Here is a 204429-nt window from a genome sequence, read left to right on the forward strand (position 1 = left end):
TTGTAATATTTGAAATTCAATTAAATATTACAAAGAAAAATACGCGAATGGCGCAAAGCACGATATGAAGATTAAGTGAAATAATTTAAAAATATGGTATAAATCTATTTCATTGAATGCAATCTACTACACCATGTGAATCCTCTACAAAATAACTAACTTAACAACAAACACAGTAGCATGGAGGTAACACAACAGATATTCAAATAACTTGCAAGTTTATCACTAACAACATTCAATTAGTGATGCACATTAATCAAACAACAACACAACTTATAAATATTGAAAAAGAGATAAAATGTATACGCCAATACCAATAATAATACCAATATTGATATCAATATTGATACTAATAATGATATTAATAATGATACTAATACTAATACTAATAGTAATACTAATACTAATACTAATACTAATACTAATACTAATACTATACTAATACTAATACTAATACTAATACTAATACTAATACTAATACTAATACTAATACTAATACTAATACTAATACTAATACTAATACTAATACTAATACTAATACTAATACTAATACTAATACTAATACTAATACTAATACTAATACTAATACTAATACTAATACTAATACTAATACTAATACTAATAATAATACTAATCTTATGTATAAAAGAAAGAAACGCTGGGCAACCCTAAAAAACCCTAATGGTATTTTCTGTAATTAAATATTTTTAATATTTTTTTCTCTACTAATTTCTAACTAATTTTTAACAATTATCAAAATTGAAACTAAATCCCGAAAAATCCTATCTAACGGTACTTTTGTAACTATTTATTTTTAATATTTACTAATTTTTCTAACTATAATTTTCAACAATTATTAATCTCCTATTTTTCACCAATATATCTCAAATCTTAAGAAATAAACATAGAAATTCGATCTACATATTTGGATTATAAATCTTAATATGTCAGATTTAAAAAAAAAAAAAAAACTAATGAAACTAATGTTAAATAAAATATGAATAATACTATATTATTAAATTTTACTATATTAGTATACTATATTTTCTTATTATGCATTAAATTGATTATTTTTTTAACTTTTGAAATAATATCCCGTGCATCACACGGGGAAAAAATGCTAGTATTGATAGTAATAATAATAGTAATACTGATATTAATATTGGTACTAATACTAATATTGATACTCGTACTACGGGTACTTATACTGATACTAATTCTAATACTAATACTAATACTGATACTAAAACTAATATTAATATTAATACTGATACTGATACTGATACTGATACTGATACTGATACTAAACTAATACTACTACTAATACTACTACTAATACTTACTGATATTGATACAAATACTGATACTGATACTGATACTAATAGTGATACTGATACTGACACTGACACTGACACTGATACTGATACTGATACTGATATTGATATTGATGTTAATAATGATACTGATGTTGAGAGTCATATTGATACTCATAGTAATATTAATATTAATATTAATATTGATACTCATACTAATATTGATATTAATATTGTTACTCATACTACAATGTTGATAAAAATACTAATATTAATACTAATATTATACTAATAATACTGATATTAATATTACTATTGATACATATATTGTTACTATACTGATATTGATATTAATATTGATACTCATACTGTTACTGATACTGAAACTGATACTGATACTGATACTCATACTGATATTGATATTGATACCGATACTGATACTTATACTGATACATGTACTGATATCGATACTAATATTGATAAGGATACTTATATTGATATTAATACTAATATTAATACTAATACTAATACTATTACAAATAGTAACATTAATACTACTATTGATACTAATACTATTACTAATATTATGCTAAAACTAATTTTAATGCTAATGATCTAATGTTAATGATACATAATACATATACAGATACTGATACTGATACTGATACCGATACTGATATTGATATTAATACTGATAATGATACCGATACCGATACTGATACTGATACTGATACTGATATTGATACTGATACTGATAATGATATTGATACTTATATTGATACTGCACTGATACCGATATTGATACCGAAACTAATAATGATACTGATACTGGTACTGATACATATTGTGGTACTGATACTGATACTGATACTGGTACTGATACATATTGTGGTACTGATACTGATACTGATACTTATACTGATACCGATAATAATATTTATACGGATACTTATACTTGTGTTAATACTAATATTTGTACTAATACTAATACTAATACTAATACTAATACTAATACTAATACTAATACTAATACTAATATTAATATTAATACCAACACTAATACTACAACTAATACTAATATTAATACTAATACTATTATTAATACTATTACTAATATTAATATGTTAATATTGTTAATGTTAATGCTAATACTAATTTTGATGCTAATGCTAATATAGATATGCTAATTATTATGCTAATGCTAATTAGTTGTAATTCTAATATTATCCAAATCCTTATTATATTACTAATTTTATTTGTAACACTAATCATAGTTCTAATCGTAATCCTTATCATAATCCTATTCTTAACACTAATCATAAGCCTAATAATTTTAATACTAATAATGCTAATGCTAATGCTAATATTAATTCTAATTCTAATTTTAATCTTAATTATAATTCTAATCCCAATTCTAATGCTAATCATAATCTTAATACTAATGCATGTCACTAATTATCGTACTAAGCATAATCATAATTTTAATTATAATTCTAATACTAATATTAATTATAATCCTAATATTATATTAATCATAATTACAATCTGAATCATATTTCTGGTATTAATACTAATACTAATACTAATTCAAAGAATCTTAATTATAATTATAATTCTAATACTAATATTAATCACAAATTCTGATTTTGCAACAATTTATTTATTTTTTTTTTTTTTTTTTGCAATGATCTAGTATTTAGTATAATTCAATCTCGAACATTTAATATTTAATTATATTATCAAACTGACATTAAAATTATTTAAAATATTATAAGGGTATAAGCAAACGTTAAGACGTAAAAGAACAATAATCATTGTTAATAAGATAAATTATGAAAATCCTCATGAACTTAGGCTAAATTACAGAAAACACCCCCACTTATCGGTGATTACCAAAATCTCCCTGATGTTTGTTTCTGTCTTACACGACCCCTTATGGTGTGATTTTTTTACGTAATCTTTTTTATTCTATGTAATGTCTCAAAAAATATGGAGTCTACCCTTACAGACGTGACATTTCTTTTATCGTACTTTATAAACTCAAAAATTAATCTCAGGGGTGGTCATGGTAATAATAAAAATTTGTGAAAGTGTTATTTAAGAAGAATAAAGATTTCGTGTAAAGTTCACATGAGGGTAATTTTTGTTTTTAAAAAGTACCATAAAGAAATGTCGTGTGTGCATGGTATAATAAGCATTATTGGACCACGTAATAAAAAAATTCCTTGACAAATCATACCATAAGGGGGTCGATGTAAGACGGAAACAAACATTAGGGGAATTATTAATATAAACTATTTATGGCAAGAGCACTTCGAGTGGGATTATTAAAGGAGCTATCAAAATATTTAACCACCATTTTTATACTCCAAAATAGTAATTTTTAATTCTAATAGAGTTATGAAATGAGGTATTTTGATACTTCATCTTTCAGAATGTAAAAATACATTATGCAATCATGCAAAATAAAATATCAAACATGAGTTATGAATTTAGTCACATCAGTGTCCATTTAGAAAATAACATGTGGCAATAAAATATATTTAATTAACAACTATTTAATAACTATGGTTGGAGCAAATACATTTAGATAAATATCAAAATAAAATATTAAATAGCACATAAATATTTGCAAACTCATTTTGATACTTTTGGGTTGGAGTTGCTGTAAATATTTACTTAATTATATTTATTAGAGTTATAATGAAATACTTATTAGTGGAATACATTATATAGTATATACGACCATTATACATTTTAAACAAAACAATTGATATTCTTAATGTTAGCCATTAAATAAAGTGGATAAACGAATTTAATACCAAAGATTTAGAATTTATTATATTTTGAAATATATAAAATCAATTCGTTTATTTATCAATTGATTAAACTTAACTTAAGTTATTCAATTTATTAGTATAATCATGATAAGATTTGTATTTTAATTAGTATATAATTTAAAAAGTTAAATCAATCGTAAAATTTATTGTTACTGGACTCAGTGAAGAAAAAATAATTATTTAAATAATAACATTAAATTCATGTAGTATAATTTTCAATATGGTAAATAATTGGGAGTACATTACTCTACACATGGCATAACAAATAGTGTTTTCGCAAGATAGTAAATTCAAACATGTATCTTTCTTTTTTACAAATAATATTAATATATAATATAAATTAGTAAAAAATTACATATTCTCTAGTCATGTTCATTTAAAATGTATAATATCAAATAATTTATTCTGCAATATTTTTTGTTAATAAATTCAAGTTTATGAATTAAAATTTAAAAAAATCGTAACACCACCAATTATGCAATTATAATAAGGGAAGATTTTAAATCGAATTTAAATAAATTCAAATTAAATTAATTATAAAATTAAATTAAAAAATAAATTTATTTAGGGTTTCTAAGAAAGTTGATATATTTAGAGCATTTTATAAATGGTAGGATATAAATATATTAATAAAATAATTAAATATATTTAATTACCTTTAATTTTGGAAAATGATGACATGTTTTTTGATGATTTATTTCCACCAATCAATTCGCCACTTGGGATGAAATTAAGGACATGTCATCAATTGAAATTGACAAATGTCAATCAATTAGCTATGCAATTCAACTTTTATATATTATATAGATTATTACCATGTATATTGATAAATTAATTTATTAATATATTAATTTGAATTATTAATTAATATATTAATTAAAATTAGAAACATATATATATATATATATATATATATATATATATATATACATATATATATATATATATGTATATATATATATATATATGTATATATATATATATATATATATATATATATATATATATATATGTGTGTGTGTATTAGTTTTTATATATATTAAATTTATATATTCAAATGAAAAAAATTATGAAATATATATTAATTTATTAATATATTCATTTTATAAAGATACCCCAATTTCTTTTTATTAAATGGATATTCGAATATTCCAAAATATTGAAAATTCAAAAAAATAAAAATAAATTGTATTCCTTTATTTTAATATTTTAATATTAAAAAATATTTTTTTTTCTGGAAATTATTTGAATATTCGTAAAAAAATTGAGTATCATGAATTTTTTCAATAAATGTATCTTGAAATACTGAAAATATAAATAAGATTTTTTTTATTTCGAATTTATAAAATATTAGCTTTGGAAATAATATATATACATGTGGTAATTGTTTAAATGAGTGTATAAATGTTAAATAGGAAATAACTTAAATACATACCAAAATAAAATTGACAACTCACCAATTGAAGAATCCACCTCATCAATTGAACTCCAACTAAGCAATTTTAATAAATGACATCATCATTTGCCACATGTCAATCATTGAGGGCATAGATCCTCTTTTTATATTATATATAGATTGTAATAATCTTAAACCTCCTTCTCTTTTATTCGATAAGATATAATAATTTGCAAATTAATTCAATTATCTTATTAAAATATCTATAAGTTAATATTTAAAATATATATATATATATATATATATATATATATATATATATATATATATATATATATATATATATTGTCTTGCATTGGTACTAAAATGTATTAATATAAAAATCTATTTTTTTTGGTAAAACAAAATTAAATTTTATTTTATTTAACCATCAAATTTATATAATTCTATAATAATTAGTTGTTTATGTTATTTATCTTAGCAAAGAAAGATATACTTCAAATTTTATAAATATTGCACTCACTTTTTAATTGATCAAATTTATTCAATAATCTTTTTCGATTATTCTATCCAATAAAAGTGGCGATATATTAAGGCCATTATTATATTCCAATATTTAAGATATGAAATAAAAGATGTTTGAGGGTTAAATTTTACTAATTTTACTTCGAAAAATACTTTAAGAGTGTGAGTATTATATACGGTATACTTCAAGGATGCAAAGTGTATTTGATTATTTTTTATTAATTAAAAATAGTGATTAAAGAAAAAAGAAAAAGACAATTACCGAAGGGCAATAATGTCATTGCACACAAACCACACCAATTCTACCTGAGTTTGTTTACGCTGAAAAACAGAGTGGTAATAACTTGAAAAACCCCACAAATCTGATTTCTCAACTGGAGTCCGATCCCCCACCCCCTGAAAAATCATACTGCAATCGTATTACACATGTGAAGCAGCCATCAAAACTGATTGAATTTTTCTCGACACCGCACAGCAAAAAATCTGAAAAAAAAAATGGATGATGGAAAATTCAGCTTTAGTGCGGAGGATCTATCGACGATCGGAGGCATAGCCACCGTTTCCCTCCTCCATTCATTCATTCCGACACACTGGCTTCCGTTCTCCATTGTCGGCCGCGCTCAGAAATGGACGCTCTCTCGTACTCTCCTCGTTAGTAAGTGATGATAACTCATTGTGATTTTTTGTTAGTTGTGTTTTGATTTTTGAGACAAAAAATTTGATCTTGTTAGTGAGAAGGTGAAATTGGTGTTATGGGCTTTGCTAATTTTGTGAGATCCAGGAGTGCATTGCTTGGGTTTTGGGAGGAGAAAAAAAGTAATTAAATATAGATATAGTTTATTGTGGTGGAGAAGAGACTTACTTTGCACATATTGTTATGAATATGCCGGAAGAATTACATAAGAAAACGACGCGGCTATCGAAACATTAGTAATTTGAACGCAATTTTCATTTCGAATCGTGTTGTTGCAGTTTGTGTATAGGCTTTTAAATGGCTTTATTGGGTGAAATTGTGGCAAACAGCCTTTTGAGGAGGGATGTGAAGAATTTGTGGAATTATTGTTGTGGCAAAATAACTACATAGGAAATGATTTAGGATTCAGTGAGAACTTTTCGACTTTGATCTGACGAAACACACCGAAAGAAAATACAACCTCGTTCTGGAGATTCAGAGAGCAGTATGTTATAGATGCTCTGTCGAGTTTGTTACGTGATTTTTTAATCTACTAATTGGATGGTTTTTTAACAGTAGGTACAGAAATTACAGATTAAGCGAATATAGATTCAGCTGTTAAGTTGGATCCAAATGAAATCTGGTCTAAAGTGCCAAACAAGTCTCAAGGAAAATCGTAAATATCGTTTTGATAGTGGCACTCGGGATGAATATTTTAATTGCAATTCTTCCTTGCTGAAGCCAATAGATAATAAGTATAGGTTCTTTTGAAATTGGTCTTACTTATTTCTTTGTGTTTTTGTACCTGATTCAAAAATTTGCTTAACACTGTTTCGTTTAGCATTTTTTATGCGTTTAAGTCACCTAACTTAGCCGTTCTGCTGGATTTGCTTTCGCATCTAAATCGAACCCTTTTAAAATTTCTCGAACCAAACATCCTCAAGCATCGTTAGCACTTAGCACAATCGACACTGAACGACGAAATTCCTTCAAATGGGATTTCTCGAGAAATGAATATCTAGATAATGTGACTATACTGGAGTTTCCACCCTTTTTTCTCAATAATATTCATATTCCAGTGATACCAATACACGCAACAATTTATATACATATAATGTCGCTGAACAACGACGATTGATTTTCTGCACGCAGCTGCATTCGGAGCAGTATTGCACGTCCTATCTACTTCGCTGCTCGGCATAACAGCAATCACCATAACAAACACCATAGCAGGAGAAGAAACCGTGCATAAACTTGCTTCGTTGTTGCTTATTTTCCTCGGTGGTAGTTACGTAGTACTGTTTCTGTTCGGAAAAGGTGGCCACAGCCATTCTCACAACCAACCGATGGAAAAAATGGCAGTCGCTGGTCTTGTACTCGTCCCCGCATTGTCTCCTTGTGCAACCACTCTCCCCGTTTTTCTTGCCGTCGGAAACTCAAAATCCATGATGGTGCTCGCTATAATAGTTCTGCTATTCAGGTAATAAGTTATGTCGTTTAACTGCTAGCTTTATAGCTTTATTGTATCTTTACTATTGGAATAAGAAATGCTTAGGCCTCATTTGCTTCATAAGATAAGATTAACCAAGATAAGATTAATTAATATTATCAAAACCCAATCATATTGTTGAACCATGGGAGATCCGATAAAGAATCTCCCTATTAGCCAAGATTAGAGCCATTTTTCCAATTGCGGGGCGGCTGGAAAAGTTGTTGGACTAACCAAACATCCAATAAGGTCATGTTATTTAATTAATCAAGGCTAATCTTACCACCTAAACGAGGCCTTATTGAACGAATTTAGTTGTGGTTATGGTACTACATGGAGATAGCATGCATTTTATTTCATGCTTAGGGCCATCCTTATATGAATTGCTTCCTTGGCCTCCGAAAATAAGATTATATACACCGATTTTTCGATTTCAAAATATCTGACCATTCTAGATGGTCAAAGGAACTATAAATTAGTGGAAATTGTATTAGCTTCTAAATAACTTTTGCCAAGTTTTCTAAAGATAGCATTTTTAGATATTTCTAGCCTCTAGGTTGGGACAAGAAACTCCGTTTCCGGTCTTTTTACGGATCATATAATTAATGAATCTCTGCTAATTACTTATTGATGTAGTAAATTTTTTTACTTGTAATCGTCCACACAGTTCGAGCAAAATATTTCGGTATTAACATGGTATGGTATTATTTATTTACATTGCAGCACAATAACTGTTATGACATCACTCGTGGCACTCTCGTTTTATGGTGCGAGTCAGCTCAAGTTCCACTGGGTGGAGCGTTACGACAAGCTTCTAGTAGGTTCCGTTCTATGTTTAGTTGGAGTTCTGACCCTTATTTTTCACGACCATCATGATGCGGGCCCACACGGAGACCATCTGCATAGGAAAATTATCGGCCTATAAGAGAAGCATAGTGCTTTAAATGTTACTTAGGTTCTTGATATATTGAGATCTTACAAAGTGACGATGCACATTACTAAGAACTGTAGAACTTGCGTTTCTTGTTTAATCAAATACTTCTTTATATTGCCCCTTTTTTGTCGAAGTTGTTGGTTGATCTTCCGATATTTGCTGTTGCGTAATGTTGTATTTTTGTTTGATGTATAACTCATTATGGTGGCTTATATGTAAATAAAATGGATCTTTCTATGCTGTATTTGGTTTATTTAATTCCCCATTTTGCGAGGTTTGCATGCGTTTGGTGATTTCTATCGGTTTTGATTTCGGGTTTCGGTTTCCCGAAAGTCGATGACTATTCATAGCTATTACTTGATGCAAAGAAGAGAGTTCGACCCAATGCTTTAGTTCTGTCCTAGTTAATCCCGTTTCGACATTAGAAGTATATTGGATTTTTCCTCGGACAAGTTTTTAACTAACGATTTTGAATCGAATAGTTTGGCTTTATTTTTATTCCTATTGTAAAAAAAAAGTGGTTTTAAATTACAAATTGTGAACACATTCGAAGTTTGAATCAAATGAAAGAGAAATAGAGTATAATACTTGCTATATAATTTTATTTTTTTGGAGTAAACAATACTATATAATTAAAATATGTGGATATATCAAAATCAGATACACTAATGAATAATTCTTCCAACTGGCTAAAACTGAATTAAATTAAATACTTCCTATAATAGTCGTTGCTCTACCACAATCTCACGTTATAACGACACTTATTGGAAACGATTTTTGCCCTCTCACTCAATGCATCAACAACGACGTCGCATTTGACCTTAGCTGTAATTTCCCACGTCTTAGCGGACCCCACCTTAATCTTAACGGGCGCTTTAACGTTGACCACTAACGGCACTCTCCCTTGATTCTGCGCGTTCATTAACTCCCTCCTGACGGCGGCCCCCAACACGACGGTGGACCCCGTTAACGACGTCGAGAACGCCGTCACGTTCTTCTTCGGCTGGTAGAAAACAGGGAAAACGCCGTTGCTTAGCTTCACGTCGCTGTAGAAAACGGTAACGGCGCTGCCCTTCAAGTAGTAGATGCCAACCTTGCCGTTAGGGTTCTCCGCTCTGACGCTGACGTTGAAATCCGGCGAGATCGGCGCCGCTGACGTCAGATTCATCCCTTTGATCGAGATGCCGGTGACGTCATACTTGAGCGATTTGAAACGGAAGACGAAGTGCATCACTCCGGCGGAGACGGCGGCGGCGACGACGAGGAGCAGGACGAGGCAGAGAGTGAAGCAGCAGCACCTGCGGCAGCTACTCCGTCGGGGTTTCCGGCGAGTCAGCGCCTCGAATTTTCTGGCGTTCTCCGGAGGCGGAACGCGGAAGATTTGTTCTCTGGGTAGCTGGACGACGTAAATCTCCGGCGGAGGAGTAAGGTTTTCCGGCTTCCGATTCTGGCCGGACTGCTTGGGTGATGTCGGGTTGGAGGAAGACGGCGGCGGCGGGGGATCGGCGGTGGTGGGATGAACACGTGGATCATCCATTCTACACAAATTTAAACAAAATTCAAATGAAATTAAATGAGAATTGAATGTGGAATTGTGTGTATTTTTGTATGGGGTTTGTATGCATATGTTCGTGTGTTTTTTTGTAGAGGACTTGGTTGAGAGAATTTGCTGTCTGTATATATATATATATATATATATATATATATATATAAATATATATATATATATATATATATATATATAGATAGATACAGTCTACAGAATTATATAGATACAAAGTGGTGTGTGTGAAACACGTAGTGTAATGTGTAGTGAGTTTATGTACCGCCGCGTAATTACAGTTGTTACACTTAAATACTTTCTTTTCCATAATTGAATTATAAGAAGATTTCATCAATCACTTAAATTGAGTTATTAGTAATTTTAGATTTTAATAATTCTAATTAAGTTACATATTAATTGGTCCAGTCAAGAGAATATGCCAAATATATTATTATCGTTCATAATCTCTATGACTTGAGGGTGGAATTTGCAACGGAATTTCTGATTTCCGCCGATTTCGGTCTGAATTTTTCTGATTTTGGAATAATATTTTTCATTCTAAATTCCTAAAATACGATTCCAGTTTTTTTTTTTGAATTTATTTGAATAGAAATTGACCTATTTATGAGATTCCGATTCATATCCGATTTCAATTTCCGAAAAAATACACTTATAGTATCATTTTATCATACATTTTTTTTAATTGACTAAAAAAATGAAATTTTCCGCTTTCCGCCAGTTCCAGTCAAAAAATATCTGATTTTGAAATGAGTTTTTTCATTTTGATTTCCGAAATTCCGATTTGCTATTGTTTCCGATTTTTCGGAACATAATTGAAATTGATTTTTTCAGTTCCTAAAAAATCAGAATGCTTACCGGGGTGTCGAGGCAATATATTAATAAAAATGAAAATTGAGAACCCTATATTAAAGTTTGTAGTATAAATTTGATTTTGTTTTGTAATATGCTCTAATATATTTTTTTTAATTATTGTAATTTTATGTACAAAAACTAATAATATCAACTATTACATTTTTTCTAATGAATTTAGGACCTCTCCAATTTTGTTTCTTGATTTTAAATTAACACATTAAATTTATTAAATGAAGAATAATATAATGTTGATTATCCACAAGGACAACGACAAACATATTTATCAATTAATTAAATTAAATATAATAAACCTTTGGTCATCATGCAATTGCTTACAAGTTAAAGACAAAACTTTTGACCTAGTACTATTACTAGTTCAAATTAATAAGAATAGATCAATATAACTATATATCATGCTATAAAAAAAAGACCATTATAGAGAATACTTCAAATGGGATAGTTATGAACAAATCAATCAGTTAGAAAAGTTAATAGCGTGTCTAATTTTATTTTAATTAAAATAATATATGAATTAAAATATTACAAAAAATGTTTCGGAAATCGAATTTTAATTTTGAAATATGTTATAGAATTAATTAAGAAAAATGTAGAACAAGTAAACATACGAGTGACATATGCTAATTGCTAAGTATGTATTAAGGCAATTTATTTTGTTGTGTTCAATTGTTTGTATGTTACGTTTGCTCCGGCCAGCCACTTCTGGGTTTCATGCTGTTTATCCATCCAGTTAGATTAAAAGAAAAATGTAATAATTCTTAACAAAAGAAAATACTTTTATATATATATTTATATATATATATATATATATATATATATATATATATATATATATATATATATATTATATATTTGCAAGTTAAATTATGATTGTGTTTTAAAGTTTGTGCTCTAGAATAACAAAAAGGAGAGGATTTTTTTTTTTTTTTTTTTTTTGCAATTTGATTTAATTGGACGGTGCTGAATGCAACAACCATCGTTTTATATGTGCATATATATTTAAAATGGTACATTACGGTACCCCTGATGTAAGGTCAAATTACGATAAACTCCCTCATTTTTTGAGTAATTACAACCACCTGTCAACTATGAATTTTCTTATACTTCTATCATTGCGGTGTCAAATTTAGTGGATTTTCTCCAGTTTGTACCTGTTTTACTCATATGAGCTCCATATTTAGAAACAAGATGATGATCATAAGATGTGTGTTTTGGCTTGTAAATATTAGATTGTTGTGCATCAGAAACTACGTTTTTGCACAAAACGAGAACGAACTAGAGAACATTTCACGGAATGCAGAAGATTATGTTGGATTTGACATCATAAGGTGAATTAGTAAGACAATTCATAGTTCAGGGGTTGGTTGTAATTACCAATAACATGAGGAATTTTTTTCGTAATTTGACCTTACCTTAGGGGTGGCCGTGATTTACCCTATTAAAAATAAAACAATATTTCACCCCTTTGAAATAGAGCAAATTAGGGCCACCTTGAGGTAAGGCCAAATTACAAAAAAACCCCTCTTGTTTGGATAATTACAACCACCATCCTTTTAAATGTTTTTACATAAAATTTATGTAATTCGGTATTACTAAATTAACTTTCCTAAATTTACTTCAGGAGGAACTTTTATCGTAAGATAATACATAATTGGGAAGGTTATAATTACCCAAACAGTAGGAAAGTTTTCGTAATTTGACCATAACCCACCGTAATTTACCCTTGAAATAACACTCCAGCCGGCGCTACGAACGCACTTCGACATGGCCAACCCCTTGCGCAAGGTTTGTTTTTCATTCTACTGATTTTCTGTACAGTATTTAATTTAATTTAATTTATTCATTTTTTTTTATACAGATTTATGTAAAGCTGCAATAATTACTGATTGTTTTCGTCCTAATTTATGCTTCGATTATCATTTTCTGTTTCATGAAACCGAATTTTCGTACCAAATAATTAAAAAGGCGGCGTTGATCGGTTGCAATCGGCTGCTGCTGGTGAATCCTCCGGCGGCGGCGGCGGTGCTGAAACAGAAGCAGCAGCAGCAGCATAAAGCAATTACGAGCACCAATCACCAAATTAGGGTTCCTTTCAGCACTCGAGCTGTGTTTAACGAGTGGTGTAAAGGGCATGGGAAAAAATACAGCACCGAAAAAATCGAAAATTTGGCATTCAAAAATTTCGAAGACAACTACAAAATTGTTTCCGAAAACCGCAACGGCTCCTTACTCGGCCTCCCTCATATCATGGATCGATCTCCCGATTACGTCACCGCCCGGCCAAATACGTTTACCGCGCCTAAATTGAACAATGCAGGTGTGCAAAAAATTACTCGTTTATATCTATAATATATTATATAAATATTTATTCAAAAAACAAAATTACAAAAAATAATCAATGTAGATGAAGCGGGACCGGTGATCGAATGCCGTTCGGTAAAAGAGTGGAATAAGCATTTCAAAAAGGGTACCAAGTCCAAGAAGCTGGTAACGATTTACTCGATTTAATAAGATAGATTTTATTTGATGTTTGGTTACTGCGGTAACTTTTTTTCGTGTTTATATTGTTTAATTGGGCGTATATTTTGATTAGGTAGTTGTAGATTTCTCGAACGAGTCAATATCAAGCCGTGCTATTGATCCCGAGATTGCCGAGAAGAAGGGGGGTCGTGTTATATTCCTCAAGGTGGATCTTTTGAAGCTTCGGGTATTATGAATGATTCTTTAATTTGCTTACATTTGTCATTTTTTTTAATTAAAAAAATATATATATGTCGAATAATCGGAGCTAGATTTGTTAAAAGTTCGTAAACATTGTTTGTAGAGTGTTGCTAAGGAATTCAATGTGGAGTGCGATAAGCCTACCTTTTTGTTCCTGAAAGATGGTGTGGAGATGGGCAGGCTTTCCTCTGTGTGCTGACGACGTAGATCTACAATTGGCCGGTATTGTAATGCGAGATTAATCGTAAAACGATGAATGTGCATAACTTGTTTTATTTAACTGAAAAGCTATTTGCAGCGAGACTTTTACTGAAATTGGCTATGCAGCGGTAGTCTCATTTCTCATTTTTCTAACTTTCTAAAACAACTGAAACTCTCTCAAGTCAAAAAATTCGAAATCTACGAATCTGAAAGTCGTTTGACAAATTTGCTGCCGAGAAACAACAACTACTTCAATGGCCTACCTGGATTACTATTATGAGGTAAAACGAGCACGAAAGTAGAAAAGAAAAGAAAAGGAGCTTCGTTATTTACAGAACGAAACCCCTAAAACAATTCGAAAAGAGGGGGGTTTCGTCCTTCAAAAAATTTCCAGGTTTTGTGCTCTAGAGCACTAAACCTTCGATAGCTAACGGAAATGAGCTGAGTCGACTTGACAACAACACAGACTCGAGCTCGAATTTTTGAGCTCGAGCTTTATTACTTTCATTAGCTAACGAGCCGGCTTGTGAGTTTTTTTTTAGTTAAATATATATAATAATAATAATGTAATAAATTCATATAAAAAATTGAAGAAATAAGTTACAGTTCGTTTTTACATCTTGTAACTTTTGTTTATTATAATATAAATAATTTGTAATACTAATAATATTAACAAAAGTTTTGTAAATATCAGATAGTTCTTACTTCTTGGATGCAAAACACAAGTACCTATCTGCTGCTAATTAACCTCGAAGTTCTTCTGGTTCAAGACTAATTAATCTAAATTAGTGATGGAAATCGTAAAATGGGATTTAAGTACATATTAATTAAATGCATGTGTTTTTTAATTAGAATATTTCAGAATTATGTCTAGGTGCATGCATATATATATATATATATATATATATATATATATATATATATATATATATATATAGATGCTTCAAGAATGGCTTACAAGAAGCCATACATGCATGTTCCTTAGCCAGAAAATGCTGCTTCAAGAATGTAGGTGAGTTCCCCCTGGAACTTTTACCTATAATTACAAGGTTGCCCTTCTATTACACTTTTAATGTTATAAAATTGTAACTAACAAAAATAACCCCTTTTTGTTAAAAGAAAATAAAAAAATAATAATATATATTTAAAAAAAAAAAGAAAAAAAGAAAAAACCACCATAGAAATCAACCAAAATAACCATATACACAATACACATATAAATCTGTCCATTGTGCCAGAAGCATAGTAATACTATAAGTAAATCCCATTTGTTTATTACAAGCCTGTCCAATTCAAACCCCCTACAGCTCTCTAACACCAGTAACTATATAAATAACTGTTTAAAAACTAAAGACAAAGCAAAATAGTTGATATGAATATATATATATAGAAACCTCCCAATATGCTTAGAACCAAATCGAAACATCTTGCTTCGGCAGATTGTCCATGGACGGCATATCGAACGGCGAGCTAAACATCAACGGGAAATTCTCGGCGGGGCCCGCATTGAATGGTGCGTCCGCAGCAGCCTTACGGTGGTCAAATGGTCCACCAAAAATCGAACCACTATTGTGCATGTTACTATTATTATTGTTATTGTTCTCTTCGAATACGATTCCTTGTACGTTACTGTCGTAGAAGGACATAAGGTCGTTAATCATCCTTTGCCCATCTTCCGGAACGCCGAGCCCCGTCAGGTCGAACGAATTCTGAGCTGGACTGACAGCTGGCTGAGTGAAAACGACAGGTTTCGCTTCATTGACGGCGAAATTCGAAACCCTGAAATTTGGAGATAGTTGCTTGCTGAAGGGGCAAGAGAGCTGATGGTTGTCCCTCGAGATTCTGTCACGAAAGCCATGGCGGAGTTCACTATGCGGGCAGTGGAGAAACTCGCACGTGTATATCTGATGGTCCATAATCACACCCAATTCGTTTCCGGATTTTCTTTTCCTCGAGAAATCGAAGGTGTTGTTATTATCGATCATCAAAGCTTCATTCTTGATTTCATGAGTTTGTTGCTGCATTTGTTGTTGTTGAACTATATTCAACAAATCGAGCCTATTGGGCTTCTGCTCCTGCACTTCGAAACTATTGTTATTATCACTCGACCCCTCATCAACCCCATCGACATCGTACTCTCCGAAATCGTGGGTGCCAAAACCCCCACCGGACAAAGTCAAAGGCGGTGGGCACCGATCGGGGTAAAGCTCACGAGCCACAATCTCCTCCTGGTTGATAATCGCCAGCCAGGTGGCGCTCTCCTTAGCAGTCATCTTATCCTGCAAGCACTTCGACTGCCGCACAAGCTTCCTAATCTTAGCTATATCCGGCGAGATATGCTTAATCACAGCCGTCAAAACCCCAACTTTCCAAGCCTTTTTAAGATCGTGCGGCTTCTTGTAAGGAGGCGGGCCCGCTTGATCTTTCTGCAACCCTAGCTGGCCCCACCACTCCTCCGTACCGTTCGGCCACCAGGGGGGCGAAACCCCCTTCTCCAAAGGGAACCTCCGCTGAGGTGGGTCACAATGCTGCATCAAAGCCGACAAAAGAGATCCGAGCGTAGTGTCTTGGAGCTCCTGCAGAGTGTGGGGGATGGGGCCGATGGGGGCGGAACCCCCCTCAAATTTTCCAGGAGGGCAGTTTTCGGTCTGGTATTTAGCAATGGCGGCGGGCCCGTTTCGGTCAAAGCGGACTTTATCCTTCCACCACTCGCGGAGGTTGTCCGACGCTCCGCCGACAGGCTTGCCCTTCTCCGGTATGATGCCGTACACGAAGCCTTGTGCTTTGCACACTTCCATCATTTTCAGCATGTACTTCAAGATCCCGTCTTGCGCACGCGACATCTTCTTACGCCTAGCCTGCTCTTGCGACTGCCTCTGCTTTGAAGAGTCGTCGGTGTTGGCGTTGCTGTTATTTACTTCTTTGCCCTTGTTCAGTTCTTTGAGTCTCTTGAGCCTCATCTTGTCCCTCCACACCCGCCTCTCGAGTTCGTAGACGTCGATCTCGTCGTCTGTGTAATCGTCCTCCTCCGTCGGATCGGGCTCGTTGTTCGACTGCGGAGGAGGAGCTGAGAGATCTGCTGTTTCCTTGATTGGAACAGAGGAGAAGAAATCGAAATCGCCACAAAACGCCATGTCATCAAACATCATCATCCTCAAATTCAGGGCTGAACTGGAAGAAACTGCAGGATTAGGAACTGAATTTCGACAAAAACCTCGACCGTGTCTATCTTTTCCACCAAGTGGAAAAGGTTTTTACCACCTGTGAATATAGAAATCAAGAAAATTAAAGAAAATATCAACCAAGATTTTCGAACAAAATATAAAGATTCAGACTTTAACCATTTGCTATTACAGAAATAAATAAAAAATCCCCACATATAAAGCCAAGAATGAACAAAAGATAAAGCTTTAAGTTTTTTAAAGTTCTTAGCTTTTATCAGAAAAGCCAGATCTGAACAGATCACAGAGAAAGTCAAACAGTCCAAGAAAATCTGAAACAAGATTTCACAGAAAACATGGGACAAAAATAAAAGCAACAATTAATGCATCTAAACAACATATTTTACCCAGTACTCATGTTTCATCCCAAGATCATTTCAGGGTTTTTAATTAATAAAAAAATGATTAAGTAACTTTAATTTTCACAAACAGAAATACTCTTAAATCAATTGTTTTCAGTAATTGAATTTGGATCCACCTGCTGTTTACGGAAATTGAAGTAAAAAAAAAACCCAGAATCTTATAACAAAAAGACAAGATTTTCAACAATAAAAATTGAATCTTTTTGCAGGTAAACAATTTTTTTCAGCACCATAATTAGAAAAAAACTAAAATTAAAATTAAAAATAAAAATCATACCCTAATTCTTGAAAACCCTCTTCCCCTCATTCAATTATAATTATAAATAATAAAAAAAATAAAAAAAAAGATCAACCAAAATCATAAAGACATGAACTTTAACCAACCAACAAACAAGAAAAACACAAACAAGAAGAAGAATAAGATTTTTTAATTATTCTCCTTTGTTTAATTGGTTTATACCTGACGAGTATTTCTGTGAAAGTCTTCTTTCCAACACCTCTTCCCCTCGTGCAGAAATATTGACTCTATTTAGAAATAGTTTGAGAGAGAGATATCAGAGGAGAGAGAGAGAGAGAGAGAGAGAGAGAGAGAGAGAGAGAGAGAACCAGGGCCAGGGGGGAAGAAAATGATGGGAAAGTCATGTAGTGAGAAGTATTATTCAATTTGGTATTTATATACTGCTGTAAATTAATTTTACTATCAAATGAATTATTATTGTGACAGTGTGAATAGGGGGGAGGTGAAAAGTGTCGTATTTGGTGAATTTATTACGGCGCGTGTGAAAATATTTAAAGTTGGGGGGTAGAAAATTGGTCAGATTCATAAGTCAAAAAGTGTTGTTATTATTATTTTTGGGAGTTTGCATTATTCACCACTCATTATTATTTATTATGAATTTCAACTTCTGATAAAATATTTTTTTTTTTAAAAAGAAAAGAAATAGTAGTATTAGTTTAGTACGATGAAGTACAGATGCAATTAAGACACTGCGTGTGTAGTTCGCTTTGTGTTGGACCGTTACGAAAATTTATAATACCTAGGTTTATGCTACACGTTTAACGATAATTGTAGCCATTTATGTATTTTTCTAGATTTTATTTAGATTCAAGAAAAGGAAAAACAAATCCCATTTACAAAATTAAAATCTTTTCAATATTTGTAGAAATGATTTGATTAGTACATAGATATGACATGTTTTAACTGCTATAGTCCCCTATATTCCCTCGTAGAAGTACCCTATTTTTTCTCACAAAATTTTCTCGTTACTTTCATGTTTTAATTATTCATGTGGAGGAGGCTCGTGTATTGATGGTCGACAATCAAATGTCGTGAGTGCTTGTGTGTGCTGAATTCACTGTACATAAAGATCAGACTTTGCGTCTTTCGTGACACCAATTAGAACAACTGGTAATGATTCAGATCGTACAAGCAGTATTAAAAAGGTCACGGGTGAGTAGTGTCGTGGACGTTCGTGTGTGCTGAATAGAATTAGAGACTAATGTCCTATAGAATTTTAAGATCATGTGGAGGTTTTAGGATGTTTTGGGTTTCGTTTCTTTTTATAGTGGGGGCACAATGGTAAAATCACGTGGAGTTTTCGAATTAATTAGGAAGTGTGTAAAGTCATGGCACCCGAAAATTTGGTCAACTTGTGCATTTTTTCACCAACATTATGGGATGCGAGTAAGGCCAGGTGATGATATATTTCCCCTAATAATGTTAACTTTAGAGCATCAATTATATGGTTCAAAAAAAAAATATCTATTTACCTAACAAATGTTTATTTTTTAATTACTAATTAATTAGTCACAACTCAAATTGTTTTAAATTGAATTTATTCAAATAAGCTCAATGAATTCAAAATTCTCAATTTGAAATCCTTTCATCCAATTTTATTTTATTTTTTAGTTAGAAATAAAAATGTGTTTGTATATATGTTCACTCGTGTTTGAGTGATAAGAATGCTCCACTAATCTCACTTATCGAATATTTCTATTTAATTATTTACTAATTTAAATAAGTTTGTCTGACAATTTCAATAAAGTTTAGCCTAAGTGACATAGAAGCAGTTTCCACATTGAAGTGATTTTGATGGTACATATTTATTTGAGTGCATGTGTATTGATTTAATAAAAATTAATTTATCGAGATTCTATTCAATTTATTTTCATTTACCGTATAATTTGGAACTAATTATTTTGTACCACAGCCAATAATGCACACACTAAGCAAAATTCCTATGAATACAATAGTAGGTGTTGAAATATTGGCAAAATTAAAATAATTCAAAACAAGTGGGATTGGACAAGGTGGATCCAATTATGATGTTCCACATATAATTGTTGGTACCACCTTTAATTTGATGTGATGGAAACTGTTGTATTTGGATAAGAACAAAGTTCAGTTTTCAAAAGTATTCTAATTTTAATTTGGTTCTTGTTATGCAACAATGTTTGTAATATACTTAATAGAGGAAATTAGCAAATATGGTGGTAATAACAATAAGTAAATTGATAATAATTGGTTAAATTGTCTTAAAAATGGTTAGAAGATAACTATGGGGTAATTTGCCAAATACTCTTGTACACTAATACTCTTTTGGATTAGGATTTGGATTTTTACAATTTGTTAGAAGTTATATTTTCTTCAAACTCGGTTTCATCCCGTTTAATTTAACTGCACTACGTTAGATATCTTCCCCCGCTCCATGTCATTGTCATCGTCGAAACTCTGTCACAAAGCCACACACAGACGCACACACCTAACACGCACACACCTAACACGCACACACACATACGCAACCACACACTTACAATTTTGGTTACACTCCTTCTCCTTCGTTGTAACCTAATAATTATGGAAACAAAAACTGAAAAATATGAAGAATCGTTTGGTGATGATGATGGTAATGTTGGTGGTGATGTAAGCACCAAAGATTCAAGTTTTTTTATTCAGTTTATTTTAAATAAGTTGTTGGTCACCAATGTAATTAAGCAAAGCATATAAGCTTTCTAAGTTGTCTAATTAACCCAAAATTTATAGAAATTACATGAAATGCATATTTCTTCTGCTAAACTTTTACTCTGTAATAATTTAACTAAATTCTGTAAATAAGTTTTTTTAAATTATCCTTGTAAGTTGTGTATGTGTTGTAGCAGGTGGGATGCATGTTTGATTTTATTTTTTGTTCAGTTAATTTTATCTAAACTGTTGCTTATTAGTATAATTAAGCTGCGCAAATTACCATCACCGTTACTGTTAGTTTTCATAATCAATTCCGTTAGAGAGACTTCAAATCTAGCGTCGGGAAAGAACATAAGAACTTTTAGCAAAATAACAAAATCTGCATATACTGAAAGTTGTAGAAAATATTTTTGAGGGACTTGCAATTAATTTCCCTAATACATAAATAAGATTACAACAAAACACCAAATGCCTTCGATGTTTACTATTATATCCATAATGTATTTCCTTTTGTCCGAAAGTGCAAGTTGAATTAATCAATGGAGGGGTTAAGGAAAGTTGACAATGACACATATTTGAAACTTTAATTTAGCACGTGATGAAATCAAATCAAATGAGACTTTTGAATACGCCTATCACAAGCAACTAGTTACGTTTTTGTGATAATTAATTTATAAACAACTAGTTTTAAATTAATCATAGGTGAACATGGTGGGTGCACTACTATTTGTACAAGAAAATTGCACAATTAACTTTCTTGATTTAGGCACTCTAGGAAGCACCTAGTCAAACCGGATTTAATTGAATATAAACTAGTAGTTATTAGGCAGTGTAATGTATTTATTCCAAATTACAGTTTTGACTATAATAAATCACGTATAAATATATAACTAAAGCTGCATAATTATTTAATTAATAAAGATACAAGTAGGGCCGTGCATGAGTTGCTTTTAAGTTTTACCGAACAATCCACCCATTTTTTAACCGACCCATATATAAATGGGTTGGTCAGGTAATATTGATGAACCGATTTTTTAAGAATTTTCTTTATTGAAAATATTTGATTGCAGAATATAAAAGAAGTCAAAACTCAATACACAAAATTTATAAATATCTATGTACTACCGATAATATTAACCAACCGGCCCATTATTTATCCGATAAAGTCAGTTACCAACTATTATTAGTCCCATAATGTGTGAGCCGGTTAAGTTTTCAATTATCAATATAATTTGATAGTCGGGTCGAATAGGTAATTTATCGAAAATTGTCCGATCCAACCCATGCCCAGCCGAGTACGAGTGGGGTGTTGCAATTTGCAACAGCTAATAGATTGGGCTGGACTAGTTACATCATAGTAAAAGTTTTTAAATTGGACTAAATTTGCAATAATGGGCCCATTTGAGCAATCCCATGATTAATCTTATCTTTACGATTATTATCTTGCATTAACCGTAATTTAATTTAAAAAAAAATAAAAATTGTACCATTAAAATACCAAAAAATAGGGTATACCGATACTAACCTCAATTTAAGAAAGTTGACTTCGGTACAATTAACAAAGACAAGGGGTATTTTTGTCAAACCGCGCTAAGAAATTTGTTCTGCTCTTCTCTCTCATCTCTCTCTCTCTCTCTCTCTCTGTTCTGTCAAATGTGCTTCATTTTCTGAAGCGGTTTAAAAACAGACCGAGCATGGAGATAGAGCAAGCTACAAAAACCTAAATCCAAACAAAGAACCTCAATTGTCTTTCATACTGACACATAAACCAATGAAACAAAAAATTAATTTAAGCAAGGAAATGTGGTAGCCGTTTTTCGAACTAACAAAAAATGAGGCAGATTTCTCCCACTCTCATCTCTTTCCATTCTTCCCTCTCTTTCTCCTTCCCCAGTTTACCCGCCAACCCACGTCTTCAAATTCCAGTTCGCTTCAGATTCCATATCAGGTTTGTATGTTGTCCTCCGCCACCTTCCATTTTTGCGGCCCATGTGTTTGTGTAAATGTCTGTGAGAGCATGTTGCTTTTCCAGTGCATGTGATGTGGTTCCACTAAGTTTGATTGAGTTTGGCATTACTTGGCAAAGCAGGTCGATGGCTTCCCACGTAGTTGGTTACCCTCGCATTGGGCCGAAAAGAGAGCTCAAGTTTGCATTGGAATCCTTCTGGGATGGAAAGAGCAATGCTGAAGAGCTGCACAAGGTTGCATCTGATTTACGGGTGTCGATTTGGAAGCAGATGGCAGATGCTGGAATCAAATATATTCCGAGCAATACATTCTCGTATTATGACCAAGTGTTGGATACCACCGCTATGCTGGGTGCCGTTCCGTCGAGATATGGTTGGAGCGGAGGTGATATAGGATTTGACGTTTACTTTTCGATGGCTAGGGGTAATGCTTCTGTTCCTGCAATGGAAATGACAAAGTGGTTTGATACCAACTAGTAAGTAGTATATTATTGTTTTTATATAATTATATCGTATGTATTGTTGGTTGAGTCTGGCATGAGTTCTGTTTATTGTTTAAACTACCCGTATTTAACAGTTTATAATTTATGTGAATGCAGTCACTACATTGTCCCGGAATTGGGGTTGGAGACTGAATTTTCTTACGCATCTCGCAAGGCTGTGCAAGAATATAAAGAGGCTAGAGCTGTAAGTACACAGGGTTTAGAAAAGACCACACAAATCACTTTACTTGTGAGATGCTGCATTTAATTTAAGCGAGTTAGATTCATTTATGTTGTCAAATGTTTCCTCGTTGCAGCTCGGCATCGACACAGTTCCAGTCCTCGTAGGCCCTGTTTCTTACTTGTTGTTATCAAAACCAGCAAAGGGAGTTGGGAAATCATTCTCTCTTCTTTCCCTACTAGATAAGATTCTACCCATCTACATGTAAGATCATCGCATATTCTACTGACAAGTGACATCTCGATTTGATTTTATATTTTATACTGAGGCTAATCCCTTTTTTCTTGCTTTACTATGAAGGGAAGTTGTGGCAGAACTAAAGGCAGCTGGTGCCAGCTGGATTCAGTTTGATGAGCCTACACTTGTCATGGATCTCGACTCGCACAAATTACACGCATTTACTCATGCTTACAAAGAGCTCGAATCATCGGTTTCTGGTTTGAATGTTCTTATTGAAACATATTTTGCAGACCTTCCTGCCGAGGCATATAATACGGTGACTGCTTTGAAGGGTGTCACAGCTATTGGCTTCGATTTAGTACGTGGATCAAACACACTTGACCTAATTAAAAATGGATATCCTCTGGGAAAATATCTTTTTGCTGGAGTTGTTGACGGAAGAAACATTTGGGCTAATGATCTTGATGCTTCTTTAAGTACCTTGCAGGCTCTCGAGGGTGTGGTAGGCAAAGGTGATTTCCAGAAAATTCGTGTACATTATATTTAATACGCTACATGTAGTCACTGACGTAGAACTCAAAATTAACAACTAATAACATCAGCAAATTAGGCATTTGAGGGTGTTGAAGATCATCTAACAACCATAATTAGATTCTAGACTTCTAGTGGTGATTGGTTATACACTCTGTTCAGTTTGTTTTTTTACATATATCTTTTGTGCTATATTGCTAGATTTCAGAGGGACTGCAATTAAAATCACCTTTGATGTTACGCCGTTTCACTTGCATTTTTTTTTCAGACAAGCTTGTGGTCTCTACTTCGTGTTCTCTACTTCACACCGTAGTTGATTTGGTAAATGAAACGAAGTTGGATGAAGAACTGAAGTCATGGCTTGCGTTTGCTGCACAGAAGTTACTTGAAGTCAATGGATTGGCGAAGGCACTATCTGGTCAAAAGGATGAGGTATTTCATTGCCATTTTCTTTTTCTTTTTTTCCCTATACATCGGCTCGTTATTTTTAACCATTATGGCTATCTTAAAGTATGAAGGACGAACACGTGTAGAACCACAGCATTGGTTGACCAGGATGCTTATCTTAATTTAGACATGGATATAAACTCGGACCTCTTATCTGCAGCAACAGTTTGACCAGGTTGCTTATCTTAATGCTAGTATTTTTCTCACTCAGGCATTCTACTCTGCTAATGCAGCAGCTCATGCTTCAAGAAGATCATCTCCTAGAGTTACCGATGAGGATGTTCAGATTGCTGTATGAGTCTTTGCTACTTCACATTTTTTTGTCGTGCTTTTCTGATATGCTCTGTTTATGTATTAATAATGACTTTAATTTTTCTGTTACTATAATCAGACTGCTGCTTTAAAGGGTTCTGACCATCGGAGAGCTACAAATGTAAGTGCCAGGTTGGAATCCCAGCATGAAAAGCTAAACCTACCTATTATCCCAACTACTACTATTGGATCTTTCCCTCAAACTTTGGAGCTTAGGAAAATCCGCCGTGAATACAAGGCTAGTAAGTAAGTTTTTCTCCCATATTCATTTATTTACTATCCCAACTTTTGTATGCTTTCAACTTATTTAGTTATTCTTGTAGGATATCCGAGGAAGACTATGTCAAAGCCATTAAGGAGGAAATAGCAGCAGTAGTGAAACTTCAAGAAGAGCTTGGCATTGATGTCCTCGTTCATGGGGAACCAGAGGTGACCTATTAATATATTACTATCGTACAGAAAGATTAAAAGTAAATAAAATGATTTTTTTTAATTCTTTTTTATTGGACAAGTGCAGAGAAACGATATGGTGGAATACTTTGGGGAGCAGCTATCTGGTTTTGCCTTCACTGTGAATGGATGGGTTCAATCTTATGGATCGAGGTGCGTTAAGCCACCTATTATCTACGGTGATGTCAGTCGCCCTAAATCAATGACTGTCTTTTGGTCTAAGTTGGCTCAGAGCATGACTCAGCGCCCGATGAAGGGAATGCTTACAGGCCCTGTTACCATACTGAATTGGTCTTTTGTTAGAAACGACCAGCCCAGGTAGCCAAATCAAATCCTCTCTTTAATACATCTTATTTATTATTATTTTGAAAATTCAGTTTTGAATTTAATGTTATCCGGTTCTCCATCTATTAGAAACGAGACTTGCTATCAGATTGCTCTAGCAATCAAGAATGAGGTTGAAGATTTGGAGAAAGCTGGAATAGGAGTTATTCAAATTGACGAAGCTGCCTTAAGAGAGGGTTTGCCACTTAGAAAATCCGAGCAGCAATTTTACTTGGACTGGGCTGTACACTCCTTCAGGATAACTAATTCTGCAGTTCAAGACAGCACCCAGGTATTTTTCTTCATTCTATTGTCGTCTTCTTTTACGAGGAAAACTGTTACTAGGTTGCATTTAGATAGAACCATTTGAATTTGAAGAGAGAATTTGGAGAAAGCATTTCAAACGGGTCGGTATATAAACCCGGATCAGAAATCCACTACAATGAATCACAAAACAGTTCAAAATGAGAACGAAGAACTTGAAATCCATTGCAGGATGAATTAATCCAAACAAGCTCCATGAATTTATTATTATATAGATTTGGGATCCTTAGCTTCAATTAGAAATGAGCCTCTTTATATACATTATATATTATTTGGAAACAACTGTTGAACACGATTTTCTACTGATTCCGTGAGCAGATCCACACCCATATGTGCTACTCAAACTTCAACGACATCATCGACTCGATCATAGAAATGGATGCTGATGTCATCACCATCGAGAACTCCAGGTCAAACGAGAAGCTTCTTTCGGTTTTCCGCGAGGGAGGAGTGAAGTACGCTGCTGGCATGGGCCCCGGGGTGTACGATATACATTCACCAAGAATACCATCAACCGAAGAAATTGTTGACCGGGTCAACAAGATGCTGACAGTTCTTGATAGCAAGTTCCTGTGGGTCAACCCTGACTGTGGACTCAAAACTCGCAAGTATTCTGAAGTGAAGCCTGCGCTGAGCAATATGGTTGCTGCTGCTAAGCTGGCCCGAAATAATTTGGCTGCAAATAAGTGAGTTCTTACAAGTATAGAGAAGAAGGATTCTTATGTTTATTATAAGTTAGAGAGCTTTTGTGGGCTTGTTTGTGCAGATTTTTATGAAGTATAAATTTCGTGGAATTTGAACTCGAAATAAATCAAAATTAAGGTGAAAACGAAAATCGATTTCCTCGATCCTCAAAAATACTGAAATTTTTACAATATAAAGATCGATAACCGAAAAGTTCGAAGTCTTATTATTTTGATTCCAAAAAAAACCTTTATTCCATATACCAACACACATATGGAACTCTGGACAGACATCCCATGAAGTACAAAAGCATGCAAAAATGTGTCTGAGAACTTTCCATTTCTTCAAGGTACAAACTTTTAATCCTCTGCAGAAAAAGGTACAACACAAGGTAATCATGTTTCAAGAAGACCAAACAACCTCCATAACCTTAAATAACTCAGGCGAGTTTATTTCTTCCTCTGCACTTACATTAACAAAAAAACAGAGAACACAAAGAAAGAAAGAAAAAAACGAACGATGTACAAGTCGAAGCTGCAAGAACTGTGCCACAAACAGAAATGGGGACTGCCGAAATACACGTGCGTGAAAGACGGTGAAGATCACTGCCCGATGTTTAAGGCCTCTGTTGTGGTCAGTGGTACCACCTTCAATAGCCCCCCTGCCTTAACATCTTCGAAACAAGCCTACAATGAAGCTGCTCAACTTGCTTTTCTCCATTTCACTTCTGGTACAATTTTTTTTTTTAATTTTTTTAAATTTTTTTTTATTATTTTTGAGAAATTTCAGTGGATTTATTTTATGTGTTTGTTTGTTGTGATGTTTTCCAGAGCCCTCAAGTGAGGAGACTGAATATGTTGAGAAGACAAATGGTGAGATTAAAACTGAGAGTTCCGTAAAATCGGAGGGCATGACTGTGAAACGCTGTGAGAATCTTGGTGAGTCTCTTTTTATTCACACTCTATATACATAATAATACATACACACCTCTTTTCTAGTATTTATAAACTCGAATATTGGTTGTAATACTTTTCACGGTGTTCATCGATGTGGGGCTGGAGGGTAAAAAATATTTATTAGCATGTAATATAAGTATTTTGCAATCCGTATTTTCCAGACCCCTCGGATCAAAAGAGTGAATATACAGAGAAGAAAAACAGTGAGAAAGAAGTTCAGAGCTCCGTAAAATCAGAGGACATGACTGAGAAATACCGTGACAACATTGGTTAGCATCTCTTTTATGCACAAACTTATGTCTCTGTTTCGTTTCAGTCGAAAACATGTCGTAATCATTGCTTCTCACACACATTTAAAAACAGCATGTTGTACCTTAAAAACTTGTTCCATCATTTCAAACACTGACATCCATTTGATATGATTTTATCCTAATTTCTTGCTGTAAGATTTTCACGACGAGTTCAAGAAGAAACTCCAGATTTATGCTAAAAACAAGAATCTCGACCTAATAGTATATCGTATAGAAAAAGAGGGTGGTTGCTACAAGGCTAGAGTTTCTATCGGTGAAGATTGGTTTGAGAGTGAACAACTCAGTGAGACCGCCGAGGAAGCAGAGAATGCTGCTGCACAGTCTGCTTTGTTATCCCTATCAACAGATGCATTTAACGAGGTAATTAAAAGAAAAGCTTTAATGTTTATTTTTCACACATGAACGCGTAATTTCATGTATACTCATTTTAATGTTCCTTTTTTATGAATATCGTTTTGCAAGAACGATCCACACTCCTACAAGATTCTGTTACAGGAGCTAGCAGACAAAGAAGGGTTTTTCCCGCCAAAATACACAACGACCGTGCCTCGTGACTCCCGTATTCAGACATTTTCATCTACTGTTGAAGTTGAAGGAGAGGTTTTTCAAGGGGATACAGCTAAGTCTAAGAAACTAGCAGAGCTGAACGCTGCCAAGGCTGCATATACCGTATTCACTGAGCGTAAGTTGTGGCTTTCTTCAACTTGTGTTAAAACACTTCCACATTCCTATCAAAAGTCGAATCTTTATTGAATCTGAACTGATAAAGACTTTATGAAATGGATCGTCTAATGTAATAATAATATTACACTGTGCTTCTACTGTTAAAATTCAAAATCTGAGGATACACATGATCATATAGTTGTCATTAAGATTAATTTTGTTTTTTTCTCAGGTAAGTTATTCAATCCTGGTTACTTTTCACCAATGAGCTCCGGTGATGACATCATCGAACTTGCTCCTCGTTTGGAATCAGTCATTATTTCTGACAAGAAAGAAAATCCCATATCCGGATCTCCATCAAACTTCAGTTCAGGCAAGAAACACGAGACTGAAGAACAAGACAACACTGGTAACAAACATCTTACTGTTAAAGATTCCATGTGGGCTTTATCCTATAGTTTTTACGTACATCAATTTGCTTAAAAACCTGGGACAGGCTCACTAATCATCGAGTGACTACTTTTCTTTTTAGGTGAAAGTGAAGAAATTGTTTATCGTACTCCAGACTCTACGACCACGAAAAAGACCAACGAAATTGAAAGCTATCTTCTTTGCAATCGGGTCAAAGTCTTCACATCAATTCCAAACATGGCATTGCCTAGGGGAACAGTTGTGCTTCCAATCAGTGAAAATAGGTGGACAGTGGTGAACCTGGAATTCCCTAGTGAGAAAGGAATCTAATCTCACATAACTAACACTTTATTCAGACGGCATTATTATAATTTAGAATCAGCATGTGATGTAGTAGCATGAAAAACAACGAAAAATTCATCTTATGCTTGTTAGACTTTTTCATCCCATGTTTTCATCGGTTCTACCGCTTTCCATTAATAGACCTTGGAACTATAAAGTCAAATTATGGGGTTTTTCCCCCCGATTTTTCGACAAATTATTTGGCAAAGTTCAGAAGATGTTTTACATGAATGATAGTAAGCATCTTTTAAGCTATGAAATCTTTCACTTACTACTCGGTCAATGGTCGTACGAGAGGTAAAACCTGTATCTATATAAAGCTAGCATCTGTATTACTCTAATACGTTAGTTCATAGGAACAAAGATCAGTTAAAAAAATGGACAGAAATTCAACACATTTTTCACAAGTTCTCCAAAACATGAAACCACGACTGCAAAATCGAATCATTTTTTTCCTCCTGAAGAAATCGAGAACGCAACTACAACACAGCTAAGCGAAAAAAAATATATCACCTCAGTAATAACCAACACGGCCGATATCAGCTCTGGAAAGCTGCTGCTCAGCTTCAGCTCCGTTGCCCAGAAACAAAAGCCGCCCGTTGCGGCGAATGGCCACCTCACGTATCCGGCGAACGAGGCCAGTTATGGGATCATTGAAGATCTTCGTCTCCAGATTACCTTCCAGATACAAAATAGAACCAGGCACAACGCTCTTCATAGCAAGCTCCCCCAATCTCTCCGGGTAAACCGAAACCCTATGCCACTGCACGGCACATCGATTCGCGTAATCCCTAGGGTCTTCGTTGTCCAAAGGCCTCCTGTTATTGCGGATGCCGCCGGTTCCGATGGAGATCAGAGTTACGGTCCGGCCGCTCTTGAGTTTCTTCTGAATAGGAGCCTGCCCGACTTGCCCCACCAATATTGCTTTGTAAATGCCGAGGTCTAAGCCGTTCTCGAGGGGGCGATCGCCGTTCGGCTGATTCTTATTCGGAGAAGATGAATCGGCTGCGAGAGGGGCGGAAGGTACTGAGTCGGTGTCGGGCTCTGAGTCGGTTAATGAAGAAGAGAGGTTCCTGGTGCAGAAAACTGAGGGTTTTGCTGTGTATTTCGAAAAAATTACGCCGGAGAGTTTTTTGGAGAGAGAAGACGCCATTGATTTTTACTACGGAAACCTCAAAACCCTAGGAGACGTTGGCTTGGGTCACTGCTGCACTTTACTGAGACTTGGGAGGGTAAATTCGGTGTAATTTTTTTAAATGAAAAATATTTTTCAAAAAATTAATATCAATAAATTACAAAAAGAAAATGAATCTTATTGTATAACTTTAAAGTTTAAACATAACTCAAAATATAATTTTTAGAAAGTGAACCTAAATGTTATGCACTATCTTAGGTAAGCCTACATTTAATTGTGAAAATTTAAAAAAAAAATTGAAACAGATAAACTCCCTCCAATAAAAATATTCCCCTTTTTGTGCAATCCATTGCCACTGTGGATTTAATTGATGAGAATACGTTTATTGTTTTTTTTAACGGTAAATTATGAACAACTTTGAAGTAAGGTTAAATTATAAAAAAATCTCTTCAGTTTGGGTAATTGGAATCAACCCTCAACTGTGAACGTTCTTACACGTCCACCCTCGCGATATCTAATTTAGTAGAATATTCAAGATCATGAGAATTTGTATTTTGTTTTATCTCATTCGAACTCCGCATTTTGAAACAAAATAATCATAAGATGTGGCTCTTAACTTGTAAATGTCAAATGATCGTGCATCAGAAAACTGCATTTTTGCAAAAAAACAAGTACAAACTAAAGAAGATTCAACAAAATCTAAAAGATTATGTTTAATTTGACATAATCAAAGTGAACATATAAGAAGATTCAAAGTTGAACAGTTGATTAGTTGAAAAAAAAAGGAAACTCTGCAAAATATCTTTTTCTACCTTACCGGCATTTTTCGTAAATTTAAGCCCTAATGAATACTTTGAATAATAGACCAAGAGATAACAAATAAAGCAATCTTAACTCAAACATACCATGTGTCAGTTGCTACTTAAATAATTACAATTGCAGTTCATTTCCAACACTAAAACCAGACACCACAGTAGATAAACTAATTCATCAAACACCAGACATGAATATCTACAAATATTAGGGGCAAAACAAATCTCTAAACATACCCGAATACCTACTATTAGTAATAATAATCTAAAATAGGAGAGATATTTGTTAATTTACGGAGTTCTTTTCATCGTGGTCATTGTACGTCAGTTATCGACAAGGATATTCCAATAATATCACTGCAATTTCAGAAAAATATAAATAGTCAGTTGTAATAATAAATCAGTTTATCGTTCCTCGAAAGCGAGCAAACAATAATAAAAAAAATGCTAACCTCATTGTGAGACTGGTCGCGCTCAACGAAATCCAAAGCTTCTTCAATGGACACAACATTAACACGGCTCACTCTGTTTTTGTGCTCCACGCCATATATCTTGTCAGCTACTTTCACAAGCTCAGGTCGAAACGTAGTGGTTATAAACTGAGTGCTGGCCATGTCTGCTAGCCGACGAACCATGTCTACGAGAAACAAGTTAAAGATCCACAAACAGCTAAAGAAGAAGATAAAATAAGTTGCAGTAATAGTCATATAATTGAAAAGTCGCGATTTAAAATTTTACTTAATTTCCTCGAAGGCATAGAGCAAAAAAATATAGAAAGGAGGCCAGGATTTTGTATCATCGGAAGTTTGAAATAAAAAGCCAACTGCGAATGCAATGGAAAAGGGAACTTAAGAGAAGAGCATATAACAAAGGATACGTCCGACGGCAGTTCTGTACTGAGGATCAAGTGCTGCATCTATCTCGTCAAAAAGATAAAACGGGGCAGGATCACATCTTTGTATGGCGAAGATTAATGCCAAAGCCACCACAGTTTTCTGACCGCCAGACAATTGTTTCATTGACTGTGTCTCTCCTTGCCCAGTGAAAGAAACCTGATAAGAAGAAAAGGTGAAAGAAAAAAATATATTCAGAAGCAATACAGGAATTACATTAACAAAGGACCTACTCTAAAAGCAAAAACGATTTCGAAGTTGTTAAGTACTCCATCTGAAAGAGTGACTGATCTTAAAATTGCTTCAGTATTTGTCCATGTTTGCCAAGTATAATGCAGAGCTTAACACAGAAGACTGCATAAAAAAGTTAAGAGCTTGCCTTCACTTTGACGCCAATGTATTTCTCAACTCTCCCCTCTGTTTCCGCTGGACGAGGCTCATCATCATCTTGATCATTATCAAAGTCGTCGTTATCCTGTAAACAAATCGAGGGTAACCCATATATAATAATGTAAAACATCACTAATTACAGGGGAATAACAGCTGCACTAAATAATAGCAGTACACAAAATTAACGACAATGAGAATATAACAAACCTTCTTCTTCATCATGACCAAAAATCCATGACCTCCTTGCACAAGTTCAGAAAATACTTCTCGAAAATGTTTGGCCACACCTTTAAACGTACGCTCGATTGATTCATCCTTCCTCATATCCAAAACTGATATAAGTTCTTTGATTTTCTAATAAAGATGAACAGAAAGTCAAATTAGACATATCAGTATCCTCCATCCACAAATGCTAACTACAACTTCAAAAGAAATATAAAAACTAAGATGAATAACTTTACATCATCACCAGCATCCAACTCCGCCTGTCTTCTCTGGAGCTCTTCTCTTTGCTCGGTGAAATTAACATATTGATCAAGAGCTTTTTTGTTCACATGGCTGAACTGTTGCAGTTGCTCATTACATTTGTGAAGCAGTTTGTACAGTTCTTTTATGCTTCTTCGCTTGTACCTAAAATTTGGGTAACAGATAAATAAATCATAGAACCAATCCACCCTAATATACTGAATATATATAATGAAATAGGATTAGAGAGAGACATAAAAATGCAGAAACAATGTTACTTTGGAGTACCGGGAAAAAAAGAGGGACACTGAGACTCAACTTATCCTAGGGTAGGAGCACTACTAGAGGACGGAGTGGTATGTTGACAGCTTCAAAATGACCCAGCGAGGACCATAAAGTAACCCCAGTGTTTTACAACTTCCATTCTGTCAAACCAATTTATTTTCTTCTAAAATATGTGGCAGTTACAAGAGAAGAAATAACATATTTAGCTTGACATAGACCCACCACTGCATGCCAGATAAGATATACATGTTTACTAGATTCGCGAAGTTTTCCTAATTATTTTCAAAAGTCCAGGTTAACCTTTCTAAACCTCGTGACATCATCAAAGTGATGCTGATTTATTGGGAAGAGAGGAATGGCAAAATAGATCCTCCGTGATCTTAAAAAGCAGACATGCAGAAAGACAGTACTAGAAAATAAAATGCAACAAAAATATGTTCAGATAGTACTCAAGTTGGGGGTGAGATAGTAAAAATTCAGTTATGAAGATTACGTCTCAAAAGCATCGGAAGATAGTGGACCCAATTCCCGAATTTTCTTCGAGTACTCTTCCTGTTTGGACAGATATATATTCTTCTTACTCAGTAGTTGCTCTAGTTCTTTCTCTTCATCTTGTAGAGTAGATTGGTACTCATCTTGTAACCTCTACATCAACAAGGAATAATTTTAGCATCTACATAAGACACACACACATCACGACAAAATTATTTTACAATGGTAAAGTACCAAACATTTAACCCGTTGAAGACTACCTTTAGATTTTCCTTTTCAGTTATAAAGTCTTCCAGTTTCTTGTTCCTCTGATCTATATCCTCAATTACTCCTGTGGAAGATATTAACATCTTAATATAAAGCATAGTCGATTCAACTTAAGCTGAAGTTTGACAATAAAGAGCATGAGGTCAAGTGAACTCACGCTTGAGCTGTTGAGTTAGTTGACCAACTAATAAATTCCCATCTGCTAATTCCTGTCTGTTCAGCTCTGCTTCTCCTTGTAACATGTCAGTCTCTGCAGATTGCTTTACTGCCTCCAACTCTTCTTTCCGCCTCACAAGGTTTGTAGATAGATTCATCTCAAGCTCTGCTTTTCTTGTTTCGGCCTGTCATTGACAACGTCAAATGATTACATTACACGAAAGCAAGTAAAAATCAAATGTCTGCAAAAGAGCTTAAATTAATTTCCTACCTCCATACGGTTACTCCTGCAGGTAATTAGCTGCTCCTTCAGATTAGTTATTTTAGGATTCAACCGAGAGAGCGACTCTTTCTCCTCTGGTGTCAAGTGATCAACAAGTTCAGTTCCCATTTCCTTTTCTTTATTAGCAATATTAGCTCTATTATGTTCTATCTGAGTCAATATGCTGTCGAGCGACTTCTCCTGCAAAAATGCAACGAATGTCAAAAAAAACTAAGCCATTAGATCCCCTCTCATTAAAAAACAAAACCACTACTGAGATCCATTAGATCCTCTTCCAAGGTTAACTCACTTTCTTCTCTAGTGACTTTGAAATCGATAGTTTTTGCTTCTCAGAGTTCACAACATCCTGCCTCAGCTGTTCAAGTTCAGATTTTTCATGAGCTAACTTGGCTTCATTTTTCTGCTTCTCTGCCATTAGCTCACTGATTTCCTGGTCAGTCTGTGGGACATGTTCAGCGAAAACAAAATACAAAAGTTGAACAAGAATATTGAGTAGACCGTACTGCTCATGGCATGTCAACAGTGGAGGAACAACACTTCAGAACATGCCTAGATACAACAAGGCATAATAACTACAAATAAACCAGTGGACGATTAACACTATGTATAACAGAATTTTATGATTTTTATATTGAAACACCATGTCGACAACATAAAGCAGGTTCCCGTGCTCACATACTCATGCATGTATTGTAATAGATGCCTGAACGGTAACCATCTATAATGTATGATGATAACATCTTCCACCTATGATGGCAACAGCCAAAATGCTGATCAAATATACATGGACATTGAATTTAAGTAAATAATAAGTCAAAAATATTTGTCGACCAGGACTTAAAAGGAGTTTAGGTGTATTCTATAACCACTGTAGATGCATAATAAGGAAAATATCACAACAAGCATAACACTGCAGTGCTACATAAACAAAAAGATAGGTTTAAAAAGGATATTTTGAAGCTCGTCTCTGACTTTATTCAGTTCATCTTCCTTCATCTTAATAGACTTCATATTCTGTCTAATGATGCTCATGAATTTCAGTTTAGAACGCCTATAATCATAATATCCACCGGTCATGCCACCTTTTTTGTTTACTTGATCACCTGCAGCGGAAGGGGTAAACTCGTAATCATGAACCGGACCCAAAAAAAGAGTAGCTGAAATACAAAACAAGATGAAGTTCAATTGCAACCTTCCAAGGTTATGCAGTCCAGACCATCAGTACGGGCAACCCTTGTAGCAACATCTAAATCTCGGCAAATAACCGTCTTTGAGAAAATCTACCAATTTGAAAAAAGAAACACATGTAAACAAACATTTAATATCAACAGTAGTAGACCCATATGATGATATGACCTATGATAACTAAACAATGTGGAAGCTACTTGAATTCCCATTTATCAAACAATATCATTTAGGAATTTCAGTGTTCTAACTTATATAAGAAGTCATTTATCAATTTACAAACATTCTATGCACTACGCTCAACAGCTTCAAGGACATTATTCTTTGAAACTGTAACGAAAAAAGTAGCAAACGAAAGTCATGAGGCAAATCATCACCAAATCATTACACGTGATGTTGATCTTGACTACAAGAATAGTTCTATCTAAAGTTAGAACTGCCAGTGCGATTTACCAAAGATCGTATATGATTCAGCCAAACAACATTACTGCGTCAAATTTAACTTCAAAATAAATTCCTACTGAGAGTAGGTTGTGGGAAAAAAATACATGTTACAAGGCTGACCTGACCAAATGCTGAAGTATATTTCTCTAGGAATTTTAATTTCTTCAGAAGTGGTATCACATCGGAGTTCTGTGGATACGTAACTTGTGGGGCTTTCACCCTGTTCAATGGTACAAATGTCACCCGTCCACCTTTTTGTGCGTTGAGGTGCCCAATTATCTTGGTTGATATATCATCATTTTCAACTACCACATGAAATAAGCTGTACATACAAGAATATATTAGTATAGCCATAATAAAAATAAAAGGAAGGTGTCAAATATTTAAAGCCACGCATAACAAGGTGTTGTCAGCACTCTTCTTCAATGACGAGCAAAAGGGAGAACAAACACATAAACCGATATTGTGATTTTGTTAGACACCACTAAACATTTAAACTCAAGAATTGTATTATAACCTGTTTCCAGCAGTAGTTTCAACAGCTGTGAAAAACTTTTCCTCGCAGTCTAACAACTCAATAACAGGACCATGTACTCCTCCAATACCATGCTGATCACATATCCTCCTCACAGAATTCAATCCTCTTCGTATATCCTGAGCATGTTGAGAAGGTGGTACAATTAAAAGCAGGTTTCAATGTAGAGAGGAAGGAAAAGCAGGAATGTTGAAATAAAAACATAATGTTTTATCCGCTTGTGTAAGAGACCTACAGCAAGGTCACTTAAAGAAGAAATAGAATAAACGGGTTAACAAAATACTCCATACTGAATTTCATGAGGAAGCCAGTACTTTAAATATGTGAACAATAAGAAGCAAAAATGTGCTCTAATTTGACCATGTGTTGAACTAAAAACAGCGAGAATGTATAGTCTATGATTTGTCAAAGTTTTTATCATGCCCTAAAGGAAAGAACCATTTCTGAATGACCATGAATAAAAGCAAAATCGCTTGGCACTTCTTTCAATCTACTGCCTTTTCAATACAAAGTTGACCACCATGGAAGATAAGAAATAAAAGAGAAAAAGGACCACGGTTATAGTCACGACTCTCTATTTTGAACCCGGTCCGGTTAACTAATTTTATTTTTTTTGAAATATATTCCTCATTGTCAGCACACTGTTTATCAGGCACAAGCTCTCACCTCCAGCTAAACCTTGACTAATCAATTTTGACCATATTAATTGATTGGACCATTTTTAACTTAAAAATTTAAGTAAATAATGGCAAAAACTTATTTTTCTAGTTGAAAATATTTCTTCTTTTAATTTTAATAATAGATGGTTTCACCTTCAGCCTCGAGGGACTTGATTCTTAAGTACCCGTAGAATCTTGTGTTAAGGGTCCAGATCTTTAATATGATTATATGGTTTGATCATGCTAAACCTCATTGTCAAATTGTTTTAATAATACTTCATCAGCAATAGAAAAACTACCTCCCAGCATACCCCCCTACCAATATTAATTATCCAGCACACCTCTTACCCATCCCTCACTTCCCTCTCGAGCAATGCACTTATAATTCCATCATTAGATCCACAACTACAATCTACAAACCCAGATGTCAACCATCTTATGCACATTTCCTACCATATTGTTTGAAGAAATGAATTGAAATCAACATAGTTCAACAATGCTATAACAACATGTAATCCATCCAACCATAGGACATCAAGAACTCACTCCAGGAGTCGCGTGATCGAGGCTTTTCTCGGCTTTCGCAACCTCCGATTTGAGCCTATCAATCTCAGCCGAAAGTTCACTCTCTCTCCCCCACAAAGACCTAAGTATTCGTAAACTGGTTAGACTCCACATGAAGAAAAATTTACAAATAAAAGGAAAAAAATGTTAAATCATACTTTCGCTTGTCATGCAGTTCATCTCTATTCAATTTAAACTGGTTGTATCCTTGTATGTATCCAGAAATTAGGGATTCCAATTCAGCGGCTTCAGATTTCCGTCCCTTTATATAGGCATCGTGCTCTAGGATATCTTTCTCGAGCTGCTTAAGTTCATCCCTAAGTTTTTGCTCCTGAAAAGAAAAAACATTAAAAATGATTTTTGTTTCTAATTCTTGCAGAATACTAGGTCAAAGAAAAAAGTAAAAGAAATCCAAGGAATAACATGCCAGACATATTTTAGCTACCAAGACACAAAATATAAATCATCACACATCATATGTCTAACATCCTCTCAACTACATTATAATGGCATGTTCACTAACCACTGTTATAGAGATGAAGAGAACAATTACCTGTACTAGGTTTGAAGATAAAACTTGCTGATAGTCCTTAATTTCTTTTTTAAGCCACTGGTCACGAGCTGCTTTATTAGCAAACTGTGTTGCACGACCCTGTTTCTGGTACAGAATGCTAAGCTGTTTTTCGCACTCCATAATCCTACACAATATACATCCAGATTTTATATTATACTCACCCAGTACATAGTGTCATTAAATAACATGAATGCAGAGCGGACAAAACAAAAATATATGTTTTTTTAAAAACGAGTTTTTAAAATTCAGTAACTAGCCGTGTTGACCCGGGAGACTAGGCAGGTTAACTCGTTCATTTAAAAAAGACATATATTGAATTTTGGTCACCAACGGCTACTTTGACTACAGCGCAACACGAGGCTGGCTATAGACTAACTTGTTAGGTACAAATGTTATGAAAAATTGCAGTTTCATTGAAAATTATTGACGGCTTTTCATGAGGTAAACCATAAACCTCAAAAGTAGTAGGAAGAAGATACCTTAAGCCTCCAATTCCATTTGATATAAGGATTTGATTTGGGGAAAGGATTTCAAAAACTCCAAATTAAGTGGTTTGAAATCCACAGCAATGGCTCAATTTATAACTAAAAAGGAGGGGTGGGGATTGAAATCCATCATCAAATCCCTCTATCCAAACAAGTAAGAGGGATTTGTTATTATGGATTTGAAATCCCTCTTCCAAAAAATGGAGCTTAATTTTATTAAAAACTGGAAATAATACTTTTCTCATGCCAGAAACATCAAATAGATAACTTAACATAGGTGGAAAATTTCATGCGCTGCACTGCATAAATAGAAACATACTCTCGGGTCAAATTATCCTCCACCCTGACATGCTCATCATACAACTGCGTGATTCTAGTGAGTTCAGCATTGGATCCCTGAATTTCTTTATCCAAAAGCTCAAGTTGTACAGCAGCATCCTCCTGGAATATGAAACGGTACATCAGCAAAAGCTTCCACTTACAGATTACTTCATTTCATTCATATGTACATCTTCCAAGAATTCAAAAATTCAAGAATTTAGCATGAAAAGTGCCAGCAGCACCTTAGCTTTTTTATTCCCTTTAATCTTCTCGTGTAAGTCTTTGTTGTCAAGCTCAAGTTTTGCACGCTTCTTAATAGCTTCTGTCTTCTGTTTCTCTATTGCTTCTTTCTCTCTGCTCAAAATCTGAGCTTCTTTGGTCACATCTTTAAGTGATTTGTCCAACTCCTTGCACTTTGCACGGGCGTCTGAAACACTATTGTACATTGTGGCAGATTTTTCAGAAACCTTGTATCTTTCCTCTTCTATCTGCAAGAAATGGCAATGTTTACATATAGTCAGATGCTTACAATAAAATGTTTACAAGCCACTCCAGATGATATACCGAAACAATGTTGGAGATCTTCACATGCATGTGCAGTAAGATTAAATGATTCATAGAGAGAAAATCAAGTAATATATTTATTGTTCAAAGCCATAGGCAGAACAACGACTAACTGAAGTCCTTGAACTGTGTCCAGAAACTTTATTCGTAACAACCTTCATTGATGTTTCATTTTTAGCACCAGCCTCCCTAAGGTTTCATCTTTGGCAAGTAGCCTCATTTCTAATACTTTTTGCTCAAAGATTCCACAGAGAGTTTATTTCACGACTGAAATACTTCTATCCCATGCTTTGGAGAACAAAAAGGAAACTGTTCAAAAGACGACTCTGTAGTTACTATCCTAAAGCATACTTCCTTTTGAAGAGATCGGTTTGTTTTGATACATAAATTACAATAGTCATTTCGAAATTATAAATTGTTCATTATTTTAAAAAGAAGAAACGGATATTACTTTAATTACAGAGACCTCAGTTTAATAATATCAGAACTAGTATTTTTTTCTTAACAGAACATAAAACTGGGGCCAGTTTCAAATTCATTATTTTTCTTAGATATGCATTACATGTATTACTCCCTCTGCCATATTATATGTCTTTATAGAGAGCTATTCTTGTCTTAAATTATTTGTCATTTTAGATTTTCAATGCATCATTAATTGCACTGTTTTCAATTTTACCCTTTATCACTCCTAATTAGTTAGTTGTAAAACAATTAATGTCAAGGATATATTAGTATTTTTCTATGCTTTTTACTATAATCTATACACATTTATTGATTTTTTTAATATGTGTGCAACAACCCAAAACGTTATTTAAATTGGGACGGAGGGAGTAGTATATATCCATATACTGTTGAACCTCATAAATTAAGTTGTCGGTCTAAAGTTTTCTTCCAATAATGCATTTAAAAAATTGATCTCACTGTTAGAAAAAAATGTATTGATCCCATCCTTATTCTAGAAATCTGACTTCAACGTCACTTTTGGTCTTCTCTTGTTTTCATTATGCATTTTAAATTTTGAGCTTTAAAATTATTATGTGCTCATATTAAAATTAGGTGTATTCGCATTAATGATTTAGTGACTCACTACTGCAGCATACGGGATCCTTAGTTGTCATTATATATTGATACAACCTGTAAGGCCATTTGCTTCTACTAAAAATTGACAATAGGGTAACATCTTTTTGGATTACGGAATACGCATAAGACCGAAATTGACAATATGATAAGCAATTGTAGCATGCCACTCTCAAATTAAGAACAACTACTGCTGTGACACTGTCCCATTGTCATTTCTCAATCAAAGTAATTATTTACTTCAGAAAATAATTAGTTTCTTCTGGCATTTGCATTATAATGTTGGCAAAAAGGAAGAGAAAGGGAAGAATCTAAATGAGGCTTTGAATTTTTTAAGTTAATTGTAGTCAAGTAAAGAGAACCAAGAAGTATAAAGTTGCTGCGCCGTTCTGTATGAAGTACAAAGGCCACTTCCTTCAGACTTAAAAATGAAAGAACACGGCAAGGTTATGAAGTAAAATACCTTCACCAATTGCTGCTTGGCATCATGAAGTTCTTTGTCATAAATAGCATATTCTAGAGACTTCCTCTGCCGGTCAAGCTGCTGATACTTTTTCAATTCCTCTTTCTCTTCATCAAGCTCTCGAAGTCTGTCATCCAAGTATTGGACAACTTGAATAATTTGCTTTCTCTTATTACCTGCAAAAGATTAGCTGTCAGAAACAAAAACAAAACAACATGTCAGAAGCAACTCATGTAACACTTGCCAGTCTCCTGCATGATTTTCAAACTTTCACGACGTCTCTCCTCATAAACTCGAGTACCACCAATTTCCTTCAGCAGATCCAGTCGCTGTGAATCCTTCATCAATGTCAACGATGAAATCTGGGAAGAGACATATATCAGAAGGATGGGTAAAAAAATCAACCAAAGGAAACAAAAACAAGGACAACTTTGGCATACTTTTCCCTGCTGCACAACATAATAAGGATTAGAACGAGAGAATCCCGCACTTTCCAGCAGATTCATGACTTCCGTCTTCCTGAAAACTCAAAACTGTCATAGATTATTCAACGATCACCAAGGAGGTGATAGGAAAGAGACAAAAACTAAGTGTACAAAAATAATGAAGAAACAAGTAATATAATAAAAATATGATTCTGTGCAATCCAAGTATGCACTTACGTGATATGCTTTCCATCCAAGAAATATTCATCTTTCTTCACACCAATTGTTCTCCTCAGCCGCACTTCCTCTTTATCAACCTGTAGAAGGATAAAAAAGTAAATTAATCATGCAAGACAAAAAAGAACAATATTGAGAAGATGCCACTGCAATTTGGGGAGAGTTTATGACACTTACAGGAAAGTACACACGGAATACTATAGATAATCTTATAGAGAAAACACGTAGTTAAGTAAAAGTACATAAATTTGTGGCTACTTCTCTATTGATCCAATAACCATGATTTATTTCACATGGAAATCAAATGGAAATGAGTTATAATCCCATCATCTATTACTTATTGTAACGACCCAAACAAGTCAACGACGAGACGAACCCAGATTTTAATGAATTGAAATCACCTTTAGCCCAATTATATGGTTGTTTATTCATCATATAGTTCATCGGATACGTTAAGTAATCAGGTTTTATAAGTAGTTAAAAATAGTATGAAGTTAACCTATTGACACCAATTTTAACATTAGGATGGACTATTGAATTTCTAATACGATATCTATAATGGTATGAAGAAAAATAACTGAGACAAGAAAAGAAGTTCAAAATTGACATTGTGGTGGTCCATGCATTAGCTAATAGGCAAACATGTATTGATGTTGTTTTCCTGCTTCTGCATCTAACTAATATGTTTATTCTACAACTATTCACATCATTTTCCAATTACCATTTAATAGTCTTCTTAAACCTGTTCCATGTCATTTACTGTACATAAACAATATGCATCAACTTATACTTCCATGTTGCGAAAATAGATATATGAGGACTGCTTATGGAGTACTTCTGTACACTCATTTACTGCCAGGTAAGTTGTAGAAATAATTCCAACTACGAAACAAAAGAACTATATGATACCAACTTCTTTACCAAATATAGAAAGAGCTTATCAGCATTTCATAGCATATATCAAAAATAATATACCGGGATGCGATTGTCAGTGTTGTCAAACACAATTTCCACAAATGCGGATAACACTTGATGGCCTGCGCCTTCCTGACAAGAAAAGGAGCAAAGATTATTCAGTTTATGTACAAATTTTAGCAGAATTGATACGTGAAATATGAGAGAACCAGAATGTTTGATTGCAGAACATACATGAAGCAACGCTTGCCTTTCTTCGTTGCGCAAGTTATGGGACAGATCATTTATCACAAAGCGTATTGCTGTATATATAGAAGTTGATTCATCATCAAAACAATACTGATAAAACAGAACAACAATAAGGTGTCAAACCCTTAAAATCAACGTACCATGGAAAAAATTGGATTTTCCAGATCCATTAGCCCCAACTGCATAATACAAATCAATATGAATTACTTCTAGGAAATTCAACATCATTATATGGCAATACATAAGTAAGAAAACGAATACAGAAATAAGAAAGAGGCATAAGGGGAAAATATGATATACCAACACAGTTAACTTTGGGGCTGAATGTTTCAGTTGCAATTTGCTCCCTGTAACTCTTAAACCCTTCGATTACAACCTATAACAAAGATCCCATGCAATAAACAAGCAAGCACAATATAAAATGAATCAGGCAAAAAAAACAGAGAGAGGGAGAGTAATACATCACCTGCTTTATGTACATGATGTAATTCCTCGATGATTTGCAACTCCTCTGCAATTTGGCATGAGAACAGTAGCAAATTGGTTACAATCAGGACCCATAATTGGAATAACTACTTACAAAACTCAAATAGTTTCATTTTAGGACAAAAACTCAAATATTAAACAACACTTAATTCAGAGAAAATTCCAGAACCTGGTCTTTTTGTTCTGGATTAACCAGTATAACTGAAAGTATCAGTCAAAAATTCGAGGTAGAAGTACCCATAAATGCCTAAATCGAAATAAATTAAAACAAAATAGGCAAAAGGACCATATCAGAGGTTGAAAAATTACTACAATTAAGATAAGACACAAATGATAAACTGAGAAAGGGAGAAAAAAAAACATCGAGCAGAAACTGAAGTCTAGGGTTCTATACAGAATTGGGGCTAGTTTTTTAGTAAATTCTACAAAGCTAAAACATGTACAGAAGAACTCACCCGTCAGCGGTTGAAGGAGATTATCGTAAGCTCCACTCTACTCTGTAGTTTACCCACTCTGTGTTGTGCGCCAGTGCGTGTGTGTGTGTGTGTGTGTGAGAGAGAGAGAGAGATAGAGAGAGAGGGAGAGAGGGGGGGGGGGAGCGGGAGAAGAAGAAGAAAATGGAGGGAATTGACTTGACATTTTAAGACGCGATTATTTTTCAGCCGTGTAGTGTTATTTCCATTTTTTCAATTTCTCCAATTTCCTTTTTTTTTATGTTTTCTTTTTTCCTCCGAATTACAATTTTATCCCTATAACTAGCAAGGGTGTAACTGTTATAATTTTTGTTATTGGAGAGCTAATTGTAATACTTTCGGATTGGTAAAGGCTGCCAAAATTTCTTAAGGAGAAAGATTTTATTGAGAGTAAGACTGGAAATTACTAATATAGCCCCAGTATCTATTTTGATATTATTTTTTCAAATTATTTGTAATTAGTATTGCAAGACAGAAAAAAAAGGAAATTTTGAAACGAGAGAAGAGAGGGAAGGAGAAGAACGACGAGCAAAACTCCAACGCCGCTGAAGACGACCGCCACAACCGTCGCTGCCCACAACCATTGCCGCCACCGACGAAGAAGTAAGGATTTATTTCTTTAGTTAAGTTTTTTTGAAAATAAAAATGTGAAAACCATGAGCACTATTTGAGATTTTCTTGTTAGAATAATGAATATAAGCTGCATTGAGCACATAATTGGGAAAAGATGTTGATAAATGGATGATTTTGTTAAAGAAGCTTCGGTCCACACACGACATGCACATGTCGTTTTTACGGACCGATAACAACAATGTCTATGTTTTCTGGATTTTTTCGACGCTAAGTTGAATATCGTTCTTTTTTTTTTTTTTTTTTTTTGCCATTTCACGGTATTCTGGTATCTAGTATTTTTGAAAAAAATCGACACTTTTTGTTGTCATTTTGTGGCAACTTTTTTCGACACTCTAGTGTCATGTTGCTTGCAGATAAAACAATCTCAACCCTGCTTAAATAAATTTATTAAAAAAAAATCACTTTTCAGACACATACCATGTCAGTTGCTACTTTATATCCAACATTGAAACCAGATAGTAGAAAAACTAATTGATCAAACACCAGACCTGAATATCCACAAAAATACCTCTCAAATAAATTAATTAATTAATAAAGAATATCCACAAAAACTAGAAAAAGAAAAAAAGAAAAAAAAAATCTACCTAAATACCTATTACTAGTTATGATCTAAAGTTAGGAGAGAAATTGGTTAACTTACGGAGTTTTTCTCATCGTGGTCATTGCACGTCAGTTATCGACAAGGATTTTTCAATAATATCACTGCAATTTCACAAGAATATAAATAGTCAATATATAATCAGTTTATCGTCCCCCGAAGGCGAGCTAAAAGAAATAATAAGTAAAAATGTTAACCTCGTTGTGGGACTGGTCGCGCTCAACGAAATCCAAAGCTTCTTCAATGGACACAACGTTAACACGGCTCACTCTGTTTTTGTGCTCCACACCATATATCTTGTCAGCTACTTTCACAAGCTCAGGCCGAAACGTAGTAGTTATAAACTGAGTGCTTGCCGTGTCTGCTAAGCGACGAACCATGTCTACAAGAAACAAGTTAAAGATCCACAAAAAGCTAAAGCGGATTTAATTGAAAAGATTAGGGGGGAAAAAATTGATTAAGCAGAACAAAATCAGATGCCAGGATTTTGTATAATCGAAAGTTACAAACAAAAAGGCAATGCAATGGAAAAGGGAACTTGAGTGAAGAGCATATAGCAAAGGATACTTCCAACGGCAGTTCTGTACTGAGGATCAAGTGCTGCGTCTATCTCATCAAAAAGATAAAACGGGGCAGGATCACATCTTTGTATGGCGAAGATTAATGCCAAAGCCACCACAGTTTTCTGACCGCCGGATAATTGTTTCATCGACTGCGTCTCTCCGTGCCCAGTGAAAGAAACCTGATAACAAGAAACGGTTAAAAAAATTAGATTTAGATACAGGAATTGCTTTCAAAATTGCTTCAGTATTTTTCGACCTTAGCTAAATATAATGCAGAGCTCAACACACACAAGACTGCAGAAAAAAGTTAATTGCTTGCCTTCACTTTGACGCCAATGTATTTGTCAACCCTCCCCTCTGCTTCCGATGGTCGAGGCTCATCGTCATCTTGATCATTATCAAAGTCGTCATTATCCTGTAAACAAATCGAGGGTAACCCATATATAATAATGTAAAGTATCACTAATTACAGGGGAATAACAGCAGTACACAAAATTAACGACAATGAGAGAATATAATAAACCTTCTTCTTCATCATAACCAAAAATCCGTGACCTCCTTGCACAAGTTCAGAAAATACTTCTCGAAAATGCTTAGCCACACCTTTAAATGTACGCTCAATTGATTCATCCTTTCTCATATCCAAAACTGATATAAGTTCTTTGATTTTCTAATAAAGATGAACAGAAAGTCAAATTAGCCGCAAATGCTAACTACAACTACAAAAGAAATATAACGACCAAAATGAATAACTATACATCGTCACCAGCATCCAACTGCGCCTGTCTTCTCTGGAGCTCTTCTCTTCGGTCTGTGAAATTAACATATTGATCGAGAGCCTTTTTGTTCACATGGCTGAACTGTTGCAGTTGCTCATTACATTTGTGAAGCAGTTTGTACAGTTCTTTTATGCTTCTTCGCTTGTACCTAAAATTTGCGTAAAAGATAAATAAATCACAGAAGCGATCCACCCTAATGTACTGACTTATATAATGAAAATGTACAACGTAATCACTTAAGTCGTTGGTGAAATAGTAAAATTTCAGTTACGAAGATTACGTTTCAAAAGCATCGGAAGATAGTGGACCCAATTCCCGAATTTTCTTCGAGTACTCTACTTGCTTGGACAGATATATATTCTTATTACTCAGTAGTTGCTCCAGATCTTTCTCTTCATCTTGCAGCGTAGATTGGTACTCATCTTGCAACCTCTACATCAACAATGACTAATTTTAGCATCTACATAAGACACACACACACACACATGTGCGAACGACAAGATTATTCTACAATAGCAGACTACTTTTAGTTTCTCTTTTTCAATTTTAATTTCTTCCAGTTCCGTATTCTTCTGGTCTATACTCTTAGTTACTCCTGTGGACGATACAAAACATCTTAAGTCAAAGCAAAGTCAATCGAACTTCAGCTTAAATTTGACAATAAAGAGCATGAGGTCTCACGCTTGAGCTGTTGAGTCAATTGATCGATCGATAATTTTTCATGTGCTAATTCCTGTCTGTTCAGCGCTGCTTCTCTTTGTAACACGTCAGTTTCTGCAGATTGCTTTACTGCCTCCAACTCTTCTTTCCGCCTCACAAGGTTTGTGGAAAGATTCATCTCAAGCTCTGCTTTTATTGTTTCGGCCTGTGAATTGACAATGTCAAGTGATTACATTACACGAAAGCAAGAAAAAGTCAAATATCTGCAAAAGAGCTTAAATTAATTTCTTACCTCCATACGGTTACTCCTGCAGGTAATTAGCTGCTTCTTCAGATCAGTTATTTTAGGATTCAACCGAGAGAGCGACTCTTTCTCCTCTGGTGTCAAGTGATCAACAAGTTCAGTTCCCATTTCCTTTTCTTTATTAGCAATATTAGCTCTATTATGTTCTATCTGAGTCAATATGCTGTCGAGCGACTTCACCTGCAAAAATGCAACGAATGTTAAAAATGATCAAGGGATCGGATAAACAAAAGGTTAACTAACTTTCTTATCAAGTGACTTAGAAATGGATGGTTTTTGCTTCTCAGAATTTATAACGTCCTGCCTCAGTTGTTCGAGTTCAGATTTTTCATGAGCCAACTTGGCGCCAAATTTCTCCTGCTCTGCCACTAGTTCGTTGATTCTCTGGTCAGTCTGTGGGGGCATGTTCAGTGAAAACAAAATACCACAAGTCGAACAAGAATATTGCGTATACCGTACAGAAGACGGCGGAACGACACTTCAGAAGATGTACAAACATACTCACAAATTCAGAGGCATTTGCCAAGATGCCTAGATACAGATAGAGGTTTTGGTGCATAGTAAAGAAAAGACCGCAACAAGCATGACAAAAAAGATAAGTTTAAGAAGGATATTTTGAAGTTCGTCTCTGACTTTATTCAGTTCATCTTCCTTACTTATAATAGAATCCTTATTCTGTCTAATGGTGCTGACGAATTTCAGTTTAGAACGCCTATAATCATAATATCCACCGGTCATGCCACCTTTTTTGTTTACTTGATCACCTGCAGCGGAAGGGATAAACTCGTAATCATGACCCGGACCCAAAAAAAAGAGCAGCTGAAATACAAAACAAGATGAAGTTCAATTGCAACCTTCCAAGGTGATGCAGTCCAGACCATCGGTACGGGCAATTCTTGTAGCAACATCTAAATTTGGGCAAATAACCGTCTTTGAGAAAATCTAACAATTTGAAAAAAAGTAAGACGTGTACAATCATTTAATATCAACACTAGGAAACCATATTTCAAGAAAGTAACAACAGGTGCAGCATTCAGTGAAATAAACTGCAAACTATAATAAACAAGCATAATATTTCATATAAATTATTAATTACAAATTTTAATGGGTGAATTGCATATAAACCCATGACAAGGGGATTTAAATGCACATATGTTCAGACAAAAAAAAGTTTCGCAAATAAACCAATCCACATGTTTTTTGTCCAAAATACCCCTAATGATATAACTTACATCAATTTCATCCATTATACTCTAACTTTACCAATATTGCACATTGACCATGGATTTGAACAAATATATCACATTAACCCCATTTTCACAATTTTTTGAAAACATTTTTTTTTCTGATTTTTCGGGGCCGATCGCCGGCGTTGACTTTTTTTTGAATTTTTTTCCCCTAAATTACTGTGTTAGCAACACTATTATTGTCTGAGACAGTAATATTGAAGACCAAAACAGTAGTATTCATATTAACACAGTAATATTACTGTCGGATTACTATCGGAGACAATAATATTGCAGGCTGAGACTATGAAATTAATTAATACATTAATATTACTGTCTGAGACAGCAATATTACTGTCTCAGACAGTAATATTGCAGGCAATGACAGTAATATTAATGAAAATAGCTTTTCGAAAGAAAAAAAAAAAGGTTTTAAATAAAAAGTCAACGATGGAGACCGGTGCCACTTGCCGAAAACAGTATATGATGATCAGCCAAACAACAATACTGTGTCGAATTGCAACTTCAAAATATATTCCTACTGTGAGAGTAGGTTGTGGAAAGTACTAAAAAGAGGCTGACCTGGCCAAATGCTGAAGCATATTTCTCTAGGAACTCTAATTTCTCCAGAAGTGGTTCTACATTTGGTGGATACGTAACTAGTGGGACTTTCACCCTGTTCAATGGTACAAATGTCACCCGTCCACCTTTCTGTGCATTGAGGTGCCCGATTATCTTGGTTGATATATCATCGTTTTCAACTACCACATGAAATAAGCTGTACATAGAAGAATATATTAGTATAGCCATACCAAAAATAAAAGGAAGGTGTCAAATATTTAAAGCCACGCATAAACAATGTGTTGTCATCGGACGAACGAAGACATACAACCAATATTTGAACTCAAGAATTGTATTAACCTGTTTCCAGCAGTAGCTTCAACAGCTGTGAAAAACTTTTCCTCGCAGTCTAACAACTCAATAACAGCACCATGTACTCCTCCAATACCATGCTGATCACATATCCTCCTCACGGAACTCAATCCTCTTCTTATATCCTGAGCATGTTGATGGTACAATTATAAGCAGGATTCAATGTTGAGAGGAAGAAAAACAGGGATGTTGAAATAAAAAAACATAATGCTTTATCGGCTTGTATAAGAGACCTGCAGCAAGGTCACTTAGAGCAGAAAATTGATTTCCAAATATTTGTCTTTTCGACCCGGTTCCATTAACTCTGATTCCCCAGCTCTCACCTCCAGCTAAACCTTGATTAATCAATTTTGACAACATTCATTAACTGGGCTACTTTTAACTTGCAAATTTTAGTGAATAATGACGAAAATTTATTTCTTAGTTGAAAATATTCGGCCTTGAGGGACTTGATTCTTAAGTACTTTGTTCTAAGGGTCAAAAAAATCTTTAATACGATTATATGGTTTAATGATGCTAAATTTGATTGTCAAATTGTTTTAATAATATTTCATCAGCATCAGAAAAACTCTCTTTCCCACTCCTCACTCCGTTCTCGAGCAATGCACTTAAAATAAAATAATATACATAATACACATTTCCAACCATATTGTTTGAAGAAATGAATTGAATTCAAATAAACATAGTTCAATGACGCTATAACAATATGTTATCAATCCAATCATAGCACATAAATAACTCACTCCAGGAATTGCGTGATCACGGCTTTTCTCGGCTTTAGCAACCTCCGATTTAAGCCTATAAATCTCAGCAGAAAGTTCGCTCTCTTTCCGCCACAAAAGCCTAAGTATTCATGAACTGGTTAGACTCTACATGAAGAAAATTGTACAAATAAAACAACTAAATTGTTAATCATACTTCCGCTTGTCATGCAGTTCGTCTCTCTCCAATTTATACTGGTTGTATCCTCGTATGTATCCAGAAATTCGGGATTCTAATTCTGCAACTTCAGCTTTTCGAACCTTTATAGAGGCATCGTGCTCTCGGATATCTTTCCTGAGCTGATCAAGTTCTTCCCTAAGTTTTTTCTCCTGAAGAGAAAAACATTAAAATGATTTCTTTCTGATATTCAAAAGGATAAAATAGTTTGTGCTACAAAGTTGAAATTACTGAAACTACATAAATCGATGGTTTCATAAAATTGAAACTTTCAGATTAAAAGAGTGCTTGGATGAAGATAGCAATAAGTTGTTTATCACGACCATTGTCTATAACTGTAGATGAATGTCGGTATAGGAGCTAAGTTACCTACGTAACACCTTTTTTTCCCAAGAGGGTGCCAAATATAAACAAGCTAAAATATAACCACCACTCATAGCCCAAAATAATTACCTGTACTAGGTTTGAAGATAAAACTTGCTGATAGTCCTTAATTTCTTTCTCAAGCCACTGGTCGCGAGCTGCTTTAGTAGCAAACTGTGTCGCACGACCCTGTTTCTGGTACAGAATGCTAAGCTGTTTTTCGCACTCCATAATCCTACACAATAGTCAATACATCCAGATTTTATATTATACTCACCCAGTACATATTATCATTAATTAACATGAATGCGGAGCGGACAAAGCAAAATTAGTAAAGCGGTTGAAACACGATAAGAAGCAAACAGATGAAGAAGGCCAAGAAGATTATTCTTCCACTTCCATAATACATCCAATCAACCCTCCCTTGACGAACGGATGAAGGTATAGAAGTCAGGAGCTGATGCATGACGATTAGAAGGAAAATAGAGTAATGAATCACTTAATTATAGGCTTTAATGTAAGGATTATAGTAACTGTAAATAGAGTAATTAGGCATAGAACAAGGGATTTGTTATTATGAATTCGAAATCCATCGTCCAAATAATAGAGCCTAATATTATTTGAAACAGGAAACGATAAATTTCTCAAATAGATGAAAAAACATAGGTGGGGAATATTATGCGCTGCATTGCATAAATGGAAACATACTCTCGGGTCAAATTATCCTCCGCCCTAACATGCTCATCATACAAGAGCGTGATTCTAGTGAGTTCAGCATTGGATCCCTGAATTTCTTTATCCAAAAGCTCAAGTTGTATAGCAGCATCCTCCTGGAATACGAAACAGTACATCAGCAAAAGCTTCCGCTTACATATTACTTTAATATCTTATTGTTGTTCAAAGCCATAAGCTGAATAACGAATTCAAGAATTGGCATGCAAGGGTTAACAGCACCTTAGCTTTTATATTCCCTTCAACCTTATCTCGTAAGTCTTCGTCGTCAAGCTTAAGTTTCGCATGCTTCTTAATAGCTTCTGTCCTCTGTTTCTCTATTTCTTCTTTCTCTCTGCTCAAAATCTGAGCTTTTTTAGTCAGATCCTTAAGTAATTTGTCCGACTCCTTGCAATTTGCTTGGGCGTCTGAAATACTATCGTACATCATGGCAGATTTCTCCGAAACCTTGTATATTTCCTCTTCTATCTGCAAAAAATGACAACGTCTACATAAAGTCAGATGCTTACAAGAGTGTACTGAGTTTATTTCAAGACTGAAATACTTATTTCCTCGTGTTGGAGAACAAAAAGGAAAATGTTCAGAACGCTCCTTTCGACTTAAAAATAAAAGAAGACAGGCAAGATTATGAAGTAAAAAATACCTTCACCAATTGCTGCCTTGCATCATGAAGTTCTTTGTCATAAATGGCGTATTCAAGAGACTTCCTCTGCCGGTCAAGCTGCTGATACTTTTTCAATTCCTCTTTCTCTTCATCAAGCTCTCGAAGTCTGTCATCCAAGTATTGGACAACTTGAATAATTTGCTTTCTCTTATTACCTGCAACAGATTAGCTATCAGAAACAAAAACAAAACGACAACTCAGATACAACTCGCGTAACACTTGCCAGTCTCCTGCATGATTTTCAAACTTTCATGACGTCTCTCCTCATAAACTCGAGTACCACCAATTTCCTTCAGCAGATCCAGACGCTGTGAATCCTTCATCAATGTTAACAATGAAATCTGGGAAGAGACATATATCAGAAGGATGGGTCTAAAAATCAACCAAAGGAAACAAAAACAAGCATAATTTTGGCATACTTTTCCCTGCTGCACGACATAATAAGGATTAGAACGAGAGAATCCCGCACTTTCCAGCAGATTCATGACCTCCGTCTTCCTGAAAACTCAAAATTATCATAGATTGTCCAAATATCAACAAGCAGGTTACACGAAAGAGACAAAGACTAAGAGTACACTTACGTGATATGTTTTCCATCCAAGAAATATTCATCTTTCTTCACACCAATTGTTCTCCTCAACCTCACTTCCTCTTTATCAACCTGTGGAAGAAAAAAATGAATATGAGGCATGCAAGATAAATAAGAACGATATTGCCGAAGATGCCACTGTAATTTGGGGAAAGATTATGAATCTTACAAGAAAGTACACATGGAATCTTATAGAGAAAACATTTAGATTTGTAAATATACAGAAATTTATGGCTACTTCTATGAGTATCCGATAAACATGATTCATTTTCCATGGAAAATCAAATGGAAATTAACTATGATCCCATCATCTATTACTAATCGTAACCATCCAAATTCCAAACAACTCAAAGACAAACCGAACCTTTGCAAAAGTGAAATCACATTTAGCTCGATTATATGGTGGTTTATTCATCATATAGTTCACCAGAGACGCCAAGATATCAAGTAATACAAGTGGTTAAAAATAGTATAAGGGCTAACCCATTAACATCAATTTTAACATTAGGATGAAGTATCGAATTTCTAATGCCAATTTTAATATATGAAGAAATAAATAATTGAGACACGAAAAAGAAGTTCACAATTAATATCGAGGTGGTCAATGCATCAGCTAATTTGTAGAAATAAATCAAAAATAACCATATGGCAGCAACTTCAGTAACAAATAAAAATAGCTAATCGGCATTTTTCATGGCATGTCCGTGAACATGGAAATATATCATCATCAAAAAAAATACCGGGATGCGATTGTCGGAGTTGTCGAACACAATTTCCACGAATGCGGATAACACTTGGTGGCCGGCACCTTCCTGACAAGAAGAGAAGCAAATATTCAGTTTATGTCCAAAATTTAGCAGAATTGATACGCGAAAATCCGAGAGAACCAGAAGTTTCACTACAGAACATACATGAAGCAACTCTTGCCTTTCTTCATTGTGCAAGTTATGGGATAGATCGTTTATCACAAAGCGTATTGCTGTATATATATAATATATATAAGTTGCTTTATCGTCAAAACAATACCGATGAAACAGGAAGAAAAAAACAATAAGGTGTCAAACACTTGAAATCAATATACCATGGAAAAAGTTGGATTTCCCGGATCCATTAGCACCAACTGCACAATACATATTCAAAAATGAATTACTTCTGGAAAATTCAACACCGTTATACGGCGATACATGATCAAGGAGACGAATAGAGAAATAAGAAAAAAGGCATAGAGGAAAAATATGTTATACCAACACAGTTAACTTTGGGACTGAATGTTTCAGTTGCAATTTGGTCCCTGTAACTCTTAAATCCTTCAATTACAACCTATAGCAGAGATCCCCATGCAATTAGCAAGTGAGCACAATATAAAATGAATTAGGCGAAAAAGGAAAAACGTAATACATCACCTGCTTTATGTACATGATGTAATTTCTCGATAGTTTACAACTCAGCTGCGGAAGGGGATTGTCGTAAGCTTCACTCTACTCCGTGTTGGTGAGCGAGTTTCTGCGATTGCATGTGTGTGTATGTGTGTGTGTGTGTGTGTGTGTGTGTGTGTGTGTGTGTGTGTGTGTGTGTGTGTGTGTGTGTGAGAGAGAGAGAGAGAGAGAGAGAGAGAGAGAGAGAGAGAGGGGGGGGGGGGCGAAGGAAGAAGAAGAAGAAGAAAAAGAAAATGGTGGGAATTGAGTAGAGATTTGAAGACGGCGGTTCTTTTTCAATTTCTCAACTTTCTTGGCAGTGTTTTTCTTTTTACCTATTGTTAGGTTAAAAAAATCTTCCTTGTTTGTATTTACATTTACCTTGATAAAATTATGCATTGTGATTTAGATGGAAAAATCAATTTTTTTAAACTTCTAATTTTTTAGAAAAAAAAATGAACTTGAATAAATATTTTATTACGAAAATATATTTATTTATCTGGAAATAAAATAGGGCCATCACAAATATAGTTAAAACTTTTATAAATTAATACATGTCAGGACTTGCAAAATTTTATTAATTTAGCGATATATTAAATTATTATTTAAGCGATGTTGCTAATTTATCAATAATTAATTTATCGAGGCTTTATTGTATTTGAGTATTAAAATAATTTAGATAATTTTTAAACAAAAAATTGAACACGTAGACATACTTTAGGGGGTTATTTATAATTTAGATTTCCTAGTTTCTTATCTCTTCTTTTCATTCTGATACTTCACTGCAGGGTAAAAATATTGGCCATGTACCTTTTAAAGTAATCATTTAAATATAATTCTGTATTAAATTAATTATTTCAAAATTTAGCCAGGTGCCAGTAATTTACCATTTTGTCCAATTCAATGATTCAACCTTAACTCCATGTTCAAAACATCGAATTAGATTGCAACTGCACGAGAAAACAAAATAAAAATTACAAATTGCCGATTATAGCCTTACAGGTTCAGTTAGCAAGAACAAAATAAAAAACACAAAGAAAAGAGAAAAAGGAAAATTCATATCTCAACAAGACAATGGTAAAATTTTAATTGTGGGGTGAGGGGTAGTTTTGGCATATGCATACATAAACAGATAGCATTGATATAAAAGGAAAAATAAACAAAAAGAAAAAAAATGAGGCTATAATAATAATTTAACAACTAGCTGATATTACATTTCCACCAGCTTATAAAACACAGTAGGTAATTGTTCCCCATACTTTTTGCCTGTACTTACTTTTCAGATCTCCATAGATAACTTAGTTTCTTCAGACAAGGCAAAGAGGAACCTCCAACAACACCATTCACCATTTAGACCCCCCGAAGATTGCTGCAGGGGGGTAATCGCCCCCGTATATAGCCAAAACCGTTTGATCAAATAATATAAAATGAATTTACCTACCACCAGTTATTATTTCTTCCCGTCCCATCATTGCTATTGTTACCAAATCTCGAAGTTGAGTATCTGTGCTGATAATACCTGCTCGATCCATTCGCGGGCGAATTGCTGAAATTGAGCTTGTGGGTCCGTCTTGAAGAATGTGAGGTCGATGCGTAATCATCGTGCGTACTAGGTATTCTAGCTCTCCTGTCGTTCGAGCCAGCTGGTGATCTCCAATTATTATTTTCTTTGTTTTTACTGTAATAGTAATCTTCTTCAGGGTCTTCAGCTATCCAACCGCCTCTGTGTTTTGTTTTTGCAGCTGAAGAAAATTCGGTGTACTGAGATTTCTTCTTTTTCCACGGCTTGTCGAGGTCGTGTGGGGCTGACCTGGCTTCTATGCGGTCATCTCTATTCTTCTTCGAGGATCTCTGGTTAGGTGTTGATGGTTCGTGGATTTTTTTACCAGCCTGGTAAAAAAAAATAAACAAAAAGGGCCATTGTCATCGTTCTATTTGGGAATTTATTTTTTCAAGATTGACAATGAATTTCTAATCACTAGCTCTCATTTTCAGTTTATTGTTTAAGCAATTTTGTGGGTTCCAAATCGCTCTCGTTTGGACTCGATTGAAATTGTTTTAAATCCATTATTTTCAACTTCAATCCAAATGAAGCCTTGAGGAAGTTGGAGGCATACCTTCACTGAGTTCATGCACTCACGAGCAAAATGACCTTCTAAACCACACTTGTAGCATGAATAACTAGTAACTGTACCGTTTGTCTCTGCACGGTGTCCCATGCAAGCCTGCACGAATAAGATAATTATCAGATAACAAAATGGAAGGCAACAAAATCGAAGATGTCGAGTTCGATGGCAAACATGAATCATGAATCATGAATCATTCACAAGTACATTGATGCGCCCCACTACAAAAACATGAATCATTCACAACTACATTACATTCCTCACATCCTATTGCCAACTGGCAATGCACAAAAAGTAAAGACTGAAAGGTACCATATTCGGTATGCGGCCAATTAAAAGAGATTGAACAAGGAAATAAATCTACCACGTTCTCATCGTAATCTATATATTGAAAACTCAAATACAACAAAAAATTTCAAGACCTTAACCGATAAGTAATAAGATATGAATTGACCAAGTTAGGATGTAAACTGAACTTACCAGACCAGTATGGCCAGAAAGACCGCATTTATAACAGGTAACCTCTCTTGGACCAGAGTCACTATAATTTATACAACAGAGATGGCCAAAACTTCCACAAATGTAGCATTGTATTTCCTACCAAAAAAAAAAGATATAAACGAATGCCTCATTAAATCTGAAAAGAAAAACAAAATTCCAATAATTTATCAAAATAAGGACCTTGAGATCGTCAGGACAATAGTCACTTCTACATGAGAACATATCATGCCCCAAATCTCCACACTTTAGACACATCTTTGAACTCTTGTATTTCTCAGTACAATCCTTTGCACGGTGACCATGTTGCTTGCAGATAAAGCAATCTCGACCCTGCTCAAATAAATAGAATAGTAACAAAAAAATCAAACATATTGCATCAGAGAACAAACCTCTAAGCATCACATTTTCACACACACACACACATATATACATGTGTATGTATATAACATGAGAACTCAAGATAAACAACATAATCATTTGATTCATAATAAAGAAAGTCCAGTCATACACAAAGGTGTTTCAAAAGTATTCCAGATGGGATATGATCAAAAGTGTGAATGTATTATGGATATAATGTGATCAATGCTGACATGCCTCCCTCTTCCCTCCCTCTTTTTAGTAATGTGTTTTCAAATCATTGTTTCGACCAACCTATAATACATAGTGCATGGTAATGTATTTACAGTCTAGGCAAATGACAGAAACTGTCTTTGTTATCTACCTTCAATAATAGATTTTACTACAAACTCAATATTTCTGTTAAAAGAAAAGGCAAGGTCAAATGGAGGATTCAGCAAGAGAGACACGCAAGGACAGCAGAATCTACACTTACGAAACCAAATTCACACACATAGCTAGATTGCAATATTGACTTAAACATTTTACAAAGGAAAACCCCAGATTGCTTATCATCAGTACAGTTATGTTGTTCTATAGAATCTGTTTAATAAGAGAACCATATATCAAGAAGAAGGCAAGAGGATTTGTGGGGATCAAGAAGTATTGGGATCTAAAACCCAAAAACTGCTTATCACATAGGAGATACAGATGAACATAAAACAGTTGCAAGATCTTTTAAAACAATCGTAGTAAGAGTAGTGGTAATCGTAACATAAATAGAATAAGTCTGTCGAGCACACACCTTGGTACATTGCTTTGCATTATGTTCAAAACTCCCGCAAACAAAGCAAGGTTTCTTCCGCCTAGCTGAAGTACAGTTGGCAATCGTATGACCTTCTTCCCCACAATTATAACATGCTCCCCAACTGTTATCTGGAGCATCAAAGTACCTAGGCCCCCGCTGACATCATGATAATCATCATAAACACTTACGGTTATCTAAAAAATGATGCTTGAACACAAACTACTGAAACTCACAAGAAGCTTCCTCAGGACAACATTGTCCTTCGCCTCGACAGGATTCGTTTCAACAGCTTCAGTAGAAACCTCAGCAGCTTTATCAGTTTCCAGGTTCTCATAGTTTTTCACATTGTCCACCTAAGGCCGATAGGAAAATTTAATAGCTCAGACAACAACACTAACATCCCAATTTGATCAATTTAAAAGAAAGAAATAACGTAAAATAACCGAATCATTATAATTACATTCAGTGGAAAAATTTCCAACTCTTTTCTTATCAGAATGAAACTGACATAAATGTTCAACGAAAAGTATTCTCTACAAATTTGAAATTCGTGGTATAAATCGTGCTTTTTAAGAAGGCAGCATCTTCGTTTACTATATATTATCTAACCAGCTTCTTATGACTAATATGATCTCTATAGACTAATAAAAACAGCTTCAAGCTGAACTACTACCAGAAACAAATCCCCGCAGAAATCTCTAAACCCTGTATCTATCTCACTTGAAACCTGAGACATGGTCAAGTTACTTTATTAGCAAAAAAAAATACGATTCCCATTCACAAACCAACCACATTTAAGTAAATAATAACTTTCTAATAGAACAATTTAGAAAATAAAAATAAAAATCAATGCTTACGAAATCTTCAGGAACTTCAATTTCCTTGCTCTTCTTCCTCTTCTTCTTCTCCTTCTTCTTCTTCTCCTCTCTCAAATCCGTAACAACAATTTCAGAAGCGCCGCCGCTGCTACGGGGATCGCTACTGCCACGCCGTTGCTTGAATTTTTCAATGATTTTCAAGCTGAGATCTTCATTGGCCTCTGCATCGTCGTCACTGTTCGCCGCTTCAACTGCAGCTTTCCTCTTCCTTTTATCTTCTTCCGACGAAGTGTATCTCTCCGCCTTCGCCGTCTTCTCTCTCCTCCCCATGCCGAACTTAATCACTGTCGACGATTTCGCAGGTCAATTACAGTGAAGAAGAAAAAAAAAAGTAGATGCAGCGGGATTAGCAGTGGTGGAGCGATCCAAACCCTAACCCTAATTTTGAGGTGCAGAGTCGGAAAACGATAACGAGATTAGAAACTGAGGAAGACACTACGCTGGGCCCAGTTGGGCTTTTTTCAAGGTCTATTCTTTTCTAATGCAAGTCCAACAATAATAATAAGTGAATATTATTTATAGAAAATATTTTTTATAGAAATTAAAATAAGAAGTGAATATTATTTATAGAAAATATTTTGAAAAATTAATTCCAACAATGATAATTATATTTTACAATAAATATTAGTAAATTTTATTTCATCAAACTTGAAGTTTGGGTTTCAATCCAACCTCTATATCCCAACAATCATATTATAAATATTTATCATGAAAGTAAAAAAAGAATATCATTTAAAAAAAATCTTTGAATTTCAATTTGAATGATATTATTTAGGCTAATCAAAATATTATAATATAGTAGTGTTTACTTTTTATTTATTAGTAGTTAATTCTCGATGTTAATATAATTATTTTGGAAAAAAATAATATAATAAATTATATTTTAATAGAGAATAATCATATACTCATAAATGCAAATTATGTTTCTTAACTTTTAGATTTAATTTAGGAAAAATAATCTAAACTCAAAATTTGTCCATAGATTTGTCTTGAAATTGAATAAGTAGATGTCTTCTATTTACAATGAATAGTTTTCTGCGGTTTTTTGTATTAAAAATAAAAACATAAAAAATGGTGGAACAATTCGATAGAAAACTAAGAAAAAACGAGCATTGTCTGTGGTAGACACTAGTCTGAGTTATGTTCAAATTTTAATAAACTACTCGTGTTCTGACAAATAGTAATGCGGTATCCTGGCAAAAATAAATAATGTAAATTATATCCTAATATGTGATTAAGCGTCCTACATTAAATAATTTATTAAATAAACTATCCTACTATATGATTTTAATTTATCAAATTTTAGACTAATTGTTTTGTGTTAGATTTTAATTTATTAAATAAAATATCCTACATCAAACGTCCTGCATTTATCGAGTCCCTTGCAAGAAACGTGTAAATTATATACTACTTTGAAGAACTGGACCTCCTATTTTATTAATTTGGCCCAAACTTAAACCTATCAATTATAATCATGAAGAACTAACAAGTGGGCCACATAAAAAATAGGCCCACATAATGGCAAAATTCAACTTATATTATTATCACTTTGATAAAAATAAATAATAAATAATAAATATATAACATAAAGTATTTTAAGTGTCAGATAAATAAGAACCACAAGCACATAATCTTCTTTTAGTTTCTCACAAACATGGCATTCAATCTGTCATCCATGCCAAAATCCGGTTCATTTGCAAGGCCAATTCCACATTTGCAACTTTGCAGCCTAAGTAGCAAACATACAATAGTTACAAAGTGTAGCTCGAGCGAGCCATCGTCTCCGGACACGAAATCGGGAGCTGAAAAATGGTCGCGACTCGAAATCGGCTCGCCCATTATTGTGACGGAGGCCCCACAGTTGCTCAAGACTGCAGCTTCGGTCCCTTGTTTGCGCGCCAATTCCGGTTTGGTCAAACCAGGCGATGTTGGAAGGTATAACGTTTTTTTTTTTTTTCGTATTTGATACTAACTATATTGGTTTTTTTTTTCTACAAGTATGGATATGCATTCACATTGAATATATGGACTGGCAACTTGTAATTTTAAAATATATAATGGACTTATTTGTAACAAAAAAAAAATCGAACTTCGATAATACTCCCTCCGTTCCTAAATAAGTGTCTCTTTTCACTTTTCACAAAGATTAAGAAACTCAATAAATATATCTTGATTTTAGAAAAATCATATAAAAATGACTAAAACAACCTTTATTATTTAATGAATTATAAGAGAAAAATAATGATTAGAGTTTCATTAATAAGGTTAAAACAGGAAAAATGCATTTAATGCAGTATTGGAAATCTAAAGTGACAGATAATATGGAACAAAAATATTTTTAAAAAGAGACAGTTATTGTGGAACAAAGAGAGTAGTTTACATAATTTATCTAATGAATAATTGGTGTCCGATTTTACTTGCAGGATTGTGTCGAGGAAACCAAAGGATGTATGGGCAGTTCGTGTTAGTGCTGGTACTTATCTTATAGATGCCAAATATTTCAAGCCATTAGAACTTGATGATTAGCTCATTCATTTGAACAAATTGTACAAATGTAATTCTCACGACTCGTTTATTTTTATTTTTTTACTTACATAATCGTTTCGAAGTTCGAATTGCTATATACGCAATAAATTCTCTTTATATTTCCAACTCATTATCGATCCATGTAAATTCACAGGGGGCTCAATTGGCCTCTTCTAATATACTTCATAGCAGACCAACCCGCTAGATTGACTAACTATTAATTTGTGCTGGCTTTCACATGCATCAACGATACTTTTTGAAATTACTTTGACGATCAAGTTCGTTATAAAAGCTAAGTAGGGGTTTAAACTAATAAAGTCGAACAAATAACACATTTAATTAACAATGCGCCAAGATGAAACAAGCAAATGAAATTCGAGTTGCATATTTTATCATTCTTATCAATCGAGCTCAAATTTGAGCGAGTTTCATTTATAAATCGAACAAAATACAATGCAATTTTTTGTTCGTTATACGGACAACTGACAAGTCGAACTTAATCTAAATTTTAAGTAACGATATCGAATTGAATATCAAGCAGTTTGATTTGATTTTTCATGTAAAATATTGGTAAAATGGAAGAGGACTTGGCAGATTTTCCATATTATAATAAAATAACTTCCATTATAGGAACTCTGAAGTAATTATATATTGATATTGAGTTTAAAATAAAATAAAAAATTGAATATAACAGATACTGTATTTCTTCTTAAAATATGAGATATACTTTTTAGTTTTTAGGTTATTCAAATTATTAAAATATTAATTAATTTACCAATTCACCAACGAAATCCCCAAAACACCCCTTTCTTCTTTCCCTACCACCTTTTTCCCCCCTTTGCCCGAACACGTCTGCACAAATCCAATTAAATTCACTCCAATTGAGGTGAAATTCGAGCACACAGATTTCACTCAAACCTCTCCTCACATGACTGTAATGGCTTCTCCTCCCCCCAATGAGGTTCGTCAGCCCCCTTTCTTCCCCGATGCACACTGAAACCTCCAACTCTTTTACTGTGTGTGTGTGTGTGTGTGTTTTCGCGCGGACAACGCGCTCACGTCTCTGTTTGTCTGTTTCCTTTTTAACAATCCCTGGCTGATTAATTTTTATTTATTTATTTATTTATTTATTTATTTATGTTTCCTGGTTCGTTTTCTATTGCTGTAGTAGCGATCAAGTGAATGGCGTTTGTTTGTGCGTGGTTTTTATTTATTTTGTTTTGTTTTTTTTCGGCAGCAAGAGGATGAGGATATGTTGGTTCCGCGATCGGGATTGGTTGAAGGGCCTCAGCCCAGGGAAGGTAACTTAATTGGTGATTGCTGTTTCTGTGTTTTTTTTTTTTCTCTGTCAATTTTACTACATTGAAATGAAAAATATATATATATACATGTATGTATGTATCCATCTGTTTACAATTGATTTTGGCAACTCTTATCATAAACTAGGGCACGGAAAGTTGAGTATCTGATGGTGTGTAGTGATAAATATATGTACTTGTATGTATTGTCTGGTTGTACTTTATGGGAACCAGAAGTTTCTATCGTTTGCTTTAATTGGAAAAGAAAGTAATTTTCTAATGGAGATATCCATAAATAGTGGGAAAGAGTTGGTCGTAAACAATTAATTATGCAGCACATAAATAGACATATTTGTTTCTTTGCCGTGCATAATTTTTTAATGTATCCGGAATTGGTATGTGAGGTTAAATGAATATAGTGACGTTGTTATGTCTTTGTCGTCTTCCTTTATTGCAGTATTAATTAAGAAATGAGAGAGAACTAAATGCTGTTCAAATTCTATTACCTTTATAGGAATCTAACTTCATGGACGCATCATTGATAAAAATTTTAATTTTTTTTATTTTAACTTGACTGTTTTTCATTTTCGATCTATTTCTCGTAGCATCAGAGGCAGCAGAGAATACTGCAGACAATCAGCCAGCAGAGGATCCTCGCACGGCCAAGTTTTCTTGGAAGATTGAAGACTTCTCTAGGTCGAGTATGAAGAAGCTATACTCTGGAGTATTTGACCTCGGTGAATACAAATGGTAATTTTTTTTAATGGATACAAATTGGGAGCATCATTTGATGATTAAAACTTTTTGACGAGCCTAACGGTGGTGATTGGTTTCCCTTTATGCTTCAGGCGGATTCTTATTTTTCCGAAGGGGAACAATGCAGAATTTCTATCCATGTACCTGGATGTTGCTGATTCTGCTTCCTTACCTTATGGATGGACTAGATATGCCCACTTCAGTTTGACCGTTGTCAATCAAGTTCATAGCAAGTATTCAGTCAGGAAAGGTACTTCAAATCCTTTTACAGTTTTTGTGGCTAAATAACCCCACTAATAAACCTTTCTTTTACACTGTATGCTATTACCTTGGTTTGCTAGAACTGTGGTTTTACCATGAATTATATGGGTTGGAGTGAGAGAAATTTATCCAATCGACAACAGTCCTGATTTTTTTTTTTACTGGGGGATGTATGCACATTGCATGTCATTTAAATTTTAGTATGTGCACTTCTTATTTTTTAAAGGGGTCTGATTGAATTGGGAAAACTACTTTCTAGTTACCCCTCCATACTGTACAGCACACAGTGACATTGTGACTTCAAGCGCAGTAACAAACTTATATAGTTTCTTGTCATTAGTTCGTTCCTTTTGAATTGAGAGAAACATGTTATTTGTGTCAATTTGATCATCTGGCTAGTCAAGATTAGCTAGAGGATTTTATTGATAGTTCTAAGAAGAAGTTTAGTTAACATCAAGCTAGAGGATTTTGTAGATAGGGCCACAGCCTCATTATATATAATTTTCATAGTTTCAAGCATGGATCGGCAGTATAAGTGCGAACATATACTTTGAGAAAAGATGCGTAAACCTGAATACTACGGGTGTCATGATCTTCATCTTTAATGTTGTCGTTTTCCCTGTTGAGGATAATTTCTGTTTATTGGTTTTGATACAATGCTATAACACATTGATTGGACATGACTGTATGAATCTATTTAACAAAATGATGATACACCAAAACATCTGTGGCAACTGCTGGCATTTGGTGTTTTTTGTCTGTTATGTGTGTATTTGCATAGAGTAAACATCAAATGATGGGTTTGAATTTATTTCAAACAAAGACAGATTAAGCTGAGTGAATGTGGGTAAAATTGACTTAATTGCAGTTGGTGAACTCTTTTACTTACCATGCAGAAACACAACACCAATTCAATGCTCGAGAAAATGATTGGGGGTTTACATCCTTTATGCCACTTGGTGAACTCTATGATCCAAGTAGAGGTTATCTTGTCAATGACACCTGTGTAATTGAAGCCGAGGTTGCAGTCTATAAAGCCGATCCATGGTCATACGATTCAAAGAAAGAAACTGGTTTTGTAGGACTCAAAAACCAAGGGGCTACCTGTTACATGAACTCTCTCCTCCAAACGCTATACCATATTCCTTATTTCAGGAAGGTTAGGTTCTTTGTCAGTGGTTTGTGTGCTGTATATGAGTTGTTTATATCAAGCTCTTTTATTCACCCCCCAAATGGAGTCATATCTTTGATTGTATATTCAGGCTGTATACCACATGCCAACTAACGTTAATGACATGCCATCTGCAAGCATCTCTCTAGCCCTTCAGAGTCTATTTTACAAGCTACAATACAGTGGCAACAGTGTTGCGACAAAGGAGTTGACAAAATCGTTTGGATGGGACACATACGATGCTTTTTTGCAACATGATGTACAAGAGCTCAATAGAGTTCTCTGTGAAAAGCTTGAAGAAAAGATGAAGGTCCTTAGATATATATTACACTTCTCCTAATTACTTCAAACTTGGATATTGTTCTTAACTAACTATTGTCATGCTTCGGTAGAGAACTGTTGTGGAAGGCGCTATACAGCAGTTATTTGAAGGTCATCATATGAACTACATTGAGTGCATTAATGTGGACTACAAATCTAGTAGAAAGGAGTCGTTCTATGGTATTTGACCTTGAACAAGATTTCAACTTACATTGCCCTGACTGTTGTGTTTTCGCTTGATCTCTTTGAACACTTTTATCTTTTTGTGTGACAGATCTTCAGCTTGATGTCAAGGGCTGTCATGATGTCTATGCTTCATTTGATCAGTATGTTGCTGTGGAACATCTCGATGGCGATAACAAATATCAAGCTGAACAGCATGGTTTGCAGGTTTATTTCAAGCGGATTTCATAAATGTTGTGTTGCCTGTTAACTAAAATCTGATTGATTTCATTTAACCTTATTCAATGTAGGACTGTCCTATTATCCTGTTTATATATGCCATAAAATCTGTGTTGTGCTGAATAACCTTCTTTCAACTGCTGCTATGTTATTGTAGGATGCTAAGAAAGGGGTCTTATTTATTGACTTTCCCCCAGTTCTCCAGCTTCACCTAAAGCGGTTTGAATATGACTATGTGCGTGACATTATGATAAAGGTGAGCAGTTAAGAATAAGATGTTCTTCCAATTTAACGGGCCTGCCTGATTCACTGTTTCCATTATGCCTACGAATAGAAAGAGATGAGGTTGATATGGACATTCGTCCAGTTCAATGTTTTTTTTAGCATTATCATGTGGATCAGGTGTGAAGCATGGTTTCCTAATTAATGGGCAAAAGTTGGTTGATGGAAAGTAACACTCTGCCAATAGTCAAACTCATTGTCTCGGGCTTAGCACACTCTTGGTTATGGATACGATACAGATAACATTTGCAGTATAGAGGATGAAATGATCTAGATTAGATACCCATATTTGAATGCACTACTTGTATTACAATCAGTTCATGAATCCAGGTAGTCGGCCTCTTCAAACAAAACTACCTATATTGAAGCGTAATATTGGTGCCTAATACAGTCTAGTGGTTAGACATGGCAAGAGCATAGATTAACATTTATAGTTTTGTATCACCTTTATTTTTATTTTGTTCATTATGCCGTTTATTATATCATCTTCCTGAATTCGCGATGTTTTCAATAAAACTGTGTCATACCACTTATTATGTTATCCCTCATAAATCCCGTAAGGTTTGAAATGGCAACTTACAGATGGATTGTTGGTTCACGGGCAACCTAGGTCTCATCATTTTGGAAAACACAGAAGCCATTTAGTTGATTCTTAACCCTATAACTTTTTTCACACTAGGGGGTGTATAGGTGATTTCGGGAGTGAGCGTGTTGGGGCCTGGGTAAGTATTACCATGGATATTGTGACATACCTGTGCTATTTGGCATTAGGGTGTAAAAGAATGAGCAAGTTTGTTGGCTAAATCCATTACTTAAAGCCGTTATCCCTGCTTTTCAGCTTATCCGTTCTTTCTCTGGGGGCTTCTTAAGCTGTTATTACTGTTGAAACTCATCATAGAAGCTCACTTCCATGAGTGAACATTTGACACATCAAAAGATGTGCGTGCCCACCTCCCTTGCCTCCGGACTCCTCATACTGCATTTGTTACTGTACGGGGTTAGAGGTGGTCCTGAAATAAAAGCTCTTGGTGTTAATCGATATATTATGTGCTAGTGCTTGAGTACGCGCTGTTATAAAAAGGAAGAGAGCTAGAAATTATCCCCTCAAGAATGATGTGATCTCGAGAGTAATTAATCTTCTTGATTCTGATGATGCAGATAAATGACCGCTATGAGTTCCCTCTTCAACTTGATCTGGATAGGGAGAATGGCAAATATTTGTCACCAGATGCTGATAGAACAGTACGCAACCTTTACACACTTCACAGGTCAGATGATGAGATGTTATTTCCTATTTACTCCTTGTACCGATTTTCAGTGAAGAATCTACTATGTTATTCACCATTTTGTTTGGATTAAGTGGTCGCATTTTGCTTCGATGTCTGAGTTCATGTCTCCTTCCACCCTAGATCATCCTTATATATTTATATCTAAACCTGCTTGCGTAAGAGGTTTAATACCAATACGTTCTATTTTGATGTAAATGTTTTCCATTGTGAATTTTACTTTTTCCTGACTTGCTATATTTTTATTAACTCTTTGAGTTGAAGAATTATCTTGCTGCTTCGCTCATGCTTGATACAAACATTATATGATATTCTGAAATGAACTTATTCAAAATAATCATATACAATCCTACAACCATTCCAAATCATACAATCAATTTGAGACACACATAAGTAATTTGGGCTTTAATGTGTTTGAGGTGGTATTTAGTCTTTCTTTACCTATCTAGAATATTTCTTATCATCCAGCTGCAAAATTTTGAATGTTTCCAACTCTTCCGTATGTTCTGACAACTTTGACTGTTTGCAGTGTTTTGGTCCACAGTGGTGGGGTGCACGGTGGACACTATTACGCCTTTATTAGGCCAACTCTTTCCAGCGAGTGGTATGCAGTTTAAGCACAGATTGCTCAGCATGTATAAATCACAAAATAAATACATACTTCTAAATCATTTTCTAATCAGCCTTCGGCAAGTCCTCGGCAAGTCCATTAATAAATATGATGCATCTTGAATTCACAAGTTCTCTTCCCTCTTTTATGCATTGTTCTTCGTTCTGGAGTTGTTTTGTGATGTCAGATTTGTTCTCTTGCTGATAGGGTGGGATCTTATGTCCAAATTTCTTGTCAATTCTATGAGCCTAGTCAAATTATAGGTAGTTGCCATTGTTCTCTTGTGTAGTTAATTTTTGTGCCAAAATTACATAGGCATCGTCTCAGGCATTTTCTCTGTCATTTCTCTTGATGAAATTCTAATGGTTCCTGGTTGAATCGGGAAGTTTTTATGAAATCCGAATTGCTTGAACAAGGATCATCACATATATATATATAATTCATTTTGTACTGCACAATGCAAATAATCCTGAATGGCTTTCAGGTATAAATTTGATGATGAACGAGTGACAAAAGAAGACATGAAAATGGCTTTAGAAGAGCTGTATGGTGGTGAAGAAGAAGTAAGTTCTCCATAATGTCGTAGTTTCTTCCTTCTTTTTTAAATCGATTGCTTTATTATGCTTGTCTATCTTCTAATTCGTTGACAACTTAACCTTTTTATTTTTCTTCTCAGCACTTGATGCAGGCAAACCCGGGAATTAATAATACTCACTTCAAGTTTACGAAGCACTCTAATGCTTATATGCTGGTATATATACGTGAAAGTGACAAGGATAAGATAATGTGTCAAGTTGAGGAGAAGGACATTGCTGAACATCTTAGGGTTAGAAGCTACCAACATACGATTTTGCTTAATTTTGACAACTGACCCATTCCTTTTATTTTCTTGATATATTTGGTTACTAAAATTTACAATGTTTCTCAGGAGAGGCTGAAGAGAGAACAAGAAGAAAAAGAACAAAAAAAGAAAGAAAAAGCTGAAGCACATCTTTACTCAATTGTGAAGGTAATTTTTTCATAATTCTTGGGCAGAGCAACTATTTGTTTCTTCATCTTCTCCATTTTAACTTACTTGCATAGTTGCATTCTATAAGATAATAGTGCGACGTTTTCAGGTTGCATGCGATGAAGATTTTAATTGGCAGATTGGGAAGCATGTATTCTTTGATTTAGTGGATCATGACAAAGTTAGGAGTTTTCGTGTCCAGAAGCTGATGCCGTTTAACATTTTTAAGGTACATAAATCTTGCTTCGTACTAGTTCTTTCTATTAGTGATGCAATGTGTTGTATCTCTTCATATAAGAGAAAAACCTAGTTGGTAGAGAAATCATCCTTTATGATAAGAGTAAGCTCTAAGCTTGCAGTATTTGAGGTGACTAGTGTCAATATTTCACTGAATTGTAATGGATTCGTTCAATTGGAAAGTTATTAATACCAAGAAGCTAGTCCTATGCTCGTTCCTGGTATGGATATAAGCAGGTATGTATAAGGAGGGTTTATATTTTCCTAAAGTAGCTAGTCTTTATTCGTTTTAGCATATTCCAAAACTCCCACTCTAAACTTTCCTAATGAGTGCTTTGGATGTTTTTCTACTTAAGATTAAACTTGGTTTGGTGAACTGTGGTTGTCTTTAGGTTTATCATGACTACCGGTGGCTGTGCGAGGCTGTACGCTGAATTGCTCCACTGGGTAAAATCATTGATGCCAGTCTGAGCCTCGATATAGAAAGATATTGTTAAGAGTACTCTCAATCAAATAGAGTTGCTCCTCCTGCGTCACGTCATTGAGGATATACTAGATAAATATGTAAATTTTTTGGAGATTAACTTGGCCCATCACCTGAAACTATGCCTTAGATAGAAACTTAACAATGATGGATGTTGCCTCTTTAAGATGTACATTGTAATTGAGAACCATCAGAACTCAACTAAAGTTAGAACAACTTGGAACTGGGAAAATATTCTGTTTTAGTAGAATTGCAATTCACTGTTCACGTGCTACAAAACTGATGGGTAGATCCGCAAGAATATTCAAGAAAGTGGAATTAATTTGTGCTGCGCCATTGGTGAAATCCTTCTAGTCCAGACTGGACTTTTTTCTTCCAATATATAAGATAAGAGGACAAAGGAACGCTGGAATGTCCCAATATTGCTGATATTTTTTGCTCTTTCAAGAGTACGTAATATATAGCACGTATAGGAAAATGTACATATAGGAAATTTTATAAGCCATTTTTGTAGAAAAACACATAATGTAAGTGTCAGTAAATTTGATGATTTCTTATGTACTATTGAGTATACTTCTTTATTGTCAGATCTGATTCTTCTGTTTTACCGTCGTCTTTCTTTTTACATATTATGCGTCAATAACATTTTGCTCTTCTGGAAGTCAAATACTACGTTCTCTGTGAATTATGTTCTCAAGTAACTTGACCCATATTACATGCTAGTATCCCTTGATTATCAAATCATTGAAGTTTTGATTACGATCATTGTCATTGTTAGTATTAAAATATCAGCTAATCTATGCTAATTCCAGGAAGAGGTTGCAAAAGAATTTGGTATACCAGTACAGTTTCAGCGATTTTGGCTGTGGGCAAAGCGCCAAAATCACACCTATCGTCCAAGCCGTCCATTAACACACTTTGAGGAGGCACAAACTGTATGCATCTTTGCTGCTTACTAATTTATCACTTGCTAAATTGTCACATTTTATTCCTCACCGTTTTGACTAATATATGTTGTTGGGTTCTTATTTTGTATTTTAATCCATATTCGTCATTGAATTCAAAGTTGCTCCGCAAGTTTAGTTTGTTTTCTTATTGGTGATATTATTTGTGATCAGTTTTACTAGCTAATATAACTGTGAAAAAGTATTTTGCACTAGGATTTATTAATTCAAGCCTTCATTCTAGCATATATAGGTTTAAACTATGGTACCAGCATTATGGAGTTACTCTTTTTATCCTCCCCCAGGGCCAGGAATTTAATTTTTTTTTCTTTCTATTATTAGATTGTGTTGCATGTAGATTGTAGACAATTAAACAGTAAATTAACTGTGTTGGTTTTTTAGACCTTATGACTTTTTTAAGTTTACCAAAAACCCAGTGCCTTATATATGAAGATCGTTGCATATTATATTTTAGCTATAGGTATATACTTGGTAATATTCTGTGGAGGTTGCACTGATGCTTTATATTTGAGCTTATGTTACTCTGAATTTTTTGTTTACCATGCATGGCAGAACATACATGTTGACATTAACAAACATGTTGTATATAACTTCTATACATGATACAAGTCCTTAGCGACTAAAGCAAAACCACTGTTTACTTACAAACTAACTATAAGTATGTTATGCCATGCCCAACTTCGAAGTTGCTTATATATGCTTTCTTGGGTAGTATCGATTATTGATCCTAATATACTGCAGTCACATATCAAAACTTGATTAAAAATATCCTAATATTAACTTGTGTCCCTGTACACAGATGCAAACAGAAGACACTAATTAACTAAATCTTCTGTATCCTCAAGTTATTAAGTTGCATGTAAAAAGGATTTAAAATATGATTAATTTATCATACAAGATAACCATTATCATGATTTCGTGTGAGCCAAATGATATACGTTATCTGCATCTTCATTTCAAATGGTTATGTGGTTGTAGGTTGGACATGTGAGGGATTTATGTAATAAGGTCCAGAATGCAGAGCTGAAGTTATTCTTAGAAGTAGAGCTTGGACCGGTAATCGAACTGTTCCTATACAAGCTGAAAAAGTATCGTTAATTAACCTTCCTGTTTAATAACTATTGTTAATGAGTTTCTATGTTTTCATTTAGGACTTGAGGCCTATCACTCTTCCTGATAGGGTGAAAGATGACATTTTGTTATTCTTCAAACTTTATGACCCTGAGAAGGAAGAGCTTAGGTATTCTTCTCGTTCCTGATCCTTGTTTTTACTTCTTATATGGATTACAGCATCTCTGAAAATAGAAGAAAGGTGAAGCTAAAATCACCGTCTGTTGCCATTAAATTTAATCTTCATAATATGCCAGATATGTTGGAAGACTTTTTGTGAAGGACATCGGCAAGCCAATAGATATATTGACTAAATTAAATGAGATGGCAGGATATGCTCCTGATGAAGACATTGAAATTTATGAGGTTTGTTGCAATTTTCATGCCTAAATTTGGTCTTCTCTCTGCTGGCTGTATTTAAATTATTTTAACTCCCTGTGTCTTTCTTATACATTGATGTTATCTGCTATTTAATAGAAGAGGTTACTACCAGGCTGAACATATTGTCCATACTGCAGTATTTATCACTTTTATTCATTTACTCTAGTCAGAGATACTCATTCTGTTCATATTGTCCTCTGTTTCTGTTTCTCATTCTCAGGAAATAAAGTTCGATCCCAGTGTGATGTGTGAACACATAAACAAGATGTCTACATTCAAATCCAGCCAGGTATTTATTCAATCATAATCACATGTATGAGCAGAAAATATATGTATGACTTCCCTTTGCGTTTTGCAGCTTGAGGATGGGGACATAGTTTGCTTTCAGAAGTCTCTCCCAGCCGAAGTTAGCCAGCGACTTCGTTGTCCAAATGTTCCATCATTCTTCGAATACCGGCACAATCTCCAAGTATGTTTATTAAACATTCGGTGAATGCTATTTGGCATATAGGTTTCTTTATATGTTTGATGAATTTGGTGTATAGGTTTTAGATTCGATCTATCAAAGGATCCAGGACATGATATACAAGCTGCACATAGTTGCAGTTTTCTAGCAATGGTTTTGATCATCTCAGTTTCATGTCCTTAAGTTTGATATATCTTATATTATTTGACATGGGCCCTCCTGACCTTCACACAATGACCTAGGCCTAATATTTTCAAGTCATACAAATTTATCTTCACCAGTGCCTTAGAACTTGATACTGAAGTACTATTGGATTTTATGCTATAAAAACCACTAAGTTGCATCTACATAGATGTGCATTGTACCTTGGATTCAATGGGCCTTGCATTTAAGCTCCTTGACTTCAGAACTCGTAAGACCCAATCCTTTTATGACAGTGATGGGAGAAGCTTAGACCATGTCCGGCCCTCTTTTGGGGTCATATTTCGATTTATTTTCGGAAAAGATGTTTTGGGAGAAGAATGTGGGAATTAAAGTAATGTTTCTTGTAGAACAATATAAAGCTACCTATACTTTGATGCCGTCTTAAGTAAATCATACTCCGAAACTCTTTTGCACCACTTTTCGTTCAGTTGTCGTCTAGAGATCACTTTCTGGAGTTTCTGAAGACATTTTTTTCTTTCTGCATTGAATGTGATGCAGGTTATTCATTTTCGGCCCCTGGACAAGCCTAAGGAGGATGCATTTTGCTTACAACTGTAAGTGCAGTCGAACAAACAAATTATGAATGCGACAAACTATCATCTTTTATCTTAGTTGGTCTTGTTAATTTGCATGCTAATCGCATAATTTTGGATATGAAGGTCGAAGCTTGATACATATGATGAAGTTGTAGAAAGAGCAGCTCAACAACTCGGAGTAGATGATCCTTCTAAAATTAGGCTTACATCAAACAATTCTTACTCTCAGCAACCGAAACCTCATCCCATAAAGTATCGAGGAGTAGATAATTTGTTAGACATGTTGCTGCACTACAATCAGGTAAACCATTACTCAACACTGAGAGTTAGAGTTCACAACACACAAGGACTGAAACATTGACTGACATATTATTTTGGTCAGACTTCTGATATTTTGTACTATGAAGTCTTGGATATGCCTCTGCCAGAATTGCAAGGTCTGAGAACACTTAAAGTAGCTTTCCATAATGCAACAAACAATGAAGTGAGTAAGCAGGCATTATAATGGATTTTGTGTGAGTAGTATGCACTTGGCATACACATCATTCTTCTATTATATGTTTGACATACTATTACTCTCCCATCTCTCCTATTGCCTAGATGGATATTCACAATATTAGACTGCCCAAAGAAAGCACCGTCAGTGATGTACTTGATGATGTCAGGATGAAGGTAAACTGGTCGACTGGTAATTTTGGTTTAATATGTTCGATCAACAATTAAGTGGGATTCATTCCTTAGAACTGGAACTTTTCGTTTCTTTGTTACTTTTTTAGGAATAATTTGTTTCCCGATGCCCTCTACTCACTAACACAACTTCCTTTGATTTATGTGGCTCAATGTTGCACAGGCGAAGCTGTCTCATCCAGAGGCAGAACTTAGATTGCTGGAAGTATTCACCCACAGGATCTACAAGGTCTTTAAATTCTGGTTCCTTCATTATCTGATTCTATTATTATTATTATTATTAGGGTTAATTTCACCTGGACCCCTTGTTAGATGGTGAAATTACATACCAAAAACAATAGCACTGTTTTCTTCTTAAATTTCCATCATACAGTTGACATGGTTATCATCCGACCTTACCCCTGATAGATTGTATCTTGTCATCCCAAATGGATGAGCAATTCTATCATAGAGTAAAAAGAAGTTAGAGCTCATTAAACTATTTTAATTTCTGCTTTATTAAATGCTGTTGACATTGTAAATCTTCACATAAGTGATTGGGACATTATTTAGTTGCTGAAACATGATTTTTTATTTTTTTGCAGATATTTTCATCTAGTGAAAAGATAGAGAGCATAAATGACAATTACTGGACTCTACGGGCAGAGGAGGTTCTCTTTCTTTCTCGTTCTGTGTGTGTGTGTGTGTGCATGCATGCATGCTCACACATGAAATTTTACTATTCTTTGGCCATGCATGTGCTGAAGATTATGGAATGTTAATTGCTATCCTTACTACTGTAATCTTTAATAATAACCCATGGCATTTTGTCTTTTATAGTGGCATTCTTCGTCTTAATTTGCATGTTCAGCAGCATAAGCAACTATAATTTTTAGGTCATGCATATGTAGCTAAAGAAATTGCACTTGTTATTGTGATCCTTACTACTGCCATCCTGTAATAGGCGGTGACCCTTTCGCTTTATGGTGCATGGCTTCTGTCTGCATCATTAATCTTCATCATCAAGAAGTTTCCATCCTGGTATTTTTTTTGCAGATACCCGAGGAAGAGAAAAATCTTGGTCCACACGATTGTTTGATTCACGTATATCACTTTATGAATGAAGAAAATCAGAACCAAATGGTATCATTTTGATTGTTTACATGTATATTTTTCTGAAGTTCTATAGTGGGGAAAAATTAGTCCATCAAACGCACTTCTACTTGCTCTTTCCGTGCCATGATATTCCACTTTGTTTCTGGCAGAAAATACAAAACTTTGGCGATCCCTTTTTATTGGCCATTCACGAGGATGAGACTTTAGCTCATATCAAGAACCGTTTACAGAAAAGGTTACTTGTGCCAGATGAAGAGTTCTCTAAGGTTGTATGCCTCAGACCTGATTTTGTTAGTTACTTTATGTCGTTGCTAATATTATACTGCCTTTGGTGGTTCTACTTTCTTCTTATGCACCCATCTCTTATGTCCAGTGGAAATTTGCTTCCGTTTCACAAGGTCGGGCCGAGTACCTTGAGGATTCGGACATTTTGTTCACTCGTTTACAGGTCTCTCTCTCTCTCTCTCTCTCTCTCTCTCTCTCTCTCTCTCTCTCTCTCTCTCTCTCACACACACACACACACACACACACACACACACACGCACACACACACGCACACACAATCAAACACAAAGAGCGACCTCTTCTCTTTTGTTGGTTTGCCGTTTTAATGCCATAGTATTGTTCATGATGAACTAGTATCTACGATAATGTATATATTTCATGATTATGAATCTTGGAGCCTACAGAGAAGTGGCGTGGCTTGGGAGCAGTATCTTGGGCTGGAGCACATAGATAACACCCCTAAAAGGTCTACTGCAGCAAATCAGGTATTTCCTTACATGCATTGTTCAACTCGTCTCCATCAATTTTCATTTCATGCCCTAAGTTGCTTCCGTTTTTTCGTTGATATTCTACTAGTAGAAAATTTCGGAAAAATTACCAATAATCTGTTTGATATCGTATAATCTGCTTCGCTTTGTTATCATGTAATTTTAAATGGCATGCTAAATTTTATATGCATGAGCATACAATAAAGCATTTCCAACGCAAATAATGTATTTCTCGTTTCTCACTATTATCGAGCCGTGTGATGGATTTTTTATATTTTTGTCTTACAAAATTTACACTAATATCTGAGATCACCAACTTTTGTTCAGTATCGTCCCCCATACGAGAAGGCTGTGAAGATATACAATTAAGAGGCTTACCTGGTTGAATCTTGATTAAATTATCGGAAGCTCAATTTAATCAAATACCAGAAAGTGCGAATTGCCGTACAATTCGTTTGGTCTTATCCGAGTTGACTCGATTTATCTGATACATATCGATGAGTTTCCCCACCTGTGGGATGTATCTCTCTACTGCAAAAGGTCAATTCGGTTGAATGTTTGATAACTTTATTGCGTCTTTTTTTTTTTTCGTTGAGTTTGTTCGTAAATTATATAACCTACACAGTTTTGCAATAGGAAATTTTGGCGTGTGTGTGTGTGTGCATACAACTGTTGCAGAGAAGGTCAGCAAGATTTTGGTTTCTTGTAAACAAAACACTGTATAGGATTGCATGTTTGGGTTTCATCATATAATATATGAGACTTGTTAAGAGGAAGGACCATTGACCTATTTGATGTTGTAGTCTTTTTTGTCAATGTTTTATAGACACTTCAAATATATTTGTAACTATGCATATTTTGGATAAACGGTTGGCAGTTGAGAAGGAGAGCACACAAATGTGTTTCGCTTCGCACTGTATTTGATACGGGCTCAATTGCTCTAAAGTCTAAATAGTAAGAATATCACACGAAGCTCAAAGGCGACTCGTGTGCAATCCCACATTGTCTACTAACACTTCATAGAGCCAGCCTGTCACTGTCCCCACAAGGGATAGAATAGAGGCGGATGCGACTATATTCAGCGTCAATGTTAGTAATAAAGGTGGAAAGCCTGCAACATGATTATGGACCGAGGAGAGGTCCACTTGCGGTAGAACCAAGAGCGACCACACCAGCGGGCTCTCTCCATTGAACTGATCCAGATCGCGGGGAGCAAGATAGCTTGACCTTTGCAGACAAGCACAACTAGTAGTATTCACATCACTCCCACGTGTGATTAGATCAAAGATATAACGGGGGACCCACCACCCTATCCATACGACGTGTATAAATACAGTCTTAAGCACAAGGGGACGACGACTCTCCTGGGTATTTCTAATGTTCTTATCATATTTCTCTAACTACACTTATATTGTTTCTTCGCAATTCCGACTGACTTGACCATGAGAGTGCTAACGGCGAAAAACCCTTATGCGAACACGTGATCTTCTTCTTATCTAGGTTTTTCTCACTTCATGCATATTCCACTTTTTCAATTCGTGATTGAGCCCTTTAGACTACATCAATATTTTAATATTTATATTGAGAAATATTAACATCTCACAATCTATTAAATAAAATCTTATAAAACAAGACGAGTGTTTATAGCAAAATAATATTTAATCTCGTATTCTATTTTATAAATACATGTATTTTGAATTATTTTTTTTTCATAAATACATGTGACATATGACATTGTGATTTCCTGGTAATATTTTAATTCAAAACGGTGTCGTATATGAAGCATTTTTATTTCAAAAAAATAAAATAAAATAAACGTCTGAACTCAAAAACCAACCTCCACACATATTACAATCTCCATCCACAACCATACATGGCGGCAACACCACCACCACCACCACAAGCGGTGGCGGCGGCGGCGGCGGCGGCTCTCTCTCATTCACCACCTTCTTCTTCTTCGTCTCTATTTATCTCTTCTCACCACAGTTTCCCCACCAATATTCCAACAAATTCAGAAATCTCAATCTTATCCTCACCACCCATTTCTTATTTTCCTTCCCAAATTTCAATTCAAGAACAAATCCAAATTCCAAAGCACCCAATTTTGCTGTTTACCGGAATTGAATCGTCACCCACTGTTGACACTCAGACTTTCTTAGTTACCGTCAGTGTTTTGGTCGCCATTGCTCTTTCCCTTTTTCTTGGTCTCAAGGTAATTCATTTAATTATTTTTCTCACTCTTTTTTTTCTTCTGTTTTAATTAATTAATTAATTAATGCTAATTCGTGGTTATTATATAATGTGAGGTTTAGTGCATTGTGATGCCATTAATTAATAATAAATGACTTATTAGTTACAGCTACATCTGAGGTATGACCAAAGTACAAAAAATCTGTCTTATTTGGTTAATTACAGCCACCCCTTCTTTTAAATATTTTAATATAAAATTTATGTAATTCGAATATTTACCGAACCAAATCGTATATTCAGTTCGGCAAACGGTATGAAATGTTGGGCCGTATTGAAATTTCGATTCGATTTTACCGATTTAACATCCTTAAATTTATTATTTACCTTTGGAGGAGTTTTTTCGTAAGATAATACATAGTTGAGGGGTGACTTTAATTACCCAAACATGAGGGGTGTTTTCATAATTTGACCATAACACAGGGGTGACCGTAATTTGCCCTAATAATAAAATACGAAACATCCATTTCAATTTATTGCATTTATAGCAATATGTAATTTTTATTTATTTATTTTTCTAATAATATTTTTGTGTAGGGAGATCCTGTACCCTGTGAAAGATGTGCTGGAAATGGTATTTCTTCATCTTATTACATATTCTATTAAAAGATAAATGATATATTATCTGATATATTAAGTTGAAAATTCACATGAAAAATATTAAATTCAACTAAAAATTTAATTGTCTTTGATTAAACTAATGCCAAATTGTGGTTTTGATCCTTCCGATTTTGCATGATATTTCGATTCCTAATCGCCATTGAAGTATATCGAACCCTAACTACCGAGTTCCGATTCATAATGTATCGACAATTCAAGAAAAAAAAAAATTAGCAAGTTCAATGCGACATTCTTTTTTTGTCGCTTCAATGTGTCGATAAATTCTCTAGTCGTGTTTATTAATTTCGTGTGACGTGAATTGTGAGCTATACTCGTTTTTTTTCCTGTGTCACAAAATCTTTGCATGAAGTAAATTTATATATTATTCAAAAAATTGGTAATTATATTAATTATTGGTGAGCAGGTGGAACAAAATGTGTATTCTGTAGTGATGGTAAGATGAAGGCTGAAACAGGGCTTGTTGATTGTAAAGTTTGCAAGGGTGCAGGTATATATATACTATTTTTTTTTTTTTAAATATTTTGAATTTCAATTCTATTAACTTAATTACACTACTAATCAATTCATTCGACATGCTCGAACGAAACAAGAAAACGAGAATGAAGTAGGTATTTTCTGTTAGGCGAAAGCGAGCAAATGACTATGTTGAGTTGAAATCGTTGTCTGAATTGTCCATTTTGCTCAAACGAATTTCAGTAAATGTTGCATATACAGTTAACCTCTATAAATTAATTAATGCAGTCGGAACTAACAAAATTCAATTAATTTAGCGATATATTAAATTATCGAACTAATAATTTAGTACGTTTTTATCGAGTTGGGAGCAGAAAAAAATATTATATAAATGAAGATATTAATTTATTGTGGTTCTACTATATTAATTAAATTTTTTTCCTGGTGCAATGTTATGACAGGAATGGTACTGTGCAAGAAGTGTGCAGGATCTGGATATTCAAGACGTCTTTAATAATTAATTACTTAGTCTCTAATTAATTAATTAATTAATTAATTTCTATGTTCCTCTTCAACTATACGTTGTAAGATGGTTTCCCATTTTTATTCATTTTTATATTTATTATATGCATCAAATAGTTATATTCTATGATGCATGGAAACTACTATGCACACACGTTTTCACGTTTCATAAACATCTTGGAAAACAAAACTTCATGACACATGCGAAAACATTTTGGGGCCATTTCCTTAAATATGTAAAAGTTTCAGGGATGTTTCTGGTAATAATGAAAATATGGAAATGCGTTTCTACAAAAAAAATTCAAAAATCCATTTCAAATATAAACTCGAAGGTGCATACGCTTATTTTTTTTTAAATTGGTGTTCTAATATTTTCGGTTGATGCTAATTTCATACTAAAATAAATTTATATGCCTCAAATGTAATTTGTGGAATCATAATTCGGATTCCAACTTGTTGATACAAATATGTAATTGACGATAACTTTATAATATTTTTTAGAAATTATAAATGTATCCCTGTATTTTTAACAATTAAACATTTTCAACTTTTCGATAAAGGGAGTTTCTCCTTGTCCGTCTGTGTCCGGTGTCCGCATTCCCGTGTTAGTGCTAATTGCTAAATAGGTTATATCACAATTCTTCTTAACAACATTCATACACCTAATTTAAATATCTTGAATATTGTGATTGTGCAATTCTTTAATTACTCTTCCAATTTTGTTAATTTAATCATAATCACATGATTATTGAATTAATAAAAACAATAAGAAAGACAAACCGGCCGTCCTAATTCAACTTTCTCTGCATTTCTATATTCAATTATTTTATTTATTTTTCTCCCTATTAATAATAATCATCATTAATTGCTGTCAACTGATCACACACACACAAACACACACAAATGTCTTCCACAACCATTGACGAAAACGCCCCCGCCGCCGCCGCCTCTACTCCGCCGCACGAGGTGGACGAGTGCCGTGGAGTTCTTCGAGTCTACAGCGACGGCTCAATATGGCGCTCCAACAAGCCGAGCTTCGAAATGCCCGTGCCCGACGACGGCTCAGTCTTATGGAAAGACGCCGTCTTCGACGCCGCCCACAGCCTTCAGCTCCGCCTCTACAAGCCGGCCAAACCCTCCTCCCCCAAGCTCCCGATTTTCTACTACATCCACGGCGGCGGCTTCTGCATCGGCTCGAGGGCGTGGCCCAACTGCCAGAACTACTGCTTCAAGCTGGCTTCTCAGCTCCAAGCCGTGGTAATCTCGCCCGACTACAGGCTTTCCCCTGAGAACCGGCTCCCCGCCGCAATTGACGACGGCTACTCGGCCGTGAAGTGGCTCCAATCCCAAGCCACGGCTGATGAGCCTGACACGTGGCTCACTGACGCCGCCGATTTCAGCCGTGTGTTTATTTCGGGTGACTCGGCCGGTGGGAACATTGCCCATAATTTGGCGGTTCGATTTGGAGCCGGTTCGGCTGAGTTGACTCCGGTCCGAGTTAAGGGGTATGTGTATTTGGCTCCATTTTTTGGTGGGACCGTTAGGACAAAATTTGAGGACCAAGGACCAAAGGAAGCGTTCCTAAATATTGACCTCATTGACAGGTTTGCTTATTACTTTTAGGTCCTCCATGTAGTTTATAACTTCTTATTTGACCCCGAAGGAAAACAAATTTTGTTTTCAAGGACACTATTTAGGGTGAAAATCAGATGAAACGGATCAGAACTAACCATTTCGGAAAATTATCTAACCTTTTTTGGAAGTGTGAAGCCTAAACCAATTCCAAAAAAATTGGAACCTAAAATTTCATTCGGGGTCCAAAAGTTACGGAAATTTTGAAATTTAGAAAATCACATCAGTTTTAAAATTTCAAAAAGTTTCGAAATTTTGCACAAATTTTCACGAATTTCCAAAGAAAAGAACACTCAATTTGACAAAAATAATAAGTACTAAGTTTTAATTTACTAGAAGGAATAAAAAAAACCTTTAATTAAAAATTTAATTTACTTTGGACCAAGTAAAATAAATAATATTTAATATATATTACTAATAGGTGTATTTTTGAATTATTTATTTCGAAATTTTAGGAATTAATTTTGAAAATTGAAAATATAAAATTCCAATATTTTCATATAACTTCAATTCCAATTAAAAAAACAAAAAAAAATCATAAATCGGAATTTCAAAAAATGAATGAAAAAAGTTGTTCCTTGATAAAAAGCTCTCGGATCAGAACTGGCGGAAATTGAAAATTCATAATAATAAATGTATTTAATTAATTTTAATGATGCACCAAGTACTAATAATTTGACAATTTTGCCCTTTATAAAGGTTTTGGAGGTTGTCCATACCCATTGGAGAAACAACGGACCATCCACTAGTGAACCCGTTTGGGCCCGTAAGCCCGAATCTAGAAACCATGGATCTTGACCCGATTCTTGTAATAGTTGGCGGGTCGGATCTTTTGAAAGACAGGGCAGAAGAGTATGCAAAGAAGCTCAAGAAATGGGGAAAGAAGATTGAATATGTTGAGTTTGAAGGGCAGCAGCATGGATTCTTCACTATCAATCCTGATTCTAAACCTTCTCAACAATTAATGCTCGTTATTAAGAAATTTATCGAGGGCAATTCCGTCTAAATTGTTTTTCGAGTTAGTGTGCATTTCATTTTATTTCCTCGAAAAATATCTATTTGTAATTTCTTCTCTTTTATTAGATGGAATAATTGGTAGATTATTCTATTTTCTTAATAAAAATATTTATTGAAACAATATTGTATTTTCAAATTAATTTTTTTTTGTCTTTACATAAAAAATCTAATTTTTGTTCAACTAAATCTTATATATAAAAGAAAGAAACGCTGGGCAACCCTAAAAAACCAAAAACCTAATGGTATTTCTATAATTATTTATTTTTAATATTTTTTCTCTACTAATTTCTAACTATAATTTTCGATAATCTTATATATAAAAGAAAAAAACGCTGGGCAACCCTGAAAAACCTATTGGTATTTCTGTAATTATTTATTTTTAATATTTTTTTTCTACTAATTTCTAACTATAATTTTCAATAATTATTAAAATTAAATAACTATATTTTTCATTATATATTAAATTGATTATTCTCCTTTCACTTTTAAAATAATATCCCGTGCATCGCACGGGGAAAAAATACTAGTAAAATCTAAAAACAACTACAAAATTATGTTATAGAACAAAAATAGTAATAAATAAGTGTATATACAAAAAGAATAATATTGAACAATTACGACTGCAAAAGATATAAAAAACTCCATGTTTTTCAAGAAATCAATGAATAATCATTGTAATCTTATTTGTTTAAATATATTTTATTTTCTTAAAATATCTTATTACTCATAATATTTATATATTTATTTTTAATTTGTCCAATAATTTAATTTAATTTACTTTTTAATTTTATATAACCCAACGATAATTTTTTTTATGCTATTTCTTTGATCAAAGAAAGATAAAATTTATATTTTTAAAATTTATATATAAAAATAATGCATTAACTTTTTAATTGATTGAAGTTATTGAACTATTTTCAATTATTTCATCCAATAAAAAATGGAGTATTTTAATATTTATGATACAAAAAATTACTTGAAGGGGTAAATGTTATATTTGCTGTACTTCAGGGGTGCAAAGTCTAATTCAACCCTTTCAAAATTAATTAATCTTAATTTAGGCAAGAAAAGACTCCTAAACTTCTTAATAATTAATAATTAATAATATAATATAATATTATTTTATTTATGCGGAAAATATAAATACGTATACCGTCCTACATATGGGTCTTCTTTTCTGGTCTGGTGGGCGTCCAACCATTATTTAACATCCCCTATTTTTATCAATCCGCGTTGAATATAATATACGTACACACTTTACTGTATCTATACATTTCGATTCCCAAATTAAAGTAAAGTTCCGAATCCGAAGAGATATATAGTTACAGCACAATTCTTCTTTCTTCTAGATCGTTCGAATTGCCGTTACTGTTTTTTTTTTTTCCTAATCGAAAATAAATAAATCAAACGAGAATCAGAATCAAACCTCCAAATTCTTCACGAAATTCGACGACTTGTCTTCGTTGCTGTGCTGTGCCTTCAAATCGACGTTTTTTGCCTTTGGATCCAGATTAATTAGGTCGGATTTCGTCTGCGATTGGTAAATTTGATTCGTCGAGGGTTTTAGAGAGATAGAGAGAGAGAGATTAGGAGGATGTTTAACGGGATGATGGATCCGGAATTGATGAGGATGGCTCAGGAGCAGATGAGTCGTATGTCGCCGGCCGACTTGGCTCGGATACAGCAGCAGGTATTTGCTCCGTTTGATATTATTTTGTTCTTTGTGTGTGTGTGTGTGTGTGTGTGTGTGTGTGTTTTCTCTGTATTGTCACTGAGTTTTGTGTATCTTCTGTTGGAGAGAGTTGCTTATAATTGTGCATGTTCCAATGGGTGTCTTCCTGGACCTAATAGGATGGGTAATCTCGTTAATTTTATGAATCTTGTCCAATTTGTTAAATTCGTTGAAAAGATCTTAAATTTGGAATGCATTAGCTCCTGAATGATTACTGCTGTGATCTGGTTTGGATGGATTTGTGATTTTACAAATTGTTGGTGTTTTTGGGAATTAAGTTTTGCCAATCTTGTAATTGTGGAGCCTTTGGTGGATACAAATTGCACAGATAATAAAATAAAAATAGCAGCGACTACTTCAACTTAGTGCTTATTAGATAATAGACTATAGCATAATAATATATTGCGGTTGTATTTTTCTTTTCCTCCTTCTGAATTGAGAAAGGCACGTTTTAAATGTTTTTTTTTTCTGCTTGTTTCTTCTGCGTTAGATGATGTCAAATCCAGATTTGATGAGGATGGCTTCTGAGAGCATGCAAAACTTTAAGCCTGAAGATTTCAAGCAAGCTGCAGAGCAGTTGAAGCATACTCGCCCTGAGCATATGGCTGAGATCAGTGAGAAGATGGCAAATGCTTCACCTGAAGAATTAGCTACAATGCGTGCCCAGATGGATGCACAGGTGTCATATCAAGTCAATGCTGCTGAGATGCTGAAAAAACAGGTAACTCATTAATGAGAAGTTGGCTCGATTAAATGTATCTATGTTTCCGCTTTTCCTCTTCTATTTCTATGTTGTGCATGTAAGCTATAATGTTGGAAAATTCCTATTTTATTGCTCAATTGTTGTTGTCCACTTGGAACATCTGGGGTTGGTTTCCATTATTTCTTGTTGTCATTATTCAGTTTAATCCTAAATTCTGTAAAATTTGGGCTTGTCATATGGCCTATGGGGAGTCATTTATGCCTTGACCAGTCAAAATATTTTAATGTTTTCCAATTCTTTTTTGAGCAAGTTATCACATTCGAAACATTTTCTGCAGTGCAGTATTTATTTACACTTGAAAGTTTTTCCACTGTAATTACATGAATTAGAATAATCACGGCCAGAGATGTATGTCTAACTGATTTGAGGCTGGGCCTGTGACACATGTTTGAAGAGGCAAAAATGCCAAGGGAATCATCTTACTTGCATATGTGCTTTTGGGGTGCAGGCTGAAGTCCTAGGGTTTTAAGATATGATTTTGTTTGGGTCAAACATAGAATAACATTTTCAATGAAGAAAGAGAAATAGCCAAAGTCAAGTAGTTTTTGTTTGAAAGTCAATATTATTCAATTATGAGATATTTGATCATGATCCTAGACATCGTGAGAGGAGAACAACCTTTGTTGGCAAAGTAATGACGGAATAATGCATCTCTTGACAAATAAGATGGGTTGTTTACCAGGAGTTTGAGATTTTTAGGTGACTATCATTTTCTGGAGTTGAGATTCTGTTGATTAAGTATTTTTTTCCTTTGAAAAATCCATATGCTAGGAATCTCTATATGTTATGTCTTAAATAAATACATCCGAGGATCAATATACCGAGAATTGCAGGGATCTGACTAAAGGGGTGGATCTCTGGGTATTAACCATTTGTTTCAGACAAAAAAGACAATATCTCTGTTCTTGCATACCATTCATTGTGTGGGTTGAGTTGTCCAAATCTTGTGAAAAGTTCCGATTCACTGTGATGACGCCGCTTAGAGTAGTGCTTACTTGCATACACCTACGTTGAACTGAAACTAAAGCATGTTGATGTACCATTTTATTAAATATACATTCTGCACTCTTAAATGTGGAAAAAAAACACTTCGAAACGTGCTATAATAAATTGATTTTTACTGACAGTTCTTGTACTTATGATATATTTGAAATCAGGGAAATGAACTTCACAGTCAGGGGAAGTACAAAAATGCTCTGGAGAAATATATGCGTGTAAGTTTTACCATGGTGCTTGATTTCATTATGAGTTGTTTTTTGCCCTTTTTTCTGGCACTTGAAGATTTAATTTTCTAATTCTTATTTCTTCTTGCTACATTAGGCAAAGAAAAACCTTGCAGAAGTTCCTACTTCAAAAGGCAGAAATATCCTTTTGGCGTGCTCTCTTAATATGATGTCATGTTACCTGAAAACTAAGCAGTATGACGAGTGTGTCACGGAAGGCACGGAGGTACAGATACTTCATATTTTCTTTTGTTCCATCTTTCAATTGTTTCTATTATGCTTAAATTCTTCAGTTGAAACTTTGGTTCATGTTGATTCTATAATTTAAGTTATTTTGGTGATAAAAGGCGGGATTTTTTTATATTAACTTGTAGAATATTATTTCTTACTATAATGTACATTGAGTACTATGGATATTAAATGAAGAATAACAACTCCAAACTTCAACTTCTTGTCTGATACTGCAGGTTTTGGCATATGATGCAAAGAATGTTAAAGCCCTCTACCGTAGGGGTCAAGCATACAAGGAATTGGGGCAACTAGGAGTGAGTAACTGTTATCGTATTTAACATTGTTCCCAAACTGTAGTTTGTCAGTTGTACTGTATCAATCTATAGTTGAACTTTTCTTGGTCAGCTTTATTCACACAAAAAAAATTGCAGGACGCGGTGTCTGACTTGAGTAAAGCACTTGAAGTATCTCCTGAAGATGAAACTATTGCAGATGTATTAAGGTACATAATATTTGCATCAAGCAGTTCCCTCGTTTTTTAAATATTTTTAAGCATGTGTTAAAGCTTTTATTTCCCCCTCGTACTCATCAGTCAGGTTTTGGACTCTTATGTTCTATCGTTTTTTATTTTTTTGAAGATATTATTCTTTGGATTTTAAATAAGGTTTGTTTACTTACACGTAGGGATGCTGAGGAAAGATTAGTCAAAGAAGGTGGTGTGCGTCCTTCAAGAGGTATATTGTCTTGTGCCTGCTTGTATTATTATGGTCCAATTGATGTTTGTTAGTATAACTTGAACGGTTTAAGTTTATGCATGTCTATGGGTACTTTCAATTGATTCCACGTTTTGTGTAGGAGTGGTTATTGAAGAAATAACTGATGAACCCACTGTGTCATCTGACAACCATGTGGAATCAACATCCAATGATTCTGTCTTACCGCCAAAAGAAGCCAGTCAACGGAATGCACGTCAGTCTGCAAACCATAGGGACCCTCAGGCAGCTAATACTGACTATCTAGAGGCTCTAAAGGATAACCCAGAATCTATCAGGTTTGTTACTGTTGTTGATGAAAACCTATCTTTTACTGCCTTCATTTTCAACTTTATAATATTGATTCCTCCATTTTTTGGCAGTGATGCTGAATATTTTTTATTTGCTCACTTTTTGTTATCTATGTCTGATTCACATGATAAAAGCAGGAGGGTAATGATAGTAAATGATTGACATCCTATATTTATAAAATGTTTTGCATACAATCTAACCGGGTTTGGGATCCTGCACATACCCTATAGTATGAACCATATGGTTAATCTTAAATGTTTTTTTGAGTACTTGGTGAAAGGGTTTTGTTTGGCATTTGCATACTTTTCCTTGATTCACCGCCTTGTCACCCTCACCTTCTCTTTCTAAAGCTTATATGCTTCAATATTCAACTGCTCTCTCTAAATGTTTTTCACTTTATACTGTGGTGTAGATCCTTCCAGAATTTCATTTCTCGCACCGACCCCGAAACATTGTCTGCTATAAGTGGCGGAAAAGTCGATGGTGTGTCTCCCGATATGTTAAAGACGGCATCGAGTATGATTGGCAAAATGTCGCCAGAAGAACTTCAAAAGATGTTCCAATTAGCTTCCTCCTTCCAAGGAGAAAACCCACTCTCGAAAAGCGGTCCCAGTTTCAGTCCTGGATCGATTCCATCCGACGTATCACCTGACATGCTCAAGACTGCAACTGACATGATGGGTAAAATGTCGTCGGAAGACCTTCAAAAGATGTTTGAGATGTCTTCCTCTTTGAAGGGTAATGGGGCAGCCTCGTCATCATCTTCATCGTCATCTTCAGCAGCAACAGCTGCGCCACATATTTCACCTGACATGTTTAAGATGGCGACTGATATGATGGGTAAGATGTCAACTGAAGAACGTCAAAAGATGTTCGAAATGGCGTCTTCCTTGAGAGGAGGACAGGAAAGAGCACCACCGTCAACTGCAACTTCTTATTCCAACGGATTAAGACCGGACGACCTTATTAGAACTCGAGAAAATTTGGAAGTGAATGGCAGCAATGTCGGTGAAAGTAGTTCCTCTCAGAGTGTGAATACAGGAATTTCTCCTCAGACAAGCTTCCTAAATCCCGGTGCTGATTTACAAGAACAAATGAGAAACCAAATGAAAGATCCAGCTATGCGACAGGTTTCTAGCTCGATTATTTCTTGCACGTGTTTTTCCTCTTAACACTTTATTTTCACATATAGTGTTATCTGTTTCTGGTAGGATGCAGAATCGAGAAGTATGTTAGATGTGTTTAGCGTCATTTTGTTGATTATATTGTGTTCTTTTTCTTAATTTCTGAAATTGGCAGATGTTCACAACCATGATGAAAAATATAAGCCCCGAAACAATGGCTAACATGGGGGAGCAATTTGGGTTCAAGCTTTCTCGAGAAGATGCAGAGAAAGCTCAACAGGCCATGTCTTCACTGTCGCCCGAAGCTTTGGACTCAATGGTATGTAATAAATAGGGTCAATCAACGCGTTTCTTCTCTATCCCTACTACTTCATATCAAATCAATGCGTATTGCATGCCAACTTGTTTTTTTTTTTTTACCTTTTTTTCTGACTGGAGGATGAAATGATTGTGTAGATGAAATGGGCGGATAGGGCTCAACGAGGTGTAGAAGGTGTGAGGAAGACAAAGAATTGGCTTCTGGGAAGACCTGGCATGATTTTGGCCATAGTTATGCTCCTTTTTGCATTCATCCTTCACTGGTTTGGCTTCGTCGGAAAGTAGATAAATACACACGATTACTCGTGCTAAAAAGACGGTTTTTCTTAACAGATGTTTTTTTTCTTTTTTGGTGGGGATCAGTAGTTTTAACAGTTGGTTATAATTTTAATGTTTGATATGGGAAAATATTGCCTAGTATAAGTTGTAAGTTGCATATGTACAACAACATATTTTGAGATGAATGACCAAAACAAGTTTTGTACCATAGGCGGCTCTGAATAAAAGTACTTGTTGTTCTGTCATCTTCTTTGCAGCACAGCCATATAAATTCTAGGCATTAAGTGCATTAGAGGGGGTGGTCAAAGTCAAAGATGACGGCTGTTTTAAACGCCGTCCCCCGACATTTGAAAGTGATGTGAACTATGTTGCTTTCACCCTGACGGCATAACTTTCTAATTAGTAATAAATACTCTGAAATGCTATTCATAGAACAACTTTTACCGGCTTGCAGTGCGACTTTATTTCATTTGTAACTTTTCTTAAGAAAATTCAAAATTCTCTCAAACCCTATCCAAGGTTCTTCGAGTTCTTGCGGATTAAACGAGCAATTCAACAACGATTAAGGTAAAATTCGAACTCGAAATCATTGACCCAATGTTTTTATAGTAGTATATTAACAAATTTCGTCGAAAATCTATACGTTTTGAGTATTTTGATTATGTTCGAAAGTTTTCGGAAATAAACTTACATTTCGTGTAGAAACGCACGAAATGAAGGGGTTAATTTCGTGAGTTTGTACACGAAATAGACGTATTTGTTAGTTTTTCTTACGTTTCGTGTACAATTACACGAAATGAAAGCTTACATTTCGTCAGAAATCTCACGAAATGTAAGCTTCTATTTCGTGTAATTGTACACGAAACGTAAGTACTTTGTCTGTTTCACTGTCATTTCGTGGACAAACACACGAAACCAGTGCTTGTATTTCGTGTGTTCTTACACGAAATAGAGGCACTAATTTCGTGTGTTTGTCCACGAAATGACAGTGAAACAGCACAGTTCATATTTTTTTTTTTCAAGATTTATTTTATTTATTATTATTATTTAGACTGATGTTAATAGTGTTTTATTTAACAGATGGCAGGCAAAGGGAAATCAAGTGCAATTATGCGAGCAGTTCGTGAAGAGGCTGAACATCAAGAGCGCGAGCGCGAGCGCATGACTATGTCTACACGACGTAGGCGAGAGGCTGAGAGAGCTGGTGCAGCCAGATCATCAGTTCCACATCCCGATGTTGGGTCTTCTCGTGCTATGGAGGAGGAGGAAGATGTGGCCCCCGTTCACGAGACTGAGGTTGTAGCTCGTGGAGGTCGTAGAGGTCGTGGAGGCCGAGGACGGGCCCGTGGAGGTCGACCTTATACTCGAGTGAATCCGGATGTGCTAGATGGTCCATTTCCCGGTGGCCCGCGGGATCCGTCTTTGATACCGAGTTTCAAGTCGCACGTAGCGGCATATATTTGGAGGGGAGAAGTAAGTTAATTACTTGTTTTAATTTTAATATTATAATTTTTGTATCTTCTATTAAAATATTTTTATAGTTGATTAATTAATATGTTTTCTAAATAAATGATTGCAGGAACGTCCGGTTGGACGAGTGGAGTCCCGTATCAACTCCCTAAACCAATTCAACTACGAGAAGATAGCAGATGCCCTAGAAGACGTAGATGTATCCGTAGACAAGCATTTTCTGCGGATGACCGGTTTGTATCCCCTAGCCCGATGTTATTTACAGGGCCTAGATATTCCGCTGTTGTTTGCATTCGTGGAGCGGTGGCAGCCGGAGACGAACAGCTTCCATATGCCGTGGGGAGAGATGACTATCACTCTCCACGATGTCCAGATGATTCTAGGTGCCAATGTGGAGGGACGGGTGGTCGCGCCTAGGTACGACGATGCCATCGAGCGGACAAACTGCGTGTATTTGCTGTCCGAGGCCTTAAACCTCGAGTTTGAGGAGATTGACGAGTCGTGGAAGCATGGGGGCCCCACATGGAGGATGTTACAGGGACAGTTGTTGATGCCCGACACGCCCATGAGACGTCGAGTTCAGATATACCTGGTGTTTCTACTCGGATCGATTTTATTCCCCGACAAGACATGTGATCGGGTGAAACCGTGGTATATGCACGTGCTCGAGGATTCAGTGCTTGATCAGGTCGGCACGTATTCGTGGGGTTCGGCCTGTTTGGCCAATCTATACAGAGAGTTGGGTATATGCAGCCGAGCACAGTCGAGGGGCTTGGCGGGTTGCACCACCCTTCTTCAGGTAAATTTTAATATATTTGGAACTTATTTTGTTCATTTTAATATATTTTAATAAATTTTAATATCTTTAAATAAAATATTTGCAGTGCTGGATATACGAGTATTTCCCGAGATTCCAGCCGCCGGATGAGAGCGAGCGCTACCGCGAGTTTCAGCCTCGATGCAAGAGGTGGAACGCGCCACCAAAAGCGGGCACTCTCGAGCATATTCGAGTTTTACTCGACAATATGACAGCGGATGATGTAAGTCTTTTATATTTATGTATTTATATTTTTTGAAATATGAATTTTTTCGATATGAATTTTAAATATGAATTTTTTGATTTAAATATGTCTTGTAGTTTGTTTAAATATGAATTTTTTGATTTATGTATTTATATTGTTTTCTGTTTAGGTCGAGTGGCTACCGTATGGTCGGGATATACACGAGAGTATCCCTCGTACGTTGTATCATGGCACGATCCAGTACATGTGGGTCGTAGAGCCGTATATGCCTGATCGTTGCGTCCGACAGTTTGGATGGGTTCAGGATATACCACGCGGCTTGATTCCGTCGATGGAGCCATGTTCACGCGGTCCCAAAGGAGGTACATCGTACAAAGTCAACTACCCATTTCCGGGTGGGATGTGGGACATGGTCCAGGCTCATTCCATTCATGCCCGCGCATACAAGACGGCACGACAACGGGGGGAAGTCGACGAGCACTACATGGAGTGGTACACCGATCGGACTCATCCGAAGATCAACAACCCCGACGTAGGCCCGGCTCCAGTGCATCGAGAGAATGTGAGGCCACCAGATCAGCCGGCTTTTTACCAGGTAGTACGTGCCCTGTACCCGATCACCAGGAGCACTGGACAGGACTGGATGCAGCAGTTTGCCGATCTACGTGCCGATCTTGGAGATATTATGCAGCCCGCCGCCCGATATCTTGGCATCGACCGTGACAACGACAACGACGACGACGATGACGACGACGACGATCATGAGGTGCAGCCGCCGAGGAGAGCGAGGCGGTAGTTTATCGGTTTCTTTTGCCAGTTATATATTTTTATGAACTATTTAATTTTAAAGTTTATTTTTATTATTATTAGGACTATGCATTTTTATTATTGTTAGGAACTATTTAATTTAATAATTTATTTTTATTTTTAATTAGGAACTAATTATTTTACTAATTTTTATTTTGTTTATTATTATTACGAACTATTTAATTTACTAGTTTGTTGTTTTGTATTTTAATTCACTAGTTTTATTATTTGAATTTAGAAACTACGTACAACTGAAGCAATTAAAGTACATATTTAAACAACCTTACAAACAATCTTACAAATTTAATACATTCCAAAAACATAGATTAAACATATAAAATGCAAAACACAACGCTACAAATTTAAATATTCCAAAACATAAGTTTGAATGCAAAATTAAAACAAATATAAATTTAAACATAAGTTACCATTACTCAAATACCCGGCAGATGGTTATGATTACCATTACTCACACTCAATCGCCATAATCCATCCTCCGTTGATTTTTTGCCAATTAACCTGAACGGACAAGAACGTTTCTTCAATAGTCCGTGTCGTCCAGATTGATATCTTGCACACGTTAAAACATGATATTTTTCTGATTTACGATGATTAATCAGTCGATGATTATGACTAATTGCTGTGTCTTTTGCCCACATAATTAACGCTTCTCTACTATCACACACAATACCACGTTCAAAGAAGTGACTATGATCGTGAGATTGTTCTCTTAGTTCCTGCATAAATATTTAAAATTAAAAGACAATATTTAAGGGATTTCGTAGAAAAACCTACGAAATGTAACCTACATTTCGTGTAAACACACACGAAATAATAGCTTCCATTTCGTAGGTTTTACCACGAAATGTAAGCTTCCATTTCGTGTGATTGTCTACGAAACAAACAACTAACGATTTTAAGACATATTTCGTATAGTATTACACGAAATGAAAGCATATATTTCGTGTGTTATGACACGAAATAGCTAAAAACGTTGGAAACGAACAAAAAACGTGTATTTTCACCTCAAAATCGAAGCCGTTGTCATCCATGTCGATAATACTTGTGCTCTAACTGATATTGGTCGAAAAAATACTAAAATTGATAAATTTTAAGAATAAAAGGTTGAGAGTGTTTGAGAGGGTATTTGAATAAGATTTGGAAAAGAAAAAAAAATGAATTATTTTGCATTGCGAGTGGTAAAAGTCGCACTGATAATAGCAAGCCCCTTTTAAATATAAAATAACAATGATTAAAGTCTCATTTGTGTGTGTGTATATATATACACACATATTTAGATATTTTACAGTTGTATTTGAATGCATAAATATATGATGGTTTGCCGTGTGATGACATAGGATTAACACGGCTACCAAAATAAATAAATAAATAAAGTAGGTGTAGATAAAGTAATTATTAATTAATAATTATCTAGACGGATTAATATTTTCGTGTAATTTCAAAAATACACTCTGTTTCAGTTACGGGTCTCTCAATCCTAACAGATTCAGATCAGGGCGAAGCATCACACATTCACACAACTCTCTCTCTCTCTCTCTCTCTCTCTCTCTCTCTCTCTCTCTTGTTTATAACTACAATAATACTAATATACCTCCATTAATTACAATTTTGATTTTATTCAATTACTGACTAATAGGCCGCATGCCGGCACAGTCCGCCCTAGACTCATCGGCGGAAACGACGTCGTCACTAAAGGACAGCAGATTCGACGCCGTACTCGACACTGCCGACAGCGGCGGAGGCGGCGGAATCTGGAGCCGCATGGGTGAGGCGACGGGTGAGTGTGCGGCGGTGTGCTGCTGCTGCCCGTGCACAGTGATGCACCTCTTCATCCTCGCCGTCTTCCGCCTCCCCGCCGCCCTCTGGAGGAAGAAGAAGAAGGCGAGGAGAAGAAGGCTGCTGAGGAAGAAGATGAAATGTCCGCCTCTGGAGAAGGCGAATCAGCAGAAATTGGAGGTGGAGGTGGAGGAGGAGGAGGAGGAGGAGGCGGCAGCGGACGGCGGCGATTGCAGGGGGAAAAACGACGCCGTTGAGTGGGATGGTGAGATGTGGGAACTTTTTTATGGGGGTGGGTTCTGGAGGAGCGCTTCACAGAGGGACAAGGAAAAAATGATTATTGAGATTAAGGGTATAATTACACCCACCTCCCTGAGGTAATGTGTATTTACAAAAGAATTCCTTACGTTTGAAAAATTACATCTAACCCCCTGAAGTTTGTAATTTTTTTATATTCATCCCTTACAAAAGGATGTAAATGTAAAAAGTATACAAATTACAAGAACAAATGTAATTATGAAAACATAAGAGATTTTTTTTGTATATAAACCTTACCTCACGAGTGGTTGTAATTTACGAATAAGATTAATTGATTATTTTAGGCCTCAAATTATATCATGTACATAAATTTGTTCAATTTTTTTTGTTTGGCACATAGCATTTAGGCATGGGGCCCTCTTCGACTTGATATTCTTTGTAATTTATTTCAATTTTGAGGCCTATAATCATTCAAATGCATTGATTGTGGCTGTGAGACTTTCTTTGAAAAAAATATTATTAATTGGATGGATAGCAAACTCTTGAGAAATTTTATGGTGGGTCCTATTACATTATAGTTTTGTAGATGTTAACTTCCATGAAATATACTCACGTATAATAACATACACATGTGTACGTACATATAACGTATGTATGTTTAGTTGTAATTATTTGTATAAATTATGATGATGGATTGTCCGATGCATTTCACCGGCTATAGCAGCATCTCATAAACCAATAAGGTCCACCACTTAGGTTAAACTAATACATTCATACTAGCTTTTTTTGTTTTTAGTGACTAGTGTGGATGCATTTTCTTTAATAGTGTAGGTACATTTTCTTTAATAGTGTAGATACATAATGGAATTGAATTATATATACATATATATTATATTTCACATTTAGACTAATTATTTAAACTTACATCAATTAACTCTTCTTTATTTTTTTGATTTTTCATTGTATTTTCATCTTCATTAGCTATTAACACCACCTAACATTCTTCTACAAACCAAAGCAACTAATTGATTAATTAATTAATTTATTTTCTCCTTCAAAATCTACATGAATATACAACATGAAATAGTTGGTTTGCAAGACTAATAATTTGAATTCAACTTTTTTTTTTCTACCTCTCTTTATTTCGAGTACACCGCAAACGAATTTTCCAATACAGTTTGTACCTCTCGCGTAACTACGAATCATTGCACGAGAACATAATTTATCCATATTCGATCGAACTACGAACTATTGCACGAGAACATAATTTATCCAAATCCGATCGAATTCCCTTATCAACAAATTAAAAACATATATATTGTGTGTGGGGTGGTTTGGGGTAGTTGGGGGTGGGTAGGGGGTGGAGGGGGTGGGATTGGGGGCGGGGGTGGGGGTGGGGGTGGGGGTGAGGTGTTGAAGTTGGGAGTGAAGAGTGTATCATCACCGCCAAAAAAGTAAAAAAAGAAAAAGAAAGAAAAAGAAAAAGGATGAATGAAATAAATAATTCTCACAAAAACCAACAAAAAGAAAAAGTCCAAAATACTTTTCTTCTTCTCATTCTGACTTTTCTTACCCCCTAAAATTCCCCTATCAAAATTCCCTGCCCCCTTCTTCCCCAATCCGTTCTGTATTTTCCGAATTTGTTATCTTCTTTTGCTCTGTTAGCGATCTGCTGTTAGATTGGCTCAATTTCATCGATTACACTACACATCAAACAGAAGGAGTATTTTCCTTTTAGGTAATTTTTTTTATAACGTTTTCGCCATGTAAACTCGATTGATTACGGCTGGAGTTTCTGGTTTTTTTTTTTGGGATTTTTTTCTGGTTTTTTGATGGATTAATTTCTCTGCGACCGAGTATTCAGATTATAAAAGCAGAACTCTTTATGTGGCTTTTTTTTGATTCTATACTTATTTTCGTGATTCTGAAAGACTTTGGAGTATACACCGTTGAAATTAGATTTTTATTTTAAAAAAAAATCATTTTGTCAATTGGGTTGGGTGAGTGAACCATGAGATGATTCAAGGCACTTTTAATAGCATGAAAATTGATCAATAAATTCATTGAATTTTGTTTTCCAATATGTTGATTGTGTTTGATTTGGTTGCAGATAAAGGTGCCTCATTTGATTATTTAATGGAGCTTATGTGAAGTTTACATTAACCCCTTTTTTGGTGTTTAGGGAATTATGAGCCAAAAAAAAAAAAAACCAATTGAGAGGCTCGTTTTACGCTAGATTTTGAAAATTAGATGCACAAGACTAGTTGCGCGTCTCCATTTGACATTTTGATACTGCTAAGATAGATTTTCATGGATACTCGTAAATTGTACATTGCGTAGTGTGGCTCATGTCTTTTCGTATTCTCGGTTGAACAACGTGTGCTCTTTGTTTTTAGCGTTTTGATTCTACGAAAAATGTTTGCCTGTTGTTCATTTTTTTTAAGTGGATCTAATTTGTTTGAATAAAGATTTCAATTTGTATTGACAGATGGAAGAGGGGAAGTTGCCTGAGAACCATTTGACTTCTGCTGCAGCGTTTGTGGAAGGAGGAATCCAGGATGCATGTGATGATGCTTGCAGTATATGCCTCGAAGATTTTTGTGACGATCCTTCAACAGTATGTATTAGAGTTATTCATATAATTGTTGTGGCCTGAGTTTTGACATATGCTGATTCTTTCTTTTTATTGCAGTTGACTAGTTGCAAGCATGAGTTTCATCTCCAGTGCATTCTTGAATGGTACATAACTTCACCTCAATTACTTTCCCCGCTAGAGAATTTTTTCTCCTGAAATAATTTATTTAGATAGGAATTGGTTTATCCTCCTCGCTTCAATTGGACATTCTTTGTGTCTCAAATCATGTTCCTTGCAGTATTACCGTAACAGGAATGGGCTTTCTTTGAAATTACTGGAAAAACGCTTCAAGTACTACGACAAGTTCTACTTGAGACATAAAGCTTGCTAGCTGCTATGTTATGGTTGTATTAGTGTCCTTGTAAAGACGGTAGTTAATCTCATTTTTAGAGATATAAGTATTGTTTCCAGGTTTTTCATTGATGCCTATACAATATAGTTGGCAACTCAAAAAGTTTATGCCAGATATGTTGTAAATCTGCATAAGCCTTTAATCTTGGTTAGACATGATTTTGATGGATATGCTGCTTTAAGATACTATATGGGATGCACGTTTACACTCAAGTGAAAATATGAACACGTGTACTTCCAAAAACTGTTTTATCATTTTTTAGAACCTGCAGGCTCATATTTGGGAAAAATATTTTTCACATACTTACGACATTGCAATGACTTAACATTTCTCATATTGTATTTTCAACGAAATATGGAGATATGTGTATTTGGTATGCAGATAAACTTCCATTGAATATTTACATGTCATATATCATTCTTTTTACATCAGATAGAGCTAGTATCTTCAGAAGGGAATGATTCTTTTATTACATGAAAGATTTTAGTTTTTGTTTTCCTTTCATTATTTTTACTTCACCCCCCACCCCCCACACACACAGACAACACACACACACACACCCACTCTAAATGGTGGATAAATTAGTCATATCACTAAAAATATACTTGCAGGTGTCAGAGAAGCTCGCAGTGCCCAATGTGTTGGCAGTCCATCAGCTTGAAGGATCCCAGCTGGTAATTAAGTTGGTTTGCCCCTCGTTTCAATGTGCTTCTGTTTTCTCTTGCAAATTTTATTCTGTTAGGACTCTTATCATGTGCTTATCTGGCACAGCCAGGAATTGCTCGATGCTGTGGAACATGAAAGGAACGTACGGATGAACCCACCTAGAAATACAACAATATTTCATCATCCAACTTTGGGGGACTTCGAGTTGCAGCACGTTCGTTGCTTCCTTAACTTTTATACCTCTAACTTAATGTCTTTAATCAATTTAATGGCTACACAGATATCCTTACATTTTTTTTGAACTATGGGTGCAGTTACCAGTTAGTGCAAGTGAGTCTGAACTTGAAGAGCGCATTATTCAGCACTTAGCTGCTGCTGCTGCAATGGGAAGGGCTCGTCAGCTTGTTAGGAGGGAAAGTCAGAGGAGCAGACCTTCTTCCCAAGGCCAGCCCCATTTCTTGGTGTTTTCAGCTCATCCGAATGGGGCTGCGGCCACTTCTGCCGCTTCTTCTGCCACTCAGAGAGATGGCAGTGGTATGCCACCTCAACTTATGACAGCTGGCGCAGATGCTCCGTTTATTACTGTTGGAGGAGATTCTGCACATTTTGTTCCAAGACCGTCTTCTGCCCAAGCAGACCAGCTTATGAGTACCGCCTCAGGATCAAGTGCGGGGGCACATCAACATGGAACATCATCAAGCAATAGGTATTTAGTTTTTCGATCGTTATTAGCTCTACCTGTAAAACAATAATTATCAAGTTTTGGGTTTTCATCACAAGTTTATTTTCTTCTCCAGGAGCCCTCCAGCCCAGACTTCTCCTCAAGATAGAGCTGGACCATCAGATTTTCAGTCATTTTCAGAGTCCGTCAAATCCCGCATTGGTACATGGTCAACGAGGTACAAGGCAAATATGCTGCAAGCTGCATATATTCTTTTTTGATCTCCTAGTCTTTAGTTTTGAAAACTATATATTCTCTTCCTCGTTATTATCAACTTGACCAAAAGCAACAACAGTAATAGAATAATAAAAAGATGGTTGTAAGTTGAATTAAATTTGGACTTCAAGCAGAACCTTTACTTGGGGGGGAATGAAGTAAAATCTTCCTGTGATCAATATATGTACTAAATGTTTTGTTCTCCACTTGCAGATATAAAGAGTCGATAACCAAGAGTACGAGAGGTTGGAAGGAGAGATTGTTTGCTCGTAGCGGTCCAACATCCGATTCGAGCACGGAAGTTTCTAGAGAAGTTGACCAAGGAGGTACTGCGACTCTATCGAGGATGATGGATCATCTTGAAATAGCAGAAGATGGTAGAACCAACTCACCTACTGATGCAGAGGATAGCACAACTCCAGATCCTACTACCGAACGGCTAACCATTGGCAGCTCTTCTACGCGAGCTCCATGTGCTGCTAGTTCTTCAAACTAAGTGTTGCTTTAGCAATTTCATCAAGTTCACGGCGCTTCCTTTTCTCGGTAAGTCTTGTCTGAATATATTCTTTGGTTTTGTTGAAGCTGTATGATTTTACGCGGTGCTTCTTGAGTTAATAACATTTTGAAGCTTGGGTTTGCCTTCTCTGTTTTCTTACATTGATTGGCATGTTTTCGGTTTATTATGGTGCTGCTGTACTTTTCACACCCCAACCTCTATTGATGTGATAACCATGTTCGCCATACCTGATAGGGATCTCGACTCTAAAGGAAGTTTCTTTTGTTTTATTGGTCTAAAAATACGATAATTTGGTTGTACATTAACTAAATGCGTGGACTTTAAATCTGTTTGAAGACCATTTGGGGAAACATGTATTGAGAATTAAGAATTAATAATTCTACAAGGTTAACAAACAAATCCCGAGATTTTATAAATAGTAACATGAGACTGAAAAAGGAGTTGATGCACTTTTAAAAATCCTTTTTCCGAGTTAACCAAAGAGGTTCAGTCACTAGTTTTTAACTGAAATTTGGCTTCATTTTGGATTGATAATCCGTTTTATTATGCTGCACTTTTTACTTATTTTATTTTATTTCCTGCCTGCTATTGATGTTGAGCAACTATTGTAATCAGGTGAACTAGTTCTTTCTGACGTCGATGCTGTCTCTGGACGGGAGCGGCTTATACAACCTTAGATGCCGATTTCATCGGTTTGTGGTAACATTAAATACGTGTTGTAAGAGAACTCAGAAAAGAAGAAAGAAAAAAAAAACATCGGTGATAATAAAGGGTAATAAGTCTTTGGACAGGGTTGTAAATTTTTGGTTTGTGATTCTTGATTACTATTATTTATGCATGTATGATATAGCATGATTAATATCATGTGTTTGATTACAGAGTTTATCTTTATATAATTTGGTTTACTATGCATGATTGATCAAGTATTAGACTGTTGTTTGTCCAAAATAACCTCATAAATTTTGCTACATTTTAGTCTGTTGTACATCGTCTTAATATTTATATCCACTTTAATCCCTCGTGTCGTGTTTCTATTGTCTCATTATTATCCTTCAATTTTACAACTAATCTCAATATAGTAATTCATTGTATAATTTAGTTAATTTTAACCGAATATTTTATTGGGGTCATTACAAATAAGTCCATCAATGGGTACTTATTCATAAAGAGATTCAAACAAAAAATTCTTTTACAAATAAGTTCACATATGGTCCAGATTTTTGTAAAAGACCAAAATAGCCCCTCATATCTTAATATGCTCCAATTTCATCCTTAATTTAATTTAACTTCAATTTGACTCTAAATTTTACAAATTATTCAATTTTGACCCAAATTTTTTTTTTTCAAAAACTTTTTGTTTTAAAAAAAAAAATTGCCGCCGGATTCCGGCGGTGACTTTTCAATATTTTTTTTATTTATTATTATTTTTTTTTTCTTCCGGATTTTTCGCTGGTTTCCGGCGTTGATTTTTTCGATTTTTTTTTCTTTCAATAATATTCTTTTTCTCGTTTAAACAACAATAGTGCTGTGATTGACAATAATATTAACTATATTACTGTTAAACACTAAAAAATTAACTAAACTACAGTTTAACACAATAATATTGATATATTAATCTCTAACAAAGTAATATCAACACAACAAAACTCATTATTATTGTGTAATAGAGTAATATTACTATGTTGACCGTTCAACAAATGTAAACATAATAAAAAACCAAAAGAATTAATATTACTGTGAGTGACACTAATATTACTATAACAACAGTAATATTACCGTTAACCACAATAATAATAGACTGTAATATTATTACGTTACTCTGTGAATAACTCAAACAAACAAAAAAATTCAAACAAAATAATAATATTGATGTGGTTGACAGCAATATTACTATAACAACAGTAATATTACTGTCAACCACAGTAATATTATTGTGTTTACAGTAATATTATTACGTTACTCCGTGAATAACTCAATCAAAACAAAAAACCCAAAAAAATAATAATATTGATGTTGTTGACAATAATATTATTGTGTTTACAGTTATTTTACTGTCAACGACAATAATATAATTGCGTTGACTTGTCAACAAATCAAACAAAAAAAAAACAAAAAAAATAATAATAATAATATTACGTTAATTTACTGTAAACGGGAGAACAATTACATAAATGTATTGTCAACGGCAGTACAATTACGTTAATTAACTGTCATTGACAGTATAATTACGTTAATTTACTGTCAGTGACAGCACAATTACGGTCAACGTTTAGCGGCGGACATAAAAAAAAAATAAAAAAAAAAGGATTTTTGTGAACAAAATTGATTAAATTGGGGTTATAATTAAGAATTGGATATAAAGAGTTGGGGGTAATATTGGCATATATATAAATGTTTCGTTTATTTATAATAAATATTAAAGGGATGTGCTTATAAATGAAAAATATATATCCTCTAAACCTAGAATAATAAAGATACTTAGTTGAAGACCTATGTACAAAACCCCTTATTTTATTTATGAGATGGAATATTCTGTTCTTATAATTATTTGTATCAAACTATGAACAAATTGGAACACTAGAAAAACATATATATAATATATATGACATATTATAATTATTTAAATACGTTTCTAATATCTACCAAATAAATGATTCTTTTTATATTAATATATATTAATATTTCGTAAAATAACAGTTTTTTAAGTTATATTTTTCTTGGTAGCAAATATTATTTTTAAAATTACAAATTTTATTATTTTTTGACAAAAAATCATAATTTATCAAAAATAATTCGAACAATGGAATATTCGGTCCGTTCTTAAAATATTTCGTTAAAATTAACAAATTTATTCACTTAGGGATGGTAATGAGATGCTGGTTAGTACTAAATTGTGTTTTGGGTAAATTTCACTCAAACATCAACATCAACTCATCTAAAATCTTAATTGAATTTAAAACATAAAATTAAATATTATCTTGGTAGGATTTAATGACAAAAGTAGGGTTGGGATTGGGTTGGGTCCGTCGATTACCAGCCTAAAAACCGACCCATCCGTCAAACCATTTTTGCTCAAATTTGAAAACCGTTGTCGACCCAATGGGTCGTTTGATGGTTGGCAACCGAATATTTGGTTCCGAAATAGGTCGGTTGATGGTTTATACCCGCCACCTAGTTCACTTAAAAAAAATTCAAAATTTGAAGTAAAAATATCCACATTTTGCGTAATGCCACGGTGCGATCATCATTTATCAGTTCAAAATAATTAATAACAATTTAACGAAAAAATATAATTAGGAAATTCAAAGTAATTTCAAACATGCACAAGAGATTTAGTGGAGTTTTGTGGACTTTTTGTTTAAGCTTGAGCATAAAGAAACTGGTTGAAGATTTAAGTCAATTTTTTTTCCTTTGTTGATTGTTTTAAAATTTAAAATACTACTTATTTGGATAATTTCAATAACCTCTTAACAAAACACGGCCTTTATTTTATATTTTTAAGAGCAACTCCAACGGGGGAATCAAATGGAGTATTATATGATAAAACTTCCATTTTGATTCCCAAAACTTCAAATTTCTTCTCCAACGGAAGCATAAAAGGGGTAGTTTTTTTGATACTTTATATCCTAGAGGTGCAAAAATGCACCCAAAGAAAACAAGAATCAAATATTCCTAGAAATTAGGAACTGCAATTTCAACGTAAAAAAAATAAATTTTCTAACAAATTCCTATGGAATAAGGCCAAATAAATCTATTAATTTATGTTTAATACATATTTAAAAATAAATTTTTTTATTTGATTCCTACGGGTTGGAGTATATAAGTTTTTTCGAAGTACCAAAGTATTATTTCAAGCATCAATTAAGGGTTTAGATGCCTCATTTTAATACCTACCATTGGAGTTGCTCTAATAAAATTTTAATAGTATAGTTGGATAATCGAAAATTATCGGTCAACCAACTTTTGATAATATTAGAAACCACCAATCGACCTATTATAGATGGGTTGGTTAAAATTTTCGACCCAATCCAATGGGTCGGTTAAAAATTGATTATCCGCCTAAAAATATGGTCGGTAATGGGTCGGTTGGTGGATAAAAATCAACCAAGTCCGACAAAAGTATAAATTTATGTAATATATCATTAAAAGTGTATTGTATTTAGTATTTCAATGAAATATAGGGGTCAAAGTTGAATTTCGGAACAGTTCAATTATTCTATAAATTCCATTAGTCCCCAGCCGAAAACCTTATTTCGTGTCCAACCAAAGTCCAGAATAGAGAGAGAAGAGAGAGAGAGGAAAAAGAGATTTTACGATTTATCAAGTTCTGAAGTATTCTCATAGATCATTGAAAACAGATCCAATAAATTTTTTCTTATTTTGAGAAATAAATCATGTCGGGTGAAGAAGAGGAAAACGCCGCTGAGCTTAAAATCCCCGATGGTAATTTGTTGTTGTTGTTGTTGTTATCCTTAGATTTTGTTTCGCTTACGTTTTTTTGTACATTCAATATGTGTGCGTTTGTGTTTTCTTGAGTTAATTTGCGGACACATATCTGAAAATTGAGTCCGATTTCAATTTATAAACCCTAAATAGCTTTATGAAGAATTTTCCTCTCTTCTTTTTGTTTTATTTTTTTCTCCCAAGTTCTTTTTTCTATATGAAAAATTATGCCTAGGATAGCAAATTATATTGATAAAAATTGATTTTCACTATTGAGATTGGGATTGGGATTGGGTGGGAGGGGATTTTTTCCTCCCAAGTTCTTTTTTTTTATATGAAAAAATATGCCCAGAATAGCAAATTATATTGATAAAAAAAATTGAATATTTTGATTTTCAAGGTGGGGTATTATATTGATAAAAAAATTGAATATTTTGATTTTCACTATTGGGAGGGGAGGGGAGGGGAGGGGAGGGGAGGGGAGGGGAGGGGAGGGGAGGGGAGGGGAGGGGAGGGGAGGGGAGTGTTGGAGTGTAGATAATGAGAGAATTTTGAAAATTCACCCCTCAATCAGATGGCTTACATGTGTTTTGAAATTGTTTGTTCAGAATTTCTGAAAGCCAAGTGTCTAATGAATTCCGAAGTCGCCATAATTCTCGAACACAAATACGAGCAGCTTCAACAGAGGGCTGAAGATCCGATGAATCAAATGTCTCAGTAAGTAAACTTCCGTACTTCAAATTGTCATTTACTCGTTTATTTGTTCAGTTTCTGTACAGCCTTTCTAAGTTCATGGAAATCCAAGCGAGAAAATCTAGTATCTTCGTCTAGAACTATATTAATAACTAAAGTACCTCGTTTTTCAATTCTTATTTAAAAAATACGGGTCCTTTTTATTCAATCTTGACGGGTCTTTTGTGTTGAATATGTAACTTGGCAACCCGTTTGAAATAATGAGATAGAAATTTTACAGATGTCAGATGGAGATGGTGAAGTTATAAGTAGCAGGTAGTTTTCTGATAATTCATAGATTGTCGATGAATTCTAACCAGATTACGGTTCTACTATTGTTCAGGGTTTTTGAGAAGTCTCTCCAGTACGTGAAGCGGTTCAGCCGATATAAGAATAATGATGCTGTCAGACAAGTCCGAGAGTATCCTTGTCTCTGTTATGGAAAAAAAAATGTCATTAATAAACGTTTGTTGACAGTATAGTTTGTCAAAGCTGTCATAAGTAGTAAACTTTATTTTTTTTCGACGTTGCAAATCTTAACTCTTATTACAGAATTCTGAGTAGACATCAGCTCGCTGAATTTGAGGTATTTGTTTCGGCACTCTTTCTCAGCTGAATGTTAGGTGTTAATTAATAAAAAAAAAAAGAAAATTGTATCAATCTAACATAAACGGTGCGATGTGATGTGCAGCTCTGTGTACTTGGGAACCTTTGTCCAGAAACAGTTGAAGAAGCCATAGCCATGGTTCCATCCATCAAGGTACTTTTATCCCTTTTCTTTCAGCAAAATATAATATACGCAATATGTTTGGCAAACTCGGCCCTTTCTGACATGGAAGGCTATGTTTGGCTCGGTTTTTATTTCGGAGAAAATAGATGTTTTGGGAGAAGAAATCGAGAAAGAAAATAATGTTTGTTTGCATTTTGAAATGTTTTGGGAGCTTACTATTGGGACCTGTTTTACTTTTTGCAGACTAGAGGACGAGCGCATGATGATGAAGCAATAGAGAGAATGTTGAATGACCTTTCTCTCATCAAGAAATTCGAATAGTCGTATCTATCGTTTTTACGCTTTTGTGTTGTATCGAATATGAATATGAATCTGTAACGCTGTCGATGGCTAATATTTTTACTATGCCTAGTGCTGAATTGGAATTTAATAGCTCAAGCTTAAGCCAAACAAGACATTAATATTTTGGTAATTATGGATAGGTGGGGGCGTTTTCGTAGTTTAGCCTAAGTTTAGCTTTTTTTTTTTTTTTTTTTTTAATAATTTAAAGTGTTGACCTTTGTAGTAATAGTTATTGGTAATCAATCAATTCAATTATTTTTATAACTATATTTTAAAACAAAATAGTTATTTTTAAAAATTGTGTGCGTATTTAAGTAATATCTTTTAATGTTATGTGTTATTTAGTTTAATGTAAGCTGATGATATCCTAATCGACAAACCATCTGTCATAATCAAAATCTCTTTCAATATTCTCAACTTTAGAGAGTACAATTGAAGTGAATTGATTGAAAGACACTCATTTTCTAAACATTTAATTCATTGTCGTGAATTTTATTAAATTGATTAATAGTTTATAATCTCTTTAAGACATTTGGTATTAAAAAAAAAAAAAAAGTAAAATATATCGAATAAAAAATACCTGCATATTGGATATCATGTGATAAATGTCGTTTTAATTAATAATACCTTTTCAACTTTAATCGTAATTTTGACAATCTTTTAGTCTGAACTAGGCAAAACTCAACAAATAAAATTTATAGTTTTTTGAGTTAGTTTTCTAATCCAACTTGAATCAACAAGATTACATATCGGATGAGAAAGTTATTCATGAATCAATGAACACTACCCACAAATTTGATGATTTGAGTTGTCTAAAATTCAAAAAGTAAATCTGCATAACTTTGTCATCCGACACCCACATTAGCTGAATCACGTGGAATCAGAAATCTACCGCAAATGGCTACAATTTTCTTATTTCGTATTTTGCTAAAATCAGACTAGAAAATTATCAAAGTTCCATTCTAATTCAAAATGGTATTAGTAAAATGCAAGCGACATTTAACATTTTGAAATACCAATTTTTCGAACTACATAACCATCCATTAAAACTATTTTAAAATACAATTATTTGTTGTAAAATGGTTGGTTCTTGTTGCTCGTTGGTTTGATAATTGTGGAATAAATATAATACAATATGATGTAAACAACAATGTAAAGAGAGATACAGATAATGAAAATGAACAAAAACTCGTAGATAGATAATTGTGGGGATTAGTGGGAGTAGTCTTTCTCATTAATATAGGTAAAAATCACCAAGGAGTTACAAAAGGTTAGGCCATCTCCAACAGTTGTTTAAAAATTGGTTGTCTATATCTATAATTTAAGAGACGAACAATGTTATGCAACACCACTTTTAACATCACACTCCAACAACATTATTTATATTTTACACAATTATCATATTTTATTATTTTACAAAAAAAATAGTTTTGAATTAATTTTAACAATTATAATTTTAATTTCACATACATACATATATCTTGTTTTAGGTTTTTACTCAGAAACTTGTTTGGAATTAAAATATATTGCAAAGGATAATTTAATGTTATATATACATATATTAAAAAAAAAAAAAAAAAAAAAAAAAAAACTAAACACTCTTTATTTTATAAATAAAAATCATACATGGAAACATATATGTGAATAATAGCAAAATAATTATTGTATTTAATATATAAAAAATAGCACTGATGGAATTTTTATTATTGTTTATTCTTACACAATTTGTCAAATTGTGGTTTTGGTTTCTCAAATTTAGATATGCAAAGATAAAATGTAAAAATTTTTGCCTTTTCCCATTTTATTGTTGGAGATGTAACTTTTGGTTTAAAATATGTAAAAGATGTAAATTATAGACATACATCATGTTATTGGAGATGCTCTTACAAGTACTAGGTAAGTTACTACAGATAAGTTAATTAAGTTCCTCGGATGTGGCTAAATGATAGGAAAACTCATATTTAATATAACATTTAAAACACTATCCCTTAGATTTTCCTATCAAGCAACTATTATGCTTTTCGTCTTGCCGGCCTCGTTAAAACCTTCTGATTAATAAATGCCAATGGAAAAAAAAACTTTGATTAGGAAAAAGTGTACAATGCACAATCTTTTCAATTAATATATATTGCCTCGTTAAAATTTTAACGAGCAACGAAAATCCCGTGGAAAAAACCTCGCATGAAGAAAAAATAGTATAACAAGGCACCCGAATATCTTCTGGATATTGAGTACCTACTGTTAGAGAATATTATATTATAGAACTCTCCTAATATTAGGATTCTAGTATGATTCGGTTATCTAGATTAGTTAGGATTTAGTTACCTAGTCAAACTCTATTACCTTACAATATTTCTCTATATATATTCCATGTAATCAACCCATAACATAATGAAGGTTTCTATCACGTATTATTATTTCTCTCTTTCTCCTATTCTATTCTTCCTTTATGGTATCAGAGCACCAGGTTTAGGGTTTTTTTCTTCTCCATGGCGGTGAAAACCTAGCCGTCTTTCTTCTCCATGGCAGTGACCACCCAATTTTCTCCCTCCCCCGTTGGTGGTACTCTTAATATCTTTCTTTTTTCTACCTTTTCCATCTTTTTCTATCTTTTCAATGAACACCACCCGAATTTTCTCCCTCCCCCGATGGTGTATCTTCTCTCTATTTTTTTTTTTCGTTTTTCTTCTTCTTCCTCTTTTCTTCTCCATGGTCTAAAACCTAGCCGCCGCCTCTTCTCTTCTCCATGGCCGGCGAACACCACACAATCTTCTCCCCCCCTCTCTCATCTCTTCTCTCTATCTCGATAAACCAAAACAAAAAAAAAAAGTTGCTTATTTTTCTCTCACCTGTTATTATTATTATTATTTTTTTTTAAATTTGGCAAATATTTCAACAGAGGAAGTCTCTAGCGTTGTGTTTCGTGACTTCTTTTCCAGTCTTCACTTTTGGAGTATATTCGTTCCGACTGCGGGAGCGTGCTAGCAAGTGATTGTCCAGTCTTCACGTTCGTCACGTTTCGACTGCGGGGGCGTGTTAGAGAATATTATATTATAGAACTCTCCTAATATTAGGATTCTAGTATGATTCGGTTACCTAGATTAGTTAGGATTTAGTTACCTAGTCAAACTCTATTACCTTACAATATTTCTCTATATATATTCCATGTAATCAACCCATCACATAATGGGGGTTTCTATTCTATCACGTATTATTCTTCCTATACCTACAGGTTCTCCCTCTCAAGTTAACTTCCCCTGATCATGTCTACAAGGGAGCGAACTTGTTTATCCTATGCAATTCAATAGCCTTATTAACATTCTATTTCAAAATGACTTAGCGAAGACTTAGTAAATAAGTCAACGTAGTTATCGTGATTCATAATCTGATCATTATTGTTAAAGCTCTTATTGTTGCTGATTGAAAAAAAAACTCATAACTCTGTTTTTGGCGTTGTCATATTTAATGAAATTCGTCTTCATTTACTCCATACATGTTACATTACAGTCAAATACAATCTCGTAAAATCTTTTGTGCTAGCGAACTCACATGAATCTCGAACATGCTAATTATGGCTTCACGCCAAGTACATTCACGTATTACCTCGTTAAGCTATAATATATGCATGATTCGACAATTTGACAAGTATGGAACATTTGACAGATCTCCAAGACATAACTAAATCATATTGATCAGTACATGAAATTAAGTACAATAATACACATTTTGCCGTTAGATATGGCACTTCAAGCGCTAACACCTCCCATCTTCTTCCAATATAGCTAAATGATTAAAAAAAACTCATATTTAATATAACATTTATAATATTATAAATAAATTATTCTCTCTATTGATATTTTACATGTGCCACTAAAAGAACCAGATACTCCCATTATCTTAATAATAAAATAAATTAATTTGTAAGCAAGAATACTAATTCTACTCATAAACTCGTACTTCACTACCTTGCCCTATTTACTATCCATATATATATCAAGTGATCCCAAACCCCATATAAGAATATATGTGTTATCTCTCTCTCTCTCTCTCTCTCTCTCTCTCTCTCTCTCTCTCTCTCTCTCTCTCTCTCTCTCTCTCTCTCTCTCTCTCTCTCTCTCTCTCTCTCTCTCTCTCTCATTTCTCTCTCTTCTTGTTTGATTTCTTGGTAGCTAGTCTGAGGCAGATTTGTGTATACTTAATTTTGTTCTTCACATCTTGATCTGCTTTTAGCACAAATTCTTTCCTTTTTTTTTTTTCTCACCTGATTGATATTTCTTTGTGGAGATTCATACATATATAGGTAAGGTTAATTACATATATAAAAAAGGGAAAAAATCGTCTCGATATTCGTCGATCGATCTGACTAACAATGTCTGTGGACGCTGCCTCCGAACGTGTTTGTTACGTTCACTGCAACTTCTGCAACACCGTTCTTGCGGTATATTAATTAATTAACTATATGTATTCTTGTTTTGATCTTTCTGTTTGATTAACTCTGCATGAGTAAATTGGTTAGATCCTTAATTAAAAAAACAAAATTGTTTATTGTTTCTTAATTAGTCGAAACTTCTGCTAGCTAGAGATTTAATTTTGAGATAATTTTAATTTTCTGATGAATTGAGAATGAAATACTATTGACTTTGGTTAGTACTTCAAATTTTTAATATATATATATATATATTTTTAAATGTATTATTTTATGTCAAAAACTGACCCCTAGCTCTCTTTTCTTGTTTTATACATGTTCTTACTCTTGGATCCATATATGTATATATACATACAATATATACTAATTTGTAGGCAAAACGCACACCTTTTAGTGTGTGGAAAAATGGGTATTTTACTTACTAAAGTTTTATATCTGGTTGGGATCTATATTTAGGTTTTTTTATGTGATCAGATCTCAGCTGAGAGCCCATTCTTTAGCCAGAAGGGAAGTCTCCAAATTAAAGAAAGTCATGCCAATATATATATATATATATATCGAAAATGGGATTTTTATTATTATTATTATTTTTTTTATGTTTATTGAACTATACAAAGTAGTATTTAAGAAGGTTGACAGGCCACCATTTGTAGACACATCCAAAACCTAGCTAGTCGTCTATGATTTGGCAATACGTATACATATATGTATGTATGTATGTATGTATGTATATGTGTGTGTGAATGTGTGTGTATGTAGCATGTGATGGGATGGGAGTTTTAACTGTCTCTATATATTTTACAGTCTACCTATTATATGCATACATTAATATATATAGTACCAAAGAGCTACACTAGCATAGTACTACACATAATAATATTGATGATGATGATGATTCCATCTTCTTCTTCCCTTATATATATGGACTTTTGATGATTTCTGTTCCAGTCACGTCCTTTTCGATCCCCTCTCTCTCTCTCTCTCTCTCTCTCTCTCTCTCTCTCTCTCTCACACACACACACACACACAGACACACACACACAGAGTGGGCGGTGAGGAGAGAGAAAGTGAGGGTGACAGAGCACCACAAATTAAAGTGAGAGCGCCCAGGAGCACTACTTACTGAGAGGATTCCAAAAGAAAAGAGAGATATATATAGATATTAGATAATGGCATCAATCATATATATATATATATAGGCTTTGCAATTAATTTAATTGATGATGCAGCCTTAATTATGTAGTTGAAGAATCAATTATATATATATGAAAACCTAGACTAAGAAACACAGATACATTAATTATTATACATATATAGGTTTCATCAGGCTTTGCAATTTAATTTCCCACTATTTCTCTTTTTAATTGTAATTCATATGATTTGAACACACACACTGCAAATATTAAAAGGGGTAGGTATATAGGAATTAAAGTTAGGGTTTGTGTGTAATTAAGTAATTAAGAAGATGGAATATATATATATATATTATATATAAAAAAAGAAAAAATAATTGGAATGAATGAATGGGGGCGCAGGTTAGTGTTCCATGCAGCAGTATGTTGAGCAATATAGTGAGAGTTAGATGCGGTCACTGCTCAAATTTGCTGTCTGTTAATATGGGATCTTTGCTTCACTCTCTTCATCTACAAGATACTAATTTCCAGGTAATATATTATATATATATTACATTCTTATTTAAATTACTAGCTAGGTTACACTTAATTCTTCTGCACTCTTTTTATAATTAGCTAGTTCATCATCAAATATATATATATATAGACCTTGATGTACATGCATGCATGTTTATATTATATATAGGGTAAACTGCAAACAACATCCTCAAATGCTAGCTTATAAATTATAAACCTTTAATTTGTTCTTCGGTTTTTTTTTTTTTTTTTTTTTTAATTTCTTCGGATATATTATAAATAAATGCAGTAGGATCGGAGGAATGAGAAGAGTGTGTTTGTGAGAGGTCAAAGCCTAGCTCGCTATTTTGCAGCCATGGAGAATTCAGAGAGAGAGAGATTGTTAGTTGAGTGTTTTTTATGTGGTGAAGTGGAGTTTTTTAATTGGCTAAAATTATATATAAGAGTAGAATTTGAAAACATATGTTTGTGTGTATAAGAGAGAAAAAAATAGCCTATAACCCTTTAGTACATTGTTTATTATATTGTTGCATTTTATAGATGGGAAAAGAAAGAGTTTAATTTGTTTTGAATCTCCAGAAACAACCAGCAACGGCGGGCTCGTCTTCAACAACGTGCAAAAGATTTGGTTCGTTAATGGAAATGACGACCACCACTAAACATCATGAACAACGACCTACCACGACTACTACTCCAAAATGCCGTAAGAAATTGATCTTGATCGATCATACTATTAATTCAATTATTGTAGTACGTATATATCTTCGCTATTCATAAGCACACACATAACCACACACCCACATTGGTGTGTGTGTACCTTAGCTTCCTCACATGATGCATGTATGTCACATATATCATTAATATTTACCCCTTATTTAATTTAATTTACAGGCTTACATACAGCTGATGATGATTGATTGATTTCCCTAGCTAAATAATTCATTCATTAGGTTTTCAAAAAGTGTTTAAAGTAATCTCATTTAGCTGCGCCACCAAACATATATAGCCTAATTACATATATATAATCTCTTTTTTCCACAGCTCCACTTAAGAGACAACGTGTTCCATCAGCATACAATCGCTTCATAAAGTATGTCCTACATTCATTTTATATACATACATACATATATACATATATGAATTATGTTATTAATGTATATATAATTTATAGAGAGGAAATTCAGAGGATAAAGGCCAGCAATCCTGAAATGCGTCATCGTGAAGCTTTTAGCACGGCTGCAAAAAACGTAAGTCGATCGAATTATATATAATTATTTGTGTAATTAATTGTTTTGGATTATATATATAATAATTAATTAATAAAATAAATAAATAAATAAATGCAGTGGGCACATTTTCCTGATATTAATAATTATGGACTAAAATTGGGGGCCAACAAACTTGCTAAATTAGATCACCATGCCGATGCTGCTGGAGGAGATCGATCAACCCACCGCTCATAAATCTCTTCCCTTCTACTATATAATGATTATATATATATATATATATATATATGAATTTAATATCTTGTTAAACTACCTTCTGCTGTGTGTGTGTGATTATTTCCAGTTGATGTGAATTCAATTAATTAATAATTCATTGCATATTATATATTTATGCCTGTGTATATATATGAGGACCATGTACGTACATTGATTACCATAACATATAGTGCCCTACATTCAAGGGTTGCACTGTGGTCCGACATATATATAGATATACATATACGTATATACATACATCTACATGATTGGCTTCCTCAAATTACTAAAACAGCCACAAAACTTTTCTCTGTGTGTCTCTGTGCGAGATATATAGATATATATTGAGTATGCATGCATATATATATATATATATATATATATATATTAATAAAAAAAAAATTAGTACGTAGATGGTGGGTGAGGTTGATAGGTACAGTTCAAGTGATGATGAGTCATATTCAGTGCTTATTAATAATATATATCATATCGAGAAAGTAAGACCCAAATATAAGAATAATTATTTATTCGGATATTTTATATATATTTATATTATATATTAGTAATAATAATAATAATTAAGAAGGAATAATAATAAATTGGTTGATGAGATGGTAATAAAAGATAGAATCTGAAACGTCAAATCATGTCGTTGGGGTGTTGGAATTTAGTGGTGTTAAATAAATAAATGGGTGTGGGCTGCTTTCTGCTTTAATTATTAGTAATTTGGTTTGCAGCTTTTAACATACATGAGCAGCTGCTGTCATAAAACCTGCACATGAATTCTAGCTCATTAATTCAAACAAATTAGTTACCTAGCTCCACACATGAGTCATAACTACTCATAACACACACACACACACACACACACACACACACACACACACACACACACCCGGATGTGTGTGTGTGTGTGTGTGTGAATTAACACTCTTAGTTTATGGGCTAATTTTGCTATAGAATCATCCACATTTAATTTTTATCATTAGGGTTGCTAGGCTATTTTCTATGTGCACCCTAATTGACTACTCAAAAGCTTTTGCAAAATTTGAGGTGTTTACCTAATTATCTTTAGATACATTCATATTGAATTGAGATTCTTTGTTTAAATCGTGTAATAAATGATATATGGAATTATAATCTACGTTTCGTGTAGACAACCGTGGTGTAGTTAATTACTCAAATTTCATATGAGATGAATCATCATTTAATACACAAGGTTAGTTGTTGCAATCAGTTAAAGTGAGTTCAAACGGTTTGGTGGGAGGTGGAAAGTCGCATATTCAAATTGAAAAAAAAAAAAAATTAATGAGCACACTTTAAATAGTATTGGATGGGTAGCTCGAGTATATAATTCATAATCAAGTGTGAGCTTAAGTGCAAAGCCACACTGCGCTGCCGCCTTCTCGATTTGTGCATGTGTCCAGTGGGATTGACATTTTAAACACTAATTGGTGTTTAATCCCTACCTTTTCTCAGTCTCCTTCTTTTTCCAAGTGTGGTAAATTTTGAAACATAACTTCTGAAAACTATATATTAAAAAAAAAAAAAAAAAAAAAAAAAAAACTCTAGTTTTCCAACAACTCACTCAATTGGTTCAAAACATTCAAAAATTCCTGTGTCTAAAGTCTAAAAATTCTCTTTTCTTTCGTTCGGTGTATTCCAAAACTTGTTGGGTTACTTATTGGAATCGTTAGTCATTGTATCTTGAGAGACAATTGTCATAATCAAAACACTGTTACAAAACATTTTGTCTTAAGGAGAAAGAACGTAGTTCTTACCTCAAACTTTTCTTCATTACTAAAACTTTTATCGAATTTCTGTCCAAATTCTTCATCTCGAAATACACACAGATACAACAATTATATTAATACATATAATTATTAGCGTACAATTATTATTTGGATAAGAAATGAATTTGAGTGAATTAAGTTTAATTTAAAAAAAGAAAATTGAAGGTAGAAAAAGTGTAGGGTACATATGTAATTAGGCCCATAAATTCAACTTCCGGGCCCGTGGGCCGTAACCAACAATAGTCAATCAAAGGCCCAATCTCGATCAATATTTCAATTCGCCGGCAATTTGTCAAGAGAAAAAATCAAAATCTCCGATGGGTGACAACAGTGGAACCACCTCCTCCGCCAATCGACCCGCCGCTGCTACCTCCGCCGACGAAGATCTGCTGCTCAAGAAATTTTTCGCCGAAGTCAGCGAGGTTGAGCGCGATAACGAAGTCAACAGGTTTTTCCTCTTCTATATGCATATATAGGTTTCCGGTGGAAAAACAAAATTCTTCTAATTTCTTCAACTGTGCTTGTTTCTGCGCTATATTGATATAAAAATCATGAAGGTTTTTGCATCATGTAATTGCTGAAATATATATATTTGAATGCGTGAAGGAAATATATAGAGGTTTGTAATTGTATCTAGATATGATTGGAAGTGAAACGAACGAGTGATTATGAGGAGAAATTTCTAAAAAGGAGAAATATTGTGGATAATCCTATCCTAATTGTTCGAGCTGTGGGTAGTGGGAATTTAAGCTCAATTTTTATGTAGGTTAGGTTATTTAGCAGGATTCATTTTTTTATTTCATGCCAAAATATGTCAATAGAATCCAATGTTTAAGATTTCGACTAAAGGGCTGTAATTGCTCGTTATTGTGGCTTCATTTCGTCATATTCAATCTTTTTTGAACTTTCTGATAGTTGTGTATTTTACCCTTCTATACAATTACTGAAATAAGGTAATGAAAGTGCTTGAGCTTTTGAGCTTCATATTTTAGATGTATGATGCAACGGTTATCTTCATGAATAACCAGTTGTTACTGTCATTATCTACAGATGATCCGCGAATCATTAAGGCCTTCGCAATAAAAGAATCATTAAGCTGACAGTCTTTGTAATATAACATCTGATGTTAGTTTGTGTTCAGTATGAGATGATAACCGCCCCGTGCAATCATATTACAGAATTCATGTTAGAAGTGTGATACCTAAACACAGGAACCAGTGGACTTTCTATGTGATTATGTTTGGAACATATTTTTCTTTTGTTTGAGACTCAAGATTTTTATTTAATGAACAAATTGATGTGACGAGTGATTTTATAGTCTGACTCACGTGCAAGCATCCTTAACTACTGATGATTTACTGCTTGCTGAATATCCAGTAACTTTTGTGCTGCTGTAGGATCCTTTCATGCTTCAAGTTAAATGCTTTTGAATATCTTAACCTACCATTTGATTCATCTGTAGATGAAGTGAAAAGACAATACCGTAAGGTAATGTGTTCGTCTTATGAAATTGTTAAGCATTGTTTATTGGTATCATTTGAGAAATTATGAAATATGTTTAATGTTACTTTCTCCTCTTACAGCTATCTTTGCTTGTCCATCCTGATAAGTGTAAACATCCCCAATCTAAGGAGGCATTTGGAGGTAAATAATGTTTTATTTTGTGACTCCCTGCACTTGAGCTTGTAATCGGACCTTTTTTAGTATATATTTGTTTAATCGCTTGATTTTGTTAGGATACAAGAAAAATAAATTCTTAATCTAGAATTGCTTTTTTCCCACTCATAAGTTCGTTTTGACGGAATTTCTGTATGAGCAGTATGTCACTGTGGCATACACTAGAACTTAGAACTGCAAGTTAAAAACGGTTCTATGATCATTGGAATCTGCTAACCCATCTGCTAAATAATGTAGTATTTTATAAAAGAAGAGTGGTTCTTTTTTAACTTTTAATATAACTAAGAACCTAAGCACTTCGAATAAAGAAATTCATTATGCAGGGTAGTTATGATCAGCCATTTTTCTTCTTGTATGCTAACAATATTTTTCCAATCTATTAGTCAAGTTAGGCACTCTATTCCGGAGTACTGCTTATTTGATACTCTTTTGAAGTTTAGATATTCAGTATAGAGCAAAGTTTTTGAATGTTCAGTAGTTTTTCTGACAAGGTAAATCAGTATTATTCTATTGCACTATTATTAATTAGTGGAAGTAATCTATATTTGGTGCTAGTGGTGATCCTTATCATATATACAATAGTAGCTTACACAATATTTGAGTTTGCGAGGAGGAGATGCTGTTTGATCAATAGATCCAATTTTTACTCTTTGGTGACAGTATGGACTTAATTAACAGGTTTATGCTATCTATGTGCGTCTATTTCACAAATTATGTGTTGCAGCTTTATAGACTGTTCTTATATATGGTTAAAAATATCATTATTGTTTTCTGGTTATTGGTTGCACAATTAAACTTTTATTTTTGATTTAGCGTCTTTCAAAATTTTGTTTACCTTAACCTACATTCTTTTGTTTTTTAACAGCATTAGCAAAAGCTCAACAACTATTACTCGACCCTCAAGAGAGGGAGTATCTTTTAAACCAAGTTACTGCTGCAAAAGGTTAGTCCTTGAGTTTATATTCTTCTATCTCTCTCACATATTTCATTTGTTTAATTATTTACTCAAGACCTATTTTTCCAATTTTGCCTCATATTTTGATATTCTCTATGATTAAAATATATGTTTTAGATTCAACTGGTTGTCCCTTGATATTGCCATTTTAAAACCGGGTCTTTGAATTACATAATTTTATTCAGTCATATCCACTACAGAGGTGCACTCTGAATAAAAGCCAATGAAGCAATCCAAAAAAAATGTTATTAAAACTGGGAATCCCGATTGTATCAGCCGTTAATGAATTGAATAATCTAAATAAATGCTAGACGGTAGTTTCAGCAACTGCCTTTTCCCAGTTCAAATTCTTTTCTTCTGTTTTATTTCATTGGTTGTCCTTATTGATGGAGAATGATTTGATTTTATATCTTATTCGTATTTCATTGTAACTAATGTCGTATTGCTGTTGCTGGGAAACTTGAACTATGCCGTGTTGCTGGAAAGATTGTGAAGGATACTCTTCATGCACTTTGTCTTACGCCATTTATTTTTTTGGTTTCTCATTTCTCAATCTGGTGACATACTACAGACACAAATAATTGTTATCCACGTTGTCAGTTCTCACCTAAATGGACCACTAAAATGATATATTTAGGCTTATAAGAAGTATCTGCAGATTTCTATGTTTCTGCTTCTAATACTAGTTTTCAGTGATCAATCTCTAGAGAGGCTCATGTTTCTAACTATATGATGCAGATGAACTTAGATCAAAGAGGAAGAAGAAGCTGAAAAAAGACACTGCTTCGAAGTTGAAGTCATTAGTGGATGAGGTAAAATCGATTCGCATATTATGCTTTCTTGCTTAATCTTTCTTTTTGTGTTATTCACTAACTGAATCTGTTAGTTTATATTGACAAGCAGAATTTAATCGATCCTTTGTCTTTCTCTTGGGTTGTGCTTTTCACCTTTGTCCCATGCATGCATCCCACTATTTGTTTCTAGTGGATTTTCAAGAAAGACATTGCTATAGCCCATTTCTATGATTAAAACTTGAACTTTATAGTAGTTGAATTTCCAGACTACAAATGGCAATTTTGATGTTTACACCTTCAAACAATGACAGGGAAAATATGAGCAGGAATTTGAACGATCAGAGGAATTCCAGCAGCAGTTAAAATTGAAGGTTCGAGAACTTCTAACAGACCAAGAATGGAGGAGAAGGAAGATGCAAATGAGGGTATGCTGCATTACTGTGTAGTCTGACTGTAAGACAATTTCCTTATATACCACTGATGGTTGTACTGTATTTGAATATTGCAGATATCAGAAGAGGAAGGTAGATTAAAGAAAGATGAAGAAGAGACAAAAGAGCAGTGGAAACGGAAGCGTGAACATGAGGAACAATGGGAAGGCACGAGAGAAAAAAGGGTTAGTTTCGCATGCATATGTGATTCTCAAAGGGTTACCCTTCTAATTGCTTATTTTTAAGTATATATAATCTGTGATGTCGGGACTGAATATAAGTACGTTCTGAAATATGTACTGATCATGTTGCATGAGGCTTATTAATATTTTTAATTTTATTTTTCTGTGATATAGACATGCATAAAGAGGTTCAGGATTTCGTTTGTTAGCTGAAATAGGCTTTTGCTTCTTTAGCATATGTATTTTAATCATTAGTATTAATATTGCTGCTGTCTTGGTCGAATCTGAGAAGTTGAAAGAAAAATGTCTGAAATACTGAGAAATTCGTACAAGCAAATGCCTCCATTTTTAACTGAGTTTAATCCTTTTTTTTTTTAAATCGACTATTTATTGACAGGTCTCCAGCTGGAGAGACTTTATGAAGGGTGGAAAAAAGGTAAGATTGTGTTTCATATTTGATTTGGTTATGTTCCAAATTTAGCATAAATGAGGTGGCTTGAGCAATTTTTGTTTCTATTAATCATAAAGGTTAAGAAAGGAGAGCTTCGACCTCCAAAGCTGAAAACAGAGGATCCAAACAAATCGTACGTCCAAAGGCCAGTGAAACGAGGGTGATTATTGTGGGCCCTTGTGCTTTCTCTGGTTGACCAGGTGTGATATTACTTGAGAAAGCTTGGTAGCCGTAGTAATAGAAACTGTTCATTAACTTGTACCCTTTCAGTGGCTACTAATTTAAGATGGCACTTTTCACTCGAATCTTGTTGAGTGAAAGTCCTCGCATTGTACAATTATCTCTCCAACACTATATTTACCGTGATGCTTTCGTATCCCAATGTATTTATTCTGTTTCATAGAGTCAACTATTAACTTCGGTATTTGTCACTTTTTGATGATATTCATATGTACCAAATAATTACCAAAATCTAACCAGCAATCAATAATTTGAAAAACGATAAATTGGAAAAGCGAAAAGTAGAAAGAAAAACAAAGTTCAAAAGTCGAGGATTTATCATTGCGTGTGAAGAAAAACAAAAGTACCAAACAACACACTGATGATGATGCTAACGAAAAAATGACTAAAAGTACCTAATGACACACTATACTGTGCTAACCAAAAACGGAAACTTATCTTCTTCACACAAGGAGGAATACACCGTAACAAGTTGAAAATATGAATTACACAAGGCAATCAACCCAACACCCTCTATTATACATGAAAGATCAACACATTTTGAACACGACGATATCTATCTCACAAATCACGTATAAGGACCTCATGTCCTCTTAAAAAAACACGGATATAAAAAAATAATACAACTACGCTAGACCCAAAAAAGAAAAAGAAAACCTATTTGAGTCCGACGTGCAGAGGACATGTTTCAAAAACCCTGGGGATAGCTCTCTCAAGTATAGAAAGTTGGGAACCTTTCTCTTGTCATCTTCTGAAAGCTTTTGCTCATTCTACCAGGAGAGTTCAAAGCCTCTAAGAGAATTCTCCATACGGCATTCATCATGTCATGCTATGTACAAATGGCTGGAGATTCCAGTTTCTGTTAGCATGGTCCTGGAAGAAGCATAAAAAACACAATCCGGTAGGCATAAATCTAAATCCAAGCAAGAGAACCTCGGTCATTTGCAACTTGAGGGCGGCCCCTTGTCGGCGTGGGTGGTCTATTGGCATTGAGCTCCTGAAGACAGAGGATAAATCTCAGCACATACATGAACACACATTTGACACAAGATCGAACTATCAAAATATAATTAGTTCGGAGTAGTTAACAACAAAAATAAAAATAAAAATAAAAGACTGATTAAATTTGTAATACAGATCTCTCAGGACGTTTGTTTATGAGTTTCCTCTTTCTTTTTTTTTTTTAATTTGGTGACCAATTTCCGTCGGTGAACGGTGCTTTTTAAAACAAAGAATGGAACGGCCTGTGATAGAGAGTGATGCCCAACCAGAAATCGGGCTTTTGAAGGTTTTTTGCAATTTCAAAAGTTAGTTATTTTTTTTAATTTTTAATTTTTTTTTTCCAATTTAGACCAAACCTCAAGGATAGTTTTTGTAATTCATCATATTAAACATGAAACATTGGAAATTGACTTTAAGACCTGCATCCATGTGTCGTCTATATGGCGTTCAGGAGAGGTTTCTGGAGAGGAGATTGCAGGCGGCAGGGGATGAATTAATTTTGGTACAACTACCAAATCTCTACCCAAAACCAAGATAGCTCCAGCGTTATTTGCAGTACCTGCAGAAATATAAAAATAAGAACCTCAGAAACAACCAGCAACAACTGAACTCTGGACGTAGTACCAGCGATTTTGTACAATAAATTAGACATACCACAGTAATTTGTGGCTGAAAATAGAGTAATTAGATGTCCCTGAGCAAATCTTTCAAATCCATCCATCACACACTCGTGTGCTCGCACAATCAATTGAAGATCGTTATTGTTACAGAATTCCATAACTCGATCGGGCTGCAAAACAAAGAAACTTTGATGAACTATTGATCACTTAAATGGGAGGTAAATAGTCTTATTAGAAAAATCGGATGAACAATGAAGCCATGATATCTATACTAAATAAAAGAAAATAAGTATATAAATAAGAAACATTGAAGCAGAAAAGATATCATATTTGTAAACTAGTTACCGAACAAGTTTCAAAAGGCGGAAAAGATAAGACTAGTAGATAGAGATTATTATATTTGGCTTAAGACGCCTTAAATCAATATCTAGAACTCGTCTTGAACGAGTAAATATACAGTGAACATATGACTTCCATCAATTTATTCAGGAAAAAATATAAATTTCCTAAACATAACTTTGCGTATATGGGAGTATGAAGCAACACACGGAGATCATGCTTCCATAAACAACAGCCTTCAAAGGGAATTTGAGACTAGGTTTTCTTGGAAAACTTTGCATGGGCTTACAGTGTACTGTGCTCAGAACTCTAGGATTGTATATCTGATGAAAATGTTAGAACCAGTTTTAACTCCTCAATGGAAATATTCTATGATAACAATTGCTTAAAATATAGCCTTATGTCATCCTTCATGAAACTTAATCAATTTACATCCTCTCTAAGCAGACTATGCAAAAACTTACTAAATTATATTTGAACTCGACAACCTTTATCTCGACAGTTGTACAATTGAATACAAAGAGAAAGAGACGATCTTACGGACGCGCGCTCGCGCACACACACACACACATACACACATATATGTGCGCATATATATATACACGTGTATACTTGTCTGTGTATTCAGAGAAGAGAGTTCCAACGAGGAAGCCACTACCAGGCTATCCACAGACAAGAAACAGAAGCAGAAGCATTAAAGTACATGATATAAATTAAAGAAAATTTAACAGAGAAAAGAAATACCCACCCCAAAGGTTACCAACCCAGGACCTCTTGCATTTGGACGCAGTCCTTCTACACTGTCATTTTCGGTGGGATCTGACCTACAAGGAAACATCCAATCAAGAGTTTAAATTACATAACCACGAAGAAGAATAAGCAAAGAGAAAAAGACATGCACTAACCACAACAAGTCCATAAGAACAATAGATCCTGCTTCCATTGCAATTGGACGCTGAATATTCTCGATCTGTTCTACATGGTTTATTGATCTCCCAATACCACCGTGCATACAAATAATTTTTTTCTCGATCAAAGCAGCCAGCGGAAGCCAGTTGAACAATCTATTTATCCGATGCCATGTCCATATTCCATCTCTCTCCCCCTATTAAGGTAACTATCATAAGATCTATGGGATCATCCGAAATAACAAAGTACAAAGTGATAAGAAGTTTGGTAATTTACCATGCGCTCAATGCACTCAATTCTAAACCCAAAAAGTGCATTGATATCTGCAGCTTCATGATTACCCCGAATCAAATGTACTTGATGGGGATGCTCAACCTACAAATTAGTGAATTTGCAAACACATTTTAGTTTATATTAGATAACAAGAATGAGAGAAGAATGAAGCAGTAGAGAGATGATATACCTTCAATGCTAGGAGAAGAGTTATGGTTTCCAAGCTATGTTGGCCTCGATCAACATAATCTCCCAAAAATAGATAATCAATATACCTGATAGACATTTATACAATCAGCGTGAGATACAACCATGCATCGATGTCAAGATTACAATTCAAACGTAGTCTATGAGCAATCATTTTAACTATGTGCAAACCACTACTGGATTAGTACAAAAATTGACACGTCAGTAATCACCACTCTGATGGCAAGCGTAGAATATATTGATTTAACATAAGCTTTAACATAGCCACTATTAATTCCATAACAAGAAAGTGTTTCAATATGAAGATGAGCGTCACTGTCCAAATCACTTATGGTGCTGCTAGAGCAACGAGATAATGAAATTATCTCTCTCGTAGAATAAGATCAGTCATGATATTAAAGCAACCTAGTAAGATAAGATGTTGATACGTACGCTATATCCCCAGCAGTGGACGGTGATCCATACTCATCAAAAAGTCGCATAAGATCCCCAAATTGCCCGTGCAAATCACCAAATATTTTAATTGGAGCCTTTAGCTGCAGAACACTAGGTTCACTAGCAAATATTCTCTCAGCACTATCACAAAGATCTGCAATCTCATTGCAATCCAAGAAAAATTGTCTGCGAACTGGAGGCTTCCAACCACGAGGCTTCAAAAGATGAGTAATCACCTGGAAGACAGAGCAGCCAAGAGCTTCAACTTTAACAAACCTTTTTGAATCACAGAAATACATATATGTACTGAGAAGGCAACAGTCACGATTTCTGATTATTAAAATACAAAAACTTTTGACCTTATTGTCGAATTTATTCCTCAAACAAAATCTAAGAGAATACCATGACAATGGCGTAACTCTCTCTTCAACTTTTTGAACAAAAAATATTAGGGAACGAGTTTTTCCTTTATCCAGTCCTAAGCACTTAATTGATCAAAAGCACAGTCCAGAACTATCCCATCAAGAATTAGGTGCAGAATAAAGGAAAAGTGAGAAATAGTAGGGGATTGGCAATTAGATTTGAACCTTACGCAATTATATTCCTCTACATTTGACCACCAAATGTCATAGAACATTAGAGTTTATGAAAGAATACCTTTTTTGGTACACTGCTAATAGACATTTGACGATCTAAAAGTTTCCTAGCTGCAGTTGCACTCTCTGGAGTTCCGTAACTGACACGCCTGCCTTCATTTTCAAACTGATCAATGGAAAGCTGTCTGACCATACCACCTAAAGCGCCACCAGTCTCTGCAGCTACAACCACCTACAAAATTATTCGTAGAGGATGATGAAACCGATTAAATACTCAACTATTACCAAGATTTTAAATTTCATTACGATTATACTGACCGCACGGTGGTGAAGCCTAACTCCAGCTGGAATGGAATTATTTGAAGAATCAGGTTTGATCAAGGTAGATATTTGTTTTCCACTAGGGGTAGCCTCCGCGCCACGATCTCTATCGGGCAGCTCAACTTCTCCATTGACTTGTCGAGCTTTAGCAGCTGCCAATGCGGCAGTAATAGCCTCAGCTTCTGCTGCTGATGCCTTAACTAGATATTCAACACCTTCGCTCAAGCTTCTGTACAGGAATATTATAATAGGCTCAGAAACTTGAAACAAGAAAGACAGCGAAACTACATGATTATAAACGATGAGAAAAGGCAAACCAATTTACCGGGAACCTTGGAAAGTTGCGTTTTCTGTGTTTATATCTGTATAAATATCACCATTTACAGGGGGAGCAACAGCATTTCCTACCACAACAGCACCATCAGCAGCAGCATCAGGCACAGTTGCCCCATTTCTGTCATCAGTAAACCCGTATCTACCTTGTAACCTCCCTTGATGTACATCAGAAGCAGCTGCGGCAGCAGCTGCATGGGAAGCTGCACTAGTTGTCTCAGCAGCAGCTAAATCTTCAGCAACAAGCAAGTCATCCAGCAGTACGCCTAATGCAACAAAATGACAATATTCCTACTGTTAGTGAGCCACACCCCGTAAAGTATTCACATAACGTCTTCAAAAAACGGCTAATAAGAAACATACAATACAAAACCGCTCAGCTTTATGTAACAGAAAACCTCAACAAAATCGTGAAACGTACAGTTTCCACTTTCCATGTCACAATTGAATATAAGGTTCAGATCTAGGTATGGAAATGCTACGAAAACAAGCTTTGGCGATAAAAACAACACAAGTCGTAAAAGGTACCAAATTATGAAACGCTACTGCTTTCATGTAGATCCAGTATTATATATATATTATTTATGAAGCAGTATCATGTCTCACCACCACGTAAACCACCATAGATGAAAATCAAGTCCCCGACAGCGGATGCAGCATGCCTACAGCGTCTTGTCAATTCAACTGCTGCATCGCCTCCAGCAGCATCAGCACTGTACCTCCCAGTCCTCGGGCTCGTAACAACAGACTTTGTGTCACACCAAACTCCAGCTGCAGTATCCAATACTGCAGAAAACAACATGAAATGTTTATTTAAAACATCAAGTACATGCAGTATTCTGTTAAAAGAACTAAACTTTCTGGTTAGATGCAAGAAAGTCTTGATAGCCAACTGGATGAATAAAAAGTACCAGCCACACTTGAGGAGTCCTCTACCATACGCCCGCCGCCAAGAGCTCCTCCGGATACATGAAGACGTGCATTAACAAAAACCTGTGGAGAAATAAATCATAAATTTTCAACTAAGAGAAAAACGAAAATGAACTTTATTAAATGTGACTAAATACATTAGAACATAAGATCGATAAAGCTTGGAAACAGAAAATTTCAATAAGAACTAACAGCTGCATGCTGATATCTTGAAGATGGTGAGACACCAGGAGCAATGGCCCATTCCCATCGACCATCTCTGTGCTTGGCGAGCCCGTATGCACTAGCCAGTGGCTGCATTAATCGGTCATTTAAACAGAAGTCAAAGGATAGTAGAAAGCGTAAATGGATCAATACTAAAAATGTAAAAACAATTATTACATTCTAAACAACTCTTGAAAACTTTTCAAACATATCAAGAGTTGACAGAAAACATTTCCAGATATTTATGCATGGAACTTGGAAGAGCACAAAACTTGAAATTACCATATAATAGACCCTTGGACCTATCCATGTTAAGTTTAAAAACATGTAAACATTTAATATAGTCACCTTCAACTCAGTAATTCCACTTAATGTTCGATACATATGAAAACAATTTGCAATGCAAATACATTGTAATATTACTCCCATGTGTTAACCGACATGACAGTTTGGTGCAGTTTAAAAAAACAAGCCATTGCACTGATTCATCAAAGAAACAAGAATCTGATATAAACACAATATTTTGAGAGAAAAAAGCAAAGAATCCCATTAAAAAAAAATAAAAAAATGAATCCGATACATCATTCCCATATGACACAAGATTTTGGAAACCATACTAACCACACTATTTGCATCCCTCCCACCACAAAGCAGAAGAAGACCATCAGAACGTGCACTTGCAGTCGCATACCTGAGCAAGTGGAGATGCAAGATAAAATGTCAATATAAGTTTTAGTTTTGGGCATGATTGAATTCCGCAAATGTCCCATAAAACAGGATGCAACTTATCAGTATAAAGCTTGCATATCGACCATTAGAAAATAAAAGTAATGAATTTCAAACTACTAAAAGAGTACAATTTTCTAGTTTAGTGAGCTGATATAATCCTCGAAGACACGAAATTAGGTTCGCATGACCTAATATTTCATGAACCCAATGAAAAATTATCCAATCTGAATGCATAGAGGTTCTTGGTCCATAATCCATTCAAGCCAGAAAAGACACAAGCAATGACTCCAAGAATAATTTGCTACATCCAATGAATTCCTCTAACTCAATTTCAAACCGTCATGCTTGAAAGATCACAAAACAGACATGAATTGTTCTCACACTTAATTAAATTCTTATGTAAATCCAATGTAACCAAAAACTTAGTTATGCGATCTGTAATAGAAAATGAAGTTTTCTTGAATATCCTGGTTATTCCGTACATCTTATTTCATACTAACTAGGCAAAAAAATCCCATACATATTACATAAGAGCAAAGTGTACCAGCTAAATCCGCAGATCTAGCTGGTTACAGACCCTATGAAGATTCAGTGCATACAATTTCATTATGGTGTAAGAACTGTTACAGATGAAACCACAAAGAAACTAATTTAACGGATCTATAAGCAATAGCTTGACAAAAGTAAATGCTGCCTCAAGATAAAGAAAAACTACTAGGCCAATTACTTTTATTTGAATAAGGGTTGAACAAAGGCAATAAAGGAAAAAAAAAAATGCGACATTATTCATCACAATGACAAGGTGTTCGAGACAATTAATGCAAGAATACGGACACTTCAACTTGGAACAAGAATACTTTAGTCAAACGGAAAGGACCATAATGCTGCAACTAAGAGTGGAAGTGTTACATTAAAATTGAAATACATTTAACCTATGAAGGCCAAATGTACTCCTGGAACCTTTATGGCAATATTATTCAACTTCTACAGTTAATATAATGGTGAAATATGATCTACAACAAGAGAAAAATAAGTAGCGCCTATTCTGAAGCGATTGATTACATATCTGATCGAACAAACTGACACACAAATTAATTAAAATAAACAATTTGTGCACATAAGACAAAATAAAGTTGCTGGGCAAGAACTGAGCTAAAAAAATCATGAATAGCTGTATGTATATTTAATTTCCTTAAACTTGACAAAAATAGAAAGCATAAACTCAATTACCAATTACAAAGAAATGTATGCCAAAAAATATCTGTTTCCTTGTATGGAAAATAAAGAGTAACCATTGATTAAACATAATGACTTCATTCAAATGTTAACAAGTAGAAAGCAGGCTAATTTAGTGAAAGCATAAATTTTAAAGCCAGAATGTAATAACATAATGAGAGAAAAAATGAATAAAGATAAGGGGCCCAGGAAGTTGCTGACTCACATGCAAGGGGGTGGACCTTCACCCTCTGGTTCCAGTTTCCGCCATTCATATGGCTTTGCAGCAGTGTCCAGTGCCCATACATCAGCTAAAGGTCGTTTTCCTAATAAGCATGCACCAAATTATTTCTGATGGAAATTACAAACTACAAGATGGGGAAACAAATTAACAGAAAGCAAACCATCATTTCCGCCAATTGCCATGAGATATCTTTGTCCAACTAAAGCCATGACATGGCCATAGCGTGGCCCTGGCCCAGGACCTTGTACCACAACCCTAAGTAGAAGGAAATTTCAGTCCATTGAATATGGAAGTGGGATGTAAATAAATTTGATAATCAAGAGCAATACTTTCTCATGTAGATAAATATATATATGTATGTGTGTGTGTGCAATTCTGTAGCTGAAACCAACCTGTGCCATCTTGGCCGCTGTTGAGTAAGATCCAGAACATGAAGATCTTCTGCAGACAAACCGGCTGGACCAATCCCACCCTGTAATGGACAAGAATGTTATTCATCATACATCCTCACGCAAGAAAAACAAATGAGGCAACTTTCCAAATCCATGTCAACAAACCTGAATAACGACCATGGTACCTACGGTAGTCGCCACGTGAGCTGCCCTAGGTGTTGGTGGTTCTCCAATTGGAGTAATTCTATAAAATTGAAACCATATTGTGAAAAGTTCAAACCAACAGAACAGCAATCACGCAACTAAAAAAATGCACAAATAGAGAGTATATAATTGGCATGATAAATAACCAATGTAAGCTTACCGAGACCATTTATTTGTCAAAACATCATAGCAGTGCACATCGGCTGTAGCCCCTGCCAAACCTGCAATGGGATACATGCTTAAATGTCAAAAACTTCTCTGAATCGAAGAATGCACATGAGAAATTAATTTCAAGGTTTTTGTCATTTCAAAAGGCCTTGGCAGCAATATGAAGTACTGAACAGCTTTGCTACTTCTTCTTTTTTCTTTTCTTTTCAAGAAACGTTAAAAGGGAAGTTAAATTGATTGAAAGACAATTCTTCAATAAAATTATATCTTAATCCCGCAAACTCAAAATCCAACATAGAAACATGGATATAGACCAGTTAAGTGTCACTCAACCCACAAAACCTACAAACCTCAAACAGATTAGCATGCACTCATTTAACATAAATGCCACATCTAATATCTGAGATAATCCAGTAAATACGATACAGTGTCCATCTCTAGCTTTTCATAATATAAACAGCCTGAATAAACAAATCAACTCTGATTTCCTACTCCCCTGAATAATTCTTTCACCAGTAATCTTCAGAAAGAAAAGCAAAAGTAAAACAAGCCAAATGCTACAAATATCAAAACCTGGACCATTCATTTTTCCAACCATAAAGTAGCACATATGGTACTCAAATCAACTCAAGGCATCGACATCTTTAACAATTGGGGGAAAATATCATATTTGGTCATATACTGAACTGAAAAATAATCAGGCGCACTCTCAATACCAAAAACACAAAAATACCAAATCGAACATATCAGAAGTTAGTAGAACATACGAATTCCTGCACTTCCGGCCGATGAAGGAGTTCCCGATGCACCAGAATTCCCTTCAAGTGCAGTCGCTCCTCCGAAAAGAATTAATCTAGGGCCAATATACCCAGGACTTCCCTCCTCCCCAACAGCAGGCACAGCCGTCAGGGTGTGGCCACACCGCGGACCAGGACCATCCTCCTTCTTATCCATCAGAGCGTTCACCACAGTGTACATCGGCGCACACCGTGGACCCGCCACCGCCGCCCCTGGACCACCAACACCGCCACTATTACTACTATTGTCGATAATATTATTGTTACTCTGCTGCTCCTGCTGCTGATGCTGCTGAGGCAACAAGGATTCGGATTCGGTTGGGTGGTCGGCACCATTAGCAGTGGTCGGCTGCTCCGACGGATCGTGATCAGGCTCTGCCGCCATAGCCGAATCGACGTCCATTTCTAGCCCTAAAATTTGAGAAGCTTTGCAATAAGATCGGAGCTTGAATTTTCAACGAATCGCATTTTCAATCTTCATTCTGCCCAAAAAAAAGCCCTAGCTCCGATCTTTCAAAATACAATTTCCCCCAATACAGAAGAAGTTCCTTTTCGTTTCCCTTCTCTCTCTCTCTCTCTCTCTATCTTTTTGAAGCGGTGACACGAGGAATCAAAACCAGACGACCAATCCAAACACGCACTTTTTTCTCTAAAAACCCAATTGTTACTCTCTCTCTCTCTCTCTTCTTTCTCTCTCTAAAAATACTTTATATATATATAAATATCAATATCGATTACCTGTAATCTCTCTGAAAAAGAATCGAGAAAAGGAGAGATTTTTCGCTTTCACCATTTTCATTGTTTTTTTTCTCAATTTTAATTCGGTTTTAATGATTGCGTGTAGTGCGTGTTTGTGTGTGTAAATAAAACTGTGTACGGCTGTGAAGGCCCGGAACATGTCACACTACGACGGCGGAATAACGAATTCGGTCAATATTCCAAATTGGGTACAACTATTACAGAACAATGTACAACACCTAAAAGGTTGTACCTTTATACATCTCTCTTTTTTGTTGTACATTTGAGTACTTGAAAAATATGTTGATTTATGCATAAATCTTAAAGATTTTATTTTTTTATAATGAAAATTATTAAGATTTTATAATGCTTATTTAATAACTTTATAAAAGTTGATTTGGATTAACTTTTGTTACCTAATTAGATTAATCTGGGTGGTTAAATTTGTATTACACTCAGATGAATTGTGTACCAATGGTAACGATCAACTCAGTATATTCCACTCACAGTATAGCAAAATAAACTCGAGTTTGAGATGCTTTCATAAATTATTTTTTATCAAACATTTATTTGTTATCTTGTGCAAAGATTCATTGTTTGTACAAACAATGAATAACTTACCTTAAAATATATACTTTCTCTTTATTAGAATATTACTACAATACTATATAGTAAGGGAAAATCTTTTATTCATCTTTTTTCTTCTTTTAGTAGGAAAGCAACCTATAAATAAATAAATGATATAAGAAATAAAAAGTCACATTTGTTAGTTTCATTTCCTAGAACTGTGTTTGTGTGTGTGTGTGTATATAGCGGGGGTGGTATACGCGCCGATAGAGGAGCGTGAGAGAACGGATCTTGAGTCTTGACCCAGCCTGACCATTACATATGGGGTTGGAGCTGGCTATGTCTACAATCTAGATATTCTATTATTATTATTATTCAATTAATTATTAATAGCACTAAAATATGACCTTTTTTTTTTTCTTTTTCTTTTTTTTTTTTTTTTAATAAGAGACTAAAATATGACTTGACTTGGTCCACTTTCGTTGGCTTGGGTTGATGCTTTAAATTTTTAGTCGGGGATATAAACTCTAGGGAGCAAAATTATAACTTAAAAAAAAATTAATTATAAATCATCATCACTCTTAAAGTATTCCAACTTTTATAAATTATTATCATCACTTTTAAGTGAAATTTTGGTCATATTTTCAGCGGATATCCATCGATATTTATTTTGGCGGATAACTTTTTGATTTATGTTCGATTTTTGGATTATAGCCACCGTTATAATATGCTCGTTTCTCGGCCAACACATAAATTGCAATGTACAATCGACGCTTCAACGTTTCGTAAGCCTTCTCTCACTCAATGAATCACAGTGAACAAACAGAAGAAGATAGAAAAGCAAGTTCCAATAATGCGATATTATTATTTTTATAAAAGCAAAAACCAAACAATTTCGAAAAAAACCCGTCAAAGATGAACACCCCGATCAAATATCATACAAAACCATATCTGAAAATGTCGCATGGATTATAATTTTTTAGTAACCGCCCTCAAAATCGAAAAACTACAACTTCAGGGATTACAACTTATCCATTACACAAACTCGTACCAAACAAGGGAGTAAGCGAAAAAAACACTACCATCCAACTGTTCCGTCATGAATTCCACAATTAAGATGCACAATAACGTGATCTATGCGTATATCGAGAAACTTTATAAATAAATAAATAACAGATAAAATAAGAACATATAATAGCGAAACCACATTGCTACAGCAAATAGTAAGCTACGAAAAAAAGGTGAGTGTACCTTCAGAGAAGTGCCCATCTTCGATTAATCTTTCAACGGGGCAGCATTAACCGGCTTTTGGAAGACCCTGACTATCGGCATTCCATCACCTCCATTATTTTTCACCCTCCACGTACGGTCTTTCTTTCTCTGAGGCTTCTTATGCTGCTTATGAGGTGCAATGGATGCCTTCTTCCTCACAGCAGCAGCAGCTTTGGTTGTAGCTAATCCATTGTCAATGTCGAACGAACTCAAATCATTCAGCACATTCTCCAGACCTGGTCCATCTTCTTTCTCTTCATCTTCTTCATCTTCTTCATCATCATCATCATCATCCTCATCATCATAATCACCATCATCATCATCAAAATCATCATCATTATTAGAGGAGTATGATCCATGCTTCTCTTCGTCCTCGTCATTCGAAATGCCAGGTGGCATTTGGAAGTGTGGAAGCTTCCCATCAATGTAGTCCTTCAAGATTTGACGGGCGGCCTTCGTTTCATCTGGTAGTCCGCTCGAAGCAACGTATCCTCGAGAAGCACAGTACGACCTCAAAAACTCTACAGCCAGAGGTGCACGGGATTGTTTTTCGTAAGACCTAGGTTTAGGCAACGAGATTCTGTAGACACCCTCGATTGCAGCTCTAGGCACTCGGTTCGCAACCACCTGGACAGCCTCCCGATTCTCTGTCATGCGGTCAATAGGCAGAACCCCAGACGCAATCATCTCGTACCTCGAACTGGTGAAAGATGGGAACACTAATCCAGGACAATCGCAGAGAGTTAGCTTCTCCGATATTATCAGTGTCTGGAAATGTTTTGTCTTGCCAGGAGTTGAAGTTACGCCAGTTTTCTTCCCACCCACCAAAGCATTGATTGTGGAACTCTTTCCCACGTTTGGGTACCCAACGAATCCGACGACAACACTGCCAGCTGGCGAATGTCTGGAAACAGTTCCATCTTCAGAATGTTCGTCAGACGAGCTTGCGTTATTGGATTTTGATTTACTTCTCATTGAAACTATCTCTTCGGCTTCGGACTGCAGGCGAGCAAGTAGCTCGTCCCTGCCATATAGTTTAGTATCACCGTCGCTAGAGTCTTGTTGAGAGCTTTGCATTCCAAAGGGAAGAACGAGCTTTTTACCCTCTAAATCAGCGGTAGCAGACTTTGCTGACCAGAAAACGAATAGAATCCCGTGTTGATTGAAGTATTTAGCCCATTTTTCTCTGCGAGAAATTCACACATAAAATCTTCTATGATTTGAAATCAGAGGAAAATTCACGGAAGAGCAGAAGCACTATTACAATACTAACCTGACGGAAAATGGCAGGAGATCTGCCTTGTTAACAAGAAGCAATGTCCTTTTGTGTTCATCGATTTCTCGTGCATATGCCTATAATTTGATAAATTAATGTTTGTCAGGATATTTTTGACAAAATAGTGGCAAACTAACAAGTTTATTGCATCATATTGATATTACTAGTGCAAAATTTTAAAAGACCATTTTACAAAAAATTTACAATTGATTAATAAATATATTTTTATCAGCTTTCTGAAAACAGTAACATAGTATGATGCACTGCCATGGGCTTATGCATTGATCAGTAGCTCAAAACTTTGCATTTCTTTATATAGAACCATAGAAGTCATATCCACTAAAAATATTAAATACGTAAAAAAAATTAACTGTAGTTTAAAACCTAACTATCACACATTACCTCAAGATCAGGGCATCGGTAAAAGAGTGGATTCCTTGCATCAACAACCATCACAAGCTTCAACAACCAAATAAGGAGAGAGATCAGCATCAAATAAGATATACTGGCATAGTATAAATTTAAAACTTGACCGAGATAATCACAAAATAATATGCTTTTTTTTAAGACCCAATTCCACCATCTTTAAACACAAAACAATACCAACTTCTCAAGAAAATCAACAGGTTGGTTGGAACTATAAGATGAAAAACCTATAACCTAATTAACATATTTATTTTTTGCTCACAGGCATTGTTGGGTGGAAACAGAAAAACGAGTAGATGAAGGTCCCATTTTCATGGTATCCAAGTTACAATTACTTAAAACGTCTGCATGCCTGCAACAATATTTTGATCTTCAAGACAGGTCTCACCTTCCATTCCAGAGAAAATCAGAACCATCTTTGAAATATTATGTAATTAGTACAAATAAACAAAATACTTCACGCTTGTGTTTCTGTATATTCCATAGACACTGCAGCAATCGCTGCCAAAAAATTTCTTTTTAATCTTAATTGCCTATTTATTACCTAGGGACATCAGCCCGTCAAACCTAACATAAGCTTTTTGTCAAGTCATTTCCTATACTGGATGCATTCCAATGAGTCGTGGTACTCTAACCTATATGTTAGTATACGTTGAAAAGCATGAATACATAGTTCAAAAAGAACATGCTAAATGGCCTAATCTTGTGTTAACACTGGAGGGGCATTTTAGAGGGAAATTTTGGACAAAATGAAGAAATGAAAATGCTTTCTCAGCATGCCAACACTAGATAAAAATTTCTGTATAGGTTCAAAAGCGTAAATCCGGAGTTCAAAGGGTTAACCAGATGGCCTAAATGTGGTGTCAACACTGGAGTTTAACTTATTTGAGGAGCATTTCTAGGGGATACTTTGGTCAAAATGAAGAAACTTAATAAGCTATCTCAGCATGCCAAGCATGTAATGAATCAAACTGGATAAAAAGAAATTATGTATAGGTTCAAAAGCATGAATCCAGAGTTCAAAGACTTCACCAGATGGTCTAACATTGTGGTCAACAGTGATTTGGACTTCTTAGAAGAACATTTCTAGATAGAAATTTGGTCAATATGAAGAAACTGATATGCTTTCCCAGCATGCCAAGCATTTAAGTGATGAATCAGATATGATGAAGAGTTGGAGAATCAGTTGTACAAATAATTTTATAATTTTCACACTACGTGCAACACAGCGATCTTACCAGATCACTACGTTCAAGCACCCTCCAAAGCTGTCTCCAGATATCAAGATTTTTCTCAAATGGAGTAAGAACGAGATTCTCATTCTCTTCCAACCTGCAGTGGTCCGAGCAGAAAATAAATTTAGCGAGAAACCAAAGCAAAACGCAATTAATTTCACAGACTCTGAGAAATTATGGATCCACTTATCCACAAACAACTTATAATAATTTCAACAAACACGCAATAAGAGACAAAAGATAACCAGCATGAAAATCCCATTTTAGGAATCATAGCAGATCCAAACCATAATCGGAAGATGCTCAAATACATATAAAGGATAGAAAGAGAACATAAGCACAATTAGTTACTAATGTATTATTGGCAGCACAGAGAATAAATTCATATCATAAATTCTGGTCGTGAAATTGCCTCGTAATTAAGAAAGACTAACATTGCAAGTTTGCGGCGCCACTCTAGAAAAGCTCTTCTTTCATTATCGTCAAGTTCTTCTACAGACATTTTAGCATTCCACGGCGGCCTGGAGAAGAAAGTATTGCATTACCATTTCTGCTTAAGAACAATCAAACAAAGATATAACAGAAACTTGTATTGCCTGCGAGGAATTCGAAGACTACTGGCATGCAAAGCCTCCTCTTTCTTCTGTTCCTTGCTTCTTTCTGCAAGTGTCATCTCATTGTTTCTCGAAGCAGGATCCCTGATACATAAATAAAAGCAACTCTTAGAGCCAATAAAAGACTACAATTACGAAAAAAGACAAGGGAAAAAAAGAAGCAAACAGGTTTTACAGACATAACACTGACCAGTAAAGGGGCAACCACATTATTATAGAATCAAGCTAAAGGTAAAAAAATTGCACACCAGACCAGCATAGATGCCGCGTGAAACAAGTCTCAAAGAAGATAACCAAACAATTAAAACAAATTTAGGGTTTTCCTAAATAAAACATGCACTAGAAATGAGGCTTCAACTGATGTAACTCCGGTATCGACACTCATTTTCCTCACACCCACAACCAGAAAAAAGGAGAGATTGAAATAAAATCGATATTTCGCCAGGTATATCAATCCATATCGGGTCCTTGATAAAAATAAACAACACTGAAACGGAACTGTACGAAAAAACTAAAGAGGAGCAAGTAGGTTTACAAATTGATAGTGAGTTTTCCGGGAGGATTGACGGCGGAGTATAGGCGGTGGGCCTCATCAGCCTGCTCGATAACGGCTTCTATATCGCTAATTTCAGTCACCGATTCCAGAACTTTCTTATGCTGGCTCCTGTAATACCTCCCTTTCTCTTTCGACTGCTGCACCATCTGATTGTGCTGCCTCACCAGAGCACGCCCAAGTTGAGTTTTCTCTCCCTTCGGCATGGTTAACCACCTCTGAATTTAGCCCTTTTTTTCTCACCCTATTTTCAAGCTTTTTAAACTTCTTTTTACCCTAACCAGAGAAAAAAAATTAACGACGGCTAACGAAATTATACAACAGAAACCGGAAACAGAAGCTGGAAACAATATAAATATATAGATATGGTTTGGGTGCCGACGTCTTTGTGGTGCGGCTTCCGGTGGGTGGTGGTGGTGGTGGCGAGGAGAAAGGCTTATACAAAGTTCGCAAAAGCTTGTTGAAAGAAATCGTGCTTATAAATGAAAACGCGAGAGGAGAAAAGCGACTTCTTCACCACTTTTTAATTTGTAGTCGCGTTTGAATATTTGTGTTGAATTTAGAGTATACATCCATTACACGCATTCTCTGAAGCAGCTTGTCACGGCCCGCCAGTTTAGGCCCAATCCTTTGCCAGTTTTTCTTGAGTTGGGAGCTTAACGAAGTCCAAAAACTCAAATAGGGTTAGGCCCAAGTTGGCCCAAATGTACAGAGGAGTAGAGATTCTTGAACGATTCTAGAAAATATTCTAGAACCCTCCCTATTTTGTAGGAATTCTTTGGAGTGTTCTAATGAACAACTCCCAACCGTTAGATCAAATAGATTTCCACCATCCATTAACGAGGTGGCCTAGTATAAATAGGTAGGGTCCTCATTTGTAATCATCCAACAAATCCAACATCCAATCTTCTCAAGTTCTTCTTTCGTTTTTTAAGGGAACAGCTGCCTTAGAAATGACAATAATATCCCGAAATGAAAATAATATCCCCAGTGTTGTTAAGGGAACAAGTCCTTGACAAGCTGCTGGTCCGGAAAGAGGAACCCTAGCTTCGTCATATCTTCGTAAAGGCGAGCGTGAATGGTGTCTCGAACGGTTCTTTCGAGATCAAATGGAGTAGCCTCGGTGTATTTAAATAGTATATTTTTTGGACTACCCTGGAAATATAGAGTTCTATATTTATTAGCATCTTGCACCCTCTATATTGGGAAAATATACATTATGCCCCTTTTAATTTACTTTAAATCCAAGTTTGATCTTTCTAGTTCACGAAATTCAGATTAAGTATCCCTCATAATTTAAAAATTCAACACTTTTGATTTCCATAAATTACAAATTGACCCCCAATTTGGGGGCATTACCGGTTTAAGGACAAAATTTAAAAAATGGTATGTAATATAGGGACCAAAACTGTAATTATCCCAAATTTTTTATATATATTATAATAAATTAAAGTTTTCTTAAATCGAAATCGTAAAATTTGATCTATTTGTTGCTATTGAAGATTTATTTTAGCATTTGATTTGAATCGACTTAGGTATGAATGAAATGAATCGTACGATTTGAATCTTAAATCATTAGATTTTAGGCTTGGTATTGCGAATTTTCGTACAGGCGTGACACGTGATTACAACCAAGGAGGATTCGAAGCATGGTGCGTTGGTGGCAGATATTTCGGATATTGCAAGAGAGATCCACTTTGGGCTCAAATTTGCAATTTGGGTGGAGCAGCTACGAAGATGGAGTACGTACAGGGGTGATTCTGCAAAATATTTCAGCAAGGGAACTGGATTTCCAGAAATTACTAATTGACCCCCACTTGGGGGCATTTCCGGTTTAAGGACCAAAATTAAAAAGGGTATATAATATAGGGACAAATACTGTAATTATCCCAAGTTTATTATAAATAATATAATAAAGTAAATGTAAAATTTGATCGATTTGCTGGTTTTTAAGATTTATTTTAACATTTGAATAGCCTTATGTATTAATGAATTGAATCGTGAATCATAAGATTTTAAGCTCGGTATTGCGAATTTTCCTAAAGGAGTCACACGCAATTACGGCTGTGGATGAGTCGAAGCATGTTGCTTTGTTGGCAGATATTTCGGGTATTGCAAGAGAGATCCACTTTGGGGTCAAATTTGCTATTTTTGTGGAGCGGCTGGGAAAATGGAGTAAGTACAAGGGTGATTCTGCAATTTTCAGAACTATTTCAACCAAGGAGGTGGATTTTCGTAAATTACAAATGGACCCCCACTTGTGGGGAATTACCGGTTGAATGACCAAAATTAAAAATGGTATATAATATAGGGACCAAAGTTGTAATTATCCCAAGTTTATTACAAATAATATAATAAATCAATGTTTTGTTAAATCGCAAATCGTAAAATTTGATCGATTTGTTGATATTTAAGATTGGTTTTAACTTTTGTATCGACTTAGGTATGAATGAATTGAATCGTAAGATTTGTATCGTAAATCATAAGATTTTAAGCTCAGTATTGCGAATTTTCGTAAATGAGTCACATGCGATTACAACTGAGGAAGATTCGAAGCATGCTGCATTCGTGGCAGATGGTGGCATATACTTTGGATATTCGCAATTTGGGTGGAGCGGCTGGGAAGATGGAGTAAGTAAATGGGTGATTCTTTAATTTTCAGAACTATTTTAGGTGGGGAGATAGATTTCCAGAAATTAAAAATTGACCCCCCACTTGGGGTGCATTTCCGCTTGAAGGACCAAAATAAAAATGGTATATAATATAGGGACCAAACTGTAATTATCCCCAGTTTATTTTAAATAATAGGGGAAAGTACAGTTTGCACCCCTGAATTATGGGGTTTGTCACAAACACCCCCTTAAACTACGAAACGTAACAAAATGGCCCCTCCGTTTACAATATGTTAGTTGATGATGACGTGGCATGTTAACTTTCTCAATTATAACTGATTTTTTTATTGTTTGTCGTTTTTACCCCTCAATATGTCGTGTGTGTGTATATATATATATATATATATATATATATATATATATATATATTACTAATTGGTTAATAATATTTTAATTTTAAAAACTATCAGAATACCAAAAAAAAGTATTATGCAATATCATTAAAAAAAAAAAAAAAAAAAAAAGAGGGGAAACATCTGCAAATGCCATACTCTCTAGAACAGGGTCTGCAAACTCTCTCTTCTCACCAGAACCATCATAAAACTTTCTTCAATCCAGTTAATGCTTACATAAATTAAAGAATAAGAACAACACATCAATTCTTCAATCCTACAATTTGGATATGCAATTTTCCCGATGATTTCAGATATTGCAAGAGAGATCTACTTTGTGGTCAAATTTACAATTTCGGTGTAGCGGTTGGGAAGATGGAGTAAGTATAGGGGTAATTATACAATTTTCAGAACTGTTTTAGCCAATGAGGTGGATTTCCAGAAAGTTCAAATTGACCCCCCACTTGGGGGGCATTACCGGTTTAAGGACCAAAATTAAAATATGGCATATAATGTAGGGACCAAAACTGTAATTATTCCAAGTTTATTATAAGTAATATAATAAATTAAATGCTTCTTAAATCGTAAATGGTAAAATTTGATCGATTTATTGATATTTAAGATTTATTTTAACATTTGAATCAACTTATGTATGAATAAATTGAATCATAAGATTTGAATCGTAAATCATAAGATTTTAGCTTGGTATTGCGAATTCTCGTAAATAAGTCACACGCGATTATGGTTGAAGGGGAGTTGAAGCATGCTACGTTGGTGGCGGATTTCAAATATTGCAAGAGAGAGATCCAGTTTGGGGTCAAATTTGCAATTTGATTGAAGCTGGTGGGAAGATGAAGTAACTATAAGGGTGATTTTGCATTTTCAGAACTGTTTCAGCCAGGAAGGTGGATTTCTAGAAATTACAAATTGACCCCCACTGGAGGTGGGGAATATTACCAGTTTAAGGACCATACTTAAAAATGATATATAATAGGGTAAATTACAAACACCCCCCTGAGGTATGGTCAAATTACAAAAACACCCCTCTTGTTTGGATAATTACAACCACCCCCTCAACTCCTCAAATTTAGTGGAATCTTCGAGATTATATGGAATATTATCACTTTTTGTACCCGTTTTATCCCATTCAAACTCTACATTATGAAGCAAGATGATCATAATATGTGATTTTTAGCTTGTATATATCAGTTTGTGGTGCACCGGAAACTGTATTTTTACACAAAACGAGTACAAACTAGAGCACATTTCACGGAATCTAGATGTTTATGTTGAATTTGGCACCATAAGGGTGGATGTGTAAGAAAAAATCATAGTTGAGGGGGGTAGATGTAATTATCCAAACAATAGGGGTTTTTTTGTAATTTGACCATACCTCAGGGGGGTGTTTGTAATTTACCCTATATAATATAATGTCCAAAACTATAATTATACCAAGTTTATTATAAATAATATAATAAAATTAAAAGTTTTCTTAAAAATTCGTAATACCGAACTTAAAATCTTATGATTTACGCTTCAAATCTTACGATTCAATTTATTCGTACCTAAGTCGATTCAAATATTAAAAGAAATCTTAAATATCAACAAATCGATCAAATTTTACCATTTACGATTTAAGAAACATTTAATTTATTATATTATTTGTAATAAAGTTGGGATAATTACAGTTCTAGTCCCTATATTATATACCATATTTTAATTTTGGTCTTTAGACCGGTAATGCCCCCAAGTGGGGGTCAATTTGTAATTTGTGAAAATCGACCTCGTTAGCTGAAACAGTTCTGAAAATTGCAGAATTACCCCTAAAAAATAAAAAAAAATTAAAAACAATTAATAGAAAAATATATAAATTAAACAAACAGGTTTACAAAAACAAAAAATATAAATAATAATAAAAAAAATCAGCGAAAATGATAAATGCAGGACCAGAAATGCTGAATGCAGTTTGGCCGAAAATTGCATATAAGAGTAGTATAGAATTTTCGCTTCTCCAGGGGTATGTCAAATGATGACTTGTGCTTGAGTTTATCCCTGGTTTATTTGGTAGTTAGGAGTATGTAAAACAAGCCCAACTAAAATTACGTAATTTTATTATGAAAATAAAGAGTTAATTGCACAAAACCCCCTGTGTAATCTCAAATTGCCGAAAAAGTTATCATGTTAAAAATATTAGCAATGACCCCCTATATTGTGTTTTACGAAGCACACCACCCCTTACTTTAAATTTTATGGTTGACTTATATGAAAATAACGAAACTACCCCTAATAAGTATTTAATAATATTTCAGTTTTAAACAAATAAAATGTAAAATAATCAATTAATCTAAATAAATAAATAATATCACCTAAATGGGCCCAAACCATCTTGTCATCTTCTCTCCCCCTTCACTGGACGTTTCTGGCTCACTAGGAAAAGGAGTCATGTGAAGAATGGTTGGTTGACAATGGTGGGCGGTGATGTTTTTTTTTTCCTTTTTGCAGACTGGAAGAAAAAAAATGTAAGTACGACAATTTCGGTGGACGAAAATTGTGGATTCAGAAGTAACATAAGCGGTGGTGGCATTAAAAGGCGGCGGCGCGGCAGTAGCAATGGTGGATCCGGAGAGTCGGCTTCGAGTTTGGCTGGAAAAGATTATTCGAGTTTGACATTCTTCTTATTTCTCAGATACGACTTAAGTTTCAGAAATATGAAGAAAATGCTCTTAATGTTTTTGTATTTTTCTAGGTTGTGCCGAAAAAGCTTGAGGATCCGTTTTTCTTCCCTTTTGTTTTACTGGATTTGGAATACAAATGAACTTCAGGCTCAAAGTTGGGTTTGGTTGATGGTTTTTGCTGAAAACAATCACGGTGAAGAAGTTGTTGTCTTGAGGTTGAAGAGGGTTTAATTGAAAATATGGAGGACACAGTTGAAAATTTAAAAAAAATCATTTTAGTGCTTATATAAATTATGCCGTATTTAGGTATTTTCTGGTCAAGAAAAGAAACCCCAGTCGCATTCATGGCGAGGGCAACGCACGGTCAGCTTGCAGGGACTTTATTGACTTTGACTAATTTTCATAGGGGGTTATTTACTAATTGTTTTAGCACGAAGGGTTTTTCAGCAATTAAAAATTACACAGGGGTGGTCTTTGCAAAAAACCCGATATATGTTACAATCAATTAATTTAGCCTCACATGCTAAAATTTAACTATTTTTTTCATCCAAGGGTTCATCTAAATTCAATTAAATATTATTAATTAACTGTTTTTTTTTAGATTTTGTTAGTTCTGAGTTTATTTAGTGATAGAAGTTTAAGTATAATATTCTTTTTTAATTAATATTATATAGTAAATAAAAAATAGCATGTAAATGTAAAGGGATAATTAGTGAGAACCCCCACCACATTAGGATATATTAGGATGGATCCACACCCTTTTTCAATATTAGTGAGACCCCCCTTCATGATTTATTTAAATTAATATTAATATAATTATCAAGTGTTATACCTATATTACCCTTAATTGTCAGATGTTATAATCACAAACCCTAGTCTCAACTTTTATATTCAACCGTCGTTCTATTAATCTTTCATTTTTTTCTCTTCTTTCTGGGACTGGAAATTCATGGTGATGGAGGCGACGATGAAGGCGGCGACGAAGGCGACAACACATCTCGATAATGACGAGGAAAGACCCTGCAACCGTTGTTCTAAAATCTGCGGCCTAGTTAAAACCGATTCAAGCGTCTCGTCGTCGATGACGGCAGCCAATGAGTGGATGCCCGACTTCCACTCTCCCCTCCCACCACGACACTGTCCCCGCCTTCTCCCCAAGTGGTGCTTACAGCCCCTGTAGGTTCCTATGACAGGGGGTGGTACTCTGGTACTAGTTTTTTTTTTAATTCAAATTCAATGTTATTTTCTTTTTCCAATTTTTTCAGTGTTGAATTTAGACACACTTGTATTCGTCATTCCGACAAACCCGATGATGAAAAACGCTTCGCGACCAAGTTCGCATCTGGTGCCGTTCAATTCAAGCAAAAAGTTTATATTTTTTTTCTTGTTTATTGTGATTTTCTTTATATCATTTTTGCTATGATGTTTTTCAATTCTGTTTATACTTGTTTCCGTTACTTTGTAGTTGATTTTGGGTTTTGTTATTTTTATTTTTTTGTAATAATTGTTGAGAACTTTACAGTAGTTTTTGATAGTTTTATAATTGTTTTCGATATTCTGTGTTGATTTACACAATTTATAGTTGTTTACCATTTCTTTTATAGCTGATTTCGTTCATTTGTAGTTGTTTTTAATTTTTTTTTTTAATTTGTTATTTGTAAATCACTGTGTTTTATGTAGTTGTTTTATAGTTTTCTAATAGTTGATTATGGCGAAAAACGAACAGTTGAAAAAAATAGTTATTTTCTAATAGTTGTTTTACAATTTATAGTTGTTTTTTGTTAAAAAAAATGGCAAAAAAATAGTTGTTTTCTTGAAAAAATGGCAAAAATAACTTAAAATTGAAATTAAGAAAAATGAAATATAGAAATCAAAATTATAGTCAATCTCGGAAATATTATAGTTGGTTTCAGAATCTTTATAGTTGATTCTGAACAAAAAACGGAAATTAATTTTTTTTTAAATTAAAGTATTTTTTTAAAATAAAAAATTAAAAGAAATTTTTTTAAGCTATTATTGTTAGTTTTTAACTAAAATAATTAAAAAAAAGAAAATTTATTTAAATTATATATTAAAAAAAATTAGAGTTTGCAGATGGGGGTTTATGGAAAGATTTGGTGGATATAATCACACACGATTGTAGGGATCTCAAATTTCTGAATTTTGTGTATGTGTCTTCCAGAAGGCTATTTTCGGGAATCATTAAAATAGTGGGTTTTCCACTAATATTGAAAATAAATATGGTTGGATCCCCCTTATTAAAAAAACACTAGAAGGAGTTATGGCTAATAGTCCCAAAAGTAAAAGTAAACTGAGAAAAGGAGAATTTAAAATAAAAATAATAATGTTGTAAATTGGTAAGTCGGCGAAGTGTCATAGTATAGATGAATCTCGGGATAATTACACTTTTGGTCCCTCATATTTGGCACTTTTGGTCCCCTTGTTTCAAAGTGAACAAAGTTCACCTCCAAGTTTCAATTTTGAACACTTTTGGTCCCCGCCGTTACATGTCCGTTAGCAAGTAACGGAAAACACTATTTTGGGGCGAAAATTAAATTTTTATTTTTTTTTGGGGCTGGAAAATAATTAGAAATTTAAAATAGACTACTTATAATTAAACTTTTAATAATATTAAGTATAATGAAATTTATTTAATTAATTTCTTTTTTTATTATTAAAAAATAATCATAAGTAGTACAATGAAAACTAATACTAAGTATAATGCACAATAATTTATTTAGTTAATTTCTTTTTTATTATTAAAAAAATAACTATAAGTAGTATAATTATAATAATATTAAGTATAATTATACATGACTTGCTCAGCTAATTTCTTTTTTTTTTATATATAATTAATATAATTAAAAATACTATTAAGTATAATTAAAAATAACTTATTTAGTTAATTTATTTTTATTATTAAAAAAAGAATTATAAGCAGTACAATTATAATAATATTAAGTATAAGTAAAACTAATTTGTTTAGTTAAATTATTTTTTTGCTATTAATTTTTTTATCATAAGTAGTATAATTAAAAATAATATTAAGTATGATTAAAATAATTTGTTTAGTTAATTTTTTTATTCTTAAAAAAATGATTATAAGTAGTATAATTATAATAATATTAAGTATATTAAAAAATAATTTGTTTCGTTTTTTTTTTTTTTTTATTATTAAAAATTATAAGTAGTATATTCTAAATTTATAATAATTTTCAGCCCCAAAAGATTTTAAAATTTTAATTTTCACCCCAAAATAGTGTTTTCCGTTACTTTCTAACGGATATGTAACGACGGGGACCAAAAGTGTTTAAAATTAAAACTTGGAGGTGAACTTTGTTCACTTTGGAACAAGGGCGACCAAAAGTGAAATCGGGCCAAACATGAGGGACCAAAAGTGTAATTATCTCGAATCTCCTATGTAGGTTTTAATTTCTTTTACGCCCTGTGTGTGTATGTACATATATATTGTTTTGTGATATGTTGTTTTGTGCAGATCGATGGCGCATGGTGCTTGCACCAAAAGGCGAAATCCCTCGCCCCCAGGGCCCCCATCCCTTGGCCCGACAAGAATTGATGGAGGAATGTAAATCATGGTAACTCAACCGCCCGTTAAGGTAGCGGACTCGGACCTGGTGCCCACAAGGAACTAACCCTCATTGGAGTTGAAATTCCCACACTGCGACTGTCAGGATTCGATCCTAGAACCTTGCACCAACTTACCACCTCTGGAACCAGTTGAGCTACACCCATGCAGGCGATGGCGCATGGTGCTGGTAGAGTGGGAATGGAATATCATCATCGGATGCAGATGGATAACGAACTGCTTTCAAAAATCGACGAATACACCTTGTTACCACCCGGAGTTAAAAATATAATCTTTGAGATGAGAATCAATTTCGTCGTAAAGAAGAAGAAGACAACAAGCGGTGGTGGTGACGACGACGACAACGAGCAGGGCCGGCCTGGCCCAGGGCGAGCAGGGCCCAGGCCCAGGGCCCACTTTTTAATGGGGCCCAAAAAATATATATTTTTGTTATATATTATAATTATTTTTCGTTTCTCTTCTTCCGACCCCTATTCTCTTCATCTCTTAACTCTTTAACCCCCACTTTCCACATTAAATTTTTTTGACCCAATCCATCTTGTCCTTTATCTCTCTCTATTTTGTTTTTCACCCAATCTCTTTTGTCCTCTTAGTTCTTACCATTTCTCTCTCATGTACATTGTTTTACTCTAATTTAATTTTTCTTGCACTCCTATATATTTCTCTATTGTTTGTTTCTACAGTTTAAACTTAGTTGTTTTTTCTATGATTGGTGTTTTTATTTCACAAAATTAAATTATTTTTGTTGAATTAAATTTTTTTTTTTCTAATACCCATTTTTATATAATACATCCATATCTTACACACACACATATATATAGATATATATGTACATTAAAAAAAAATCGGAATTTAGGGCCTCGATTTTAAGTCTTGCCCAGGGCCTCCAATCACCCAGGACCGGCCCTGACGACGAGATTATAGACTCGGAAAAATTGATGGTTGTAAGGTTAAAGGAGGATGAAGACGAACCATACGCCCTTCTCTATCATATTTGGTACATGCTCGATGATTACTGGATGACTGGAGATGAAATGGACCGGTTGACTCGCGATGCTGTTGATCCCCGATTACCGAGTTTGATCCCTCTTCTTTCGTTCGTGACTAGGATTCTTCCTTTTTATTTTAAACATTGATCATGCATTATGTGACATATTCATACTTTATTGTACGAAATTTGACGGCTTATGTTCTATGTTACAACAAATGAAGTTCATCTGAATATGTATTTATAATTGTCTATACGACACCAAAATTGACCGTAATACTATTCGATAAAAATCTGGTTCTCAAATATAAACACTAATTGTTGCACGTTGATGCGAAAATTCATGATTTAATAACAATCAGAGGGTACCAACTCCAGTAGCCCGATACATCGTCGTACCCATACAACGTTCCATTCCCAGAAATCATCCATCGACATGTAAAATGGCACCTGCGATAGTCTCTATCGTCATTGTACGCATCGAAATGGTACCAAATGGAGTGATCTTCACTCCACTGCACGTCGCAATAGAACAAAGTGGTGCCCCAAAAGTTGGGCGTGAAATCCCACTTCATGGCATCGCCGGGGTCCACGGTGTGGAGGCCGAGGTCGTCATCCCTCGAGCGGCAGTGGACGTTCATGCGGACCCCGTTTTTCAGCTCGTTCTTCACTTGCACGTGTACCTCTGCGCGTGTGCACGTTGCAATGAGAACAAATAGACAAACTGTGGCCATTATTTTGTTCTTGTTGGAAATTTTCATCTTCTCTGTATATATGTAAATGTTTATCTAAAAAATATAATTTGAAACAGTTTTGTGATGATGAATGAATGAATTATTTGGCAGCCATTTTTATAGTTGGAAAAACTAATAAAAAAAATTCATGTGTTCTTGGATTGGATTGGTAAATTCTTCATGTTTCTTGGATTGGTGAAAGAGAATAGGCTAGCTACCTCTCTTTTTCTTGTTTTTGTTCTAGTATTTGGTGATATATTGTAATTCAAAGTTTATGAGATGCTACATTCGATAAAAATGCATCGGGTGATTTTAAACTGCAAATCTATATAAATAAATCTATGGTTTAAAATTACCCGACGTATTTTCCCGGATGTAGCATCACAAAATTGAAAATATTAATTCACTACTAATATTACTTGAGAACCCTATTTATTTGAAAAAAGAAGTGGCATATTAAATTAGAGGGTAAATTACGAAGAAAAAAAAAACTCTCATCTTTGGGTATTTACAACCACCCCATCAACTATGAATCTTCTTATAGGTCCAACTTTATGGTGTTAAATTCACAAGTATATTCTACATTTCATGGAATATTCTCTAGTTTGCACTCGTTTTGTGAAAAAAAAAATACAATTTTCGATTTACCACAATTTTATATGTACATGACAATTGGCACATATTATTTCAAAATGTGGAGCTGAAATAGGGTAAACAAATACACTGGAGAATATTCCAAATAATCTAGAAATTTCCACTACATTAGACACCGCAAGGGCAGACGTGTAAGAAGATTCATAGTTGATGGGTGATCGTAATTAGTCAAACATAAGGGTTATTTCCGTAATTACCTCATGGGCCATCAAATGATTTGTTAAAGCTTGTTTACATTTTTCCGAAACAAAAGAAAATAAAATAAACATTTAAATTAAAATCCGACCCAATTAGAAGCTCCAGCACAATATGAGTGGCTCACAAGCCATAGGCCATTCATTGATCAAAGCCCAACAAAAGTATTTAATTTTAAATATTAAATTAAATAAATAATATTTATAACGCTTATGCATTACTCATCACAAAAAATAAAAAATAAAAATAAAAAGCGCTTTACGTAAAAAACGCGATTTAAGAGATGGAATCCCGTCCAGAAAGAAAGAGATAACTTGCGACCAAAGCACGCTTCTTTGTCAGTACTTGTTTCCTTCACTGTTACTTTACCAAAATCAAAAAAAAAAAACCAGTTCGAACTTCCATGGCGGAAAGGAGAAATGGCGAATGATATACAGTAATGGGATGGGAGCCAAGAAAAGCATTCATGCCGGCAACGGTCAGTTCTTCTACTTCTTTTCTCTCTCTCTCCTTTTTCCCCCAATTAATTTTTTTTTGTGGCTCGCGGGTGGCGAATCTATGAAACATTTCAATTTTAAAATTCGAGGGAAAATAAATAAAATTAATGCTTCCCAATTTATATTTTAACAAAATTAATATGTGTTGGTCTGTGTGTGTGTAGCCAAGGTAGACTTCAATGTTGATTTCACCCACAAACTATGTGCTGCTTTGATGCTTCATCCTTTCAGGTTTTTTTTTTCTCTTTTGTCAACTAACCTGTATGTATATATATATATATATATATATATATATATATATATATATATATATATATATATATATATATATATATATATATATATATATATATATATATATACATATTATCTAGATATATATATTTGATGAAATGCGTTTTTTACTTGTTGATTGTGTTTATGAACAATGCCCTGTTTTGGTTTGTGTGACCAGAAATGCTAGTGGAGAGAACTCACTTTCACTTATAATTGGAAGGTGAGTGTTTCTTGTGTCTTTCTATTTCTCTGTGCTTGAAGTAAGAGCGATGTTTCGAAATGGAAATTAATATCGGGGTTTGTTGTTGGATATTGTTCTTTTTCCCACCTTTTCGGCAGCCTTTGCGTTAAGCATCCGAATTTATTTGGACAAGGTGAAAAGCTTCATTTCTTGTGGGATAAAGGTCTTCGCGATTCGAATATCTTGTTTACTTATCGGAAACCGAAATCGGAGTGGCTTTTACAGCATGGCTTCACCATTCAGGTTGCTATATTTTGCAGTTACCGCAATATCAATTGTTTTTTTTCTCTTCGTCTGAGTTGCGATTCTGTGTATTTTTTAGTCATACTTGAATCGAAAATCACTCATTTATGTAAGAATAGGGGGAATAGCCTATGTTCTTGTTTTTCCTATTCTCAATTTGATTATCACTACAATGGTGCTTTGTTAAAGGAGACTCCATTCGTAAGTAAATTCTGTGTAACACTCGTTGAAAGTGGTTCAAGTGGATCACCTGCGGTAATAATTTGAACCTTAATTTTGCTACTAATTATAAATCTTGATATGAAATTACTTTTTCTGTCCAGCACACTCTTTCTCCGGAGTTGGGAATTCATGGAATCCCTGTTGACAACTTATCTCGTATAGTGAGTGGAGGTGTCAATCTCTCTCGTTTCTCTGCTTGTGTGGATTTAGTCGAGCCTGCAAATAACAATTGGAGCATTAAAACCAGTGTTAAGTTTGAGGTACATCTCGTATAATAGCTTTGTGTATAAATAAATAAACTTGTCTTTTTTCAAACACTACACTCACGGAAGAATCAAATCAGCATGTTCGTCCAGTCAATGACGATGGCCGCTCTATTAGTAGAGATCTTCACGGATTACCCGTGACTTGCAGGTACATTAATATATTAATAAATAATAATTAAGAAATAATCCATTTCCCTAATTATTCCAAGAGTGATTAGTGATTTTTTTCTTCTTTTGTTGCTTGCTTGTTCTTCAGCGGTGGCTACTATGATAGTATGGTTGTAGTCAAACAAGAATCTCGATATGCAGAGGCGAACGATCGCACTTTTTCTCAGGTAGATACATTTTTCGTTCGTCAATCTGTGTAATTAATCCAATTTGTTTCGCAAACTTTGTTTTCATCGGTTGGTTTTCCTATTCGATGTAGTTTAGTCTGCAAATAGAACAGGGAATTGCTATTCTTTCAAAGTGGCTGATCTTCAATAAGTTCAAGTTTGTTGCATCGAAGGGATTAAAGCTGGGACCCGCATTTCTTCTAACAAGGTAACTAAGTAATGCCCTTCGCGTGCTAAATTGATACACAAAACTAAAGTATAGAAAATTGGGAAAGAGTTATATGCAGAAACAATTAGGTTGCGTTTGGATTGAGGGATTTGAAATGAATAGATTTGAAAATTCCTTGTCAAATAACTCAATCCAAATAACCTCAATGGATTTGAAATCCCTCCTTACAGAAAACCGTGAACTTCTAGAGTGCTTAATATACGAGTTAAAAAATGAAGTTTGCCCTCAATAGAACTGTAAATTCAATTTGAAATGCAAGAAAGTTTTCGCCTCGTTTGATATCTCATAGCAGTATAACCTGTTATTTATTATCAATAGCATTATTTAATTTGAATTTCTGCCTTCTGGCAGCCTCACGGGAGGGTCCATCGTAGGAGATATAGCTCCTTATCAAGCCTTTACAATAGGAGGACAGGGTAGTGTACGTGGCTACGCTGAAGGTGCAGTTGGATCTGGTCGATCTTGCCTAATTGCCAACAGTGAACTCACATTCTCACTGGTACGTAATTTCGCAGTCTCGTAATAATAAGATGCTAAATTCGGAGAACTTCTTTTGACCGTATTTCCCCGAATAAAAAACTTAAAGATTTCGGCGTTCTTGATAATCCTGTATTTTTCGTAATTATTTCAGCCTTGAACTCGTTTCAATTTCTCTTCGTCGTGTTCTTTCTCACATGCTTAAAACTTATGTTTTATTTTATTTTATTTTTATCTTTTTACCTCTTGCTTCTGTGACAATTTTATTTAAATAGATTTTGTCCGTATTAAGACACTTTGCTATTTGTGATTGACATCTCTTTGCTCTGATTTGTATCAGAACCCAATGGTAGATGGTGTTGCTTTCTTGGACTGTGGATCTGATATGGGCACTGGTCGTCTTGTGCCTGGTCAGTTTTCGTTCAATGCAGGACTTCAAATATATATATAAAAAAAAAGTTATATATCGATTATTTAAAAAAAAATATATCTGATAATTAGTAAAAATGTGATGTGAACCTCGAGACATGGTTTATTTATATCGATTTCAAAGCCGAAGACTACCTTTTTTGGATATCAAGTAAAATCTACTGTTTTCCTGATCTGTTGGGGTCGTCCGTAATTACTCTTGTTAGCTAAAAATCCGACGAAACGCAAGTTCTTGCTTGAGAAAAGCAAAAATGTTTTCATTTCCAATGCAAAGTTTAAAGATAGGCAAACGTTTGCTTTTTCTTGGGGATTCGTTAGCATTTTTGTGTTCTCATTCCGATTTTTTAATTTATTTTTGATATTCAGGAAATCCTGGTCTTAGGCATGGTAAACCAGGGCATGGACTCGGTGTTGGATATGGGGTTCGATTAAAATCTCGTGTCGGATACTTTCAGGTCGATTATGCTGTGAATGCATTTCAGCAGAGAACTGTGTATATCAAGTTTAGCAACATTTCTTGATCAACTCTTTGCAATATATATATACATCCCTTTCCCATATATATAAATATGATCTGGGATTTGATTTTGACATACTATTCATAAATTATCAAGAATAGATACACATTTTGGAAATCACTGCAGATTTTGTGAATCAAATAGATACAGATTTTATTTTCGTGTTTTCTGAAAATATCGACTAAACGCTATTGTTTATAGTCAATATTATATGTATCAAATCGACCTCTCGATGATGTACCGTTTGTGTGTAAATTTAAAACTACTGTCGATTTTCTTGTTAATTTATGCAACACAGCTAGAGTAGATATTAACATCTCAACTAAACCATTTTCGACAGACAAGATAATTTGACAATCTAATTTTTAATTCACTGTCGATCCGTATAAATTATTTATAGTCGATTTATCCAAACATTGAAAAATGAAATGCTTGCATACACGAGTGATCTAATTGGTGGAGTATGCATTTTATATTTATCGTACGGTTTGCAATTTATTGCACGATGATTAACGTATGTGGGTGTAATTCGTTGGAAGGAAATAAAATTCATTCAACAACATGTGTTTGAAATTCAGAATCAGACCTAATTTAGACATGTATCAAACATGCCTCAAGTTAGACAATAATAATTAATAATGTATGTATTTATACTTTATAGTCTTTGAAATAGATTTATTATCATCTTGTGGTTTTTCTAAGTAGGTGTCTTTGTTTGGTGGATGGTTCCTCAAAATGCTGAAGTTGAAGTGATTGACCACCAACTAGGTATGACCAAATTATGAAAAAAAAACTCTTCTTGTTTGGGTAATTACAGCCATCCCCTTCCTTTTAAATATTTTTACATAAAATTTATATAATTCGGTTATTTATCGAACCAAATCGTATATTCAATTCGGTAAACGATATGAAAGTTGGCGCACTGAAATTTCGGTTCAATTACCGATTTAAAATCCCTAGATTTAATATTCATTTTGCAGTACTTCCGCCATCTTTGCGTGTCTTTTTTCCAGAAACTCTTTACAGAGTCTTCGCCGTACATGGCTGACTTTTACTCGAGAACATATTTGTTGTCTCTGATCGTTGGTTTTGTGCCTATTAGAAAGGGATAAATATAACACTTTACTGTATACAAAACATCATATTTTTAAATTTATAGCAATTATAAATATCATGTAAGATATTTGCAAGATAAAATAAACTATATAATACTTTCACTGATTGATGGGTACTTTTAATTATAAAACGTTAACAAGAGTTTCTTGTAGACGTAGTAGTTAGATAAAACCTTATTTCTGGTTTTTATTTTTTATTTTATTTTGGGGGTGGGGTGGTGTTATTAGTTATTAAATTTAATCAAAGTATCAAACCATTAAACTATTGAGGAATATTTAGTAGTATATACAGTTGGTTGGATATAGATAGACCTAGACTAATATATTGAGCTCACAAATTAAAGATGTCTAATTTATAATAGCTTAAATATCACTTTAGCCCCCAGTTGTTTGAACGTTGTGTACCTGACCCCTTATACTTTTAATATAAGCACATGTCTCCCTGTAGTTTGAACTTTGTACACATGATCTCTTATTGTATTTCATTTGGTATATAATCATGCTGATTAGGAAGAATTTGTCTTGAAAGTACAAAACAGTTATGTGATTATATTAAAATATAAGGGGTCAGTGTGGTATATTAAAAATATCAAGGGGTTATGTGTACAAATTTCAAAGTACAGAGGGAGAAAGTGCCAATTACCCTATAAAATAGTGTGTGTTAGATAATGAAAATGATTATAATTGTGATGTTTTTGACTTTTTGTATGTATTATTCTTTAGTTGAATAAAACCATCCTCTCTCTATCTATTTATTTAACCCTTTTTAGAGTTATAACAGTTATACGTCTATGTTTCTTAATACAGAAGATACCAATTAAATATTTGTCAATGAATAATATTTTTTTTTTATATAATAGTAAAAACAAAAAAATATTCGTTATTTTCGCAAATATATAAATTCTTCTTTTTATTTTATTATTATTATTATTATTATTATTGTTATTATTTATTTATTTATTATTATTATTTTTATTTTTGGTTTTTTGCAATAATACAAATTATGGTGGAAAGTCCATTATGAAGCAGCTGCAGCAGCATATGTCATCCCAACTGGACCCATAACACATGTCCACTTAAAATAACATTCATTCATCATCATCATCTTTTTTGTTTTCTTCCTTTTTATTTTATTTTATTATATATTTTTTACTCCTTTATGTAAAAGTATCATTCATCTTTTTTGTGAATTCAGCAAGTGATTATCCTAAATAATAACAAGAACCAAACAAAAAAAAATTCCATACAAAGTTGCAAAATCCTATAAATTTAACAAAATATTAAATTATCAAACTAATAGTTTAATATGTTTACACCGATCGGAGCCAAGAGAAACTATTAGTTAATCGAAATTATTAATTTATCGAGGTTCTGCTATACATTTAAAATGTCTAAAAATAGACTCATACCCTTTTTTCATTCTTGGCAATAATTAATTAATGCCCTTAATCCACAAAACAAAAAGGCAAATACTAATAATAATAATAGGATTAGCATTTTATGCATCCTTTTTTTATGATTAAGCCAAGATTTGTTCATTCTCTCCTCAAACATCAACATTTCCATCCACTCATACAAATATTTATATTTACAAAATTATAAACAACCAAAAAGCCCTCAAAATCACCATTCAAAACCAATCTCCTAAATCTTGTGCCACTACAACAACATACATACAAATAGATGTATGCCTTAATTCTTACATTGCATGTTAAAAACCCCCAATTCTTTGTTTCCCCTTTGCTTGATTGAGTTGTACTCTTTTTGGGTTACTTAGGTTGAGGGCTTTTTATTATTCTTGATAGCCACTCAAAAAAACCCTAATCCCATATGGGGTACAACTCCAACTTCATCACCATTCATAAGCCTCAAAAACTTTGCCCTTTGCTTTTTCCCCTCTTCTGCAACAAGAAACAATGACACTTTATCAAGAAGAATTTTTTCAAATTGAACTTAGGGTTACCTTAAAAATCCAATCTTGGTACAAAATTGTAAATATACAATCAACCCACAAGCTTCAAAGGGGGGCATCTTAAGTAAGAGAAGTAAAGATTGGATTTTTAACCACACCAAAAATGAGTAAGAGAAGTAAAGATTGGATTTTTAACCACACCAAAAAAGAGTAAGAGAAGTAAAGATTGGATTGGTAACCACACCAAAAAAGAGTAAAAAAAATAACAAAATTGAGCCAAACAAAATCCCAATTGGATTCTTGAATAAACCCTAACTAACACAATCATCCACCCATAAAAGGCCAAGAAATTGAATTACTTTGTAAAAACCAGACAAATAAAAAAAAAACCCCAAAAAAGAATATTTACCAGACTGACAGTATTACCAATCACATTACCAAAATATCAACCACTCATTCATCTACCACCACCAAGAAACCCAACTGAGTTAACCCATCCAAGAAAACCCCGAGTTGAGTCAACTCAACCAGACAAAGCAACAACCATCTTTACTTACCAGATGCAAACAAAGATCAGTCCTTGAAAATGACCGAATCTGCAATCTCCATTAAAGGGGTCAAGCAATCGGGCGAGAATTTCCTCGCAAACATATGCGAATAGCTCGAATTCGATTCCCTAAGCCTGTAAATAAGCTCGGGCGACACTTCGGGCGGGTGGTACGTGTGCGGATGCCCGTTCACGCTGTCGGTCCAATTCACCCTCGTCAACGTGTAACGGGTGCATCCGTTCGGATCCTGCATCGACAGCATTGTCGGGAAGTAGTGCTCTTCGGGGTAGCACGATTGGATGTTCAGACACGGCAGCTTGAACTTCCGCCACAGCTTCCTGTCCTTGATCACCATCAAGGCGTGCTTTCGATTGAGCACGAAGAACTGGGAGCCGACTCGGAATTCGTCGAATTGGACTTCGGGGAGCATTACGTTTTGGCCGCGGGTGTTGTAGCGGTCCCAGAGGGTGGATTCGTTGCTGAGGATCTCGATGTAGCTGGGGAACTCGAAATCGGGGGAGAGGCGGTTGAGATCGAAGAGGAAGTTGTGGAGGTGGTTGAAGGAGTGGAGAGGGATGCAGTGCTGGGAGATCAGGGCGAAGTAGGAGTTGGCGGGGTCGTGGAGGATGGCGGAGGCGAGGAGGCGGCGGGCGGCGGAGATGAGGGTTGGGGAGGATCTCTGGGTGCGGCGGGAAGGGATGATGCGGCCGGAGAAGACGCCGGTGGGAGGGGGGATACGGACGAAGGGGTCGGCGTGGATGTAGATGTTGAAGTGGTTGTGGGTGACATTGGAGAAGAAGAGTTCCCAGAGAGGGGAGAAGTGGAGGGGGGAGTTGGTGAGGAAGAGGAAGGCGATCTTGGGGGAGCGGAGGGAGGAGGAGAGGTGAGATTTGGTGGAGGGGAGGCGGTGGCGGGGGCGGCGGGAGAGATTGGCGGAGTCGGCGGCGATGGCTTTGTGGAAGAGGGAGAGGTCGTCGAGCTCGTCGGGGAGGGAGATTGTGATTTGGCGGGGAGGGAGGAAGCGTGGGGCGACGAAGAAGAGGAGGACCGGGAGGCAGAGGAGGAGGGTTAGGGTTGGGATCACGGCGGAGGAACGGGCGGAGGAGAGCATCGCGGCGGCGGTTACTCTTTTGGAATGGTTTTTGGGGGAAGTGGGATTTATGAGAAAATTAAATGGGGGGTTTTAGAGGAGAGGTAAATGGGATTTCATTACGGCGGCGGTGGTGGTGGTGGTGGTGGAGATTGGATTTTGGGGGTGGTGGGAAGAAATGGAGGGGGGCGGAGGAGAAGGAAGAATGGGGGTGGTGGAGAGGTGGGAGTGTGGAGGAAGAAGCAAGTGGGGGACTAAAATGGGCGATTTAATTTGCAGAGCAGGTCAGATTTGAGATTGGTATTTGGATGGATGGATGGTGTGAATTAACGGCGTTAGTGTGACGTTATCTCTTTTTTTTGTTTCCTTTTTATTTATTCTTTTTTTCTAAATTAGATCTGGTTTGGTTACAAAATAGGTGAGGTGAGGGAAATTAAGTAATTAACAAAACAAAGTTCGGTCAGACTTGTTAATTATAGGAGTTAGAAGATGTGAATTATTAGTTTTATGAAAAATGGTAAATTACCGCCACCTCCCTGAGGTATGATTAAATTACGAAAATTCACCAGTAATTACAGTCACCCATAATTATGAATCTTCTTACATGGATATTCTTGCACTGTCAAATTAAGTTGAATATTCTAGATAATGTGGAATATTCTACAGTTTATATCCGTTTTATCCTATTCGAGCTCCAGAGTTTGAAACAAGATGATCATAAGATGTGTCTCTCGTCTTGTGAATGTTAGATTGTGGAGCATCAGAAACTGCATTTTTGCACAAAACGAGTACAAACTAAAGAACATTTCACGGAATCTAGAAGATTCTGTTGAATTTTGACACCATAAGAGAAAATTTATAGTTGAGTGGAGTTATTGTAATTACCCAAACATAAGAGGATTTTTTTCATAATTTAACCTTATATTGGGTGTCACCATAATTTATCCTAAGAAAAAGAAATTGAAGGAAAGATTAGTACACACTTGTGAATTATTTTAGTGGGAAAATCAGTCATGCAGACAACCATCTTTTTCCTCATCAATCAAAAGGTCAATATTGTCTTTTTCGCTTTTTACGTAAACAAATTTTATACTAATATTTTCAAACATTTGCTATTCTTCATTAGAGAGAGAGAGAGAGAGAGAGAGAGAGAGAGAGAGATGTTTTAGTTGAAGAAGTCTAGAAACCTGGAGATATTATTCATAAAATGATACTTGCAGAGAAGACAAGTAGTACAACATATATTTTCAACATGGCCGGAGAATTGTTCAGACTCAAACTAATTGATGATGAAGGAACAAGGCAACAATCACCTTACCGTTCACACGAGCGCATTTTCGAGTTCTATATTACACGGAAAGGCGGGGCCACAAACCTCTACTACTTACTCGTAGTAGAACAAATAAATACAATCATTTCCACTAAACAACAAAAAGAGAAAAATGCAATCATGTACCTAGTCATTCTTATTACCTGCAACAAAGCCCGTCTCTTAACTCAGTCACGGTGAACGGCAATCATCGGAAATAATCATAAATACACCGCCATAGCAGTTTTTTTCTCACTCGTGCCCATTTTATGTACAAACTCAAGCAGCCCGCTGCTGAATATAGCAGGAGGGAGGGGAGATCTTGCGCCGTTATTTTTGGGAAGGCTAATAGTCCGATTCTTGACTAAGTTTTGAAGGGTTTTTTGCATCAGCGCTGTTCGATTTGGCTTTGTCTTTCAGAAGCTTTGTGGCAGTAGGTGACTTTTTAACAGCACTTCGTTCCTTGGATTGTTGACCCCCGTTACCTAGTCCTGGTTAAATCAAATTGCATGGAGAAAAGCTAACATGTTAAAAACATAATCCATCCATGAGAGAGAGAGAGAGAGAGAGAGAGAGAGAGAGAGACCGCTGCTAGGAAGGGACAATCGCTTCTTTCCTTGTGGATTTGCGAGGGAGGACCTTTCCTTCGGATTACTGTGTGATCTTGAGGCAACAACGTTGGGCTTAGAGTTGGTGGTTTCCTCGCCAGGTGTCTCTTGCACATTGGCCGACATATTGGGTGAAGAACTGCTGCAGCCATCAGAATTGGACACAGCCCTCTTCTCGTTCTGGATTGAACGAGAAGGAGCCTTCCCATTTGAAATATTCGCGGCAGGTTTCTTTCCTGTTACGGAATTGAACAGATTTGTGGATGGATTATTCTTCACAACATCAAGTACTGGTCCTCCATCCTCTCGAATCTTGACGCCGTCTTTAAGGTTAATGTCTAGAAAGCGGTTTTCCCAAGGGCGAACAGCCATCCATCTCTCCAACCAATTCCAGCCCCAGTTGCTTTTGTCTGGTTCGAAACCAGTTAGTGTTACCTGCTGCCTTGACCCTGCCTGCCACTGCATTAAAGCAATTCCAGTTTAAGGCGCGTTGATTTTTTTTATTTTTTTTCGTAAAATGATCAAATTATCTCGTAAACCGAGCATATGGACAATTACCTGGTTAGCTAAAGCATATGCCATTGCTCTTTCACGCTTAGCAGCTGCCTCCTTCCTTTTCAACAACTTGGCTTGAATTTCTTCAACAGACCCGACACTGTCGCACCACCCATCCTGGTTCACAGTCAACAAATCGTTAATAGTAATCGGCAGCAATAGATTATAGTAACACATCCACAACAATATAATGACGAAGTAATAAATTCATTTCTATTAAGTATTTCTACTGAAGATAGATTACTTCAATTTCTTTAACATGAGCCTCATGTTCAAGCTGTTGTTCGAGTTTCTGTTGCACCGTTTGAGTCTCTAAGGACATACGAACACGCCTCGCTCGGACACGAGCCTGAACTCTTACTAAAGCCTGCATGCAACGAAGTGTAACCGCAGCTTGCTTTCTTACAGCATGACCCCTGACAAGAGCTTGAAGTCTGACCAATCCTTTTAAAGCACGTAAAGCTCGTCTAGCCTGACAGACACCAAACAGTTTGATCGATAAATACCAGAAAATATCACTGCCTAGAGAATTCACTGCCATGAAAGGTCATGTCCAGGAAGTGATTACAAATCTAGAGACCGACACATACCAGAAATCCTTTAAAGGCTGTTTGGATTCGTATCGCTGCCCATTCTTCTCTCTTATTGTGTCGAAATTGAGATACATTTTGCACCTGAAGTGAAGTAGAATGGGAGCTAGCTGAATCTGAAACCGATTGGAGCTTGCCATCTTTGGAATGCTCGATTGTTGTAGCCAGATTACGATTCAACTCAGTTTGAAGTACATCACTATCAATCTCAACAGAGTGCTTTCTTCGATGCCAAATCTTGCCAGTGCTCCCAGATCTCTGCATCTTTGAACCAGTTTCGAGATTATTATTTCATTCACAGGCAATCAAATTTTACATTTTTATGGAACTAGAAATACCAAAAACTACTATAAGCAGCTAACAGGCTTTTAGTATAGGCCATGTGCAAATATCTATCTTTAATGCTGCAACCTTCATGGTTATCCATGCAAATATGGATCAAATGCAAAATTGTGCGTAATAGAAAAATTTGATTAGATCTCGATTCTGGGGAACCATATCAGTAGGTTAGTACGTTACAAAAAGTGGTGCATAGAATGTAGTACATGGTCGATAAATTAAAAAAGCAGTTGTTTTTTGCAATTGCTATAGAAACTGTGCGCATGTGTGTTGGGGGGGGGGGGGGGGGGGAGATATTCAGGAAACTCCACCTACATTGTCATCATTATGTAAAGATTGCGATTTGTCCGATTTCTTCAAACCAAGCAATGCTTTAATCCATTTCTTTGGTGCACCCATTTCGTCTGGATCTGGCATAACGTCCAAGAAAAATATTATAATATAACATATATAATCGAAGTCAGTTTTTTCATCATCAGAAGTAATTGTCACACAGAAGAAAACAGCCGAGAAAGGCAACTGCAGCTTCTCCAAGCAGCAAGTAGTTGCAGATTAATTATTAAACTACTGTAAAAGAACCTCACATTATCTACACGTGAATCATATCATACATCCCAAAAATCAGACCTTAACCACAGAAAGAAGTCGAAAGCTTTTCCGAATCTACAGTAAGAAATGTGCAGTTCTCCGACAACACTCTTCACTAAAAATACTTATCCACACTAACTCAAAAACTAGTCGAAGAACAAAGCAGCAAGTAACAATGACGAACAACACAATTATTGCTTCAAAAATTCGTTTCAGGTAAATAAATAGGCAATTAATTCCATAAATAGGAACGCGGAAACTCGATTGCAGATTCCTTACTAAACAAAAATCAACAAAAATAAATATTTTCCGAATCTACAGTAAAAAATGTGCAGCTCTCCGAACTGTCTTCACTAAAAATACTTATCCACACTAACTCAAAAACTACTCGAAGTAGAAAGCAGCAAGTAACGATGACGAACAACACAATTATTGCTTCAAAAATTCATTTCAGGTAAATAAATAGGCAATTAATTCCATAAATAGGACCGCGGAAACTCGATTGCAGATTCCTTGCTCAAAAAAAATCAACAAAAATAAATAATAGCCACAAATAGAAGCTGCATTCTCAGCTCCGACTACTCGGCAGAGCGGCGGCGCCGCCGGAATAGGGCGTAATCCATTTCCGGATCTTCCGAGAATCTCGGAATTGAGAATGCGAAGAGAGAGAAACTATACTAACCTTTTGGGAACTGAATTGAAATTGCTAAACGTTGCGAGAATTGAGCATTATTTCACGGAGAAATTTGAAAGAGAGGATTTTTTTGACAGATCTGAAATCTAAATTTGGAAATGAGTCATCGGCGTTTGGGAGGCAGAGGAAACAACACAGAGAGTGAGGCCAAGTGTTTGGGCTATGGGCTCTGAGAATCTGGGCTTTTTGTACCAACATTGGGAAACATGAATTTTCATTCATTACCTTTTATTATTGGACTATTTAATTCAATTATATTTGTTTACATTTATTTATTTAATGAATACTATTTTATATGTTTGTTTAACTATAATAAATATATTTTTATTAACAAATGTTGGTTAGAGTTCGCCTCGTCTCGCTTAGTTTGTCCAGTACGATTTACACCATCTCGTATTCTGTTTAATTTAGGTAAATTGATGAATTATTGAGTCGAGCTGGACTTGAACGTTCGCAAACATGTTTGCTGATGAATTTATAAAATCATTAATGATACGAGTGATGCATTTTAAATAATATTTATATGGAATTATTTAAAGTAATCCAATAAAGTTGATTATTTCAAATGAAATCATAAACTTTTTCGGTTATTACTAGGGGTGCAAGTTGGAACGGAAATTCCGATTTCCGCCGGTTCCGATCCGAAAAGTTCCGATTTTGGAACAACTTTTTTCATTCCGATTTCCGAAATTCCGATTTCCGATTTTTTCCGATTTTTTTGGATTGGAATTGGAATTATATAAAAAAAAAATTGGAATTTCCGATTTCCGATCCGATTATTTCCGAAATTAATTCCGAAAAAATTCCGATTTTTTTCCAAAAAATACATCTTTGAGTAATATATATATATATATATATATATATATATATATATATATATATATATTATACTTATTTTAAATTATTTAGTTGTATTTATTCTTTATGGACCATGTCACCTAAAAAAGCCCTAGTTTATTTTATGTTAAACCCTAGTTTTACGTTTATTATTTCTTGTGCAAAGTCAAAGAGTCATAATTTCTGCCATAAGTCAAAAATCACAATTCACAACTCATAATTTTTATTTTTAGCAAATTATGAAATTTTCAGCGAAGTTTCGAAATTTTAATACTTATGTCAGTTCCGAAAATTTTCCGAAATTCCGAAATTTCCGGGCCTTTTGGAATTGGAATGAATTTTTAGATTCCGAAAATTTTGGAATTGGAATTGGAATTGATTTTGTACTTCCGAAATTTTTTGGAAATATTCCGAAAAGGCTAATTCCGATCCGATCCTTCCGACTTTCAGCCCTAGTTATTACTTTTGAATATTTTAATTATTATTTGAAAATCAAATTATGCTAGTCCACAATTAGGGGATCTCGTTAGTCCCCACAATTATATGCTTTTTGACTATATGTGCTCTCTAACCTGGAATTTTTTTTTTTTTTTGGCTCGATTTCAAATCTTATTTTCATTTCAAAATTGGTCTCAAATCTTATTTTGATGAGTAAATCTCTTTTGACATTTTAAAAATATTTGTTAGTTTCTATAAATGTTTCAAGAATGTGTCAATCCCCAAAGCATAAGTTTAATATGCAGATCACTCTTTAGGGTAGATACACATACTAAAATACTTTTTAATTTATTCTTATCTTACTTATTTTATCTCTAACTTCTAACGCAATGTTTGGGTTACATGCTTGCTCTTTCTTATTAGTTGCGATTCAAAATTTAACTTTTAGTTTTTCTTTCTTAAAATTACGAACAAGAAAGAAATGACGGACAAGAAAGAAATGTGACGACGGATGAGGCATCGAAAGAAAAGAAAATACTTTTTTTAGTTTTAGCTCTCAACTCAACACCACTCTAGCGAGCGTGGAAAAAAAACGAACTAAATAATAATAATAATAATAGTAATAATAGTAATAATAATTATTATTATTATTATTTTGCCTATGCCAACTTCTAATCAAATTATGCTCGAGATGAGATAAATTCAAATTGTGGGTGATCAGTTTTGCCCAAGGCACATATATATGATAGAGTGCTGATTTATTTATTGAAAAAAAAAAAAATTGTTAGTGATTAGTGATATAGTACTTTGATAAATAATACATGAAATATTACAAAAAAAAAAGAAAAAATTGAGATGATAAGTTTTGATTTTTTTTATTTATTAAAATATAATACAATTTTTTTGATATTTTTTATTAAGTAACAGTATCCATATTTTTATCAAATATTCATATCTTTATTAATATACATTTATTTAATTATCATAATTCATAAACATAATGTGAAAGGCTATTGAATTGGATGAAAAGAAACCTGTCTGTATGACACGTGGGTATATCCTGACCGTCCGTTTGGATCATCTGCCACCCAGAAAGGTGTAGCAGTCTCTAGAATGTTCCTACCTTCTCCAGAATCTTCATACAAAAGCCCTTTCCACTGCTTTAATTGGGCTACTTTCTCTGTTCTTCTCCTCGCAAGTTTCCTTTCCGAAAATCGCCATTCTCGATCTGTGTTATAATCGTAATCAATTCGATCTGTTGATTAGGGATTAGTGAAAGTAATTGAAGATGTTTGGTAGGGCGCCTCCGAGTAAAAGTGACAACACCAAGTATTACGAAATTCTCGGTGTCCCTAAAACGGCGTCGCCTGATGATTTGAAGAAGGCTTACAAGAAAGCTGCTATTAAGAATCATCCCGACAAGGGCGGTGATCCCGAGAAGGTATTATTCATCAAAATTCAAAACCTTGATTTTTTGCAACTTTTTCTGTTTCTTTTTTTTGCTTGATTGGCTGTTTGGGCACATGAATTTTTATTTCCCTGACTTGTGAATTTTGATTTTTATGTGGTGATTTGGTATTCTGAGTTGGTATTCTTTACGATTTAAGGCTACTATATTCAAATTAGGGCTATGAACATGTTAATTCCAGGTGGAGCCTTGAAAATTTTCAATCTTGAGCCCGGTTATTGAATTTACGGGCTTTAGTTGTCGGCCTCCTTGTAAGTGTGTTCATGAGGTTAGTGTGAGTTCAATGTATACTTGACAATGATCCAAATAAGATGGTAGATTAATGAATTTTGTCTTCATGAGATGTCTGAATAGGAGGAATTTAGGATTATTCAGTAACGTGAAGATAAACGATGATGTTTTATGATATATGTTTGGAGAACATTATTCAAACAAATTGGATTAAAGAGCCTGTTCGGGGGATTCATTTTGATTTTATATAGATGATAATTTGTGGCAGTAATGTTATTATTACAAAAATCATTTATATGGGGTAAAGCCGATGTCTTTCTTAGAACATATTTTTGTAAATATTGCTGATCTAAGTGGTTTGTGTGACCTGATTATTCCATTTTGTTGTCAATCTTTAGCCTGCTATATCGCAGTTTTCGTTATTTACGGTTGCTAGATAACTTGCCGGCATCTTTTATATTTGTCATTTATTTTAGTGTCTAGGTCCGGACTCTGTCTAATTGCCTTAATTAGTGCAGTAGTAAAAAAGTATAGCATGATATTGCGTACGTAAGTATAGCGTGTTCTTATACGGCCATGCTACCAGAATTGTTGATTATAGAAAGTCGGTATACAATTACAATAACTTAATTATCATGTCTCGATATTCAGATGAAAACTATTTATTATGATGCCTCAAATGCTATTCATTTGTTTGATGCACGGCTCTTGATTGATGTACTTATTAGTATCTAATGAAGTCGTTTGTTTGCTGCAGTTCAAGGAGCTTGCTCATGCTTATGAGGTTTTAAGTGATCCCGAAAAACGTGAAATCTACGACCAATATGGGGAAGATGCACTCAAGGAAGGAATGGGTGGTGGTGGTGGTGGTCATGACCCATTCGACATCTTCTCATCCTTCTTTGGTGGAAGCCCATTTGGAGGTGAGCCATTTATTTGATCCCTCGTCTCATATTTTGACAGTGATTAATTAGGTTGCCCTTTCATTGTGCTAGTTCAGTAGACTCTTTATCTTTCTATAAATGCGGTATAAACCCATAAATATGTTTCTTGATAACCAGGTGGTGGCAGTGGTAGAGGACAAAGACAAAGAAGGGGAGAAGATGTTGTGCATCCACTGAAAGTGTCGCTCGAGGATTTGTACCTCGGTACCTCCAAGAAGCTGTCCCTATCGCGCAATGTACTCTGCAAAAAGTGTAGCGGGTTAGTGTCTATTGAGGATTTGTTTTATCAAAATTTCGTCTTTCTATTTCGGAAACATAATACTAATCTGGTTTTTTGGCCTTAATTTCTGCTAATGCAGTAAGGGATCGAAGTCCGGAGCATCGACAAAGTGCACAGGCTGTCAAGGAAGTGGTATGAAGGTGACGATGCGGCAGCTGGGGCGTGGTATGATTCAGCAAATGCAGCACCCTTGCAATGAATGTAGAGGAACCGGTGAAATAATCAACGATAAAGATCGATGCCCTCAGTGCAAAGGTGAAAAGGTTGTCCAGGAAAAGAAAGTCTTGCAAGTACATGTCGAGAAGGGCATGCAAAACGGCCAGAAAGTTACGTTCCCCGGAGAAGCTGATGAGGCGGTAAGTTTGTGAGGATCGGTTCAATTGTTTATTATTATTTTTAAAGGATGGAGGTGTTCTTATATTTTGTTTAATATTGGTAATTACAGCCGGATACGATTACTGGAGACATAGTATTTGTGCTACAGCAGAAGGAGCATCCTAAATTCAAGAGAAAAGGCGACGACCTTTTCATCGAGCACACACTTCCGCTCGCGGAAGCTTTGTGTGGCTTTCAGTTTGTACTTTCCCATTTAGACGGACGACAGCTTCTTATCAAATCACAGCCCGGAGAAGTAGTTAAGCCTGGTTAGTTCTTCTTCTAACTTCCTTCGGTTCGAAACAATTATTATCATGCAATTTCGTACCTCGGCTAATCAAACCCTAATCTCTGCAGATTCGTACAAGGCGATAAACGATGAAGGAATGCCGATGTACCAGAGGCCATTCATGAAGGGTAAGCTCTATATCCATTTCAATGTGGAGTTTCCGGATTCTTTGAGTGCAGAACAAGTGGCAGCTTTGGAGAAGATTCTTCCACCAAAGCCGCAATCGGAACTGACGGATATGGAGGTGGACGAGTGTGAGGAGACGACACTGCACGATGTCAACATCGAGGATGAGATGAGAAGGAAGCAGGCGCACCGTCAGCAGGAAGCTTATGATGACGAGGATGAAGATATGCACGGTGGGGCCCAGAGGGTCCAGTGTGCTCAGCAGTGATCAACTATATATACACATATATATTTACAAGAATGGTAGCACAAATTTGCTTGCTGTAGTGATTTGAAATTAAGATTTTGTGCCACCTGGCTTTATTTTGTAGTGAAACTGTTGTTTTAGATGATCTAATAGTTTTATTGTTTTTGATGATTTGTGGTTTCTATTTTCTTGTTTATTGTTTTTTCATCCATTTATTATTCATGCTGATGAATAAACTTGTTGATTTGTATTACTCATATTTTTTCTTAAAATAAACTTGTTAAATCTGGTGTTGAGGTACACATTATTTATATAGTTTTATTAAAAATATTAATATTATTATTGCTTTTAAAGATTTTAGCAACTACTAAATCACCAAATTATATATAGATATAAATTAATATTCGATAAATTGTTAATCTCGTTTAAATGATAATTTTATTAGTTTCAACTTGGTGGAAACATGCTAATATATTAATTTGATTTATTTGGCGAAGTTTATACAATGTTGGTAGTCCCAATTATATTAATTTATAGAGGTTTAACTGTATCTGTGTGCCATAACTGTGCCGGTTTAAATTATCGCTATTATTAATTTTGACGAATGAGGTGATACTTGACAATTATTTGTTGACCATAATAAAATGATTATTTATTGACCATAACTTATGAAAATGGAATGACTTGGTTTGGTATGAAAAGTCTCCTATATCAAACCATCTTACTTTTAATAAAAGTTCTAAATGAAAATAAAATAGATCTACTTGATACTTGATATGAAATTAATACATACAAAAATAAACTTTCGCTTGTGCTCGTTTATACGAATCCGGTTTGAATTTTCGTTTAATAAGATATGAAGCGTGGTTTGAGTTGGAGTTCGATTAGAACAAAAAAGAATGAATAAACAAACACGTATTAAAAGCCAAGCAGCTCGAACTCAATTTCATTAGAAAAACTCATATGAATTTGACTTTTTTTTTTTTTTTTTTTTTTAATAATCAAATCAAACTCAAATACAATTATAAAGACTCAATAAAAATTCAAACATGTTTGAATAGCCATCAGTTTTGCTAGTCGATTCGACTCGTTTATACCCATATCACGGGCTAGATATAAGAAATCTAAAATATATAGGAAGTGTAGTGTGTAAAATTACACATGCATCATGATTTGTAATCCAAATTAATGATTTAGGGAGTTCAATGTAATATTATATATATATTTTTGTATACTATTTAACTAATTATATAAATCTGTTAAAGAAAAAAAGTAAAAAAAAAAAAAATGAAATCGAGGATTAATCCTGACCGTTCATTTAGATCATCGGTGAAGTAGTAAGGTGTACAATTCAGAGTATTCAACCTTCTCCAGAAATCTCTATACAAAGCCCCTTTCCTTCACCAGCATTCTTTCCGTACTTCTCTGTTTGTCAAAATCGCCATCAAATAGGTGCGATTTGGGCATATAGTTCTGGATCTGTGTTCTAATCGGATCAATTCCGATCTGAGATTAGGGATTATTGGAAGCAATTCAAGATGTTTGGTAGGGCGCCGCCGAGTAAAAGTGACAACACCAAGTACTACGAGGTTCTCGGTGTCCCTAAAACGGCGTCGCCGGATGATTTGAAGAAGGCGTACCGGAAAGCTGCTATTAAGAATCATCCCGACAAAGGCGGTGATCCTGAGAAGGTATTTATCAGAACTTTTTTTTTTGTGATTTTGTTTTTTTGTAATTTCTTCCGTTTCTGATCGATTGGGTGTTCGAGCGCCATAATTTTTGATTTTTTTTACTTGATTTGTTTGATATCGATTTAGTAATTGTGCGGTGAAAAGTTTGTGTGTGTGTGTGGAGCTGGTATTATTTGCGATCTGAGTTTTATTATCGTTAATTAGGGCTACGAAAATGTTGGGTTCGGGTAGAGAGTTGAAAAATTTCAGTCTTGATCACGGATTTGTTTGAAATCTTGATCTTGAGTTGTTGGCCTGCTTGTAAATGTACTCTTGTGATTAATTAGAATGTTAAGATGAATTATTGTTGCCGTGGAGATAGCGAATAGGAGAAGTTTAGGATGATTTTGGACTATGAAGATAATAATGGTGGTTTGTAGATATACACAGGGCGAACGTTCAATCAAACTGCTCGCAAAGAGCTTATGCAGAGGTTTGAATTTGATTTCGTAATATATGATAATTTCCAACAGTAATGCTATTAGCTAGATAATCTTGCAGGATTCTTTTACATTTTTACTTTATTTATTTTAGTGTCTAGGAAATACGTCTGATGTTTTGGGAGAGGTTAGATTTCAGAAACTTCATTCTCAGATCTGTGTTTAAGAGAATCAAGAAAATGATTGATTTGAATTCTGGATTCAGACTCTGGCTAACTGCCTTAATATGACTGTGAAGAGCTACCAATTGGTTTTAATGATACGGTAATATAATGTAGTGCTAGAAAGTTTAAGCGGTTGTAATAACACATCAGGCTTCTTAGTATCTCATTCCAATTAATTTGATTAATGTCACAGTTTCATTGTGCATGTTACCTCTTTGAAAAATAACCTATTCAATTCATTATGCTTCAATCTTTTGTCTATTGAGTCAAATTGGTGGCATTTATGGTTAATTTGGGACTTTGTTGAAGGATATCAATATTGGATATGCAAGTATGGTTTGTTCGACAGGGCCAGGTTAGAGAGTTTTTAGCAGAATCGGTTTAAGGTTTCTGCTGTTGTTAGTGTCTGTTTCTATGCAGGCCTTTGATCATACAAAATTGACATGTAATTACTGTATACTAATTATTACGGTTTGAGATTCAAATGAAAATTAAGATACTGTTAATGCTATTTATATTTTTGGTGCATGCGTCCGATTGTGGACTTGGTGCCTAATAAAGTTGTTTGTTGCTGTAGTTCAAGGAGCTTGCTCATGCTTATGAGGTTTTGAGCGATCCCGAAAAACGTGAAATCTACGATCAGTATGGTGAAGATGCACTCAAGGAAGGAATGGGTGGTGGTGGTGGCGGCGGCATGCACGACCCGTTCGACATCTTCTCATCCTTCTTTGGCGGGAGCCCATTTGGAGGTGAGACATTCGAACTCTCATCTCATATTTCGACGCTGGACTTTTATCTTTCTATAAATGTGTCAAAACTTATAAATCTGTTTCCTGATGACCAGGTGGTGGCAGTAGTAGGGGGCGAAGGCAAAGAAGGGGAGAGGATGTTGTGCATGCACTGAAAGTGTCTCTCGAGGATTTGTACCTCGGTACCTCCAAGAAGCTCTCGCTATCACGCAATGTACTTTGCAAGAAGTGTAACGGGTTAGTGTTTACCCTAGTTAGTTCTTGTAGATTTTTTTTTCTGTCTATTTGGGGGCAATATAGTAATTTGGTTTGCTTTCGTTTCTGCTAATGCAGTAAAGGGTCGAAATCCGGAGCATCATTGAAGTGCACAGGCTGTCAAGGAAGCGGCATGAAGGTCTCGATTAGGCAGCTGGGGCGTGGTATGATTCAGCAAATGCAGCAGCCTTGCGGTGATTGTAGAGGAACAGGTGAGACTATCAATGATAAAGATCGATGCCCTCAATGCAAAGGCGACAAGGTTGTCCAGGAAAAGAAAGTCTTGGATGTCCATGTTGACAAGGGCATGCAGAACGGCCAGAAGATTACGTTTCCCGGAGAAGCTGACGAGGCGGTATGAAATGTCTTAGTCTTTATCTTCCTTTTCTCCTGTTTGTAGAATCGCAAGTGTTATTTATTTTTATTTTTTTTCTTTTTCTTTTCAAATTACAGCCTGATACGGTCACTGGAGACATAGTATTTGTGGTTCAGCAGAAGGAACATCCTAAATACAAGAGAAAGGGCGACGACCTTTTCATAGAGCACACACTTCCACTCGGTGAAGCTTTATGTGGCTTCCAGTTTGCACTTTCCCATTTAGATGGACGACAGCTTCTTATCAAATCGCAGCCTGGAGAAGTTGTAAAGCCTGGTTAGTTCTTCTTCTTAACTCCCCTCTCTTTGAATAATCATATTATGCCACATTTCGTTGGAACGATTAAGATACACCACGATTAATTAAATAATAGGACACAATTTTGTGTTTCATTAGTCCGTGTAGTTTTCAGCCCAGCCCGGAAATTTCTCTTACCAACTTGAGAATTGTGTATTATATATTACTTATGTATATTTATTTTTATACATGGGGTACGGTTGATATGGTCATGAACTATTATCCTGTTTGACAAACGAGGTCGAACGAAATTGCAAATATCCTATCTTGGCTAATCCCATATCTAATGATGAAATCATGTTTTGAACGAACTAATTTTGGCAGATTCGTACAAGGCGATAAACGATGAAGGAATGCCGATGTACCAGAGGCCGTTCATGAAGGGTAAGCTCTATATCCATTTTAATGTGGAGTTTCCAGATTCTTTGAGTACAGAACAAGTCGAGGCTTTGGAGAAGATTCTTCCACCAAAGCCACAATCGAAGCTGACGGATATGGAGGTGGACGAGTGTGAAGAGACGACACTGCACGATGTCAACATCGAGGATGAGATGAGAAGGAAGCAGGCGCACCGCCAGCAGGAAGCTTATGATGATGACGACGAAGATATGCACGGTGGGGCCCAGAGGGTCCAATGCGCTCAGCAGTGATCAACTATATATATAGAATCTTATATATAAGAACGCTGCAGTGTGCCTGAATTTTTCAGACGTCTTTTTTTTTTTAATGCGTTGTCGTGACATTTATAATGTTGTTTGAAACAAATTAATTCATTTCAAGATCTATGTTGTTTGCGGACATGAATTTTATTACAAGACTCTTTGAATTTCTTTGAATTTTCGGTTTCTCGGTATCTCTGAGTCACTGCTCCGGTTAGTGAATAAATAGGTTGATGATGATAATTTTGAATTTACATGTTTGGCATGGTTAGTATTTTGGATGATTTTTTTCTATGAATTTCCAATTTTACCCTTGATTTAATTTTATTTTGCTTTTTTCCCGGACGAATTTATTTCCTCTGCTGCATCCCCATTTATTCTTGCACATACATGTAAAAGTAGTCCTATTATGAATTGAAATATTTTTTTGTGCCACCTTTCTTTATTTATGGGACTTTTGCTTAAATTATTTGAATCATAGAGAGAACTTTTGCTAATAAAATTACATAATTTTGTAACGATTTATAAAAATTAGGATAAATTACAGCAACTCCCCGAGAAAATGTCAAATTATGAAAAAACCCCTTATGTTTGGGTAATTACAACTACCCCTCAACTATGATTCTTCTTACACCTCCACTATTGCGGTGTCAAATTTAGTGTAATCTTCTAGATTATGTGGAATAACTTCTCCAGTTTGTGCCCGTCTTAGACTATTCGAACTCCACATTTTGAAACAAGTTGATCATAAGATCTGTCTCGTGGCTTGTAAGTATCTGATTGTGGTGTATCAGAAACTGCATTTTTGAACAAAACGAGTACAAACTAGACACATTATATTGCACGGAAGATATTGTTGAATTTGACACCACAAGATTGGACGTACAAAATAATTCATAATTGAGGGACGGTTGTAATTTTCCAAACAAAAGAAATTTTATTTCTTTATAATTTTACTTTACCTCAGGGGTTAGATTGTAATTCACCCTAAAAATTAAAAGGGCGTAGAATGCAATAAACCTTAAAAATAATCTGCCTATCAAAAGTTTCCAAATAAGGATCAGTCTTATAATCTGGGATAAATACACAAGATTTTGTTAATATATTGAAATTACCAAATCTTAATCCTTTGTTACAATAAAACGACGACGCGTCAACCTACCTCCAAACCCTAATTTTCCAAATTAAAACAAGATTTATAATAGGTAATAAGTAGGGCTTTTCTCCCAATTTTCCTATTTATACAAGAACCCATCACCTCATTCCCCATTAACAAATCAAATCGATCAGAAAAAAAAAATAAAAAAAATTCTTTAACTTTGTTCAGAAAAAAAAAAAGTAAAAAAAATCATATTTCGATGGCTGGAGATTCGTCGGTTTGTTTGGCTACGGTTGAAAAAACAATCTCCATAATGAAGAATCTGAGCTTGGAGGAAGAAAGGATCGGTTGTACTAATATATATGCATGCAAGAGAAAGATGTCTGCAACTGATGATTATAATAATGAATATTTATTCGAGGAAGATGAATCTTGTTCCGACAGGAAGACGATGATGTCAGCAGAAGCCGAAGCAACCCTAAGTAATCAGTTTCGTCATCTGATGTTGAGGAGGCCCGATCGAGACTGGCGGCAGCGGTTCTTTCCGCGACGAAAACGCGTCCGTCGCACCACCGTTGCTGTTACCATCCCACCGGTTTCGTAAAACAAATTTATATAGTCGCTGAGTCGATCGTCGAATATGTATTTCCCAATGGTAGTAAGTTGTATAAGTTTAACAAATTAATTACCATATTTAGGGTTTTTTATTAAGGATTTTGTGTTTTGGTTTATTGAATTTTTTTTATAGTTTTAATTTCTTGTTATATTGATCTTGTGTCTCTCTACTTTGAACTATCATTCATAATGTATATATATATATATATATATCTTTCTCGACGAATAACTATGTATGGACATGGATGAAAATTGGATGGATCAGATCAAAATTAACTCAAAAAAAAAAATCACTATTGTTTCGAAGATTTTGGAAGAATCATAAATATATGACTTTCAAAAATTGATATGAAAACACTTGTTCCAAAATTATAATTTTTTTCCTATAAGAATTGTGGGGATTTGAAAATTGCATGTTTATATATATTGTGAAATACATATGTATGTGTGATTTTTAAATTATTGAAATTGAAAGAAAACCGAAATTTGAAATAAAAAGTTATGCAAGTCAATCCAAAATTGAGGGGCTTTCAGCTAAATTCTTTAGTATATATAGGTTAAAACTACATACATGGGGTTTTGTAATTAATTATGTTGTAAGATGAAAACAAACTTGAGGGTTTTGTTAGTAATTATATATCGATACCCGAGGGGTTTCTGGTAATTCTCCTTTGGTAATCCACCATTAATTTTATTTTTATTTAACTTAAGGCATTAAAGGTTTATTTGGGGGGTAAATTAGTCTATTTGGGGGGTAATTTAATCCCAACGCAACCAATGAAGAAAAGAGTTTGGAAATAAAAATCATGAAATAGAAGTAATAAACAAATCATTGTTGAAGTAGTAGACTCGTCTTCTTCCTATTTAAACCATCATCCATCATCCATCTCTCTCCTCATTACACATACGAACGAACCAGACAGAAAAAATCTAGAGATAGATAGATAGATAGATAAATATAAATCTAGAGAGAGAAACCAAAGCGATCAGATTCATAATATTTCCATGGCCAGCCAGCTGCGTGATGATCGAAAGGCGGCGGCCGGTTCCATCAACCCTGCAGCAGGTAAAATATTAGAGACGAATGAGAGAGAATCATCACCACCACCCGTTATTTCTTCCATCCCAAGTAATCATCCCGGTACTAATATAATAATTAATACCGACTCCATAATATTCACAAATTCTCTGAAACGAGACCGATTCGACGACGACGACGACGACGACAAGACCATCAAGAATATCCCCACCGGCGAACAACAACAACCGGTACCGCTTCCTCCAGATCAAGACGACGACGACATTACTCGACTTACTCTAGGGTGGTGGGGCCCACATACTCCGATGATCACCGAGACGACCACAGCCGCCGCCGCAGATAGTGACGACAATCAAGTACAAGGGCCGCCTCCTGATAACAACAACAACCCTTTTCTTGAACTGCGCATCGGACCTCCGATTCAACAACGACGAGTGTTTCCCGATGGTTACTGGGAGATAACGAAGAGCCTGACGAAGAGCGACGTCAACGGCTCGTCGAGGCTGCTTCTCCCGAGAAAACTCGTACTGGACCATATCCTCGTTTATCTCGATAATGTCGAAGTGGCCGCCGTTTACGAAGAAGAAGGACTAGAGGTTAGTGTGCTGGATGTAGATACAGATACACACCATATCTTAGCTTTTAAGCTGTGGTCAAGTTCTAAATCTTACGTGCTCGCTAAGAATTGGAGTTCGGATTTCGTCCGCAGGAGGGGGCTGTCAGAGAATCGAGAAATCGGAATACGATGGGATCGGCGACCGGGGTCTAGATCACTAGAGTTCACCCTCTTCGACTGATTTTTTCGAATATATTTTCAGGGGTTTAATTAGCCGAAATACCCCCGACTTGCGGTTATTTCGGCTAAGTATTAGAGAGTTGGGGCATCTTTGTAATAGTTTATATAGTTTAGACGCTCATTTTTTATTTCCATTATAGGGGTACTATTTTCTCTTATTGTTAGGCCCACAAGGTTTTAAAAGCTCCCAATTTGCCTATTTTAATGAAATAATAAAATCTTTTGGCAAAAAAGAAGTTAATTCTCTTAAAAAATAAAACGTCAGCTCGTTGAATATCTTTGCTACTGAAGTTTTTTTTTTTTTTTTTTTTTTTTTTTTTTTTTTTTTTTTTTTTTTATGAATAATCGTATGAGTTCTTATTTTTTTGTTTTGTTTAATTGTGCATGCACATTGTCTTTGATTAATTAAGAATGCAGTGACATGAAGGGTGTTAAGAAGAGCTTATAACATACTTAGGAATTTATAAGGTTTTCTAATGTGTTTGGCAAAAAAAAATAATGAGCAAATAAGAATTTAAAAAAAAATAATATATTCACTCCACCAATTTATCAACTCTTAAAACAACTTGTTAGTTATATAAATTTTATAATTTAGATTAGCCAAACGGGCCCTTAAAACCGTCAACGACTCGACATACAAGATTTTAAGAATAAAAGATAAAAAATGGTACATTACAATCACCTCCCTTAGGTATTGTCAAATTTTGAAAAAAATAGTCATGTTTATAAATCTTCGTACATTTCTATCATTGCAGTTTCAAATTTAGTGGAATCTTCTAGATTATATGCAATATCTTCAATTTTGTACCCGTTTTATTCTATTGAAGCTCCATATTTCGAAGTTAGATGATCATAAGATGTGTTTTTTTGCTTGTATATATCAGATTGTGGTGCATAACTGAAACTGTATTTTTGCACAAAACAAGTACAAACTAGAGAACATTCCACGGAATCTAGATGATTATGTTAAATTTGACACCATATGGGCGGAAATGTAAGAAGATTCATCGTTGAGGGACAGATGTAATTATCCAAACATGAGGGGTATTTTCATAATTTAACCATACCTTAGGGATGTGGTTGTAATTTACCCAAGATAAAAAATATAAATATAAATTTGAAATTAAACTTGACATACAAGAGTTCAAATATATTCGAGAACGCCAAATCTTGAAACTTAACATACAAGATTTTCAAATATATTCAAGATTAATTCCTTAATTATAATAGGACTCGTATTAATTAATTTTCCTAATTTAAATAATTAAGAATCATACTAATAACTGGTTTCCTTATTATAACAGGACTTCAACTCCCAATTTTCCTATATAATAATATTCTCACGTCCAAATAGATTATATTATGAATGAAAACACAAAATTAAATAGATAAACAAAATAAATTTAAAATTCTGTTCATATATTTTGACATGGCTTCGTCTGGTGCAGTAGAGAAAGAGAGAGAAACTTCGTCTGCAGGTATGAATGATATCGAACACACTATCACAGCAATCAAGAATCTGAGTTTGGACGACGACTACGAAAGCAGCAGCAGCGGAACAAGAACAAACAAGGGCAAAAGAAAGATGCCCGATGAATTCAACGACGACGAAGATGACGATTTCTTCAAAGACTACTATTCAGACGAGTATCTCTTAAGGCAGGCCGAATCCGAAAAAGAAAAAGAAAAGAGGCTCTCGGAAGAAATCGAGGAATCTTTAATTACTAAGCTGAGTCGTATGGCGATAGTGTCGTCGACACCTCAGATGAAGAAGAAGACGAGGAAGGTGGCGGAATCGGATGATTGCGGGAAAGTATTAGCGAAAATAGAGGAAGCGATAAAGAGAAGGGAGTGCGTGAGGGTTTTGATAAGGGTGGTGTTGGTGGTGATGAAAACCCTAGTTCAAGAATGTATTTTGCCTTATTTATGGAATGTGATTAACATATTACTGTGCAGCTATGTTGGATATGCATCCAGATAGATTATGAATGACGTGGCATCTGATTTCGTACGACGAGTCGAGCTTTCGTGATTGCGCCGCACTCGATTTTCTCATCGAGTTGTGCCGTATTTTCTTTTCGTTACAAAAAAAAAAAAAAAAAACATGTATAACAAATATAGTTAGTTAGGGTTTGAAGGATGTATTTGTTTATTCTTTGTTATAGTTTATTTGAATAAAGTTTTGAGTTTTTCTTGTTATATATATATATCGTTTCTCCCTTCTACTTGAACTATGGTGATGAACTGAATATATGATTTGTGATTACTAATGAAAGTTTGACGCCCTTAGCTTATTTAAACGGCGTCGTTAAGGATGGGCATTGTTAGGTTTAATTTAATTGATACAATAATTATAGAGATACAATTTGAAGTAGGAGTGGTACAATTTCAAATTAATTATATAGTTATCATCATGCAATGATTTTAAATACAGTGTACAGTTCATATTCACACGTCCAAAGAAGAAGAAAAGAAAAGGGGAAATCTCCCCTAGTACTTCGGTTCCGTATCACTTTATTCCTTTCTTTCTTCGATTGTATCGATTTACCCATTTGCACTTAAAAAAATTGTTTTAATATGGCCCTTGTTGTTACTTGTCAGACATTTGACTTTAATATCGTTTGCTCTACGCTCTGAAATTACAAAAACATCACCCTTCTCAGTTTAAATAATTATTAAAAAAACAAAATAAATAATTCAAGACAACAAGAAAACATAGTCCACGACGGAATTTTTTTAATAATTATTTAAACTTGGAGGATTGGTCTTTTTTTAATTTTCAGACCTTAGATCAAACAGTGTTAATGTCAAAGATCCGAAAACTAACGGCGAGGGCCGCATTGAGTCAATTTTTCAAGTGCAAGGGGACAAATCGATGCAATCGATAATAGAAGAGGATAAAGTGATATGGAACCAAAGTAATGGGTAAATTGGAATTCACAAAAAAAAAAAAAAATTAATCCCTAAAAAATAATAATACAATATTGATATGCCTATTGGTCCAGCCCAATAGATCCATATGTACTGGGCCACATGCCCAGTTTAATAGTTATTTCTATGGAGGCTCAATCACATTCAAATAAGGTTGGGTCCGATTAATTGATCTCGGCACAATCAATAAAGTATAAATAGAAATTAAATTCATTTAATTAAGTTACGTTTTTTTTATTCTATCAATTCTTCTATTCGAATTCTCTCTACGATTACCAACAACTATCCACACTTCACTCTGCATAACTAAAAAAAAGTATTTCAAGACCATCTAACTCATGAGTCATGTAACCTACTTTGTTCTCCCAACTTTTTCTAATCCAATTTATATTTAACATTATCAAATATATAAACCCAATGATAGAAGTAAGTAAATATAAAAATATAATTTCAAGTCAAAAGAGACCAAACATGCAAAATCCAACACCGACGTCGGTAGTGGTCTCTCCATAAATAAAATACATACATTGTGCCACGTGCATTAATTGTACATCTACTCTTATTTATAATATTTAATTCACTCTGCATAACTAAAAAAAAGTCAATTATTATCAACTCTCTCTCTCTCTCTCCTCTGAAACTTTCGTCTATTTGACTTTCTACCTGCAACATTTATATATATATATATATATGTATATGCATTGCTGTATATTGTAGAGATCAAATTGAGTTCTGAGCGATATATTCTTGATCGAACATATACATACATATATATGGAAGAAAAAATATTATATAATAATAAAGAAGTTGAGATCCCATGTTATTTTCTTTGTCCGATTTCCATGGATCTTATGAAAGATCCGGTTACACTCTCAACCGGTATTACATACGACAGACTCAACATCCAGAAATGGCTCTTCTCCTTCTCCTCCTCCGCCGCATGCATGTATGTATGCCCCGTCACCAGACAACCACTTTCCGACGAAGAAGACGGCGGCCGCCGCCTCACCCCAAACCACACCCTCCGCCGCATGATCCAGGCCTGGTGCACCCTCAACTCCTTCGAAAGAATCCCCACCCCAAAACCCGCCGCCGCCGCCGCCGACAAGTCCCAGATCCTTAACCTCCTCGAACAAGCCAAGAACTCAACGACGAACCGACAACTGGTCAGCTGCCTCCGGAGAATCGGAACATCACTCGCCGCCGGAAACATGAGCTGCCGGAATCACTTACATTTCGGCGGCGGAGTTGACTTTCTTCTCTCCGTTGTGCGGAAAAACGAAGACCCGATTTCCACGGAAGAAGCATTGAAGATTCTTCAGCAAGTGGAGCTTTCCCATTCAGATCTGAAGCTCTTCTTCTCCGATAACGGACGGATCTTGAACCAGTTAATCAGACTACTCGAATCCGGTAACTTCGAAAACCGCGCCAAAGCCATAACCCTGTTATACTCCGCATTCTGCGTAGCCGACCCGGCCCATCTAATCGGATCCAAACCCGAGATATTCACTCAAACGGTAAAGATTCTCCGCGACAGAATCTCCGAGCCAGCCACGAAAGCCGCGCTCAAGCTGCTATTAGAACTTTCTCCATGGGGGAAAAACCGGATCAAGGCAGTCAAATACGGCGCCGTTTCGGCCCTTGTCGAGTTGCTTCTTCATCAAACGGGCGACGAGTGCAGACGGGTTTGCGAACTCACCCTCGCGGTGCTGGAGCAGCTCTGCGGCTGCGCGGAGGGCCGAGCCGAGCTGGTGAGCCACGGAGCCGGACTGGCCGTCGTCTCGAAGAAAATACTTAGGGTTTCGCACGTGGCGAGCGATAGGGCTGTGAGGGTTATCGGTTCGGTTTCGAAGTATTCGGGGAATAATACTAGGGTTCTTCGGGAAATGCTGAAAGTTGGGGTTGTCTCTAAGCTGTGTTTGGTTGTGCAAGCTGAGTCGACTCAGAAGAAAACTAAAGAGAGGGCTGAGGAAATTTTGAAATTGCATTCTAGGGTTTGGAGGTGTTCTTCGTGTATACCTCCTCATTTGCTTTCTTCTTATCCATCTTCTTGATTAATTTTTTTTCAAAAATTCTCGATTTAAAATGCTTCCAGTAGTTCTAATTCTCAAAATTCATTTTTCACACCCAAATACTATTGACATATTTTTTTGGAACCACTTGTCGATGCAGTCGCAGTGCTACATGATAAATTAAAAAAGTTGTCCAAGTAATGATCAAATCAAAACATACTTATTTATATGTATATATCATATGAATGTAACGGTAAAAAAATAATTACTACACCTTATATATAAACTAATGATGTTAGAGATTTGAGAGTTGGCCGTTAAATTGAGGGGCTATTTTGTCGCATTTTTTAATACAAGGGAGTATGTAAGATACTGATGATAGTATATAGATACAATCTCTATTTACCTCTTAATTTTGAAAAAAGTTCCTATGTTCAGAAGACCATGCATCAATTTTTTTGTGACACTAGATAAAATTTGTTGGAAGGTAATATACATGCAATTGTAAGTTTATTTATATATATATATATATATATATATATATATATATATATATATATATATATATATATATATATATGCGTGTAATTATGTGTAGATCATCTATATATGTAATACGTGAAATAGATACATTGAATTTAGATTAAAAAACACAGAAGAAAACCATAAAAAACCAAAATTTTGGTATGGTCGAGAGAGTGAATGAATCATTTAATATTAATATGTACGCCCCTATTTCATTTGGTATGATCTCGAGCATATTGAATGATCACTTCAACCTAAAGTTTAAATTATTGTAATAAATAAAATCATTTAATATTAATATCTTCAATTAATAATTTCCTATTGATTATAATTAATTAACCGATCATAATTAGCTATCTCTCTATCTACTAAATTATATACTGAAGTATACTTGTAGCCAATCAGCTTCGAGCTGCAGAAGATTCCATGCAGAACACTTTGACTAGCTTTAAACTACATTTCCATCCAGTTGAATAATTTCAATTCAAATGTGCAAAATTTTCTTAGATCTTGTTTAAATATAATATAATTCTATGACCATGTACTCACATTTAGTCGTTGATATGAATTTGCTGCAATTGAAATCCGGTTCAATAATATAAATAAACTTAAATAAAATGTGACAACTTTATAATTAATATTGGCATTATTAGTGAGAACTGACTTGTCTTCATTGTTGTTTGCTCTTCTTTTTCTTTGAAAACCCTTTTTGGAAACCCCATTCTCAATTCATATTTTTCTTACTTTTGAGTGTTTCAATATATATATAGAAGGCTGAATTGGTTAATTAATTGCAATATTGGTATTTTATTTTCTAATTCCCTAACTAACTTTTTTGTGATCTTCACTAGTGCACATAATTCATGTATATATTTCAAACAATGTAACGTATATATGTTATATAATTAGCATAATCAACCTTATAATAACATAATAACTTTATTTTTAGATATTAATAAATGCATGTATGTACGTACGTATAATTAACTATAACTATCTAGGGTTCATGGTTAAAAGATAAACTTGTATACAAGGCGAATTAGTCCAAGCATTGGAATGCAGCCTCAAAATCTGCCTCGCTTTCTTCTTCAAATAAACGGCGCAATCCGCCTGAAGCACCATGCACATCTTCGACACCGCCCCCACCCTCAGCATCTCCGCCACCACCTCCCTCGTCGCCGAGAATCTCGCTATCGACTCAAACACGTACATCGCCCTGTCATCCACCTCCGCAGATACCCTCAGCAGCCTCTTTGTCGCCACCGCAACGCCGCCCGCGTGCCTCAGAAACTCCTGCCTCCCGTCTGCACACGAGCACAGCTCCGCCAGCAGGCAGAACACCAGCTCACTAATTCTCTTCTCCTCCGCCGTACCGCCGCCGCCAATTTCAACCTCCACCGCCGCAAAAACTCCGCCTGCTTCCACTATCCTCGTCCTGTTTCTCCCCGACGTACACGTATGTATCAAAACATGCAGCGCGGCTTTGATCACGTCAACTTGCAAACAATTCCGTCGCAAAAATTTCACAATTTCTTGGAAGAAATCGAGCTCCAAATTAGCAACCAAATTTGAGCTAGCAATTTCCATCACATTTTTCAAGACCATAAGCGCGTGGGTTTTCGCTGAATTCACGACATCGGCGCTTCTCAAAACCCACAGTACGGATCCGACGAAATCTAGGTTGTCTTCAACAAGATTCTTGTTTTCGTCATTGTTTCTCCACGTAAGCTGGAGAATCCTGAATGCTTCTTCAACACTCTCATAATTAATATTAATATTATTATAATCATCTCGTGATCTGAAGCATCTCAGAATGTACAGAATCATGGCTTTCGCAACGCCGGCCTCCGCCATGCATTCCCGGTTCTTCACACTTTCTCCGGCGAGTTCGTCCAATTTCTTCAGAGAAGTCAACACATTCCGATTTACATCTCGTAAGAGTTTGATGACTGATGCCCGGTGAAGTGGTGATTTCGGGGTAGGGATTCGATCGACGCCGTTGTTAGCGTTGGCTACGCACCAAGCCTGGATCAGCCGCCGGAGCATGTGGTTCGGGGTCAACTCCGAGCCAGGAGTCAACGGCTGCTTCGTGACAGGACAGTACACCACGGCGGAGGAGGAGGAGGAGGAAATCCATTGCTGGATGGTGTCACGGTCGTAGGTGATGCCGGTGGCGGTGGTGACGGGGTCTTTCATTATTTGGAGTGATATGGGGCAGACAAAGTATTGAGGGATTTCAATTTCATCCATTTTTTGAAAAAAAATATTATATTGTGTGACAAATGCTAATTTAATTTGCGAGACAATTATTTATAGGAAAAATGCAACTCCGTAGTCGTAGTCCGAGAGTAGGGATGACTATTTAACCCGTTCTACTGGGTACCTGACCCGCTCCGTCAGCTTATTGGGCGGATACGGGGTTTTGAAAATTTCTCTACCGCCCCTGTTTATATAATTTTTTATTTTATAAAATACCAATTTTTAGATATATTTTAATTAAATATATTATAAATTTAAAAAAATATAATTTTTTTTACGGGTCTAATAAAATCAAACTCGGAATGATTACGGAGATATATGAGTGGAATTTTTTGCTAGCGGGGCGGATGCATATTTTCAAACCCGACCTTTACCCGCCCGATGGCCATCCCTATCGGAGAGGAGTGAAGATTGGTCTTCTAAGACGAAAATAGTAAGAGAAAGCGGCTAATTTGTTTGAATGGGAATTGTATAGAAAAGGAAAGTCAACCAAACGGAAAATTCTAGTAGTTTATTTATTTATTTTCTTCTTTTCCTTTTAGGTCTTACAATGTATCTTAAACTAATGAAATTTTAGTTGGGCCAATTGCTTGTTTTACCAGTCGTACATTTTTTTCCCATGCAAAAAAATGGTCAACCCACTCCTAGAGCAAAAACTCATATGGGCTTTTGACTTTCCGGATAGGACAGGTGGCAGGCACAGATTGGTGAAGCTCAACTCATTATATCATCCATCACTATTAAATGGTACCTTGCCAAAATGTAGTTATGGAAAACTAGTGTCCTTCACTCCGCACTAAATCGACCGAATTGAACCGAACTGAACCGAACCAAAAATTCCATCACAATTTTCTCACACAAAATCTCCTTCAACACAGAAATGTTTTAAGAATTCATTTCATAATCTGCTGTAAATGTTAACAAAATGTACAACGCACCTCTCACTAGCTTATAGGCCAATCAATGTAGTTTTATTATAAAAAAAAGAAAAAAAAATTACATGCAAAGTTTTTCTACTTGGATATTTTTTTATCTTGATTATCAGAATCATCATCACCCCAAGCATCATCCCTCAAATTTTGTCTCGAAACAATCCGATTTTTCCTGGCTTCTTCTTGTTTCCTCAGTTCTGATGCTCCAAAACTTGATGAAGGCAATTTTATTCCCATCGAGTTTGCAATCAATCTTTTTGCAGCTCTCGCTGATGTCTGAGGCCTTTGACGAGGTGGCTCCAATTCTGTTAATATTCACAAATTTATATACCAATTCATCAAACGCCACAAGAAAATCGAGAATCAATAAACAAGAAAATCAAGAATCAATAAACGCTCTCTCTATAATTCACTCGATTCGCAGGTTTTTGGAATATTTAAAAACAGAATCTGGAGGGAAAAAAAAAGTTGCTACAAAATTCTCAGTTGTGTTGGCAATATGTATCATAGTTTCGGGAAATAGAGACGAGAAATTTCATATCTTACCCTTGGGTGGAATTGAGTCCAAAAGTTCGTCGTCCTCAGTAAGTACACGAACTGTATATGGCCATTGGATGGAGTTACTTGCCTCGAGAGCTATATCAAGAAATGGAAAATTTTTAACTCGACTAATAGTGTACTACATACTTCTTCTGAAACTTAATCTTAGAAAGTCGAGTATTGTAGCACTAATACAAGTAAATTACAAAAAAACAGAGCAAGCTACTCCATATATACTATTTGATCCAAGAAAAAAAAGGAAGCATTAATTAGGTAAGAAAATGTCATTACCAATAGACGGAGTTCTAAACACTGCAAGCGAAGTTGTATCGTTCAACCAACGAATCACAAAAGTATCTTTGAATTTCTTCAGCAACTTCTCTAGGGCAAGTGTATTAGTGCTCAGTGGCATGTCCGCAATAACAAGAACGTGGTGCGTACCGTATATTACTGAAATCACAAATACAGTAAACTCTGTCATTAAATATATTGGATTAGCATAGAATAAACCCGTAAAATATTTGCACATACTAAATTACCAACAAAAGATAAAGATACCCTTCTTTTCATTCAATATCAATTTTAATGTGTTATAAAAGAGTTTGAACGCTCAAATGATGCTTAAAGACGTACATTTTCTTTTTACCGTTTCTTCAGTTTGATCTATAGAATTATCTTCTTCAGAGTTGTCATCATCAATAAGAGGTTTATGGGACTGGCTGTTGTCACTGTATCGACCATGTTTCTTGTAAGCGAATGTTCCCCTTCCTCGTCTTTTGATGCTTTGACTTTGGCTTTGACTTTGACTTTGGCTTTGACTTTCTTGGTCTTCCAGAGAGAGTTTCGATACACATGGCAAAGATTGTGGGGAAAGTAATTCCTCTGGAGCACGATCTGCCATAGCTTCCCAGTCTGTAAATTAGCACAACATTAGATCTAATTTCAACCGTGATATAAATAGTGGGAAAACTTACATTAGAGAGAGACAGAGAGATACAAACTATAGCACGGCATTTGAACTGCTCAAATATATGGACATTCATCATACATCTTTAGCATCAAGAAAACCAATATATGGACATTCAGACAGCACTTTCCCAAATTTACGCAAGTTAAACACTATTCGCCTAATTTTCTTTATCATTTTACACACCAATACGAACTCATGGGTTGACAAAACTCTATTAGAAGCAAAGACAGAGAAAGGGTTTTATATCCAAGGGGCAGGGGAAATTTGAATTTTAGAAAATCCATGTTAAATACCAAGAAAAGAAACGACGTAACGGTACATTCGGATGAAAACATTTGGGGGAATGCTTTTAAATGACTATAAATAAAACTGGATTATGAATCTACCACTAGAACTCAAAGGATAATTTGAGAATGAGAAGGATTTTGGAATTCTTGTTAATGGGTTCATCTAAACTAATGAGCACTAAGGAGAAATATGAATTTCCAAATGAATTACACAATCATTTGTATTTGTCTTTGCAATTAAACTTACAAACTTACCATATTACATCATAACGTTTTATTGAAATTTTACGTAAATTTAACGCAAGCCAAGGAGGAAACCGTTCAAAGCTAGTGCGTATGAATATGTAATACGAACTACAAGATTAAAAACAAATACAATAAAAAGATCTAAAATGGAATTTGCTAGATAGATAATCAACAAACTCAAATTTAAAAACCTGAAAAATTCAAATAGTTTTTTTTTTTTTTTCCGATACGCCCCAAAACATCAACCAACCACAAAGGGACACTCGCTCTCAGCAGAATCTAATCAGAGTAGGGAAAATATGTACAGATAAAATACGAACCAAATAAAACGAACACCTTCTATATACTATTTTTTCAAGGAGGAATCAAACAAGATTAACTCGAACTAGCAAGCAGATATTTCATATATCAAATAAATCGAGACTAACTTTCGTAAATTATCATCGGTAAACAAAAAAAAAAGTAAATATTAAATGAAGCTATATACCGTCATCTGGACAGCTCTCATGTGTGAAGCCATCACTGTTCAAACCGCCTTCTGAACAAATACAAGTAACAATTTAGTTCTTGAGATAAAAGAATGGATGTTTTTTAATAAGGAAATAAAAAAAATATGATAATTAAAAAAAAAAAGTTGGAGAAGAAAAAATAAACCATGCGCTGCAATTCCACCGGCAGTAGTATCTTCCTTCTTTGGAATCGGAGCGTCGGCGAATTCATCGGAAACCGATTCGTTTTCCATCTGTAAACCCAAGATTCAACCAGAGTTAAGCGACGCCCAATTAATCACAACACTAAATCGCAGGAAGAAAAAAATTGATTTATGCTCGTATTTGAATTTCATTTACCTCAAATTACAACCAGTAAATGTAAGCTCGACAACCCCAAATTGAAGGTTTGAAACCCTACAGCAACAGATATATGAAGTAATCCCTAAATCAGGTGAAATGAAGTAATCCCCAAATTCTGGGGTGTTTTTTCGAATTAGGGATTATGAATTATGATTTATGGATCATTCGCATCCTTTTATACTTTTTCTTTTTGGCAGTTCTGGTTTCCCTCTTTCAATTGTATTTCACTCGTTTATAAATAAATTTACTCAATAAATAAATAAATTTATATTTTTGTTATTGTTATTGTTTTTTTTTTTTTAATGCTATTGGATCTTAATTGTCTCATAATTCATAAATTTTAAATGTTCAAGGCTGGGATTTCTAAATTTCATGGAGGAAATAATGATTAACATAATTTTGTTGAATTTCATTTTAATTTTTACTTTTATATTATTAGTATTATTATTATTATTAATAATAATTTCATTTGTGATCTGATAGTGATAGCTTTCATTTTCTCAGAATATTGAGCTAGATTACAATTTAGGCATGCTTTTAATATGGGAGGAATGTTACTATGGACCGGCGTCGGCATCGTTTTCAACGCAACCCGGTATTTCCGTAATTTGTAATCCCGAATTTGCTTTTCAAGATTACGATAATATTGCTTCTTCCGTTACGACCGAAGCTCTTCATATACTGCCCGTTTTCTTCCAGTTCGAGACAATGTGCATTTGCTTGCGAACAAAATGATGAATGACAACAATTATGTTAACATCGTCGGAGAAGGGTAAGCAATTTAATCAAGCCTAATAATTTTGTCGCGTTTACTTTGAAATTTTTCGCTTAAATGTAATTTAATTTTTTTTTCTTTTTCCGATTTTACTTTTATCAGATCGGTCGGAGATGCTGCATTTACGGGAAACCATCAATGGATGCAATCCGAGAACTGTTATAGAGAAGCCGATCCACCAGAGGTACATTAATTTCTTTAAAAGAGTAAAGTTGCCATTAAAAACGATGCTCGTTTTCGGTATTTTTTAATTGCAATAACATTAAATCGATCCCTTTGTTTATTTTGTTAAATGCCGGTTTCGCCTCGAAAAATTATGAAAAAAATGTGATTCTTTTCGGAACTTCTAATATTCTGCAGGTAAAAAGATTGAATTTTTAATTTTTTTTTTTTTTTTTTATAATTTATGTGATCAACATTTTCTTGTTTACCGAACGCTTACATTTTGCACTCGATCAGACGGTTACGGTTATTCCCGTTCCTCATCATGGTGAAGTTCAATTCGGTTCATCTTCGACCGTAAGTTGTTTTTTATTTCATTATTCGTGTAGAAATTTAGCATTTTTTGCTGATAGTTGTTATTATTTACTGTCCTAGATTGAGGAGAACCCCGGTTTCGTGAACGATGTAGTGCCGTTAGTACTTCCGGTAGGGTATTTAGCAAAAAAACCCGATCCAATATGCCCTGTATATTCTACTCCCGAGGAGTTGCCCTCGTCTTTCGTACCGAACATTTTTAACTATGTGGAAAGCAGTTCGTATACTTTGAGCCATGTCGGTCAACTCGATTTGACTTCCAAGTACTCGACTTCTTCAAGTGGGCTCAAAGATTTGAATTCGTGTAAAACGGAGACTTCTTTCTCCGATTCTTTTAATCACATAAACAATATGTCCGCGGATATCGAGTTTGAGCATGTGAAAAATGGTGAATTTATCCCCGGTTTTGTTGAAGAAGACGGCATAAAGAAGACATTTGAAGGTCGGAATAATAATCCGGTAAATTATAACATTATTAATTATGACGATGCTGATTTATACGACATATTGAATAGTTGCTCGAATATTCTTTCGAGCAATGCGTCAGCTACGAACACTCGTAACTTGGATAAGAAGAATAACTCTCCATCTACACAAATAATTTCATGCCCACTAGAAAACTCGAATATGGGCATTGCGCAATATACGGCTAATGCGGGGTGGTCGAAGAACGGTCCTTGTAACGAAGATTCCGGAATCTTCTCTCGGAATAGCTCCATTTACGACTCGCAGGTCGAAAAGGGCAGTAACTTGAAACAAAATTACGGTTCTGCCACTGGGTATTCGGATAAATCACATGAAACAAACGAAGCAAAGCGAAAGAGGCTTAAACCGGGTGAAAATCCGAGGCCTAGGCCGAAAGACCGTCAAATGATCCAAGACCGTGTGAAGGAGTTGAGGGAGATTGTGCCAAACGGCGAGAAGGTGATTCGACAGTTATATATTTATATATTCTTTTTTTTTTTTAATTTATTTTCTTGATTTTGTCGAAAAAGGGTTATTCAGTACTCTGTTGTTCCGGTTAACAGTATAGCATCGATGCTCTGCTGGAACGAACAATCAAACATATGCTTTTCTTGCAAAGCGTTGCGACGCATGCAGACAAGCTTACGAAAGACAATATTGGAGGAGCAACATGCGCGTACGAAGTAGGATCGCAATCTACGGTCTGCCCTATTGTAGTCGAGGATCTTAATCAGCCTCGTCAAATGCTAATCGAGGTTATTTCGTTTAAACATTATTAAATGCTCATACACATTTTTAAATATATATATATTTTTTTTTAAATTTTGTCGAATTACGGCAGATGCTCTGTGAAGAAAGGGGAATATTTTTAGAAATAGCTGACATAATTAGAGGACTGGGGTTAACCATTTTAAGGGGCCTCATGGAAACTCGAGACGACAAGATTTGGGCACACTTTATCGTCGAGGTGATTTTTTTTTTACGAGCGAGTATTTCGGGTGTTTTTTAGTTATTATTGTAATAATCGCTGAATTTAGGTGTTGATCGGATTTGTTATATATAACAGGCTAATCGGAACATGACAAGGATCGAAATGTTTCTCTCACTAGTTCACTTATTCGAAAACGGTGTTCCAAAACCGAATAACGTTAACAACGAGAGCATTGCTGTTGGATTGTCGTAATTCATCGTCTATCTTAATCACTTTGCTGTAACTTTTGTATCTAAATTGGTGGGAGAAAAGTGGATTAGGGAAATAGTTCAACATGTTTTAGAGAGAGAGAGAGAGAGAGAGAGAGAGAGAGAGAGAGAGAGAGAGAGAGAGAGAGAGGTTTCTTGATTTACTAAGAGTAGTTTCTTGATGTACTAATGTATAGTTAAGGATGGGGGTTATCATAATTAGGACAAATGGTTGTACATTTCACAATTCTTTTTTATTTATGTCAGATTTATGGGTTTTTCTGTCTTTAAATTATAATAATAATCTTTTTAATCCCCTTAAATCTTGTTTTTATTGCAATTATGAAGCACTAATTAAGATAAATTAATGGAAATTGAGGTGCATCAACATCAAACACCACTTAGTCTGCTTATGTGTACTCACCTAACTAATCATAGTGGAGAAAATGGATTCTTTTGCATTTTAATCTTTTTGCCCTAATGAATGCAAACATGAAGTATTTTCTTATCAAGATTAAGCACGAAAATCCCGTTTTTTTATTTCGCTAATTGCCGCTCGATTTCGTTGTCGTGGGATTCTATGCTGCATTTCGACTTTAAAAAGGTGGTGAAAGATTTGCACGAAATCGACAGCCTGAAAACAATATTACGTCGAACGGCAAGATTCGATTGCCTGAAAATTTGAACTTGAGGTGCAGATTAATGCCCCCCCCCCACACACACACACAAATATATATACATTATATATATGTATTGTGCATTGTAAGAGAATTTGCAGAATTAGGTTGAGCATTGGGTGAGGAGAATTTGTAGGCATCTATGTTGTTTTAATTGCAACAAAATTGAAATTCTATTTCAAGGGTTGTAACACAACTAACTCTTGGAAGAGAAAGTGGGAAAAAAACCCTTTGTTTCAAAGAACATATTCAATGCCAAGAAAGCAAAGATATATATACACATACATACATACATACAACTTGCACATATAACATGTAAGAAATCACAAAAAAAAAAAAAAAATTGCACGTTCGAGTTTGTGCTTTTCGATATCAACAACTTTGGACATGCAGGCATGTAATGCTGATATTTGGACAATATGGTAATATATTCTCTTTCAAGGGTTCAAACACATTTCTCAGTCAATTATATATATATTTTTTATTTTTATAATTTTTTTAATTACGATGAACAAATTCAACACCGGTGAAGCAGATTGTTCCATCGATCGATCAAAACTAAAAGCATGTGTAAAATAGATAATCATGTCTGGGACAAGAATCTTTGTTCACCCCTTTTCCCTATTCGGTGTACATTTAGTACGTACACGTATAAATTATATAATACAGTCGCTTATTTCGTATTTTTTCCGCTAAAAACAAGAACTTATCTTGAAAAAAGGTAGACGATCATACGACACTCCGATCCAATGCACACTGTAATAATATTCATGGAATACAGTAGAGATTTCGACTACTACGCAGCTATGCGTAACAGTTCATAAAACCACTTGACGCTATATCGACCAAACCAATCTACCATTCTTGGTAAAAAAAAAATTAAAAAAAAATTAAAAAAAATAAAAAGAGGAAAAAGTGTAGCTTTATTATTACAGTGAAAGTAATGGCAAGGTGAAATGACCTTTTTGACCTTTAGATTGGCCATGTTTGCTCAATTTGGTTGTGGATAATAGATGAACCATCCAAAGTTAGTACCCCACTTAAAATGCATCCTTCTATTTCAACCCCTTCTTTATTTGTACTTGTTTCGAAAAGGGCACCAAATATTTTTTACACGAGAAGAAAAATGGAACATATTCTTTTTATTTCTTATTTAAATTTTTATATATTTTTTCGTCCATTTTCTCTCCTTATATAAGTCACTGCAAAAACGAACTCGCACTCCAAACCACATTTCATGTTATTATAAGAATATAGTTAATAGCATAAATATCTTTTATTCGACAATGCAAATCGAGTCCGAAAACCTCGATAAAAAAGTGGGCTTTTTCCCGAGTGGATGGCTGTGGATTAAAGGGCTTATAGAAAAGTTACTCGCCAAACTTCGAGAAATCGCTAAGCAAATCGAAAAGACAGCGAAAGACGACCCGAGAAGATTGATCCACTCGTTGAAAGTCGGAGTTGCACTAACATTAGTCTCGTTGTTTTATTACTGTCAGCCTTTGTACCGCAGCTTTGGTGTTTCTTCAATGTGGGCTGTCATGACTGTGGTCGTTGTCTTCGAATTCTCCGTCGGTAATTATTCAATCCCATCCAAACGAGGCCTTATATTATTTGCACGCATTTTTTTTTTTTTATTAAATTTTTTTTTTTCCGAAAAGGCGCAACACTCGGAAAAGGGCTAAACAGAGGAATGGCAACTTTGGTAGCCGGTGGACTCGGCATTGGAGCTCACTACTTAGCTATGGTGGCCGGAAAAACATGTGAGCCGATTCTGATTGGAGTGTTTGTCTTCCTGCAAGGTACAATTACTTTTTTAATTAAATTAATTTCTTAGGATTAAATTATTTATTAGTCATATGATGTATTTAACTATTTATTAATGTTGTGTTGTTATTGCGCGCAGCGGTGGCGTCGACGTTTATACGGTTCTTTCCGAAAGTGAAGGCTAGATACGACTACGGGATGTTGATATTCATACTGACGTTTTGTCTAGTGGCTATATCCGGTTTGAGGAGTGATGAAATAATCGAGATTGCTCGGAAAAGGGTGTTGACCATACTCGTCGGTGCGTTGACTTGCGTCGTTGTTTCGGTTTTCGTTTACCCTGTGTGGGCTGGTGAAGATCTTCACTTACTTGTTGCTCAACATTTAGACAAACTTGGTCATTTCTTAGAAGGTATGCACACAAACACACACACACACACACACACACATATATATATAATTGATCAAATGTTTATATGACAGGTTTTGGAGAGAGGTGTTTAAGAACAATTGAGGAGTCAGATAATCTAGTTGGATTGAACACTGTTCTTGATTCCAAAAGCAGAGAAGAAATCTTGGTTGGTGGAAATATATTATTTTATATATATTATATATGTATATATATAAATAATTATTTTGAGTATTGGCAGGCAAATTTTGCAAGATGGGAACCAGGGCATGGAAAATTCATGTACAGGCATCCCTGGAAACAGTATTTGAAGATTGCGAGTTTGACCAGGCAGTGTGCCTCTCGAGTTGACTCACTCAACGCCTACCTAAATTCTAAATCTCATGTATGTATATTTGCATCCTATTTTATATTATACTGAGAAATACAGTTTTCATCCTTCAAATTTGCACCAATTTTATATTTGGTACCCTCATGTTCACGACGGAAAACACATTTACTTCCTCATGTTTGAAAAATTCAAGAATTTCAATCAACTCTGTCAATTTTCGGTTAGTACAAACGGAATCTTTCAGTAAATTAACGGAAATGACAAAAAATGTTAAATTATTGAAACATGAGGGACTAAATGTATTTTTCATGAATATCGAAGACCAAATATGAAATTGGTACAAACTTGAAGGATGAAACCTGGAACTTTCTCATTTATTTTATATATATATATATATATATATATATATATATATATATATATATATATATATATATATATATATATTATATTTATTAAATGAAAAATTTGTGAAGGCACCGAAAGAAATCCAGGGAATAATAGCAAGCATGAGTAGAGAATCAGGGAAAGCACTGAGAGAACTGTCATTGGCAGTTGAAACGATGACCAGGCCGTCACCCTATCCAAACTGCCACGTGTCAAGCCTAAAATCCGCGTCGAAGAACCTGAATTCGTTACTAAAGTCGGAATTGTGGGGGGAACACGCGAATCTTCTCCAGGTAATACCGGTCGCTGCGGTTGCTTCCCTGCTCGACGATACAGTTACTAGCGTCGAAAAGATTGCTGACGCAATTGATGAGCTCAGCTCCCTCGCCAATTTCGGAAATGGAAACGACGTCGTTACACTTGTTGGAATTGTAATTGATGGAAGTGATCAAGTTAAGAAAGGACAATCCTCTGATCTGCAGGCGGGTTAGAACAATTGTCGGCGTACATATGTTGTAATAAAATATTGGATTTTGATTTTTTTTTCTTCATATTTTATGAATTACGATAAGATTTCTCTAATTCCTTAATGGCGGAATTTAGAGAATTTATTTATTTAGATTTTTTGCGGTTGATGTTCCATTTCGTAGAGATCTATGGGGAATATTTGACGTCCCATAAATCAATGACCCCTATAATAGGTGTCTAAATCGGAATGGAATTTTCGAATTCAGTTGATTCAACTCCGAAAAAAATTCGAATATGGAAACCTTTTTTTTCGTTCTGATTTTCAAAATTTCAACTTTCGATTTTTCGATTTTTTTTTATGGAATCGAAATTATATATAAAAATTATCGAAAATTCCGGTTTTAGTTCTGAATATTTCTACGGTTTTTCGGTATGTAAATTGTAAAGTAATTTTGCGATATATTTTGTAATTTCATACTATAATTTGTGATATATTATATGAAAAATAGAAATACACGGACCAAGTAAATTAAAATTCTATAAAAAAATAGTTTTGTTACATTTTTTGTAAGAAAAACGCTTTGTGTTGCATTTTGTTATTCCCACAGGTGGTTTTATTGGCATTTCGTTGAACTCACTTTTCCAAAGTTCCGTCACTTCCTAGGCATTTTAAAGTTAGAATGAACTTTTGAATTCCGATTTTTTTTTAAAGAAAGTTGGAACCCATTTCTAACTGTCGAAAAAAATTAAAAAATTCTCACAAAAACTATTTCGGATTCGTTCCGTTCGATTTCACCCTACGTCCCTACCCCTATTAGAGGAAAATCATAATGTTGAAATTTGTGACAGTATAACATATTAAGAAATTTGATTTGCTCCCTCTGCTTATTGCGTTCACTCCACATTTATTTATTTATTTATTTATGGTAAACAAAAATTAAATATCTGATACGGACTAAATTGTCGTCGGGGGTTTTCCTAATCAATTATTGGGCCGTGGACTGAGTTTTCACTTGTATTTGGCCCAAAGCCATATCAAGCCCAAGAAGGTGAGTTATGGCAAATTTGCTTCTCTCTTGCCCATCAAGTATCCTCAACTATAAATAGGGTGTTACTCTCAACTTATTACTCCTATCCTCTTTCTTACATACCATACTCGATTATCTCTCGATAAACACTGACTTGATCGTCGGAGCTTCTACGCCGGGAAACCCCTCCCGGTGTTGCAGGTACTCCTCCGGCGGAATTTCCGGCAAGCTATCATCAAAATATCGCCCAAGGAAGACAGGTCATCGTCTCAACTATTTTGGAGCAAATCAAGTGGCGCCGTCTGTGGGAAATAGATCTCGAGCTAAGACGTGAGATGATTTGAATTTTTGGATCTTCTCCATGAGGTTGGAGATAATGAGCTGCAGGATCGAGGAAGAACGGTTCACTGTATTTCTTGGGGAGTTTTTTAACGGGAAACCAAGAAAGGGGCTCAAATCTTGTGCTTGGAATCCTTTTATTTGGGGGCATTGGATTGGTTTGATTTTGGGTTAAATTGTACTCTGTTGCATAAACTTGTTTGCCCAGATCTCGGGATTTACCAAATGATGACATCATTGAATTAGATGAACAAGTCTTTACACTGATTCAACAAAATCCCGTTTGAGTTAAAATGGGAGCTTCGAATTCACGATTAGAAGAAGACAAAGGGCTGCTCCTGTGTCGCGCAAGGAAGAAATTCATCAAACGAGCACTTAACGGCAGATTGCTCTCTCGCAGGCCGCAGCAGCTCATATCGCATACAAAGAGGAACTCAAAACTATCGGATCCTCTTTAAGGAGATCGGTCGAAACCGATTCCCATGTCGAGTCTTTCGTGTATCCCCCGAGAAGTCAAACCCCCACCGAGCCTCATACTTTGACCGAGAAGTCGACCCTATCTTCCTCGTCTCGTTCTCTATCGCACAATGTGGACGCAACTTCAAACACATCACCATCTCCTTCGACACCTGTATCGGCCACTCAGTACCAATCCCGTTACATGAAATTTGAGGGTTCGTTTTCGAGGAAAGTCGAAGAGAAACCCTCCGTGCCTATCGTTGTATCTGTTTCTTCGGTACCCCCGCCGAGTACTACCCCTCGTTTCTCCACCGAAGCGCCGGACGAATCGCCTTCCGAAACACCGGGGCCCGCAGAAGCTGCTCCGCCACCGTGGGATTATTTCGGTCTTTTTCATCCTATTGATAATCAAGAAGTGAGGGGATTCGATCTGGGCTCGGAGAAATCCGATCATACCGCGGAGAATGAACGAGTCACCGAGATCGAAGATGTAGTAGAGGATAAATTCTCCTCGGACGAATCGGAGGATGAATTCGGCGACGAGCCATCCCCAGCAACACTCGTTCGGAGTTTTAAAAATGTTGTCAACGGTGATTCGTCCGAAATCAAGCCTTTGAGTTTTGAAAATTCGAGCAACAAATCGCCTGCCAAGCCATCGAAAAATGTAGTATTTAAAAAAAAAAAAAAAAAAAAGTTTGAGAACGGGAAGGAGAATAAGTCGCCTGAATTGTCTCCACTAAGGGCTATTTCTTCGAGGTTTATGCATTTGAATGATGTGAAGATAACTCCGATGGAAGAAACTCAAGTTGAAGATACGGTTGCACCTAAGGACTTCTTTTCGAGCATGAGAGAGATTGAGCAGCTCTTTGTTAAAGCTTCTGATTCGGGAAAAGAAGTCCCGCGTATGCTCGAAGCTAATAAATTTCATTTCCGCCCTGTTTTTCCAGGAAGAGAACGTGGATCATCGTTGCTAAGATCTTGTTTCTCGTGTGGAGACGATCCAAGTGAGGTTCCACAAGCCGGCTCAAAATTCCGTGAAGTACTTAACTTGGCATCGAACGGCATCTTTTCGTTCTGCTTCGTCTCGGAACCTTGTAGGTGCAAACTCCAACACTGACGATATTGATGATCTTAGAAACAATCTTTTTGACAGCTCGTGTATGGTTTCTGGAAGTCATGCCTCAACCCTAGATAGGCTTTATGCATGGGAAAAGAAGCTTTATGACGAAGTTAAGGCTGGTCAGGTACTGAGAAATAATTTTGATCAGAAGTGCAAACTTCTTCGACAGCAAGGATTGAGGGGAGAGAATGCTCACAAGACCCGTGCTGGAGTTAAAGACCTACATTCAAGAATCGGAGTTGCTATTCACAGAATCGACTCCATCTCAAAAAAAAAAAAAAAAAAAAAAAAAAAAAAAAAAAAAAAAAAAAGAGAAAGCTTAATACCAAGAGCCATGTATCCGAAAGAGCCAACCACAACCGATATTGTATTAGGCTCTCCTTTCTTGATCAATATTCTCGCGAGGCCGAAATCTGTAATCTTTGCGTTGAAATCTGAATCCAAAAGTATGTTACTTGATTTTACGTCTCGATGGATAATCGAAGGCGAGCAGTGGTGGTGCATATAGCATAGCCCATGAGCTGCTCCGATTGCAATCTGCAATCTCTTGGGCCAGTCCAATACCATATGGCGGACAGAACCCGATGAGATGCTGAGCTGTCTCTTTTGTCCGTGGAGCCATCTATCGAGGCTGTGGTTTTCCATATATTTGTAAACAAGAAGCTTTGTATTCTCACCCGAAATGCAGCAGAGAAGTTTCACTATATTGGAATGTCGAATTGTGCCGAGTATAGCAACTTCCAATATGAATTCTTTATCGAGCTTCTGACCGAACTTCACATTGTCCCGTATCTTCTTGACAGCTGCGTATTCGCCGGATCGGTTTGTGGGAACACGCCTCTGGAATGAATTTCAATCCGACAATTGCTGAGCCTGACTGACGGGATATTGGAACAGAGTCCGAGGTTGTTCAAGAAGCTTCTGTTAAAGGCTCCGTTTTCGAATTCACTCGGGATTCTCCCAATGAGCCTATTAGAGGAGAGGTTCAGTGAAGAGTGAAGACAGCCTCAAATTGCCGATTTCCAGTGGAATTTGGCCGGAAAATCCGTTTTTTCGACAAGTCCAAATATAATAGGTCTGGCAACAGACCGAACGAGGCGGGAATTTCGCCGGAAAGTTGATTCCGACTGAGATTCAAAGTCGTCAGAAGCTTCCATGACACTATCATCGATGGGAGGTGGCCGGAAAATCGATTGCCGTCCAGCGAGACAGTGGTTAGCAATGGAGGAGCAGTCGGTTCTTGAGGGATCACACCGCTGAGTAAGTTGTTGCTTGCCCGAAAAACCTTCAGTCCATTCCAAAAAGATACTCCTGTCGGAATAGGACCGAAAATTGGTTGTTTGTCAGCTCGAGTAGCGATAATCGAGATCCTAGTTCATTCGGAAGCTCACCGGAAAATGAATTGTTGCTCAGCATCAACGTGGTTAAATTTGCGGACGTCCATAATCCATCTGGGATTTTGCCCGAAAACTTATTATCGTAGGCCCGTACAACTTCCAAACTGCTGCAATCGCCTAAAGAATGGGGCAATGCTCCTGTAAGCTTGTTTTTAAACACAACCAAACCTATGAAGACTTTATTCGCGCAGAGATATTTTGGTACTTCGCCGGTAAATTGGGTTGAGGAAAAACTTGGAATCTCTCCAGCATCGAGTACCGCCCAAAATCAAGCGGCAATTCGCCCGACAGGTTGTCATTAAAAATCCCAATGTTTACGAGCTTTGGCAATCGACCTAAACTTATCGGTACTTCGCCACTCAGCTGATCGAAATACAAAGTCAACCCTGTGAGATTCGTCAACTTTCCGAAATCATCCGGGATTGCCCCGTTTAAAGTATTATCCGAAAGATCAAGAATCTGCAAATTCAACGCTTTGACTCTTTTAGAAATCGAACCAAAACTTCAGAGATCAGTTGAGCGACGAGATTAAAAATACAAAGGAAGCGTTGCATCAGATGGCAATCAAACTTCAAGACGCAGAAAAAGAGACAAGTCTAGTCGAAAAGCAGAAACTGGAGTTATCTAAAGATAATGGCGATTTGAAAACGGAGAATACTTTCTCGCGCGAAGCAAGTAAGAAACTGGAATTCAATCTGCATGAATCGCAAGGAGAGTATGATAAGAGAAAAATCCGAGAAGAGAATTTACAGTTTGAGCTGCAAAATAAAATAAATAAGAGCAGTGATCTGGGGAATCGAGCCGCATCAGTTTTCGGTGAATTACAACATGCCATGGTGAGTCAGCTGCTTTACGAGCAGAAGTATAACGAGCTCCGCAATGAGTGTCTTTGATATATCGGTCGAAATGAAGGCCTCAAAAGTCAACTTGCTGCATATGGACCCGAGATTGCATCGTTGAAGGAATGTATATCGTCCCTCGAGAACCACACCGATATACACATCAAGTTTCAAAATCCCGAAAACAAGGAATTTCGGGGTGCGATTTTCGGAGTTATCCCCTCGGCGGGATTGTTGAAAACTTACTTTACCCCGGGAGCTATCGTTCACATGGCTCGCACTCCTATGCCAATTCTCCCACAACTCCGAGCCAGATTTCGCCGGATCGAACGTTGTCATCTCGGTGCTCTCTAACCGAATCTCGACGACCCAATGCCCGTCAAGGATTTTTCGAGGCTTGTAGTTCTCTCATATCTAGCACTGGTCCTATGAAGCTCGCATCCCCACCTCGAATACGAATCTATGAAAGCTCGAACTTCTCCTAATATCCTTGCGAGGTAAGTTCTCTTTTAAATGATGTGCCTATATCTCCATGGCAATAACTCTTTTCATGAGATTTGAAATTATACATCACCTGGATAGAATATATTAATACAATACTAACTAATGGATTGACAAAAAACTGTGGCGTTAAATCGCGTGTTTCATTGTGGCGTTAAATCGCGTGTCTCACTGTGGCGTTAAATCGCGTGTTTTACTGAGGCGTTAAATCGCGTGTTTCACTGTGGCGTTAAATCGCGTGTTTTACTGTGGCGTTAAATCGCGTGTTTCATTGTGGCGTTAAATCGCGTGTTTTACCGAGGCGTTAAATCGCGTGTTTCACTGTGGCGTTAAATCGCGTGTTTCACTGTGGCGTTAAATCGCGTGTTTCACTGTGGCGTTAAATCGCGTGTTTCAATGTGGCGTTAAATCGCGTGTTTTACCGAGGCGTTAAATCGCGTGTTTCACTGTGGCGTTAAATCGCGTGTTTTACTGTGGCGTTAAATCGCGTGTTTCATTGTGGCGTTAAATCGCGTGTTTCACTGTGGCGTTAAATCGCGTGTTTTATTGAGGCGTTAAATCGCGTGTTTCACTGTGGCGTTAAATCGCGTGTTTTACTGTGGCGTTAAATCGCGTGTTTCATTGTGGCGTTAAATCGCGTGTTTCACCGAGGCGTTAAATCGCGTGTTCCACTGAGGCTTTAAATCGCGTGTTCCACTGAGGCGTTAAATCGCGTGTTTCACCGAGGCGTTAAATCGCGTATTACACCGAGGCGTTAAATCGCGTATTACACCGAGGCGTTAAAACGCATATTACACTGAGGCGTTAAATCGCGTATTACACCGATGCGTTAAATCGCGTAACAAATGAGGCGTTAAATCGCGTTGAAATGTGAGGCGTTAAATCGCGTTGAAAAACGAGGCATTAAATCGCGCAAAATGAGTTGTTAAATCGAAGCAAAATGAGTTGTTATAATAGGCAAGAATAGCCTATCAAATCGAGTATCTAAAATCGCTAGAGACATTCAAGCCAATGCGGCGAGATAAGCGCACGAGTCATACAACCAGAGAAAAAACGATGTAAGGCGAAAAGACAACATGTGAATAATACTCCTAGTCTAATCACGACTTCTAGACTTCGGAGTAGGGGGGAGTAGTTGATACGGACTAAATTGTCCTCGGGGGTTTTCCTAATCAATTATTGGGCCGTGGACTGAGTTTTCACTTGTATTTGGCCCAAAGCCATATCAAGCCCAAGAAGGTGAGTTAGGGCAAATTTGCTTCTCTCTTGCCCATCAAGTATCCTCAACTATAAATAGGGAGTTACTCTCAACTTATTACTCCTATCCTCTTTCTTACATACCATACTCGATTATCTCTCGATAAACACTGACTTGATCGTCGGAGCTTCTACGCCGGGAAACCCCTCCCGGTGTTGCAGGTACTCCTCCGGCGGAATTTCCGGCAAGCTATCATCAAAATATCGCCCAAGGAAGACAGGTCATCGTCTCAACTATTTTGGAGCAAATCAATATCTAATCTAAATTGTAAAGTACTTGTAAATTGTAATCAGTGTGTGTGCGTGTGTACTATCACGTGGTGTATACCTTATCACATTGTAGACACAACCAGTGGTTCAAGAAAAATAATCAAACCAAAATAATTTATATTTTTCTTTTCCTTTTAAGTAACTCTTTTATTAAAGGGCTTACCAAAAATTCAATTATACAATTACTTTATTATTGTTTCACCAATTGTAATTATGATACAAATTAAACTTGTATCAATTCAAACTCAATTGTACTAACTAGATATTTTATTTTACAACTAACCATGTGTTAAACCTTGTCCCAATATAATTAAGTTTTGTAGTTGATTAGTATATTTATTCATCTCATTTTATATAAATTTTTAACTTATAATTTATTTAATTAGAATATATTGATATTAGGCGGGTAAGGTTGCATATATTCAAAATCCGTATCCGCCCCATTAGCTAACGGGGCGGGGATTAGTCAATAAATTTGGGACGGGTTAAATTGTCATCCTTAAATTTAATCAAAATAAATATCAATTAGAGTATCTATAGCTATATTATATGGCGACGGATATATGCAAGCCCATTTTTTTATTAGTTCAAGACCCCCAACATTAAAATACTAATTTACCTTTAATGAAATTCCAAAAAAAAAAAAAAAAAAAAAAAAAAAAATCGGCGTTCTTTCGCCGATTTGGTCAACAAAAATCGGCATTGTGACGCCGATTTTCGTGTACAAAATCGGTCTGGGTAAACCGATTTGGGAAACCAACGAAAACACACAAAAAAATCAATTTCAATCTCAATTTTTTTTTTTCAAAATCGGCTAAAGCATTGCAACCCAACAAGAAGTAAGCATAGGTTAATGTTCATCCACGTATATTTATCAAGAATTGATGCTCGATTAATGTTTTTGAATTGACAAACAAATGTTTAATTAAAAGGACTTACTTGTTGGTGGTGGTGGGGTGGTGGTGATGGTGCGGTGGAGGTGGTGTGGTGCGGTGGGTGGGTCGTTGGTCGTCGTCGGCGCAGTGGAAGTCTCGCTGGTCGGTGTCTCGACGGTCCGGCGGTGGTATTTGCGAGTTTTTTCTATTTTTTTTTGTTTTTGTTTTTTTATATATATATTTTTTTATTTTTTGGTCTTGAACAAATGAAAAATAGGGTTTGTCATGGGTATTATTTATTGATAAGGGTATATTCGTTATCTTTGGTCTTGATGTAATAAATTTAGATTAATTTACGGATTTGAAGCTTGTGTTAATGCCTTCAAACTTCTTTACATGCATGAGCTAATTTTCGCATCCACTCTACCAAATACCGAAAAAAAAAACGAAAAAAGAAAAAGGAAAAGAAAACTTTCATTAGTAATCATACGACAAATTACATAATATATTCGATTCACGATAGTTCAAGTAGAATCGGAGAAACGATATAACAAGAAAAACTCGAAACTTATTCAAATAAAACTACATAAACAAAAATCCTTCAAACCCTAACTATGTTTTTTTTTTGTAACGAAAGAAATCTACTGCCAACGATAAGCGTATTTACGTAGTCGTATTCCATCATCTAATCGCAGCACAACTTAATGAAAAATCGACTGCAATCACGAACCCTCAGCTCTTCGTACGAAATCAGATGCCACGTCATTCATAATCTATCTGGACGCATGTCCAACATAGCTGCACAATAATATGTTAATAACTTTCCATAAATGAGGCAAAATACATTCTTGAACTAGGGTTTTCATCACCACCAACACCACCCTTATCAAAACCCTCACGCACTCCCTTCTCTTTATCGCTTCCTCGATTTTCGCTAATACTTTCCCGCAATCATCCGATTCCGTCACCTTCCTCGTCTTCTTCTTCATCTGAGGTGTCGACGCTATCGCCATACGACTTAGCTTAGTAATCAAAGATTCCTCGATTTCTTGCGAGAGCCTCTTTTCTTTTTCTTTTTCGGATTCGGCCTGCCTTAAGAGATATTCATCCGAATAGTAGTCTTTGAAGAAATCGTCTTCATCGTCGTCGTTGAATTCATCAGGCATCTTTCTTTTGCCCTTGTTTGTTGTTGTTCCGCTGCTGATGCTTTCGTTGTCGTCCAAACTCAGATTCTTGATTGCCGTGATAGTCTGTTCGATATTCATTCCGGACGACGAAGTTTCTCTCTCTTTCTCTACTGCACCAGACGAAGCCATATTCAAATATGAATCAAGAATATTTATTTTTATTTTATTTTATTTTTGTGTTTTCTCTCCCGGGCGTGAGAATATATATATATATATATATATATATATATATATATATATATATATATATATAGGAAAATTGGGAGTTGAAGTCCTGTTATAATAAGGAAACCAGTTATTAGTATGAGTCTTATTTAAATTAGGAAAATTAATTAGTATGAGTCCTATTTTTTTTAAGGAAATCTTGAATATATTTGAAAATCTTGTATGTCAAGTTTCTAAGATTTGGCGTTCTCGCATATATATATTTGAAATCTTGTATGTCAAGTTTAATTTCAAATTTATATTTATATTTTTTTATCTTGGGTAGATTACAACCACATCCTCGAGGTATGGTCAAATTACGAAAAAACTTTTCATGTTTGGATAATTACATCTATCCCCTTAATTATAAATCTTCTTGCATCTCCATCCTTATGGCGTCAAATTCAACATAATTATCTAGATTCCGTGGACCACTCTCTAGTTTATACTCGTCTTGTGCAAAAATACATTTTCTGATGCACCACAATCTGATATATACAAGTCCAAAAAAAACATCCTATGATCATCTAACTTCAAAATCTGGAGCTCAAATGGGATAAAACGAGTACAAATTAAAATTATTGAGAATATTCCATATAATCTAGATTTGAAACCGTAAGTGTTGACGTGAAAGAAGATTTATCGTTGAGAAAGGCGGTTATAATTACCCAAACAGGGGGATTTTTCGTAATTTGACCATAATTCAGGGAGGTGGTTGTAATTTAAACTTTTTCTATCTTTTATACTTAAAATCTTGTATGTCAAGTATAACTATTAATTTTAATTTTAATTTTTTGTGTTTACTTTTTCATTACTTTTGTTAATGGTAACGGGTCTTGAAGTTCTGATCATCAATTAACTTCTCACTTCCGATTAGTTAACTTCCGACTTCTAATTTTTATTTCTTCGGCGGTTGTTAGCCTCAACTCCGATCAATTGACTTCCTACTAATGTTCAACTA

The 204429-nt window shown here is 35.1% G+C and overlaps 34 protein-coding genes and 2 pseudogenes across 48 annotated transcripts; 22 read left to right on the forward strand and 14 right to left on the reverse strand.

Annotated features, from left to right (window-relative positions):
* Positions 1-6354: 6354 nt before the first annotated feature.
* Positions 6355-9425, forward strand: LOC105959008 (Fe(3+) dicitrate transport system permease). Its single transcript, XM_012983026.2, has 3 exons — positions 6355-6729; positions 7900-8227; positions 8960-9425. The coding sequence occupies exons 1-3, from the start codon at positions 6570-6572 to the stop codon at positions 9159-9161; spliced, it is 690 nt and encodes a 229-aa protein (XP_012838480.2). The 5' UTR covers positions 6355-6569; the 3' UTR covers positions 9162-9425.
* A 376-nt stretch (positions 9426-9801) lies between these two features.
* On the reverse strand, positions 9802-10844 carry LOC105958680 (Late embryogenesis abundant (LEA) hydroxyproline-rich glycoprotein family). Its single transcript, XM_012982690.2, has one exon. The coding sequence runs from the start codon at positions 10705-10707 to the stop codon at positions 9904-9906; it is 804 nt and encodes a 267-aa protein (XP_012838144.2). The 5' UTR covers positions 10708-10844; the 3' UTR covers positions 9802-9903.
* Positions 10845-13233: 2389 nt separating this feature from the next.
* Positions 13234-14634, forward strand: LOC105958681 (uncharacterized). Its single transcript, XM_012982691.2, has 5 exons — positions 13234-13389; positions 13570-13921; positions 14009-14091; positions 14198-14311; positions 14429-14634. The coding sequence occupies exons 1-5, from the start codon at positions 13369-13371 to the stop codon at positions 14522-14524; spliced, it is 666 nt and encodes a 221-aa protein (XP_012838145.2). The 5' UTR covers positions 13234-13368; the 3' UTR covers positions 14525-14634.
* Positions 14635-15704: 1070 nt separating this feature from the next.
* EIL2 (ETHYLENE-INSENSITIVE3-like 2) lies at positions 15705-18942 on the reverse strand. Its single transcript, XM_088813108.1, has 2 exons — positions 18570-18942; positions 15705-17787 (listed from the first exon to the last, which is right to left on the reverse strand). Exon 2 carries the CDS (start codon positions 17676-17678, stop codon positions 15933-15935), a length of 1746 nt encoding a protein of 581 aa, XP_088669234.1. The 5' UTR covers positions 17679-17787; positions 18570-18942; the 3' UTR covers positions 15705-15932.
* Positions 18943-22559: 3617 nt separating this feature from the next.
* MS3 (methionine synthase 3) lies at positions 22560-27190 on the forward strand. Its single transcript, XM_012983028.2, has 12 exons — positions 22560-23022; positions 23164-23517; positions 23641-23728; positions 23841-23968; positions 24065-24456; positions 24744-24907; positions 25134-25214; positions 25314-25480; positions 25558-25663; positions 25752-26002; positions 26099-26300; positions 26651-27190. The coding sequence occupies exons 1-12, from the start codon at positions 22907-22909 to the stop codon at positions 27020-27022; spliced, it is 2421 nt and encodes an 806-aa protein (XP_012838482.2). The 5' UTR covers positions 22560-22906; the 3' UTR covers positions 27023-27190.
* Positions 26921-29930, forward strand: LOC105959011 (double-stranded RNA-binding protein 1). Of its 2 annotated transcripts, XM_012983029.2 has the most exons (9): positions 26921-27018; positions 27366-27407; positions 27504-27746; positions 27847-27954; positions 28134-28241; positions 28420-28643; positions 28746-28965; positions 29179-29355; positions 29479-29930. In XM_012983029.2, the coding sequence occupies exons 3-9, from the start codon at positions 27536-27538 to the stop codon at positions 29685-29687; spliced, it is 1257 nt and encodes a 418-aa protein (XP_012838483.1). In that variant the 5' UTR covers positions 26921-27018; positions 27366-27407; positions 27504-27535; the 3' UTR covers positions 29688-29930. The 2 variants fall into 2 exon arrangements, with proteins under 2 accessions (XP_012838483.1, XP_088670748.1); XM_088814622.1 differs by lacking the exon at positions 26921-27018 and having other exon boundaries at positions 27405-27746; positions 28779-28965.
* LOC105959012 (Nucleic acid-binding, OB-fold-like protein) lies at positions 27150-30952 on the reverse strand. Of its 4 annotated transcripts, none has more exons than XM_088814625.1 (2): positions 30213-30939; positions 27150-27383 (listed from the first exon to the last, which is right to left on the reverse strand). In XM_088814625.1, the coding sequence occupies exon 1, from the start codon at positions 30850-30852 to the stop codon at positions 30214-30216; it is 639 nt and encodes a 212-aa protein (XP_088670751.1). In that variant the 5' UTR covers positions 30853-30939; the 3' UTR covers positions 27150-27383; position 30213. The 4 variants fall into 4 exon arrangements, with proteins under 4 accessions (XP_088670751.1, XP_088670749.1, XP_012838484.1 ...); XM_088814623.1 differs by lacking the exon at positions 27150-27383 and adding an exon at positions 28648-29011; XM_012983030.2 differs by lacking the exon at positions 27150-27383 and adding an exon at positions 29013-29268 and having other exon boundaries at positions 30213-30952.
* A 755-nt stretch (positions 30953-31707) lies between these two features.
* On the reverse strand, positions 31708-44745 carry LOC105959014 (structural maintenance of chromosomes protein 3). 2 transcript variants are annotated; one of them, XM_088813645.1, is made up of 31 exons: positions 44516-44724; positions 44230-44307; positions 44041-44085; positions 43875-43950; positions 43715-43753; positions 43560-43627; positions 43386-43457; positions 42411-42490; positions 42189-42267; positions 41993-42110; positions 41749-41924; positions 39887-40132; positions 39643-39764; positions 38818-38962; positions 38423-38595; positions 38247-38346; positions 37024-37160; positions 36627-36828; positions 36070-36157; positions 35830-35980; positions 35167-35317; positions 34866-35057; positions 34596-34779; positions 34432-34502; positions 34173-34324; positions 33391-33559; positions 33137-33283; positions 32919-33014; positions 32524-32698; positions 32099-32283; positions 31708-32003 (listed from the first exon to the last, which is right to left on the reverse strand). In XM_088813645.1, exons 3-31 carry the CDS (start codon positions 44053-44055, stop codon positions 32001-32003), a joined length of 3612 nt encoding a protein of 1203 aa, XP_088669771.1. In that variant the 5' UTR covers positions 44056-44085; positions 44230-44307; positions 44516-44724; the 3' UTR covers positions 31708-32000. The 2 variants fall into 2 exon arrangements, with proteins under 2 accessions (XP_088669771.1, XP_088669770.1); XM_088813644.1 differs by lacking the exon at positions 44230-44307 and having other exon boundaries at positions 44516-44745.
* A 928-nt stretch (positions 44746-45673) lies between these two features.
* On the reverse strand, positions 45674-55235 carry LOC105958664 (structural maintenance of chromosomes protein 3). The gene is made up of 29 exons (XM_088813647.1): positions 54920-55235; positions 54761-54836; positions 54598-54636; positions 54428-54495; positions 54257-54328; positions 53509-53588; positions 53347-53425; positions 53151-53268; positions 52907-53082; positions 52486-52731; positions 52240-52361; positions 51622-51766; positions 51148-51320; positions 50973-51072; positions 50218-50354; positions 49879-50074; positions 48925-49012; positions 48650-48834; positions 48314-48454; positions 48059-48250; positions 47788-47971; positions 47631-47701; positions 47387-47538; positions 47086-47254; positions 46851-46997; positions 46647-46742; positions 46332-46506; positions 45962-46146; positions 45674-45868 (listed from the first exon to the last, which is right to left on the reverse strand). Exons 1-29 carry the CDS (start codon positions 54932-54934, stop codon positions 45866-45868), a joined length of 3630 nt encoding a protein of 1209 aa, XP_088669773.1. The 5' UTR covers positions 54935-55235; the 3' UTR covers positions 45674-45865.
* Positions 55236-55969: 734 nt separating this feature from the next.
* LOC105959017 (zinc knuckle (CCHC-type) family protein) lies at positions 55970-60207 on the reverse strand. 2 transcript variants are annotated; one of them, XM_012983036.2, is made up of 8 exons: positions 59560-60074; positions 59376-59429; positions 58936-59055; positions 58700-58858; positions 57739-57888; positions 57538-57654; positions 57049-57156; positions 55970-56821 (listed from the first exon to the last, which is right to left on the reverse strand). In XM_012983036.2, exons 1-8 carry the CDS (start codon positions 59848-59850, stop codon positions 56369-56371), a joined length of 1452 nt encoding a protein of 483 aa, XP_012838490.2. In that variant the 5' UTR covers positions 59851-60074; the 3' UTR covers positions 55970-56368. The 2 variants fall into 2 exon arrangements, with proteins under 2 accessions (XP_012838490.2, XP_012838491.2); XM_012983037.2 differs by lacking the exon at positions 59376-59429 and having other exon boundaries at positions 59560-60207.
* Positions 60208-61186: 979 nt separating this feature from the next.
* CRR42 (DUF3148 family protein) lies at positions 61187-62236 on the forward strand. The gene is made up of 2 exons (XM_012983039.2): positions 61187-61515; positions 62004-62236. Exons 1-2 carry the CDS (start codon positions 61235-61237, stop codon positions 62104-62106), a joined length of 384 nt encoding a protein of 127 aa, XP_012838493.2. The 5' UTR covers positions 61187-61234; the 3' UTR covers positions 62107-62236.
* Positions 62237-62873: 637 nt separating this feature from the next.
* On the forward strand, positions 62874-77216 carry LOC105959015 (ubiquitin C-terminal hydrolase 12). 2 transcript variants are annotated; one of them, XM_012983033.2, is made up of 32 exons: positions 62874-63067; positions 63344-63407; positions 64010-64154; positions 64253-64410; positions 65318-65580; positions 65684-65902; positions 65985-66093; positions 66188-66303; positions 66473-66571; positions 67756-67865; positions 68413-68487; positions 68978-69056; positions 69170-69319; positions 69422-69502; positions 69612-69731; positions 71036-71158; positions 72167-72244; positions 72340-72428; positions 72556-72664; positions 72900-72968; positions 73038-73148; positions 73848-73903; positions 74009-74186; positions 74268-74369; positions 74486-74557; positions 74736-74801; positions 75157-75222; positions 75608-75694; positions 75817-75933; positions 76041-76115; positions 76357-76437; positions 76768-77216. In XM_012983033.2, the coding sequence occupies exons 1-32, from the start codon at positions 63035-63037 to the stop codon at positions 76807-76809; spliced, it is 3342 nt and encodes a 1113-aa protein (XP_012838487.2). In that variant the 5' UTR covers positions 62874-63034; the 3' UTR covers positions 76810-77216. The 2 variants fall into 2 exon arrangements, with proteins under 2 accessions (XP_012838487.2, XP_088669772.1); XM_088813646.1 differs by having other exon boundaries at positions 62961-63067; positions 64016-64154.
* A 1026-nt stretch (positions 77217-78242) lies between these two features.
* On the forward strand, positions 78243-80386 carry LOC105959018 (thylakoid lumenal P17.1 protein). Its single transcript, XM_012983038.2, has 4 exons — positions 78243-78652; positions 79225-79261; positions 79712-79795; positions 80223-80386. The coding sequence occupies exons 1-4, from the start codon at positions 78314-78316 to the stop codon at positions 80273-80275; spliced, it is 513 nt and encodes a 170-aa protein (XP_012838492.1). The 5' UTR covers positions 78243-78313; the 3' UTR covers positions 80276-80386.
* Positions 80387-81139: 753 nt separating this feature from the next.
* On the forward strand, positions 81140-83038 carry LOC105958682 (strigolactones hydrolase CXE15). Its single transcript, XM_012982692.2, has 2 exons — positions 81140-81887; positions 82615-83038. Exons 1-2 carry the CDS (start codon positions 81187-81189, stop codon positions 82919-82921), a joined length of 1008 nt encoding a protein of 335 aa, XP_012838146.2. The 5' UTR covers positions 81140-81186; the 3' UTR covers positions 82922-83038.
* Positions 83039-84091: 1053 nt separating this feature from the next.
* Positions 84092-89874, forward strand: TPR7 (Tetratricopeptide repeat (TPR)-like superfamily protein). The gene is made up of 11 exons (XM_012983035.2): positions 84092-84622; positions 85155-85385; positions 86585-86641; positions 86748-86876; positions 87118-87195; positions 87313-87383; positions 87566-87615; positions 87737-87932; positions 88358-89075; positions 89245-89388; positions 89526-89874. The coding sequence occupies exons 1-11, from the start codon at positions 84527-84529 to the stop codon at positions 89670-89672; spliced, it is 1917 nt and encodes a 638-aa protein (XP_012838489.2). The 5' UTR covers positions 84092-84526; the 3' UTR covers positions 89673-89874.
* A 4496-nt stretch (positions 89875-94370) lies between these two features.
* On the forward strand, positions 94371-95559 carry LOC105958683 (uncharacterized). Its single transcript, XM_012982693.2, has one exon. It carries the CDS (start codon positions 94628-94630, stop codon positions 95141-95143), a length of 516 nt encoding a protein of 171 aa, XP_012838147.2. The 5' UTR covers positions 94371-94627; the 3' UTR covers positions 95144-95559.
* Positions 95560-96354: 795 nt separating this feature from the next.
* Positions 96355-101035, forward strand: LOC105959020 (E3 ubiquitin-protein ligase RHF2A). Of its 4 annotated transcripts, none has more exons than XM_012983040.2 (9): positions 96355-96758; positions 97509-97637; positions 97713-97759; positions 98619-98681; positions 98779-98887; positions 98988-99379; positions 99471-99572; positions 99824-100153; positions 100743-101035. In XM_012983040.2, exons 2-8 carry the CDS (start codon positions 97509-97511, stop codon positions 100104-100106), a joined length of 1125 nt encoding a protein of 374 aa, XP_012838494.2. In that variant the 5' UTR covers positions 96355-96758; the 3' UTR covers positions 100107-100153; positions 100743-101035. The 4 variants fall into 4 exon arrangements, with proteins under 4 accessions (XP_012838494.2, XP_012838495.2, XP_088670308.1 ...); XM_012983041.2 differs by having other exon boundaries at positions 96466-96758; positions 97489-97637; XM_088814182.1 differs by having other exon boundaries at positions 96523-96758; positions 97894-98681.
* Positions 101036-104336: 3301 nt separating this feature from the next.
* NRPB4 (RNA polymerase II, Rpb4, core protein) lies at positions 104337-106462 on the forward strand. Its single transcript, XM_012983042.2, has 6 exons — positions 104337-104570; positions 105179-105287; positions 105646-105723; positions 105855-105888; positions 105994-106062; positions 106276-106462. The coding sequence occupies exons 1-6, from the start codon at positions 104522-104524 to the stop codon at positions 106351-106353; spliced, it is 417 nt and encodes a 138-aa protein (XP_012838496.1). The 5' UTR covers positions 104337-104521; the 3' UTR covers positions 106354-106462.
* Positions 106463-110603: 4141 nt separating this feature from the next.
* On the forward strand, positions 110604-114076 carry LOC105959026 (axial regulator YABBY 5). Its single transcript, XM_088813004.1, has 6 exons — positions 110604-110812; positions 112336-112464; positions 113029-113152; positions 113491-113539; positions 113621-113696; positions 113796-114076. The coding sequence occupies exons 1-6, from the start codon at positions 110744-110746 to the stop codon at positions 113910-113912; spliced, it is 564 nt and encodes a 187-aa protein (XP_088669130.1). The 5' UTR covers positions 110604-110743; the 3' UTR covers positions 113913-114076.
* Positions 114077-116006: 1930 nt separating this feature from the next.
* LOC105959025 (Chaperone DnaJ-domain superfamily protein) lies at positions 116007-120622 on the forward strand. The gene is made up of 9 exons (XM_012983044.2): positions 116007-116171; positions 117121-117211; positions 117307-117367; positions 118266-118343; positions 119094-119167; positions 119461-119574; positions 119658-119765; positions 120160-120198; positions 120291-120622. Exons 1-9 carry the CDS (start codon positions 116041-116043, stop codon positions 120375-120377), a joined length of 783 nt encoding a protein of 260 aa, XP_012838498.1. The 5' UTR covers positions 116007-116040; the 3' UTR covers positions 120378-120622.
* A 130-nt stretch (positions 120623-120752) lies between these two features.
* On the reverse strand, positions 120753-131390 carry LOC105959024 (serine/threonine-protein phosphatase BSL3). 2 transcript variants are annotated; one of them, XM_012983043.2, is made up of 21 exons: positions 130342-131390; positions 129567-129627; positions 129368-129446; positions 129203-129282; positions 128971-129065; positions 128793-128892; positions 127244-127313; positions 126611-126712; positions 126400-126481; positions 126095-126274; positions 125481-125754; positions 125153-125384; positions 124896-125066; positions 124236-124474; positions 123787-123871; positions 123600-123698; positions 123320-123519; positions 123163-123238; positions 122110-122245; positions 121875-122014; positions 120753-121450 (listed from the first exon to the last, which is right to left on the reverse strand). In XM_012983043.2, exons 1-21 carry the CDS (start codon positions 130772-130774, stop codon positions 121367-121369), a joined length of 3018 nt encoding a protein of 1005 aa, XP_012838497.1. In that variant the 5' UTR covers positions 130775-131390; the 3' UTR covers positions 120753-121366. The 2 variants fall into 2 exon arrangements, with proteins under 2 accessions (XP_012838497.1, XP_088669129.1); XM_088813003.1 differs by having other exon boundaries at positions 125153-125381; positions 130342-131246.
* Positions 131391-132569: 1179 nt separating this feature from the next.
* LOC105959027 (GTPase LSG1-1) lies at positions 132570-137594 on the reverse strand. Its single transcript, XM_012983047.2, has 7 exons — positions 137035-137594; positions 136482-136583; positions 136320-136406; positions 135889-135982; positions 134627-134683; positions 134222-134301; positions 132570-134134 (listed from the first exon to the last, which is right to left on the reverse strand). Exons 1-7 carry the CDS (start codon positions 137256-137258, stop codon positions 132952-132954), a joined length of 1827 nt encoding a protein of 608 aa, XP_012838501.2. The 5' UTR covers positions 137259-137594; the 3' UTR covers positions 132570-132951.
* A 10073-nt stretch (positions 137595-147667) lies between these two features.
* LOC105958846 (self-incompatibility protein S1) lies at positions 147668-148060 on the reverse strand. Its single transcript, XM_012982849.2, has one exon. The coding sequence runs from the start codon at positions 148058-148060 to the stop codon at positions 147668-147670; it is 393 nt and encodes a 130-aa protein (XP_012838303.2).
* A 1162-nt stretch (positions 148061-149222) lies between these two features.
* LOC105959028 (Outer membrane OMP85 family protein) lies at positions 149223-152926 on the forward strand. Its single transcript, XM_012983048.2, has 11 exons — positions 149223-149387; positions 149571-149637; positions 149861-149902; positions 150022-150166; positions 150490-150648; positions 150732-150802; positions 150911-150989; positions 151082-151197; positions 151570-151717; positions 152036-152105; positions 152491-152926. The coding sequence occupies exons 1-11, from the start codon at positions 149336-149338 to the stop codon at positions 152643-152645; spliced, it is 1104 nt and encodes a 367-aa protein (XP_012838502.2). The 5' UTR covers positions 149223-149335; the 3' UTR covers positions 152646-152926.
* Positions 152927-155230: 2304 nt separating this feature from the next.
* On the reverse strand, positions 155231-157708 carry LOC105958684 (glycosyltransferase BC10). The gene is made up of 2 exons (XM_088812982.1): positions 156227-157708; positions 155231-155658 (listed from the first exon to the last, which is right to left on the reverse strand). Exon 1 carries the CDS (start codon positions 157326-157328, stop codon positions 156243-156245), a length of 1086 nt encoding a protein of 361 aa, XP_088669108.1. The 5' UTR covers positions 157329-157708; the 3' UTR covers positions 155231-155658; positions 156227-156242.
* A 762-nt stretch (positions 157709-158470) lies between these two features.
* LOC105959029 (protein IQ-DOMAIN 5) lies at positions 158471-162213 on the reverse strand. Of its 2 annotated transcripts, none has more exons than XM_088812981.1 (7): positions 161979-162213; positions 161024-161118; positions 160370-160627; positions 160024-160251; positions 159783-159896; positions 159203-159683; positions 158471-159107 (listed from the first exon to the last, which is right to left on the reverse strand). In XM_088812981.1, exons 2-7 carry the CDS (start codon positions 161105-161107, stop codon positions 158962-158964), a joined length of 1311 nt encoding a protein of 436 aa, XP_088669107.1. In that variant the 5' UTR covers positions 161108-161118; positions 161979-162213; the 3' UTR covers positions 158471-158961. The 2 variants fall into 2 exon arrangements, with proteins under 2 accessions (XP_088669107.1, XP_088669106.1); XM_088812980.1 differs by having other exon boundaries at positions 160370-160633; positions 161979-162169.
* A 2078-nt stretch (positions 162214-164291) lies between these two features.
* On the forward strand, positions 164292-167394 carry LOC105959031 (dnaJ protein homolog). The gene is made up of 6 exons (XM_012983051.2): positions 164292-164706; positions 165722-165887; positions 166026-166167; positions 166268-166544; positions 166634-166832; positions 166921-167394. Exons 1-6 carry the CDS (start codon positions 164554-164556, stop codon positions 167244-167246), a joined length of 1263 nt encoding a protein of 420 aa, XP_012838505.1. The 5' UTR covers positions 164292-164553; the 3' UTR covers positions 167247-167394.
* A 978-nt stretch (positions 167395-168372) lies between these two features.
* LOC105959030 (dnaJ protein homolog) lies at positions 168373-172072 on the forward strand. The gene is made up of 6 exons (XM_012983050.2): positions 168373-168916; positions 170137-170308; positions 170404-170545; positions 170642-170918; positions 171017-171215; positions 171561-172072. The coding sequence occupies exons 1-6, from the start codon at positions 168764-168766 to the stop codon at positions 171884-171886; spliced, it is 1269 nt and encodes a 422-aa protein (XP_012838504.2). The 5' UTR covers positions 168373-168763; the 3' UTR covers positions 171887-172072.
* A 2450-nt stretch (positions 172073-174522) lies between these two features.
* Positions 174523-175626, forward strand: LOC105958691 (uncharacterized). The gene has a single exon (XM_088814159.1). It carries the CDS (start codon positions 174615-174617, stop codon positions 175443-175445), a length of 831 nt encoding a protein of 276 aa, XP_088670285.1. The 5' UTR covers positions 174523-174614; the 3' UTR covers positions 175446-175626.
* Positions 175627-179100: 3474 nt separating this feature from the next.
* On the forward strand, positions 179101-180584 carry LOC105958690 (E3 ubiquitin-protein ligase PUB23). The gene has a single exon (XM_012982699.2). It carries the CDS (start codon positions 179149-179151, stop codon positions 180427-180429), a length of 1281 nt encoding a protein of 426 aa, XP_012838153.2. The 5' UTR covers positions 179101-179148; the 3' UTR covers positions 180430-180584.
* A 1217-nt stretch (positions 180585-181801) lies between these two features.
* LOC105958689 (E3 ubiquitin-protein ligase PUB24) lies at positions 181802-183179 on the reverse strand. The gene has a single exon (XM_012982698.2). It carries the CDS (start codon positions 183160-183162, stop codon positions 181906-181908), a length of 1257 nt encoding a protein of 418 aa, XP_012838152.2. The 5' UTR covers positions 183163-183179; the 3' UTR covers positions 181802-181905.
* Positions 183180-184019: 840 nt separating this feature from the next.
* Positions 184020-187233, reverse strand: LOC105959032 (coiled-coil protein). Of its 2 annotated transcripts, none has more exons than XM_088813140.1 (7): positions 186995-187233; positions 186801-186888; positions 186634-186684; positions 185277-185555; positions 184935-185093; positions 184650-184739; positions 184020-184408 (listed from the first exon to the last, which is right to left on the reverse strand). In XM_088813140.1, the coding sequence occupies exons 2-7, from the start codon at positions 186886-186888 to the stop codon at positions 184185-184187; spliced, it is 891 nt and encodes a 296-aa protein (XP_088669266.1). In that variant the 5' UTR covers positions 186995-187233; the 3' UTR covers positions 184020-184184. The 2 variants fall into 2 exon arrangements, with proteins under 2 accessions (XP_088669266.1, XP_088669267.1); XM_088813141.1 differs by having other exon boundaries at positions 186634-186681; positions 186995-187146.
* A 218-nt stretch (positions 187234-187451) lies between these two features.
* On the forward strand, positions 187452-190276 carry LOC105958688 (transcription factor LHW). 2 transcript variants are annotated; one of them, XM_012982697.2, is made up of 8 exons: positions 187452-187592; positions 187697-187769; positions 187875-187956; positions 188232-188291; positions 188370-189233; positions 189338-189529; positions 189616-189741; positions 189841-190276. In XM_012982697.2, exons 1-8 carry the CDS (start codon positions 187529-187531, stop codon positions 189955-189957), a joined length of 1578 nt encoding a protein of 525 aa, XP_012838151.2. In that variant the 5' UTR covers positions 187452-187528; the 3' UTR covers positions 189958-190276. The 2 variants fall into 2 exon arrangements, with proteins under 2 accessions (XP_012838151.2, XP_088669264.1); XM_088813138.1 differs by lacking the exon at positions 188232-188291.
* Positions 190277-191816: 1540 nt separating this feature from the next.
* On the forward strand, positions 191817-194267 carry LOC105958686 (aluminum-activated malate transporter 2). The gene is made up of 6 exons (XM_088813139.1): positions 191817-192205; positions 192292-192432; positions 192537-192809; positions 192881-192975; positions 193048-193191; positions 193614-194267. The coding sequence occupies exons 1-6, from the start codon at positions 191917-191919 to the stop codon at positions 194013-194015; spliced, it is 1344 nt and encodes a 447-aa protein (XP_088669265.1). The 5' UTR covers positions 191817-191916; the 3' UTR covers positions 194016-194267.
* Positions 194268-195508: 1241 nt separating this feature from the next.
* On the forward strand, positions 195509-197070 carry LOC105975052 (uncharacterized; annotated as a pseudogene).
* A 533-nt stretch (positions 197071-197603) lies between these two features.
* On the reverse strand, positions 197604-199513 carry LOC105975072 (uncharacterized; annotated as a pseudogene).
* Positions 199514-204429: the final 4916 nt, after the last annotated feature.

Source organism: Erythranthe guttata, chromosome 14 (assembly GCF_056151865.1).
Source record: "Erythranthe guttata isolate IM_541 chromosome 14, IM_541, whole genome shotgun sequence".
In the NCBI taxonomy this organism is placed as follows: Eukaryota; Viridiplantae; Streptophyta; class Magnoliopsida; order Lamiales; family Phrymaceae; genus Erythranthe; species Erythranthe guttata.

Bases quoted from the DNA above. Each gene is read 5' to 3' on its own strand.
- LOC105959028 (XM_012983048.2), top strand. From the start codon at position 149,336: ATGATATACAGTAATGGGATGGGAGCCAAGAAAAGCATTCATGCCGGC. The intron at 149,903-150,021 runs GTGAGTGTTTCT...CCTTTTCGGCAG, and splicing joins CTTTCACTTATAATTGGAAG to CCTTTGCGTTAAGCATCCGA. The intron at 150,167-150,489 runs GTTGCTATATTT...TTTTCTGTCCAG, and splicing joins AGCATGGCTTCACCATTCAG to CACACTCTTTCTCCGGAGTT.
- EIL2 (XM_088813108.1), bottom strand. From the start codon at position 17,678: ATGATGATGTTTGATGACATGGCGTTTTGTGGCGATTTCGATTTCTTC.
- LOC105959025 (XM_012983044.2), top strand. From the start codon at position 116,041: ATGGGTGACAACAGTGGAACCACCTCCTCCGCCAATCGACCCGCCGCT. The intron at 117,212-117,306 runs GTAATGTGTTCG...CTCCTCTTACAG, and splicing joins TGAAAAGACAATACCGTAAG to CTATCTTTGCTTGTCCATCC. The intron at 119,575-119,657 runs GTATGCTGCATT...TGAATATTGCAG, and splicing joins GAAGGAAGATGCAAATGAGG to ATATCAGAAGAGGAAGGTAG.
- LOC105959012 (XM_088814625.1), bottom strand. From the start codon at position 30,852: ATGGCGTCTTCTCTCTCCAAAAAACTCTCCGGCGTAATTTTTTCGAAA.
- LOC105959018 (XM_012983038.2), top strand. From the start codon at position 78,314: ATGGCGGCAACACCACCACCACCACCACAAGCGGTGGCGGCGGCGGCG. The intron at 78,653-79,224 runs GTAATTCATTTA...ATTTTTGTGTAG, and splicing joins CCCTTTTTCTTGGTCTCAAG to GGAGATCCTGTACCCTGTGA. The intron at 79,262-79,711 runs GTATTTCTTCAT...ATTGGTGAGCAG, and splicing joins TGAAAGATGTGCTGGAAATG to GTGGAACAAAATGTGTATTC.
- LOC105958691 (XM_088814159.1), top strand. From the start codon at position 174,615: ATGGCCAGCCAGCTGCGTGATGATCGAAAGGCGGCGGCCGGTTCCATC.
- LOC105958680 (XM_012982690.2), bottom strand. From the start codon at position 10,707: ATGGATGATCCACGTGTTCATCCCACCACCGCCGATCCCCCGCCGCCG.
- TPR7 (XM_012983035.2), top strand. From the start codon at position 84,527: ATGTTTAACGGGATGATGGATCCGGAATTGATGAGGATGGCTCAGGAG. The intron at 84,623-85,154 runs GTATTTGCTCCG...CTTCTGCGTTAG, and splicing joins TGGCTCGGATACAGCAGCAG to ATGATGTCAAATCCAGATTT. The intron at 87,384-87,565 runs GTACATAATATT...ACTTACACGTAG, and splicing joins ACTATTGCAGATGTATTAAG to GGATGCTGAGGAAAGATTAG.
- LOC105958684 (XM_088812982.1), bottom strand. From the start codon at position 157,328: ATGCTCTCCTCCGCCCGTTCCTCCGCCGTGATCCCAACCCTAACCCTC.
- CRR42 (XM_012983039.2), top strand. From the start codon at position 61,235: ATGGCATTCAATCTGTCATCCATGCCAAAATCCGGTTCATTTGCAAGG. The intron at 61,516-62,003 runs GTATAACGTTTT...TTTTACTTGCAG, and splicing joins AAACCAGGCGATGTTGGAAG to GATTGTGTCGAGGAAACCAA.
- LOC105959014 (XM_088813644.1), bottom strand. The intron at 40,133-41,748 runs GTATTTTACTTC...CATTTCTTGCAG, and splicing joins CCAAGCAGCAATTGGTGAAG to ATAGAAGAGGAAAGATACAA. The intron at 35,058-35,166 runs GTGAGTTAACCT...GCATTTTTGCAG, and splicing joins CAAAGTCACTAGAGAAGAAA to GAGAAGTCGCTCGACAGCAT.
- LOC105958682 (XM_012982692.2), top strand. From the start codon at position 81,187: ATGTCTTCCACAACCATTGACGAAAACGCCCCCGCCGCCGCCGCCTCT. The intron at 81,888-82,614 runs GTTTGCTTATTA...CCCTTTATAAAG, and splicing joins AATATTGACCTCATTGACAG to GTTTTGGAGGTTGTCCATAC.
- LOC105958683 (XM_012982693.2), top strand. From the start codon at position 94,628: ATGCCGGCACAGTCCGCCCTAGACTCATCGGCGGAAACGACGTCGTCA.
- LOC105959024 (XM_012983043.2), bottom strand. From the start codon at position 130,774: ATGGACGTCGATTCGGCTATGGCGGCAGAGCCTGATCACGATCCGTCG. The intron at 129,066-129,202 runs GTTGGTTTCAGC...CCTTCTACTTAG, and splicing joins CAGCGGCCAAGATGGCACAG to GGTTGTGGTACAAGGTCCTG. The intron at 123,872-124,235 runs GTACGTATCAAC...AATGTCTATCAG, and splicing joins TCCACTGCTGGGGATATAGC to GTATATTGATTATCTATTTT.
- LOC105958686 (XM_088813139.1), top strand. From the start codon at position 191,917: ATGCAAATCGAGTCCGAAAACCTCGATAAAAAAGTGGGCTTTTTCCCG. The intron at 192,206-192,291 runs GTAATTATTCAA...TTTTCCGAAAAG, and splicing joins TGTCTTCGAATTCTCCGTCG to GCGCAACACTCGGAAAAGGG. The intron at 193,192-193,613 runs GTATGTATATTT...AAATTTGTGAAG, and splicing joins ACCTAAATTCTAAATCTCAT to GCACCGAAAGAAATCCAGGG.
- LOC105958688 (XM_012982697.2), top strand. From the start codon at position 187,529: ATGCTTTTAATATGGGAGGAATGTTACTATGGACCGGCGTCGGCATCG. The intron at 189,234-189,337 runs GTGATTCGACAG...TCCGGTTAACAG, and splicing joins TTGTGCCAAACGGCGAGAAG to TATAGCATCGATGCTCTGCT. The intron at 189,530-189,615 runs GTTATTTCGTTT...GAATTACGGCAG, and splicing joins CTCGTCAAATGCTAATCGAG to ATGCTCTGTGAAGAAAGGGG.
- LOC105959026 (XM_088813004.1), top strand. From the start codon at position 110,744: ATGTCTGTGGACGCTGCCTCCGAACGTGTTTGTTACGTTCACTGCAAC. The intron at 112,465-113,028 runs GTAATATATTAT...TTGAATCTCCAG, and splicing joins TACAAGATACTAATTTCCAG to AAACAACCAGCAACGGCGGG. The intron at 113,697-113,795 runs GTAAGTCGATCG...AAATAAATGCAG, and splicing joins TTAGCACGGCTGCAAAAAAC to TGGGCACATTTTCCTGATAT.
- LOC105959027 (XM_012983047.2), bottom strand. From the start codon at position 137,258: ATGCCGAAGGGAGAGAAAACTCAACTTGGGCGTGCTCTGGTGAGGCAG. The intron at 135,983-136,319 runs GTTAGTCTTTCT...GGACCACTGCAG, and splicing joins TGGCGCCGCAAACTTGCAAT to GTTGGAAGAGAATGAGAATC. The intron at 134,135-134,221 runs GTTAGTATTGTA...AATTTCTCGCAG, and splicing joins CTCCTGCCATTTTCCGTCAG to AGAAAAATGGGCTAAATACT.
- MS3 (XM_012983028.2), top strand. From the start codon at position 22,907: ATGAGGCAGATTTCTCCCACTCTCATCTCTTTCCATTCTTCCCTCTCT. The intron at 23,518-23,640 runs GTAAGTAGTATA...ATGTGAATGCAG, and splicing joins AAGTGGTTTGATACCAACTA to TCACTACATTGTCCCGGAAT. The intron at 25,664-25,751 runs GTGACCTATTAA...GGACAAGTGCAG, and splicing joins TCGTTCATGGGGAACCAGAG to AGAAACGATATGGTGGAATA.
- NRPB4 (XM_012983042.2), top strand. From the start codon at position 104,522: ATGTCGGGTGAAGAAGAGGAAAACGCCGCTGAGCTTAAAATCCCCGAT. The intron at 104,571-105,178 runs GTAATTTGTTGT...TTGTTTGTTCAG, and splicing joins TGAGCTTAAAATCCCCGATG to AATTTCTGAAAGCCAAGTGT. The intron at 105,288-105,645 runs GTAAGTAAACTT...ACTATTGTTCAG, and splicing joins CCGATGAATCAAATGTCTCA to GGTTTTTGAGAAGTCTCTCC.
- LOC105958681 (XM_012982691.2), top strand. From the start codon at position 13,369: ATGGCCAACCCCTTGCGCAAG. The intron at 13,390-13,569 runs GTTTGTTTTTCA...ATAATTAAAAAG, and splicing joins TGGCCAACCCCTTGCGCAAG to GCGGCGTTGATCGGTTGCAA. The intron at 14,092-14,197 runs GTAACGATTTAC...TATTTTGATTAG, and splicing joins GTACCAAGTCCAAGAAGCTG to GTAGTTGTAGATTTCTCGAA.
- LOC105958846 (XM_012982849.2), bottom strand. From the start codon at position 148,060: ATGGCCACAGTTTGTCTATTTGTTCTCATTGCAACGTGCACACGCGCA.
- LOC105959020 (XM_012983040.2), top strand. From the start codon at position 97,509: ATGGAAGAGGGGAAGTTGCCTGAGAACCATTTGACTTCTGCTGCAGCG. The intron at 98,682-98,778 runs GTAATTAAGTTG...TATCTGGCACAG, and splicing joins AGCTTGAAGGATCCCAGCTG to CCAGGAATTGCTCGATGCTG. The intron at 99,573-99,823 runs GTACAAGGCAAA...CTCCACTTGCAG, and splicing joins ATTGGTACATGGTCAACGAG to ATATAAAGAGTCGATAACCA.
- LOC105959017 (XM_012983036.2), bottom strand. From the start codon at position 59,850: ATGGGGAGGAGAGAGAAGACGGCGAAGGCGGAGAGATACACTTCGTCG. The intron at 58,859-58,935 runs GTGAGTTTCAGT...TCATGATGTCAG, and splicing joins TTGTCCTGAGGAAGCTTCTT to CGGGGGCCTAGGTACTTTGA. The intron at 56,822-57,048 runs GTATGCCTCCAA...TTTTTTTACCAG, and splicing joins AGTGCATGAACTCAGTGAAG to GCTGGTAAAAAAATCCACGA.
- LOC105959032 (XM_088813140.1), bottom strand. From the start codon at position 186,888: ATGGAAAACGAATCGGTTTCCGATGAATTCGCCGACGCTCCGATTCCA. The intron at 185,556-186,633 runs GTATATAGCTTC...GCTAATTTACAG, and splicing joins TGAGAGCTGTCCAGATGACG to ACTGGGAAGCTATGGCAGAT. The intron at 184,740-184,934 runs GTAATGACATTT...TTCTTGATATAG, and splicing joins GTTTAGAACTCCGTCTATTG to CTCTCGAGGCAAGTAACTCC.
- LOC105958690 (XM_012982699.2), top strand. From the start codon at position 179,149: ATGGAAGAAAAAATATTATATAATAATAAAGAAGTTGAGATCCCATGT.
- LOC105959015 (XM_012983033.2), top strand. From the start codon at position 63,035: ATGACTGTAATGGCTTCTCCTCCCCCCAATGAG. The intron at 72,969-73,037 runs GTATTTATTCAA...TGCGTTTTGCAG, and splicing joins CTACATTCAAATCCAGCCAG to CTTGAGGATGGGGACATAGT. The intron at 74,802-75,156 runs GTCTTTAAATTC...ATTTTTTTGCAG, and splicing joins TCACCCACAGGATCTACAAG to ATATTTTCATCTAGTGAAAA.
- LOC105958689 (XM_012982698.2), bottom strand. From the start codon at position 183,162: ATGGATGAAATTGAAATCCCTCAATACTTTGTCTGCCCCATATCACTC.
- LOC105959029 (XM_088812980.1), bottom strand. From the start codon at position 161,107: ATGGGTGCACCAAAGAAATGGATTAAAGCATTGCTTGGTTTGAAGAAA. The intron at 159,684-159,782 runs GTAATTGTCCAT...GCTTTAATGCAG, and splicing joins CATATGCTTTAGCTAACCAG to TGGCAGGCAGGGTCAAGGCA. The intron at 159,108-159,202 runs GTCTCTCTCTCT...TGATTTAACCAG, and splicing joins ATTGTCCCTTCCTAGCAGCG to GACTAGGTAACGGGGGTCAA.
- LOC105958664 (XM_088813647.1), bottom strand. The intron at 53,269-53,346 runs GTATGCCAAAAT...GTCTCTTCCCAG, and splicing joins ATGTCGTGCAGCAGGGAAAA to ATTTCATTGTTAACATTGAT. The intron at 51,767-52,239 runs GTATGTTTCCAT...ACTATTGTGTAG, and splicing joins GAGGATAATTTGACCCGAGA to GATTATGGAGTGCGAAAAAC.
- LOC105959008 (XM_012983026.2), top strand. From the start codon at position 6,570: ATGGATGATGGAAAATTCAGCTTTAGTGCGGAGGATCTATCGACGATC. The intron at 6,730-7,899 runs GTAAGTGATGAT...TTCTGCACGCAG, and splicing joins CTCTCGTACTCTCCTCGTTA to CTGCATTCGGAGCAGTATTG. The intron at 8,228-8,959 runs GTAATAAGTTAT...TTTACATTGCAG, and splicing joins ATAATAGTTCTGCTATTCAG to CACAATAACTGTTATGACAT.
- LOC105959011 (XM_012983029.2), top strand. From the start codon at position 27,536: ATGTACAAGTCGAAGCTGCAAGAACTGTGCCACAAACAGAAATGGGGA. The intron at 27,747-27,846 runs GTACAATTTTTT...GATGTTTTCCAG, and splicing joins TTTTCTCCATTTCACTTCTG to AGCCCTCAAGTGAGGAGACT. The intron at 29,356-29,478 runs GTAACAAACATC...TTTTCTTTTTAG, and splicing joins TGAAGAACAAGACAACACTG to GTGAAAGTGAAGAAATTGTT.
- LOC105959030 (XM_012983050.2), top strand. From the start codon at position 168,764: ATGTTTGGTAGGGCGCCGCCGAGTAAAAGTGACAACACCAAGTACTAC. The intron at 168,917-170,136 runs GTATTTATCAGA...TTGTTGCTGTAG, and splicing joins AAGGCGGTGATCCTGAGAAG to TTCAAGGAGCTTGCTCATGC. The intron at 171,216-171,560 runs GTTAGTTCTTCT...TAATTTTGGCAG, and splicing joins TGGAGAAGTTGTAAAGCCTG to ATTCGTACAAGGCGATAAAC.
- LOC105959031 (XM_012983051.2), top strand. From the start codon at position 164,554: ATGTTTGGTAGGGCGCCTCCGAGTAAAAGTGACAACACCAAGTATTAC. The intron at 165,888-166,025 runs GTGAGCCATTTA...CTTGATAACCAG, and splicing joins TGGTGGAAGCCCATTTGGAG to GTGGTGGCAGTGGTAGAGGA. The intron at 166,833-166,920 runs GTTAGTTCTTCT...TAATCTCTGCAG, and splicing joins CGGAGAAGTAGTTAAGCCTG to ATTCGTACAAGGCGATAAAC.